Source organism: Carex rostrata, chromosome 29, assembly GCF_964058835.1.
Source record: "Carex rostrata chromosome 29, lpCarRost1.2, whole genome shotgun sequence".
In the NCBI taxonomy this organism is placed as follows: Eukaryota; Viridiplantae; Streptophyta; class Magnoliopsida; order Poales; family Cyperaceae; genus Carex; species Carex rostrata.
The window spans coordinates 2,473,215-2,761,572 of record NC_135946.1 but is presented as its reverse complement, the minus strand read 5'-3'; the positions used below and the strand labels follow the sequence as shown (position 1 = coordinate 2,761,572).

The 288,358-nt window shown below is 33.7% G+C and overlaps 19 protein-coding genes, 2 long non-coding RNA genes and 2 pseudogenes across 45 annotated transcripts in view; 20 read left to right on the top strand and 3 right to left on the bottom strand.

Annotated features, from left to right (window-relative positions):
• Positions 1 to 2,771, top strand: part of LOC144546495 (wall-associated receptor kinase 5-like) — a 4,158-nt gene extending 1,387 nt beyond the window's left edge. The window contains exon 3 of the mRNA XM_078295047.1: positions 1,410 to 2,771. Within this exon, the coding sequence (XP_078151173.1) occupies positions 1,410 to 2,611 (1,202 nt within the window). The 3' untranslated portion in view covers positions 2,612 to 2,771. The remainder of the gene's footprint in view (positions 1 to 1,409) is intronic.
• Positions 2,772 to 14,132: 11,361 nt separating this feature from the next.
• On the top strand, positions 14,133 to 39,841 carry LOC144546498 (wall-associated receptor kinase 5-like). Its single transcript, XM_078295049.1, has 3 exons — positions 14,133 to 15,111; positions 15,298 to 15,447; positions 38,463 to 39,841. The coding sequence occupies exons 1-3, from the start codon at positions 14,145 to 14,147 to the stop codon at positions 39,671 to 39,673; spliced, it is 2,328 nt and encodes a 775-aa protein (XP_078151175.1). The 5' UTR covers positions 14,133 to 14,144; the 3' UTR covers positions 39,674 to 39,841.
• On the top strand, positions 15,595 to 18,383 carry LOC144546082 (wall-associated receptor kinase 5 pseudogene; annotated as a pseudogene).
• Positions 36,364 to 83,209, top strand: LOC144546493 (wall-associated receptor kinase 2-like). 2 transcript variants are annotated; one of them, XM_078295044.1, is made up of 3 exons: positions 36,364 to 37,368; positions 80,769 to 80,918; positions 81,838 to 83,209. In XM_078295044.1, the coding sequence occupies exons 1-3, from the start codon at positions 36,372 to 36,374 to the stop codon at positions 83,061 to 83,063; spliced, it is 2,373 nt and encodes a 790-aa protein (XP_078151170.1). In that variant the 5' UTR covers positions 36,364 to 36,371; the 3' UTR covers positions 83,064 to 83,209. The 2 variants fall into 2 exon arrangements, with proteins under 2 accessions (XP_078151170.1, XP_078151171.1); XM_078295045.1 differs by lacking the exon at positions 36,364 to 37,368 and adding an exon at positions 79,746 to 80,683.
• Positions 48,986 to 52,610, bottom strand: LOC144546494 (wall-associated receptor kinase 5-like). The gene is made up of 3 exons (XM_078295046.1): positions 51,506 to 52,610; positions 51,173 to 51,322; positions 48,986 to 50,400 (listed from the first exon to the last, which is right to left on the bottom strand). Exons 1-3 carry the CDS (start codon positions 52,596 to 52,598, stop codon positions 49,289 to 49,291), a joined length of 2,355 nt encoding a protein of 784 aa, XP_078151172.1. The 5' UTR covers positions 52,599 to 52,610; the 3' UTR covers positions 48,986 to 49,288.
• Positions 65,239 to 70,369, top strand: LOC144546492 (putative disease resistance protein At1g50180). Its single transcript, XM_078295043.1, has 3 exons — positions 65,239 to 66,629; positions 67,043 to 67,186; positions 68,962 to 70,369. The coding sequence occupies exons 1-3, from the start codon at positions 65,371 to 65,373 to the stop codon at positions 70,211 to 70,213; spliced, it is 2,655 nt and encodes an 884-aa protein (XP_078151169.1). The 5' UTR covers positions 65,239 to 65,370; the 3' UTR covers positions 70,214 to 70,369.
• A 5,121-nt stretch (positions 83,210 to 88,330) lies between the features above and the next one.
• On the bottom strand, positions 88,331 to 90,834 carry LOC144546081 (wall-associated receptor kinase 5 pseudogene; annotated as a pseudogene).
• Positions 90,835 to 97,295: 6,461 nt separating this feature from the next.
• Positions 97,296 to 100,824, top strand: LOC144546497 (wall-associated receptor kinase 2-like). The gene is made up of 3 exons (XM_078295048.1): positions 97,296 to 98,328; positions 98,507 to 98,656; positions 99,407 to 100,824. Exons 1-3 carry the CDS (start codon positions 97,329 to 97,331, stop codon positions 100,600 to 100,602), a joined length of 2,346 nt encoding a protein of 781 aa, XP_078151174.1. The 5' UTR covers positions 97,296 to 97,328; the 3' UTR covers positions 100,603 to 100,824.
• Positions 100,825 to 123,588: 22,764 nt separating this feature from the next.
• Positions 123,589 to 128,872, top strand: LOC144546403 (putative inactive receptor kinase At5g67200). Its single transcript, XM_078294938.1, has 3 exons — positions 123,589 to 125,292; positions 127,639 to 127,915; positions 128,412 to 128,872. Exons 1-3 carry the CDS (start codon positions 123,891 to 123,893, stop codon positions 128,710 to 128,712), a joined length of 1,980 nt encoding a protein of 659 aa, XP_078151064.1. The 5' UTR covers positions 123,589 to 123,890; the 3' UTR covers positions 128,713 to 128,872.
• Positions 128,873 to 130,196: 1,324 nt separating this feature from the next.
• TBL13 (TRICHOME BIREFRINGENCE-LIKE 13) lies at positions 130,197 to 133,874 on the top strand. The gene is made up of 6 exons (XM_078295024.1): positions 130,197 to 130,666; positions 131,178 to 131,355; positions 131,873 to 132,013; positions 132,398 to 132,518; positions 132,798 to 132,932; positions 133,509 to 133,874. Exons 1-6 carry the CDS (start codon positions 130,309 to 130,311, stop codon positions 133,767 to 133,769), a joined length of 1,194 nt encoding a protein of 397 aa, XP_078151150.1. The 5' UTR covers positions 130,197 to 130,308; the 3' UTR covers positions 133,770 to 133,874.
• A 6,978-nt stretch (positions 133,875 to 140,852) lies between these two features.
• On the top strand, positions 140,853 to 142,613 carry LOC144546147 (uncharacterized). The gene has a single exon (XM_078294673.1). It carries the CDS (start codon positions 140,853 to 140,855, stop codon positions 142,392 to 142,394), a length of 1,542 nt encoding a protein of 513 aa, XP_078150799.1. The 3' UTR covers positions 142,395 to 142,613.
• A 1,567-nt stretch (positions 142,614 to 144,180) lies between these two features.
• On the top strand, positions 144,181 to 170,884 carry LOC144546207 (putative disease resistance protein RGA3). 6 transcript variants are annotated; one of them, XR_013508721.1, is made up of 4 exons: positions 152,632 to 152,662; positions 152,835 to 152,913; positions 153,062 to 153,285; positions 153,877 to 154,460. XR_013508721.1 is itself a non-coding variant. In XM_078294734.1 (2 exons), exon 1 carries the CDS (start codon positions 144,272 to 144,274, stop codon positions 148,088 to 148,090), a length of 3,819 nt encoding a protein of 1,272 aa, XP_078150860.1. In that variant the 5' UTR covers positions 144,181 to 144,271; the 3' UTR covers positions 148,091 to 148,130; positions 162,569 to 162,674. The 6 variants fall into 6 exon arrangements, 3 of the variants coding, with proteins under 3 accessions (XP_078150860.1, XP_078150862.1, XP_078150861.1); XR_013508719.1 differs by lacking the exons at positions 152,632 to 152,662; positions 152,835 to 152,913; positions 153,062 to 153,285; positions 153,877 to 154,460 and adding exons at positions 144,181 to 148,130; positions 151,547 to 151,621; positions 170,554 to 170,884; XR_013508720.1 differs by lacking the exons at positions 152,632 to 152,662; positions 152,835 to 152,913; positions 153,062 to 153,285; positions 153,877 to 154,460 and adding exons at positions 144,181 to 148,130; positions 162,569 to 162,647; positions 163,198 to 163,237.
• On the top strand, positions 158,553 to 162,083 carry LOC144546146 (disease resistance protein RGA2-like). The gene has a single exon (XM_078294672.1). The coding sequence runs from the start codon at positions 158,553 to 158,555 to the stop codon at positions 162,081 to 162,083; it is 3,531 nt and encodes a 1,176-aa protein (XP_078150798.1).
• Positions 170,885 to 179,808: 8,924 nt separating the features above from the next.
• Positions 179,809 to 203,956, top strand: LOC144546205 (disease resistance protein RGA2-like). 2 transcript variants are annotated; one of them, XM_078294731.1, is made up of 12 exons: positions 179,809 to 183,856; positions 184,812 to 184,890; positions 185,280 to 185,603; positions 185,744 to 185,809; positions 185,893 to 186,131; positions 186,318 to 186,399; positions 186,915 to 187,029; positions 187,148 to 187,223; positions 187,491 to 187,589; positions 203,228 to 203,410; positions 203,626 to 203,662; positions 203,767 to 203,956. In XM_078294731.1, exon 1 carries the CDS (start codon positions 179,986 to 179,988, stop codon positions 183,814 to 183,816), a length of 3,831 nt encoding a protein of 1,276 aa, XP_078150857.1. In that variant the 5' UTR covers positions 179,809 to 179,985; the 3' UTR covers positions 183,817 to 183,856; positions 184,812 to 184,890; positions 185,280 to 185,603; positions 185,744 to 185,809; positions 185,893 to 186,131; positions 186,318 to 186,399; positions 186,915 to 187,029; positions 187,148 to 187,223; positions 187,491 to 187,589; positions 203,228 to 203,410; positions 203,626 to 203,662; positions 203,767 to 203,956. The 2 variants fall into 2 exon arrangements, with proteins under 2 accessions (XP_078150857.1, XP_078150858.1); XM_078294732.1 differs by lacking the exons at positions 185,893 to 186,131; positions 186,318 to 186,399; positions 186,915 to 187,029; ... (3 more) ...; positions 203,626 to 203,662; positions 203,767 to 203,956 and adding an exon at positions 186,545 to 186,633.
• LOC144546206 (disease resistance protein RGA2-like) lies at positions 195,797 to 201,494 on the top strand. 3 transcript variants are annotated; one of them, XR_013508717.1, is made up of 4 exons: positions 195,797 to 199,807; positions 200,713 to 200,791; positions 200,942 to 201,064; positions 201,330 to 201,494. XR_013508717.1 is itself a non-coding variant. In XM_078294733.1 (2 exons), exon 1 carries the CDS (start codon positions 195,940 to 195,942, stop codon positions 199,765 to 199,767), a length of 3,828 nt encoding a protein of 1,275 aa, XP_078150859.1. In that variant the 5' UTR covers positions 195,797 to 195,939; the 3' UTR covers positions 199,768 to 199,807; positions 200,713 to 200,819. The 3 variants fall into 3 exon arrangements, 1 of the variants encoding a protein (XP_078150859.1); XR_013508718.1 differs by lacking the exon at positions 200,713 to 200,791; XM_078294733.1 differs by lacking the exons at positions 200,942 to 201,064; positions 201,330 to 201,494 and having other exon boundaries at positions 200,713 to 200,819.
• Positions 203,957 to 220,850: 16,894 nt separating the features above from the next.
• Positions 220,851 to 224,906, top strand: LOC144546037 (protein trichome birefringence-like 13). Of its 8 annotated transcripts, none has more exons than XR_013508675.1 (7): positions 220,853 to 221,440; positions 222,200 to 222,363; positions 222,705 to 222,828; positions 222,948 to 223,041; positions 223,386 to 223,506; positions 223,590 to 223,724; positions 224,528 to 224,906. XR_013508675.1 is itself a non-coding variant. In XM_078294582.1 (5 exons), exons 2-5 carry the CDS (start codon positions 222,229 to 222,231, stop codon positions 224,762 to 224,764), a joined length of 642 nt encoding a protein of 213 aa, XP_078150708.1. In that variant the 5' UTR covers positions 220,857 to 221,440; positions 222,200 to 222,228; the 3' UTR covers positions 224,765 to 224,906. The 8 variants fall into 8 exon arrangements, 1 of the variants encoding a protein (XP_078150708.1); XR_013508672.1 differs by having other exon boundaries at positions 222,200 to 222,377; positions 222,625 to 222,828; XR_013508674.1 differs by having other exon boundaries at positions 220,854 to 221,440; positions 222,200 to 222,373.
• An 880-nt stretch (positions 224,907 to 225,786) lies between these two features.
• LOC144546440 (putative disease resistance protein RGA4) lies at positions 225,787 to 230,699 on the bottom strand. The gene is made up of 2 exons (XM_078294982.1): positions 226,778 to 230,699; positions 225,787 to 226,059 (listed from the first exon to the last, which is right to left on the bottom strand). The coding sequence occupies exon 1, from the start codon at positions 230,639 to 230,641 to the stop codon at positions 226,823 to 226,825; it is 3,819 nt and encodes a 1,272-aa protein (XP_078151108.1). The 5' UTR covers positions 230,642 to 230,699; the 3' UTR covers positions 225,787 to 226,059; positions 226,778 to 226,822.
• A 12,624-nt stretch (positions 230,700 to 243,323) lies between these two features.
• LOC144546512 (anthranilate O-methyltransferase 3-like) lies at positions 243,324 to 246,117 on the top strand. Its single transcript, XM_078295060.1, has 4 exons — positions 243,324 to 243,475; positions 243,968 to 244,372; positions 244,840 to 245,115; positions 245,599 to 246,117. Exons 1-4 carry the CDS (start codon positions 243,401 to 243,403, stop codon positions 245,959 to 245,961), a joined length of 1,119 nt encoding a protein of 372 aa, XP_078151186.1. The 5' UTR covers positions 243,324 to 243,400; the 3' UTR covers positions 245,962 to 246,117.
• Positions 246,118 to 252,343: 6,226 nt separating this feature from the next.
• LOC144546541 (uncharacterized) lies at positions 252,344 to 253,308 on the top strand. The gene is made up of 2 exons (XR_013508825.1): positions 252,344 to 252,587; positions 253,080 to 253,308. It is a non-coding gene; the product is annotated as an uncharacterized LOC144546541 (long non-coding RNA).
• Positions 253,309 to 257,501: 4,193 nt separating this feature from the next.
• Positions 257,502 to 260,332, top strand: LOC144546543 (anthranilate O-methyltransferase 3-like). Its single transcript, XM_078295088.1, has 4 exons — positions 257,502 to 257,655; positions 258,145 to 258,549; positions 259,005 to 259,280; positions 259,763 to 260,332. Exons 1-4 carry the CDS (start codon positions 257,581 to 257,583, stop codon positions 260,123 to 260,125), a joined length of 1,119 nt encoding a protein of 372 aa, XP_078151214.1. The 5' UTR covers positions 257,502 to 257,580; the 3' UTR covers positions 260,126 to 260,332.
• A 6,175-nt stretch (positions 260,333 to 266,507) lies between these two features.
• On the top strand, positions 266,508 to 267,472 carry LOC144546540 (uncharacterized). Its single transcript, XR_013508824.1, has 2 exons — positions 266,508 to 266,751; positions 267,244 to 267,472. It is a non-coding gene; the product is annotated as an uncharacterized LOC144546540 (long non-coding RNA).
• A 4,193-nt stretch (positions 267,473 to 271,665) lies between these two features.
• On the top strand, positions 271,666 to 274,496 carry LOC144546542 (anthranilate O-methyltransferase 3-like). The gene is made up of 4 exons (XM_078295087.1): positions 271,666 to 271,819; positions 272,309 to 272,713; positions 273,169 to 273,444; positions 273,927 to 274,496. Exons 1-4 carry the CDS (start codon positions 271,745 to 271,747, stop codon positions 274,287 to 274,289), a joined length of 1,119 nt encoding a protein of 372 aa, XP_078151213.1. The 5' UTR covers positions 271,666 to 271,744; the 3' UTR covers positions 274,290 to 274,496.
• A 3,932-nt stretch (positions 274,497 to 278,428) lies between these two features.
• On the top strand, positions 278,429 to 283,823 carry LOC144546042 (uncharacterized). Of its 9 annotated transcripts, none has more exons than XR_013508681.1 (6): positions 278,429 to 279,082; positions 279,204 to 279,361; positions 279,880 to 280,258; positions 281,156 to 281,230; positions 281,417 to 281,528; positions 283,315 to 283,823. XR_013508681.1 is itself a non-coding variant. In XM_078294589.1 (5 exons), exons 3-5 carry the CDS (start codon positions 280,255 to 280,257, stop codon positions 283,490 to 283,492), a joined length of 294 nt encoding a protein of 97 aa, XP_078150715.1. In that variant the 5' UTR covers positions 278,429 to 279,082; positions 279,204 to 279,361; positions 279,880 to 280,254; the 3' UTR covers positions 283,493 to 283,823. The 9 variants fall into 9 exon arrangements, 4 of the variants coding, with proteins under 4 accessions (XP_078150715.1, XP_078150714.1, XP_078150713.1 ...); XR_013508678.1 differs by lacking the exon at positions 283,315 to 283,823 and adding an exon at positions 282,191 to 282,487 and having other exon boundaries at positions 281,417 to 281,541; XR_013508679.1 differs by lacking the exon at positions 283,315 to 283,823 and adding an exon at positions 282,191 to 282,487 and having other exon boundaries at positions 278,430 to 279,082.
• The last annotated feature ends 4,535 nt before the right edge of the window (positions 283,824 to 288,358 follow it).

Here is a 288,358-nt window from a genome sequence, read left to right as displayed (position 1 = left end):
AATAACTTTCATCAAGTTTTGAATAGTGTTGAAAGTATATATGGAAAGAGAGAGCACGAAATGCTGAAACTAAATATTGCCTAGTTACCAAGAGACTGATAGTCACTCACCGAAAGTCTTAATTACAAAATTAGCAGAAATGCGGTGAGAGAGAGAGAGAGAGAGAAAGGAGGGGAAATCGAGGGGTAGGGTGCGGACTCCAAACAAAATCCAATTTGCACGTCATAAGTTTAGTTTCACGTAAGTGTGTACTTACCATTTGAGTGGGTAGGGTGTGTACTTACGTCATAAAGTGTTTTAAGATTCGTGCTGATTGTATTTGAGTGGTTGAGATATTTCAAAAATTTGATATCTATTTTGATCATATCTAGAGGAATAAAAATGCATCAATCAAACAAACTCAACGAAAATTTACATTTACAATTTTAGTACGAGAATTCAAATGTTCGTGATTTTAAATTTGAAATTCTTATAACTTCATCGAACTTTTATAAATTTCTGATTAATATTCTTATTTTTATGAAATTACTTAATTCTAACATAATTCATATCTATTTTACGTTACATTCTGATTTGGTGCTATTTAATCGAACGGTCAGATTATTTCCAATTTTCTAACTTAAGTTAACAATTAAATGGAACTAGACGTTCCAATTATATAACAAAAATCAACGGGAATTTACGTTAAATATTTGTATGAACTTTTCGTTATTTTAAATTTATAATTGAATTATGAACTTAGTCTAATTTTGATTAATAGTTATTATTTTATAATTTTCTTTAAATTTAATTAATATATTATTTTCTGAAGTCTTTATTTCTAAATACGTCATAAGTTTTATAATTTAATTTCACGTAAGTGTGTACTTACCATTTCATCGTTGCGTTCATTTATTCTGTACGTTGGTTTAATAATTGTATCCCCAATTTTAATTCATTCTTTAACTAACGCAAAATTTTAATTAGCGTAATTTATAAATTGTTAGCTAATTAATAATTTAAAATTTTCGGACTATAACACAATGGACAGCTTGAGCCTATTATTTAGATATTAGAACACTGATTCTTACCATTTCATTCCAAAATCTAATGATTCAAAACGACATTATATCATTATCAATATCACTAAAAACAATATAATGATATCAACCGAAATTTTTTAAATTGACAACAGAGCATTAATATAATCAAACGATCGCATCGTTTACTCTTCTCGATGCAGTTTAACAGTTTAGTCGCCAACAAAGTAGTATACCTTGGATAAATTGTTGTCTTCCTATGTCATGTAAGGTTGAACTAAACATAAAACAATCCACAAATAGGAGGAATTTTGATTTGTTAATAAAAAATGATGGAAAATAACTTTCTTTCTTTCTTATTTCTAACTTGCTTTATTTATGTATATATAGGTATGACGATCTTGCTGGGATTTGTAACTGCCCTAAGCATTATTTTACTATATTTTGTTATTGCCAAGCGTATCAAACTGTTTGAAAAGAGAAAACAGGAACAGTTAAAACATAAGTTCTTCGTTAAAAATCGGGGGTTACTTCTAAAACAACTAATAGATTCCCATGAAGATACAACACAAAAAACGAGAGATTTTAGATTACATGAGCTGGAGAAAGCAACAAACAATTTCGATAATGCACTCATTATTGGTCGGGGAGGTCATGGAGAAGTTTATAAAGGTATTTTGTCGGATCAACATGTTGTGGCCATCAAAAGGTCCAAAATTATTGATCGGGCTGAAATCGATCAGTTCATAAATGAAGTGGTCATTCTCTCACAAGTCAACCATAGGAACGTTGTGAAACTCTATGGGTGTTGCCTAGAGGCCGAAGTCCCATTGCTCGTTTATGAGTTCATTTCGAACGGAACACTTTTTAATCATCTCCATATAGAGGAACATTGTTCCTTGACATGGAAGCATCGATTAAGAATTGCCGTTGAGGCTGCAGGAGCAATTTCCTATCTTCATTCATCCGCCTCTATATCGGTTTTTCACAGAGACATAAAATCATCAAATATTCTATTGGATGATTATTTCACAGCAAAAGTGTCAGATTTTGGGGCCTCAAGATCTGTACATATAGATCAAACGGGCGTGACTACAGCTATCCAAGGGACGCACGGGTATTTGGACCCTGAGTACTGGTACACTGGTCGGTTAACCCCGAAAAGTGATGTCTACAGCTTTGGTGTAATTCTAGCTGAATTGCTAACAAGACGAAAACCATTGATCTCCTCTAGAGTGTATGAAGGGGGTAGCCTCATTGCATATTTTAGTTCTGCTATGGAAGAGAACCGTCTATTTGAGATTTTGGATCCCCAAGTAGTGAATGAGGGGCACCGAACAGAACTCGAAGCCGTTGCCAAGCTTGCACAAATGTGCCTGAGAATGAAAGGAGAGGAAAGACCAACAATGAAGGAGGTGGAGGTACGGCTCGAGGTCTTGTGGCAGTCCAAACAACAGCCAAAACATCCTTGGAGGTCCCATAGTTTGGAGGAGACGCAGCTTATGCTACTTGACTACAACGCGGGAATTGATACCAACTTACAATGTAGTTTTGAAGAAGAACCACAATCATCATCTTATTTCCCTCGTTAAATGAACTCTTTTCGATATAATAATACGAGTAATTAATTATCAAATTTTAGGTGTAATGTGAGTTGCTAATTAGTTAGTTGATAATTGTATTTCTTTTTACCTTTTCTTATATTCCTGTACAAATTATGTATTATTCTTAATTTTTCTCTGTGTAATACTGTTGGTGTACTTTGAATTTTGACTTTGAGTAATTGTTAATTTTTATTTTCTGCAGTTATCCATTTCTAGTTATTCATCAATTATGAACTAAAAGCAAAGTTGCTTCAATCTACTGGTGGATCTGTAATAAATAAGGCTTCATCCAATTTTGTAACATCTCGGAAAAATAAAGTATTATTATTTATGCTTTTAAGACTTTTTCGTAATAAATAAAATTGTAGGTCTTTTGATAAAATATTTTATTTTTAAAGCTAAAAACTATAGTACCTCTTAAAAAATAATATAATATTATATGTATTTCATTTCACTTATCAATTATATCATGAAGATAATATATCTTCGTTACTTATCTTTTCAAGCTATTCATTTAATTAATTTGAACAATTTTTAATTACAAAAGTTACACTAATATATATCTTGGAAAATTGAAAATGTTCACAGAAGCTTATAAAATATCAACGCGCCTCCTTGATGATTATACAATTATATTGACTCATCCAATAATTTTGTTATTTATTATAAACTTTCTATTAAAGATTTCTTACAAAATATTCAACAGCTCAGTAATTGACCCCTTTTCAATTATGCACTATATGCAAGCTGTAATAAAGTTGGCATCTCTCCGATATTAATCTCTATCCATTAATAAACCGTTGTACATTTTACTATATATATTCCCTCCGTGTTGTTTTATTAATTAACTCACTCTTTCTCTCACTTGGCCGAATTCGCATATGTTCTGCACGAATCTGAAAGCACTCTTTCTCTCACTTGGCCAAATTCTCATATTTTGCATTTTTTTTTAATATCTCAACCGTTCAATGTGCTGCACGAATCTGAAAGCACAACTAATACTGTTCCTGCGCTATCACTGAATAGGCACAGAACAAGTCGGTCATGCAAAATATGAGATATCTTAGAGGATACGCACTTCACTTGGCCGCTGTATTCTCTCTCTCTCACATACACTCTTTGTCTATAACAATAAAATCATTCTATACCATGCACTTCTATCCTATCTATTCACGGACATAGAAATGCAAAGAAATATTAACTATGCTACTCATCTCCCTCGCTCAAAAATATCCCACTCATATTATTCCTAATATTATTACACTTAGTACTATTATTATTAGTCAATTTCTGCTATCTATTTATTATGATTTGGTTTGAATTCCGACTATGTCGCATGAGATGTTGAACTATCGATTGCAATTTGATTTGATACTCTAATTGTTTCGCTATCAGGTAACTAGAATTTCTATAATATGTGTTTTTCATTTGTATGGTTCATTAGAGTATTGGTCTTGCGTATTGGATTATGATGACATATTTATCGAAATAGTGTATCACAGCCCAACAACAGTACTGACTAATTATAGAAATATATAATTATCAAGGGGTCTGGGGCGAGGCAAGTGGGAATGTGGCGGAGCAGGGGAGGGAAGAAGGATGTGGACACGTGGAAGCATGGTTTGACACAGTGGTCTTAGCTGTCCTGTGATCTGTCACGGTGTTTTTATGTACGGTACGACTAAATGTCATGTCTAGTGAACACAACACGGCACGACACGGCACTCACTTTGGACACGGCAAAGCAAGGCAAGTCGGAGCTGTTAGAACTTAGAAATAATGTCTACGGGCCAAATAGGTGTGGGCTGAATTACACTACGCCAAAATAGCGTTTTTGCAACAACGAAATTTTCTTTTTTCATATAAGTTTGCTAATATTTATGTATAGAATAAAAAACATGCAATATTCAGACACATTTTTTAATAAACAAAACCATGTACAATATGGTCAAATTGTACACAGTTTTACTGTTTACATCCATTTATGAATGTTGGAGCACATTTATACACAGTTGTAAACAGTAAAACTGTATAGAATTTGACTATATTTTTGGAGCAAATTTTTGGAACAATATTTTATTTCTTTGGACAGGTATTTCGAGGGAATTTTGAGTAAACGTGCATAATATGCACTGTATGGTCACGTTTTATGTACTAGTGTTGGTCCACGCTATGGATATAAATTTTTGGTTTAAATGTTCTAACAATCGATCTGAACCATTCAATATGGTCTTCATGTGAATAGTAGTTGTAAACTAAATTTTTCATTTTACTATTTTTTTAGATGGGTATAAAATCACTTGATTTGAAAATTTTGGACCATCGAAAAACAGTGATTTTCTACTCATCTAAAGTAATTCTAAAAAATATAAATTTTTGTTTACTAGTACAATTTCATATGGAAGATCATGTGGAATAGTTAGGATCGACCGTTACGATTTTAAAAATAAAAATATTGATTCGTAGTACGGACCAATCCGCACTATACAGAGTACCATAGGCTCACTCATATATATTAAAGGATGACACCATCAATCAGTGAACTTCATGCATATTTCCGATTTAAGTACTAATAAAGAAGAATTTGACTACAAGTAAAACTAGCCAGTTCCAACAAGTATTAGTTTTCTTTACAGATTAGACCCAACAACAACTAATAATACGTGTCAAAGTTCTACTTTCTAAAACTTTAGCTCAAGATTCCCACTATCTACTGAAACTTCATCTTAATTTATTCGAGATGTAGTTTTGATTCCATTTAAAATTAAAGGCAGTACTTTGAATCACTTAGCCGTTAAGCCGTTCAATATTCTCAACTACTTTTTATGAGATGCCTACGAGTGGATATAAAGAGGTTTCTTTCCCTATCCAAAGGGATAGTGGCCAGCTGGATAGAGCAAGTAGGGGTGTCAACGATAGTCTTTTAACCGCTTACCCGATCCGTACCTTATTCGATAAGACAGATATGGTTAAGTTTTTTTTTCTTCATTAGCTTATTGGGAATGATTATGGGTAACGATTTTTTTCGTTTGCTAAACGGATAAGAGCACGAGTAAAGGCTATTTCATACCCGTTACCCTATAGGGTAATTTTATAAAATATAATAATATGATAATGTTTGAACAATAAATACTTTTGTTATTTAGTGAATTATTTTTGTTGTAAGAAAAATATTAAACGTCTTATTTACATTTCCATGTCTTGTTCTTTAATTAAATAATTAAATTTTTTGGAAGATATATTTTTGTTTTTTAATTCTCTTGTTTTATAAAAAATACAATTTAGTAGAAATTGATTAAACATATATTTTTATTTTTATTTTTTATTAGTAATGTCATTGCGTATGTGCGAAATAAATGAGTTTTGGAGTTCTATTTGTAAAATATAATCAAACTAATTATTATAGTAGTATTATCCATTATTCACCCGCTACAATTTCGTTACCCAATAATTTTAATGGGTAAGGATAGGGTAGCGTAAGGTCAGTTATTAATGGGTAAGAGTAGGGTATGAGTAAGGCCATTCTTTGTAGGTATGGGTATGAAATTGTTTTCACCAAATGTACAATTCATAATGAAATAGAATAAATCAAAATAAGGTGCAAAAAAGGAATTTTCTAGAGAGAAAGCTGTGCATTTCTCTCCATTTCTGACAAACTGGAGGCCTCCATTTCTGGCACCAGCGGGTGAAACGGGTCAGCTACCTTTGATCCAATGCAACATATGATCATTTAACGATATTTAGTTGCCTATGTTTTGTTCGTATTAAAAGAAAATAAAAACTTGATTATAATTCGATAAAAACAATATTTTTAGAATATTCATCCAAAAAGAAGGGTTATAAATGTTATGACTCAATTAAAAAAAATTATTTCAAGAGTGACATTTTTAATGAAAGAAAGAGAAACAACAACGAAGTCCCATACCAATTACCAAAACCCTATGATGCCACCCTCAATACCGCTAGAAAATGACATTAATTACGAAAACACTGGTTTTACGTCAAATACCTACTTTAGCAAAACCACAACCATGAAGCCGAACAACTCGAGATAAATGATCAAATATTAGAATTAGAGGGTACTAGCAATGATAATGAGAATGAGGAAGAACAAACCGTGAGGAGATCCTCCAGATCATGAGCACCATAACCCACTGTAAGATTCAGGGACTACACAACATATACGGTACAGTACCTAATACAAAATTATATTTCTTAATATTTCTTCTAATCATGGAATTTTTATTACATCTTTTCAAAAAAAAATAGAGCCACATAACTATGATGAAGCCATTGAAAATCCGATTTGGCATAAAGCCATGGAAGAATGAAAAAAAAAAAAACTTGGGTAATTGTTTCATTACCTAAAACTAAAAAACTCATTAGTTGTAAATGGATTTATAAAACCAAGTACAATAGTGATGGTACCGTAGAATGGTATAAAGTAAGATTCGTAACCAAAAGATACACCCAAACCTATTGTATTAATTACGATGGAACTTATGCACCAGTGGCCAAAATGAATACCATGAGAATTATATTCTTCATTGCATAAAGAATGATTGAGATTTTTATTAAATTGATATAAAAAATGCATTTCTTCAAAGAACACTTGAAGTGTGAAAGTACTTAGAGAATGCTCACGAATATTAGAGAATACAAGACGTGTATGTGTAGCAATAGCTGCTCTATCACACGGGCATGAACATGAAAAAAATACCAAATTTATCTTGTAGGTCAAAGATGAATTGCTTGATGTTCCTCTTAGTATCCCAACAATAATTTGTAGTTGGTCTTTGTTATGCTCTTTTTATTGTTGGAAAATTTGCTATACATACGCGCAGCAAAAACTTTACCAAAATATGTTTCTACTTTTTGCTCTGTCTTGTACAATTCTGTCTCATACAAAGAAAATATTGGATAATATTGGATTTTCTAAACTGCTCAAAAAACAGAAACTCTTTCATTCACTTTCTTTCGATACAATACATCTCCTGCTTACATAATTACTATACCTGCTTACATAATTACTATACCTAAAACAAATATTAATGGTAGACCTCCAATACCTCTACTATGTGCTAAAATTGATGCATACTGCCTAAATTAACTCTGCTAATTATAGAAATATGCTAACTATAGGAATTAAATGTCTTAAAAGTGATACACATTCAGAAGCTGCTAGTCATAGCAACTTTAACAAATTTTTATCACTCTTCCTTGATCCAAAGTTGCCAGTGCCAATTGCTGATCGGAATTGCTCGAATTTGCCTCATGTCAATGCCTTTGTAAGTATGCATGTGTTTTGGTCTTCACAGCTTTCGTGTTCATGTTGCGACCAAGTCTTCTAGCAGTGTTTGATACTTTGATGTCATTCTTCATTTTATGTTCCTTCTTCATAGGTTGTAGCGTCTACAACAAATCATATTTGTGTTGTTTCATACATTTCCAACACAGATTTTGTTTTTCTTACGGGTGTGTCAGGACCAATTTGACGCCTACTACAAACTATAATTGTTGATGTTTTTCTTACAGTCTCCTTGTTTCCCCTTCTGACTTTCAGTCCCGACAGAATTCCAGCAGGTACACCACAGATACCCTGATTTGGAGAGCAGTTTGAAGGCTATAAATTTTTACAAAATAATTTTCTAATTTGAGGATGTACAAAAGTTTCGACCTACTTTCTTCTAGACGGTTTTATGTTGCATGGTACATGGTAAAGGAAACTCTATAGCTAAATTAGACAATATTCAAATTAACTCTATAGTTAAATAGAAAAAGAAAACTAAAGTTGACACATATATTAGATTGTATTCATTTTAAGTATACATTTGAGTGCGAATCACAAGTATAAAAATAATTTATTTATCTTTATAAGCCTCACAATTAAAAGATGAACATTTATCTTATACATACTACATGTTTTATTTTATTTTAAAAATGTAAAATTAGAACTTTGCAAAATTGAAATTAATTATTATAACAAAAATTATAATAATTGAAAAAATTCATGAGTCTTCCAGAATTTAAAAGAATAAATATGTTATTATTTACTTTAGAAGACAATATACTTAAAATGAAAAAAAAAAACATAAGTGCTCCGCTCTGGAAGTGTACACAACCTTTTGTAAAACAACTGGGCTGGTCAATAAAAACATGGCCAATGATTGACACCAACAATCCATAATATATTATTAAAATCTAAAGAATGACACCATCAACCTATGAACTTCATGCATATTTCCGATTTAAGTACTAATAAAGAAGAATTTGACTGCAAGTAAAACTAGCAAGTTTCAACAAGTACTACTTTACTTTAATGATTAAACCCATCCACAACTAATTATAGGCATCAAAGTTCTACTTTCTAAAAAATTGGCTGAAGATTCTCACTAATAAATTGAAAAAAAGTGGTGTTCATCTTAATTTATTCCAGATGTAGTTTTGATTCCATTTAAATTGAATGCAAAACTTTGAATCACTTAATCATTAAGCCGTTCAATATTCTCATCTACTTTTTATAAGATGCCTAAGAGTGGATATAAAGAGGTTTCTTTCCCTATCCAAAGGGATAGTGGTCATCTGGATAGAACAACGACTATATATAAGGTACAATTTATAATTAAATAGAATAAATCAAAATAAGGTCCTTTTTTCACCAAATTACTATACACACTAAATGTTTTTTTGCTGAAACACAAAACACATTTCAAAACACCAGAATTCTAACCATATTTTTTCTCCTTGACACGTCTGTTTGACCATAACACCTTATGTTTCTGGGAAAACTCAAAATATGGAAGTTGTAGCACATTTTGTAAACATCGCACAGAACTTTGATTCACATTACTTCAAGTTCATATGAAGAAGTCTGGGACATTTGAGGTGTTACTGACAGTGTTATTCTGTTATGTTGAAGCGTCTCAGATGTTGTCATGGCATGTTGAAGTGTCCCGGATGGTATTATGGCCTGTCATTGGAACCACAAAACCTATCAGTTGAAGGAGCACCGGAAGAGTGAGATTGAAAGTTTGTCAAAGAGTATATATATGCTTTAATATATAAATATCATAATTTAGAAATGATAGAAGCCGGTAGTACTAGATTCAGTAAAAAATTAGTAATCAGTGTAATGAAAAACAGAAGACGAATAATAAAGAGATCAAGAAGAAGCACATGAATTTATCAGAAATTTGGAGGAGATTATATATATTCGGATATTTGTAATTTTGTGATTGAAAAAAAATATCTGAATGCTTGTAAGGCAATATTTCTCTCTGATCTGTTGAAAATGAGATGTGATCTAAGAACATAATATCATCATTGATCAACGGCTCAGATCAAATAACGCATACCCAAATATAGGGACAACAGTAACAAAACGGCTAGTAGATAACCCTGTAATATTAATATATAGAGCATAGGACTGTTGTAACAAGAAAATCAATACACAACATAATAATACAATTCATTCATATTTTTTCTCGCAATACAACTCTCTGATTCTTACAAATTCAACACAATCTATTAGTAGAAGTTCGAAGTACAGTTTAAATAATGGTTCTACTTTTTGTTAAACATGGGATCGATGCATGCATGTGCATGAACACGATCAACGAAATTAGTACGGCGTGAGGTTGACCCCCAAGTCTCCAAGTCAAGTCTTGGTCTTTTCTGGGAGAACATAGCCTTAACATTATCATAATAGGGAATTAAAGTTGTGGCGCACTAATAAAGTAATTTCTACTTTCTAAAAGCACAATAAAAGTCTGGCAGAAGATCCCCACTAATCAATTGAAACTAATGGAGTTCATCTTAATTTATTCGAGATGTAGTTTTGATTCCATTTATTTTGAATGCAATACTTGGAATCACTTAGCCATTAAGCCGTTTAATATTCTAAACAATTTTGTATAAGATGCCTACTAGTGGATAGAAAGAGGTTTCTTTCCCTATCCAAAGGGATAGTGGCCAGCTGGATAGAACAACGACTATATATAAGGTACAATTCATAACTAAATAGAATAAATCAAAATAAGATCCTTTTTTAACCAAATTCCTATACACACTAAGCCTATGGGCTTTTCCATCAAAAAATAAAGTAGCAATTTAAATGATGAATTTTGGCAATTCTAGTATTGTAGAGAAGTGTGATCTAAACAGAGGGATTAGGGTTGTCTAGCTGTCTTCATATTTAACTCTGGAATGCTTTAATTACCTCAGTTTTATATTATTTCCATACGAGTTAATGTGATATATTGAAGTTGTAGGCTACCTGCGCTGGCATGTATGATTAGTAATCACTAATTAGTGAAAGAAATAAAAACAACAAAGAGAAGTGGTCAACAACTAACAGTCAACCTTTCTCGAACTCAGCCGAGACAATTGTGCTTCTTAACCTTTGTCTCTCTGAATTTAGAAAATTGTGTGCCACCATACATAAAAAACACAAAAAAAAAAAAAAAAATGTCACCCATGTACACCAACATACATAAAAAAAGAACGGTTTTATTTTCTAAATTTAATTAATTTATCTACCATTTTTTTATTTGCTAATATTTTAACATTTGCATTTCTGACACCCATGTTTATTAATTCAAATTACCAAAAAAAAAAACACACGTCAGCAAAAATTTAGGAGAAATAATATTTTTGCCTCGAGTTGATTCAAACTATTTGCATTTAGTTGCGTGAAAATTTAAACTATATGGATATCTATTAAATGACATTTAGAAATGATATGCATGCAGGTGTATCAAAGAATGAAACCATTAATCCATGGTGTTTCATCTCTTCGATTAATTTAAGTACTAATAAAGGAGAATTCGACTGCAAGCATAGAACTATCAAGTTTCAACAAGTATTACTTTTCTTTAATAATTAGATCCCACAACAACAACTAGTACGCTTGAATTAGGTTGTAGCTACTTTTGAATAATTTGGTTATTATTCCCTCTAATAAAGTAAAATTAATGGAGTTCATCTTTATTCGAGATGTACTTTTGATTCCATTTTAATTGAATTCAATATATACTCTGAATCACTAATTAGCTGTTAAGCCGTTCAATATTAATCTCAACAACTTTTTTTTTTCTATTCTCAAAGCACAATAAAAGATGGCAGTACTAGATTCATTAAAAAATAAAATTAGTGAGTGTAATGAAAAACAGAAGGTGAATAATAAATTAAGAGATGAAGAAAGAAGATTTATTTAAAAAATTTGAGCAGAATATTCGGATCGCTATTTGTAATTTTTGTGATTGAAAAATAAAATATGAATGCATGATTAATAAATAAATTCTACATGTGTATATGTGTGTGTATATAGAGAGAGATGGGCTATTATGGTGCATTGCAAAGCATAGGCACCCTTGTGCATTGGATCATAAATAATCGATTCAAAGTTCAAATGACCGATCCAAACTGTTCATTTTGTTCTCCATATTAATATGTGCTTGGAGACCAAATTTTACATTTTTTAGAATTTTTTTACTGTTTTTTTAGATTTATTGAAAATCTGCAAATTCGGATAAACAGTAAAAAACAGTAAAAATTTCTGAATCACTGGATCAGCAATTTTCAAAATGACTTAATAAATAGTAAACAAATTCCAAAAAATATAAAATTTGGTCACCAAGTACATATTAATATGGAGAACAAGATAAATAATTTAGATCGGTCATTTGGATTTTAAATTGGTGATTTATGGTCCAATGCACAAGAGTGCCTATGCATTGCAATGCACCGTAGCCCATATCTCTCTCTCTCTCTCTCTCTCTCTCTCTCTCTATATATATATATATATATAAGGCTACCATACATTGCAATGCATAGACATCTTTGTGCATTGGACTATAAATCATCGGATTTAAAGTCCAGATGACTGATCCAAACTGTTCATCTTGTTCTCTATATTAATATGTGTTGGGATACCAAATTTTACATTTTTTGGAAATTGTTTACTATTTATTGAGCCACTTTGAAAATCGCTGATCCAACAGTGCCTTTTGATTTTACTGTAACTTTTGGATGAATGATTTTCGAAGTGGCTTAATAAATAGTAAACAAATTTCAAAAAATATAAAATTTGGTCTCCAACCACATATTAATATGGAGAACGAGATGAATAGTTTGGATCGATTATTTGGACTTCGAATCCGGTGATTTATAGTCCAATGTACAAAGATGACTATACATTGCAATGTATGGTATAACCTTACTCATATATATAGAGGTGGGCTACGGTGAGTTGCGAAGTAAAGTGACTATTTTACTTCACGCTCATATTTTGTGATTTTAAAGTTCAAAACATCAATCCGAACCGTTCATCTTGTTCTCCATATTGAAATGTGCTTGGAGACCAAATTTTACATTTTTCGGAATTTGTTTACTATTTATTAAGCAATTTTGAAAGTCACTGATCTGATGGTCCAGAAAATTTTACTGTTCACAGCAAAACAGAAATTTTAAAAAATGCTTAATAAATAGTAAAAATATTCCAAAAAATATAAACTTTGGTCTCCAAGCACATTTCAATATGGATTAAACATCTAATGGCTTGGATCGGTCGTTTGGACTTTCAAAATAAAAATACGACGTGAAGTAGAAACACGTTTTACTTCGCAACTCACCGTAGCCCATCTCTCTCTCTCTCTCTCTCTCTATATATATATAGGAGGGTTCAAGTGCCTCCATTTTTTGTGCCTCCATCATGCCTCCATTTTTAAAAACTTAAATAACTCAAAGTTTAAATCTTAAAATTAAAAAAAAAACCGTTGGATATGAACTATATCATTTTATCTATGCACATGTAAAAAATTATGGCATTTCAACTTTGTTTTGATTGTCATCTTGAGCTTGTAAAAATGTATACAAATCTAGACGTTGATTTTTCAACTTATTGATTCATAGAAAAGCAAAATCAAAATGTGATATTTTTTTATGGGCACATAGAAAATAACATAGATCACATCTAACGGTTTTATTTTGACGTTTAAGTTGTAAACTTTGAGTTATTTAAGTTTTTAAAAATGGAGGCATGATGGAGGCACAAAAAATGGAGGCATTTGAACCCTCCTCATATATATATATATTAGTTGAACTATATGTTATTAAAAAAAAACGCTTATTTAGCTTTTTATTAAACATGAGATCGATTCATGCATGTGTACATGAACACGGCCAACTTAATACGTGAGGACTTGAGTCCACACACGACAGGTGGACTCAACATATATTAGCCTATTAACTATATTATTATAATAAGTGTACATGAATTAGCCTATTAACTATATTATTATAATAAGATTATGAAGATTTCATTGGAAAAAGTTTCTCGCATTATCAGGTGGTGTATCCACACACGACATATATATTCCAACTGATAGCAACATATATATTCCAACTGATATTCTAAATAATTAACTCAATAATTTAATCAATTATCAACCTAAATATGTTTTATATATAAAGAGCGTCGAAGGGCAGGAACGGAACATCGATCCATTGATAGAAACTAGATATGAATATCATGAGCGAAACAAAAAGGGACTCGTTTCAACTAGTACATACTTTATACACTGTGTTGCCAATGATATTAATCCAACTTCTCCTCCAGTTCAAAACCACTGAGTCTGCAAACAACATCATCGCTCTGCCCGGATGCTCAGAGAGCTGTGGTGAAATTCCCATCCCTTACCCATTTGGCATTGGCACAAATTGCTCCTTGTCTAAAGAATTCAATGTCATTTGTGAGATATCTGATGATAAACAAAATCCTTTCCTTGGGACAAATTCTAAGGTTAAGATTCTGAATATATCCCTGTCATTGGGCCAGGCACGCACAAGCAACATTATATCTCCACAGTGCTACTACAAAGGGAGACCTTACACTAGTAGCAGGTGTGATGGACCTTTCTACAACAGTGGGTGTCATGATGGTACACTTGCCGATTATGGTGACACACCATTCCAGCTCAACACTGATAAGAACAAATTTACAGTTATTGGGTGTAATGCACTTGCCTATCTCCGCCTGGGTGCTACTACTAATTACTCAGTAGGGTGCCTTTCTATGTGTGATAGCCGAGAGGCCCTGATTAACTCTGAATCCTGCAGTGGAATTGGCTGTTGCCAGACAGCTATCCCCAAAGATGCACACCGGTTTTATGGTGACTTTGACCCATTGTACAACAACTCGGAGGTATATGAGTTTAGTCCTTGCAGCTATGTTATGGTGGTGGAGGAGGCTGAGTTCAAGTTTCGTACCTCTTACGTAACGACAAACGAGCTGGAAAATGCTACTCTGCCAATGGTGTTCGACTGGTCCATAGGAAACACGACATGCAACATCGCACAGGAAAACAAATCCTCCTATGCATGCATTAGCAGTAACAGTATGTGCTGGAACAGATCCGGTGGTCGTGGTTATCTCTGCAACTGCTCCCATGGTTATGAAGGCAATCCTTACCTTCATGGAGGCTGCCAAGGTCTTTCTTTCTCTGACTCTCTCCTTCTCGTCATCTTTTTTTTTTCATTTTGATTTTTTTCATTTTTTATAATCTTTCTGGTGGCAGCTACGTCGAATGTCCAGTATATACAAAAAAGATTAAAAATATAAAAAGAGAGAATTCATAAATATGTAGGCTTATAGATGTTGTGTCATATCCATGCAGACATCGATGAATGTGCCAATGAAAATACATGCGCCAAGCCAGGAAAGTGTCACAATTATCAAGGAGGATATCACTGCTCTTGTCCTTTCATTTGGCGTACAAATCGTAACAATCCCAGAGAATGCAATCTCAACATCGCACTAGTTATAGGTATGTTATTACTTTTTCAGGATAAATAACTTTTATCAAGTTTTGAATAGTGTTGCAAGTATATATGGAAAGAGAGAGCAAGAAATGCTTTTCAGGATAAATGAAAAATTAATACAGCTTGCTGAAACTAAATATTGCCTAGTTACCATGAGACGGTAAAATCTGAGCACAATAAACCGTCCGACAAAATTAGCAGAACAAAGCATTTTGAGACTGATAGTCAGTCACCGAAAATTTTAATTACAAAATTAGACGAAATTCTGTCAGAGAGGGAGAGGAGGGAGGGGAAATGGAGGGGTAGGGTGCGGACTCCAAACAAAATCCAATTTGGTTTATTCCCAATCCCTCTCAATTTTAAACTGTTTTAAGACTCATGCGGATCGTATTTGAGTGGTTGAGATATTTCAAAATTTTGATATCTATTTTGATCATATCTAAAGGAATAAAAATGCGTCAATCAAACAAACTCAACGAAAATTTACGTTTACAATTTTAGTACGAGGATTCGAATGTTCGTGATTTTAAATTTGAAATTCTTATAACTTCATCCAACTTTTATAAATTTCTGATTAATATTTTTATTTTTATGAAATTACTTAATTCTAACATAATTCATATCTATTTTACATTACATTATGATATGGAATTATTTAATCGAATGGTCAGATTATTTCCAATTTTCTAACTTCATTTAACAATTAAATGAAACTAGACATTCCAATTATATAACAAAAATCAACGGGAATTTACGTCCAACATTTGCACGAACTTTTCGTTATTTTAAATTTATAATTGAATTATGAGCTTAGTCTAATTTTGATTAATAGTTATTATTTTATAATTTTCTTTAAATTTAATTAATATATTATTTTCTGAAGTCTTTATCTCTAAATACGTCATAAATTTTATAATTTCATTTCACGTAAGTGTGTACTTACCATTTCATCATTGCGTTCATTTATTCGGAATCTAATGCTTCGAATAAATTTTTCATATATAATTTACAAATTTGAAATCTGTACGTTGGTTTAATAATTGTATCCCCAATTTTAATTCATTCTTTAACTAACTCAAAATTTTAATTAGCGTAATTTATAAATTGTTAGCTAATTAATAATTTAAAATTTTCGGACTATAACACAATGGACCGCTTGAGTCTATTATTTAGATATTAGAACACTGATTCTTACCATTTCATTCCAAAATCTAATGATTCAAAACGACATTATATCATTATCAATATCACTAAAAAAAATATAATGGTATCAACCAAAATTTTTTAAATTGACAACAGAGCATTAATATAATCAAACGATCGTGTCGTTTAACTCTTCTCGATGTAGTTTAATAGTTTACTCGCCAACAAAGTAGTATACCTTGGACAAATAGTTGTCTACCTATGTCATGCAAGGTTGAACTAAACATAAAACAATCCACAAATAGGAGGAATTTTGATTTGTTAATAAAAAATGACGAAAAATAACTTTCTTTCTTTCTTACTTCTAACTTGATTTATTTATGTTCGTAGGTATGACGATCTTGCTGGGATTTGTAACTGCACTAAGCATTATTTTACTATATTTTATTATTGCCAAGCGTATCAAACTGTTTGAAAAGAGAAAACAGGAAAAGTTAAAACATAAGTTCTTTGTTCAAAATCGGGGGTTCTAAAACAACTAATAGATTCCCATGAAGATACAACACAAAAAACGAGAGATTTTAGATTACATGAGCTGGAGAAAGCAACAAACAATTTCGATAGTGCACTCATTATTGGTCGGGGAGGTCATGGACAAGTTTATAAAGGTATTTTATCGGATCAACATGTTGTGGCCATCAAAAGGTCCAAAATTATTGATCGGGCTGAAATCGATCAGTTCATAAATGAAGTGGTCATTCTCTCACAAATCAACCATAGGAACGTTGTGAAACTCTATGGGTGTTGCTTAGAGACTGAAGTCCCATTACTCGTTCATGAGTTCATCTCGAACGGAACACTTTTTAATCATCTCCATGTAGAGGAACATTGTTCCTTGACATGGAAGCATCGGTTAAGAATTTCCGTTGAGGCTGCGGGAGCAATTTCCTATCTTCATTCATCCGCCTCTATATCGGTTTTTCATAGAGACATAAAATCATCAAATATTCTATTGGATGATTATTTCACAGCAAAAGTGTCAGATTTTGGGGCCTCAAGATCTGTACATATAGATCAAACGGGCGTGACTACAGCTATCCAAGGGACGCACGGGTATTTGGACCCTGAGTACTGGTACACTGGCCGGTTAACCCCAAAAAGTGATGTCTACAGCTTTGGTGTAATTCTAGCTGAATTGCTAACAAGACGAAAACCATTGATCTCCTCTAGGGTGTATGAAGGGGGTAGCCTCAGTGCATATTTTAGTTCTGCTATGGAAGATAACCGTCTATTTGAGGTTTTGGATCCCCAAGTTGTGAATGAGGGGCACCGAACTGAACTCGAAGCCGTTGCCAAGCTTGCACAAATGTGCCTGAGAATGAAAGGAGAGGAAAGACCAACAATGAAGGAGGTGGAGGTACGGCTCGAGGTCTTGTGGCAGTCCAAACAACAGCCAAAACATCCTTGGAGGTCCCATAGTTTGAAGGAGACGCAGCTTATGCTACTTGACTCCAACGCGGGAATTGATACCAACTTACAATGTAGTTTTGAAGAAGAACCACAATCATCATCTTATTTCCCTCGTTAAATGAACTCTTTTCGATAAAATAATACGAGTAATTATAAAATTTTAGGTGTAATGTGAGTTGCTAATTAGTTACTTGATAATTGTATTTCTTTTTACCTTTTCTTATATTCCTGTACAAATTATGTATTATTCTTAATATTTCTTTGTGTAATACTGTTGGTGTACTTTGAATACTGACTTTGAGTAATTGTCAATTTTTATTTTCTGCAATGTATCCATTTCTAGTTATTCATCAATTTTGAACTAAAAGCAAAGTTGCTTCAATCTACTGGTGGATCTGTAATAAATAAGGCTTGATCCAATTTTGTAACATCTCGGAAAAATAAAGTATTATTATTTATGCTTTTAAGAATTTTTCTTAATAAATAAAATTGTAGGTCTTTTGATAAAATATTTTATTTTTAAAGCTAAAAACTATAGCACCTCTTAAAAAAATAATATAATATTATATGTATATCATTTCACTTATCAATTATATCATGAAGATAATATATCTTCGTTACTTATCTTTTCAAGCTATTCATTTAATTACTTTGAACAATTTTTAATTACAAAAGTTACACTAATATATATCTTGGAAAATTGAAAATGTTCACAGAAGCTTATAAAATATCAACCCGCCTCCTTGATGATTATACAATTATATTGACTCATCCAATAATTTTGTTATTTATTATAAACTTTCTATTAAAGGTTTCTTACAAAATATTCAACAGCTTATCGACACTACACACGTTTATATTAACACAACAATTTTATAAAAAAATTAATGTATGGACAATTTTAACCCTAATTAAATGTTTCTCTAACTACCATTTTGTTCATAATGTAATTAATATAGTGATCATTAAATTATTTAGTTTCCATAATTACTAGATTCTTTTCCCCTTTTTTTATATTTTGCATTCATGTAAAATCATAAGCTACATAAATTTGATGATCTTTCCTTTTTCTCATGACTCCTCACTCATGGTACGTATTTAACTTTTTTTGTAAATTTTTTTTATTATATTAAGATACACTTGCTTTAATATATGATATATTCCAATTCAAATATTTTTTTTTAATTTTTAAAATGTTTTTTCTTTTTCTTTATTTTGATACTTATAATCTATTAGTCTATTTTAATTAAAATTGTTAGCAATTTTTTTTATTGATGTTTTGTAATTAATTTATATTTGTTAATTGAATAGATCTATCAATCCCCTAACTTATCAGAAGAAAACCTTGAAAATCAATTTTTGAATTATGCAAATGAAAGCAATCAACTTCTTAATTTGAAGTTTGAAAATCGTGATGATATACTTCTTGTTGTTCGTTATTTAATTATATGGTGCTAAAGGCTATGATGCTAACAATTTGCGGATTGCGACCAAATAAATTTGTTAGTTTGTAGTCTTTTGCTGTACTTTTAATTTATTATTTTAATTATAAGTTGAATGTCAAATTATTCATGATAATTTGCTTTCAATATATTTTTTTATATAAATAATAATGTTGTTTTCTTAGTGTTATTGCGTAAAAAAAAGAAGATAAAATGTTAATAGACAATTTTTTATAGTAGATTGTTAAATATTTTTTTGTGAAGTTGTATAAAATAAATCGATATATACAATGTTAATAAATTTTAATAATATAATAAAATCAATTAACTGTTGTAATTTTCTCAAAAAATCTTAAACATTTGATTAAAATAAATAATGAATACTTATTATACGATAACATAAAGTTTATAAACATATTTTATTGTAACTTTTAAGGAGCATATTTTAAAATAATATAAGATAAAAAAAAACATATTTTTTATGAAGTAACATACTTTATAAAACATAACTTTTAAGGAAAAACAATTTTGTGCTAACATATGAGAGAGAATTGGTTTTTAAAGGAAACACTTAATGAAGGGTAAAATTGTCTTATATAATACAATATTTTGATGATGTTGTGTCAATATAAAATTAAGTTATTTTAATTGTTAGAATATTCAGTTATTCTATTAAAGTTAGAATATTCAGTTATTCTATTTCTAGAATCTATTTATGGAATCCTATTTTGAGTAACCTATTTATTAAACATATCAATTTATATATGTATATATATTTTTGGAGAATGGTTACATGAATTATAATTGGATATCTATTTATGGATTAACCGCCCACTCATCCCCACTCATATCGTTGATGGATAGAATGAGTGTAGGGTATAAATTAGAGTCCTGGCTGATCCTCTCTCTACATATTCTCACATACAACCATTAAAAGGATTTTGCTCTCCATTAGCAAAAGTGAAACAAAGCGAGAGAGAGAAATCGACCCGGCGCAACCTCGAAGGATCTAGGGTTTGCGATCATCATTGAAGTACTTGCTTGTTGACCACCATGAATGCTAGAGGTACGCTTATGTATTATGTTTTAATTTAATTATAGTATTTAATGTAATATCATGTTGTTTCAAGTTCTTGGGATCTTTAATGGTCTTTTGCTCTTATGATGCATTTTCTAATGCATAATTAAAGATGATCAAAGTGTTTATGTTCATATAGTAATTCTACTTACATGTGGTATCAGAGCCTTGCTTGGAAACTTCATAATATTCATTAAATTTCTGTAATTAAACTATTATAGATTAATCTATAAAATTAGAACTTGTAAAATTGATAATCCCCAATTGAATTGCAAGTTTATGGGGAAGTTAGGGTTAGACTTGAAAGAATAATTTGAATGATTATTTTATGTGATATGATATTTAATCATCATATAGATATTGAATTGAATTGCGTGTTAATTCATAAGGCATTAAGGATACTCCCAAAGGTAGGTCTGCCGCCCTTATGATTAAACACATTAAAAGTGCAAGCAACTTCCGTTATTATGTAAAATTGTGTATGCCCAAAGGTAGCACAATAGAACACCAACGAAATTGCTAATTAAAGTGCTTCAATAATGTAGTTTTATTTATTTTTTCTTTTCTTTTATTGCTATCGTATTAAATCATGAGACATTAAGTATACTCCCAAAGGTAGATACGTCGTTCTTATGATTTATACATTAAAGTTGCAAGTAATTTACGTTATTGTCAATTGTGTATATCCAAAGGTGGCACGATGAGACACCAATAAAATTACTAATTAAAGTGTTATATAATATATATTAGATATATTATATTATTAGGTTGTAGATCTTAATTTGTTAGGATCTAGTGTTATATAATATATATTAGATATATTATATTATTAGGTTGTAGATCTTAATTTGTTAGCATCTAGTGTTATATAATATATATTAGATATATTATATTATTAGGTTGTAGATCTTAATTAGCCCCAAAGGGTGATTAGGGTTTATCTTACGTCACTGCTCCTAAATCTGAATTAAGGTTAAATTAGAAGATTCAAAGCATTAACGTACATCTTCTAATATCTCTTCCTAATTATACTTACATTAAAGCCTTCTTACCTCTTAAAGTGTTCTTTCTTTACTATCTCCCTAATAAAAGTTAAAATAAGTATAATTACTTAAAGTTTAACTAATAGTAAACAAGAGAATTTTCTTAACTCAAAAAAAAAAAAAAAAAAAAAAAAAAAAAAACCTTAGTAAGAGCTGTTGTACTAACTTAAGGATGAAGCAATGTCTAGGAAAGTCGGAACTCGTAGCAGAGCCAAGTGCTCCCTGACTTTCCTGGTTGTGATTTCAAGACTTAGACAACTGGCCGAACGGGTTATGAAGATAAATAAAAGGATATTAAAAGTTTCACGTAAGGATTTTCTTTAGTTTCTTGTCATATTATCGAGTTTGATCTTAAAGGTAGATGCAAAGAAGCTTGATCCTAAAGAATTAGAGTAATTATTTTATAAAATAAGATGAAAATATCTATTTTATAATTACCACTTGAAATCTAATTATTCTTCATAATTTTTCTAAATAAAGGTTTCACTCCTGCCGGTGCCGGATTCGCATCAATGGTTCAGTCAGTTGTGACCTTTAATGGACTCAACTTTACAGAATGGGATGAACAAGTGCAGTTTGCACTTGGCTCAATGGATCTTGAGGATGCCATCCTAACCAAAAAGCCCGCTGCTCTTACTAACTCTAGCAACGCTGAAGAAAAGGCTCTAATGGCTGGTTGGGAGAAACAAAACAGAATGGCATTGATGTTTCTTAAGATGACTGTGGCAACTAATGTCAAAATTTCGCTTCCGACTACTGAAAGTGCCAAGGACTTTTTAGAAAGTGTTAAAGCACAATCTCAAAGTGCTGATAAGAGTGTTGCAAGTACGCTAATGTCAAAACTGACCACCATGAAATATGATGGCAGTCTTACTATGCACCAGCACATACTTGAGATGACATCCTTAGCCTCAAAACTCAAGGGTGTCGGGATGACCGTGGAGGAACCATTTTTGGTTCAGTTTATAATCAATTCTTTGTCTTTTGATCAGTATGGACCATTCCAAATGAACTACAACACACTTAAAGATAAGTGGACAGTTCATGAATTGTCTGGAATGTTGATCCAAGAGGAGCAAAGAATCAAAGATAACAAGCCTCCCGCGGTCCACCTTGTGAACCATAATGGCACTAGCACAAGCAACGTCAAGAAATCAGGTGGTGGAAAAGGAAAGAAAAAGGGTTCTCCAACCCAGAAAGATTCTAAAGGAACATTCAAAAAGACAAGCAAGGAAAGGTGCAACTTTTGCAAGAAAGTTGGGCATTTCCAGAAAGATTGCATGAAGCGTCGCAAATGGTTCGAAAAGAAAGGTATGAATAGTGCCTTAGTATGTTTTGAATCTCATTTTATTGATGTTCCTAATAACACCTGGTGGTTTGATTCTGGTTCTAGCACTCACATTTCTAATAACATGCAGGGATTCCTTTCAATCCATACCACAAGTCTAAATGAGAGATCAGTGATGACGGGAAGTAAAGAAAGAGTACCAGTTGCGGGAGTTGGAACGTATCGACTCATTACTGACACCGGCTGTACTTTAGATTTACTTCATACACTTTATGTACCTACTTTTAGTAGGAATTTAATCTCTGTATCTAAACTTGATAATTTAGGTTATGAAGTTAACTTTGGTTCAAATTGTTGTTATGTATGTAAAAACAATTGTGTGATTGGTAATGGAATTTTAGTTGATGGATTTTACAAGCTTTGTCTTGATAATGTTTTTGTCCAATCTCTATGTACTGTGCATTTTAACGTAGGAATTAAACGAGCTAACATAAATGATAATTCGGCTTACTTGTGGCATAAAAGACTTGATCATATATCCAAAGACCGAATCCAACGTCTTGTAAAGAACGAGGTTCTTCCGAACTTAGACTTTACAAATTTTGGAACATTCATTGATTGTATTAAAGGGAAACAAATCAAACAATCAAAGAAAGGCGCCACAAGAAGTTCACAATTATTAGAAATTATCCATACTGATATATGTGGTCCGTTTGACGTCCCCTCCTTTAGTAAAGAAAAATACTTCATCACCTTTATCGATGATTACTCACGTTACGGATTCATTTACCTTTTGCATGAAAAATCTCAATCAGTTGACGCTCTCGAAATTTTCGTCACTGAGGTTGAAAGGCAACTGGAACGAAAAGTGAAGATTATTAGATCTGACCGGGGTGGTGAGTATTATGGAAAGTATGACGAATCGGGTCAAAATCCTGGTCCATTCGCTAAATTTTTAGAAAAGCGAGGCATTGTTGCGCAATACACAATGCCAGGCACACCACAACAAAATGGTGTCGCCGAACGTAGGAATCGTACTTTAATTGAAATGGTTAGAAGCATGTTAAGTCATGCTAATGTACCTAAGTATTTGTGGATGTACGCTTTAAAGACAGCCATGTATTTGTTGAATAGAGTTCCTAGTAAGTCCGTTGAAACTACTCCTTTTGAGTTATGGACGGGAAGGAAACCGAGTTTAAGGCATTTACATGTTTGGGGCTGTCCAGCGGAAGTAAGAATTTACAATCCACATGAAAAGAAATTGGATTTCCGAACCATCAGTGTTTATTTTATTGGTTATCCAGAAAAATCAAAAGGGTACTGTTTTTATTGTCCTAACCATAGTACGAGAATTGTAGAATCCGGAAATGCTAAATTCATCGAAAATGATGAAAACAGTGGGAGTTCAAGTCAACCAAGTGTTGACATTCAGGAAGTCACACGGCAAGACATTGTACCTATTATTGTACAAATGCCCATGATTTCGAAAATAGCTGTTTCAAATGTTGCTCCGCAACTTAATGTCAATTTGGAACAACAAACTGAGAATGAGGAAATTTCCATAAATGATGTCGTTAACGAAGAGATAGTACAACCCCAACCTATTGAATTGAGACGCTCCGCACGTGAGCGTAAACAAAATCAAATAGATGATTATGTGTACTTCAATGAATTAGAAATTGATTCAAGTATTGACGACCTTGTTTCCTACACTAAAGCCATACAAAGTGAAGACTCAGAACATTGGGTAAATGCTATGAACGAAGAGATAAAATCAATGGATAAAAATCAAGTTTGGGATCTCGTTGATTTGCCTCACGGTTCCAAGAAAGTTGGATGTAAATGGATCTTCAAGATCAAACGTGATTCTAAAGGCAAAATCGAATGATATAAAGCGAGACTTGTTGCTAAAGGTTTTACTCAGAAAGATGGCATTGACTACAATGAAACCTTTTCGCCCGTATCGAAAAAGGATTCTCTCAGAATAGTCTTAGCTTTGGTAGCTCATTATGACTTAGAGCTACATCAAATGGATGTCAAGACAGCTTTTCTAAATGGCGAGTTAGAGGAAGAAGTGTACATGGATCAGCCTGAGGGCTTTTCAATTGGGGCGAAGGAACACAAGGTTTGCAAATTGAAAAGGTCACTATATGGGCTAAAACAAGCCTCACGACAATGGTATCTTAAGTTCAACGATGTTATTACGTCTTTTGGTTTTAAAGAAAACATCGTTGACCGTTGTATATATACCAAAGTCAGTGGAAGTAAGATAATGTTTCTAGTCTTATATGTTGACGATATTTTGTTGGCCACTAATGATCTTGGTATGTTACATCAAACCAAGAAATTTCTCTCAAAGAATTTTGAAATGAAAGATATGGGCGAGGCAAACTATGTGATCGGAATTGAAATATTCCGCGATAGATCACAAGGATTGTTAGGTTTGTCTCAGAAAACATATATAAATGAAATTCTTGAGAGATACAATATGGATAAATGCTCAAGTGGGTCAGTGCCAATTCAGAAAGGGGACAAGTTTGGATTGTTTCAATGTCCTAAGAACGAATTGGAGAAATCAGAAATGAAAAACATCCCTTACGCGTCTGTGGTTGGTAGCCTAATGTATGCCCAGACATGTACAAGACCAGACATAAGCTTTGCCGTAGGCATACTTGGCAGATTTCAAAGCAACCCAGGGATGGAACATTGGAAAGCGGCGAAAAAGATACTCCGCTATTTTCAAGGAACGAAGAATCTTATGTTAACCTACAGGAAGACCGATTGCTTAGAAACAATCGGATACTCAGATTCAGATTATGCCGGATGCATTGACACACGCAAGTCCACAGGTGGCTTTGTGTATCTATTAGCAGGAGGAGCAGTCTCATGGAAAAGTGCGAAGCAGACTATTATCGCTGCATCCACTATGGAAGCCGAATTCGTGGCTTGCTTTGAGGCCACGATACAAGGATTATGGCTGCGGAATTTTATTTCAGGGCTTGGGTATGTTGACAGTATCGCCAAGCCGCTGAAAATTTATTGTGACAACGCCGCAGCAGTCTTCTTCAGTAAGAACGACCGGTACTCTAAAGGTGCAAAGCACATGGAAATAAAGTACCTGGCTGTGAAAGAAGAAGTGCAGAAGCGAACAATTACGATTCAACATATAAGCACCGACAAAATGATAGTTGATCCCTTAACCAAAGGATTAGCGCCCAAGACATTTATGGAGCATGTCGTAAATATGGGTTTAGTTGAGTGTGCATGATTTTGTTATTTGTAAAACTTTGAATTAATATTATTAAAGAGTTCATTGTTTGTTTGTTTCTATTTGATTGTTATTTACTTATGTTGGTATACCTTATTGTTATATTTAAATAATAATCAGTTCTTTGCAAGAACAATTAAAGGGATCATTATGTTAAAACCCTTATGGTTTATATTAATTTGGATTAATATTGTGGTACATGGAAGGGAATGAGTCGATATACTGACTCACAACCGCCATGACTCATTTTGATTTTGATTAAGGATAAACATTATGTCATACCAAAATTATGGAATATATTGCATATATATTATCACTAGTCTTAAAGTTAATATATGTTATTAAAGTTATATTCATTACGAATTACTGAATAAGTGGGAGAATGTTAGAATATTCAGTTATTCTATTAAAGTTAGAATATTCAGTTATTCTATTTCTAGAATCTATTTATGGAATCCTATTTTGAGTAACCTATTTATTAAACATATCAATTTATATATGTATATATATTTTTGGAGAATGGTTACATGAATTATAATTGGATATCTATTTATGGATTAACCGCCCACTCATCCCCACTCATATCGTTGATGGATAGAATGAGTGTAGGGTATAAATTAGAGTCCTGGCTGATCCTCTCTCTACATATTCTCACATACAACCATTAAAAGGATTTTGCTCTCCATTAGCAAAAGTGAAACAGAGCGAGAGAGAGAAATCGACCCGGCGCAACCTCGAAGGATCTAGGGTTTGCGATCATCATTGAAGTACTTGCTTGTTGACCACCATGAATGCTAGAGGTACGCTTATGTATTATGTTTTAATTTAATTATAGTATTTAATGTAATATCATGTTGTTTCAAGTTCTTGGGATCTTTAATGGTCTTTTGCTCTTATGATGCATTTTCTAATGCATAATTAAAGATGATCAAAGTGTTTATGTTCATGTAGTAATTCTACTTACATTAATATCATCACCCCAGTAATTGATACCTCTTCAATTATGCACTATATGTAAGCTGTAATAAAGTTGGCATCTCTCCGAAATTAATCTTTATCCATTAATAAGCCGTTGTACATTTTACTATATATATTCCCTCCGTGTTGTTTTATTAATTAACTCACTCTTTCTCTCAATTGGCCGAACTCGCATATGTTCTGCATGAATCTGAAAGCAATCTTTCTCTCACTTGGCCAAATTCTCATATTTGGCATGTTTTTTTTAATATCTCAACAGTTCAATGTGCTGCACGAATCTGAAAGCACAACTAATACTGTCCCTGCACTATCACTGAATAGGCACAGAACAAGTCGGTCATGCAAAATATGAGATATCTTAGAGGATACGCACTTCACTTGGCCACTGTATTCTCTCTCTCTCACATACACTCTTTGTCTATAACAATAAAATCATTCTAATATCATTCACTTCTATCCTATCTATTCACGGACATAGAAATGCAAAGAAAATATTAACTATGCTACTCATCTCCCTCGCTCAAAAATATCCCACTCATATTATTCCTAATATTATTACACTTAGTACTATTATTATTAGTCAATTTCTGCTATCTATTTATTATGATTTGGTTTGAATTCCGACTATGTCGCATGAGATGTTGAACTATCGATTGCAATTTGATTTGATATTCTAATTGTTTTGCTATCAGTTAACTAGAATTTCTATAATATGTGTTTTTCATTTGTATGGTTCATTAGAGTATTGGTCTTCGGTATTGGATTATGATGATATATTTATCGAAATAGTGTATCACAGCCCAACAATAGTACTGACTAATTATAGAAATATATAATTATCAAGGTTTGTAATATTTAATTATCAAGGGGTCTGGGGCGAGGCAAGTGGGAATGTGGCGGAGCAGGGGAGGGAAGAAGGATGTGGACACGTGGAAGCATGGTTTGACACAGCGGTCTTAGCTGTCCTGTGATCTGTCACGGTGTTTTTATGTACGGTACGACTAAATGTCATGTCTAGTGAACACAACACGGCATGACACGACACTCACTTTGGACACGGCAAAGCAAGGCAAGTCGGAGCTGTTAGCTAGAACTTAGAAATAATGTCTACGGGCCAAATAGGTGTGCGCTGAATTACACTACGCCAATATTTATGTATAGAATAAAAAACATGCAATATTCAGACACATTTTTTAATAAACAAAACCATGTACAATATGGTCAAATTGTACACAGTTTTACTATTTACAACCATGTATGAATGTTGGAGCACATTTATACACAGTTGTAAACAGTAAAACTGTATACAATTTGACTATATTTTTGGAGCAAATTTTTGGAACAATATTTTATTTCTTTGGACAGGTATTTCGAGGGAATTTTGAGTAAACGTGCATAATATGCACTGTATGGTCACGTTTTATGTACTAGTGTTGGTCCACGCTATGGATATAAATTTTTGGTTTAAATGTTCTAACAATCGATCTGAACCATTCAATATGGTCTTCATGTGAATAGTAGTTGTAAACTAAATTTTTCATTTGACTATTTTTTTAGATGGGTATAAAATCACTTGATTTGAAAATTTTGGACCATCGAAAAACAGTGATTTTCTACTCATCTAAAGTAATTCTAAAAAATATAAATTTTTGTTTACTAGTACAATTTCATATGGAAGATCATTTGGAATAGTTAGGATCGACCGTTACGTTTTTAAAAATAAAAATATTGATTCGTAGTACGGATCAATCCGCACTATACAGAGTACCATAGGCTCACTCATATATATATAAAGGATGACACCATCAATCAGTGAACTTCATGCATATTTCCGATTTAAGTACTAATAAAGAAGAATTTGACTACAAGTAAAACTAGCAAGTTCCAACAAGTATTAGTTTTCTTTACAGATTAGACCCAACAACAACTAATAATACGTGTCAAAGTTCTACTTTCTAAAACTTTAGCTCAAGATTCCCACTATCTACTGAAACTTCATCTTAATTTATTCGAGATGTAGTTTTGATTCCATTTAAAATTAAAGGCAGTACTTTGAATCACTTAGCCGTTAAGCCGTTCAATATTCTCAACTACTTTTTATGAGATGCCTACGAGTGGATATAAAGAGGTTTCTTTCGCTATCCAAAGGGATAGTGGCCAGCTGGATAGAGCAAGTAGGGGTGTCAATGATAGTCTTTTAACCGCTTACCCGATCCGTACCTTATTCGATAAGACAGGTATGGTTAAGTTTTTTTTTCTTCATTAGCTTATTGGAAATGCTTATGGGTAACGATTTTTTTCGTTTGCTAAACGGTAAGGGCACGAGTAAAGGCTATTTCATACCCGTTATCCTATAGGGTAATTTTATAAAATATAATAATATGATAATGTTTGAACAATAAATACTTTTGTTATTTAGTGAATTATTTTTGTTGTAAGAAAAATATTAAACGTCTTATTTACATTTCCATGTCTTGTTCTTTAATTAAATAATTGAATTTTTTGAAAGATATATTTTTGTTTTTTAATTCTCTTGTTTTATAAAAAATACAATTTAGTAGAAATTGATTACACATTTATTTTTATTTTTTATTAGTAATGTCATTGCGTATGTGCGAAATAAATGAGTTTTGGTATTCTATTTGTAAAATATAATCAAACTAATTATTATAGTAGTATTATCCGTTATTCACCTGCTACAATTTCGTTACCCAATAATTTTAACGGGTAAGGATAGTGTAGCGTAAGGTTAGTTATTAATGGGTAAAAGTAGGGTATGGGTAAGGCCATTCTTTGTAGGTATGGGTATGAAATTATTTCCACCAAATGTACAATTCATAATGAAATAGAATAAATCAAAATAAGGTGCAAAAAAGGAATTTTCTAGAGAGAAAGCTGTGCATTTCTCTCCATTCGGGCCAAACTGGAGGCCTCCCTTTCTGGCACTAGCAGGTCAAACGGGTCAGCTACCTTTGATCCAATGCAACACATGTTCAAGGTATTCCTTACCAACGAAAAATGGATTGTGATCATTTAAGGATATTTGGTTGCGTATGTTTTGTTCGTATTTAAAAGAAAATACAAACTTGATTATAAATCTTATGACTCAATTAAAAAAAAATCATTTCCAGAGATGAAATTTTAATGAAAGAACCATAATTTAAAGAAAGAGAAACAACAACAAACTCCCATACCAATTACCAAAACCCTATGATGCCACCCTCAATACCGCTAGAAAATGACAATTACCAAAACACTGGTTTTACGTCAAATACCTACTTCAGCAAAACCACAACCATGAAGCCGAACAACTCGAGATAAATGATCAAATAGTAGAATTAGAGGGTACTAGCAATGATAATGAGAATGAGGAAGAACAAACCGTGAGGAGATCCTCCAGATCATGAGCACCATAACCTACTGTAAGATTCAGGGACTACACAACATATACGGTACACTACCTAATACAAAATTATATTTCTTATGAAAATATTTCTTCTAATCAAGGAATTTTTATTACATCCTTTCAAAAAGAAATAGAGCCACATAACTATGATGAAGCCATTAACAATCCGATTTGGCATAAACCATAGAATAATGAAAAAAAATAAAACTTCGGTAATTGTTTCATTACCTAAAACTAAAAAACTCATTAGATGTAAATGGATTTATAAAACCAAGTACAATAGTGATGGTACTGTAGAATGGTATAAAGTAAGATTGGTAACCAAAAGATACACCCAAACCTATTGTATTAATTACGATGGAACCTATGCACCAGTGGCCAAAATGAATACCATGAGAATTATATTCTTCATTGCATAAAGAATGATTGAGATCTTTACTAAATTGATATAAAAAATGCATTTCTTCAAGGAACACTTGAAGTGTGAAAGTACTTAGATAATGCTCACGAATATTAGAGAATACAAGACGTGTATGTGTAGCAATGGCTGCTCTATCACACGGGCATGAACATGAAAAAAAATACCAAATTTAGCTTGTAGGTCAAAGATGAATTGCTTGATGTTCCTCTTAGTATCCCAACAATAATTTGTAGTTGGTCTTTGTTATGCTCTTTTTATTGTTGGAAAATTTGCTATACGTACGCGCAGCAAAAACTTTACCAAAATATGTTTCTACTTTTTGCTCTGTCTTGTACAATTCTGTCTCATACAAAGAAAATATTGGATAATATTGGATTTTCTAAACTGCTCAAAAAACAGAAACTCTTTCATTCACTTTCTTTCGATACAATACATCTCCTGCTTACATAATTACTATACCTAATACAAATATTAATGGTAGACCTCCAATACCTCTACTATGTTCTAAAATTGATGCATACTGCCTAAATTAACTCTGCTAATTATAGAAATATGCTAACTATAGGAAATGTCTTAAAAGTGATACACATTCAGAAGCTGCTAGTCATAGCAACTTTAACAAATTTTTATCACTCTTCCTTGATCCAAAGTTGCCAGTGCCAATTGCTGATCGGAATTGCTCGAATTTGCCTCATGTCAATGCCTTTGTAAGTATGCATGTGTTTTGGTCTTCACAGCTTTCGTGCTTGAGCTCCACTGTTCATGTTGCGAACAATTCTTCTAGCAGTGTTTGATACTTTGATGTCATTCTTCATTTTATGTTCCTTCTTCATAGGTTGTAGCGTCTACAACAAATCATATTTGTGTTGTTTCATACATTTCCAACACGAATTTTGTTTTTCTTACGGGTGTGTCAGGACCAATATGAAGCCTACAAACTATAATTGTTCCATTGGCAGACACTGCCAAGGCTTTCAAAAAAAAAAACTATAATTGTTGATGTTTTTCTTACGTATTTCATTTTTGTTACGGTCTCCTTTTTTCCCCTTCTGACATTCAGTCCCGACAGAATTCCAGCATGTACACCACAGATATCCTGATTTGGAGAGCAGTTTGAAGGGTATAAATTCTTACAAAATAATTTTCTAATTTGAGGATGTACAGATGTATCAACCTGCTTTCTTCTAGACGGTTTTATGTTGCATGGTACATGGTAAAGAACACTCTATAGCTAAATTGGACAATATTCAAATTAACTCTATAGTTAAATAGAAAAAGAAAACTAAAGTTGACACATATATTAGATTGTATTCATTTTAACTATACATTTGAGTGTGAATCACAAGTAGAAAAATAATTTATTTATCTTTATAAGCCTCACAATTAAAAGATGAACATTTATGTTATACATACTACATGTTTTATTTTATTTTAAAAATGTAAAATTAGAACTTTGCAAAATTGAAATTAATTATTATAAAAAAAAATATAATAATTGAAAAAATTCATGAGTCTTCCAGAATTTAAAAGAATAAATATGGTATTATTAACTTTAGAAGACAAAATACTTAAAAAAAAAAAAAAAAAAACACAAGTGCTCCGCGCTGGAAGTGTACACAACCTTTTGAAAAACAACTGGGCTGGTCAATAAAAACATGGCCAATGATTGACACCAACAATCCATAATATATTATTAAAATCTGAAGAATGACACCATCAACCTATGAACTTCATGCATATTTCCAATTTAAGTACTAATAAAGAAGAATTTGACTGCAAGTAAAACTAGCAAGTTTCAACAAGTACTACTTTACTTAAATGATTAAACCCATCAACAACTAATTATAGGCATCAAAGTTCTACTTTCTAAAATATTGGCTGAAGATTCTCACTAATAAATTGAAAAAAGTGGTGTTCATCTTAATTTATTCCAGATGTAGTTTTGATTCCATTTAAATTGAATGCAAAACTTTGAATCACTTAGTTGTTAAGCCGTTCAATATTCTCATCTACTTTTTATAAGATGCCTAAGAGTGGATATAAAGAGGCTTCTTTCCCTATCCAAAGGGAAAGTGGTCAGCTGGATAGAACAACGACTATATATAAGGTACAATTCATAATTAAATAGAATAAATCAAAATAAGGTCCTTTTTTAACCAAATTACTATACACACTAAATATTTTTTTTTCTGAAACACACAACACATTTCAAAACACCAGAATTCTAACCATATTTTTTCTCCTTGACACGTCTGTTTGACCATAACGCCTTATGTTTCTGGGAAAACTCAAAATATGGAAGTTGTAGCACATTTTGTAAACATCGCACAGAACTTTATTGATTCACATTACTTCAAGTTCATATGAAGAAGTCTGGGACATTTGAGGTGTTACTGACAGTGTTATTCTGTTATGTTGAAGCGTCTCAGACGTTGTCATGGCATGTTGAAGTGTCCCGGATGGTATTATGGCCTGTCATTGGAACCGCAAAACCTATCAGTTGAAGGAGCACCGGAAGAGTGAGATTGAAAGTTTGTCAAAGAGTATATATATGCTTTAATATATAAATATCATAATTTAGAAATGATAGAAGCCGGTAGTACTAGATTCAGTAAAAAATTAGTAATCAGTGTAATGAAAAACAGAAGACGAATAATAAAGAGATGAAGAAGAAGCACATGAATTTATCAGAAATTTGGAGGAGATTATATATATTCAGATATTTGTAATTTTGTGGTTGAAAAAAAATATCTGAATGCTTGTAAGGCAACATTTCTCTCTGATCTGTTGAAAATGAGATGTGATCCAAGAAATAATATCATCATTGATCAACGGCTCAGATCAAATAACGCATACCCAAATATAGGGACAACGGTAACAAAACGGCTAGTAGATAACCCTGTAATATTAATATATAGAGCATAGGACTGTTGTAACAAAAAAATCAATACACAACATAATAATACAATTCATTCATATTTTTTCTCGCAATACAACTCTCTGATTCTTGCAAATTCAACACAATCTATTAGTAGAAGTTCGAAGTACAGTTTAAATAATGGTTCTACTTTTTGTTAAACATGGGATCAATGCATCCATTGCATGAACACGATCGACAAAATTAGTACGGCGTGAGGTTGACCCCCAAGTCTCCAAGTCTCCAAGTCAAGTCTTGGTCTTTTCTGGGAGAACATAGCCTTAACATTATTATAATAGGGAATTAAAGTTGAGGCGCACTAATAAAGTAATTTCTACTTTCTAAAAGCACAATAAAAGTCTGGCAGAAGATCCCCACTAATCAATTGAAACTAATGGAGTTCATCTTAATTTATTCGAGATGTAGTTTTGATTCCATTTATTTTGAATGCAATACTTTGAATCACTTAGCCGTTAAGCCATTTAATATTCTAAACAATTTTGTATAAGATGCCTACTAGTGGATATAAAGAGGTTTATTTCCCTATCCAAAGGGTTAGTGGCCAGCTGGATAGAACAACGACTATATATATATATAAGGTACAATTCATAACTAAATAGAATAAATCAAAATAAGATCCTTTTTTTAACCAAATTCCTAAACACACTAAGCCTATGGGCTTTTCCATCAAAAAATAAAGTAGCAATTTAAATGATGAATTTTGGCAATTCTAGTATTGTAGAGAAGTGTGATCCAAACAGAGGAGGGATTAGGGTTGTCTGTCTTCATATTTAACTCTGGAATGCTTTAATTACCTCAGTTTTATATTATTTCCATACGAGTTAATGTGATATATTGAAGTGGTAGGCTACCAGCGCTGGCATGTATGATTAGTAATCACTAATTAGTGAAAGAAATAAAAACAACAAAGAGAAGTGGTCAACAACTAACAGTCAACCTTTCTCGAACTCAGCCGAGACAATTGTGCTTCTTAACCTTTGTCTCTCTGAATTTAGAAAATTATGTGCCACCATACATAAAAAGCACAAAAAAAAAAATTGTCACCCATCTACACCAACATACATAAAAAAAGAACGGTTTTATTTTCTAAATTTAATTAATTTATCTACCATTTTTTATTTGCTAATATTTTAACATTTGCATTTCTGACACCCATGTTTATTAATTCAAATTCCCAAAAAAAAAACACACGTCAGCAAAAATTTAGGAGAAATAATATTTTTGCCTCGAGTTGATTCAAACTATATTTGCATTTAGTTGCGTGAAAATTTAAACTATATGGATATCTATTAAATGACATTTAGAAATTATATGCAGGTGTATCAAAGAATGAAACCATTAATCCATGGTGTTTCATCTCTTCGATTAATTTAAGTACTAATAAAGGAGAATTCGACAGCAAGCATAGAACTATCAAGTTTCAACAAGTATTACTTTTCTTTAATAATTAGATCCCAGAGCCACAACAACAACTAATACGCTTGAATTAGGTTGTAGCTACTTTTGAATAATTTGGTGATCATTCCCTCTAATAAAGTAAAATTAATGGAGTTCATCTTTATTCGAGATGTAGTTTTGATTCCATTTTAATTGAATTCAATATATACTCTGAATCACTAATTATCTGTTAAGCTGTTCAATATTAATCTCAACTACTTTTTTGCTACTCTCAAAAGCACAATAAAAGATGGCAGTACTAGATTCATTAAAAAAAAAAAAAAGTGAGCGTAATGAAAAATAGAAGGTGAATAATAAATTAAGAGATGAACACGAAGATTTATTTAAAAATTTCGAGCAAAATATTCGGATCGGTATTTGTAACTTTTGTGATTGAAAAATAAAATCTGAATGCTTGTTTGTCAACATTTCTGAATGCTTGATTGAAAAATAAAATCTCTGTTGCTATGCCACAATAAAATCTGAATGCTTGATTAATAAATAAATTCTGCGTGTGTGTATTTATATATATTTCGAGTATACTAAATTAGTATAACTACCCTTGCTATGGCATAGCAATGCAGCTTCGATCGACAGCAGAATGCTACATAATCCCCACTTTCCTTATTTTATATATATATAAATTAGTTGAAATATATGTTATTAAAAAAAAAGCTTATTTAGCTTTTTATTAAACATGGGATCGATGCATGCATGTGTACATGAACAAGGCCAACTTAATACGTGAGGACTTAAGTCTATAATAAATTAATTAGCCTATTAACTATATTATTATAATAAGATTATGAAGATTTCATTGGAAAAAGTTTCGCGCATTATCAGGTGGTGTATCCACACACGACATATATATTCCAACTGATAGCAACATATATATTCCAACTGATATTCTAAATAATTAACTCATTAAATTAATCAATTATCAACTTGCATATGTTTTATATATAAAGGGCGTCGAAAGGCAGTAGTGGAGCATCAATCCATTGATAGAAACTAGATATGAATATCATGAGCGAAACAAAAAGGAACTCGTTTCAACTAGTACATACCTTATACACTCTATTGCCAATGATATTAATCCAACTTCTTCTCCTCCTCCTCCAGTTCAAAACCACTGAATCTGCAAACAACATCATCGCTCTGCCCAATTGCACAGAGAGCTGCGGTGGAATTCCCATCCCTTACCCATTTGGCATTGGCGCAAGTTGTTCCTTTTCTAAAGAATTCAATGTCATTTGTCAAACATCTGATGGTAACCCAAATCCTTTCCTTGGGACAAATTCTAAGGTTAAGATTCTGAATATAAGCCTGTCATTGGGCCAGGCACGTACAAGCAACATTATATCTCCACAGTGCTACAACAGCCTGACAATGGAAGGCAAATCTGAGATCAACAGTACTACAGCATTAAACCCCAACAAGGCGGTGTGTATAGGTAACTGTGCTGCTGCAGGTGGCAATTATGGTGACACACCATTCCAGCTCAACACTGAGAAGAACAAATTTACAGTTATTGGGTGTAATGCACTTGCCTATCTCAGCCTGGGCGCCACTACTAAGTACTCAGTAGGGTGCCTTTCTATGTGTGATAGCCTAGATACCCTGAATAACTCTGGATCCTGCAGTGGAATTGGCTGTTGCCAGACAGCTATCCCCAAAGGTGCACACCGGTTTTATGGTGACTTTGACCCATCGTACGACAACTCGGAGGTATATAAGTTTAGTCCTTGTAGCTATGTTATGGTGGTGGAGGAGGCTGAGTTCAAGTTTCGTACCTCTTACATCACCACAAACGAGCTGAAAAATACTACTCTGCCAATGGTGTTCGACTGGTCCATAGGAAACACAACATGCGACATCGCACAGAAAAACAAATCCTCCTATGCATGCATTAGCAGTAACAGTATGTGCTGGAACGGAGTCAGTGGTCGTGGTTATCTCTGCAACTGCTCTGATGGTTATGAAGGCAATCCTTACCTTCATGGAGGCTGCCAAGGTCTTTCTATCTCTAACTCTCTCCTGCTCATCATCTCCTTTTTTAATTTTTATTTTTTTCATTTCTTATAATATTTCTAGTGGCTGCCACATCAACTGTCCAGCATATACAAAAAAAATAAAAATATAAAAAGAGAGAATTCATAAATATGTAGAATTATAGATGTTATGTCATATCCATGCAGACATTGACGAATGTGCCCACGAAAATAAATGCTTCAAGCCAGGAAAGTGTCACAATTATCAAGGAGGATATCACTGCTCTTGTCCTTTCCTTTGGCGTACAAATCGTAACAATCTCAGGGAATGCAATCTCAACATCGCACTAGTTATAGGTATGTTATTACTTTTTAAGGATAAATAACTTTCATCAAGTTTTGAATAGTGTTGCAAGTATATAAGGAAAGAGAGAGCAAGAAATGCTTTTCAGGATAAATGAAAAATTTAATACAGCATGCTGAAACTAAATATTACCTAGTTACCATGAAATGGCAAAATTTGATCACAATAAACCATCCGACAAAATTATAGGTATGTTATTATATCAACTAAAACGGTAAAAGTCTTAATTACAAAATTTGGCATCAAATAAAGTTTCAAAGTATCAAATAGTAATGTCCTATACAAAATTAAGTTTCAAAGCATGATCTCTCCCGGTGCCTTTTTACAGTTATTTCTCATAGTGTAGCATTTGGAGACTGATAACTCAATGGGCCACTTGAGCCTATTATTTAGATATTAGAACACTGATTCTTATCATTTCATTTCAAAATCTAATGATTCAAAACGACATATATATCGTAATCAATATCACTATAAAAAATAAAATGATATCAACCGAAATTTTTTAAATTGACAACAGATCATTAATATAATCAAACGATCGTGCTTTTAACTCTTCTCCATGTAGTTTAATAGTTTAGTCGCCAACAAAGTTGTATGCCTTGGACAAATAGTTGTCTTCCTATGTCATGCAAGGTTGAACTAAACATAAAACAATCCACAAATAGGAGGAGTTTAGATTTGTTAATAAAAAATTATGGAAAATAACTTTCTTTCTTTCTTATTTCTAACTTGCTTTATTTATGGACGTAGGTATGACGATCTTGCTGGGATTTGTAACTGCCCTAAGCATTATTTTACTATATTTTGTTATTGCCAAGCGTATCAAACTGTTTGAAAAGAGAAAAAAGGAACAGTTAAAACAGAAGTTCTTCGTTCAAAATCGGGGGTTACTTCTACAACAACTAATTGCTTCCAATGAAGATTCAACACAAAAAATGAGAGATTTTAGATTACATGAGCTGGAGAAAGCAACAAACAATTTCGATAATGCACTCATTATTGGTCGGGGAGGTCATGGAGAAGTTTATAAAGGTATTTTGTCGGATCAACGTGTTGTGGCCATAAAACGGTCCAAAATTGTTGATCAGGCCGAAATCGATCAGTTCATAAATGAAATGGTCATTCTCTCACAAATCAACCATAGGAACATTGTGAAACTTTATGGGTGTTGCCTAGAGACCGAAGTCCCGTTGCTCGTTTATGAGTTCATCTCAAACGGCACACTTTTTAATCATCTCCATGTAGAGGAACATTGTTCCTTGACATGGAAGCATCGGTTAAGAATTGCCATTGAGGCTGCAGGAGCAATTTCCTATCTTCATTCATCCGCCTCTATATCGGTTTTTCACAGAGACATAAAATCATCTAACATTCTATTGGATGATTATTTCACAGCAAAAGTGTCAGATTTTGGGGCCTCAAGATCTGTGCAAATAGATCAAACAGGCGTGACCACAGCTATCCAAGGTACATACGGGTATTTAGACCCCGAGTACTATAGCACTGGCCGGTTAACCCAGAAAAGTGATGTCTACAGCTTTGGTGTCATTCTAGCTGAATTGCTAACAAGACAAAAACCACTAATCTCCTCTAGGGTGTTTGAAGGGGGTAGTTTGATTGCATATTTTAATTCTTCTATGAAAGAGAACCGTCTCTTTGAGATTTTAGATCCCCAAGTTGTGAATGAGGGGCACCAAACAGAACTCAAAGCCGTTGCCAACCTTACAGAATTGTGCCTGAGATTGAAAGGAGAAGAACGGCCGACAATGAAGGAAGTGGTGATACAGCTCGAGGTACTGTGGCAACCCAACCAACATCCAAAACATCCATCAAGGTCTCAAATTTTGGAGGACAAGCAGCTTATGGTACTTGACGACAACACAGGGATTGATGCAATGTCCATCCAATGTAGTTTCGAACAAGAGCTACGGTCATCATCAGATTTTTCTCTCAGTAAATGAACTCTTTTCATTATAAATAATGTGAGTATTTCTCAAATTTTAGTTATAATGTAAGTTGCTTATTACTTCATAATTGTAGTTCTATATCTTTTATTATATTCCTCAATAAATTGTGTATTATTCTAATAATTTTCTTTCTATGATATTATTGATGTACTTATTTAGCTGATGTAATTTGAATATTTTGTTTGAGTTATTTTCAAATTTCTTTATTCTGAAGGGTATTTATTCCTAGTTATCCATCAATTATAAATTTTAAGCAATATTAATGCTACAATTAATCTAGTGGAGCTTAACCCCACTAACTCCAATTTAGAGTACTAAAGCTTGCTTAACTGTTCAATCACAATAATATGGGTGCTGAGACTAACTACTATTGGCAGGTCAAATGTAAAATTTGGTAATACCATCATTTTTGTAATAAAAGTGGGAAAAACCCACCAATTTCATTTAACAAACGAAACCTACAGAGTTATATAGGTACCGGTACAAACCACTGGTACTGAACCTGACAGAACATACCCAAAAACATCAAAAGTACATCACATCACCATTGTTACATAGTACAGCATCTACTTAGTTAATTAGAGTTTACAAACTAAAAACACTACACAAAAACTGCAATGCCTGCAGAATCAGCTACAAACAAACCATCACCAAACACTTATGAAAACCTGGTACTGCCTTTTCTTAAACCAGTACCCCCTGTACATACTTTTCTTAAACCTGGTACTGCCTTTTCTTAAACCTTTACATACTTTTAAGGCCCCAGCAAATTAAGACCAAGACTTGACGACTTGGGATCAACAGGTCAAGGTCATCTTCCAGGTTTAACTTAGCATCTTAAATGTAAATAAAAAGTATGTAATGACATCAACAGAAAGCAGAATCATAAGTTTAATTTCAGAAAAGAAAATCAGCAAAATAGTTAGTGTAGTTTTATGGTATCTTTTCTATTTAAATTTTTAGTTCTGAATTTAGTCTTTGGACACATCTCCCTACTGTCTAATTTCTTCTTTAGTAATTTTAAATTATTTGTGTATTATGTTACCAAATATAAGTAATTAACTTTCCTAATTATTTTCTGCATTGAGTAATATAGCTATATAGCCCAGCTTGGGGATATTATTTCTTCTATAAAACCAAGGAGAGGAGAACTCTCTATTTTTTCGATATTGTCTCAGTTGTTTTCATGTGAAGGACCAATGCAAATGTATTGTGATAATCCGGCTACACGACACATTGTTTCAAATCTGTTGTTCCATGTCCTGAACTAAACACATTAAAGTGGATTGTCGTTTCATACCACAAATCTGGTCTTCCATGACCGATGCAAATGTATTGTGAGGTTTCCGACTACGGCCACTATGTTGCCAGACACCTCAGATGTCACCTCGCCATCAATGGTGGATCTAGTATTGTTATATATAGTTGTTACCGCTCTGATATCATGTTTCACATAACATATAATAAACAAAAGTTTTGTATAGATCGAATATATAATTTACAATGATTACATAGAGGTTTATATAGGCTAAAAAGCCGTTGCTATTTCCTAATCTACAATTAGTCGTTGTTACTATTTCCTAATATAAATATAGTTACATTACATACAAATTTATACCAGCTCCTATTCTCTAATTTACATGGTTATATTTGTAAGCATGGTTCTGAAAATTGAAATCAGAATCGGTTATTTGATCATGAAATCGGAATTGGATAAATCGGTCGGAATCAGCTGAATCGGATCGGCAACTCAGAATATTTTTTTGGCAGAAACTTGTTTTGTACTAAATAAATAGAAAAAAATGGTATTTTGATAGTAAACCACTTAAATATTAATAACACTCATAATAATTAAATTCAGATGGATAACAATTAATTTAATTTGTTGTCTAATACTTAAAAAATTAAAATTATCTAATTTTAATATACAATAGACTATTTCATAAAATAATAAAAAAAAGTGAATGATATTCACAAAAGAGAAAGAAAATGTTTAATTTCTACATTTTATATTTTTTTAACAATCAAATTTGTAATTTAGTACAATCTCATTCTTTACTTAGTCAAAAAATAAATAAACAAACCACGGTGTATGCATCTCCACTTTTTAATTAAATATAAAAATTATAAATAAAATAAAACAGTAATGGCTTCGCAGGCTACAGTAAGTCACTCAAGCAAACAAGCACACTTTTGAGTCTTTGATCAAGTATTTTGTTCAACAGATAAAACAAAACAAAAAAAAATGTTTCTTGGATCATGATATAAAATGGAAAGGTTTATCATGAACCACTAGAAATTCAAATTTTTTATAGTACAAAACTATACACCAAGTCTAGGCACAGAAAAAAACTGAAGATTCTTCTTCTTAACTCAGCCAGGGACTTAGCCTTTTCAAAAAAAATTCGAGCACCATTTCCTTCTTCAAAAGATGCAAAATTGAACTTAAATCTCCAATCAATAACAATGATTTTCTTGCTCTCAACTTCAAGATACAATAGAAAGCTAAGGTGGGAAACCAAATCAGTCAAGGACAATGATTTTCACTGCCCATGTACTGACTCGGGTGAAACTCGGTTTGACTCGACCTGACTCAGTGAAACTCAGTCTGACTCGGCCTGAAAATTGGATAACTAGGCCGAGTTTCCAAACCATGTTTGTAAGTTAAGGATTGCCAGATATCCTAATAGGATTGGGTTTGTATTCAATATCTTCAACATCTTTTAATGGATATATCAAAAATTAGTTCTCAACCATAAAATACATGCTACAATTTGGTTTGAGTGAGTTACTGGTACTATTGGAATTTCAGTTGTCTTTGATCAACATATTACATCGTCAATAAAAAAACACAATTTAAGTAAATGGAATACATTTCTTGTGAAGGAAATAAAAATAAATAAACTTCATCATAAAAGAAGTAAAACTACAAGAAGTAAAATAATTGCCAAAAGATATGTGCGTTGCATAGGTTGTGCCATCTCATTATCTTCTATTTTTGTATGATCATATGGAATATATAATGTCTACAACAAGATAATTTTATGAATGTATCTTAAATAAAGCTTGAAGAAGAACCATAAATTAAGCAACACATAGACTGAATTAATGTCTACAACCGGTAAATTTTTTGTTTCATATCGGAACCATACAACAACACTGTATACACTAGGTAATTCAAATTATAAACTGAATTACTTTGTTTGAATTAATGATTGGTGCCTAATTCAATTAGCCTAAATTATGATGTGGGTTCTGTGATTTAATTTTAAGTTATTTGAATTTTCTAATTCCTGTATTGTGCCTTTTTCTTTTGATTTGTTGCAGTGCTTTAATTGAATCCTACTCAAGCATGCTGCCTTTTTACTTTCTTATCGGATTTAAAACCCAACCGCCATGGGCTACTGTCAATTAAAATGGGCTCAAACAGATGTATATATAAATGGGCTTTATTAGTATTTAAATGGAAGTAATATTTTATTGGATCAATTTGGGCTGTGTCAAAAGAATGCCAGCTTGAATGATATTTCAACAAAAATTAGGCCGAATGAAACAAAAATCAAAATTTAAGATGTCCATGTTTCTGCTATTTTGACCAATAATATATTGCAACAAGAGAAAGGGGAGGTAGCACAATTGGCTAGAAAAATGTCATAGAGTTGTTATACTCAAAGGTTGAGAGTTTGATTTTTCCTCACGAACCTTGGTAGTTACTACCAAGTTTTCAAAAACAAAATATATATATTGCAACAAAAATTGATTGCAATAATATGCTTAATTTGTTTGCTGCAACTATAAGCATAATTGGAAAGCTTTTTATTAGTTCTTCTACTTCAAATTATTTATTTTTAAACAAGTTAGAATAGACTAGAAATGAAATCTAACCAGAATCAGTAACACATGGACTTCTCAAGAGATCACCTAGTATTACTTCTGCTCAATTCATAAGGATTTTATTTTCATAAAAAAAAATTTTTTTTTTAATCTCTGACTCATTAAGCCTAACACGAATTCTCCTACCTTCTACATATCATGTCCCAATCTAGAAAGTTTTTATTACTATTTCTTAAATTATTTTAACTTTATTCTTATATGCATCATCATTTTTTCTTACTAGATTATATTATATCTGTTGATAGATAATCGTCCATTAATTTTAGAAGATATCATTTTTTGCCTCATGTTGATAAACTATTTACATCTTGTATGAAAATTAAAACTATACGGATATCTATCAGATGACAATTTGAAAATTTAGTATGCTCGATTTATCTTTCCTCACCACGTGACTATGGCGGTGTACACAATAACGTTTAGAAAAACAAATATGCTATATCAAAAAATTATTGAATTGACAGTTTGTGCAAAGATATTAACAATGCTATTTTGACTTTCCGCAACAGATGAACAATAGAATCAGAATATAAAAACATATGACTTGTGTATTGCACAAAATGAAAACAGCGTTGTTAATATCATTACCTGAAATAATTTGTAGTTCAACTCACCTCCAATACAATCAATATGGTGGTTGTAGGTTTTCTCAGATACATGATTTTACAGATCTTGTGCGGCTGATTTTACAGATCTTTTATATATTGTTGACTTTGAATATATTATTTGTATTTAGGATTTGGCTAATATGCTATGGGTTGCATAGAGGCCTCCCGTGCTACGGCTTAATATTCGAGTTTTCGGAACTCTAACGGTTGATCCGAACTGTTCATCTTGTTCTCCATATTAATATGCGTTTGGAGACCAAATTTTACATTTTTTTGAAAAAAAATTTACTATTTTTTTGGATTTATTGAATATCGCTGTTTTTTATGGTCCAGATTTGTCTAAAAAACAACGATTTTCAATAAATCTAAAAAAAAGTAAACAATTTTAAAAAAAATGTAAAATTTAGTCTCCAAACACATTAATATTGAGAACAAGATGAACAGTTCGGATCGACCGTTAGGATTTTAAAATCTCGAATATTGAGTCGTAGCATGGGAGATCTCTATGCAACCCATAGCACCATAGCCAAGTCCTTGTATTTATTTAGCCTTCTGTATGTATGAGAAATCACATATGCTTGACAGAAAACGCCATGTTACAACAGTGAAAGTTTGAGATGTGACAATTGGACTCATTGTGATCATAAAAATGTAACAAGTATTTTGTAAACAAAAAATAACCTAAATCTGAAATTTGCAATAATAAATATATAGTTGAAAAATATCAATCGGTCTCCAACATAAACTTGATATTGCAAGGACTAACATGCAAAAAACTAGGATAACAATTTAACCATTCAATCATAATCCAATTTTCCTGAATTATAAAATAAGAATGTTAGACCGGACAATTTTGATCATATCAATATGATATGATGAGTTGGGCTACGGTACTTCGTGAAGTAAAATGAGTATTTTACTTCACACTCATATTTTGTAATTTTAAAGTTTAAAATGTTAATCTCCATATTAAATTGTGCTTGGAGTTCAAATTTTATAGTTTTTGGAAATTTTTTACTATTTTTTTATAATTTTGTAAAATCGTTGTTTTTGATGGTCTATAATTTTTTGAAAAACAATAATTTTCAAAAATTCTAAACAAATAGTAAAAAATTTCCAAAAAAAAGTAAAATTTAGTCTCTAAGCACAATTTAATATGAAGATCAACTTGAACGGTTCGGATCAACGTTTGAACTTTAAAATTGAAGATATAGACGTGAAGAAACACTCGCTTTGCTTCGCGAAGTACCGTAGCCCAACTCATATGATATTCATGTAGAAATCAATATAGTAACTTTGCCCGGAAATTTTAATTTGACATTAAAAAGAATAAATAAATCAAATAACTACAAATTTATGAGATTTATATATTTAATGCAACAACAATCATAAATAGCGAACCAATTTGGTATCTACCATCTTAAATAACGGACATATATTTCATGTTTTTTACACCATATTTTGACTTTCAAGTCCATATATTTGAGCTATACCTGATTGGCTAGTTTCAAATGGGGATCCAAAATAAAACAAGAATTACAAATGTCTATAGGAAAAACAATTTTGTCTGCAACTTGACGTTGCGGGCACTCTATTTCTGTCTGCGATGTAAAATTGTGATCATATCAAATATTGAATTTTCAAGAATTCGTAGTTATTTGATTTATCTAATTTTTTAATGTCAAATTTAAAAATTTCGAAATTTGTGCAGTGGCTAGCTGAACATGATCAAATTAACTCTAAATTTGTTTGGTTTGTTTGAGAGGCGAAAATCATTTGTTGTCATGACTTGTTAATTTTCCAGAAGAGCGCTTTATAATTGAATTTGAATGGCATATATATATATGGATATTTTGTCCAAGATGGTGACACGTGCATGTTCATATTGGATCTAAAATGTCACTGTTAAAGGATCCGTCACACCACCTCTAATAATATCGTTACCCAAACACTTGAATTATGTTGCATTCAAATGAAAAAGCTGCAAGTCAATTAATGGACGGGCTTCAAAATAGGATCCGACCCGACCCAATAATTCACCGCATCCGCAGTAAATCATTGCCCTCCGTTCTGTTTCTCTCCAATTGGTCTTTATTCGATTTAACTATCTGACAAACAAATGGTAATACAGATCATGAAATTTGGCAATTGCAGAGGAAACATTGTAGAGAAGTGTGATCCGAACAGAGATACCTCGCTTTTCTCGATAAACAACAGCTTTCACGTAACGCTAAGCTGCCCTCTTGGCTCTTGTTTTATGATCCTCTGTGGCACATATGACTGTAAAATATTATACAACTAGAAAATATAACTATTAACTTTGATCTCATGGGATGGTTGGTTGATATTAGACACAGAAGATCAGGAATATTGAAAGAGAGGTCCACCCACAGTTTAACCTGCTTCCTCCTTAATTTGTTTGTCCTCTTGCACCTCCTTTTTTACTTTGCTTCCTCTCCATTACAAACTTTGCCAACAGTATCCAGTCTTAATTTCAAAATAAAAACGATATTTTTAAAGTCCCGTATTATTAATTTTACAATTTTCATACAAGAAAAATTTCCAAATTCACTTATGTTATGTAGCTTTTTGTTTTCTATTGTCTATGAGTTAACAACATGCAGGACCTTTTTGAGAAATCATAGTTTTATTGTGTCATGATATTTGTTTCAAAAATAGTTTTAGAAATTAAATTATAAGAATTACGATAAGTTATCTATGAAATAAAACAAAATCTTTAATTCATTAAGTAGTTTTGGAAGAAAATAAATCTTACTTGAATTGTTGGCTTTATGCATTTAAATTAAAACTGATTTGATTTATTTTTTTAAACTGAATGTAATCAAGTTACTTGTTACATCACTAAATTAAATTTAGTAGATTAAATCTAAAGAAATAGTAATACATTCTTATATTAATCTGCGCATCAAAAGTGTTACTTTTGACAGAAATTTAAATATCTTTTAACAATATAATATATATTACATAAATATTGATACATATCATGGAGTTGGCTACGGTGCTATTGTCACACCCCGCAGCCATAGGTAGTGGCAGATCCCTGCCGTAAACATATAACTTCATGTATGCTTACAAGGCAATTAAAATATTTTCATCACATCACAATAAAAGACATAAAACAAGTTTATATTTAATAGTCCAAGTACAAAATATCTGATACAAGTAGATCATACAAAAGGTATCTCGTACGGATACCAACCATAAGGCATGGCATAGAGAGCACTATACAACAAAACAAGATATGTCTCTCTAGTCGAACAACAAAATAATCGCTAAGGTAATATGGTGTCATATATCAAAGGCCTACTACTCGGGTGCCTCTCCAGGATCAGCCGCATCAAAACTTGAAAAACAACCCAAAAGGTTGGAGTGAGAATTTTATTCATAGTGCAAATTTGCCACAAACGAGTTATTGGACTTGCAATCAGACTCCATGTTCAAAAATAAAATTCATACAACATTACAGTAACAGTTCTATCACAATATATAAATGAATGCACATGCTTGACAACAAATAATCAAATAAAATACAACTTATGGAGTTTCCAAGATGAAGTTCAAACAAGCACATATTTGGCTTAACTCATCTTATCATGACTGGTAGCACCTACAGATGTTCAACCGAGCTGAATCCTTTATCAGACCCTCATTTATAGGGTTACTGACACCTACAGATGTTCTACCTAGCTCGACCCTTTATTTGATACTTATCTGTAGTGCATTGGCTTTACCATTTACGAAAGTCTGGTTCCAAGTGAGCTATACAGCTCAACTTTACAAAGGCATTCACATAGAATCAAAGTCAGCTATACAGCTCAACTTTGCAAATTCATTCACATATTAAAGTAGTCATGGTTAATTTGTAGCTTTGAAAAGCTGTTAGAGATCTTCTAGATGTGGTCCTGGTCAAAGGTCTAAAAGTGATATCAGTCAAAGCAGTTAAAGTAGTTAAAGTGGTGGTTAAAATGATGGTTAAAGTGAAAATTAAAGTGAAAGCTAAAGTGGAAGTTATTGGGGACCACACAGAAATGAAAGTTTTATGTTGACAGGACTCGTTGAATTAGTTTACAGGATTTAGTATTGAAGTTTACATAATTTAGTATTGGAGTTTGCAGAATTAGTTGAAAATATCCGAAATTTTTTGGGGAATTGGAGTTGGGGGACAGTTAGCTACTTCCTACTACGTATGTTATGATTATTTGATATTATATTCGGATCGAGCTATTATTTGATATTATTATTTGATCGATGTAAATGTTTGGTACGTGTGGTACCAATTAAATGGGGAAAAAGTAAATAACCAAAAAAATCCAAAAAATCAACATAAGGGTATTAGCGACAGGTTTCAAGGTCGCTGATGCCTTTACATGACGTCACCAAAAACCAACAACGACCAAAAAAAAATTGGTCGCTAATAAGTTATCAGTGATCGGGATGACGTTATTCAGTGACCGGTGACGTCATCGGATGAGCATCAGCGACCGGGGTATCAGCGATCGGTTTGACCGGTCGCTAATAGTTAGTTATGTTGTAGTGTACATATAATATTATATTATTTTTTTAAGAGGAATTATATATAGTTTTTAGCTTTAAAAAAAATGCTTATCAAAAGACCTACAATTTTATTTATTACGAAAAAGTCTTAAAAGCATAAATAATAATACTTCTATTTTTCCGAGATGTTACAAAATTGGATCAAGCCTTATTTATTACAGATCCACCACTAGATTGAAGCAACTTTGCTTTTAGTTCATAATTGATGAATAAGTAGAAATGGATACACTGCAGAAAATAAAAATTGACAATTACTCAAAGTCAGGATTCAAAGTACACCAACAGTATTACACAGAGAAAAATTAAGAATAATACATAATTGATAAATAACTAGAAATGGATACACTGCAGAAAATAAAATGAGCAACTTACATTATAACTAAAATTGAGTAAATACTCACATTATTTATAATGAAAAGAGTTCATTTAATTTACTGAGAGAAAAATCTGATGATGACCGTAGCTCTCGATCAAAACTACATTGGATGGACGTTGCATCAATCCCTGCAGTGTTGTCGTCAGGTAGCATAAGCTACCTATCCTCCAAACTTTGAGACCTTGATGGATGTTGGTTGCGTTGCCACAATACCTCGAGCTGTACCTCCACTTCCTTCATAGTCGGTCTTTCTTCTCCTTTCAATCTCAGGCACAATTCTGTAAGGTTGGCAACGGCTTCGAGTTCTGTTCGGTGCTCCTCGTTCACAACTTGGGGATCTAAAATCTCAAAGAGACGGTTCTCTTTCATAGCATCATTAAAATATGCCATCAAACTAACCCCTTCATACAACCCAGAGGAGATTATTGGTTCTTGTTTTGTTAGCAATTCAGCTAGAATGACACCAAAGCTATAGACATCGGTTTTGTGGGTTAACCGGAGAGTGCTTTGGTACTCGGGGTCTACATACCCGGATGTACCTTGGAGATCTGTGGTCACGCTCGTTTGATCTATTTGTACAGATCTTGAGGCCCCAAAATCTGACACTTTTGCTGTGAACTTATCATCCAATAGAATGTTTGATGATTTTATGTCTCTGTGAAAAACCGATATAGAGGCGGATGAATGAAGATAGGAAATTGCTCCTGCAGCCTCAACGGCAATTCTTAACCGATTCTCCCATGTCAAGGAACAGTGTTCCTCTTGATGGAGATGTTTAAAAAGTGTTTTGTTCGAGATGAACTCAAAAACGAGCAACGGGACTTCGGTCTCAAGGCAATACCCATAAAGTTTTACAATATTGTCATGGTTGATTTGTGAGAGAATGAGCAATTCATTTATGACGACTTTGGCCTGATTGATTTTGGCCTGACCAACAATTTTGGACCGTTTTATGGCCATAACACTTTGATCCGGATCCGACAAATTACCTCTATACACTTCCCCATGACCTCCCTGACCAATAAAGTGTGCATTATCAAAATTGTTTGTTGCTTTCTCCAGCTCATGTAATCTAAAATCTCTCATTTTTTGTGTTGTATCTTCACTGGAACCAATTAGTTGTTGTTGTCGTAGAAGTAACCCCCGATTTTGAACAGAGAACTTCTTTTCCTGTTCTCTCTTTTCGAACAGTTTGATATGCTTGGCAATAACAAAATATAGTAAAATAATGCTTAGGGCTGTTACAAATCCCAGCAAGATCGTCATACCTACGTACAAAAATAAAGCAAGTTAGAAATAAGAAACAAAGAAAGTTATTTTCCATCATTTTTTTATTATCAAATCAAAATTCCTCCTATTTGTTGATTGTTTTATGTTTAGTTCAACCTTGCATGGCATAGGAAGACAACTATTTGTCCATGGTATACTACTTTGTTGGTGAGTAAACTATTAAACTACATTGAGAAGAGTTAAACAACACGATCGTTTGATTATATTATTGATTTGTTGTCGATTTAAAAATTTTCGGTTGATATCATTTTATTTTTTATAGTGATATTGATAACAATATATATGTCGTTTTGAATCATTAGATTTTGGAATGAAATAGTAAGAATCAGTGTTCTAATATCTAAATAATAGGCTCAAGCACCCCATTGAGTTGTCAGTCTCCAAATGCTACACTATGACATGCTTTGTTGCTAATTTTGTAAACAGGCACCGGGAGAGATCATGCTTTCTTGCTAATTTTGTCTAGGACATTACTATTTGATACTTTGAAACTTAATTTGATGCCAAATTTTGTAATTAAGACTTTAATTCAGTGAGTGACTATCAGTCTCCAAATGCTAATTTTGTCGGATGGTTTATTGTGATCAGATTTTGCCGTCTCATGGTAACTAGGCAATATTTAATTTCAGCGAGCTGTATTAAGTTTTCATTTATCCTGAGAAGCATTTCGTGCTCTCTCTTTCCATATATACTTGCAACACTATTCAAAACTTGATGAATGTTATTTATCCTGAAAAAGTAATAACATACCTATAACTAGTGCGATGTTGAGATTGCATTCTCTGGGATTGTTACGATTTGTACGCCAACCGGAAGGACAAGAGCAGTGATATCCTCCTTGATAATTGTGACACTTTCCTGGCTGGGTGCATGTATTTTCGTCGGCACATTCATTGATATCTGCATGGATATGACACAACATCTATAAGACTACAATTTATGAATTCTCTCTTTTATATTTTTAATATTTTTTGTATATGCTGGACAGTCGATGTGGCAGCCACCAGAAAGATTATAAAAAATAAAAAAAATAAAAATGAAAAAAAGAGATGACGAGCAGGAGAGAGTCAGAGATAGAAAAACCTTGGCAGCCTCCATCAAGGTAAGGATTGCCTTCATAACCAAGTGAGCAGTTGCAGAGATAACCACAACCACCGGTTCTGTCCCAGCAAATACTGTTACTGCTAATGCATGCATAGGAGGATCTGTTTTTCTGTGCGATGTCGCATGTCGTGTTTCCTATGGCCCAATCTAACACCATTGGCAGAGTAGCAGTTTGCAGCTCGTTTGTGGTGACGTAAGAGGTACTAAAATTGAACTCAGCCTCCTCCACCACCATAACATAGCTGCAAGGACTAAAGTTATATACCTTCGAGTTGTTGACCAATTGGTCAAAGTCACCAGAAAACCGGTGTGCATCTTTGGGGATAGCTGTCTGGCAACAGCCAATTCCACTGCAGGATCCAGAGTCAATCAGGGTATCTCGGCTATCACACATAGAAAGGCACCCTACTGAGTAATTAGTATGGGCAGACTGCAGACTGAGATAGGCAAGTGCATTACACCCAATAACTGTAAATTTGTTCTTATGAGTGTTGAGCTGGAATGGTGAGTCCTCACCATAATTGGCAAGTGAATGACTATAGTTAGCATAGTGACCACCATAGTCATCACACCTCCCATAGATAAGACTACATCCATGCCCAGTGTAAGGTTGACCAGGCTCAGACTTGCCTATCTCAGACTTGTAAGGTTGACCAGGGCCACGATTGAAAGGCTTATCATCTACCTGTTGGACTTCCTCTGTCGAGCTGTTGTAGCACCGTGAAGATATATTGTTGCTTGTGCGTGCCTGGCCCAATGACAGGTTTATATTCAGAATCTTAACCTTAGGATTTGTCCCAAGGAAAGGATTTGGGTTATCATCAGATTTATTACAAATGACAATGAATTCTTTAGAAAAGGAGCAATTTGCGCCAATGCCAAATGGGTAAGGGATGGGAATTTCACCACAGATATCTGTGCATCCGGGCAGAGCGATGATGTTGTTTGCAGATTCAGTGGTTTTGAACTGGAGGAGGAGGAGAAGAAGTTGGATTAATATCATTGGCAACACAGTGTATAAGGTATGTACTAGTTGAAATGAGTTCCTTTTTGTTTCGCTCATGATATTCATATCTAGTTTCTATGAATGGATCGATGCTCCACTACTGCCCTTCGACGCTCTTTATATATAAAACATATGCAAGTTGATAATTGATTAATTTAATGAGTCAATTATGTAGCGCACCATAACTGTTTGGCAAATAGTGGAGTAATAGGGGTTTGTGATTAAAATATATTCCAAAGTTGAGTAGGATGAAAATTTAAAAATATATATGTTGCTATCAGCTGGGAGAATATATATGTCGTGTGTGTATATATACAACACCTGATAATGGAAGAAACTTTTTCCAATGGATTCTGACTAGGAAAATCTTCATAATTTTATTATAATAATATTCATAACAGGCTAATTAACTAAATTATTATAGGCTAAGTCCTCGCAGCAAAGACCAGGACTTGGGGACTTGGCCGCGGGTCAATCCCACGCCGTATTAACTATTAAGTTCGCTGTGTTCATACACATGCATGCGTCGATCCCATGTTTAATAAAAACCTAAATAAGCTTGTTTTCTTAATAATATATAGTTCAATTATACATTCGTAGAACAACTGCTAATAGATTGAGAAATGATGGCAAACAAGCATTCAGATTTTATTTTTCAATCACAAAAATTACATATCTTGATCTGAATATTCTCCTCGATATTTTTAGATAGATCTTCTTCTTCATCTCTTAATTTATTATTCACCTTCTGTTTTTCAGTACACTCACTAACTTTTTTTTTTTAATTAATCTAGTACTACCATCTTTTTATGAGAAAAGGTTTCTGTCCACTAGGTTTTGTCCACCATTTGTCCACAATCTTATCCACTCCTATCTAACTGTCTTTTTATAGTATACAAGATTCAATTGAAAATTTACAGTATTATTTGAAAATTTTACAGTATACGAGATTCAATTTTACAGTATGCAAGATTCAATTGTAAATTTTACTGTGTAGAAGATTCAATTTTACAGTATACAAGATTCAATTGAAAATTTTACTGTATACAATATTCAATTTTACAGTATACAAGATTCAATTTTACAGTATACAAGATTCAATTTTATAGTATACAAGATTCAACCCAGTGCGGAAACTAATAATTAACTCTAACTGCCAATAACCGCTAATAACTAACTCTAACTGCCAATAACTTCCTATAACTGTAATTTCCAAAACTACAATTTGAAAGTATATTTATTTTGTCCTGTTGTGCAAGTTGCAATCTTTTTCTAACTATCATGGGACAACTTCAAATAGTTGCTGGATGTTTTGTGATTAACTGATATATTTTATGTGATATATTGTATAATTATACAGCATGCAGAAGTAATTTTACAGTATTTGCGCAAGTCAAAGCTGTGGACAAATGGTGGACAAAAAGCTGTGGACAATTAGACGCTTCCTCTTTTTATTGTGTTGTGAGAAGGTGAGATGTGGAAGCAGTACTATGGTTCACATCTCCTTTTCCAATTTTTTTTTTTTTTTTTTAAATTTGGCTCCTGTAACTTGATAGCTACACACTATCAAGCTTTAAAAAAAGAAAAACGAAAAAAAAAAGAATATTAGAGGGAATCTTCACCAAATTATTCAAAAGTAGCTAGAACCTAATTCACACTTATTAGTTGTTGTTGTGGGATACAATTATTAAAGAAAAGTAATACTTGTTGAAATTAAACTTGATAGTTCTACATTTGCAGTCAAATTCTTCTTTATTAGTACTTATTTTAATCAGAATGATGAAACTCCATCGATAAATTATTACATTATTTAGATATAGCTGCATATAATCACGTAGCGAGCAACGAGATGAATCGCGGGCATATATACTAAAATTTTAAAATGTCATTTGATATATATCCATATGTAAAAAACGGTCTTAATGCCTGATTAAGGGCCGTTAAATCGTTAACGGCGACCAAACCGTTACGAATACACTTAACAAATGTCTATTTGCAGATGAAAATGATTAATCGACCGTTTTTCTGATTAATACGTCATTTTACCATTTAATCGTCTGTTTATTTCCGTTTATTCATGTTTCTTTCCATTTATTTCAATTTATTCTAGTGAATATTTACTTTCACATTGTTTTTTTTCCTATATAGTGTGTGATAATAAGTTCTAAAAATCATGTATTGTAGTTTTATTTATGCTTGGACATACATCAAATATTTTTTATATATGTTTTTTCTTCTTACTTACTTTGAAATTGATTAAATTCTTCTATTATTTTTATACCATATATTTTTCATACTTACTAATGTAATTTTATACCATAATATTCTTTTATTATTATCATAAACTAAATTTTGCGATTTTATATTGGAATGTTTCATTTCTTTCAAATAATATGTTATTAGTATTTGTAAAACTTAATTCTTGAACTTATTTTTTTCTAAAATAAATGTGTTACTTAAACATCTAAAGTGCTTATGCGTTAATAAAAAATAAGCACCGGGTCATGTTATAATAATAAAACTAAGTTAAATTAAGTTTATTTGATAAGTTTAATGAGTTAATAAATTATTTTTAACAGATTCTGATATATGTACATAAATTTAATAAAAACGTTAAATTGTTCACATAATTCCCATTAATCGGCCACATACCGATTAATCGCTTGGCGGTATCCCTTCGGTCTGAAGACCGTATATTGTTATTTACAACACTGATTCATATAGTTTAAATTTTGCATTCAAATAGTTTATCAACTCAAGATAAAAATAAGAACTTGTCTTTGATCTCGTGGCTAATGTATATGACTTTCAGGTGTAAGATCATGATTTCAAAACCCACACAATAGAAAAGTTCTCAGTAATATACACAGGAGTTTAAAACTATGTTAGGTGGCTTTACTTCCAATGCATGATTTAGAAAAAAAAATTCGAGTCAAAAATATTATTTCTCCTAAATTGTTTTGGGGAATTTGAATTAATAAAATGGGTGTCACAAATAATGCATGTGTTAAAATAACAAAGATAAATCCTAATCTTTTCCGACACTCTGACTTTATTTCATCCATATTGGCTAAATTAAATCATGAACTTTAGTAGATATATTCCAATTATTATTTTAAAAATATAGTACAATTGTGACATCAGGATCGGAAGACGAATGTTGTCATACATTAAATCAACGATTAAAACAAACAAAATTATAAAATATCAGGATTGAAAGACGAATGCTTTTGTAAATAATCAGGATTTATTGAAGAAGAATAATGCTTTTGTAATGACGTAACAAGTTTCTCATGACAATTTTTTTTTAACTATAATGATAGAATATTCGAATCATATTATTTTTTAATATTATTTTTATTTTCTAATAAAAAATAATTTCTTAAATAATAAACTAATTTTATTACAATATTAGAATTATGTATCCAAATTATATCCGTGCCCGTTTATAAAAAATAAGTGCGGATACGGATATGATTTTACCACTATCAAATCCGTATCCGTTCGGTTTGCACCTCTAGTGATTGAGCGAGCCTCTGGGAGGTGGTTCTTGTTAAACTAGCTAGTCATAGTAACTTCAATCAATTTTTATCACTCTTCCTTGATCCAAAGTTGCCAACGCCAAGTGCTAATCGGAATTGCTCGAATTTTCCTTGTTGCGACCAATTCTTCTAGCATTGTTTGATGTCATTCTTCATTTTATGTTTCTTCTTCATAGGTTGTATCGTCTACAACAAATAATATTTGTGTTGTTTCATACATTTTCAACACGGATTTTGTTTTTCAAATGGCGTCAGGGCCAATATGACGCCTACTATAAACTACAATTGTTGGTGTTTTTCTTACGGATTTTGTTTTTCTAGTGCTCTCCTTTTTTCCCCTTCTGACTTTCATTCCTGACAGAATTCCTGCAGGTACACCACAGATACCCTGATTTGGAGAGAAGTTTTGAAGGGTATAAATTATTACAAAATAATTTTCTAATTTGAGGATGTACAGAAGATTCGACCTGCTTTCTTCTAGACGGTTTTATGTTGCATGGTACATGGTAAAGAAAACTCTATAGAAAAATTAGACAATATTTAATTGTGAATAATTAACTCTATAGTTAAATAGAAAAGAAAACTAAATTTGACAGATATATTTGATTCTATGTATTTTAAGTATACATTTGAGTGCGAACCACAACCTTTTGAAAAACAACCTCTTTATAACAGATAATTTATTTATCTTTATGTATTTTAAGTACACAACCTTTTGAAAAACAACTGGGATGGTGAATCAAAACATGGCCAATGATTGACACCAACAATCCATAATATATTATTAAAATCTAAAGAATGACACCATTAACCTATGAACTTCATGCATATTTTCGATTTAAGTACTAATAAAGAAGAATTTGACTGCAAGTAAAACTAGCAAGTTTTGACAAGTACTACTTTACTTTAATGATTAGACCCAAGAACAACTAATTATACGCATCAAAGTTGTACTTTCTAAGAGATTCCCACTAATCAATTGAAACTAATGGAGTTCATCTTAATTTATTCGAGATGTAGTTTTGATTCCATTTATTTTGAATGCAATACTTAGAATCACTTAGCCGTTAAGCCGTTTAGCATTTTAAACAACTTTTTACAAGATGCCTACTAGTGGATATAAAGAGGTTTCTTTCCCGATCCAAAGGGATAGTGGCCAGCTGGATAGAACAACGACTATATATAAGGTACAATTCATAATTAAATAGGCTAAATCAAAATAAGTTGCTTTTTGGCCAAATTCCTATACACACTAAATAATTTTTTTCAGAACCACAAAACAATTTTTTTTTTTTGAATAAAGGTTGAAGGTCAAGCAACCCAACTATTTAATATTTTTCTAATACCACAAAGGATTTTTCTCATCTAAGTTTCGAACCCATGACCACTCATATAGAAATCATGTGTCTTTACCACTAGACCAAAGTCTAGTTCTTCGAAACACATTTCAAAACACCAAAATACTAACCATATTTTTTTTATCCTTGACATGTCTGTTTGACCAGAACGCCTCATGTTTCTCGGAAAACTCAAAATATGAAAGTTGTAGCACATTGTGCAAACTTCGGACAGAACTTTGAATCACATTACTTCAAGTTCATATGAAGAAGTCTGGGACATTTGAGGTGTTGCTGACAGTGTCATTCCGTTACATTGAAGCGTCTCAGACGTTGTCGTGGCATGTTGAAGCATCCCGGATGGTATTATGGCCTGTCATTGGAACTGCAAAACCTATCAGTTGAAGGAGCGTCAGAAGAGTGAGATTGAAATGTTGTCAAAGAGTATATATATGCTTTAATATCTAAATATCATAATTTAGAAATGATAGAAGCCGGTAGTACTAGATTGATTAAAAAATTAGTGATCAGTGTAATGAAAAACAGAAGACGAATAATAAAGAGATGAAGAAGAAGCACATTAATTTATTCAGAAATTTTGAGGAGAATATATATATTCGGTTATTTGTAATTTTGTAATTGAAAAAAAAAAATTTGAATGCTCTCTCTGTTGAAAATAAGATGTGATCTAAGAATATAATATCATCATTGATCAACGGCTCCGATCGAATAAAGCATACCCAAATATAGGGACAACGGTAACAAACGGTAACAAAAGGGCTAGTAGATAACCCTGTAATATTAATATATAGAGCATAGGACTGTTGTAACAAAAAAATCAATACACAACATAATAATACAATTCATTCATATTTTTTCTCGCAATACAACTCTCTGATTCTTACAAATTCAACACAATCTATTAGTAGAAGTTCGAAGTACAGTTTAAATAATGGTTCTACTTTTTGTTAAACATGGGATCGATGCATGCATGTGCATGAACACAATCGACGAAATTACTACGGCGTGAGGTTGACGCCCAAGCCTCCAAGTCAAGTCTTGGTCTTTTCTGGGAGAACATATATAGCCTTAACATTATTACAATAGGGAATTAAAGTTGTGGCTTACTAATAAAGTAATTTAGTGAAGATTCCCTCTAATAATGCAGAATTAATGGAGTTTATCTTTATTCGACATGTAGTTTTGATTCCATTTAAATTGAATACAATACTCTGTATCACTTGGCCGTTGGACAGTTCAATATTCTCAACTACTTTTTTTTATTCTCAGAACACACTTATTTATGTACTTTCTATGAAACATGCAAGTGTTGTATACACACAGGACATATATATATATTCCAACAGATAGCTACATATTTCATAAAGTTGTGCTGCACTAAGTAATATGTTTTATAAAGAGCGTCTAAGGGCAGTAACGGGGCATTAATCCACTAAAAGATAGTAGATAAAGAGAGTCTAACGGCACTGCATATGGCACGACAGTCGCTCCGGACACAGCGAAGCAAGGCATGTCGGAGCTGTTAGAAATAATGTATACCGGCCAAATAGGTCTGGGCTGAATTACTCCAAAATTAAATAGGATTTTTGCAACAACGAAATTTTATTTTTTTCATATAAGTTTCCTTCTATTTATGTATAGAATAAAAAACATAGGTGCTCCGCGCAGAAAAAGTACACAAACTTGTGCAAAACAACTGGCTGGTGAATGAAAACATGGCCAATGAATGACACCACCAATCCATAATATATTATGAGTAAGGCTATGGTACTATGCATAGTGCATATATTGGCAACTACTAACCACGGTCAAAAAATAGACTTATACAGGATTTTCCAACTATGTCTACAAGAGTCGTGTACAATAGATTGCTAAATTTTACACGTTTTTTTAACCGTGTGCAAAAATACTAATCCTACATAGTTTTTTATTAAAAAAAACCTACAATTCATATTTTTTTCGTCAATTTTTTCGCCAAAACACATTCATACACTGTTTTCAAAGTAAAACCATGTATTAAAAAAAAAAGTAATTCTACAAGGTTTTTGAAGCGTGTATAGTTAAAAAAAAAATCTAATGAAACCCTAGATCTGAATTCAAATCAAGTCATAGATCTAAATTCAAATTAAGCCCTAGATCTAAATACCAAAATACTAAACTATATTTTAAAAATATACAAAGCTTAGATAAATACAACATATTACAATTACATCACATATATCATGAACAAAAACATGAAAATATAACAAAAGAACCCTTGATATGAGACTCCATACTTTTACACGAACAATGTCTAAGAACAAGTATGGTAAAGGAAAAAAATTAAAAATTAGAAAAAAAAAATAATCTAAAACTTCATCGTCGGAAATCGTCTTTTCGATGAAGATATCATCTCTCTTGCTTTGTGCCTCACCCTAGGCTTGCCGGTTTAGATTTATTTGATATAGAACAGCCATGTACAACCTACAGGATGGAGATGCTTCAGAAATGACTTAGAAAAAAAAGTGAGGGAGATAGATGCATTATAATAGGAATGCACGGTTCGATAACGTGGAATAATTTGTATTTATTCCATCACACACGAATTATACAAGTAAAATTGTGTAGAATTGAAGGAAGCGCTCATCCAAAAATGCGCTCTAGAGCTTCCGAAAATGCCCTCCAATATTCATACACAGTTTTTAATAAAAAAAACCGTGTATAATATGGTCAAATTGTACACTATTTGACTGTTGACAACCATGTATGAATGTTGGAGCACATTTATACACAGCTGTAAACAGTAAAACTGTGTAGAATTTGATCATATTTTTGGAGCAAATTTTTGGAACAGTATTTTCTTTCTTTGGACAGATATTTAGAGACAATTTTGAGTAAACATGTATAATATGCAGTGTGGTCACGTTTTATGTACTAGTGTTGGTCCACGGTATCGATACAAATTTTCGGTTTAAAAGTTCTAACAATTGATCCGAACCATTCAATATGGTCTCCATATGAATATGTAGTTGTAAACTAAATTTTACATTTTTTAGATTTATTTTTACTATTTTTTAGATGGGTATAAAATCACTTGATTTGAAAATTTTGGACCATCCAAAAACAGTGATTTTCTACCCATCTAAAATAATTCTAAATAATATAAAATTTAGTTTACAAGTACATCTTCATATGAAAGATCATGTTTAACAGTTAGGATCGACCATTGCGATTTTGAAAATAAAAATATTGATCCATAGTACAGATCAATCCGCACTATGTATAGTACCATAGCCTCACTCTTATATATATTAGTAACATTTAAAGGATGACACCATGAATCTATGAACTTCATGCATATTTCCGATTCAAGTACTAATAAAGAAGAATTTGACTACAAATAAAACTAGCAAGTTTCAACAAGATTTGGCTCAAGATTCCACTAATCTAGTGAAACTTCCTCTTAATTTATTCGAGATGTAGTTTTGGTTTCATTTAAAATTAAAGGCAGTACTTTGAATCACTTAGCCGTTCAATATTCTCAACTAGTTTTTATGAGATGCCTAAGAGTGGATATAAAGAGGTTTCTTTCCCTATCCAAAGGGATAGTGGCCAGATGGATAGAACAACGACTGTATATAAGTAGGGGTGTCAATGATAGCCTTTTAACTGCTTACCCGACCCGTACCTTATTCGATAAGGCGGGTATGGTTAAGTTTTTTTTCATTAGCTTATTGTGAATGATTATGGGTAATGATTTTTTTTCATTAGCTAAACGGGTAAGGGTATGAGTAAAGGCTATTTCATACCCGTTACCCTATAGGGTAATTATATAAAATATAATAATATGATAATGTTTGAGCAATAATTAGTGAGTACTTTTGTTATTTAGTGTATTGTTTTTGTTGTAAGAAAAATATTAAACATATTATTTATATTTCCATGTCTTGTTCTTTAATTAAATAATTGAATTTTTTGGAATATATATTTTTGTGTTTGAATTCCCTTGTTTTATAAAAAAATACAATTTAGTAGAAATTGATTACACATTTATTTTTATTTTTTATTAGTAATGAGAATGAGGAAGAACAAACCGTGAGGAGATCCTCCAGATCATGAGCACCATAACCTACTATAAGATTCAGGGACTACACAACATATACGGTACACTACCTAATACAAAATTATATTTCTTATTTAGATGGTCAGCTAATTTTATCTTGTTCTTCTTCTATTACATTAATTACCTAAACATTTTACCAAGGTTTTGAATCCCATATATAGTTCCTCTTTTGTTAATCAAAACCAAGATAGTAGATACGACCAAATGTTTATCTGCATGGAAAAATAACACCTTGATTGTTTTCTTTCTATTTGCATCAAACACAAAAAATATTAAACCAAGTTTCAGTTATGCAAAATAAAATATAAATAAACACCACAATTTTTTTAGACTCAGTCAAATCTCCTAATGGCTAGTTCACATAAACAAGGATTCATCCCCATAAAACTTCTGGTTGTCAGAAAAAATCAAGAGAGGTACGAGATGAATAAATTACTTGGCAGGTAGAGAGAGAGCGAGAGAGAGCATACGACATACCCTTGATTTCATCAATGTAATTGCACGCACCCACACACACATGTAGAGAGAAAGATAGAGAGAGCTCTTTTGGCTAGACTTTAGAATCTCTGAGAGTGCCAGTATCTCGGCAGCAGACTGCTCCACCGCTTTGCGAGTGCTGAAGCCGGGTATAGAATCGTATTTGACATTGTTGACCACCACAGTTGACTGAAATATGGGGTCATGACTCATGAGACAGCCCCACTTTCACTGTGTGGTACTCTGGCGTGTTGAAACCAACCCTCCATGCATACTCTTGCCACCGACTTTAGAGTACATAGAAATTCCCCATACCTGAATGATTACCAAACACAATCAAGAGAAAATAATGAATATTGCTCCTTTTCTGCACATCGGCAAACATGCAAAAGTGTCCTTATACTGTCAGTAAATTCCAGTAAATGTAATTTAATTGAGTCTGCCCCTTAACTTCATCAAACTGATAGCTGTTGAGGCATGATCAGGTGATGCTCCGACAAGTTGAGTTTCATCTCCTCCTTTGCCTTCTTGTGCTACTTTTTTTCTCTATGTAGTATCTGAATTCTACTTGTTCTAATTTCAAACTCTAATTTTATAGTTTTATTAACAATAATATCTGTAGATTGAATGAAAATCAAGATTTGTTGAAATTTTTCATACAATTAATTCATCTCCTATTTTTTTTTCAGTTCGAATAACAAAAAAATTCAGCTCCAAATTATTTATATTGGAATTGTTTCTACTAAAATGAATTAAAATATTAAAATTCTGATATGGATACAAAATTTTATGGAGATGTGTTATAATTTTATTTTCAGAATAAACAACGACTGTAGTTGATTCTTACAAAATTTTAACTGAAAATTGGAATCCATAGAAAAATGACTTAAATTTAAGATCAGAGAAATAAGAATTCACAACCGAATCATGAACTACATAGAGCTAATTGCACTCTAGTGAATCATAAACAGTTCATGACTAAAAGCCCATAACAAATGGGATCCCAAATGCGTTTTAATAAATTTTTCAAACGAGCCCAAAGGGCTAATCATTCTCTTATTAAACCCTCCGAAAAGTTTAATTTATTAATTCTAGTAATATTGCAAATTAGACCTTCTATTCTTTAATTCTTTCACACTCAAGTCCCCAACAGTTTAAATCAGCATAACAGTTGATCCACTTGAAGAAAAAGAGGAAATAAAGAAGGCAAAGAAAGAGAGATTCCCCAACATAAAACATAAGGAAAAAAATTAGCTTCACGAACAAGAGATTGATTGGCTTTACCAATATGAAGAGGATGCTTAAGTCTATCCATAATTTATTCCTTATCTCTAAAATTTGATTCCCAGACATAATATAAAAAAAGATTCCAGAGGGGACCAAAATGGAAGCTAAGTGGTGTATGTTTGGGACCCTTCTCGCACATAAAAAGAAAGGCAAAGGCAGGCCATGCCTTTCACATAAAGAAAAAGAAAGGATAAGATTAACATGTCATGTGGCTCCCTTGTCTATTTTTCAAAATAAATCCTTGGTTAATTTAATTTATATACATAGTCTAAATTCTTATATATTAGTAGTGTGTGTATTGGATTCATAATTTTAAAATTTGCATCTGTATTTTGAAGATCTTGTATCCCATGGTTGGGTACCAGAGAATTGTGCTGACATTTTCCTATGTCATCGATTTGAGGAAATATGGATCGAGCCAGCTCCTCATCCAAGTCTGAGCAAATCATCTCATCTGGGGTATACTTCCACTGGATGATGTCACACTAAAAAATTTACAAGCATTGTTTTTAGTACAAATTTGGTACAAATCTGTTCCAATTTCATCTACGATTGGTCAAATATGGTAAATTATTAAGTTGGTAAATTTTGTTATTTTTAAGAACCATTAGTACAAATTTGGTCCACTTAGGTGCAATTTTCAGACAGTTCAGGTCTAATTTGGCAAACGGTTGGTCCAATTTAGTCTATGGTTGGGCAAATATGATAAATTACTAAGGTTGTAATTTTGTTATTTTTTAGGGATTATTGGTACAAATTTGGTCTAATTTAGTACAAGTTTCAGACAGTTCAGATCCAATTTTGCATACTCTAACCAATAAACCTAAAGCTAATTCTAATTTATGCTAAAATAAATTAAAATATAAATAAATAAAAAGTACCTTTCACTGAAAATAAACACTGCTTCCACCTATTTCTACTTTTTTTACCGTCTAGACATGACTGGGTTTATATAGAAGATAATCATGGTTGGAGTCCTGCACACCTCAGAGTTGCACTGTCGGCTTCTTAATTCTGTGTGAGTGGTATGTTCTGAATTTTTCAAAATGCGATGAGAAAATTAGAATTCTGAAATATTAAGATGATAACTAAAAAATCTTGACTTAATTCTTTCACACTCAAGTCCCTGGGCAGTGTATAATATAAGCGTAACATTGGATCCAATTAAAGAAAAGAGAACATAAAGAAGGATTCACTTAAAGAAAAAGCGGAAATAAAGAAGGGAAAGAAAGAGACATTTCCCAACATCAAAATAAATTTTGTATTTTTGAAATAAAAATTAGCTTTACGAACAAGGGATTGTTTGGCTTGATGAATACGAAGAGGTTTTCTAAGTGCATCCCTGGTTATATTCGATTCCCCAACATAAAAGTGGAAACAATGGAAAAAAGCTTTCAGAGTGAGCCCAAATGGAAGCTTAGCGGTGTATGTTGAAGGTGGGACCCTTCTCACATCTGTAGGTTCGAATTAAATACCTGCAAATGCAATACGCCTAGCATCTTAGTATCTTACCAGAGAAAATAAAGAGCGAGAGAGCTAGAAAGGGCGATTAAAAATTACGATCGAATTCATTAATGAACAACAATTAAAATTATATTACAAATTTTGGTTTCACTTTTGGACGTGTTAATTTGATAATTTTATCTGAAATTGTAAGAATGGATTCAATTTTAATCTGATGTACATACGGATCAATCTTAACCATTTCCATGGGCAGTGTTCACTAAATTTTTGAATGTTTTCTCTAACAAATTATATTTGAATGTTAAGGCTTAATTTGGTATATATGGATTACATGGAATGAAGGATCCCATGTTTTATCCCCATTTATTAGTTTTTAGTTCCTTAAAATAATTTTATTCTTTTCTTTGAACTGTATTTCGATTGTGGACCCGATATAGACAGATTGCTACTGTTGATCATCTCCCAAGATAAATATTCTCTTACTTTAAATACCTGCAAATGCAATACACTTTCCATCTTACCAAATCAGCAAATTAAGAGCGAGAGAGCTAGAAAGAGATATTACAATAGAGCAAAAAAATTTTTTGATAAAAGTGCAATAGAGCAAGATGGCTGAGGGGGTCATCTCCACTGTGGTAACTAAGCTAGCAGTCCTAGTTGTAGACGAAGTCCGCTCCCTGCGCAAAGTCAACAGCCAAGTGGAGGAGTTGAAGGTTCAACTGGGTCAGATGCAGTGCTTTCTAAAGGATGCAGAATCCAAGAAGAAGAGAGGTGATGAAGGTGATGAGAGGATCAAGGGATGGGTGCGTGATGTGAGGAATGTCGCATATGAGACCGAGGATGCGATCGACACATTCCTTGTTGACATCAACAGTTATAGGCTTGGTTTCATCCCAAACAGGATGTTTTCTCCTTACGCTCTTCGTCAGAAGATTTCTAAGATCCAATCCAAACTCCGCATAATCTCTGAAAGTAGAACTACTTTCGGGATACAAGATCTTAGTCGCGACGGAGATCACTCTCAAAGCATTCTCCAAACACAACCTAATCATTTTAAACGCCGTGTGGTCCCTGACATCGATAACGGTGAAGTTGTCGGTTTTGAGGCTGAAAAGAGAGAGATAATCAATTTGTTGTTGCACGGCCCGAGCCGGCGTGTGGTTTCAATTGTCGGTCCTGGTGGGGCTGGCAAGACAACTCTTGCTCATAAGCTGTACAATTATTCAACTGTAAGGAGTCATTTTGATTCTTTCTTATGGATAACTGTTTCCCAAGATTTTAATCTCCTTGATGTATTAAATAATATACACAAGGAACTTGGATATAAGACAGAGTTGAAAGGGGAAAGCAAAGAAGATCATATTGCATTTCTATCCGGAGAAGTCATCACATTCTTGAAGAAGAAGAAATACCTAATTGTGTTAGATGATGTGTGGACCGAACATGTCTTTAACCAGCTTGAGACCGGCCTCGTGGACGTCAGAAATGGGAGCCGGGTGCTAATGACAACCCGTAACCTTAATGTAGCGAATGATGCAGATCCTACTGGTGTATATGAACTTCGGTTTCTCAATGAAGAAGAAAGCTTCGTGCTTTTACTAAAGAAGGCACTTCGAAGTATCAATCCCTCGCCGGAGTGTCCGGAAGAACTGAAGGATGTTGGTAGAAAGCTAGTTCAGAGATGCCAGGGCTTGCCTCTTGCACTCATTGTGTTGGGAGGCCTCTTGTCAAGGAAACATCGTACGCACGGAGAATGGTCTAGAGTGCTCGAGAGGTTGGATTGGCAAGTCGTTGGAGAAGGAGAATGCATCAAAATTCTAGCCACCAGCTATGATGACTTGCCGTATCTTTACAAGTCATGCTTTCGGTAAAAAATTTATTTTTTTACATAAAAATACTCGCATTTTTAGTTGAGGAAACTTTTTTCGTAAAGAAGTTGAAATAATGATATCTACGTCAAAACTTATCCAAGTACCTTGGCCATTTCTCAGAAGCCAGTTATATCCGACACTTGACTGGCACTATTTTCTAAAATGTTTCAGGAAGTAATATCATGGTTTCTTACTAATCAGTCCTTGTTCTGTTACTTACTTTTGGCATTTTTTTATCTAGAAAAAATATGTTTGATCTTTTCTTTTCGGTTCTTGGATCACTGTTTGCAAATTCCTTGATCTTGGCTCAAATGAAATTTAAAAATTTTACCTCCATCTTTTATTTGTGACAAAGCATATACATCTGCCATCCAAACTATATATGAATCAAGCTGGTTCCATGTTTCAGGTACTTGGCTTGCTTCCCGGAGGACTACAAAATTGAGGCGAAAGACCTTAAGAAGATGTGGATAGCTGAAGGCTTAGTAGAGGCCAAAAATAAAGGGGAATTAGAGGATTATGCTGAAGATTATTTGGAGGAGCTTGCGCAAAGGTATTGTTGTCATAAATATACGAATATTATAATTGAATACCTCTCTAAATAAATATACCATGCATCTTGTCGGCCTGTCAGAATTGTCCTCTGCTACTTGCAAGATATACCATTTCTAAACTTTCATTTTCTGATCTTCAAATGTCTATAAAACTCCTGGTACTTCTATTTTTGTATTGGAACTTGAAACCGTGTTATGAAATATATGCACCATCTTTGTTTTTTTATTTTGGTCTTTTCTTTAACCAATATTATTTGTAAAATTAAATTTGCATCCGACGCCCATCGGACTAAAATTACAAAAATTTGAGTTTGATGGGTTCCTCTACTGTCCGATCCTCTTTAAGGTCCGTGCACGCTATATCGGCACGAATCATGAAGCGAACACCCACTGATATTGAAGTGACATGCACGGATCTTAAAGCGAATCGGTCAGTGGAGGGATCCATTGGATGCAACCCGTTCCCATAGCCGAATACCGCTCTAAACTCCTGTACTTTGAAAGTGTGTTATGAGGTTTCATAACTTATTTTTCCTATGTTAATTAACAATTAAGTTATACCATATTTTATTAATTTCTAAAAGACTGAAACGGTTTGTTATAGAAAAAAATTATATCATATAACTGAGAGTATAATAAGTAAATGATTTTATACAGTCAAATCTCTTAGTAACAAAAATATATCATTCAAATTAACACATTAGAAATTATTTTGCCTCCAAATTAATAAAAACAAAAAACATAAATTTTAACACCCAAGGCTACTATATAATTATTTTATCAACTGTTGGAAAGAGATAAATTAAATGTATTATTTGAAATCAATAGTTCGAAAGGTAAATTAAATTAGTATTAATGAAATGTCATTTTTTAGGTAAACATTTTGTTTACTCGTTTCACTACAGTATTTGAATATCTTTGTTTTAGTTTGTTGTTTTATATATACTTAATAGGGTAAGTAATCAGCGAGCTTTTGAATTTGGTTTATAATAAATAAATCCCCGGCTTTTTATGGTAACCATAGATAGATAGATACATAGATATATTAGTAAATGTTGGAGGTCAAACTATTCAGTTATTTAATATTCACAAAAAATTGTCCTTTCCATATTTCAAACCTGCGATCTCTCACACAGAGAGCATTGCTTTGTCATCAAAAGCTGATTTTTAAATAACAATAGATATTTGACCACGTTTAATTTAAATTGGTCTATAATTTTTGGTTTAAGATTTGCGTTGGTCTATAACTTATGTAACATAATTATAATGAATACTTCTAGATATCAGATAGTAGTCTTTTACTATATTTTAATTTACCTTTAGACTTTTCTTTTTAAGTTTCTTAAATTTATCTTTAGACTTTTATTTTAAGTTTCTTTAATTTACACTTTTTTTTTTAAGTTTCTTACCTTTAGACTTTTTAATTTGAATTGGTCTTTTATCGTAGATGCTACCCCATACTTTTTGTATTAATTAAATTAATGTGTAGATGGCAGTCCTTTACTTCATCTTGTATTCATAACAACTTATAACCAAAACAGAGCATTTGTTATACAATGTTCTATTAAACATAATAAATAGAATTCTTACAAAAAATAAAATACTGTTTCCATTATTAGCATATTTTACCTGACTCTGTTATCAAAGTATTGATAGTTGCAACGTACCTTACTTGATTGACAATTTAGAGTGGTTACAGAATACTAACTAATACAGAACATCATTTTTTTTTCTTCTGTTTTTTAACCTTTTTTGTGTACTATTAAATATACAGATGTTTGGTTCAAGTTGTTGAGAGGTCTCCTAATGGTGCCATCGAGTCTATCCGGCTTCACGATCTTTTGCGTGAAGCTGCATTGCGTGAAGCTACAGAAAATGATTTCCTTCTCATCTGGAAGAAAGAAAATGCAGAGGGGGATGTAAGCATGACACGACGAGTGGCATTTCACGAAAATGTCAATGAGAGTAGCAGCACAAACCAATCAAAGGATCTCATAAAGATCAATATGCCCAGACTTCGAACATTCATAAATTTCAAAGGTGGCAATGTCATTGGTACAAGATTTCTGCTACTCAGAGTCTTGGAACTAAATAACTCACGAATAAGTGACCTACCGACTGATTTGAAGAACATGATCCACTTGAGATACTTGAGTTTGAGAGGGTCTGGGGTAACTGTAATTCCATCATGGATTGGTCATTTGCGAAATCTGCAAACCTTTGATATTAGATATACATCTATCGGAGAGTTACCAGAAAGTTTTTGGAAAATCCCTAGTTTGAGGCATGTTCATTCCTTTGCTTTCCCGAGAACAGTGGGACCTCCATCAACAGCAAACCTAGTTAACCTAAGAAGCCTCACCTACTTTAGTGTTCCAGAATCATGGAAGAAAAATGTCCCCCACCTTCCTGGTGTTCGTGAGTTGACGCTAAACTGTAATGATGAGAATGATGGCATGGGGATACATAACCTCATGTCCAAGTTCGAAGACCTCCTCTCAGTGAGATTTGATAAGTTTTATCCTCCGAAAGGGATGATTGATTTGAGCACCTCCCCAAGTTATCCAAAAATACACACCATGTATCTCTCTGGGAGCCATACTGTTCACATTGCAGAAATGCCTCCAAAGTTAGTCAGCCTAACACTAGAGGGCTTTAATTTGAAGGATGAACCAATACCGAAACTTGGGGAATTACGTCTTTTGGAGTTTCTGAAGCTGGGCAACATTAGAATGGAGGCGAGTACCATAGTTTGCAAGAATGAAGATTTCCCTAGACTGCATACTCTGCAACTCTATCATGTCGAGAAAATGAAGGAATGGAAGGTGGAGGATGGAGCATTGTCCATGCTCAAGTACCTTCTTATTAAAGACTGCAGTGATTTACTTGCTCTTCCCGACCTACAGTTTGTGCTCACCCTAGAGGAGCTGAAGATAGATTATGCACTCCACTCAAAAATTAAGAACAAGTCGGGGGAGGAATGGGACAAAGTGAAACATATACGAACCGTTATTCAAACCCAATGATTAATTAATTGGGAGGATTTTCTTATGTTATGGAGGTATAATTAATTATTGTACTTTGTGTTTGTTGGTGTGATGTGATGTGATTGTGTTTGTTTGGTATCCATTAATTATTGTTGGGAATCTTATTTATTGTTTTAAATATGATCAATTTTAGCAGATGTATCCATTAATATTTGTAATAAAATCGTCATGTCTATCAATTTTTTAACAAGTTATATACTATTGTTATATATTGTCTATTGGGAACTGCTGTCCGACATAATTAATAATTAACACATTATGGTAGACTCATAGAAATTCTTTTTGACATTTATCCTTAATTGATGACGCTTTTAGATTTAATTTAATTTCAACAAATTAGAATTCAAAACAATTCTCAAAATTTCTGTTAGGTTTAGACATTTGAACGATTGTGTTTTTCAGAAACAGACAGAAAAGCTAAAAGCAAACCGCTTCCCCATCCAGCGAATACATTTTCTTTGCACGGATCTCAAAGCCTACCGATATATGCTTAGTTGTATTGTGGTACTTGTCGTGGAAAAATCTAATTTGAGAAAGTATTCTTTCAAAATTATATTTTTTTCCTTTTTATAATACTTATTATCAATACTATTTTTTATTAATAGTATTTATAAATTCCAATAATTTGAAGTCTAATAATTAACATATAATAAAATTTTATAAGTATAATAAATTAAAATCGTCTCCTTTATTAGCAATGTAAATAATTTTATTGATATTAAATTAATGGCAAATATCATTACGATTTTCGACAACTAAAAGCATTTTATTATAAATATAAAATTAAATTAAGTAATTTCATATCATGGTACACCAGTGGAAAATATGGAATCAGGATCGGTTATATACGCATATTAGTATCGGAATACAACCGATCCTGATGAAGGCGATACTGATAATACAATAATCTGCATCGGTTGTTTAAACAACCGATCCTGATACTATATTTTTTCAAAGATGGTTCTGCAAAAAAAAAAAAAAAAAAAATAGTATCAGCATCGGTTGTTTATAAACAACCGATGCTGATACTTTTTTTTTTTTTTTTTTTTTTGCACAACCAATTTTGAAAAAAAAAAAGTATCAGCATCGGTTGTTTATAAACAACCGATGCTGATACTATTTTTTTTTTTTTTTTTTTTGCAGAACCTCCAATTTTCTTTATAAATGGAGAGTAAAGCTGAAACCAATTTGTACCAGTACATCTAAACTGATAAGTTACCAAATGTAAGTGGTATGGTATATCACCTTGAAATATCTGAAAAATGGAGATTTAACAAGTTCTTGAAGAACTCCATCCAAGACTTCCTTATTTATATGATTGACGGTCTCATAATCGCAACAGCAATCCTCCACCATACCAGAATAATTCCTTGCATCCTATTTCAGAAAATAAGCATGAAAAATTTAGATGAATTGTTGTTAATTCGTGCATTACTTCACAAAATTCGTACTTAATCTGGAAAAGAAGGTTTCACACTTTCACCCACGGGGCATTTACAGCTGTTGCTCGATATCCAAAGCATCGGGAAGCTTCTAGAACTGATAGTTGTCGCCAAGAGAATCGCTGACACTGCACCGACCACCGCCGTCAGGCGCCAGAAACGGCGACTCTGCGGCGTCTTCTCCCTGCCTTCTCGCTGACAAAGAGTACTGAGGATTTTGAGAGGCAGATACGGAGACAGAGAGAGACGCTAAGTTGAAAATGAGAGGCGCGAAATGAAAATAAGAAGAACCCTAAGCAGGTTTTATAGGGAGTTATCATTAGGATCGGTTGTTTATAAACAACCGATCCTGATACTATTTTTTTTTTCAAAGTTAGTTCTGCAAAAAAAAAAAAAAAGTATCAGCATCGGTTGTTTATAAACAACTGATGCTGATACTTTTTTTTTTTCAAATTTGGTTTTGCAAAAAAAAAAAAAAAAAGTATCAGCATCGGTTGTTTATAAACAACTATAAACAACCGATGCTGATACTTTTTTTTTTCAAAGTTAGTTCTGCATAAAAATAAAAAATAAAAAAAATAAAATAAATAAAAAGTATCAGCATCGGTTGTTTATAGTTGTTTATAAACAACCGATGCTGATACTTTTTTTTTTTTTTTTTTTGCAGAACTAACTTTGAAAAAAAAAACAAAGTATCAGCATCGGTTGTTTATAGTTGTTTATAAACAACCGATGCTGATACTTTTTTTTTTTTTTTTTTTTTGCAGAACTAACTTTGAAAAAAAAAAACAAAGTATCAGCATCGGTTGTTTATAAACAACCGATGCTGATATTTTTTTTTTTTTTTGCAAAACCAATTTTGAAAAAAAAAAAAAGTATCAGCATCAGTTGTTTATAAACAACCGATCCTGATACTTTGTTTTTTTTTTTTGCAAGTATTAGGATCGGTTCTTAGCTAGGAACCGATCCAATTAGTTCATGTGCTGTGCTTTCATTAGCTTTTAGTATCGGTTTTATTGATAAAACCGATCCAAATAGGTATTAGTATCGGTTGGTTCATACAGCCGATCCAAATATGTCGATTCTGATTTCAGTTTTTCCACTAGTGGTAATTCCTATGATATTTAGATGCAAGCTATGTTGCATAGATACGAGTACGGGTATTGTGTCGGATACGACACAGATACGGCGATACGACAATTCTCAAAAATAGAGGATACGATACGTCTATTATATATTTATTATTTTTAATTATTTTATATATTGTATTTAAGAGAATCATAATCAAGCTTCTAAATAGCTATATAGCGGTTTTGGGCCTAGAAAGCTAAGCTACGGGGTAAAACTGCGCTAATCGAGCTACGGCCGCTATAGCGTGTAGCGCGTAGCGGCAATAGCGGTCCGCTATGCTGCATGGGCTTATGATCTTGCAATTTTAATAGGCGTTAATGTCCAGATGGGTTTTTTTTTTTACTTTATCAAACTATATCAATATAATGGAACATGTGTGGGCTATATCAATTAAATTTTGTATTATGCATTATTGTTGGGTTTTCCAAAAATGAAAAATTAAAACAATGCCTAGGGACCTTGTCTGTGAGAAATTGAACTTCAATATGAATATTATAACTTCTTAATCAATTTGGTATTTTTTTTTCTTGATGAGACATGTTTACTATTAATAGAAATATAAAATATAATTTTTGAAATAAGAGAACGCTATTTATAATAGCTTTCGCTATTCGCTAAAGCTTTTGTTTTTGGTCTCCCCGCTATAAACGCTATTTAGAACCTTGATCATAATAGAAAATAAATTTGTATAAATAATTAAAGACTTAACCAAAGAATATATTAAATACTATAACTACTAGGAGATAACACAAGAGAAGCTCTAGTAGAGTTGTAAAACATCCCAGTTCGATTCACGCAAGGCAAGAAAAAAAATTCAATTTCATGGGTGTATGCACGGTGCACAGGTCCAGGAGCAGTTCACGGTCGCGGTCCACATGCGCGTATCCAGCCGTGTCCCATTTGTATCGGACGTTTCGGGCCGTATCAGCACTTTTTCAACGCGGTATCGGAGACCGTATCAACATGGTTGGGACACGCCAACTAACCTGATACGCCAGCTGGCATGTCTGATATGTATGCCTAAATACTCTGATTTTATGGACCACCTCTTGTACTCTTGAAAGGAAAATTTGCACAGATTCTTCCTTATTCATCTGCAATGTTTCAAAGTCCTTGTGTAGACCTTGAAGTTTGATTGCCGGCCATAACTCGAGTACTCGCTTGAAATGCTGCAATCTTCAGGATTGTCCATGCCTCCTTTGCGTTGGTGGCTGCTGCAATTTTTGAGAAGATGGTATCAATTAAAATGGGCAAGCATGCTGCCTTGATTAATTGCAGTGCTTTAATTGCATCCTACCCAAGCATGCTGCCTTTTTCTTTCTTATCGGGTTTAAAACCCAACTGCCATGGGCGACTGTCAATTAAAATGGGCTCAAACATATGTATATATAAATGGGCTTTATTAGTATTTAAATGGAAGTAATATTTTATTGGATCAATTTGGGCTGTGTCAAAAGAATGCCAGCTGGACTGATATTTCAACATAATTAGGACGAAGGAAACAAAAATCAAAATTTAAGATGTCTATGTTTCTGCTATTTTGACCAATAATATATTGCAACAAAAATTCATTGCAATAATATGCTTTGTTTGCTGCAACTATAAGCATAATTAGAATGTTTTTTATTACTTCTTCTACTTCAAAGTCTTTATTCCCAAACAAGTTAGAATAGGCTAGAAATGAAACCTAACCAGAATAAAAAACACAGGGACTTCTCAAGAGACCACCCAGTATTACTTCTGCTCAATTCGTAAGGGTTTTATTTTCATAAAAAGATTTTTTTTTTAACTGCTGACTCGTTAAGCCTATCACGAACCTTTCTACCTTCTACATAGCTTGTCCCAAGCCAAAAAGATTTTATTACTATTTCTTAAATTATTTTAACTTTATTCTTATATGTATCATCAGTTTTTCTTACTACTTTATATTATGTATGTTGATAGATAATCGTCCATCAATTTTAGTAGATATCATTTTTTTGCCTCAAGTTGATAAACTATTTACATCTTGTATGAAAATTAAAACTACATCAATATCTATTAGATGACAATTTAAAAATTTAGTATGCTTGATTTATCTTTCTTCACCATCTGACTATGTCGGTGTACAATAACGTTTAGAAAAACAAATATGCCATATCAAAAAATTATTGAATTGATAGTTTGTATAAAGATATTAACAATGCTACTTTGACTATAATAATTGATGTAACGAAACAGTAGCGGGTGAATAACGAATAATACTACTATAATAATTAGTTTTATTATATTTTACAAATAGAACATCAAAAGTTATTTATTTTTCACATATGCAATAATATTACTGATAAAAAATAAAAATAAATATAAATATGCAATCAATTTCAACTAAATTGTATTTTTTATAAAACAAGAGAATTGAAAAACAAAAATATATCTTCCGACAAATTTAATTATTTAATTAACGAACAAGACATACAAATAAAAATAATATGTTTAATATTTTTCTTACAACAAAAACAATACACTAAATAACAAAAGTACTCAATAAATATTGCTCAAAGATTATCATATTATTATATTTTATATAATTACCCAATTGGTACGAAATAGCTTTTTCCCGTACCCTTATCCGTTTAGCTAACGAAAAAAAATCCTTACATATACCCATACCCAATAAGCTAACGAAAATAAATCTTACCCATACCCGCCTTATCGAATACGGTACGGGTCGGGTAAACGACTAAAAGGGTATCGTTGACACCCCTACTAATATTTTACATAGTATCAATTGCTTTCATTGATTAATATTATTTGACATAGTGTCAATATTTTGCTGTTTTTCACAAAATTTACCTGGACATCATTTCTCTCCTTTAAATCTTTTTATTGACCAGTTATGGCTACGATGATTTCATTCGAGAAATAAGTTAATAAATATGAGCTAGCTATTGAAGAGCTTTTTGTGATAAGAAAATATACATTTGGGTATACAGTTTTCTCCACCAAAGAGATAACAGGAGCTGGGAGAAAACTGGAGACGAGTCCCTTTTGGGAAAAGAAAATTTATTTGCTACTTGACTCTGAGAGGAGGGGGCTGGAGATGGTCTCAGCTATTAAAGGCTCAGTGAGAGGAGAGGTCGGAAAGAGGGGGCGAGCATGAAAACAAATTAGCTATGGGAGAAGGTATTGAATGTTTGAAGAAAGAAAAGTTAAATTTGTCAATTTAAAATTAAAATAATGAGAAAAATTGGTTATTTGTCACTCCAAAATCTTAAAATTTTAAAAATATCACTCTGAAATTAGAAATCATCTTAATACCACTCTAAACTTAGTTAATTAATGAAAGAGTTATATAGGTAAAATGGCGATAGAACAAATATTGTAAAGTTTTGATGGAATTATTGCCTATGCTATTTTGATGGAAATATTAGCACACTAGAAAATTTTTCTTATAAACATATGTATTTAAAAAGACCTGGAGCACTCATCAACTCTTCATTATTTACAATTGAGAAGTAATAAAATTATACACTAAAGAATATTTTGACTGCAACTAAAACTATCAAGTTTCAAGTATTACCAAGGGTTTTAATGGAGACCATACAGGTATAGGGTGGAAATATTCTCACATTCATACCCATTAAGAATTTACCGTATTCATATCCGATCTTTCTCCATTAAGAATTGATCTTACTTTACCCTATATTTATCTGTTAAAATTATCGGTTAACGAAACGATAGCGGGTGGATAACAAATAATAAAAGAATGTCACCATATTGAAACTATATGTGTTTTATACCTGCGCTTAATTTAGAAATTAATTGAAGTAAAATTAAACTAATTGGCATAATAGAAGGAAACTGGATAAGGAGCGACAAAAAAAAATAAGGTACTATATTTTATTGAATCATTCTCTTATGGTTCACGTACAAGAAGGTTCAAGATGAATATATTAATCGTCAGTTAGGCAAAAAAATCAGAATTTCCACAGTTTGTGAACCTGACCTTCCTTCAAAGATTTTAATGTGAAGAGGGAAAAGTCATAATTTGGCAAGTCCCACCTAAACTTGTTCACATGAATTAGGCAAGTCCCACCTATACATGTTTACACCAACAAAAGAGTAATTATAAGAAAATAGAAATATATATTAAATATATTAATAAGAATTAAAAATAGTATTTTAATTGGTCTACATATGCTTGGCATGATGAGTTTTTTTTCAATGAAATATTATACAAGTGTGAAATGAATGTATATGTTTTAATATTTTATTTAATAAATAATAAAATAAATATTATATTAGTATTACCCGTTATTTTTCCTCTACCTTTTCGTTATCCGACAATCATAACGAATCAGGGTAGGATACATGTGTAAAATACTTTTTAGCGGATAAGTGCAAGATATAAATAAAGACAATTTGTAATAAATACGGATATGAAAATGCTTCCATCCGACCCTTATCGTATCTGACACCACCTAGTTTGGGCTGCACTTAAAAGCATTTACTTATTTTTTTTTAATATGTGATCGATGCATGCATGTGTAAGAACACGACAAAAATATTAATACCGCGTGGGGTGATCTCAAAGTCAACAAGTCTTGGTCTTATTTGGAAGAAATTATGAAGATTATGAAGATTTGCTTGCCTATACAGAATCCATTGCATAAAGTTCTTCGCATTATGGCGTGTTGTGTACACACAAAGACGTCATATATGGCCCACTGATAGCTGCTAATTGTTGGGCTATTTTCTAAATTACAATGCCTCGAATATTTACCTTAATTGTGTATTAATTACAATTGTTTACAAGGATCCAGGTAGGAACCAAAAGAGGTCGTACCAAAATAGCTTGACAGCTATACAATCGGTTACTAGCTTATATATTTGTTATCTAAACTATATCAATCATAAATATTTTCTGAGGTTATGATTTTATTCCTCAACAACTATTATATAGAAAACAAGCTTATTTTAATTTTGAATATGGGATGGATGGATGGATGCATGCATAAGAACACGACGAAATTAATACCGCGTGAGCTTGACCCCCCAAGTCTCCAAGTCTTGGTCTTCGCTGGGAGGACTTGGCATATTAATTAGCCTATTATCAATATTCACGAAAGCACCAAACTCATTGAAGTCGATTGTCACTTTAAAAGAGAAAAAGTGCAATAAAAAGAGATTTCAACACTATACATGAATAGCAAGGATCAATTAGCGAATATCTTCACAAAGGTTTTGGACTCATCCAGTTTTCAATCTATGAGGCACAAGTTGGGTTCGATGGATCTATACAATTCGAATTTGAGGGGAGTGTTGAAAATATGTAATAGAACGCTTAGCATAGCATGTGGGAATTTACCCCAATTCTTTTTCCTTCCGACAATTACCAATTATAGAAGATTACATAATGGCTCTTTTTATTTTCGGTATTAATTCTAACGGCTCTAAAGCTATGTTTTCAATGTTATCAGAACCGGACCGGACATCAAACTGCTAAAGCTTCGGTTTAACGGTTCAATGGTCGGACCGGTGGTTCAACTGGTTCAATTACTGATTTTTAAATATATATATATAACTTATTATCAAAAATTAAAATTTTCATCCTATCCAAAACATCAAACTTATACAATATGTTTTTCTGTCATCACAATACATTGATGAAATTGAATCCGAAGTATATGGTCACATTATATCAATGTTATCAGAACAGGACCAGACGTTGACCCGAAAAAGTTTCAGGTTAACAGTTCATTGGTCTGACCAATGGGTCAAGGTTGGATCGTTGATTTTTTTAAAATTTATATATTTATGAGATATATTATCAAAATAAATATGTTTTTATCTAGTAAAAATCACAGATACATATGAAATAATAACTATAAATTTATAGATTAGTTAAAATTTTATCACCCAAAAATATATTGAAAGTACTTATTTGATCAAGAAATGACAAAATATTTTTTTTGGAGAGAAAATATAGCATCCCATTATTATAAATTTTGTATGATGAATTTAGGATTTTACAGTACCAAATTTCATAATATGTAAATAATAAAATAATAACAATTATTGTTTCAAGATGTCTATATCAATAGTTGTGATGTATTATGTATATTATACTTGATTCACTCTTTTATAATATCTAAAAACAAGGGTTCTTTACAAAAAATGTATGAAATAAAAAGAGTATAATTTATGTTGATGTGACTGGAATTTACTCATTTACACCCATATTCATATAGTACAACATGACCCTTTTTTTTTGAGAGAAAAAATCTTAGGCGTACAACAGGACCTGTTACTCTCTTTCTTTTTCTCGTTATGCGTGAAAAGTATACTAGGTTTAAAACCGGTTTTTTTTTATAACTGGTACGCGGTTTCCGAACAAAAACCGGTTAATTAAGTCTGTTTTTCCAGTTCAACTGCAGAGGTAATATTTTATACGAACCGAACCGGTCAGTTGACCGGTTCCGGTTTTTTCCGGTCCAACCGACCGGTCCGGTCCGGTTCTGATAACACTGTATGTTTTATAAATAGAGTATAGATTTTGTTGATTGCAAAATTATGAATATACAATCAATAAATAAATAATATATATTTTCTCTGTTTTGAAGATATATTTTTTATATTTTCATCTTGCTCAGCTGACTATATTTCCGTAGAGAAGTGTCTCACAGACTAGCTTTTGGAATATAAAGTTGTGGTCCAATAATTAAATAAATTGACTCGTTATTTTTTTCAATTTTCAACGTGCATGTTTTATAAAGAGCGTAGAAGTGCAGTAATGGGGCATCCATCTATTGAGAGAAACTAGATAAAAATATAGTGGATTAGTCATTTATTATGGCTATGAATTTGATGAAGGAAACAAAAAGAAACCTGTTGCAAGTAGTACATACCTCAAACAGTACTCCGGTAGCAATGATAGTAACCCAGCTCCTCCTCCTCCTCCTCCTCCTCCTCCTCCAGTTCAAAACCACTGAATCTGCAAAGAACACCATCGCTCTGCCTGGGTGTCAGGAGAGCTGCGGTGAAATTCCCATCCCTTACCCTTTTGGCATTAGTCAAAATTGCTACGTGTCAAAAAATTCTAATAATACTTGCAAAAACCTTGATGGCCAAAATTGCTTCATGGAAGGCTTCGAGCTCACTTGCATCACATACGAGGATGACGGTAAATCCGTTCCTTACTTTAATCCGTTCCGGAGATCCAAAGACGTTTGGGATATTCTGAATATAAGCTTGTCATTGGGCCAGGCACGTATAACCAGCCCTCGATATGAGAAGTGCTACAACAGAACCACAAAGAAAGAGGATCAGTACTGGAATACTGATGCATGGGAGTTCATAGATATCGTACCATTCCGTCTCAACACCGAGAAGAATAAATTTACAGTGATTGGTTGCAATACACATGCCTATCTTATCCCTGACAATAATCCTTTTAATAACTCACTTGGGTGCCTTTCTTCATGTAATAGCCTAGATACCGTCATTCAGCATGGATCCTTCTCTGGAATTGGTTGTTGCCAAATAGATATCCCCAAAGGAACGTCTACCTTTACGTTCTCGTTTGATGAGAGGGCCAACATCTCAGAGGTGTATAACTTTAGTCGTTGCAGCTATGCAATGATAGTGGAGGAGGCTGAGTTCAAGTTCAACACAACTTACATCACCAACGAAGATTGGTTTATTGAGACTGAACTGGCTATGGTGCTCGACTGGGCCATAGGAAACACGACATGCAAAGAAGCACAGACTAACAAGTCCTCTTATGCATGCATTAGCAGTAACAGTATTTGCTCGACAGTCAATGGTGGTGGTTATCTCTGCAGCTGCTCCAATGGTTTTGAAGGCAATCCTTACCTTCATGGAGGCTGCCAAGGTCTTTCTCTCTCCCTTGTAATCTTGCTCTCCTGTCTTTTTAATTTTTATGTAGAAATATTTGATATTGTGGCATATTCATGCAGACATCGATGAATGTGCCATACAAAATCTATGTTCCAAGCCAGGAAAGTGCCACAACTTAGAAGGATCATATCGCTGCTCTTGTCCTTTGGGCTGGCGTAGTAATCATAAAAATCCAAGAGAATGCGATCTCAATGTCCCACTAGTTATAGGTATATTATTACTTTTTCAGGATGAATAACTTTCATCATGTTTTGAATGTTGTTAAAACTTACAAGCATATATAACAACAGAGAGAAAGGATTATTTTTCAGGATAAATGAAAAACTAATACAGCTGGATGCTGAAACTAAATATTGCCTACTTAGCTTGAGGTGGAAAAATCTGATCACAATAAACTGTCCGACTCATTCGAACTTAATCATATCTATCCAATTTTCTTGAAAAGTCACTCACCCAAAGTCTGAATTACAAAATTCAGGGTCAAATTAACTTTCCATGCATTAAACAGCAATATCCTGAAAAAAATTATAGCAACACCAAGCACCATTCGCCTTAAAAACTTAGCATGATCACTCTCCAGGGACTTTTTATATAGAGTCATAACTTTTACAGTTAATGGGCAGTGTAGTATTTGAAGACTTGTAACTCTATGGGCCACATGAACCTGCTATTTAGAATACTGATTCTGCCATTTCACTCCAAAAACTAATGATCTAAATGACGTATTGTTGTCAATATCACCAAAAAAAATGTAATAACGTCAACAAAAAAAGTTTATGTTGTCAACAGATCATTAACAATTTAATATGATCTATCAGATTGTCATTTATTTTTATTTTTTTTTGCATTGACTGAGCTAATTAGTATAAAGTAAATGTTCTGTTACTGATAGAATCGTGTTATATAACTCTTTTTGATGTAGCAAAGTAGTATACCTTGTAAAATAAAAGTTCTGTTCCTGATTCTTGTCAATAGTTTAGTCACCTACGAAGTAGTATACCTTGGCCAATAGTTGTCTTCGTAGATCATGCAAGGTTGAACTAAACATGAAACAATAGACGATCAGGCTAGGATGGAAAGCAATTTTCTTCCTTCCTTTTTCCTAACTTGCTCTATTTATGTATGCAGGTACGACAATCATGCTGGGATTTGTAACTGCCATTAGCATAATTTTAGTATATTTTGTTATAGCCAAGCGTATCAAACTATTTGAAAAGAGAAAACAGGAAAAGCTAAAACAGAAGTTCTTCGTGCAAAATCGCGGGTTACTTCTACAACAACTAATTGCTTCCAATGAAGAAACAACACAAACAATGAGAAATTTTAGATTAGATGAGCTGGAAAAAGCAACAAATAGATTCGATAATGGACTAATTATTGGTCGGGGAGGTCATGGAGAAGTTTATAAAGGTATTTTGTCAGATCAACGTGTTGTGGCCATAAAACAGTCCAAAATTGTTGATCAGACCGAAATCGATCAGTTCATAAATGAAGTTGTCATTCTTTCACAAGTCAACCATAGGAACGTTGTGAAACTCTATGGGTGTTGCCTAGAAACTGAAGTCCCATTGCTTGTTTATGAGTTCATTTCGAGAGGAACACTTTTTGATCATCTCCATGTAGAGGAACACTGCTCCTTGACATGGAAGCATCGGTTAAGAATTGCTGTTGAAGCTGCAGGAGCAATCTCCTATCTTCACTCATCTGCCTCTATATCTGTTTTTCACAGAGACATAAAATCATCAAACATTCTATTGGATGATTATTTCACAGCAAAAGTGTCAGATTTTGGGGCCTCAAGATCTGTACGAATAGATCAAACGGGCGTGACTACAGTTATCCAAGGTACATATGGGTATTTAGACCCTGAGTACTATAGGTCTGGTCGGTTAACCCAGAAAAGTGATGTCTACAGCTTTGGGGTCATTCTAGCTGAATTGCTAACAAGACAAAAACCATTAATCTCCTCTGGGTTGTTTGATGGGGGTAGTCTCGTTGCATATTTTAGTTCTGCTATGAAAGAGAACCGTCTCTTTGAGATTCTGGATCCACAAGTTGTGAACATGGTGCACCGAATAGAACTCGAAGCCGTTGCGAAACTTGCAGAAATGTGCCTGAGAATGAAAGGAGAACAAAGGCCAACAATGAAGGAAGTTGAGATACAGCTCGAGGTCTTGTGGAGGTCCCAAAGTTTGGTCGAGCGGCAACTGATTCTTCTTGACTACAATGCACAAATTGATACAACCTTGCAATTTAGTTTTGAACAAGAGCTACAGTCATCATCTGTATTTCTCTCAACAGATGATTTCAATAGAGATGAGGAAGCTGAGGAGAGTATTGCAGTTGGTCGTTAATAAGGATTCATTTCTTCATGTCTTGTCCCCGCAATGAGAAATACATTTCTTATCATATTAGGTCGGTTGTATATTTTACTTTCTCTAAAATTTCTCAGTATTTTTACCTTTCACTTTATGTTATCATGTTGATTTCCTATATAGTTTGATGTCCTTTCAGAAAACTTTATCTTGGTATTCTTCTTAGTAGTGATAATGTATCATTTTATTCCAGCTTCAGTTTGTATAATTAAGTTAACTTCCTTCTACATGTATAGTTTTTTTTTTTTAATAGTAGTTAATTCAAAAATATGGCATTAAGAAATAAAATACACTTTCCAAAATGTGTATTAAGGTTAAACCGTTTGTTAATTCTAGGTGTGTTTTTGTTTTATATGAGTTTTTAGTCGAATTTTTGGGAGATAGATGGATATCAACGGTTTGGACTCAATGTTTCAAGTCAATCCGATAGATTTTAGACTTGAGTTCACAAAAAAACTTGGTGAACTTAAAGAACACCCTAGTTCTACTATAATATATTTTGTTCACAACTGGTAGCTTCTATCAGTATTTAAAAAAAAAAATGTTTTGTTCACGATGATAAAAAATGTATAGTGCTGACAAAAATTACTATTACTGGAGATATCGCTATTATCCATGGGAGTATTCACGAGATATCTATATTGTTAAACACTTTTTCCCTAAGACATAAGAATGTTGATACGGCCCGGCCAATGAGATTCACAAGAACACTAGCAAGTTCAACTAAAATATCTCAAAGAGGAGTAAGCTCAACTCAAAGAGGCAACAGACGAGATAAACTCAACTGAGAATAGAAAATTCATATTAACTTAGAAGTTTTCTTACTAACTGAAATGGACTTCTCTTATAGCCTTGCTTAAGGTTCAAAAAGTCTCCTAAAAGTTAACCCCAGTATAAATTTGCTTTTTCTACTTTCAGAGACACTAGTTACCCTCCTAGGAACCACAAAAACTTGCTTAAAAATACATACCAACAGAAACCTTTTGACCCAATTTAAAAACTTATCAAAAGTAGCACTAACTTGAGTAATGATAAAATCTTCAAAAATCTGCCTCCTATTCATCTTGGCAAAAATAACCAAGATCATAACTATTTAGTCAAATGACATTGAAAATTGACAAAAATATTAGAGTTATATTAGATAGAACACAAACACAAGCACTCCCATGAGGCTCACTTACCTCCCTTTGTTTTATTAATTTCAGAAAATATTACATAGTATTTTACATGCTTTTTATTCATGAGCAGCACACCTTCATATATCCTCCTTTTCTTATCAAACATAGAAAGTAATAGAAGATATATAAAGTAATATTCACCCTATCACATCTAACATTTTTATTTTGACTTTTAAGTTTTAAATTTTGAATTATTAAAGTTAAAAAAAGAAGGCATGATGGAGGCACAAAAAATAGAGGCATTTGAACCCTCCTCCTTATTTTAATATTTTAATTTTTTATTCATAGAAAAATTAAAAAATAGAAAATATTGTACGGTAATTTAAAAAATGAGAAGGCAGCAGGAAGAAGTCATGGCGTTCCTGTGGGACGCCATAGCACATCTCAAACTAGAAAAATATGAAAAAAAAAAAACAAAGTGGGACGTCATGGCCCATCCAAATCGAAAATAAACAACAACAACAAAAAAATTGGCCGCCATTGAAAATTTTATCTGGTTATGCACCTGGGATGGGCCATGGCAACTCATTTTTTTTTTTGGTTTGGATGGGTAATGGCGTCCCATAAATAATTGTTTTTTATTTATTTTTTCTGGTTTGAGATGTCTTGCCTGACGCCATGAGTAGCTGCCTTCTTATTTTTGAATTTTCCATACAACATTTCCTATTTTTAATTTTATTTTTCGTTTTCCTATGAATAAAAATTTCGGCACTTACGAGTAACATAATCAGCAGGAAACACATATAAATAGACGTACACCAGCAAAACAGCAAGCATTATACCCCAAATCAGAATCGGAGGCAGTACACTAGCTCTATGTAACGGCATATATACCGTGATTTTAACTTGTTACTGTTCAGCGAGTTCATATTTACTGGTCTTGTGTTCTGTATGTATACAAGATCCAAGGAGCAGGAAATATTCATGCATATCTGAGCAGGAAATATTAATTTTTTTAATGTCAAATTTTAAAATTTCGGAATTTGTGCAGTGACTGAACATGATCAAATGAAGTCTAAATTTGTTTGATTTGTTTGAGAGGCGAAAATCATTTGTTGTTAATTTTCGAGAAGAACGCTTTATAATTGAATTTGAATGGCATATATATTTATGGATATTTTGTCCAAGATGGTGACACGTGCATGTTCATATTGGATCTAAATTGTCACTGTTAAAGGATCCGTAACACCACCTCTAATGATATGGTTACACTTACAAAAACACATGAATTATGTTGCATGGCGCATGCAAATGAAAAGGCTGCAATTCTAATGAACGGGCTTTAAAATAGAATCCGACCCGACCCGGTAATTCACCGCATCCGCAGTAATTCATCGCTACCTCCCAAAAGCCTCCGTTCTGTTTCTCTCCAATTGGTCTTTATTCGATTTAAATATCTGAGAAGCGAATGGGGAAAAGATTTTAACAGAGTTGGTTTTTCTTCAGGCAGCGCACTTACCATATACAATGTTGTTTTTATTCTATAGTTTATTTGCTGCGTTAAGCCAAAATTTCTTTGTTAAAATCATTACCCAGCGAATGGTAATACAGATCATGAATTTTTGTAATTGTAGAGGAAACATTGTAGAGAAGTGTGATCCGAACAGAGATACCTCGCTTTTCACGTGACGCTAAGTGAGTGCGTATCCTCTGATGTAGGGGGTCCGTGTTATCTATGCTTTGAGATTCGTGCAGAACGTATTTAAACGGTTAGGATTTTCCATAAAGTCACGCAAAGTTTGAGATATCTCAGAGATACGAATTCACGCTAAGCTGCCCTCTTGGCTCTTTTCTGATCCTCTGTGGCACAGAGGACTATGAAATATTATAGAACTAGACAAACATAATAAATAACTTTGACCTCATGGGATAGTTGGTTGGTATTAGTCACAGACAATCAGTAACTTTCAAGGAGAGGTCCACCAACAGTTTAACGAATTCGTATCCTCTGAGATATCTTAAGCTTTGCGTGACTTTATGGAAAATCCCAACTGTTTAAATACGTTCTACACGAATCTCAAAGCACACATAATACTGACCCCCTACATCACTCCCGAATAGGCACCGAACACGTCGGTCACGCAAAAGTTGAGATATCTCAGAGGATACGCACTCCAGTTTAACCTGCTTCCTCCTTTGTTTGTCGTCTTGCACCTCCCATTTTACTTTGCTTCCTCTCCATTACAAATCTTCCCAACACTATCCAGTCTAAATTTCAAAATAACAACAATATATTTTTTTTAAATTCCCGTCCTATTAATTTTACAAACCAAATACTATATATAATGACTAAACAAACATGATTGTCTCATTACCTTCTTCTTCTTCTTTTTTATTTGCCAAATTTATGCACGCAATTTGACGTGGGTTACTAAATAGAGTCGATATTAATATGGACTTATTTCATGTTTTTCAACCTCAAATCTATAATATTCCTTTAAATTATTCTTCAAGTTTTAAATTTTAATACAAGAATTTTTTCCAAATTCACATATTACTTTATGTAGCTTTTTTTTGGGTGATGATATTTTTTTCAGAAATAGTTTTACAAATGAAATTATAAGAATTACTATAAGTTATCTATGAAATAAAACGAAATTTTAATTCAGTAAGTAGTTTGGGAAGAAAAAAAATCTTACTTTAAATTATAAAAAATTTTCTCTGGGTTGCTACGTACAAATAATTATTATCATGCTATCACTTTTGGAATAATCTATATGGCATAATCAGAATTTGAGTCATAGTGGACAAAATTATTAACAATTCAACTTTCATCAAAATATTAAAGTACAAATTATAATATATAATGCTTGTATTATATTGTATTAGTGGATTAATTATTTGATTGTAATTATTTGGCTAAACATAAATTATTGACAAATTATTTTTTATCAATTTTTTTTTCTAATTTTTTTACTGTAAAATAAGTTTTTGACAAAAAGACCTGATTCCGATGCCAAGCGATTCACCCAATTCTGATTTTCTCTTCTATGGTTTTACAAGGGACATTAAATTCTTTAGACATGGAGCAATTAGTGTAACTTTTGTAATTGAAAATTGTTCAAAGTAATTAAATGAATAGCTTGAAAAGATAACTAACGAAGATATATTATCTTCGTGATATAATTGATAAGTGAAATGATATACATATAATATTATGAGGAGGGATCCAATTACACCCTTTTTTGATAACACCGAATTATACTCTCCATTTTTAAACTTTTCAAATTTCAAACAGTTGATCTAAACTGTTCAACATAATGGATATGTTAAAATGTGCTTGCAAATCAAATTTTAAATTTTTTGGAATTTTTTTACTATTTATTGAGTATTTAACAAAATCGCTATATTCAGACCGTTGAATATTTGTACCCATCTTAATAAATAGTAAAAAATTCAGAAAAATATAAAATTTGATCTACAAGCACATTTTAACATATCCATCAAGTTAAACGGTTTGGATCAACTGTTTGGACTTTGTAAACATAAGATATAATCCGGTGTCACAAAAAAAGGGTGTAATCGGATCCCTCCTCTAATATTATATTATTTTTTTAAGAGGTACGTACTATAGTTTTTAGCTTTAAAAATAAAATATTTTATCAAAAGAATTTCAATTTTATTTATTACGAAAAAGTCTTAAAAGCATAAATAATAATACTTCTATTTTTCCGAGATGTTACAAAATTGGATCAAGCCTTATTTATTACAGATCCACCACTAGATTGAAGCAACTTTGCTTTTAGTTCATAATTGATGAATAACTAGAAATGGATACACTGCAGAAAATAAAAATTGACAATTACTCAAAGTCAGTATTCAAAGTACACCAACAGTATGACACAAAGAAAAATTAAGAATAATACAAAATTTGTACAGGAATATAAGAAAAGGTAAAAAGAACTACTATTATCAAGTAACTAATTAGCAACTCACATTACACCTAAAATTTGATAATTACTCGTATTATTATATCGAAAAGAGTTCATTTAACGAGGGAAATAAGACGATGATTGTGGTTCTTCTTCAAAACTACATTGCAAGTTGGTATGAATTCTCGCGTTGTAGTCAAGTAGCATAAGCTGCATCTCCTCCAAGGATGTTTTGGCTGTTGTTTGGACTGCCACAAGACCTCGAGCCGTACCTCCACCGTACCTCCACCTCCTTCATTGTTGGTCTTTCCCCTCCTTTCATTCTCAGACACATTTGTGCAAGCTTAGCAACGGCTTCGAGTTCTGTTCGGTGCCCCTCATTCACAACTTGGGGATCCAAAATCTCAAAGAGATGGTTCTCTTTCATAGCAGAACTAAAATATGCAATGAGGCTAGCTACCCCCTTCATACACCCTAGAGGAGATCAATGGTTTTTGTCTTGTTAGCAATTCAGCTAGAATGACACCAAAGCTGTAGACATCACTTTTCGGGGTTAACCGGCCAGTGTACCAGTACTCAGGGTCCAAATACCCGTGCGTCCCTTGGATAGCTGTGGTCACGCCCGTTTGATCTATATGTACAGATCTTGAGGCCCCAAAATCTGACACTTTTGCTGTGAAATAATCATCTAATATAATATTTTATGATTTTATGTCTCTGTGAAAAACTGATATAAATAGAGGCAGATGAGTGAAGATAGGAAATTGCTCCTGCAGCGTCAAGAGCAATTCTTAACCGATGCTTTCATGTCAAGGAACAATCTTCCTTTACATGGAGATGATTAAAAAGTGTTCCGTTCGAAATGAACTCATAAACGAGCAATGGGACTTCGGTCTCTAGGCAACACCCATAGAGTTTCACAACGTTCCTATGGTTGACTTGTGAGAGAATGACCACTTCATTTATGAACTGATCGATTTCAGCCCGATCAATAATTTTGGACCTTTTGATGGCCACAACATGTTGATCCGAAAAAATACCTTTATAAACTTCTCCATGACCTCCACGACTAAGAATGAGTGCATTATCAAATCCGTTTGTTGCTTTTTCCAGCTCATGTAATCTAAAATTTCTCTTTTTTTGTGTTGTATCTTCATGGGAATCTATTAGTTGTTGTAGAAGTAACCCCGGATTTTTTGTGTTGTATCCTCATATAACTTTATTTAATTTTTAGTGCAATATATACATGTAGACCATTCGTTTTAACACTTTAAAAAAATGACCACATGAAAAATAGGCATTTGAATGTAAGAAAAATTCACTTTCTTTTCTTTTGATTTTAATATATTTGAACTGGATCTCGTTGGTTGTCCGAGCCCAATCATTTAATATTTTTTTAAAAAGAAATATTTATTTAACACTGATAAAATATATGTTTAAAATAAAATAAAAATATAAATTGTGGACATGTTTTTACAATTTAAATAGATCTCATATCAAATTTGATAATGAAAAAAAATGTTTAAATTATCGCTTAAGTGGGCAGATGGCTCGGCCCAACGGGCCTTCATTAGGTCACCAGATTTTGTTGAACATGATCCATATAAAGTTTTATTGTAACCTGCTTGTTTTCTTAGGAAATCTATTTTGTAAAATATAAGGCATTGTTATAGGCCTTATATTCAGTGAAGATCAGCCACCTTAAAATCTCTAAATTTGTAACCATATTAAAATTTATTTATGACCTAATTATTCTTGACTATTCGATCAATTAATTATATCAAATGACCAATAATATTTTAATAATATTTGAACCCAACAAAATTGCCAAATTAACCAACAAAATTAACGAAAGAAAGAATGCCACACCAAATACCACACTACAATAGACTAATCTGACCAAAAAAACAAAAACAAATGCATCTCTATCAGTTGCATAAGAATTCAAGCGTCATTTCGGACCGTATGAACATTTTGGATTCAAAAATAGAAATAGAGAACAAAATGGCTTTAATTGACCAAAGACTTCAAGTAGTCAATTAAGGGGTACAAATTATTGGAGATCAGGAGACAGGGACAGGGGGCTTGCTCTTGGTCATCAATTACTTATCCTGACAATTAGTTGGATTAATTGTACTACTGTTACAGGGGCAGATCATGGTGGAAGTTGGGGGTGCTAAGTCACTCCAAGATTTTCAAAATTTATTACCAAGTATATATTAACTACATAATAATTTAACAAATGTAAAGAGACTTGAATGTAAACTTTAAAACTCAAAATCACGGAAGCAAAGTTAGGGTGTGATGTGCTCACCAAGAGAGTTCGGTGAGAACAACTCCAAAAGTATATCAGATCGATTTCAAAAACCGAATTCAAACCATTGAAATCTATGTACGTACTTCATGAGTGATGCATGTATATGCAAAAAATTTAAAGTTTTGAGTTTATTTACTACAAGGTCAAGCGGTTAAAGAAATGAATATTTTATAAGTTAATTTGTAAGTTGTTTTATATATATTTAATTTTTATCATTTCTTAACTGCTTGACCTTGTAGCAAATGAATCCAAAACTTTAAAATTTTTGTATTTACATGCATCACTCATGAAGTACATGGATTTCAACGGTTTAGAATCGGCGTTTGAAGTCGATCTGATATACTTTTGGAGTTGTGCTCACCATACTCGCTTGATGAACACATCACCTATTTTGATCTATCATGCATCTTATAATCTGTAATTGTTAGATATATTTAAAGTTTTCTTTTAACCTGAATCATTTTTCCCTATTTAGGCTTCTCATTTTTACAGGATCTCTATTTTCTTAAGTATAGGGCATTGTTAATTAATTATAATTAAAATTGTTATTAGCCATTCCCGAATTTGTTTAATAATCCATTAAAAATAAAAAAAAGTTAAACCATGTTTGTTGGGTATTTTAAAACAACCCAAAAGCTCCCTAGACTATGGGCGGTCAGAAAGGGAATTGAACCCGCTCAAAGTCTGGACAGTTCAGATTTTATTTTTTTGGAAAATTCTCAAAAAGAAAACACTAAACAAAATACTTAAAATAATCTACTTTTTTATATTATAAGCTGGATCTGAATATCAGACATGCTAAACCAAATTTCAAAATGAAAACACTAAACCAAATTTTAAAATAAAAAAATTAAACTAATTAAATTTTTCATAAAAAAAAAACTAAATTAAATTATCAAAAATGATATTTTTTTTATTATAGCATACCCTAGATTTGAATATCAAAAATTCTAAACTAAATTTCAAAATGAAAATATTTGAACTAAAAAAATAAAAATATAACAAAAAAAAAAACTCTAGATCTAAGTCTTTATACATTTACATGAAAAATGCCCAAGAAAAAAATATGATAAAGAACAAGAAAATGAAAAATTAGGCCAAACAAACTTCATCGGAAACTTTAACTCATTTTTATTTTTTGGCAAGTTTTGAGGCTCTTCTTCTCGTTGCCCTTCTGAAAAGTGGTCTTGTGCCGAAATTGGACACTCAAGCTCCGACGATATGCTTGTTTGATGTTTCTTCGTCGGAAATTGGATTTTCGGTGAATATGTCACCTCTTTTACTTTATCCCTTGCCCTAGCCTCACTAGTTTATGAGAGATATCTTAGATAAATATATATACAACCTACATGTGTCTTAGAAATGAGCAAAATGACTTGGATGGCACGGATCGATGACATAAAAAAGTTTATATTCTTTTATCACACACGTATCATATAGTAAACCCGTGTATAATGGTTGGAGCATTTATATACACCCGTCCGAATCAAGGATGCTCCTTATTTTTTTAATTGAACCAATACCATGTCAAGGTTTTATATTATCCAGTTTTCCGATTAAGTTTTTTTCGGTGTAATTTTCAATTTTTCATCATTTACCATACTATTTTTGCATAAAACATCCTGATAACTTTTTAATCACGAAATATTATCTTTAAAATATGATTTTACTCACGCGCGAAGAAGGCCTGGGCTATCGAATTTGATTTGTGAAATTATATGATTGTATTCTGAGATTTTGAAATGATATAATTGTATGAAATGAAATAATATGGATATTATGTGACTTGTATTATTGATAACTTAGATTCAGGTGCTATTGTTAGTTAAATATGCAAACATAATTTGATGTGAAATTGTGTGGACTAATCCATTTTGTTTAAATAGTTATTTAATTAAATCAATTACAGAGAAGTATGTCATTAAATAACCGGTTTACTAAGCTTTGTAGCTCAACCCATATTGTTTTTGTTTATAATGAATTTTCATAAAAGAAACTTGAACTATAAATATTAAGAGGAGGGTTCAAATGCCTCCATTTTTTGTGCCTCCATCATACCTCCATTTTTAAAAACTTAAATAACTCCAAATTTAAAACTTAAACCTCAAAATAAAACCGTTAGATGTGATCTATATTATTTTCTCCATGCGCCCATAAAAAGTTATGACATTTTGATTTTGCTTTTATGTGAATCAATAAGTTAAAAAATCAACGTCTAGAAATTATCCACGTTAGTATACATTTTTACAAGCTCAAGATGACAACCAAAACAAAGTTGACATGCCATAATTTTTTACATGTGCATAGATAAAATTATGTAGTTCATATCCAACGGTTTTATTTTGAATTTTAAGAATTAAATTTTGAGTTATTAAAGTTTTTAAGAATGGAGGCATGATGGAGGCACAAAAAATGGAGGCATTTGAACCCTCCTCAAATATTAATTAGAATTATAAGTTTCCGGTTGCAAATATAAACGTTACATAGAATCCCCACTGGTCCCCTCAAACATAAATTATTATTATATTATATGATTTCGGTCCATTCAAATATTACTAGTTTCTTTGAAATGTTGTTGGTGAATACTTTTAAAAAATGGTTGATCAATTTACATCCTTTAAATCTATACAGATGTCGCCTGGATCTTCTGTTGTACATTCATGTTTAACAGTACATAATATATTGGTGTGTACTATTATCTCGGAAAAGTTTATAAACTATTCTATTTTTGAAAACCAACAAACAAAATACTCTTCTTTTAAATTTATTACAAAAATATCTTTGATGGTTTTCAAAAGGAGGGTATTCGGCAATGGTGTATCATTTATACAAGCACATAAACTACTTTAGAAGGTCTAAAATTACAAAGAAAAAAAAGAAGATAAGAAGTCTTTCTCACAAAGCCTCTTACTTTTTTATTTTAATATTTGGGTAAGGCTAGAAAACTACCGATAGTTAATTAAAGTAATTATTTGCTACCTTATTAAAATATGTTTATCACCTAATTATTCTTGACTATTCGATCAAAATCAAAAGATCAATAATATTTTAAAATATTTGGACCCAACAAAATTGCCAAATTAACCAATAAAGTTGACGAACAAAAGAATGTCACATCAAATACCACACTACAACAAAAGAATGTCACATCAAATACCACACTACAATAGACTAATGTGACCAAAAAAACAAGAACAAATGCATCTCTATCAGTTGGCGGCTAAGAATATTCAAGCATCATTTCGGACAGTATATACAGTATCATTTTGGCTTCAGAAATAGAAATAGAGAACAAAATGGCTTTAATTGATCAAAGACTTGAAGTAGTCAATTAAGGGGTACAAATTATTGCAGAGGAGACAGGGACAGGGGGCTTGCTCTTGGTCACCAATTACTTATATATCCTGACAATTAGTTGAATTGTACTACTATATATTACAGTGGCGGATCATGGTGGAAGTTGGGGGTGCTAATCCACTCCAAGATTTTCAAAATTTATTACCAAGTATTTATTAACTCCATAATAATTTAAAAAATGTAAAGAGACTTGAATGTAAACTTTAAAACTCAAAATCATAATTTAGAAATGATAGAAGCCGGTAGTACGTACTAGATTCATTAAAAAATTAGTGATCAGTGTAATGAAAAACAGAAGACGAATAATAAAGAGATGAAGAAGAAGAACATTAATTTATTCAGAAATTTGGAGGAGACTATATATATTCGGATATTTGTAATTTTTTGATTAAAAAAAAAAATCTGAATGCTTGTAAGACAACATTTCTCTATCTGTTGAAAATAAGATGTGATCTAAGAATATAATATCATCATTGATCAACGGCTCAGATCGAATAAAGCATACCCAAACATAGGGACAACGGTAACAAACGGTAACAAAACGGCTAGTAGATAACCCTAAAATGGTTGGAGCATAGGACTGATGTAACAAAAAAATCAATACACAACATAATACAATTAATTCATATTTTTTTTCGCAATACATCTCTCTGATTCTTACAAATTCAACACAATCTTTTAGTAGAAGTTCGAAGTACAGTTTAAATAATGGTTCTACTTTTTGTTAAACATGGGATCGATGCATGCATGTCCATGAACACGATCGACGAAATTACTACGGTGTGAGGTTGACCCCCAAGTCTCCAAGTCAAGTATTGATCTTTTATGGGATAACATAACCTTAACATTATTATAATAGGGAATGAAAGTTGTGGCGCACTAATAAGTAATTTCGTGAAAATTCCCTCTAATAAAGTAAAAGTAATGGAGTTCATCTTTATTCGAGATGTACTTTTGATTCGTCTTCTGATCCTGATGTCACAACCTTCTTTACAGAAATATGAAGTACCACAACATTCTACTGTATTATTAAAATAATAATTGGAGTAATATCTACTACAGCTTTTGATATTTTCGGCAAGGAATTGTTAGTTTAGTGAATATGCATGAAATGAAGTCAGAGTGTCGGAAAAGAATAGGATTTATCTTTGTTATTTTAACATATGAATTTCTGACACCAATTTTATTATTTCAAATAATTCCCCAAAACAATTTAGGAGAAATAATATTTTTGCCTCGATTTTTTTTTCTTAATTATGGATTGAAAGTAAAGTCATCTAACATACTTTTAAGCTCATGTGTATATTGCTGAGAATTTTTTCATTTTGTCAGTTTCGTACTCATTACCTTACATCTAAAAGTCATGTACATTTGCCACTAGATTAAAGACAAGTTCTTATTTTTATCTCGAGTTGATAAACTATTTGAACGAAAAATTTAAACGATATGAATCAGTGTTGTAAATAACGGTATACAGTTGTCGGACCGAAGGGGTACCCCCAAGCGGTTAATCGGTATGTGGCAGATTAATGAGAATTATGCGAACAATTTAACATTTTTATTAAATTATGTATATATATCATAATTTGTTAAAAATAAGTTATTAACTCACATGAACTTATCAAATAAACTTTATTTAACTTAGTTCTATTATTTGAACATGACACGACGCTTATTTTTTCTTAACGCATAAGCACTTTACATATATAAGTAACACATTTATTTAATGAAAAAATAAATTTAAGAATTAAGTTTTTCCAAATACTAATAACATATTATTTGAAAGAAATGAAACATTCCAATATAAAATCACAAAATTTGGTTTATGATAATAACTTAGTTTCATAAATGAAAATGTCGTACTAACTGAAAAAATTACATTAGTAAGTCTGAAAAATATATGGTATAAAAATAATAGAAGAATTCAATTAATTTCAAAGTAAGTAAGAAGATAAACATATATAAAAAAAATATTTGATGTATGACCAAGCACAAATAAAATTACAATACATGATTTATAAAACTTATTATCACACATTATCACAGAAAAAAAAATAATGTCAAATAAATATTCACTGGAATAAATTGGAATAAGCGGAAATAAACAGGAATAAATGGAAATAAACGGAAATAAACGGACGAGTAAATGGTGAAACGGCCTATTAATCGGAAAAAATGGCCGATTAATCATTTTCATCTACAAATAGGAATTCATTAAGTGTATTCGTAACGGTTTGGCTGCCGTTAACGATTAAACGACCCTTTAATCGGCTGTTAAGACCGTTTTTTACATATGGATATCTATCAAATGACATTTTAAAATTTTAGTATGCTCGCGATTTATCTCGTTGCTCACTACGTGATTATATGCAGCTGTATCTAAAGAATGAAACAATTTATCGATGGAGTTTCATCATTCTAATTAAAATAAATACTAATAAAGAAGAATTTGACTGCAAATGTAGAACTATCAAGTTTAATTTCAACATGTATTACTTTTCTTTAATAATTATATCCCACAACAACAACTAATAAGTGTGAATTAGGTTCTAGCTACTTTGAATACTTTTGATTGCATTTGTATTTTAATCAATACTCGAACCACTAATTAGCTGTTTGAGCCTTTCAAGATTCTATTTTTTTTTTTTTGGAAAGGCTTGATAGTACGGAGCTATCAAGTTATAGGAGCCAAATTAAAAAAATATATATTTGGAAAAGGAGATGTGAACCATAGTACTGCTTCCACATCTCACCTTCTCAAAACACAATAAAAATATGGTAGTACTAGATTAATTAAAAAAAAAAAAGTTAGTGAGTGTACTGAAAAACAGAAGGTGAACAATAAATTAAGAGATGAAGAAGAAGATCTATCTAAAAATATCGAGGAGAATATTCGGATCAATATATATGTACTTTTTGTGATTGAAAAATAAAATCTGAATGCTTGTTTGCCATCATTTCTCAATCTATTAGCAGTTGTTCTACGAATGTATAGTTGAACTATATATTATTAAGAAAACAAGCTTATTTAGGTTTTTATTAAACATGGGATCGACGCATGCATGTGTATGAACACGGCGAACTTAATAGTTAATACGGCGTGGGATTGACCCGCGGGCCGCGGCCAAGTCCCCAAGTCCTTGTCTTTGCTGCGAGGACTTAGCCTATAATAATTTAATTAATTAGCCTGTTATGAATATTATTATAATAAAATTATGAAGATTTGCCTAGTCAGAATCCATTGGAAAAAGTTTCTTCCATTATCAGGTGTTGTATATATACACACGACATATATATTCTCCCAGCTGATAGCAACATATATATTTTTAAATTTTCATCCTACTCAACTTTGGAATATATTTTAATCACAAGCCCCTATTACTCCACTATTTGCCAAACAGTTATGGTGCGCTACATAATTGACTCATTAAATTAATCAATTATCAACTTGCATATGTTTTATATATAAAGAGCATCGAAGGGCAGGAATGGAACATCGATCCATTGATAGAAACTAGATATGAATATCATGAGCGAAACAAAAAGGAACTCGTTTCAACTAGTACATACCTTATACACTGTGTTGCCAATGATATTAATCCAACTTCTTCTCCTCCTCCTCCAGTTCAAAACCACTGAATCTGCAAACAACATCATCGCTCTGCCCGGATGCACAGATATCTGTGGTGAAATTCCCATCCCTTACCCATTTGGCATTGGCGCAAATTGCTCCTTTTCTAAAGAATTCAATGTCATTTGTAATATATCTGATGGTAACCGAAATCCTTTCCTTGGGACAAATTCTAAGGTTAGGATTCTGAATATAAGCCTGTCATTGGGCCAGGCACGTACAAGCAACATTATATCTTCAGATTGCTACGACAGCCCGAGTTATACAGCATTACAACCCAACAGGCCGGTGTGTATAGGTAGCTGTCCTGCGCCAGGGGAATCTTACACTCACAGTCACAGACTTGCCGATTATGATGAGGACTCACCATTCCAGCTCAACACTGATAAGAACAAATTTACAGTTATTGGGTGTAATGCACTTGCCTATCTCAGCCTAAGCAACAATACTAAGTACTCAGTAGGGTGCCTTTCTATGTGTGATAGCCCAGATACCCTGAATAACTCTGGATCCTGCAGTGGAATTGGCTGTTGCCAGACAGCTATCCCCAAAGATGCACACCGGTTTTATGGTGACTTTGACCCATTGTACAACAACTCAGAGGTATATAAGTTTAGTCGTTGCAGCTATGTTATGGTTGTGGAGGAGGCTGAGTTCAAGTTTCGTACCAATTACATCACCACTGACGAGCTGCAAAATGCTACTCTGCCAATGGTGTTCGACTGGTCCATAGGAAACAGAACATGCGACATCGCACAGAAAAACAAATCCTCTTATGCATGCATTAGCAGTAACAGTATGTGCTGGAACAGAACCGGTGGTCGTGGCTATCTCTGCAACTGCTCCGATGGTTATGAAGGCAATCCTTACCTTCAAGGAGGCTGCCAAGGTCTTTCTATCTCTGACTCTCTCCTGCTCGTCATCTCTTTTTTTCATTTTTTTTTTCATTTTTTATAATCTTTCTGGTGGCTGCCACGTCGACTGTCCAGCATATACGTACAAAAAAGATTAAAAAGAGAGAATTCATAAATATGTAGGCTTATATATGTTGTGTCATATCCATGCAGACATCGATGAATGTGCCAATGAAAATACATGCGCCAAGCCAGGAAAGTGCCACAATTATCAAGGAGGATATCACTGCTCTTGTCCTTTCCTTTGGCGTACAAATCGTAACAATCTCAGAGAATGCAATCTCAACATCGCACTAGTTATAGGTATGTTATTACTTTTTCAGGATAAATAACTTTCATCAAGTTTTGAATAGTGTTGCAAGTATATATGGAAAGAGAGAGCAAGAAATGCTTTTCAGGATAAATGAAAAATTAATACAGCTTGCTGAAACTAAATATTGCCTAGTTACCATGAGACGACAAAATTAGCAGAACCAACCATTTTGAGACTGATAGTCACTCACCGAAAGTCTTAATTACAAAATTTGGCATCAAATTAAGTTTCAAAGTATCAAATAGTAATGTCCTAGACAAAATTAAGTTTCAAAGCATGATCTCTCCCGGTGCCTTTTCACAGTTATTTCTCATAGTGTAGCATTTGGAGACTGATAACTCAATCGGCCGCTTGAGCCTAATATTTAGATATTAGAACACTGATTCTTACCATTTCATTCCAAAATCTAATGATTCAAAACGACATATATATCGTTATCAATATCACTAAAAAAAATATAATGATATGAACCGAATTTTTTTTAAATTGACAACAGATCATTAATATAATCAAACGATCGTGTTCTTTAACTCCTCTCGATGTAGTTTAATAGTTTAGTCGCCTACAAAGTAGCATACCTTGGACAAATATTTGTCTTCCTAGGTCATGCAAGGTTGAACTAAACATGAAACAATCGACACATAGGCAATAATTTTTATTAGTTAATTAATATTAAAAAATGATGAAAAGTAATCTCTTCCTCTTTTTTTCTAACTTGCTTTATTAATTTATGTACGCAGGTATGACGATCATTCTGGGATTTGTAACTGCCTTTAGCATAATTTTAATATATTTTGTTATAGCCAAGCGTATCAAACTGTTTGAAAAGAGAAAACAGGAAAAGTTAAAACACAAGTTCTTTGTTCAAAATCGGGGGTTACTTCTGCAACAACTAATATCTTCCCATGAAGATACAACACAAAAAACGAGAGATTTTAGATTACATGAGCTGGAGAAAGCAACAAACAATTTTGATAATGCACTCATTATTGGTCGGGGAGGTCATGGACAAGTTTATAAAGGTATTTTGTCGGATCAACATGTTGTGGCCATCAAAAGGTCCAAAATTATTGATCGGACTGAAATCGATCAGTTCATAAATGAAGTGGTCATTCTCTCACAAATCAACCATAGGAACGTTGTGAAACTTTATGGGTGTTGCCTAGAGACCGAAGTCCCGTTGCTCGTTTATGAATTCATCTCAAATGGAACACTTTTTAATCATCTCCATGTAGAGGAACATTGTTCCTTGACATGGAAGCATCGGTTAAGAATTGCCATTGAGGCTGCAGGAGCAATTTCCTATCTTCATTCATCCGCCTCTATATCGGTTTTTCATAGAGACATAAAATCATCAAACATTCTACTGGATGATTATTTCACATCAAAAGTGTCAGATTTTGGGGCCTCAAGATCTGTACAAAAAGATCAAACGGGCGTGACCACAGTTATCCAAGGTACATACGGGTATTTAGACCCCGAGTACTATAGCACTGGCCGGTTAACCCAGAAAAGTGATGTCTATAGCTTTGGTGTCATTCTAGCTGAATTGCTAACAAGACAAAAACCACTAATCTCCTCTAGGGTGTTTGAAGGGGGTAGTTTGATTGCATATTTTAATGCTGCTATGAAAGAGAACCGTCTCTTTGAAATTTTAGATCCCCAAGTTGTGAACGAGGGGCACCGAACAGAACTCGAAGCTGTTGCCAACCTTACAGAATTGTGCCTGAGATTGAAAGGAGAAGAAAGGCCGACTATGAAGGAAGTGGAGGTACAGCTCGAGGTATTGTGGCAACACAACCAACATCCAAAACATCCATCAAGGTCTCAAAGTTTGGAGGATAGGCAGCTTATGCTACTTGACGACAACACAGGGATTGATGCAATGTCCATCCAATGTAGTTTTGATCAAGAGCTACCATCATCATCAGATTAATTTTTCCCTCAGTAAATCATGAACTCTTTTCATTATAAATAATGTGAGTATTTATCCAATTTTAGTTATAATGTAAGTTGCTCATTGCTTCATAATTGTAGTTCTGTATCTTTTCTTATATTCCTCAATAAATTGCGTATTATTGTAAAAAAATTTCTTTCTATGATACTATTGATGTACTTGTATATATAGCTAATGTAATTTGAATATTTTGTTTGAGTATTTTGAAACTTCTTTATTCTGGAGTGTATCTATTCCTAGTTATTCATCAATAATGAATTTTAAGCAATATTAATGCTACAATCTAGTGGTGGATCTGTAATAATTTAGGCTTGGAGCTTAACCCCACAAACTCCAATTTAGAGTACTAAGGCTTGCTTTTACAGTTCAATCAAAATTTGGTAATACCATCTTCTTTTTTCATAGAAGTGGGGAAAACCCACCGATTTCATTTAACAAACGAAACCTACAGAGTTATGTAGGGACCGGTACAAACCACTGGTACCGAACCTGACAGAACACATCCAGAAACATCAATAGTACATAACATCACCATCGTTACCTAGTACAGCATCTACTAATTAGCTAATCAGAGTTTACAAACTAAAAACACTACACATAAACTGCAATACCAGAATTAGTTACAAACAGAACCATCAACAAACACTTACAAAAACCTGGTACTGCCCAACCCTAAACCAGTACCCCCTGTACCAGTCCAACCACTGTCCCCTGCAAAGGTAATATAAGAGAAAATTTCAATATAGATCCATCACCTTTAGCCTCAACCAAAAAATTTGCAAAAGATATAATATGAGCACCTACAGATCTAGGAATAGATTGTATCTCTTGAAAATAAAGTTTATTTCGAGCTAACCAAACTCTATAAGACAGCTCCCCTAATTAATTCAACTCGCAAGTAGCAACCTATTCTTAAGAGGAATTAAAGCATCAATAACCCAAAGTTCATCAATAGTATTATACTGAAAATTAAATTGATTAGACATTGGTAATACAATGTGATTTTAAACCTGAAAACCTGGAAGGGAAAACCATAATCAGGTGCCGCAATTGTCTTCCAGATGCATTTATAAGGTAAATTCTTAGATCTTAAAACCTCGCATCTCCTATTACTGTCAATTTAAAAAATTACATAAATTATTCAAATTTCTTATATTTAAGCGTCCCCGGAGTATGTACGAATTGATGATTGGTGCCTAATTCAATTAGCCTAAATTATGATGTGGGTATTGTGATTTAATTTTAGGTTATTTGAATTTTCTTATTCATGTATTGTGCCCTTTCTTTTGATTTTTGCAGTGCTTTAATTGAATCACAATTTTAGGTTATTGGAATTTCAGTTGGCTTCATCAACATATTACATCGTCAATAAAAAAAATAATAGAAAAAACACAATTTAAGTAAATGGAATACATTTCTTGTAAAAGAAAAAAAAAACAATAAACTTGATCATAAAAGAAGTAAAACTACAAGACTTCTTATAATTGCCAGAAGATATGTACGTCGCATAGGTAGGGTCATCTCATTATCTTCTATTTTGTATGATCATATATACTACAGAAATTATTTTTATATACGGAATATATAATGTCGACAACAAGATAATTTTATGAATGTATCTTAAATAAAGCTTGGAGAAGAACCATAAAGCTACACAGAGACCGAATTAATGTCTACAACAGGCAAATTTTTTTGTTTCATATCGGAACCATACAACAACAACAACAGGTATTTCAAATTCTAAACTGAATTACTATGTGTGAATTGATGATTGGTGCCTAATTCGATTAGCCTAAATTATGATGTGGGTGCTGTGATTTAATTTTAGGTTATTTGATTTATTGCAGTGCATGCTTTAATTGAATCCTACCCAACTACCTTTTTACTTTCTTATCGGGTTTAAAACCCAACTGCCATGGGCTACTGTCAATTAAAATGGGCTCAAACAGGTGTATATATAAATGGGCTGGGCTTGAGTGGGCTTTATTAGTATTAAAATGAAAGTAATATTTTATTGGATCAATTTGGGCTGTGTCAAAAGGAGGTCAGCTGTAATGATATTTCAACAAAATTAGGCTGAATGAAACAAAAATCAAAATTTATCTATGTTTCTGCTACTATGACCAATAATATATTGTAACAAAAATTGATTGCAATAATTGCTTTGTTTGCTGCAACTATAAACATAATTGGGAAGTTTTTATTACTTCTTCTACTTCAAAGTCTTTATTTACAAACAAGTTGAAATAGACTAGAAATGAAATTCAATTGGAATTAGCAACACACAAACTTTTGAGGAGTCACCCATTCTAGTATTACTCCTGTTCAATTCGTAAGGGTTTCCTTTCCATGAAGAGACTGTATTTTTTTACCATTGACTTGTCAAATCTATCACGAACCCTCCTACCTTCTGCACAGTTCGTTCCAAGCCATAAAGTTTTTATTACTATTTCTTAAATTATTTTTAACTTGACTCTTATATGTATCATCAGTTTTTCTTATTATTTTATATAATATCTGTTGTTAGATAATCATCCATCAATTTTAGAAGATGTCATTTTTTGCGGCTATTTTTATTAATATCCCTAAACCAAATCAAAATTTTAAAAATGCCCCTGCTCCCAATTTTTTTTTAAAAATACCCTGACCGCCTGGGCTTCGGGCGGCCCAAAAAAGCCCATGGAGCGCCGGCCCAAATGGCGGCCCACAACACCAGTAAGGCGCCCCCCCATCTGGCGCCCCATAAGCCAAGTGAGGCGCCCTCCCATCTGGCGCCCCACTGCCCAGCTAATAACCCTACCCGTGAGCTGCCCCTCCTCTCTCTCCCCCATTGCTTCTGCCGAAAAAAAGAGGGAAAAAAGAGAAAAAAAGAGAAGAAAGAAGGAGAAAGAAGCCGTTCCGAGCCGACCCCTCTCTGCCTCGCACCTCGATTCACTTCTCTCTCGATCGAACAAGTGAGTTTTATTTTTTTCGATTCGATTAGGGTTTAGGGTTTCGGTTAAATGTGATTAAATGATGTAATGTGATTCGGTTTTGTTTGATTCGATGTTTAGGGTGAAATGTTAGTAATTATTTGAATTGATTGAATTGGTCGAATTGGTTCGATTGGATGCTTGAATTAGATGATTGAATTGCTTGATTGCTTGAATTAGATGGTTGAATTGCTTGATTGCTTGAATTAGATGGTTGAATTGCTTGATTGCTTGAATTGGATGCTTGAATTGCTTGAATTGGTGCAATTGCTCGAATTTAGGATTATGATTTATGGTAAAATTGCTTGAATGACATATGGTTGAATTTAGGGTTTGTAGTTGTGAATTGTGATTTTTTTTTTAAATTTAGGGTTTATAGTTAAATTTAGGGTTTATGTTTGTCAATTGTGAATTACTTACAAATTTAGGGTTTACACTTCAATTTAGGGTTGGAATTTATGGTTCAAATGGTTGAACGGCTTAAGAACTTATTTTTTGGGTTTATGATTTAAAAATATGCATATTTATTTTTTGAAAATTATTTTTGTGATAGTTTATAAAAAACATGTATATATGAATATAAAAGATTTGAAGTAAAACTAATTATTTTGAAGTATATCAATATTTGTTTAAAAATGATATATATATTTTTTTATTGTAAGTAAATTGCATCTATATCTCATTTTTTTTATTGGAAGTAAATTGCATGCATTTGTTTACAAAAAAAAAATGCATGTACATGCAAAATTAATTTTGTAAACAAATTGCATATACACCCAAAAAATAAACCCAGAATTGTATATGCATTTTTTTTTGTAAAGTTTATTTATTTTCAACAAAATTAATTTTTGTAAAAAAAAATGCGTATGCATGCAATTTACTTACATGCAAAGTGTAAATTAATTGTATATACATGCAAATGCATATGCATGCAACAAAATTAATTGTATATGCATGAACATCATATAAATGCAATTTATTTACATACAATTATTTTTGGATTATATACATGCAATTCTTATTAAAAAAATATTATATAAATTGTATGTTTGCATGTATATGATTTTCAATAAATCTAAAAAAAGTAAACCCAGAATTGTATGTAAATTGCATGTATATGCATTTTTTTTGTTTAAAAATTAATTTTGTTTTTTTTGTAAAGTTTATTTGTTTACAAAAAAAATGCATGTACATGCAAAATTAATTATGTAAACAAATTGCATATACACCCAAAAAGTAAACCCAGAATTGTATATGCTTCTTATTAAAAAAATTTTATATAAATTGTATGTTTTGATTAATATTTTTTGGCAAATGTAGTATGCCTAGAGTTAGACGGTGGGGAGTACGAGCTGAGCCTGCAGAGGGTGCAAATCCTGTGGATCCGAGTGGAGCTGGCACGTCCTCGGTGGATCCGACTGGAGAGGGCCCGTCGTCGTATGATGATACGACTGGCAGGGGTTTTGAGGATCCGACTGGAGCGGATCCGTCGTCTCAGGCCGATTTTCCAGATGGTGTGCATGATCCTGACACATTTAGTCCTCTTCTATGGACCCATCATGTTAAGAACCGCGTCTCATTGGCATCTCTTGAGGTACGTGAATTTTATACTTTAAAAAATGACATTCTGTTGAGTTATTAAAAAAAATGCACGATTTGAGTCTGACAAATTGATAATAAATACAGGACGATGTCATGCTTACGGTGAGGCACCGCAGGTCTGAGATTCTGTACGTCCCCCATAAAGAAATGCAGCGATACATCTTGAACCTCGGCTTGTATCAGCTTGCCACCATGCCGCAGAGTAGGATCGATGTGTCTCTGATGCAGGGTCTAGCGGAGAGATGGCGACCTGAGACTCATACATTTCATCTCCCGGTCGGGGAGATGACAGTCACCCTTGGTGTTGTGAGCGCCTTATGGGGTTTACGTATCAATGGCGACCCCATAGGTGGCATCTCAGACCATCCAGAGCTACAGAGGATGATACCGGAGTTGTTAGGGTGTGATCCGAAGACTCTGCAGAAGAAATATAAGAAGAAGAAGGGGGAGGAGGAGGAGTTTCGTTATTCCGGGTACTGCATTTCTCTAAAGGCACTCCGGTCTCACTTCTTCCAGAATCAGATAGATGTTGATACTGATGACATTGAGGCGGTCAGGAGGTACTATTACACTCTTTAAATTAACTTAGTAGTTGCTCAACCGTCTCAATTATTTACATTGATTATTTTATATTGCAGGTATACTAGAGCATATGTGCTGGATTTGTGCGGTGCTGTCATGTTCGAGGATTCCAGCGGTGACGCGGTTCCGATGATGTACCTCTCCCTGCTGAGGGACCTGGAGAAAGAATCGAGATGGAACGACGCACACTAAGGCTAAAGTCGACTGGAGCCAGCATTTCGTCATGCAGTACAACTGGGCTCGACATCCGGAGCAGCACTTATGGAGCCCGCCAGATACTACATCGTTGGGTGCTGATCCCGGGGATCTGAGATATGCCGTATGGTACCAGAGATGGGGCATGCCGTCAGTCTACCTGACAGGCCATTATGGCGAGACCCTACGACGTAGGCTGATTATCAACGAGTCCCAGTCTACGGCGATGAGATGCCGCAAGCTCCTGCAGGTAATTACAAGTTAATATTAAAAGTACGACACACACAATATTCTTATTTTCGTTGAATTGTTCGTTCTAACTCAGTTAACTTCCAATTATGCAGCTGATGACTCAGGTTGGGCGTTCCACGACTGGGTGTTGAATACCCAAGGATGGGATGCTTATAAAAATAAATACGGAGTTGCAGTAGAGCTTGGCACGGTCAGTCGCCAATTATACCATTATTTGTTGCAGAGTTCTTTGTATGTAGCAAAACTAACATTATTTTAATCTAGGATGGAGCACCTCGTTGGAATGCCGATCCCATATTTAGCATAAATGAGCTGGACCCGGTAGATACAGATGCAGAGGCGTATGGCTCCCACAGACCACGATATGGAGTGGAGATGGAGCATGACTTTGAGGCTGGTGGGAGTTCATCTCAGACTGCAGATGGCTTTGTCTTTGCATTATTTGGCGCACCGCCTCCTTCCACGTATTCTGCAAGCTGGGAGCAAGATCCATGGGAGCTGCGTACACAGCCCGCCAATGCAGAGTCAGCTGCTGGATTTGATCCATGGGCAGCCAGGACAGGTACGCAGCACATGTATACGGGGGACGAGGATGAGGATATGGGGGACGATGAGGAGGATTTGGGAGAGGATGCATTACGAGATGTGAGTCCGCAGAGGCGCGTGCAGCCGCACAGGCATGGCAAAGGCGTAGCGGCTCCTAGGTTGTCTCTATCCGAAAGGAGACGAAGATGATGATTGTAGAGTTTTTGTTTATTGTGATATATTTCTGACTGTAGTATTTTGACTATGGGACTGCTGTATTATGTTGACATTACGTTTTTTTATTTTATGTTCATGTTGGTATTATGTTGTTTGCACTTTACATTTCATTATTATAACACAGTTCAACAATACAATTAAAGTTCAACAATACAATTAAAGTTCAACAATACAATTAAAGTTCAACAATATAATTAAAAGCTTAACAGTATACTTCAAGTAATTACATTCAAACTAAGAAATTATATTCAAGTAATTACAATTTCTTCACTATTTGCTAGGGTCCTGACCGCCTGGGCCACGGGCGGTCCACTAGGGATGCCTATTTATTCGTTTTTTCTCTCTCTCTTCTCACTCCAACATCAGTCTACCTTCCACCTCAAAGGCAGAAAGAAGGGAGAAAGCGCTCAAGGCGATTTCGGGCGATTTCGGGCGATTTTCTGGGCGACTACAGCTACAGGTAATTTAAATATTTTTTAAATTATTTTTTAAATATTTTTGGTAATTATTTTTTAAATATTTCTTTTAATTATTTTTAAAATATTTATTTCAATTATTTTTTATATATTTTCTAATTATTTTCTAATTAGCCGTTGATTACTGTACAGTTAGTATTTAATTACGCACATAATTAGCCTTCCTAATCAATTGATGTCACTTGAAACCCTAGTTATAATGGCACCCAAAGTTGGAAAAAATAGAGGAAGAACTGAAACCGAACGCGAAGCAAAAAGAGCACTCATTAATAATTTTTGGACGGCTGAAGCCTACGCGATGAGGAATTTGGAAAGATTGTTTTCACCCAAAAATAAAGAAGCATTTCTGAGCACTCTTGATCCATCAATTAGAAAAATGCTGATGGAAGGCTGGGTGGACAGGGTCCCTCCACCTTGATGGGGACAGTGCTGCTTATGTGAGCTGAACGGAGATATGGTGGATATGTTCTTCTGTTATAAATGTGGCAAAGCTGTTCATCCCAATTGCATGGACCCGCATGCAGATCTGCTGAAGGACGCTCGTCTCACTACGTGGGAGTGTCCTGCGTGCGTCCGTCGGGCTGAGGAAAAAAAGGGAGGAAGCTCCTCGTCTCGTAAGGCTTAGACCCCAATTGTATGTTGTTGTAGTATTTTATGTTTTAACTGTAACGGTTTGTATAATTGATATTTGAACTGGTTGTTGCTGTATGAATTTTATGTTACATTTTTCTATGGACTCGACGGTACTGTATTATTTAGTAATGTATTTGAATTTTAAATTCCTGGATTTATTATGAATTTTAATCATTTTTTCTTCACAAAATTCTTCAAATCAAAATTATAAGATCTATATAAAAAAAAAAACAAAACAAAAAAACCATGGGGCGCCCTTAGGGATGGCGCCTCACTTGCCTTATGGGGCGCCCCAGGGGGTGGCGCCTCACAGGCTTTTTTGGGCCGCCGGAAGCCCAGGCGGTCAGGGCATTTTTAAAAAAAAATTGGGAGCAGGGGCATTTTTAAAATTTTGATTTGTTTTAGGGATATTAATAAAAATCGCCGCATTTTTTGCCTCAAGTTGATAAACTATTTACATCTTGTATGAAAATTAAAATTATATGGATATCTATTAGATGACATTTTGCAATTTTAGTATGCTCGATTTATCTTTCCTCACCACGTGACTATGTCGGTGCGTACAATAACGTTTAGAAAAACAAATATGCTATATCAAAAGATTATTGAATTGATAGTTTGTATAAAGATATTAACCAGTGTTGTAAAATAAGGTTATATGCGGCCACATATAAGTATAAGGTCTCGAATCGCATAGAAAATCAATATGCGGTTCAATATACGGTTCCGCATATTAGGCCGCATAATAAGCCGCATATTTTTTAGAAGGCCGCATAAAATCCATATAACGCATATAACCCACATATTACCCGCATAGGAACTGCAATCCGCAAAAACCTAACCCGATAGATCTGTAGTCCCTAATTATTGTATTATGTTGTTTGTATTCCTCATAAATTCTTAACCCGATAGTCCCTAATTATTGTATAATTGTGAGTTGTGACATTTATGGTTATATTATGCTTTGCAATTTGTGTTTGAATTATGTTGTTTGTATTCCTCATAAATTCTTATTCCTATTTGTATTACTATGTATTCCAAATATATATGAATTCTTATTTTAAAATCCGCATATATAAATATGCATACACTAGTGGAAAAACGGGAATCAGGATCGGCCTATCTGGATCGGTTATATGAGACACCCGATCCTAATAAGTATCTGGATCGGTTTTTTTTAAAAAACCGATCCTAAAAACTATTCAGATCAGTTTTTACTAACAACCGATCCTAATTTATTACTATTAGGATCGGTTTTTCCTGGGAACTGATCCTGATACTATCAGGATCGGTTTTTAAAGAAAACCGATCCTAAAAGTTCAATCATTTGGATCGGTTGTTACTAAAAACTGATCCTGATAGTATCAGGATCGGTTTTAACCAAAAACCGATCCTAATAGTTTGAACTATTAGGATCCGTTTTTGGTTAGAACCGATCCAGATAGTATCAGGATCTGTTGTTTATTAAAACCGATCCTGATAATATCAAGATCAGTTTTTATAAACAACTGATCCTAATACATAATTTACTTTTTAAGAAGGTTTTAGTATACACATATATATACACATACACATTTTTTTTTTACATACACATACTCATACACATACATAAAGAAGGTTTTAACTCATTAGGTCACTGTTTTTTTTTTTTACACATATATATACACATACACATACACATTGTTATACAATTCTTTTTGTACAGTTACTTATTAAGATACAAAAATTATTTTTGTACAGTTATTTATTTAATTTTTTTTTGTATCTTTCATATATCTCAAATATATCTAATAATTTAAAAATAAATCATAAAAAAGAATCTGGATCGGTTCTATAAATAAAAACCGATCCAGATAACTATTTGGATCGGTTCTGTGTGAAAAACCGATCCAGATTCCATTTTCCTTTCAATTCTGTGTGAAAAAAATTTAAAAGCAAATAACATATAAAAATTTATTATGTAAAGTTGTTTTAATATGTTTTTTTTTATACATAAAGAATAGTATACACATATATATACACATACACATACACATTTTTTTTTTTTACATACACATACTCATACACATACATAAAGAAGATTTTAGCTCATTAGGTCACTGTTTTTTTTTACACATATATATACACATACACATACACATTGTTATACAATTCTTTTTGTACAGTTACTTATTAAGATACAAAAATTATTTTTGTACAGTTATTTATTTAATTTTTTTTGTATCTTTCATATATCTCAAATATATCTAATAATTTAAAAATAAATCATAAAAAAGGAATCTGGATCGGTTCTATAAATAAAAACCGATCCAGATAACTATTTGGATCGGTTCTGTGTGAAAAACCGATCCAGATTCCATTTTCCTTTCAATTCCTTTCATTTGTCCTATCTATGGTTCATGTATGTGAGGTGCTCGTCTCAACTATCTGGATCGGTTATTACAGAAAAACCGATCCAGATTCCATTTTCCTTTCAATTCCTTTCATTTGTCCTATCTATGGTTCATGTATGTGAGGTGCTCGTCTGTTTGTGAGTTTTACTGCTTTAGACTTTTAGTTGAACCAGGTGCTTGACTAAGTGATGAAGCCTGTGCCTGATCTTTGCAGTTGAACAGTGTGCATTAGACTGCTTTTGATAACCTTATCTATTGCCCAATCATGGTATCACTGAAAGATGCCAAATTGAAATTGGAGGACCGAATAATTAGTATGAGTATGATAATTTTTTTTTTTCAATTTTCATGAGTGGGCCAAACCAGAGAGTATTTATATTAAAAAAAAGTAAATTTCTATTTTCCTTTCAATTCTGTGTGAAAAAATTTAAAAGCAAATAACATATAAAAATTTATTATGTAAAGTTGTTTTAATATGTTTTTTTTATACATAAATAAGGTTTTAGTATACACATATATATACACATACACATTTTTTTTTTTACATATACATACTCATACACATACATAAAGAAGGTTTTAACTCATTAGGTCACTGTTTTTTTTTTTACACACATATATACACATACACATACACATTGTTATACAATTCTTTTTGTACATTTATTTATTAAGATACAAAAATTATTTTTGTACAGTTATTTATTTAATTATTTTTGTATCTTTGATAAGCCACAATGATATATGTTGAAACATAGGGTTTGTTGTGTAAATTAAACCGAGTTTTGTTGAAATTAGAATTTAATTAGGTTATAAATGTTTAAAAGTTCAAGTTACTGCCCTAGTTGTGTTTATTTTGTAGGCAATCAAGTGCTTGGAGCTTAACGAAGGAAGACGAGCTATCTGGAGCAAGAAAGCACAAATCTGGCGAGTTTAGCATGGTGCAGCGAAATCTTTTCCATGGTCTGCCTCATGAAGATGCCACGCAACACTTAGCCAACTTTGAAGAAATCTGCAGTACAATCAAGGTACAAACTGTTTCTCCTGATGACCTTAAAGTGATGGCTTTCACTTTTTCTCTTGCAGATAAGGCTAAGGGGTGGATAGAGCAGCAGCCAGCAAAACGCCGTTTCACGCAGACCCATTGCGGCCCGCAATTCCGTTTATTGCGGCCCGCAACGAAGAAGACAGAGGCCTCCAGCATTCAACATACCTTATTGCGGCCCGCAAAGAGACTTATTGCGGCCCGCAATAAAGCTCACAGAAGGCATTACAAGGCTGATTTTTCCGGAATTTGGCGGGTCGACTCGGCGTTTGGATTTCTCGGTTGCATCTACACTTCACATTGGTTTGATTGCACACATTTGGTTGTATCTCTAACTCTATTTAATTTCAATTGCTTGAATTGAACCAAATTGGTAATTGAATTGATTGTGAATTGTAATTGAATTGAACCAATTGAACACCAATCATGCCACCAAAACCAAGGGGCAAGGGTAAGGCAATAGCAGAGGATGAGTTCATCCCCTCGAAACGGTCCAAACAATATCGAAGAGGGGACGGTACCAATAGTGGGTCTAATGATATTGAAATGTCTGACCAACCTGACTGGACCACTCTACCCCAAGATCAGAGGCCTGAAAACAAAGACACTGATTATGGTCTTAGATTTGTGCATCCAAAAGCACGAGAAAACTTTCAAATTCTTAAGACCAAAAAAGTTGTCCAGCCCAAGTATGTTCACATACCTACCCTTCAGCAGTTGGGCATTCTAGATGAGGTTCATCTCCTCATGTCTTCCCTTGGTATCTGGGACTACTGTACCAAACCATTTCCTGCGTACCGCACCCTGACCTATGAATTCCTGTCTACTCTGCACATGGAAGATGACACTCTATTGCAGTATTATTTGGATGGTGCAGAGTACCAGATTACGATTGAGGAACTCAGCAACCTCCTGGGGTTTCCTCTCCGGGCTGATGCCGTGACGGTGCCAGATTGGGAGCCGGACTCCAGCTTCTACGAATTCTCCTGCCAGCTGATTGGTGGTCCGAGGCGGACATACAAGGCGAGTCAGATCAGCCACCCGGTGTTTCGCTACATCCAGCGTGCTCTCTCCTTCACCATCTTTGCACGCGGAGAGACAGTGGGCACCTTGGGCGAGTGCGAGTCGTATTTCATCTATGCCATGATCCATGCCCTAACCAATCCCGAGAAATTACCCCACGTTGGCAGCTTCTTCATCGACAATCTCCTGAACGTGAGGACAAATGCCACTCCGGGCGGTATGATCTCCTGCGGGGGCTTTGTGACCCGTCTTGCCATCTACCATGGGGTCATTCCTGCAGAAGGGCCAGTTTTCAAAGTCCTTGCCCATCAACTCCAAAAGCAGACCGAGTTCATAGATATGGCATATCTTCAGACGGCTGGCATCTTCACTCGCGTCGGCAACTCTTTCTTCTTCCTCTCTAGCGGTCGGCAGATTCCCATGCCTCTCCGGATACCGGTTGATAGGACAGATCCCTCCACTTGGATTCTGCCCCTCGATATGGCTCAACCACCTGCCGCACAAGCCGCTGTTGATCCATTTGGGATCCCTGGACCTGAGCAGCCTCAGCCTCCTCCATTTTGGGCTTCCGGTGCTGACCAAGTGACCACGCAGCAAATGTACGAGTTGATGCAGACCATGAACACCAACATCAATAAGCTGCGTGACTATGTGGATGAGCGGTTCAACTCTGTTGATCGCCAGATTGCCGATCTCCGTACTCACATAGGAGGGCAGTTCACTCAGCATCAGACCTACATGACGGGTCAGTTCAGCACTTCTCACTCTGACATGACTCGGCTCACCGATCAGATGGGGCGCATGCATGTCCAGTACACGGACCTTGCAGGTACGGTGGATGAGATAGCTGAGCAGCAGCATGCCACTTACTATAGGACAGACCGCATCTACGGGCATATGTCTGACTCTGGCTTTGTTTCCGCTGACCCGATACCGCGGCGCCGCAGACCTACACGTCCAGCACCATCAGCGACTGGTACATCTTCTTCTCAGGGGACTGCGCAGCCACCTCCACCACCTCCACCAGCCTGATTTCATTGTGAGTTTCTTTATCTCCTCTTTTTACCTTTCATTAGCTTGTTTATTGCACCGGGTCGGTGCCAATGTTTAGGCTTGGGGGGGTAAAATTGTAGGAATTGTATCTTAGGTTTACCTTAGGTTTAAGTTAATGGTAGGTTCTGTGCTATTTAGGGGTTAAAATAATTAAATTTGAATGTTTTGAGAAAATGTCACAATCTAAGTGGGGATTTCAATGGTATAACCACATGGCGCAAGTTGACATAATAATTAGTGAATTTATGTTTTATGACACTTTAGTACCTGTGATCTTAAATTAGAACCTCTCTACATGTTGAAAATCAAGTCTCAGACGCGCAATGCCAAGAGTTACCGAAAGGCTTGGTGCCCGTAGGAAACTTTGCGCGAGATTCAGAAATTATTTTCTAATTGGACTTAATTGAACAAAGGTGTAGGCTGAAAAAAAGTGAGCTATGTTGGATTGAAGTCCTTAGGACAGATACATCCGCATATTAAAAATAAAAAAATATATAAAAATAAAAAATAAAAATAAAACAAAAAATATGAAAAAATATATATATAATAATAAAATAAAAATGAGTGGAAAAATGAGTGAGCCAAAAACAGACGGATGCACAAGTAAAAAAAAGTCAAAGCATCAGGCACAGTCTACACCCCTAACAAAAATTAAATTTTTAAAAGGATTTTCTGGAATTGGTTGTCACATGTACAATGGGGGAGAAAAATTTAGGATTAACTAATTCTGAAGTGTCATATAGATATAAACTTGCTTAATTAAAATCGAAACGTGTGTTTGTGAGGTGAAGAAGATCATTGAAAGAAACCCGCATAATTGTTTGACATACTCATGCTTTGAATTGAATTGTTTGAACCCTAAATTGCTTTGACTGACCAATTTTATTTTTAAGTCTTTAGGATAGTTTAGATAACTTGGTTTGAAATACATAAACAAAACCCGGGAATCCCTGTGAGGGTTTAGACTTGCTTGGGACAAGCAAAGACTAGGCTTGGGGGAATTTGATAAGCCACAATGATATATGTTGAAACATAGGGTTTGTTGTGTAAATTAAACCGAGTTTTGTTGAAATTAGAATTTAATTAGGTTATAAATGTTTAAAAGTTCAAGTTACTGCCCTAGTTGTGTTTATTTTGTAGGCAATCAAGTGCTTGGAGCTTAACGAAGGAAGACGAGCTATCTGGAGCAAGAAAGCACAAATCTGGCGAATTTTCACTTTTATTGCGGGCCGCAATTATTTTATTGCGGGCCGCAACCAACTAGTCAGAGCTGATTTGAAGAACAGAAAAATTTGTATTATTATTGCGGCCCGCAATAAACAGTTCCAGAAGCGATTTTTGCTATAATTAGTTGTTTTTAATTCTGGATGGGATATAACTGTTTTAGGGACGAATTTTAGACATTAGAAAGAGAGAAAAGCACAGGAGAATAAGGAGAATAAGGAGAAAAAGGAGAGACAAAAGAAAGGAGAAGAAGATAGCGAATTCTTCGAGCGGTTACATTGATTTCTTTCTCTTAGAACTCTTTTACTTGTTATTTCTCTTGTGTGCTGCAGCCATGATTGGCTAAGGCTATTTCTAGGGTTGATTAGGGTTAGAACTTGAAACTTATGTCATGGATTAGTTGATTTTATATTATATTTACTTGTTCCTTGGTATGATCTTTTCTTTATATTACTTGTTTGTGATGACTTAAGCGAAATTGCATGAAACCCTAGGATTCGGTATTTACAATTGAGAAATTGAATATTTAGTCCTGACCATAAAGAAAAGAGTATTTGATAGGCTAAGTACCGAGAGGAGACGCTCATCTTATACGGGCTTAACCCGATAGGTTAGAAAATTGTACCAAGTACCGAGAGGTGACGAATAACTTTCTATACCAATTGGGACAGTTAAAGACTTAATAACTTTGGGTTAGTGTAACCAAGTACCGAGAGGTGACATTTATACTAATTTAAAGACGGTATTAACATAGAAATATCACTTTATACCGATAACATTAGACTGTGCCTTCATATTTATAAGAACAACCTTAATAAATCAATTAATCGTGACATTAGTGGATAGGAACCCTAAGAGACCCTAATTTCTCATTCTTGTTTAAAACCACATTTAGACCTAGAATTTAGTTAATTCAATTTGATCAGCAACAAACCAAACCATCATAGAAAACAAACAAATTCCTTTATTTCCTTTTACTAAATTAAATTAGTTAGGTTAGGTTTAATATTCCGAATTGTCCCTGTGGAGACGATCCCTAAATACTACTTGACAAGGTTGTACACTTGCAACCGAATTGAGGGTAAATTAGGATTTATTACTTGTGTAGTAAAAACCACATCAATCTTTCATATATCTCAAATATATCTAATAATTTAAAAATAAATCATAAAAAGGAATCTGGATCGGTTCTATAAATAAAAACCAATCCAGATAACTATCTGGATCGGTTCTGTGTGAAAAACCGATCCAGATTCCATTTTCCTTTCAATTCTGTGTGAAAAAAATTTAAAAGCAAATAACATATAAAAATTTATTATGTAAAGTTGTTTTAATATGTTTTTTTTATAAATAAAGAATAGTATACACATATATATACACATACACATACACATTTTTTTTTTTACATACACATACTCATACACATACATAAAGAAGATTTTAGCTCATTAGGTCACTGTTTTTTTTTTACACATATATATACACATACACATACACATTGTTATACAATTCTTTTTGTACAGTTACTTATTAAGATACACAAATTATTTTTGTACAGTTATTTATTTAATTTTTTTTTATCTTTCATATATCTCAAATATATCTAATAATTTAAAAATAAATCATAAAAAAGAATCTGGATCGGTTCTATAAATAAAAACCGATCCAGATAACTATCTGGATCGGTTCTGTGTGAAAAACCGATCCAGATTCCATTTTCCTTTCAATTCCTTTCATTTGTCCTATCTATGGTTCATGTATGTGAGGTGCTCGTCTGTTTGTGAGTTTTACTGTTTTAGACTTTTAGTTGAACCAGGTGCTTGACTAAGTGATGAAGCATGTGCCTAATGTTTGCAGTTGAACAGAGTGCATTAGACTGCTTTTGATAACCTTATCTATATATTGCCCAATCATGGTATCTGATACCTCGCATATTTAGCCTATATTTGACTTGATTTCGTACCAAATTCACGTTCTAAATTGTCAAAATCATGTGCATTTCATTGATATATCCTTAGAATTTGGTACTGCTGAGAGTTTGTTTGTTTTCTGCAGGATTGGAGCAAAATAAACGAAGAAACGGTGTTTTTGGACTCTCTGGTATGGCCCTTACCAGGCTTGGTACGGCCCTTACCAGGTTTGGTACGACCCTTACCAGACTTAGCCGATCCAGCCTCCCTCCCATCTTGTACGGCCTAGCCGTACCACTTTGGTACGGGCCGTACATAGATGCCGCCTGGCAGAATTCAAATCTTGGCAGAGGCTATTTAAAGTGAGAGATCTCTCCATTTTCGGGATACACATTTCATTCCAGATTGAGAGCTCAGAGAAAGAGAGAAAGAGAGCAAAGGAGCAAGGAGAGAAGAAGAAGGAAGAGGAAGAGGCGAAAATCGACGGATCAACCCCTTCTCCACTCCCGATCTTCGATCTAGTTCTATCATGCCTATCTTTATCTCTTTACTTGTATTTCTGGACAGATCTATGACTTGTGAGTAGTTGATCATTGTTTCTAGGGTTTGTAGATGGATTTTCTTGATTTGTGTTGCTTTTCTTGATTTGGATCTTGTATGAACTCTTTTGATTGTATTGATTGTGTATTTACTTGTCTTGATTGCTTTGTCTTGCTGTGATTGCATGTGGTGTGCCTATAGTGGTAGATCAACCCTAACAAGGTCATGTGACCATTGCCTTCTCTCAACCAAACCAATCCATTTAGGTAGACTTGTTCGAATTGAAGCCGAAAGGTTGAATTCTCTCCTAATTGACAGATTAGAGGATACCTTAGATCTCCAATCAATCAACTAGAGGATCTGGACCAAAACACGAGAGTTGAGGTTTAGAAACCCTAGAAGGTGAAGAATTGACTCTAAAACCTAGATCTTGAACCAACAAACGAGAGTTGAGGTTTAGGAACCTTAGGTATGGTCAATTGAACCTTTCTCAAGAGTTTAATACAAGGTACCAGCAAGAAATGCATCAACTCGAACTTGTAAGCTCTGTTCTGGTAAATCAGTACGGGTCTTACAAGAGTGGTGCGGCCTACCCGTACCAAGCCCCACTCGGCTTGGTCGGACCAGGTTGGTGCGGCCTAGCCGTACCAACTTGGTAAGACCCGTACCACTAGAGGAAAATCAGAGATGAAGTCTGAAACCCTTGAAACATCTTTTATCCTAAATCAAAACACAGTTTATACCTTTCCTTGCACAGTTACTATTCTATTGCATTGTTTGATTGCTTGAGTTGATTCTTTAGGAAGATTAAGTACCAAAACTCCCTCTTTCTCACTTCTAGTTTTTAGTCGAGATAAGTAGATTCTAGATAAAGAAACCGTCTCTGTGGATCGATACCCGATTATACTCCTCGATAGGGTTGTGCACTTGCAACCCTAATTGGAAAGTGTAACCGCGGTTTTAAAAGGTACGCTCCCAAGCGTACCGAAACTTGCGTTGCGCTTTCACGCGAACAGTATCACTGAAAGATGCCAAATTGAAATTGGAGGACCGAATAATTAGTATGAGTATGATAATTTTTTTTTTCAATTTTCATGAGTGGGCCAAACCAGAGAGTATTCATATTAAAAAAAGTAAATTTCCATTTTCCTTTCAATTTGAAAAAATTTAAAAGCAAATAACATATAAAAATTTATTATGTAAAATTGTTTTAATATGTTTTTTTTATACATAAAGAAGGTTTTAGTATACACATATATATACACATACACATACACATTTTTTTTTTACATACACATACACATACATAAAGAAGGTTTTAGTTCATTAGGTCACTGTTTTTTTTTTTACACATATATATACACATACACATTTTTATACAGTTATTTATTAAGATACAAAAATTATTTTAGAAATTGTTATATAAATTCTTTTATAAATTGTTTTATAAATTTTCTTATTTAATTTTTATATTTTCATTCCAATAAAATTAAAATTAAGTATCTGGATCGGTTAAATACTAAAGAACCAATCCATATTGTTTTTCATTATAAAACAGTGGCCTAATGAACTATCTGGATCGGTTTTAGTATAATAACCGATCCAGATACTATCTGAATCGGTTATTATACTAAAACCGATCCAGATAGTGTCGTTGGGCGCCATCTTATACTTAGCAAAAATTGAAAAAACCTCACTCAAACTCACTCAAACTCAAACCGTGACCTAGCCTCTTCCTCTCCTCCTCAAACCCCTAGTCCGTCGGCTCCTCCCTCTCCTCCTCCGTGGCCTCTCTCGTTGCTCCTCCCTCTCCTCCTCTGTGAAAGCCTTCCATTCCACTCCTCCCTCTCCGTCGGCTCGGTGGCCCCACCTCCCTAGATCTCCCTCTCAAACCCGGCCCTCTCTCTCAAACTCGGGTAAGTCCCCTCTCCCTCTCCCTCTCTAAAATCGGTTTATTAGGAATTTTTTAGAAATTGTTAGCAATTTGGATTAGAAATTTTTGCTAATTAATTCGGTTTATTACAAATTGTTGCTAATTCGGTTTATTACAAATTGTTAAGACTTGTTGCTAATTAGAAATTGTTGCTTATTAGAAATTGTTAAACCTTGTTTGTTAACCCTAGTTACTCAAGTGTACTTGGTACCAAGGCATTGTGTTCATATTTCAACAGTGTCTTCATCAGGGTAATGGGTACTTCTTTGACGATTCATAACGATTGCAAGGTAATAGTTTCTATTGAGATATATGATTATAAGGACCTAGTTGGAAAAAATTGTGAATATTTAGACATATAAGCCATTTGTATGCTCATTAACATACATTTCAATTTTTTCAAACTTGTTATGTAGTGCCCACAACAACCGGCCGGCTGGGAATGTGCATATTATGTTATGTTGCTCGTGCAAGACATAATAAACGAACACATTGATATTTTTCCGAACTTAAAGGTATGCATTTATATATTTTTCAAAAAGTAATTAACCATTTTTGCTTCAAATATAATAAAATACACAATTAATTGTGCATGCTCTTCTATCTTTTAAAAAATGCAGGACATTCCCGCTAAACATACTGTACAACGCTTGAGCGACTTATGAAAAATGTGGGTTCAATATTTCCTAAATGAGATAAAGTCGACAAGAAGAAGTACAACAATTTAGGATGTGTAAACTTAATCTGTAGGATGTGTATGTCTATGATATTTAATTTAGGATTCGTATGTGATTTGTATATGTAAACTTAATTTAGGATGTGTAAACTTAATTTGTATGATGTGTTTGATATCTATTTGTGACTTGCATGCATATATATTTATCAATCTGTGATTTGTATCGGTAGCATATTAATTGGGCCAGCATATATATATATATATATATATAAATGGAAGCTGGCCAAATAATTAAAATTCATTTTTTACATTCAACCAAACATCTGGATCGGTTCTTATTCAAAAACCGATCTAGATATGTAATTTTAAAAAAAAAATATCCGAAAATACTATCAGGATCGGTTTTATATAAAAACCGATCTTGATAGTACGTATCTGGATCGGTTTTTATTCAAAAACCGATCTTGATATGTAATTTTTAATAAAAAAAAAAATTCGAAAATATTATCAAGATCGGTTTTTATATAAAAACCGATCTTGATATGTAATTTTTAATTAAAAAAAATTCAAAAAAACTATCAAGATTGGTTTTTATATAAAAACCGATCTTGATAGTACGTATCTGGATCGGTTTTTATATAAAAACCGATCTTGATATGTAATTTTTAATAAAAAAAAATTCGAAAAAACTATCAAGATCAGTTTTTATATAAAAACCGATCTTGATAGTACGTATCTGGATCGGTTGTTATGTAATTTTTTAAAAAAAATTCGAAAATACTATCAAGATCGGTTTTTAGATAAAAACCGATCTTGATAGTACGTATCGGGATCGGTTCTTAGTCAAAAACCGATCTAGATAACAACTATTAAGATCGGTTTTGGTAAAAAACCGATCCTAATAGTTTCTATTTGGATCGGTTCTTTAAAAAATATAAAACCGATCCTGATAGTATCAGTATCGCCTTCAACAGGATCGGTTGGATTCCGATACTGATATGTGTATATAACCGATTCTGATTCCATATTTTCCACTAGTGATAGAAATCCGCATATGCGGTGGCCTTCCGCATACCGCATAGAAACCGCATTTTACAACACTGATATTAACAATGCTACTTTGAATTCCCACAACTTATGAACAATAGAATCAGCATATAAAAACTTATGATTTATGTGTTGTACAAAATCAAAACAGCGCTATTAATATCTTTACCTGATATAATTTGGAGTTCAACTCACCTCCCATTTGATAAAAGTCAGTCAACAATCAATATTAATTAATATGGTGGTTGTAGGTTTTTTCAGATACATGATTTTACAGATCTTATGTGGCATGATTTTACATATTTTTTATATTGTTCATTTTGGATATATTATTTCTATTTATTTAGCCTTCCGTATGTATGAGAAATCACATATGATTGACAGTGAAAGTTTGAGATGTGACAATTTTCCTGAATATATCAATAAGAATGGACATGTACATTGCAAAAATGTTAGACCGGATAATTTCGATCATATGATGTAGAAATAAATATAGTAATTTGTGTCTGAAAATTTTAAATTTGATATTAAAATAAATAAATAAATAAATCAATCAAATAACCATAATTTTTTTGAGAATTCCATATTGAATGCGACCACAACCATAAATAGCGAACCAATTTGATATCCGCCATCTTAAATGACGGACATATATTTCCTGATTTTTGCACCATATTTTGACTTTCCATTCCATATATATATTTGAGTTATCTGATTGTCTAGTTTCAATGGAGATCCAAAATAAAAAAATAAAAATAAAAAAAAGTTGCAACAATGTCAGTAGGAAAAAAAAAGTTTTGTTTGCAACTTGACATTGCAGACACTTTATTTCTGTTTGCGACGTAAAGCTGCAGTCATATTAAATATCGAATTTTCAGAAAATCGTAGTTATTTGATTTATCTATTTTCTTTTAATGTCAAATTTAAAAATTTCGGAATTTGTGCAGTGGCTGAACATGATAAAATGAACTCTAAATTTGTTTGATTTGTTTGGGAGGCACATTTGTTGTCATGACTTGTTAATTTTTCAGAAGAGGGCTTTATAATTGAATTTAAATGACATATGGATATTTTGTCCAAGATGGTGACAACTGACAAGCCTTTGGTCCACGTGCATGTTCATATTGGATCTAAAATGTCACTGTTAAAGGATCCGTCACACCACCTCTAATAATATGGTTACCCAAACACTTGAATTCTGTTGCATTCAAATGAAAAAGCTGCAAGTCAATTAATGGACGGGCTTCAAAATAGGTTCGGATCCGACCCGGTAATGTAGGGGCCTCTGAGATATCTCAACTTTTGCGTGACCGACGTGTCCGGTGCCTATTCGGAGGTGATGTAGGGGTCAGTATTATGTGTGCTTTGAGATTCGTGTCGAACACATTTAAACGGTTGGGATTTTCCATAAAGTCACGCAAAGTTGATATATCTCAGAGGATACGAATTCATCCGTAGTAATTCATTGCCACCTCCCAAAAGCCTCGGTTCTGTTTCTCTCCAATTATTCTTTATTCAATTTAACTATCTGACAAGCCAATGGTAATACAGATCATGAATTTTAGCAATTGTAGAGGAAACATTGTAGAGAAGTGTGATCCGAACAGAGATACCTCGCTTTTCTCGATAAACAACAGCTTTCACGTGACGCTAAGCTGCCCTCTTGGCTCTTTTTCTGATCTTCTGTGGCGCAGAGGACTATGAAAAATTATAGAACTAGACGAACATAATAAGTAGCTTTGACCTAATGGGATGGTTGCTTGGTATTAGTCACAGACGATCAGAAACTTTAAAAGAGAGGTCCACCCACAGTTTAATCTGCTTCCTCCTTTGTTTGTCCTCTTGCGCATCTTTTTTACCTTGCTTCCTCTCCATTACAAACTATACAGACAGTATCCAGGCTTAATACTACAAGTTAGCTATGAAATAAAACGAAATCTTAATTCAGCAAGTACTTTTGGAAGAAAATAAATCTTACTTGAATTGTTGGCTTTATGCATTTAAATTAAAACTAATTTGATTTATTCCTATAAACTGAATGTAATTAAATTAGAGTGAGTCTATGGTACTATGCATATCACAGGTTGTTACTGTGCTATGACTCTATATTTGAGTTTTCATATCCTAACGGTCGATCCGAACCGTTCATCTTGTTCTTCATATTAATATGTGTTTGGAGACCAAATTTTACATTTTTTGAAATTTTTTTACTATTTTTTTAGATATTTAGAAAATCACTTGATCTGAAAATTCTGGACCATCCAAAAACAGTGATTTTTAATAAATCTAAAAAAATAGTAAAAAAATTTCAAAAAATGTAAAATTTGATCTCCAAACACATATTAATATGGAGAACAAGATGAACGGTTCGGATTGACCGTTAAGATTTGAAAACTCGAATATAGAGCCGTAACACAGTAACAAATCGTAATATGCATAGTACCATAGACTCACTCATTAAATTACTTCATATATCACTAAAGTGTTAATTTTGTTAGGAATTTCAATATCTTTTAACAATATAATATAATAATATATTAAAAAAATATTTATGCATATCATACAATTGATACAAATATTTTATTCATGAGATATATATAATTTTAAATAAAAAATAAATATCTTATTGTACTGATAAAGAGATGACAAAATAATTTCACTATACAAGCATCCATCCTGTGCATTTGAACTGGAGAGAATAAGAAATGTTTTAATTGCTCCTGTGCTCCCACTCAGGCTAAATATTTTAACACAGGATTTTTGTCTTCATGCAGCGCACAGACTATAGAACCAAAACAGCGCTGTACATGCTTCGTGCGCTGCATAAAATTAAAAGTACTCTGTTAATATCCTTAGCCCCACTCACTCTTCTTCTCTAGCTGCATCTCTCTCTCTCTCAGAGGCTCAAATTTGAAACCTTAAACCCAATCTCTCCTTCTAGATGCCACAATGCACAACCCATTACTACTACTTCTTCTCCTCTCCATTACCACCCCTATCCATTCCCTCTCCAGTTCCTCCGATGCTTCTGCTCTACTCTCCTTCAAATCCTCAGCCGACCCATCAAACCACCTTCTCTTCTCTCCAGTCACTTCCACCACCCCTTGCAAATGGATTGGAGTCTCCTGTTCTCCTTCCAACAGGGTAACCCGGTTAGTTCTAGAATCCCTCAGCATAAATGGCACATTTGCCGATTCTACCCTCGGCCGACTCGACCAGTTAAGGATTCTCAGTCTAAAGTTCAATTCTTTTACTGGTACTTTACCTGATTTATCAAACCTCACCAATCTTAAAGCACTGTATCTTGATCATAACCAGTTCTCGGGTCGGTTTCCTGCTTCTCTCCTCTCCCTTCACCGGTTGAGAACTCTTGATCTGTCAAACAATTTGTTTACTGGGTCGGTACCGGTTGGCCTTACCCAGCTTGAACGGTTGGTTGTGTTACAGCTTGAGTCGAACCAGTTTACTGGTACTGTGCCGGCATTCAACCAATCCTCTTTGAAATCGCTCAACATGTCGAGTAATAATCTTACTGGCCCGGTACCAGCAACTGTTGTGTTATCTACCTTTGGTTCACCGGCTTTTGTAGGTAATCCTGGTTTGTGTGGAGAGGTTGTTAGGAGGGAATGTAGATCCCACATTGCTTTCTTTCCTCATGCTGGTACCAAGGCACCTTCTCCGGCTGTACCACCTTCTGTTAATGACTCGAGACAAGGGTTTCTTCTCTCTGAATCCTCGGCCCCACCTTCTAGAACCCCACACAAGCATGCAATTCTAGCAATCGGTTTCATGTCTGGTGCAATATTTTTCATTGCATTTTTAACTATTATCTTAGCATTACGAAAGATAAAGAGAGCGAAAATAATGGCTCACGGGAAAATCCACACACCCGAAAAAAGCGCTGACACCAGCGAACAAACCGCCACAGAAGATCCTGAGGAACCAACAGCAGCAATGATAATGGAAATTCCAGAAGAAAAGGAGAAAGAGAAGGAAAAGGAAAGGGCGAAAAATTTAGGGAAAAGTGGGTGCTTGACTTTTTGTGCAGGGGAGGCACCTGGGTACAACTTGGAGCAGCTAATGAAAGCCTCGGCAGAGATGTTGGGAAGAGGCAGTGTAGGTGCAACATACAAGGCGGTATTGGATAACAGGTTGATTGTGTGTGTGAAGAGGCTTGATGCAGGTCGGATTGGGTTAGCGGGTAAGGAGGATTTTGAAAGGCATATGGAGGCGGTTGGGAGGCTTCGGCACCCGAATTTGGTACCGCTCCGCGCATATTTTCATGCTAAGGAGGAGAGGTTGCTCGTTTATGATTATCAACCCAACGGGAGTTTGTTTTCACTTATACATGGTACGTTGTTATATCAATTTTATATTCAGTAACTAATTAAGTAGTGTCATAGTCATGAACCTAAACAATGGTAAGTTATTTCCGACTAAATTTTACATTTTTTAGATTTTTTTTACTATTGTTTTAGATAGGTAGAAAATCACTACTTTTGAATGGTCTAGAATCTCTAGATCAACTGATTTTCTACCAATGTAAAAAATTAGTAAAAAATTGTAAAAAATATAAAATTTGATCTACACATACATTTTCACATGAAGATCATGTTGGTCTTTGAAAACAAAGACATTGATCCATAGTATGGACCAATATGCGCTATGCATAGTGTCGTAGCCTCATCATATAGAGGTGCATTTATTTGGGGTCAATTATATTTCCATTTAGTGGATAAAACATGTTGCAGTTTTGGAAAATATAGAATTTATCATATGAGTGTGCATTAAATGATCTTGATTGCATTAATATAGTACCAGACATGCTATGATTTTGTCTCAACCACCAAAATTATTGCTTAAATAGTAAGTGCAATAGTTGACAATTTGGAACAAATGTTGAAGATAATGACACCTCAACATATTCTTCTACCTTATGAGAACACTACTTTGTAATACTTTTTTTAAATGCTAAAAGTGCAAAAAAAAAAAAAAAAAAAAAAAATCTAATTGACAATTGCAGGCCTTGAAATCTGCAGTAACATTCTATTGGTATGGTATTACTTTTCTGGTACACACTGTTTAATACCAGTAACTTATTTGGTAAAATCTGTAGCACTAGTACATGCACTTGCTAGTAACACCTGTTACCATCCATGATCTCTAATGTATCAATATCTGATATTTTACTTCACTGGTTATTTTTTAAGTATATGAATTGAGCTCAAGCATGCCAAATAAACAGTAGGGTGTTCATTGGGTCTGGTTTATTTGGTTTTCAACCGAACCAAAAAAGTTTGGAATAAATGGTTTGGTTTTTTGGTTTAAATGGATCAGTTCGGTTGAATTTTTGAATTACTTTGGTTTTTTATAAAAGGAATCGTTTTATTTTACTCTCCTGTGCACCCAAATCTGGTACCGCTCCGTGCATATTTTCATGCTTAGGAAGAGAGGTTGCTTATTTATGATTATCAACCGAATTGGAGTTTGTTTTCTCTTATACATAGTATGTTATTATATCAAATTTTTATTCGGATTCTAATCAAGTAGTGTCATAGTCATGCACCTAAACAATGGTAATTTTATTTCAGACCATTCAAGTTTAGTATCGGTATGGTACTAGAGTGAGGCTATGGTATTATGCATACATTCAACATGATTTTCCTATGAAAATGTATTTGTTCATTAAATTTTACATTTTCTAGAATTTTTTTACTATTTTTTTAGATAGGTAGAAAATCACTACTTTTGAATGGTCTAGAATCTCTTGATCAACTGATTTTCTGCCTATGTAAAAAACTAGTAAAATAATTCTAAAAAATGGGAAATTTGATCTACAAGTAGATTTTCACATGGAGATCATGTTGAACAGTTTAGATCGATTGTTTGGTCTTTGAAAATAAAGATATTGATCCATAGTATGGGCCAATATGTGGTGTATATTTGGGGTCAATTATATTTCCATTTAGTGGATAAAACATATTGCAATTTTGGAAAATATAGATTTTATCTTATTATTGTGGCCTAAATTATCTGATCAAAGATACATGGGGAGTCTGCATTAAATGAACTTAATTGCATTAATATAGTACCAGACATGCTATGATTTTGTCTCAACCACCAAAATTATTGCTAATTTGGAACAAATGTGGAAGATAACGACACCTCAACATATTCTTGTACCTTATGAGAACACTACTCTGTAGTACTATTTTTAAATGCTAAAAGTGCAAAAAAAAAAAAAAAAAAAAAAAAATTCTATTGGTATGCTATTACTTTCCTGATACACACTGTTTAATACCAGTAACTTTTTTTGGTAAAATCAGTAACTGATATTCTACTTTATTTGTTATTTTTGAAGTAAATGCATTGAGAGCATGCCAAATAAACAGTAGGTAACCCTAAATATAAGAAAAGTTACTAAACATACTGTGACTAAAATTTCAAATTACAGCTGTTTAGTTTAGTACAGGCTAAATTTGAGCATAGCGGCTAATTTTGAATTCTTTTAAAATATTAAACGAATCTTATACATATCAAAATAGGATTTCCTTAACAGTATTTATTTTACTCTCTGAATTGATATCATTGTACATATCAATTGCTTTTCTTGCCATTCTCAAAAGCTAAAATTATTGTTAACCTACTTATACTGATGCCAAAAAGGTTTTAATATTATAGCATTTTGATTTGCTAGGTTCGAAATCGACACGTGCAAAGCCTCTGCATTGGACCTCATGCCTAAAAATAGCAGAAGACATAGCTCAAGGTCTGTCATACATCCACCAGGCATCACGTCTGGTGCACGGAAACATCAAGTCATCTAATGTAATTCTCGGCCCCGATTTTGAGGCCTGCCTTGCTGATTGCTGCCTTGCTTTTCTCCTCGATGAACAGTTTTTTGAAACAGATGATGAGTCAAGGTACTATCGGGCACCGGAAGCCACTGACTCGAACAGGTCGCTCACACCCAGGTTGCGATAATTTTTTTTCTTTTGTTTAATATTTGCTATGGCTTTGGATAATTTTCAAAGTCAAAACAGTCAATCGGAATTGTCTAACATGATCTCCATAATAAAATGTGTTTGGAGGCTAAATTTTATATCTTTCTAAATTTTTTTACTTTTTTTCTAGATAGGTACAAAATCACTGTTTTTCAGAAGATTGTGGACCATCCAAAAACAGTGATTTCATATCTATCTGAAAAAATAGTAAATGGTTCTCAAAAAATAGAAAATTTGGTCTTCATACACATTATAGCAGATCATGTGAAGTGGTTTAGATTGACTATTTAAACTTTGAAAAGGGTGGCATTTGAACCCTACTGAGGTTTCATTGAGTTAATTTGTACACAAGATAAGTATAGATTTGATGTTGTCTTGTAGGGTTCGAAATTTTTGAAAAATTAACATGGAAAATCATACTACTAATTTGTATAAAGCAAAAATAATAACTATTTATCTTTTACAGATCGGATATATACGCCTATGGTGTTCTCCTTCTCGAACTACTAACCGGGAAATCGCCACTAGACCACCAACACTTAATCTCAAAAGACCTGCCGACGTGGGTCCGGTCCGTGAGAGAGGAAGGAGAGAGTGTAGACGACGAAAGACTAACAATGATTGTTGACATTGCTGCAACATGCATTCGATCATCTCCTGAAAGTCGACCGACGGCATGGCAAGTGCTAAAGATGATCCAAGAAGTCAAAGAAGCCGAGACCGGAGATGCCGATGAAGACAGCAATTTGAGTGCTAGTAGTTCTTAGTTTCTCTTTTTGTGCTTTGTTCTTGTTTTTCCTTTTCCTTTGTTTATGGTATTTATTTATTTTGTTTTGGTTGGGTCTATATCTAATGGGCTGTTAGTTATTATCACTATTAACTTGCAATGAGCATATTGAAATTAATTTTGTCTAATTTCTTGACAAATAATGATATTCAAATAATGCATTAGGCATTCAAATGCTTTCTTTCCATGAATTGTGAAGAGGGAAACAGTTAATTGGGATTTTTGAGATCTGGTAGGTAAAAACTGAACTGCTTGTAGATATTCTTTCAAAGAGTGAGGCTATGGTACTATCCATAGCACAAATTAGTCTGTACTATGAATAAATATATATCTTTCAAAGTGTAAATAGACAATTTAAGTTGTTCAACATGATCTTCATATGAAAATGTACTTGCATACTAAATTTTACATTTTTGCAATTTTTTTTTTACTGTTTTTTGGGATAAGTAAAAAAATCACTTGATCTAAAGAATTTAGACCATTCTAAAGTGCTCATTTTCAACCAACATAAAAAATAGTAAAATTTTTTTTAGAAAAATGTAAAATTGAACCTCTAAATTCATATTCATATGGATATCATATTCAAAGGCTTCAAATTTACTGTTTGAACTTTAAAAACTAAGATATTGATCGTTAGCACGAACCAATCTGCGTTATGCAAATTACCATAGCCTCATTCATAAAATAATATTTACTGTTCCAAATTTCAAACTCAATTTAAATTTATATTGTACCTATTTTATCTGTTGTTCCGACCAGTTTAGGTATACATATTTTTTTATCTTTTTAATAAAGAGTAAAATGGGCACTTCATAAATTTTAAATAAGTTTTAATAAACAAAAGGCAACCAAATGAGTAAATTTGTGAGTTTTTGAAATTTAAAAAGATAAATATGATGTTATGAATTTTAGAGGAAGAAATACGTAATTTCAAAGTTTTTGAGGGAGGTATAAATAAAATCCCACTCCCCCCCCCCCCCCCCGAAAAAAAAAGACATCCTACACAGCTACACTAAAAAGGGTATACTAAATCCCAAACAGTACCGAAGAGGGATGAAAGGAATTCAATCCAGTACAATACCTTACCGTGTCGAATGAGATCAGACTCGTCCGTTTCAATCTGACACGAATCTCAAAACATTTCCCATACTCTAAATAGGATCAATTTTCGCTCGGTCGAGAGTATTACATCTTCTCAGGTGAAAATTGTTAACAGATCAGTTTTGTCTTCATGCAGCGTACGAACTATAGAATCGAAACAGCATTGCATATGGTTTATGCTCTGCACGAAGCCAAAAATCACTCTGTTAAAATATTATCCATCATCTCCTCAGCGGAACCGGGGTGGCGTCCAATGGAACTTGGACCAAATTCGATCCGGTGTCATGTAAGAGTCGTTCGATCCTCCTCAAAATTCGTGAAATAATCTTTATCAGTCGTGCTATCTACAGTACGCGAATCTTAACTACAGTCAAACGGCTTCGATGAAGCGTCGGATCGAATTTTGTCCAAATTCCCAATCAGACCGTCCCTTCCTTGCTTCTCAGGTACGAACCCAGTCAGTGCTAGATCTCTCATGGCGCTTAAGCTTACCACAAGGCGCCGCAATCTCAGCCTCCTCTCTCTTTTCCTCTTATTCCTCCTATATTCCCTCTCCTTTAACTTCACCTCCCGTTCACCGGATCCATCACCACCAGTTCTCCCTCGCAGCGCTCCGTGCAACTATTCCGAGGGCAAATGGATTCGCAACCCGGATCCGATTAAACCGAGGTATGACCAGAGCTGTAAGGAGATATACAAAGGGTGGAATTGCATTGCCAATGCGAAATCCAACGGCCAGGATCTGCTCCGTTGGCGGTGGCAACCGTCTGGATGTGAACTCCCTCTTGCTGACCCGGTTTCTTTCCTGGAGCGCTATCGAAATACAAATATTGGTAAAGTTTTGTTTGTAAAAAAATGTATTTAGAAGCATTTGTGTTAAAATTTAAAACCCATCAAATCTTTTATTTCAGGAATTCGGCTTGTTTAGTTTACGATATAATTGGGAAATGTGAGTGCTGTGGATTGTTTATTATAAATGTGAAATGATGTGATTGGTGTTATACAAGCATCGGTGTGAAAATTTGATGTTATTAGGTTTCATCAACTTAATTGCTTAAAAATCTGGATAGCCAGTAAACTCAGATCGAGATTTCAAAAAGAATTAAACTTGATCATGATATTTTAATTTTGTAATATCACTAGAGGTACCTATTACTTTGATGTTTGATGTGTATTATGTTGAAGAACTTGAGGAAATTCTTCAATTTTGTACTAAATTTATTACTTTATTTGTAACAATAAACAATTTGGAAAGAGGGGGAACAGAAACTTAAAATTAAAAAACCCATCAAATCTTTTAGTTCCGGGATTGCATTTAAACCTTTTTCTTGCAATTTGTTGTAGGTTTTGTGGGTGATTCATTGAATAGAAACATGTATATCTCTTTGGTTTGCATGCTTAGAAGCGCAAGTAGTGAGGTGAGAAAATGGCGACCGGCAGGTGCTGACAAGGGCCTCACTTTTGTGCGATACAATCTCACTCTGGCGTACCACCGCACCTATCTGTTGGCACGTTATGGTAGGTAAGTTGACCCATATTATAAATTGAAAAATATTTGAAGGATTTGGATATAGGAGAGGTAATATATATGGAATTTTAAATTGCTACTGTGTATATTTTCTCCAAAAGGGCTAAATATTTCAGAGTGATGATATTTAAAGCAAATACACTTAAGCATTTGATGTAATTGCAAAGGCCACCCCAGATTTGTCATAATAGCCCAATATTTTTGTAGGTATTTGCAAATTACACCCAACCGTTACGTAACAAACTAAAAACAAAGTAAATTAGATTGACTAAATTGAACCTGACTTCAATTATTTTTCCTTTATAATTATTTCTAATTTCATCTGACTATCCTCCCTCCCAAATTCAAAATTGCTTTGTAATAATTAGGTCATACAATATAATAATGCCTGGTTGATTTTACTTTCACCTGAAAAGAAGGCTTGTTATAAGTAGAGTTTATTATAGTTAATGGAAGCATGATTTCTTCCATAATATCAATATAATTATTTGCATGCATTTTGATATTACAGCTGGTCGGCTACTTCAGATAGCGGTGCATTAGAATCTCTAGGATATAAACAAGGCTACAGAATAGATGTTGACGTACCAGATCAGAAATGGGTTGAGGCACCGAAATTTCATCATATTCTCGTATTCAATACCGGACACTGGTAAGAGACTCATCTCTTAGAAATGACTGTTTTGCCCTTCTCTTTAGGGTTATGCGTTTTGTAGGTGTTTGGCATAGTGAAATAGGCCCAATTCCAAAGGCAGTGGAATATCTCTAATTCTAGCCAATTATTTTTTGGTAGAATAAGACATTCCAACCCTGTCATGGAAAAAAAAAATTATATTAGTGGAATTGAGAGGGGTTTTTAAATTAAAGGGTCTAATTGCAAACTTTTAACTCTATTCCACCCCTTTTTATTCCGTCCTCTTTACACTATTCCATCGGATTCCAATTATGTTCGACAATTATTTCATCATGTATTGAGTACGGTCAGTGGATTTTTAAGTCCCCTCTATTCACTTTTTTATTTTGATAAAAAAAACAGGTGGTGGGCTCCATCAAAATTTGACCCAGTACAATCTCCAATGCTCTTCTTTCAAAATGGCATTCCTGTGATCCCTCCTTTGACTCCACCTCTTGGAATGGAACTTGCTCTCAAACACATGGTAGGTACCGTTTTCTGAATTAAACTAACGTACATTTCTTAAATTATGAAATTTATGTTTGCTAATATAGAAGGAATATAATGGATTTTTTTATTTTAAAAAGTAAAAAATTCAAATCTTTGAGAAAGGGATTGATAAATCAATCTCTTTCCCGAAGATTTCAATTTTGAATTTCTAAAAAACATGCTAAATCTGGTGATTTCATCTAGTTTTGTTTTGGCTTTTTTTTTTTTTTTACATCTTAAGGATGTGTTTTCATCAAATTTTGTTTTGGTACAGTTGAGGTACATAGAGAATTTGGTGGGCCCTGAGAAATTCTTGTTTTTTCGTACTCAATCACCAAGGCATTTTGAAGGCGGAGATTGGAATGCTGGTGGTTCATGCCGGCGTGATCAACCTCTCTCAATTGATGAGGTTTATTTTTTTTTCTGTTAAATTTTCTATTAATATAATGACAAGTAACTGGGTTTTTAGACGCCATGTACCAGCAGCACCAAATTGAATTGGTACAGTAAAGTTGGTATATGATATAAATCACAACACCCTACTGGCACAACATCACCACCACCACTTCCATTTGTTATTATTTCAAGGCAGAATTTCATGTATACTCCTTAAAAACCTCAAAATTACGTATTTCCCCTTCTAAAATTCATAATATAATTTTTACCCTTTTAATTTTCAAAAACTTCACAATTTGTTGTCTTTTCTATTAAAACTCATTTAAATTTATAAAATACCCATTTTATCCTTTATTAAAAATATGTAGTATGTCTGTATGTGTAACAAAAATATATACCCATTTTACTCTTTATTAAAGGACTCATTTAGAATGTAGTTTGTGTAAAAAAGATGTGTAAGAAAAAAATATCATTTTATGAATTTTAAAAGGGGGGAAACATTTTTTTGAGGGGTTTTTAGGGGTACACATGAAATTCCCCATTATTTACCTTTTAAAAACTTGCTAAATCTGAGTTGTGTTATATTTAGGTGGGAGAACTTTTCTCGTTGGAGAGAAACGGTACGAATGTTGAGTCTCTCTTAGTAAACCAGCATTTGTTCAAGGCACTCAAGGGATCGAGATTTCATACACTAGATATAACAAGCATGAGCGTGTTCAGAGCCGATGCACATCCTTCGACTACTGGTGGTAAGAAGCATGAGGATTGCATGCATTGGTGCCTCCCGGGTTTACCCGACATATGGAATGATCTCTTTGTAGCAACACTTGAAACATTACAAATAAAATGATTGATTGTTAGCATTTTAAAGTTTAAGTTAAAGTTAATTACTAGGTGATTTTCGGGTGATGAAGATGATCTCGAAGACGTATTGAGAAATGAAATTCATCAATCTGATTGCCTTGAACATAATGCAAGTATGATCATATGGCTCAACTTCTCTCTCAATATATATAAAGTATATAGATATACTTCAGAATATTAGAATCAGATGATAAGATTAAAAAAATAGAACTTTAATCATTAGTAACACATGTCTATGCAAGGGGACAATATTAAAATTAAACTACTTATCTTTTTCTTAACAAAGCATTATCTAAATATTTTAAGATATAAACCTTACATTAATTATTTTCTTTATAAATTACTCTCACATATATTATTATATAATTTTCTTTGCTTAAATGTTTTATTTATAGAATATGTTACTTTGTTTAAAATATATATTTTTTTTTCATTTGTGTCTTCCTGGTTGACCTGACACAAGATATTGTTTCTCTTTGTTTCGAGTTAAACAAACAAAGAACCTTTGATCTGCTTCAAGGTCACTTCGAACTCCAAGATAATAATCTTATCAGCATCTCTAGGTGTCATAAGTTGACCCAAAGTTGGAATGTAAACGCCGGCGAAATAGTTGGCTGACACGTGCGTGTTTGGTACCCCCTCAGCTTCTATGGAGTGTTGCATCGATGTCTTCACCGCAAATATCAACTTGGCCAGCTCCACATTGCGTGGTATGGTACAGGAGCTTATATTAGACTGATCCATCTCAACCCACAGTTTTAATCAGAGTTCTATTAGATACCGGCAGTTTTCAATCTCTGCAACTCGGAGCCTCTGTAGAGACTAATACTTCTGCTGGAGAAAGTGTGATTATTGTCATGATGCACTCTAGGTATAGTTCTTCAAGAGTGGTCATTCCTCTCAGGCAATCCGACAATGCTCCATCAGAAACACAACAATAGCCAAGAGAAAAGTTGCGAAGCATGAGTGCTACAATTGAAAATAAAGTTCATCCTTTGTTGATGACAATACCACCAAGCTATATTTACATTTTGATTTACCGAGAGTTGAGCTGCATTATCCCTTGCAGCGCTTTCCATAATTTGAAGCTGCTCAGCACAGTTTTCTACCGAGCATGTTTTCTGAAAGCTTTTGAGTTCATGATCAAGTGTATCTGTGCAAGGTCCAACATCAAATTTGAAAAATTGACTTTCCAATATATACTCTGGTTTTCGTTCACTTACAAGTCATTGTCACATACAACAATCAAACATGGACATTTAACGATTGATAACATAGCAAGGGTTTCTGTAAAAGTAGTCAATTCTCTCAAAGCCCCTAAATTTTCAATAATGAGAGCAGAGCAATGATGGAATTGATGAAGATTTGAGGGAAGAATTGTCAGAGCATTACAATTGTAAAAGTTAACATATTTTATATTATTTATAAAAGAATCTTCCTGCAACCAGGTTGGATATGTCAAGCCCATATACCCATCAATTGTCGCAGGGCCTCAATAACCTCTATTTCTGAGCTATTAATTTCAGTTGATTCAGCCCATATCAAATCTAGCCTTTTAAGTTTAGGTTTATCAATTAGCCTCGCCTCAACGGCTTCATCCTTATCTCTGACATTCTCTAGATTTAAAATTGTTACATGCAAGAACCAATGCTAGCTATTTAGACGGTATGATGTGCTGTTTTGTAGTAGTGATCGGTACACTTTCCATTTGTTTGCTTAAAGACTACATTTCTACACAATCAAGTGCAATTTTGGACCAAAACACTAGTTCGTACGTACTGCTACAACAGTTTACACATTCCAAATTTTGAAGATCAGAGAAGAGTCACTGTTACATAGTGCTACCTTTCCTCTTTTTCTTTTCTTTTCTTTTCTTCTTTTCTTAGAAAGCGTTCCTTTTCCTTTTCTTCTTTTCTTCTTTTCTTCTTTTCTTAGAAAGCGTTCCTTTTCCTTTTTCTTCTTTTCTTAGAAAGCGTTCCTTTTCCTTTTCTTCTTTTCTTAGTAACGCTTTCACTTTAGTAATTTTTCCTTTTCTTGTAATATGAAGCATACATTTAAATAAGGATATTACCATTCTAGTTATATCCAAATTCAAATAGACAGATCCGGATATTTGTCAAATATAAAGAACAGATCCGAATTCAGGAAATTTTTTTTTTTAATGATTTTTTATAAAGAATGGATATCCGTAAACCATTTCCCAAATTCATCTATCTTTATGCTTCACTCTCTAAAGAGTTGTATAGTATCTCTTCTTATTTTGTCAATCCATTGTGGGACTAAAGTCCAAAACATATCATCCGGCGGACTTATATATATCTCTTCTTATAACTTTCCATTTCTTTGGGCATAGGCTCCCAACTTAGCCTACATAATTATTCCTTTTTCGAATATTTGAAATGACATTTGGGCCAAGTTCAGTTCATATTAATTTCTTGTATCTTGGTCTTGCTACTGCAAACGTCTTCGTTGATATTTTTAATTAAATTTAATATTGATATTGGACCTAGCCTACATAATTTCAATATATTTTTTATTGATAATTTATCATTAATTATTTTTTTTACTGAACTACAAAAATTAAATTTCGTATCACTTATTTATTTTACAAATTACATCCAGATTCCATATTCAATCATTTATTTATTTTCATATTTGAATTTATTAATTAGTATTGGTGTTTTAAAGTTTATAAAACTCAATTATTCGACAATTATTCATTTCGTATCTTTATTTGAATCCGTCTTCGTAGATTATCCGCTCCGTATCCTTATTTGATTAAAGTGGATTTGGTTTTAAATTTTGACATTAATTTACTATCTGTATTTATATTCATAGCCGCTCATTGAAAGACAGATACAAATTTGGTATTAGAATTATCTGCTCCGAATTTGCTGTGTTTACACCCTGGTGGTGCATTAAATTAAAATAAAGAGAAATTATCTAGTCCATTTGTCTTAATTTGGTCCCAGAAATACCCCAACTTTCCTTTGAACTTCCATAACTTTTCTTTTTTACCAAATTCAATTTTCCTTTTTTGTTTTTTCCGTGCACTTGGTATGTTAGATATAAGGGTAATTATAATATCCCCCGTCCTCCCATCCCCCGTTTATCCCCCGTCTTATCCAGTTTTCATTTATCTAACTAACTAAGGTGGTCCCTACTAACTCCCAAATCCCTCTTTTGATTTATTTCTCCTATTGACCTAAAACGAGAGAGAAAAGAGAAAGTCAGTCTCTCAATTTTAACTCCGATGAGAACCCTAGAGTGGCGATCTCAGACATGGCGTCTTGCTTCTCCTTTGTTAGATCTCAGGCATGACCTCGCGACATGGATCTCCGGCAACTCGCTCTTTCTTTCGCTGGATCTCAGGCATGGTGTTGTGACATGGATCTCCGGCGACTCGCTCCTCCTTTCACATCATCACCTCCGATCTGATAAACTCATTCTTCATCACCTTCTTTTTCGAGGCGGCGTCTGACCTCTGTCAAATCGCCGTGTCAGAACTCAGAAGACCTAACTGCGACGCTGACAATTACATTCAACTTCACGAGAAGCACTATGGAAAGCGCCTCGACCATGAGGAGCACCAATGCAAGAAGAAGTCTCGTGAGGTCAAAAGGCAAAGCCGCACTGCACAGTAGGTTACCATTTTTTTGTGTTTTACAAGTTAAATTTCACTTACTATTTTGTTCTGGTAAAATGTGAGACAGGAGTTCCAATACAGTTATCTAGAACAATTAGTTCACTTTTTGAGAAAAAGAGTAGGCTTATATTGAATTGCTAATATATGTTTGAGCTTGTTGGAGGCTTGAAGCAATATTTATGTAAGTTTTTAATTTACGAGAAATATTGTTGCTGATCAAATAAATCGAACTAGAAAATAATAAAATAGAATAATTTTAGCTTTTAAGATGTAATTTTTTCTCAAGGCACTTAATAAACCAGTCTAATTGTAGCATTTTTTTTCATGCCAATTATGAAATTGGTAGGAATCAGGAAGGAGTAGGTCTAATTCCTACATCAATGTTGCTTACAAAATAGTTGTAAAGTGTTAATCCAATTTTGACTTATTGTTTGGTAAAAAAAAATGTTCTTTTTTTTAATTATTTGGAATGATTCTAATTCTCGACTTAGATCTTTTTTTTTTCTTGACAGATTCGCGTTGGGGTCAAGTGGGAAGTGAGGGTGGAGCAAGCAGAGGTAATACGACGGTTCTCTCATTGTCAATGTCATCGAAGGAATCGTCGAGGCGACAGACGGTGTTGGCGATCTGGCCGAGCCTGGATGCTGTCGAGATGCGCCTTCGGCAAGAAGTTGCCACCTTGAAAAAGGTCAGCGTGGTCGATTCGATCGGCATGGACCTCGTCCCTGGAAGGAGCGCATGACAGAGGCGCTGGAATTGTGGCAGAGTTCAAGGTGAGTGCGGAGCATGGACTGGTGGTATTGGACGGACCCACCTGGTTAATAAATTAGGGTTTAGGCTTGTTTTTTTTTTCTCCAAGCATGCATTTAATCGAAGGTTGTACTACTCGTCTAGTAAAGACTAAAGCTTCAAGTAGCGAGTTATTTGAGAAGAACAAAGTTTTATTATTGATGAATTAGGGCAGTACATACTAAGTATTAAAAAAATGACAGAAAAATAAAATTTGAAAAAAATAGAGGTGTATGAATGAATACTTGATGTCTTAGATATGAATATTTCAACGTGTATGAATGAATACTTAATATCTTAAGTATGAATATTTTAATGTATATGTATGAATACTTGATATCTTATGTACTAATACTTCAACGTATATGTATGAATACTTCAATGAAGCATGTTTTGTTTCTTTTAAATATTATTTTTTATTTTTTTTGTTTATAATATTTCATTTACATGATCTATAAAATTTGATATATTATTTTTGTTTTGACAGCGAAACATGTGACAACTATTTTTTATTTTCAAAAAATAAAATTGAACTAGAAAACAATAAAGCAATGTGCAATACTATTCGGTTGCTCTTGTAAAATTAATCGAGGTATGCACATATGCATGTAATACTTCTGATACATAAACTATTTACACGTGCATGGCGATAATGAATACTTTCTCGATGAGTTATGAATACTTGCGTGACGAGAGATGAATACTTGTGCAACGGACAACTCGAAAGTATGTCATCATGGAATGACATAAAAACAAATTTTGAAAAAAAATAGAAGTATACGAATGAATACTTGATGTCTTAAATATGAATACTTCAACGTGTATGAATTAATACTTGATATCTTAGGTATGAATATTTGTGCAACAGACAACTCAAAAGTATGTCATCATGGATCTCATTTGAAAGATAAAATTGTGTAGAAAATTTATGATTCTAGATTTGTAAAATTCCTCACAGATCATTAGAAATATTGGTTAGATTGAACAGAGAAAAAAAAACCACCTCTAAAAACGTGTAAAAGATGGATACGTGATGTGTCCAGCTTTTTTATTTACACTTGGATGACGATGATGAATAATTTCTCGCTGAGGAATGAATACTTGTGTTACGAGAAATGAATACTTGTGCAACAGATAACTCGAAAGTATGTCATCATGGATCTCATTTGAAATACAAAATTGTGTAGAAGACGTTCGTGGTTTTAGATTTGCAAAATTCCTTACAGATTATCAGAAATATAGGTTAGATTGAACGGAGAAAAAAAAATTCATCTCTAAAAATGTGTAAAACATGGATGAGTGATATGTCCAGCTTTTTTATTTACACTTACACGACGATGATGAATACTTTCTCGATGAGTTATGAATACTTGCGTGACAAGAGATGAATACTTGTGTAACGGACAACTCGAAAGTATGTCATCATGGATCTCATTTGAAAGATAAAATTGGGTAGAAAACATTTGTGGTTTTAGATTTACAAAATTTCTCACAGATCGTCAGAAATATTGGTTAGATTGAACGGAGAAAAAAAAATTCACCTCTAAAAACGTGTAAAAAATGGATGAGTGATGTGTCCAGTTTTTATATTTACACTTACACGACGAGAATTAATACTTTCTCGATAAGAGATGAATACTTGTGCAACGAACAACTCGAAAGTATGTCATCATGGATCTCATTTGAAAGATAAAATTGTGTAAAAAACGTTCGTGGATTTAAATTTGCAAAATTCCTCATAGATCGTCAGAAATATTGGTTAGATTGAACGGAGAAAAAAAACCACCTCTAAAAATATGTAAAAGATGGATGAGTGATGTGTCCAGTTTTTATATTTGCACTTGCACGATGAGGATGAATACTTTCTCAATAAGGATGAATACTTGTACAACGGAAACTCGAAAGTATATCATCATGGATCTCATTTTAAAGATAAAATTATGTCAAAAACATTCGTGGTTTTAGATTTGCAAAATTCCTCACCGATCGTCAGAAATATTGATTAGATTGAACGAAGAAAAAAAATCTCACCTCTAAAAACGTGTCCAGTTTTTTTTTTAAAAATACTTGATATATTAGATATGAATACTTGATGTGTTATAGATGAATACTTGATACATTATACATGAATACTTGCTCGCGCCAGTTTTAAAATCTTTCAAATACTAGATGGTCCCCAAATAGTAAGTGGTCCTCCTAGGTAGTTAGTAGTTATCCAGGTAGTTAATGACTGGGGGATAAATGGGGGATTGTTACGGGGGGATAGATAGGTTCTCCCTAGATATAAATACTTCATATGTTATATATCAACACTTGTACACATAGGTATCAAAGTTAAATCACAAAGAGAAAAATATCAGCCCTCTCAATGATATTATTGGATTCCCCTAGTAAAAATTATCCTAAACGGCTAAACCTATACTAAATCAGTAAAGACTAAAGAAGTAAAGGATGAAAAAGCGCTTTTACAACAAAGTGCTTTTTTTTATCTTTACCAGAAAAGCTCCCATCTTTAATAAAATTAAAAGCTGGTAAGGTGCTTGAATATATTCCCAAGCTTTTAGACATAATGTAAAGGTAGAAAATGTTGGGCTTCAGAATTTGAATTTTAAAATCAGTTTTGTAGGATTAGACATGGCGAAGGGAGGGCGAGTGCAACTTTGCAGCAACTGCAAAAAAAAGAAGGGAGAGCGAGTGATCGTGGAGAAATCAAGAAGGGGAATTTCGAGGTGGAAAGGAGATGAAGAAGATGAGGAGGATGAAGAATATATAACCGAAGAAGAAGAGGAGCTTGAATCTGAAAGCTACTATGAATTCATTGCCTCGTCATCAGATTCAGAGGATGATGGTTGTGGCGAATTTGGAGGGAATTTGGAGGAATTTAGTGGAACTGACAGATTCTTTGAGGATGAGTCAGATTTTGAATTTGATTATTCAGAATTTGGAGAAGAGGAGGAGATCCGGGCGAAGAGTTCAAAGAAAGGCAGAAAAAAATCGGGGAAAAAACAGACGAAAGCTAGAAGGAAGGTATCAGATTCAGACAAAAAGAAGGCCTCACCTGTTAAAAGAACAAGAAAGAATACAAAATCAAAAGTATCAAGGCCAAAGAAACCTACTGTCCCCAAAAATAAGAAAGAAAAGAAATCTGGCGAGAAAAGAGGAAGAGGGAGAAAGACGAATTCCCCAAAAGAGCCTGCGACTAAACGAAGGCGACGATCGGGTCAGATCAAACTTCACATCAACCAGACCGAAATATTAAAGCCCGATATTGAGCCTATTAAGTGCTATCAAGCCCCGTCCAAAGGGAGAAACTTGAAGGCCAAGATTGACCAGCCGGTAACAATTCTGGCATTCGACATAGAGACAACTGGATTTAATACACCAGCAGAGAGGATTGTTGAAATTGCCGCGAGGAATTTAATTGGAGGGAGATATAGTACATTTCAGACCCTGATTGATCCCCAAAAAAGAATCAGGAATTCAGATATTCATGGTATAACAAACTCAATGATTAAGAAGGATGGAGCCCCAAGGATAGAGGATGTGATACCGAGACTGTTCGAATGGGTGGAACAGCAAGAACCGGACAAGCCGGTGATATGGTTGGCCCACAATGGCAAGGCTTTTGACTTCCCGTTCTTGATAAGAGAAATGAACCGCTGTGGATTTGATGTCCCTGACCGTTGGCGCTTCTTTGACACCCTTACCCTTGCACGTAGATTAGTTGATTCTAACGGATTGGTACTGAAAAAGCACAAGGTAACAGATTTGTGTGAATTCTTCGGCATTGTTGTAGAGGAAGCTGCACACAGAGCAATGGGAGATGTCAATAGGCTAAGTTATATTTTTCAACATACAACAATTAGACTTGAGTTCACTGTCTCAGATTTGATTAAGGAATCATTGATGGCCTCAGATATTAAGTGGAAGCCGATGGTGCCTACAGTGGAGGTGCCAGAGGCCACCAAACACAGTACTCGATTGAGGGGTGGACAGGTGCCACAGGTTGTTAACCGCCGTGGGTGTGGTGGCAGAGGTGGTCGCAGAGGTCGCGGGGCACGTCAGCCTCCTCCTAGTACAGAACCTGATAGGGTCTACACTGGTAGTTTCTATGGTGGATACACAGGCTTCGATCCCTATGCTTGGAGCATGGATCAGTTCCAGTGGTGGAGATGATAGCTCTTCTGAAGATTCTGATAATAGTGGCAGCATACAGAGTTATGGAATTTCTTAGTTTGCAGGGGCTTTTTTGCATGTGTGGGTTATATTGGTGATATGATTGCTTTTTAGGGGTTGTTTTGCTTATTTCTTTAGTTAGCTGTGTGATATGCAGGTTGTCATAGGTTTCTATATGTTCTGTTTTTTTTTGGTATACTTTGTTTTGTTACTGTTGCTTCTCAGTGTGTTTGTATGATGCTTGGTACCAGTAAACTTTGTAATGGTTTCTTGCAATGAAAATCGGTGGCATGGTCCACTTCTTTCAAAAAAAAAAAATCACAAAGAGAAAATTTATTCCTTTCTATCTCTCATCACTCACTCATCTATTACACGTTTTCATATGAGAGTATGTTTTCCTCATTTCAATCTCGCCTATATTTCTGATGATTTGCGAGAAATTTTGTCAATCTGAAACTTCGAATGTTTTGTACTAAATTTTCTCTTTCAAATTAAGTTCATATTGAAGTACTTTTGGGTTCTCTTCGCTCCGTTGTTTTTCTTCTTCTTGATATGCAATGTATATACACACACTTAATATGTTAGGTATAAATACTGTGAAAGTTTTAAGTATTTAGACTTAAAATCTCAAGTATAAAGACTTAAAAGTATACATGTATAAATACTTAATATGTTAGATATAAATCCTTGTTTTGTTATGTTAAATGTTTTATATCTTATGTATAAATATTTGATATGCTATGTATAAATACTAGATATTTTGGTGAAAAATTTAAAATCAATGAATTTGGTAATATTTTAAAATAGCTAGTTCTACTTTTGATACATAGCATTTGTTGAAGATTCTAATTCAAATTAAAGTCCAACTAGCACCAGCTGTATACAATATTCATAAAGAGTTGATATGTTCAGTCTTTAGAAAGACTTGGTATGTAATTATGTATATATACTTAATATGTTATATATCAACACTTGCACATGCCAGTTGTAAATTTGCTTGTGACTATCTTAAAGGTTGTCCGATCAAAGATAATTAAAGTTAGGAGATTTCTGATAATTTTTTCTTAGAAACTATTATTAGATTCCTGTAATAAATTATCATTTGAAAAAATCACAACATAAAGCCAGCAGACAGCGCACTTCTAAGGAAGAGGGGAATAAATTCTTTTGATAGTTTGCACCCATTTGTCTTTGAGTCCGTATACCTAAAGTAACCCAAAAATTGAGTTTTGATCTGGACCGTTCAATCAGAAATTCGAACTAATCCGGCCCATGGTGAAATGCACAGGGCCTTTAATATTCGTATTAGAGCAGATCGGACTGTCTGGATCAAAAGTAAAAATTGGGTTACTTTAGGGGATCCGAATTCTTTGTCTAAACCGGCAGCTAAGATACTTTTAAAGCGTGTTCTAGGTCCCACCTATCAATTTTTGTTTTAGTAATTTCACATTGCTCTGTACCTGTGGCTAGATCTCCTGCAGCAGATTTTCACCCGAGATTATGTGTGAATCCTCTGGTTTAAGCCCGTTAATCAACTTTATGGGCTCCTGAGATAGGAACATAGAATGCAAAAAGAAAATATTACAAAAAAAAACAGAAATACAGCAGATTGAGTGCTTTAATATGAATGTCATACAGAGATTAACAGAGATCATCTTTACCACCACAAATTATCTCTCTGATGATGCGTTAAAAATAGGCAGCATCTGGGACGTCAACTTTGCAACAGTCACAGAAAATCTACAGACCCACAAACTCAAAGTGTTCCGATATTGAATCCACTCACCCTCTCTCGCTCCCAAGTTCCAACTCTCCGCTCTCCAGACTCCAATTTCTGAAACAAAAAAAAAAAGAATCAGTTGCATAATTAAGTAACCATGCCGATAGGTGAAGCAGCAGCACTGGCCGGGCTTGGGTGGGTGGCGTCTCCTGTCATTAAAGAACTCATCAACAAGAGCATCTCCTACCTGGGGAACGACATCACCGAAGGCCTTGAAGACTTGGAGATGACTGTCTTGCCGCAGATCCAGCTCACCATAGAAGCAGCACAGCAAAACACTCCCAACAAGAAGGCACGGCTCGCCAAGTGGCTGGCCCATCTGAAGAATGCTTACTTTGACACCGAGGCTATCCTCCATGATCTCGAGTACGAGCGCCTCAAACGCAAGGCCAATGGAGAGGGTAATAAGCTCTTGGTGCATTTATCCTCTAAACCGATTATCAAACCTCTTGCAAAGTTCACTGATGGGGTGGCCAAAAAGGCTTCTCTGTTGTCTCCTCAAAAGAGAAAGTTGTTGCAACAGATGAACAAGCTCAAAGAAATTGCAGCAGAAGCCGAAACTTTCCGTGATTTACTGAGCATGCAGGAGACTGGAAGCAAAGATGGTGTAATAGACGGTAGCAGCCGTTTTGCTGCCACCTCGCTTCTTATCGACAAAGTTTATGGCCGTGATGGAGATCGCAATGAGATAATTAACTTTCTATTGGATGATGGAGATCATGATGGAGATCGTTACTCGGTTGTTGCAATAACCGGCATGGGAGGTGCTGGCAAGACTACGCTTGCACAGTATGTTCATAATGATGAAAGGGTAACGAAACACTTTGGTCTCAGAATGTGGCTTTCCTTATCCCAAAACTTGGATATAATGGAGCGCACAAAGGAGATGATTGATTGTGCCTCGGGAAAGGAATGCCCAAATATACGCAATTTAAGTGTTCTACAAGAAAAACTTGTAGAAACATTACGTGAGTTCGACAACATCATGGTTGTACTAGATGATATGTGGTATAATAGAGAAGCGGGAGAGAATCAATGGGACGACCTCTTAAAACCATTTGCTTATCGAGGAGGAAGATGTAAAATTGTGGTAACTAGTCGCTCATGGTCGTTTCCTAATGCATTACAACCAGGGAAGTATATTAAATTGAGTGATCTGGCACATGATGACTTTATATCACTTTTAAGATACCATGCAATTGATGGTTTGCAATTTGACAATCCACAATTGAAGAATGATTTGAGTGATATTGTGGACCAAATTGCCAAAAAAATAAGTAAATTGCCTTTGGCAGCTAAGGTTGTTGGAAACCAGCTGCGTCAACAGCCAAATATTAGTTTTTGGCAAGCTACTTTAGAAAATGTCAACTCGAGCGACATTATGGAGATTTTGCTGTGGAGCTTTCACCGCTTTGATGTGCAATTACAGCGGTGCTTTTTATTTTGTGGCGTTTACCCAAAAGGTACAAGATTTCGCGATGCAATGGTGTCTTTTTGGGTGGCACTTGATTTTATCCAACCCTCATATGATAATCGAAGTGTTGAAGATGTAGGTTTGGAATACTTCCACATAATGGTTGCGAGCTCGATTTTTCACCCGACTGATAAAACTCGCAAAGGGTATGTCATGCACGATCTCTTTCACGATCTTGCAGACAAGCTCTCTGCTGAAGATTGTTTTAGGGTGACAAACACTAAGAGAGAAATCCCTTCAACTGTTCAGCATATATTTCTCGATGTTAACAATGAGCATCTGAAAGGAAATCTATCTGATATATGTAATTCAAGTAACTTGCGTACCATCATCTTAGGGAACCCATTTATTGATGATATTAGTGAAGTCATTTCCCAGATATCTACAAATTGTAGGAACTTGAGGGTATTAGATGTATGGTCCAGGGGCTATAAAATACTGCCAAGAGTTGTAAAAGATTTGAGGAACCTCCGAATGCTGAATCTTTGTTGGAGTTCAATTAAGGAGTTGCCAGATTCAATAGTGCAGCTCTACCATCTTCAATTTCTATGGTTACCGTCATCTGTAAAGACTCTTCCAAAAAAGTTGAGTAACCTTATCAAACTGAAATATATTAAGATAGTTAACAGTGATGGTTATGTTGTCAACACCTTACCTCCAGTACCTTACCTAGGAAAATTAAGTTCACTCCAATGTTTAAATAAATTCCATGTGAGAAAAAAGGAAGGATACGAGCTGCAACAACTGGGACGTTTGAAGGAGATTGGTGGCTCTCTAAAAATTGTAAATCTACAGAATGTCAGACATAAGGATGAAGCCGTTGGGGCGAGGCTAATTGATAAACCCAAACTTAAAAGGCTGGATTTGATGTGGGCTAAATCAGCTGAAATTAATGGCTTAGAAATAGAGGTTATTGAGGCCCTGCGACCCCCAGCAAACTTGGAGGTGCTTAAAATTCATGGGTATAGGGGCTCGGCATATCCAACGTGGTTGAAGGAAGATTATTTTATTAAGAATATAAAAGATGTTAACTTTTACAATTGTAATGCTCTGACAATTCTTCCCTCAAATCTTCATCAATTCCGTCATTGCTCCGTTCTCGTTATTGAAAATTTAGGGGCATTGAGAGAATTGACCACTTTTCCAGAAAACCTTGCTAGGTTATCAATCGTTAAATGTCCAAGTTTGATTGTTGTATGTGAGAATGAATTGCAAGTGAATGAAAACCAGAGCATATTGGAAAGTAAATTTGTGAAATTTTATGTTGGATATTACACAAATGTACTTGATCTTGAACTCAAAAGCTTTGAGCAAACATGCTCGGTAAAAAACTGTGCTGAGCAATTTCAAATTATGGAAATCGCTGCAAGGGATAATGCATTGCAACTCTCAGAAAATCAAGATGTAAATAGAGCTTGGTGTTATTGTCATCAACACCGGATGAACTTTATTTTGAAATGCAGCTCTCGAGCAAATAAATTGAAATTACCATTCATGCTTCGCAACTTTTTTCTTGGCTATTGTTGTGTATCTGATGGAGCATTGTCGGATTGCCTGAGAGGAATGACCACTCTTGAAGAACTATACCTAGAGGGAATCATGACAATAACCACACTTCCTCCAGCAGAAGTATTAGGGTCTCTACAGAGGCTCCGAGTTGTAGAGATTAAACACTGCTGGTATCTAAGATCACTCGGTGGTATGCATGCACTCCATCGTCTTGAGAGATTTTTGGTAAATGCTTGTTTGTGTTTAGAGATGGAAAGTGGCTATACACTTCTGCCCTCCACTCTGCAGTCCTTTACCATTATCAATTGCACAGTTCCTCAATCTATTTTCAACAACGATCTTCCATGCCTCTTGAATGTGGCAATCAATTCTTGCATTGTCCCAAGGTCCCTATCATTTCGTCGGCTAACTTTACTTAAATCATTGGTGCTTTTAGACTGTCCTGGTCTTGTCTCCATTGAGGGCTTAGAAGCACGTCCTTTCATCAATACCCTTCAGCTACTTCAACTTCCAAATGTTGCTGTAGAATCTGTTTTGGAGTCTTGGCAAGGTTGCCAGATATTGTATATCAGCAGCTTGGTGATGCTGAACAAGCTTTTATCATCCCAGGATTTTCTTCCTCCGTTAACATTGGGTATAACATATTGCCAAGAAGAAACAATATCATTTGAGAAATCTGATGGCCTTCAATCTATCAAGGTACTCTTATTTTCAGAATCCACAACAAAGTCACTTCCAAAAACTTTGAGTGACTTCTCTACCCTCAAGGAAATATGGTTTAGAGGCTGCCCAGAAATATCGAAATTGCCAGAACTGCCAGGTTCAGTCGAATACATTCATATAAGTGGTTGCCCATTGTTAAGGGAAAGATGTCAACCAAACGGTCCAGACTGGCACAAGATTCGATGCATACAGGATGTGGATATTGAATGATACTATACGGACTCATATTTTTGTTCCCATCTTGAAATAGGTAATTCCTTTCTCTTCTCTCTGTTTTATTTTTATTTTCTTTCTTTTTGCTCCCTTTTTTTTTTCTTTTTTCTTTTATCTGTTTCTAATTTGCCCTTTTTGTTCCATTCATAGAATTTCTTGAGCAATAATGTTAAACATTTTGAAAAGTTTCCGAGGACAAACAACTCTGCAATAAAATTACAATTAGGTTGGTATACTTGTATTTTTGAGAATTACAATTTGAGGATTTCAGGCATAATGTACAGGATTCCATCAAAGTTTCAAAACAGCAAAATATTACGGCAAATGACCGTTTTCTGTTTTTCTGAACGGCCGAACAGATCAATTCCCGCAGCTACACAAAATTTCTTGTTCTTTATATGTCAATGTTCATTAAGTCATGGTCTATATGCATGTGCAACAGTTTTGCTAGGTATATATACTTGTATTATTTAATTTACTGCTAATTTATGGTGCTCGTTGAATAAACTCTTCCTACCACCTACACTTTAATTATTAGATGTTTAGAACTATTTGTTGCCGAATTTCTTGATTTCACCAAGGTTCTTTGTGAAATCAACTCTAAAACTTATCAAATTTACTTCAAACGACAAATCTAAACCGTTGAAACTCATCCATCCTATGAGTGATGTGTCTACATGCAAAAATTTCAAACTTTCAAATTAATTTAATATAAAGTCAAGTAGTCAAAATTAGAAGACCTATAAATTAATTTAAATGAATTCATTTTTTAAATATTTTTTGACCAATTAACTCTATACAAAATTAGTTCAAAATTTTAAAATTTTCACATGTAGATGCATCACTTATAAGGTCAATGGGTTTTAACGGTTCAGATTTGTCGTTTGAAGTCAATTCGATAAGTTTTAGAGTTGAGTTTACAATAAGGCTTGGTGAACTTAAGAACACCCTAGTTCTACTCTATAAATGTTTCTTCTAATGAACGGACTGTTTTGCTGCCTTTAATTTTGTGAAAAACAAGCAGCTTCATATAATTAAATTAATTTTTTCTGGATAATAACATTGCATTTCTACTAGTTAATTCCTATAAATAAGTATTTTCATGATATGTTACACGTAGGTATGAAGATGAGGCACAAAGGTTTAACAAATGTGGAGGAGATGCATTTAATACCAGTGAGTTTTTTTTTGTTTATTTTATAAAATTCGGGATAGAGATGAATTTAATACCATTCTAATTATTAGTATCGTGCAAAATGATTTGTTTGCCTAATGTACTTTATTTAAAAGAAGCTCATGTCAGTTAATTTTTTTCTTCTTAATTTCAGATGAAATCGATTTTGAAAGACAAGCTGGACAGTTTAAGGGATTGATGAAATAGTCTCCTCAGCGAAGCCGCAGTTTCCATCAGCCACAAACGACTTGGTGCATCCCTACATGGCCAGATTTGATACTTAACAATTCAGGCAAGGATCTGCACCGTCCATTTCCCTCAATATTAATTATATACATTATTTTTTTGTTGTTGCAATTGAAATGTAATTAATTTAAAAAAAATCAGTGCAAAACAAAAGTAAACTAAAAATACTTGCTATGACAATACTCTTCTTTGAAGTTCACAAACTTGCTTTGTGAAAATTTAGATTAAAATCCTTGTAATTTAACAAAACCGTTTTCCTTAGTAGCTCAGACATTCTTTGATGCTTTTAATTTTCTTGATTTTTTTGTTAGATTGAAGTGATTACTGGGTCCAGCTGCTCAAAATCGAACGACCCGGATCTGAACTGAAAAGAAACGGGTAACTGGTTTCAGAACCATGGTGCCACGTCAAAAACCCGATTTCAATTCAGGCCGATTCATCCGATTCCATGGTCAAAAACCTAATTCCGATTCAGATTCCGATTCCGATTCTGATTCCGAGTTTCAGAACCATGGTGCCGCGTGCGTTGAACTCTGGCAATCGACAGCATGGAACGAAAGCATGGGAGGCCGTTCCATCTGCACCATTGTAAGGAGGTGACAGCATTGGGTTTGTGAATTCATTGGAAGACTTCCTGATCTTGGGATTATCTACTTAAACCTGAAGCAGTATCAGCCCGTACCAGTTAGCCTTCGTAATTTTTTTGTACCAGTCATATTTCTGTTTCAAATTAAATCTGAACCATAGTAGGAAATATCGGCCGATACCGATCCGTATCGGCCGATACGTATCGGTATCGGCCGTGACCGATCCGATACTGGTCCGATACTCGCGATAGTGTGTTAAAGAGCCTGAGCCGTATTGGCCGATACTGGTCCGATACTGGTCCGATACTAGTCCGATACGTATCGGTATCGGCCGTGACCGATCCCGATACCGATACCGATATTTCCTACTATGATCTGAACCTCAGCTTTAAATAAAAAGAGGATGAATTTAGTTACATAATTTGAATAATACGTTTTGCTTTCTTTGTTCAGATTTTCTCAAGAGCAGGGCAGCGATAGTCAACAAGGGGAGGTTATATTGAGCATAAACACCGACAGTTAATTACTATCGGGTAATATAACCGGAGCAAACTCTGCTCAGGCCATTTCATTTTATTTGTATATTGTGGATACATGGGAAATTACATTAAATTTATAATTATAACTGCATGAAATAAAACATTATGTTATTCTCCCCTGCTCCTCATCACTTGTCATCTTTATTATCACAGAAATTCATGGATAGAGATCAATAACAGAGTCAACCCGCAACCAAGCAGGACATATTTTTGTAACTAGAATAGACTGCTCACAGTATGATATCATGCCATTCCTGCTTCTTACGTTCATTCAACCCATGGCAACACATCATACTAATGTCAAAAAGAAGACCCGTTTCGACTGCTTCTGGGTCATCACTCTCTAAATCTATGATGATGGCCTTGCCAACATTATTTTTGCTGGATTCAATTGCTTCCTTGCATCTCTTGAGTATCCAAACACAATCCTCGTCACTCCAGTCATGTACAGCGAGGTTCAACCACTCTTCCCCTCCCTTCCGTCCTGAAAGCTCCTTTTGCCATTGAAACACATAACAAAGCCTCTCCATTTAAGGTTATTCCTCTCTTTATGCCAAGCTGACCTTAAAAAATAAACTATTGATTTGCCTTAATTGTCTCATTTTGTCAGATTTCATGTTCTCAATTTGAATTTAGTTTCTCATTTTATTCAAAGCTGATTTACGTGAGTAAGCAATGAGAATATTGGAGCAAGGTGTTTCTCATTTATGTCGAAGCTGTTGGGATGCTTAATCTGGTTCTTTTCTCTCTTTTTTTGTTGGCCAAATTAATCTAGTTATTTCAACTTTACTGTATGAGATATTTGGTTTTATTTTTGTTCTGTTCAAATAAATTTCGTTTAAGTTTCTAGAGAAAATTGTTTGATTTGCAAAATTGATGAGAAGAGGGAAACTGTGGCATTGTGCAGGATCAATTTTCAAGATTCAATGGAGAAGCTTGAGGCAGTTCACCATCATGCATGCTCCTTCTCTAGCCTTAAGAGGTATTTTTCTTGTATGTGCACTCTGTATCCCTAGAGGAGCAATTATCACAACTTCTGGGTACATAAATACATGGGAATTTTATTTCAGCAAAAGACCTATGAATTGGGTGCAAAATCATGATCTAGTGCAAATGACAATTTTACACTTATTTAATTAGATGGAAGTGATTACTGGGTCCAGCTGCTCAAAATTGGCAGACGACTAGGATCCGAACTGACGAATTTCCAATTTTCTGGGATGGTCGCATAAACCGATTTATAAATAAATATTTGCTTCCTATCTAATCAAATCCTGGGAAAATCGAGAGAAAACATGAAAAGAAACAGGCAACTGGTTTGTGCTGTGTGCGTTGAATTCTGGCAATGGACATCATAACAAATGTGGGAGGCCGTGCCATCTGAAGCATTGCAATTTGTAAGGAGACAACATCGTTGGGTTTGTGAATTCACGGAGAAAATGTTGAAGACTTCCGATCTAGAGTTTATCTACTTAAAGCTGAAGTGGTACAGGTCCGTATCCACCCATACTAGTGGGCTGTTGTAATTCTTTTGTAACAGTCATATTTCTGTTTCAGATTAAATCTGAACCCAGCTTTAAATGTGAAGAGTCTTTACATAAAAAAAATGTGTACTGTACCATACTTGGAGGATGCATTGAGTTACTTGTTATCAATAATTTTGGTTACTTGTTAATTTGAATAATGCATGCTGATTTCTTTGTACAGATATTCTCAAGAGCAGAGAGGTGATAGTTACTATCAGGTAAGTCTATAACCGGAGCAAACTCTACTGATTGTCTGTAGTGTCTCATTTTGTCAGATTTCATGGTTCTCAATTTGAATTTAATTTCTTATTTTTGTTCAAAGCTGATTCGCGCAAGCAATGAGGATATTGGAGCAAGGTGTTTCCAATGTCGAACCTGTTGGGATGCTTAATCTGGTTCGTTTTTTTTTTTATTTTGGCTAAAGAAATCTAATTATTTCTACTTTACTGTATGAGAGGTTGGTTTCCAATGTCGAAGCTGTTGGGATGCTTAATCTGGTTCGTTTTTTTTTTTTTATTTTGGCTAAATAAATCTAATTATTTCTACTTCACTGTATGAGATGTTGGTTATATTTTCGTTCTGTTTTAATTTAATTTCGTTTTAAGTTCCCGCAGAAATTTGTTTCAGTTTCAACATTGATGAGAAGAATGAAACTGTGGCATTGTGAAGGGTAAATTTTCAAGATTCAATGGAGAAGCTTCAGGCATGCAATTCACCATCATGCATGCTCCTACTCTAGCTTTTAGAGGTATTTTTCTTTTATCCAAAAACATGATACCTGAAGGGGTGATGATATTAACACTACTCATTTTTTTACTAACAAATATAATCTAAATACTTTAATATATAGATAATTTTACCCTTCTTTCATTATTTTTTTTAAAACTGCTTTTCAGCAAACCGTTATGGTCGTTAGGCATTTCTTCAGCTGGAACCGTTATGTGTTGACTGATTCAAACTTCTCCTCAATGGTCTTCCCCAAATTGCTTTGCGGGCGCCATTTCTGACATGCGATCAGCACCGTTGTAGGTCTTCAAGTGTTATTGCCATGAAGAAATGCCGGGATGGTGGCTGCGGCAGTTGCCGAGAGAGGGACCAATGAAGGAGGCGACAATTCTGGGTTTGTGAATTCATGGAAAAATTTATTAACACTAATTAATAAAATATTTGTTTAAAAAAATTGTAGACATGCTTTTACAATTTAGATAAAAAATTTATCAAATTTGATACAACGTAGAAATTATTTCATTACTCATTCAAGTGACAGAGGAATGAAGCTATATTGTTATTTTATATTGAAAGGCATATGGTCGGCCCAACAGGCCTTTCTTTATGTAAGCTTTATTAGGCTGTACATTATGTTTTGACATTATTAAATATCCAAGTTTATCTTCATTATCATCACAATTTCTAATCTTAAACTGTTGTGCATGCTGTGCTAGTCAAATAATTCTTAAAATAGGCCTCCTAATTATTCTTGTCTTAGTAACTTTAAGTGAGCTTGTTAATCAGTCATTTAGTTCACTGATCCCACATATTAAATTTAGGGGGAATTTCATGTATACCCCTCAAAAACTTGGAAATTACGTATTTTCCCTTCTCTCTCCAATATCTGAATCCACAGACAGACCCACATTATTTTTCTCTCTCAAATACCTGAAATTTAATTTAAAAAAATGAGTTGCTCAATTAAGTTACATGCCGATTGCAGAAACAGCAGCACTCACCGGCAGGAGAAGATCTGGGAGAAGACGACAAGCTTGCAATCCCGGTCATGGCAGAGCCCAAGTTGGTGAGGAGGCAGATTGGATTGAATTCGTATCCTCTGAGATATCTCAAACTTTGTGTGACTTTATGCAAAATCCCAACTGTTTAAATACGCTCTGCACGAATCTCAAAGCACACATAATACTGACCCCTACATCACCCCCGAATAGGCACCGGACACGTCGGGCTTGGGTGGGTGACATCATAAGCAAGCGATTTTGAACCGAGTCAACCGAGTTTAGCAAACGTCTTCATCCAAGCGGGCCGAATCTTTACTCTCCCAAATATATTTATTTTTATGTTGTGGGACTAACTACACATCTTAGCTCTAGAGTCCGGAGTAGTTTCAATTGTAGACCGTATAGGCCTGAAGGGTGCATAACTGCATCATATAGCTGTTGACAACAGTGGTTTTATTTATTAATTTTTTATTTTGATAAAATATGAATTGTTGTGAAATAAAATATTTTGTAGGATCATAAATTAACGCATACAAAATATATAAAATATGAATGTGTAAAAGTTTATATTAAACATTTTATTTGTCTTTTGCGAATTTATTTAGCTTTTTTTATTATTGTGTGGGATAGTCTATTTAATTTTTAAATTAGATAAATATTATTTTTTATAAAATAAAATATTTTACATCAAGATAAATTAACGCATACAAAATAAAATATGAATGTGTAAAAGTTTACGGTAAACATTTTATTTGTCCTTTGCGAATTTATTCAGCTTTTGTATTATATTTATGGAATAGTCTATTTAATTTTTAAATTAGATAAATATTATTTTTTATGAAATACAATATTTTCTATTAAGATAAACTAATGCATACAAAATAAAATACGAAAATGTAAAAGTTAAAATTAAACATTTAATTTGTCTTTTGTAAATTTATTCAGCCTTTTATTATATTTATGAATGGTCTATTTAATTTGAAATCAGATAAATTTTAATCTTTAAGTAATACACTACAAATTTGATTGTTATTTGTCTAAATTTAATTATTATGAGTGTAGGAGTAAGTTATATATATGGCAAATTTAGTACAAAACAAGTTTTTGTCAAAAATTTTTTTGAGTTTTCGATTTGATTCGGTCTATTCTGACCGATTCTTAGTGGGTTAATTAGGTAGAAATGATAGCCTAGTACTATCACGAAAAATGTATCTGGTGGTGGTCTTTAACATCAGATTAGCATTAAATGTAATTATCGGCTGTCAAATCTGATTATTAGTAGCTGGTTAAGACCGACTAGTAAGATGCATATGTTTGATGTTTGATGTTTAAAATAAAACTTTATATGTATCTAAGAATTAATATAGATTATAAGATGCATGTTTGATGTTGATCAAACAATTACTTAGCTCTGAAATGGCTAGTTAAACGGTTTGAAATATTTCTAAATCAGTATACTAGCTGTGGTGCTTAATAAAAGGATTTTTATTTTTTTTATATATTTCTAAAACAGTGCGCTAACTTTAAATATTTATAATCTGACAACTCTGATTAGATTTGTCCAGCAAGAGCCACCTAACAGCTCTAAAATTATTGAAATTGTAAAATGAAGAGAAATTAAGACAAACAACCATGTAAAATGAAGAGAAATTGTGATGATAATGAAGAGAAACATGGATATTTAAGTTTGCGAAAGGATCATGTACAGTCTAATTAAGCTTTACATTATAGGCCTGTTCAACAAAATATGTTGACCTAATGAAGGCCCACTTAAACGGTAATCAAACATTTTTATTTTCATTATCAATTTTGATACAAAATCTATTTAAATTGTAAAACCATGTCTACAATTTTTATTTCTTTTTTATTTTAAATAAATATTTATGTTTCAAAAAATATTAAATGACTGGACTCAGACAACGAACTAGATCCAGTTAAAATATATCAAACTCAAAAGAAAAGAGAGTGAAATATTTTAACATTCAAATGCACCTCAAATCTATTTTTCTTAGGAACATTTTTCAAGTTTTTAGTCAAATGAGGACAGACTTGGAAGTTTTCTTTTGTGAGAATAAAAATTTCGGCACTTTGTGTATCACGATTAATTTCGATACAGTACAATTAAATTATTGATGAGGAGAAGTAATCGATGAACAAGGTCACATGTCCTTGTCTCCTATCTAATAATTTGACTCGTTACAGTCTCCAATGATCTTCTATCAAAATGGCATTCCTGTGATCCCTCCTTTCTTTGACTCTGTCTCTTGGAATGGAACTTGCTCTCAAACATACGGTGTGTACCGCTTTCTCTTATATATTAAACTGATCTAAATATGTTAAACTAGTGTATTGAAAATGGTCTGGTCCAACTCCTTTCTGGTCCGGTTCTAGATGGTCCGACTCACTCGGTTCGGTTTAGAAGAGGATGGCTAGATTCTTGGTTGGACCCATGGTCCCGACCCACAAGGATCTACTAAGTCCAGTCCAAGAAGTGGTCTGGTCCGACCCCCACGGATCAATATGGTCCGGTTTGATATTTTTTGTTGTATTGATAGATATTTATAGATATTATCAATATGGTCCGGTCCAAGAAGCGGTCTGGTCTGACCCCTAAGGAATTGAATTTTTTTTTTCTTTGAAAGATAGAATGGTGCGTTCGTTCCAGCTATTTTTGAAGAAAAGAAATAGAATCAATCTCTTTCCTGAAGATTTGAAGTTTAGTTTCTAAAAATTATTGCTAATCTGGTGGTTTCATCAAGTTTTGTTTTGTTTGGCTTTTTTCTTGACTTGTTAAGGATGTTTTTTTAAACTTTTAATCAAGTTTTGTTTGGTATAGTTGATTTATATAAGAGAATTTGATGGGTCCCGTGAAATTCTTGTTCTCGATCTTTCGTACTCAATCACCATTAACCAAGGCATTTTGAAGTTGTAGAGTGGAATGCTAGTGGTTCAACCTCCCTTAATTGAACAGGTTTATTTTATTTTATTTTTATGTTAAATTTTTATTAAAATATATACTGGGTTTCCATGTATCAGTAGCACCAAATTGAAATGGTACAGTAAAGTTGTAATACCCCTCAAAAACCACAAAATTATGTATTCCCCTCCTCTAAAATTCATAATATCATTTTTACTTTGTATATGTATTACGAGAACTCATAATTTATTGTCTTATTCTATTAAAACTCATTTTAAATTTATAAAGTGTCCATTTTACTTTTTATTAAAAAAAAATATCTAGTATGCATGTGTAAGAAAAAAAAATATACCCCATTTTATCCTATATTGAAGTACTCATTTAAAATGTAGCATGTATAACAAAAACAAAAACAAAAAAACAATGATAATATACATTTCATTTAATAACGAAGTCATTGTCTTAAGGTTGTTGTATTAAGAAATGAAATACATATATAAAGTATATATATACTTTAGAAAAATTCAATTGGAAGACAAGAAAAAAAATGAAAAGTTTCATCTTTAGTAACACATAACTAGGCAACATTTTTAGGGTAAAAGTAAAACACATAATTAATTCTGTTAGAAATTTTCATAAATTTATATCATTATATTAAATTTTATTTGTTCTATTTTAGTAATAATTAATATTGATTTCGTAGTAAAATTGCATTATATAAATGTTAACAGGCTGGTTAGCGGTTACCTTATAATTATTATTAAAATGCTATTAAGTTTAATAATATAGACCAGCTGCATTGTATACAAATTGAAGAGCTTTAGCGGTTATTAGCTTTGGTTGGGTCAAAATTTGACTATATATTTTTAATAGAAATTAATCTGATTCTTTTACTAATGCAAATCTGATTAAAACAGTATGAACTTATTTTGTTATAAGAGAAGATACAGACATTTAAAGATTACAATTATATTTTAAAGATAATAATTGGTGATTAAAAAGTTATGGGGATGTTTTATGCAAAAGTACGCGGTATCAGGACAGTTGTGTAGCGGATTAAAAAATAATTAATTGTTAGCTTCAACGAATCAGTCATGGTCGAACTGGAAAATCAACCAATCCACTAACTAAAATATGTCAACTTGATTACATAAAAGATGCTTAGCATTAGAAAAATATATCCTATCCATTTGAATCAGTCATGGTCTGTTGGTGCCATTGTACATTCTACATTAAAAAATATATTATATTCATTTGACTACATAATAATGATAGCTTTAATCGAATAATTCATTGTATTTTGTTGTACAGCTAACTAATCTTGAAAATTCTAAAAGTTTAAAACTCTTCTCTTTTTGAAAATAGTTGGTAGTCGTTACCAAGTCAATCTCTCTCTCTCTCTCTCTCTCTCTCTCCAGACTTCAATTTCTGAAATCAGAACAATTAGTTGCTTAATCAACCATGGCTGAAGCAGCAGCACTGGCCGGGCTTGGGTGGGTGGCATCTCCTATCGTGAAGGATCTTGTCAAAAAGAGCATCTCCTACCTGGGGAATGACATTGCCGAAGGCCTTGAAGATTTGGAGACAACTGTCTTGCCGCAGATCCAGCTCACCATCGAAGCAGCCCAACACAGCGACCCCAATAAGAAGGCACGGCTCGCCATGTGGCTGGCCCGTTTGAAGAATGCTTACTTTGACGCCGAGGCCATCCTCCATGAGCTCTAGTACGAGCGCCTCAAACGCATGGCCAATGGAGAGGGCAATAAGCTCTTGGTGCATTTATCCTCTAAACCGATTATCAAACCTCTTGCAAAGTTCACAGATCGGGTGGCCAAAAAGGTTTCTCTGTTGTCTCCTCAAAAGAGAAAGTTGTTGCAACGGATGAACAAGCTAAAAAAAATTGCAGCAGAAGCCAAAACTTTCCGTGATTTACTGGGCATACAGGAGACCGGAAGCAAAGATGGTGTAATAGACGGTAACAGCCATTTTGCTGCCACCTCGCTTCTTATCGACAAAGTTTTTGGTCGTGATGCACATCGCAACGAGATAATTAATTTTCTATTGGATGATGGAGATCATGATGGAGATCGTTACTCGGTTGTTGTGGTAACTGGCATGGGAGGTGTTGGCAAGACTACGCTTGCACAATACGTTTATAACGACGAAAGGGTAAAGAAATACTTTGGTCTGAGAATGTGGCTTTCCTTATCGCAAAACTTGGATATAATTGAACGCACAAAGGAGATGATTGATTGTGCATCGGGAAAGGAATGCCCAAATCTACGCAATTTAAGTGTTCTACAAGAAAAACTTGTAGAAACATTACGTGAGTCCGACAACATTATAGTCGTACTAGATGATATGTGGTATACTAGAGAAGTGGGAGAGAATCAATGGGACGACCTCTTAAAACCATTTGCTTCTCTAGGAGGAAGATGCAAAATTGTGGTAACCAGTCGCTCATCATGGCCGTTTCCTAATGCATTACAACCTGGGAAGCATATTAAATTGAGTGATTTGGAACAGGATGACTTTATATCACTTTTAAGATACCGTGCAATTGATGGTTTGCAATTCAACAATCCACAATTGAAGAATGATTTGAGTGATATATTGGACCAGATTGCCAAAAAAATAAGTAAATTGCCTTTGGCGGCTAAGGTTGTTGGCAACCAGCTGTGTCAACAGCCAAATATTAGTTTTTGGCAAGCTACTTTAGAAAATGTCAACTTGAGCGACATTATGGAGATTTTGCTGTGGAGCTTTCACCAATTCGATGTGCAATTACAGCGGTGCTTTTTATTTTGTGGTGTTTACCCCAAAGGTACAATATTTGACCATATGGAGGTGCATTATTGGGTGGCACTTGATTTTATCCAGCCCTCAGATGATAATCGAAGTGTTGAAGATATAGGTTTGGAATACTTTCATATAATGGTTGCAAGCTCTATTTTACAGCCCTTAGATGAAAATCACAAAAGGTATGTCATGCACGATCTCTTTCACGATCTTGCAGAAAAGCTCTCTGCTGAAGATTGTTTTAGGGTAACAAACATTGAGAGAGAAATCCCTTCAATTGTGCAGCATATATTTCTCGAAGTTAACAAGGAACATCTGAAAGGAATTCTATCTAGTATATGTAATTTAAGTAACTGGCGTACCATCATCTTAGGGAACCGATTTATTGATGATATAAGTGAAGTCATTTCCCACATATCTACAAATTGTAGGAACTTGAGGGTATTACAGATATCGTTCATGGGCAATAAAATGCTGCCAAGAGTTGTAGGAGATTTGAGGAACCTCCGAATGCTAAAGATTGATAGGAGTTCATTTGAGGATTTGCCAGATTCAATAGTGCAGCTCTACCATCTTCAATTTCTGCAGTTACCGTCATCTTTAAAGACTCTTCCAAAAAAGTTGAGTAACCTTATCAAACTGAAATGTATTCAAATGACTAACAGTGATGGTCATCTGGTCAATACCTTACCTCCAGTACCTTACCTAGACAAATTAACTGCACTCCAATGTTTAAATGAATTCCATGTGAGAAAAGAGGAAGGATACCAGCTGCAACAACTGGGACATTTGAAGGAGATTGGTGGCTCTCTAAGAATTGTAAACCTAGAGAATGTCAGAGATAAGGATGAAGCAGTTGAGGCGAGGCTAATTGATAAACCCAAACTTAAAAGGCTAGATTTGGTATGGGCTGAATCAACTGAAATCAATGGCTCAGAAAAAGAGGTTATTGAGGCCCTGCAACCCCCAACAAACCTGGAGTTGCTTACAATTGATGGGTATAGGGGCTCGACATATCCAACCTGGTTGCAGGAAGATTCTTTTATAAAGAATATAAAAGATGTTAATTTTTACAATTGTAATGCTCTGACAATTCTTCCCTCAAATCTTCATCAATTCCAGCATTGCTCTGTTCTTGTTATTGAAAATTTAGGGGCTTTGAGAGAATTGACCACATTTCCCAAAAACCTTGCTAGGTTATCAATCGTTAAATGTCCATGTTTGATTGTTGTATGTGAGAATGAATTGCAAGTGAACGAAAACCAGAGCATATTGGAAAGTCAGTTTTTGAAATTTTATTGCGGAAAGATAATTGATCATGAACTCAAAAGCTTTGAGCAAACATGCTTGGTAGAAAACTGTGCTGAGCAGCTTCAAATAATGGAAATTGCTGCAAGGGATTATTCATCACAACTCTCGGTAAATGAAATGGAAAATGTAAATAGAGCTTGGTGGTATTGTCATCAACAGAGGATAAACTTTATTTTCAAATGCAGCACTCGAGTAAATAAATTGAAATTACCATTCATGCTTCGCAACTTTTCTATTGGCTATTGCTGTGTATCTGATGGAGCATTGTCAGATTGCCTGAGAGGAATGACAACTCTTGAAGAACTATACCTAGAGGGCATCATGACAATAACCACACTTCCGTCTGCAAAAGTGTTAGAATCTCTGCAGAGCCTTCGAATTTTAGAAATTAAACAATGCTGGTATCTAAGATCACTTGGTGGTATGCATGCACTCCCTTGTTTGGAGCGCTTTCTGGTACATGGTTGTTGGTGTTTGGAGATGAAAAGTGGTTATACACCGCTGCCCTCTACTCTGCAGTCCTTTATCATGAGAACTTGCATAGTTCCTCAATCTATTTTAGACAGTGATCTTCCATGCCTCCAGACTGTTGAAATTAACAATTGCATTGTCCCAAGGTCTCTATCATTTCGTCAGCTAACTTCACTTAAATCATTGGTGCTTTTTGACTGTATTAATGATTTCTCCATTGGGGGCTTGAAATCACGTCCTTTCATCGACTCCCTTAAGCTACTTCGACTTCCAAATGTGGCTGTAGAATCTATTTTGAAGTCTTGGCAAGGTTGCCGGAGACTGTTTATCAGCAGCTCGGTGATGCTGAACAAGCTTTTATCATCCCAGGATTTTGTTCCTCCACAAACATTGGTTATAGCATGTTGCCAAGAAGAAACAATATCATTTGAGAAATCTGATGGCCTTCAATCTATCAAGTTCCTCGAATTTTTAAAATCCAAAACAAAGTCACTTCCAAAAACTTTGAGCGACTTCTCTACCCTCAAGGATATAGTTTTCACAAAATGCCCAGAAATATCGGAATTGCCAGAACTACCAGGTTCAGTCGAATACATTGGAATAAGAGGTTGCCCAATGTTAAGGGAAAGATGCCAACCAAACGGTCCAGACTGGCACAAGATTCAATGGATACAGGAAATTAAGGTATATTGAATGATACTATACGGACTCATATTTTTGTCCCCTTCTTGAAATAGGTAATTCCTTTATCTTTTCTCTCTGTTTTATTTTATTTTTCTTTCTTTTTGCTACCTTTTTGTTCTTTCTTTCTTTTATCTGTTTCAATTTTTCCCTTTCTGTTCCATTTATTGAACTTTCTGAGCAATAACGTTAAACCTTTTGAACAGTTTCCAAGGACAAACAGCTGTGCAATAGAATTACAATTAGGTAGGTATACTCGTAGTCTTTAATTTACCTCTAATTTATGGTGCTCCCTGAATAAACTCTTTCTACCTCCTAAAGCTTTAATTATTAGATGTTTAGAACTATTTGTCGCCGAATTTTCTTGAACGGACTGTTTTACTGCTTCATATAATTCAATTAAATTTTTCAGGATAATAACATTGCATTTTCATTAATTAATTTCTCTAAAAGCATCTGGAGCATAATTAAATATTTTCATGATATGTTACATGTAGGTACGAAGATGAGGCACAAAGGTTTAACAAATGTGTAGGGGATGGAGAAAAGATGAACTTGGACTAAAAGATCATACTAGTGAGTTTTTTTTTTTTTTATATAAAATTTGGGATAGAGAAGAACTTAATACCATTCTAATTAATTATTAATATTGTGCGATTTGTTTGCCTAAGTGTACTTTATATTATGTTTTACATGTCACCACATAATACAAATCCGCTTGACCATATATATATATATATTAAAAAAATATGAAAATTTTAGTTAGAAGAGAAAAACAATTAAAAGGGTGTAATTTCGTAAGTGCAATTTGTGTAAATTGTTATATAAATTTATCTAATTATTATAATAAAAATTATATAGTTAATTGTACGAATAAATATGCAAACTAAATTTATCTAATCATTATATCAATTACTCTTTAATTATCTGTAACCTAACAAAAAGTTTTATCTGATAAGGTGTTATCTCTATAGCACTTCAATGCTATATATCCATATGTCTTTCCATCAAAAAAAGCAAATCAACAACACTAAGTGCTACAATACTTATACTTAAATATTTCTCTGATATAAAATGTGGGATATTAAAAGAAACTAATGTCAGTTAATTTTTTTTTTAATTTCAGATGAAATCCATTTTAAAAGACAAGATGGACAGTTTTAAGGGATTAAATAAACTCCCCAGCTTAGTTGTTGTTGTTACAATTGAAAGGTAATTAATTTAAAAATATCCAGTTTAAAACAAAAATAAACTAAAAAGACTTTCTATGACAATATTCTTTTCTTGGAAGTTCACGAAATTGCTTCGTGAAAATTTAGGATAAAATCCTTGTAATATTTAACAAAACCGTTTTCGCTAGTAGGTCAGACATTCTTTGATGCTTTCACTTTTCTTGATTTTTTTGTTAGATGGAAGTGATTACTGGGTCCAGCTGCTCAAAACTGACAGTCGACCCGGATCCAAACTGATGAATTTCCAATTTTCGGGGATGATCGCATAAACCGATTTAAGAAATAAAGATTTGCTTCCTCTCTAATCAAACCCTGGTTTGGTGCCGCCGTGCGTTGAACTCTGGCAATCGACATCGTAACCAATGTGGAAGGCCGTGCCATCTGCAGCATTGTAAGGAGGCAACAGCATTGGGTTTGTGAATTAATTCATGGGAAGACTTCCTGATCTTGAGATTATCTACTTAAACCTGAAGCGGTACAGGTCTGTATCAGCCAGTAGTCCCGTACCAGTGAGCTTTTGTAATTCTTTTGTACAGTCATATTTCTGTTTCAAACTAATCTGAACCTCAGCTTTATATGTGAAGAGTCTTTATAGAAAACAATGTTTATTCTACCATACTTTGAGGATGCATCTATTTGCTTGTTATGAATAATTTTGGTTAATTGTTCATTTGAATAATGCAGGGAGGTAATAGTCGACAAGGGGATGTTGTCTTGAGCAAGTAAACACTGACAGTTAATTACTATTGGGTAAGTGTATAACTGGAGCAAACTCTGCTCAGCCCATTTCATTTTATTTGCCTATTGTAGATACATCGGAAATTACATAAAATTATGTTATTCGCCCCTGCTCCTCATCACCTGTCATTTTTATTATCACAGAAATTCATGGATACAGCTCAATAACAGAGTCAACACCCAACCAAGCGGGATATATTGTGTAACCAGAATGGCCTGCTCCCAGTAAGATATCATACTAATGTCAGAAAGAAGACCTATTTCGACTGCTTCTGGGTCATCACACTCTAAATCTATGATGATGGCCTTGCCATTATTTTTGATGGATTCAATTGCTTCTTTGCATCTCTTGAGTATCCAAACACAATTCTCGTCACTCCAGTCCTGCAAAATATACTAAGAAACATGTACAGCGAGGTTCAACAACACTCTTCCCTTCCCTTCCGACCTCAAAGCCCCTTTTGCCATTGAAACACATAACAAAAGCTCTCCTTTAAAAGTTATTCCTATCTCTTTATGCCAAGCTGGCGTTAGGAAAACAGATTTTTGTATGAGAGGTTGGTTTTATTTTCATTATGTTTTAAATAAATTTCGTTTCAAGTTTCCACAGAATTTTGTTTCAATTGCAAAATTGATGAGACGAATGAACTGTAGCATTGTGCAGGGTCAATTTTCCAGATTCAATAGAGAAGCTTTTAGAGGTATTTTTCTTGTATAAATGTGCATTCTGTTGAAGAAGGGCGACTACACCAGATCCAATCAGAATAGCCGGCTACAACGGGCAAGAAGATTATTAGGCAAATAATCTGATATGGTGTGCAACAAGCCAGACCATTTGCTAAATATAACCAAGGGACAGCTGCCTCATTCTATTTGATATTATTCCATGTAATAGATAGATATATTTGGAAAGAAAAGAGCTGTAAATCTTCTCCTAGAAACTCTATATATGTACTAGCTTCTCCTCTGTTTTTGAGTATCCAGAAATTGTGTAAGAACAATAGAATTAAGAGAGAAAATAATAGAATGAGATGAGAGGAAGTAGGCCGATTGATTTGCCGAACCTCTATAAATTTGTGTGTTTGTGTTATTTCTCATTACTTTAAATTCATAAGATGGTATCAGAGCTCTTGTAGTTGATCCTGGAGACATAGCTCTACACCGGAAAGAATACCAGAACAGAGTATTGGAGTTACTCAGTTCTCCCATTCCTACAGCTCTACACCGACCTTCACCATGGTAGAACCACCAGAAAAACCCAAAACCGAAGTACCATTAACCTCAGATTTCATCACAGAACTTACCACAAAAATTGCCCAAGCACTCATCCAGAACCAAAATCAACAGATAATCCCAACCCCTCATATTGATCAGACCATTCAACCTGTCGCAGTCAAGTTTGACGGAAAAAATTATGGCATCTGGTCCAACCTGGCTGAAGGGTGCCTCTCTATGAAGGAGAAGTTCGGGTATGTAAATGGAGACCGAGATGAACCAGCATCTTCAGATGCCGGGTATCCAAGGTGGAAGGCTGAAAACGCCCAGGTAAAGAACTGGCTTCTCAATTCCATGGAACCTAGTCTTATAGGTAACTATGTCCATCATACATCAGCCAAAGATATTTGGAATGCCCTAAGGGTTACCTATTTCGATGGGGGTGATTTGTCTCATTTCTATTCCCTAAAGAAAAGGGAATACCAAATCAAACAGGGAGGGGGGTCGGTAGAACATTTCTATAGTTTGTTGCAAGGCTTATGGAGAGAAATTGATTCAAGGAGACCAAATTCCATGGTGTGTTTAGTAGATATTGAAAAACGTAACAAAGAATTGCAGGAAGATAGGTTGGTCATATTCTTAGGTGGCCTTGATGAAAGGTTAGATGATGTACGGGCAGAAATTATTCGCACAAATCCTCCACTAACAGTTGATGAAGCATATGGAAGAGTGCGTAGAGAAGAAGAAAGGCAAGGTGTGATGCTAGGGGACCGAAATGGGCCTTCATATAATCCTATGGCGATGGTAGTTCAAGATGGCAAATTCTCCTTTAATCAGGTATCTCAGAACCGGCCTTCATACTTTTATACGGGTCAACCAGGTGTGTTAAATTCCGTCCAGCATGGTGAGTCTAACCCCGGAGTAAGCATGGGTCACCAGATCTTCACAAACAGGGGAAGTACGGAGGAGACTCAAAACGGTAAACCAACTGACTATCCTCCAGGTACGGGTTTGTTTACATGGAAGAACAAAGCAGGTCCAAATAAGAAAAACATGTACTGCACGAACTGTGGAAAAAAAGAATCACACTAAAGAAGGATGTTATAAGTTAATTGGGTTCCCTGACTGGTATCCCGAGTTCAAGAAGAAAAAAGCGGCAGAAGCTGCTGCAGCAACTGAGAAAGGAAAGGCAACTTTGGTGGTTACTGGTAAGACAGAAAAAACAACCGAAGGCGAAGGTAATGTTTATTTATCTCAAGGTAACTATCATACAAGGAAAAATGAGTCATGGATAATTGATTCTGGAGCCACCGACCACATGACCTTTTGTAAGAACGATATTTTCAAGTGCTCTAAATCCAAAACAATAGAAATCTTAAATGCCAATGGTGTGTCATCTCCGGTAACAGGAACTGGAGATGTACATATAACCCTTACCTTAACATTACAAAATACCTTACTAGTGCCATCATTATCTACTAAACTCATTTCAGTAGGGCAACTTGCAGAAGATTTAAATTGCGTAGTAATGATGTATCCAAACTGTTGTATTTTCCAGGATATCCTCACGAAGGAAGTCATTGGGCGTGGTATTAAGCAAGGTCGTCTGTATCACCTTGAAGACTTGAGAATTGGAGAAACAAACCTAGCAAAGGAAAGTTCTAAAGCAGAAACCAAAATTTGGACCTGGCATCGGCGGTTAGGGCATCCCTCCTTTAGTTATCTGAATAAACTTTTACCCTCTTTATTTGATGATTTAAAGACTTCAGATTTTCAATGTGAAACATGTGTCAAGGCTAAGAGCCATCGTGTGTCTTATAAACCGAGCTTGAATAAATGTAGTAAACCATGTGATTTAATTCATTCTGATGTGTGCGGTCCGGCCCCGATTACTTCAATTGCTGGGTTTAGATGGTTTGTTTTGTTTATTGATGATTGCACCAAAATGACTTGGATTTATCTTTTGAAAGGAAAAAAATGAAGTAACAGAGGTTTTTCAATCTTTTTTTACTATGATTCAAACTCAGTTTGGTGAAAATATTAAATATTTCCGTAGTGACAATGGGGGAGAGTTTATCAATAGAGCCTTGAGGGATTTTTTCAATACAAAAGGAATTATTCATGAAACTTCTTGTGTGGGTACTCCTCAACAAAATGGGGTAGCTGAACGAAAAAATAGGCACATCCTAGAAACTGCACGGTCCTTTCTATTTGAAAATCACGTACCTAAAATTTTTTGGGACACAGCAGTAGTGGCTGCCGTGTATGTTATTAATAGATTACCCACAAAAGTGAACGATTATCAAACTCCTCTCAGAACCCTTGCAATCCATTGCCCAATTCCCTCAGTTTTGAGTTTACCCCCAAAGATATTTGGTTGCGTTGCATATGTCCATGTTCCGAAAACACAACGTTCCAAAATTGATCCTTGTGCAGTTAAGTGTGTCTATTTGGGCGTAGGGTTCCATCAGAAAGGATATAAATGCTATGATCCCAGTACAAGGAAATGGTTTGTCACCATGGATGTAACATTTGTTGAAAATGAGTCATTTTTAAAAAATACCAATTATTCATCTCAGGGGGAGAATTTAAATGAGGCTGAAAATTGGTATGAAAATATTTTTCCAGATTTTCTGAATATTAATCCAAGCCCGAATCAAAACCTTCCTTCTTCTGAAACCGTGCTGAATCAAAACCTTCCTTCTTCTGAAACCGTGTCACAGCCGAACCTTGACCCTGGTGAAAACCTTCTTGAGCCGAACCTTGAGATAACAGACTCAGCTCGGGTTGAGACTCATAGCCCAACTCGGGTAACCGAGCCCACTACCCCTGGCCCATTTCGGGTCTATTCCAAAAGAAACAAATCAGCCCAAGAAGAAATGAGGTCCGAGCAAGCCCTTATTTTTGGAGATGATCAAGTTGAAGAGATCTGGGTTGAACCAGAGAGTGGAGCAGTGATACAGACACCTCAAGTACCACCAGTGACTTCTGAGGATGATCCTACGGTAAGTATTCCTAATTCAAATTACATCTTACCGCCCAGAAAAAATAGGGGAATGCCACCAAAAAGGTATGTTCCGGAAAATGGAACCAGTAAAGAAATCAGATATCCCATAGCCAACTATACAACCACGAATGACTTACCAAAACAACTCAAGGAATTTAATGACAAAATGTTGTCCATAGCTGTACCAGAGAGTGTAGAAGAAGCAATGAAAGATCCGAAATGGGTACAGGCAATGGAAGAAGAGCTGAGTGCATTGTATAAAAATGAAACCTGGACATTGGTAAAATTACCAGAGGGAAAAAGACCTGTGGGATGCAAGTGGGTGTTTACAATCAAATTCAATGCTCAGGGCAATGTTGAACGGTACAAGGCGAGACTAGTGGCTAAAGGATTTACTCAGACATATGGCATTGATTTTCAAGAAACATTTTCTCCTGTTGCTAAACTAACTACCATTCGAGTTTTGTTATCTCTTGCAGCAAATTTGGACTGGCCACTACATCAGTTTGATGTAAAGAATGCGTTTCTACACGGAGATTTAGAAGAAGAGATTTACATGGAACTTCCTCCCGGGTGTAATAACTCGGGTTCAGATGATGTAGTGTGTAAATTGAAGAAAGCATTATATGGGCTCAAACAGTCTCCGCGTGCGTGGTTTGGTCATTTCTGTCTAGCCATGAAGAGTTATGGGTTTAATCAAAGCGATTCGGATCATACTTTATTCTTTAAAAAGAAACAAGGAAAACTAACCCTTTTGATTATATACGTTGATGATATGATTATCACAGGAGATGATCTAGATGAGATCAGGAGGTTAGAAGAAAGGCTGGCTGGAGAATTTGAGATGAAAAATTTGGGGGGCCTGAAATTTTTCCTCGGCATAGAGGTAGCTAGATCAAAACAGGGTATTATTTTATCTCAAAGGAAATACATTTTAGACTTACTAGCAGAAGTTGGAATGCTAGAATGCAAACCGGTAGAAACTCCGGTAGCTGTAAATGAAAAGCTGGGAGAATTTGAAGGCCAGGTACCTACAAACAAAGAGAGGTACCAGAGATTGGTAGGTAAATTAATTTATCTATCGCATACCAGACCAGACATTGCCTATGCAGTAAGCTTGGTGAGCCAATTCATGCATAATCCCAGTGAAGATCACATGGATGCTGTGATGAGGATAATTAAATATTTGAAAGGTTCTCCAGGGAGAGGGATTCAATTCAGGAAAAATGGAAGGTCTGATATAATGGGATACACCGATGCAGACTGGGCCGGGAGCATTGTAGACCGCAAGTCAACCTCCGGGTATTTCACCTTTGTAGGGGGGAACTTGGTTACATGGAGAAGCAAGAAGCAAGGAAGTGTTGCACTATCTAGCGCAGAGGCTGAGTTAGTAGCCATGGTAAAGGGAATAAGTGAACTACTGTGGCTTAAGAAACTCATGGAAGAAATCGGTTTTGGACTAGATGAAGAAATGGTCCTATTATGCGACAACAAATCAGCGATGGACATGTGTCATAATCCGATACAACATGACAGAACGAAGCACATCGCAATTAATAGACACTACATAAAGGATCACATTGAAAAGGGGAACATTCGGCTTCTTCACGTGGGCACAAAAGATCAGCTCGCCGATATCCTGACTAAAGCTGTCCCTGGACCTGCACTCAATTGCGCACTAGACAAGTTAGGCATGACTGACATATACATGCCTCACTTGAGGGGGGGTGTTGAAGAAGGGCGACTACACCAGATCCAATCAGAATAGCCGGCTACAACGGGCAAGAAGATTATTAGGCAAATAATCTGATATGGTGTGCAACAAGCCAGACCATTTGCTAAATATAACCAAGGGACAGCTGCCTCATTCTATTTGATATTATTCCATGTAATAGATAGATATATTTGGAAAGAAAAGAGCTGTAAATCTTCTCCTAGAAACTCTATATATGTACTAGCTTCTCCTCTGTTTTTGAGTATCCAGAAATTGTGTAAGAACAATAGAATTAAGAGAGAAAATAATAGAATGAGATGAGAGGAAGTAGGCCGATTGATTTGCCGAACCTCTATAAATTTGTGTGTTTGTGTTATTTCTCATTACTTTAAATTCATAAGACATTCTGTGTCCCTAGAGGATCAATTATCACAACTTTTGGGGTACATATATACACAAGTTATATTTAATTGGCGTTTTACATTGAAATGGGAATTTTATTTCAGAAAAAGACCTATCAATTGGCTGCTAAAGCATGATCTAGTGAAAATGACAATTTTACCTTTCTTTAATTAGATGGAAGTGATTACTGGGTCCAGCTGCTCAAAATCTACACATGACCAGGATCTGAACTGACGAATTTCCAATTTTCAAGGATGGTCGCATAAACCGATTTACGAAATAACTATTTGCTTCCTCTCTAATCAAACCCTGGAAAAATCGAGAGAAAACATGTAAAGAAACGGGCAACTGGTTTGTGCAGCGTGCATTGAACTCTGGCGATCGACATTGTAACCAATGTCAGAGGCCGTGCCATCTGAAGCATTGTAAGGAGGCGACAGCATTGGGTTTGTGAATTCATGGAGAAAATGTTGAAGACTTCCCACTCTAGGGTTTATCTACTTAATACCGAAGTGGTAAAGGTTCATATCTGCCTATACCAGTGAGCTTTTCTAATTCTTTTGTACCAGTCATATTTCTGTTTCTAATTAAATCTGAACCTCAGGTTTAAATGTGAAGAGTCTTTATAGGGAATAAATGTGTATTCTACCATACTTGGATAATGTATTTTGTTACTTGTTATGTATAATTTTGGTTACTTGTTAATTTAAATAATGCATGCTGCTTTCTTTGAACAGATATTCTCAAGAGCAGAGAGGTGATAGTCGACAAAGGGATATTATATTGAGCATGTAAACCCCGACAGTTAATTACTATCAGGTAAGTCTATAACCAGAGCAAACTCTGCTGATTGTCTGATTTGTCTCATTTTGTCAGATTTCATGTTCTCAATTTGAATTTAATTTCTCATTTTTTTCAAAGCTGATAGGCGCGAGTAAGCAATGAGGATATTGGAGCAAGGTGTTTCCAATGTTGAAGCTGTTCGGATGCTTAATTTGGTTCCTTTTTTTTTTTTGGGCTAAATTAATCTAATTATTTCTACTTTACTGTATGAGAGGTTGGTTTTATTTTTGTTCTGTTTAAATAAAGTTTGTTTTAAGTTTCCACAGAAATTTTTTTGAGTTGCAAAATTGATGAGAAGAATGAAACTGTGGCATTGTGCAGGGCAAATTTAAAAGATTCAATGGAGAAGCTTGAGGCATGCAATTCACCATCATGCTCTTACTGTCGCTTTTAGAGGTATTTTTCTTTCATCCAAAAACATGATACCTGAAGGGATGGTGATATTAACACTGCTCATGTTTTTATTTACAAATATAATCTCAATACTTCAATATATAGACAATTTTACCCCTCTTTAATTATTTTCTTTATAAAATGCTTTTCAGCTGACCGTTATGGCCATTAGGCCTTTCTTCAACTGGAGCCTGTGTGTCGGCGGCAACCCTGTTCTTTCTCTTTCCCTTAGCCCCGGCTCGTCATACCAACTTTCGCTCTTCTTTGCTTGCCTGTTGGCCCAACAACGGCCCATTTTCACCATTTTATCTTCCTAACCTCTGTGTTGACTGATCTAAACTTCTCCTCAATGGTCTTCCCCCAAATTGCTTTGCACACACCATTGCTGACATGCAATCAGCAGTGTTGTAGGTCTCGAAGTGCTATGGCCATGAAAAAGTGTGGGGGTGCTGGTGGCACGACCAGCCGAGAGAGGGACCAATGAATGAGGCGACAAGCTTTATGTGCATCATATGGCACGTATGGAAGCAACGAAATCGGGTGGTTTTTTGAGACACGGTGTTGAGACTGGAAGTACTGGCGCAAAGATGTATGCAAGAGATAGAGCTCTCGATTAAACACTGCTAGCAAAGAACATGCATGCCACTATTCATGTTCGATCATGCATGGAAATTTTTTTTTTTCTTGTTTGTTGCAAAAATCTCTTTTATCAATTGCTGCTGAATATCCATATTTCTCTTCATTATTATCACAATTTATTTTCTTACACGGTTGTGCTGTGTAATCTGTGTTGGTCAAATAATTCTCTGCGTCTGTATAAAACTTGAAAAAAATTGGACCAAATTGGGCCTGTAACTTAACAAAATGGTTACTTTTTGTTCCCCTCATTTATTTATCCTCGATCCCACATATTGTCTTAGTAACTTTAAGTGAATTTCTTAATTAGTCATTTAGTGCACTGATCCCACATATTAAATTTTGGGGGAATTTCAATTATACCCCTCAAGGGTAGACTGTAGACAGTGATTTCCTTATTTTTATTTTATTTGACTAAAATAAAGGCCTCAAGGGTGCATATATAACTACATCATATAGCTGTGTGGTTTTATTTTGATAAATATGAATTGTTGTGAAACAAAAAATTTTCTAGGAAGATAAATTAACGCATACAAAATAAAATATGAAAGTGTAAAAGTTTACATTAAACATCTTATTTGTATTTTGCGAATTTATTCAGCTTTTTTTATTATTGTATGGAATAGTCTATTTAATTTTTAAATTACATAAATATTAATTTTTATGAAATAAAATGTTTTCTATGAATATAAATTAACGCATACAAAATAAAATACGAAAATGTAAAAGCTAAAATTAAACATTTTATTTGCCTTTTGTTAATTTATTCAACTTTTTATTATATTTATGGAATCGTCTATTTATTTTTAAATTAGATAAATTTTAATTTTTAAGTAATACACTACAAATTTGATTGTTATTCGTCTAAATTTAATTATTATGAGTGTTGGAGTGGGTTATTTGACAAATTTAGTACAAAACAAGTTGTTGTCAAAAAAAAAATTCGAGTTTCCTAGCCCTTGAGAAAAAACTGCATCCGCTGGAGATATCTTTTCGAACACATCTCCCCGAACCACATCAAAGGATTCTTATTTTGAAACCTCTGCAACGACATGTGGAAGGTGAAACACTATTGAATCTGAAACATCCGCTGGAGATATCTTTTGTTTTTGGCATCTCAAACAGTTTATGTAGCCATTTCTGTATTTAATTAGTAATGAAAGTATTGTTTGGTGGTGGCAATGGCGAGGCAATATATATGCTGGACCACTTTTCTGTAGTACACACTTCTTTTTTGTTCTTTCTTATTTGATGTTCGTTAATTTGGAAAATTGTGGCATAATCAGGGCCAATTTGGCACACAAGACATGCACTCTTGATACAAAATTAGAATACCAGCTTATAAAACTCATGCATTGAATTGGAAGTTCTGGAATTGCATTAGGAGGAGTTGATATTTGTCAGGTATGAAAAATTAATAACCAAATTGAGGTAGAAAATTAAGTCGACCCTATTAGGCTATAATTAATGATTTAATATTAAACTTTGTATTTTTGTATGGAAGTTGTTCAACTTTAATACGATTTTGTTATTTGATTTGATACGATTTTGTTATATGCTATATATTCTTCAGATGCTAGTGTAGTATTGCTACCTGATTTTGCTTTATTGTGTTATAAAGCAATATGATTATACCTTAACATGCAATCAGTATCAATAAAAATATTTAATTAAACCTAATGGTTGCAAGTGATGGCAGCAGCATGCCATTGCCATAACGGTATTGTTGCTTTGACCTTGAAATAGAAGGCGTGCATGACCTCTTGAATCAGCTTGCTTTGACCTTGAAATAACATGCACAATCTTCATCAGGACCATGTGTGAGTTCTACAATGTGAAGAGAGAGTCTCTCTGTCTCCTCGGTGTTCATAAACCCACCGATCCTTGTGTGTTTAATTAACTTAAGAACCTATCTGATTGATTTTAAATGACGAATCTGAACCGTTCAAACTGATCTAATTCACGAGTGATGCATATACATATCAAATTTATAAATTTTCAAATTAGTTTAGTATAAAGTCAAACAGTAAAAAAAATAATGGAAAATAGACATAAAGGACCTACAACTGTTAAAGACTACATTTCTACACAATTAAGTGTACATTTTAATTTTGGACCCAATCGCTAGTTCCTACTGCTACACAACAGTTTGCTGATTTAGACCGGTATATATAGTTTATCTTCTCCAAATTTTGAAGAAGATCAGAGAAGAGTCACTGTTCAAAAGTGCTAACTTTTTTTTTTTTTTTTCCCTTCTTATGTAACGTTTTCATTTTAGTAATTCTTCCTTTTCTTGTAATATGAGACATAAATTTGAATAAAGGTATTATCCATTCTAGCTAGATCCAAATTTTAATAAAAGGATCCGGATATTTCAATACAGAAACAGATAAATATTCTAATGACCCATAAACAGAGTTGATATCCGGAACCCATTTTCAAAAAATTGACTCGATCGTTCCACTCTCTAAAGACTTGTATAGTATCTCTTCTTATTTTGTCAATCCCTTGTGGGACTAAATGTAAAACACATTACAATATCGCTTCTTATAACTTTCCATGTCTTTGGGCATAGGCGTACAGCTTGGCCCAATAATTGAAATAAAATTGGGCCAAGTTCAGTTCATTTTTGTTGTATCTCACTACTGCAAACGACTTCGTTGATCATTTTTATTAAATTTACTATTGGACATAGCCTATATAATTTCAATATATTTTGTATTGATAGATTATCATTAATTATTTTTTTACTGAACTACAAAGATTAAATTTATTTTTACAAATTATATCAAAATTCCATATTCAATCATTTTTTTTTTGAGTAAGCATATTCAATCATTATTTATTTTCATATTCAAAATTTTGTTAATTAGTATTTGTATCTTAAAGTTCATATAACTCAATTATTCAGCAATTATTCATTTCGTATCCGTATTTGAATCCGTATTTGTGGATTATCCGCTCTGTATACATATATGATTAAAGTTGATTTCGTTTTAAATTTTAAAATCCGTTTACTATCTATATTTATATTCGTATCCTCCCATTGAAAGGCGGAAGCATTATCTGCTTCGAATTTGCACTGTTTACACCCTAGTTGTGCATTAGATTAAAATAAAGAGCAATTGTCTCGTCTCTCCGCCTCCAGTCCCTAGAGGATTAAATCACAAAGAGAAAATTTATTATTTCTATCTCTCATCACCCAATCATCTTTTACACGTTTTCACATGAGAGTTTTTTTTCCTCCTTTCAATATCACCTATATTTTAGATGATTTGTGAGGAATTTTGTTAATCTGAAACTTCGAACGTTTTGTACTCAATTTTCTCTTTTAAATTAGATTCATATTGAAGTACTTTCAAGTTCTCTTCTCTCCGTTGTTTTTCTTCTTCTTGATATGCAATATATATACTCTTAATATGCTAGGTATAAATATTTGAAAGTTTTAAAAAATTTAGACTTCTAATCTTTAGTACAAGACTTAAAAGTACATATGAATAAGAGGAGGGATCCAATTACACTATTTTATGGTGACACATCTTGACACCATATTTTTATAAGTCACTTTTGCGATTTCAAAATTCAAATAGTCGATCTGAACCGTTCAATTTGATGTCCATATTAAAATGTACTTGGAGATCAAATTTTACATTTTTTGGAAATTTATTACTATTTATTTAGAATTTTTCAAAATTACTATTTTTCAATGGTCCAAAATTGTCTGAAAACAACAATTTTGTACACATCTTAATAAATACTAAAAAAATTCCAAAAAATGTAAATTTGGTCTCCAAACATATTTTAATATGGAGATAATGTTGAATAGATATAAATGCTTGATTTGTTATGTTAAATATTTGATATCTTATGTATAAATATTTGAGATGATATGTATAAATACTTGATATTTTGGTGAAAATTTTGAAATCAATAAATTTGGTAATATTTTAAAATAGCTAGTTTTACTTTTGATACATAGCATTTATAAAAGATTCTAATTCAAATTAATGTCCAACTAGCACCAGCTGTACAATATTCATAAAGAATTGATATGTTCAGTCTTTAGAAAGACTTAGCATATAATTACGTATATATACTTAAGATGTTATATATCAACACTTGCACACATAGGTATCAACACTTGTACATGCTAGTTGTAAATTCGCTTGTGACCATCTTAAAAGTTGTCTGATCAAAGATAATTAAAGTTAGGAGATTTCTGATATATTTTTCTTGGGGACTATAAATTTTTAGATTCTACCCACTTCTGTGCAAGATTTTGGAAATTGCCCAAACCGGTCAAAATCTCCCAGGTTTTCCAACTTCTTTTTGGTTATTTTCTCACCGGTTCAAGAATTGAGACCAGTGAGATTTTGACCGATTTGGATAAAAGAAACCGGTGGGTTTTGTGTGTTATTTTTTTTTACAAACCATAATTTTTTTAATTAATTAATTTTTTATTTTGAAATATTAGCAATGTTTAATATATTTCTTTGAAAATAGATGAATATATTTCTTTTGATTTATTAGAAAGACTGTGACAAAAAATCCAGATTAATATTTTTCAAGCCAGATTTTTCGTGATTGTAAGAAAATTTAATATATTTCTTTATATGTTATTGGAAAAAAAATACTTTAATTCTGAGTTATTGATCTCGGTTCAAAAGTGACTTCTAAGTAAATACATAAAATATTGTCATCCTTCGAACTAGTACATTTAATTTCTAAAAAATTATATCTATTTTTGAAAAAAAAACAAAAGCTTTAAATTATTTAATGATTGTTATTCGAAAAGAATTCTTTAGATACAACTTTTTAGAAATTAAATGTACTAGAAGAATCACAATGTTTTATATATTATCTAGAAGTGGTTTTTAAACCGCGATCAATAACTCAAATTCAAAGCATATTTATTTTTTTCCAATAACACATAAAGAAATATATTAATTTTTCTTATAGCTGCAAAAATACAGCCTGAAAATGTTGATTCGGGTTATTTGTTACAATCTTTCTAATAAATAAAATTGTATTATATTTCATCTACTTTTAAAGAAATATATTAAATATTTCTAATATTTCAATACAAAAAAAAATCGGTGAAAATCTCACCGGTTTCTTTTCTTGAAACCAGTCAAAATCTCACTGGTCCCAATTTCGAAAACCGGTGAAATTTTGACCGGTTCGAGCAATTTTCCAAATCCTACACAAAAGTGAGTAGAATTTGAAAGTTATTAACTTTTTTTGAAAATTAATAAAAATTTTGGCTATTTAAATTCCTGTAACAAATTATCAATTTGAAAAATTCACAACATAAAACCAGAACACAGCGCACTGCGCACTTCTAAAGAAGAGGGGAATAAATTCTTTTGACACCCATTTGTCTTTGAGTCCGTATACCTGAAGTACCCCAAAAATTGAGTTTTGATCTGGATCGTTTGATCAAAAATTCGAAAGTACAAATGTATAAATAATATAAATGCTTGATTTGTTATGTTAAATATTTGATATCTTATGTATAAATATATGGTATGCTATGTAGAAATACTTGATATTTTGGTGAAAATTTTAAAATCAATGAATTTGGTAATATTTTAAAATAGCTAGTTTTATTTTTGATACATAGCATTTATGGAAAATTCTAATTCAAATTAAAGTCCAATTAGCGCCAGTTGTACAATATTCATAATGAATTGATATGTTCAGTCTTTAGAAAGACTTAGTATATAATTACGTATATATACTTGGGATGTTATATATCAACACTTGCACACATAAATATCAACACTAGTATGTGCCATTTGTAAATTCGCTTGTGACCATCTTAGAAGTTGTCTGATCAAAGAGAATTAAAGTTAGGAGATTTCTGATATTTTTTTCTTGGAGACTATGAATTTCAGATTATACAAACTTTTGCACAGGATTTCAAAAATTGCCCAAATCGGTCAAAATTTCTCTGGTTTTCCAACTTCTTTTTAGTTATTTTCTCACCAGTTCAAGAATTGAGACCAGTGAGATTTTCACCGATTTTGTGTTTTTTTTACAAAAAAAATATTTTTTAATTTATTTATTTTTTATATTGAAATATTGAAATATTTAATATATTTCTTTGAAAATAGATGAAATACAATATAATTTGATTTATTAGAAAGACTGTGACAAATAACATTGATCAATATTTTTCAGGTCAGATTTTTGATGGCTATAAGAAAAATTAATATATTTCTTTATATGTTATTGGAAAAAAAAATAAAAATGCTTGAATTTTGAGTTATTGATTCTGGTTCAAAAGTCATTTCTAAGTAAATACATAAAATCTTGTCATCCTTCTAGTACATTAATTTTTAAAATGTTATATCTATTTAAATTTTTTTTTTTTCAAAATAAATACAACTTTTTAGAAATTAAATGTACTAGAAGGATCACAATATTTTCTATATTACCTATAAGTGATTTTTAAACTGCGATCAGTAACTCAAATTTAAAGCATATTTTTTTTCCAATAGCACATAAAGAAATATATTAATTTTTCTTACAACCACGAAAAATCTAGCATGAAAAATGTTGATCCAAATTATTTGTCGCAGTCTTTCTAATAAATCAAATTTTATTATATTTCATCTATTTTCAAAGAAATGTATTAAGCATTTCTAATATTTCAATACAAAAAAATACAGTGAGAATCTCACCGGTTTCGTTTCTTGAAACCGGTCAAAATCTCTCCGGTCCCAATTTCAAAAACTGGTGATATTTTAATCGATTTGGACAATTTTATAAATCTTACGCAAAAGTGAGTATAATTTGAAATTTATTAACTCTTTTGGATATTAATAAAATTTCGGCTATTTAAATTCGTGTGACAAATTATCATTTTGAAAAAATTACAACATAAAACCAGCACAAATCGCACTGCGCACTTCTTTTCTCATAAAAGCACTGCGCACTTCTTTTTTATAAAAGCACTGCGCACTTCCTAAGGAAGAGGGAATCAAATTCTTGTGATAGTTATGCACCCATTTGTCTTGGAGTATACCTAAAGTACCCCAAAAATTGAGTTTCGATCCGGACCGTGGTGAAATGCACGGGGCCTTTACTATTCGTATTAGAGCAGATCGGACGGTCTGGATCAAAAATAAAAATTGGGATACTTTAGGTATTTCGAACTCTGTGTAGACTGGTTGCTATGATACTTTTAAAGCGTGTTCTAGGTCCCACCTATCAATTTTTGTTTTAGTTTATTCACTAGTGGAGGAGTGGTGCATATATGCGATGTACCTGGCTTGATCTCCTGCAGCAGATTTACATGCGAGATTATGTGTAAATCCACTGGTTTAAGCACTTTAATCAGCGCTTTCTTTATGGGCTCCCGAGATTGGAACATAGAATGAAAAATAAAATATTTCAAAAAACATGCAGAAATACAGCAGATCGAGTGCTTTAATATGAAAGTCATACAGAGATTAACACAGATAATCTTTACCACCGCAAATTAACTCTCTGATGATCCGTCAAAAGAAAGCTGGATATGGGTCGTCAACTTTGCAACAGTCACAGAAAATCCACAAACCCACAAACTCAAAGTACTACGAATTATTAGACAAAGACAGGTACCACTAATTCTAGTGTTACGAATTATTGAATTCACAGACCCTCTCTCTCCCAAGTTCCAACTCTCCGCGCTCTCCAGACTCCAATTTCTGAAACCAAACAAAGAATCAGTTGCATAATTAAGTAACCATGCCGATAGGTGAAGCAGCAGCACTGGCCGGGCTTGGGTGGGTGGCGTCTCCTGTCGTGAAAGATCTCGTCACCAAGAGCATCTCTTACCTGGGGAACGACATCACCAAAGGCCTCGAAGACTTGGAGACAACTGTCTTGCCGCAGATCCAGCTCACCATCGAAGCAGCCCAACACAGCACTCCCAACAAGAAGGCACAGCTTGCCAAGTGGCTGGCCCGTCTGAAGAAAGCTTACTTTGACGCTGAGGCTATCCTCCACGAGCTCGAGTACAAGCGACTCAAACGTAAGGCCAAAGGAGAGGACAAGAAGCTGTTGGTGCGTTTATCTTCTAAACCGATTATCAAACCTCTTGCAAAGTTCACTGATCGGGTGGTCAAAAAGGCTTCTCTATTGTCTCCTCAAAAGAGAAAGTTGTTGCAACAGATGAACAAGCTCAAAGAAATTGCAGCAGAAGCCAAAACTTTCCGTGATTTACTGGGCACACAGGAGACCGGAAGTAAAGATGTTGTAATAGCAGGTAACAGTTGTTCTATCACCTCCTCACTCCTTGCTCACAAAGTTTTTGGTCGTGATAAAGAACGTGATAAAATAATTAACTTTTTGTTGGATGATGGAGATCATGATGGAAATTGTTACTCGGTTGTTATGATAACCGGCATGGGAGGTGCTGGCAAGACAACGCTTGCACAGTACGTTTATAACAATGAAAGGGTAAAGGAACACTTTGGTATGAGAATATGGCTTTCCTTATCCCAAAACTTGGATATAATCGAGCGCACAAAGGAGATGATTGAGTGTGCCTCGGGAAAGGAATGCCCAAATCTACGCAATTTAAGTGTTCTACAAGAAAAACTTGTACAAACATTACGTGAGTTCGACAACATCATGGTCGTACTAGATGATATGTGGTATAATAGAGAAGTGGGAGAGAATGAATGGGACGACCTCTTAAAACCATTTGCTTCTCGAGGAGGAAAATGTAAAATTCTGGTAACCAGTCGCTCATCATGGCCGTTTCCTAGTGTATTACGACCTGGGATGCATATTAAATTGAGTGATCTGGCACATGATGACTTTATATCACTTTTAAGATACCGTGCAATTGATGGTTTGCAATTCGACAATCCACATTTGAAGAATGATTTGAGTGATATATTGAACCAGATTGCCAAAAAAATAAGTAAATCACCTTTGGCAGCTAAGGTCGTTGGAAACCAGCTGCGTCAAAAGCCAAATATTAGTTTTTGGCAAGCTACTTTAGATAATGTCAACTTGAGCGACATTATGGAGATTTTGTTGTGGAGCTTTCACCGCTTGGATGTGCAATTACAACAGTGCTTTTTATTTTGTGGCCTTTTCCCCAAAGGTACAGAATTTGACGATACCGGTGTGCCTTTTGGTGTGGCACTTGATTTTATCCAGCCATCAGATGATAATCGAAGTGTTGAAGATATAGGTTTCGAATACTACCAAATAATGGTTGCAAGCTCTATTTTTCATCACCCGATTGATGAAACTCGGAAACGGTATGTAATGCACGATCTCTTTTACTATCTTGCAGAAAAGCTCTCTGCTGCAGATTGTTTTAGGCTAACAAATGCTGAGAGAGAAATACCTTCAACCGTGCAGCATGTGTTTCTCAATGTTAACAATGAACATCTGAAACGAAATCTATCTAGTATATGTAATTTAACTAACTTGCGTACCCTCATCTTAGGAAAGCCATTTATTGATGATATTAGTGAAATCTTTTCCCATATATCTACAAATTGTAGGAACTTGAGGGTATTAGATATATGGTTCATGGGCAATAATATGCTGCCAAGAGTTGTCGGAGATTTAAGGAACCTCCGAATGCTAAAGCTTCATAGGGGTTCTTTTCAGGAGTTGCCAGATTCAATATTGCAGCTCTACCATCTTCAATTTCTAGCGTTACCGTCATCTTTAAAGACTCTTCCGAAAAAGTTGAGTAACCTTATCAAACTGCAACGTATTCAAATGATTAACGATGATGATTATCTAGTCAATACCTTACCTCCAGTACCTTACCTAGGCAAATTAACTTCACTCCAATGTTTAAATGAATTCCATGTGAGAAAAGAGGAAGGATACGAGCTGTATCAACTAGGACCTTTGAAGGAGATTGGTGGCTCTTTAAGAATTCTAAATCTAGAGAATGTCAGAGATAAGGATGAAGCCGTTGAGGCGAGGCTAACTGATAAACCCAAACTTAAAAGGCTAGATTTGGTATGGGCTGAATCAACTAAAATTAATGGCTCAGAAAAAGAGGTTATTGAGGCCTTGCGACCCCCAGCAAACCTGGAGGTGCTTAAAATTGATGGGTATAGGGGCTCGACATATCCAACCTGGTTGCTGGAAGATTCTTTTATAAAGAATATAAAAGATGTTAACTTCTACAATTGTAATGCTCTGACAATTCTTCCCTCAAATCTTCATCAATTCCGTCATTGCTCCATTCTCGTTATTAAAAATTTAGGGGCTTTGAGAGAATTGACCACTTTTCCAGAAAACCTTGCTAGGTTATCAATCGTTAAATGTCCATGTTTGATTGTTGTATGTGAGAATGAATTGCAAGTGAACGAAAACCAAAGCATATTGGAAAGTCAATATTTGAAATGGGATTGGAATGTTAGAAAATGCACACATATACTTGATCATGAACTCAAAAGCTTTGAGCAAACATGCTCGATAGAAAACTGTGCTGAGCAGCTTCAAATTATGGAAAGCGCTGCAAGCGATAATGCATCGCAGCTCTCGGTAAATCAAAATTTAGAAAGAGCTTGGTGGTATTGTCATCAACAGCGGATGAACTTTATTTTCAAATGCAGCACTCGAGCAAATAAATTGAAATTACCATGCATGCTTCGCAACTTTTCTCTTGGCTATTGCTGTGTATCTGATGGAGCATTGTCAGATTGCCTGAGAGGAATGACAACTCTTGAAGAACTATACCTAGAGGGCATCATGACAATAACCACACTTCCTCCAGCAGAAGTGTTAGAGTCTCTACAGAGCCTCCGAGTTGTTGATGTTAAAGACTGCTGGTATCTAAGATCACTTGGTGGTATGCATGCACTCCCTCATCTGGAGAGCTTTCTGGTACAAGGTTGCTTGTGTTTAGAGATGGAAAGTGGTTATACACTGCTGCCCTCCACTCTGCAGTCCTTTATCATTGAAAATTGCACAGTTCCCCAGTCTATCTTAGACAACGATCTTCCTTGCCTCCAAACTGTGGGAATCGATTCTTGCATTGTCCCAAGGTCCTTATCATTTCGTCGGCTAACTTTACTTAAATCATTGGCGCTTGTCAACTGTTCTGATCTTTTCTCCATTGGGGGCTTAGAAGCACGTCCTTTCATCGATTCCCTTCAGCTACTAGAACTTCCAAATGGTGCTGTAGAATCTGTTTGGGAGTCTTGGCAAGGTTGCCGAAAACTACATATTAGCAGCTCGGTGATGATGAACAAGCTTTTATCATCCCAAGATTTTGTTCCTCCCTCAATATTGGTTATAAAATATTGCCAAGAAGAAACAATATCATTTGAGAAATCTGATGGCCTTCAATCTATCAAGGCACTCGAATTTAGAGAATCCAAAACAAAGTCACTTCCAAAAACTTTGAGTGACTTCTCTACCCTCGAGGATATAAGGTTCATTGACTGCCCAGAAATATCGGAATTGCCAGAACTGCCTGGTTCAGTCCAACTCATTTATATAAGTGGTTGCCCAACTTTAAGCGAAAGATGCCAACCAAACGGTCCAGACTGGCACAAGATTCGATGCATAGAGGCAAAGCATATTGAATGATACTATACGGACTCATATTTTTGTTCCCTTCTTGAAATAGGTAATTCCTTTCTATTTTCTCTCTGTTTTATTTTTATTTTCTTTCTTTTTGCTCCCTTTTTGTTTTTGTTTTTGTTTTTTTTTCTTTTATCTGTTTCTATTTTTCCCTTTTTGTTCCATTTATAGAATTTCTTGAGCAATAGAATTTATGGTGCTCCCTGATCCCTGAATGAACTATTTCTACCACCTAAGCTTTATTTATTAGATGTTGAATATTAACTTTATTTGTAACTTTATGAGAGAAGTACTACAATATATATATCTTACCCAACTTTCACTAGTCACTGATGCTTCTCACCTATACACAAACTCTCCGAAATTTTTATTCATAGAAAAATGACAAAAAAAAATTAAAAATAGGAAATGTTGTATCGGAAATTCAAAAATGGAAAGGCAAAAAGAAGTCATGGTGTTTCTGCCGGACTCCATAACACATCTCAAACCATAAAAAAAGTGCAATGGCAGCCCAGCTTTTTTTTTTGTTTGGATGGGACATAGCGTCCCAAGAATAATTCTTTTTTTTCCTTGTTTGAGATGTCTTATGGCATCCCGCAAGAATGCTATAAGTCGTAGCTGCCTTTTATTTTTGAATTTTTCATACAACATTTCATATTTTTAATTTTTTTTCGTTTTCCTATGAATAAAAATTTCGGCACAAACCTATCTATTTATACAACTTAAAGTCGGATAGTATATTATAGATGATAAATGCCTAGAACCTATAAAATATAACAAAACACATTTTTAGTGTTTTCCATTCTCACCCACTATATATGTCGATTACATTGACTAGAATATTCCAGAAAATTAAGCAATGGGCTTGAACGGACTGTTTTCCTGCTTCATATAATTCAATTAAATTTTTCAGGATATAATTAACATTGCATTTTCACTAATTAATTTCTTTAAAAGCATCTGGTGTATAATTAAATATTTTCGTTATATGTTACATGTAGGTACGAAGATGAGGCACAAAGGTTTAACAAATGTGTAGGAGATGAAGAAAAGATGAACTTGGAGGAAAATATCATACCAGTGAGTTTTTATTTTATTTTATAAAATTCGGGATAGAGATGAATTTAATACCATTCTAATTATTAATATTGTGCAAAACGATTTGTTTGCCTAAGTGTACTTTATATTATGTTTTACATGTATCACCACATAATACCAATCCGCTTGACCCTATATATATATATACAATATTTTTGTTGTTGTTGCAATTGAAGGTAATTAATTTTAAAAAATTCAGTGCAAAACAAAAGTAAACTAAAAATACTTGCTATGACAATATTCTCTTCTTTGAAGTTCGCAAACTTGCTTCGTGAAAATTTAGATTAAAATCCTTGTAATTTAACAAAACCATTTTCCTTAGTAGCGCAGACATTCTTTAATGCTTTTAATTTTCTTGATTTTTTTGTCAGATAGAAGTAATTACTGGGTCCAGCTGCTTAAAATCAACAGACGACCTGGATCTGAACTGACCAATTGCCAATAACCCGATTTAAGAAATAAAGATTTGCTTCCTCTCTAATCAAACCCTGGAAAAATCGAGAGAGTATGAAAAGAAATGTGCAACTGGTTTGTTGCTGCTGTGCGTTTAAACTCTGGCAATCGACATCGTAACCAATGTGGGAGGCAATGACAATCTGGGGCTGTGAATTGACGGAGAAAATATTGAAGACTTCCCTATCCAGGGTTTAGCTACTTAAAACCGAAGTGGTACAGATCCTTATCCACCCATACCAGTAAGTTTTTGTAATGCTTTTGTACCAGTCATATTTCTGTTTCAAATTAAACCTGAACCTCAGCATTAAATGTGAAGAGTCTTTATAGAAAAAAAAAATGCATTTAGTTACTTAATTTGAATAATTCTGTTATTGAGCAGGGCAATGATAGTCGACAAGGGGATGTTATATTGAGCAAGTAAACCCCGACAGTTAATTACTATCAGGTAAGTCTATTACCAGAGCAAAACCGTTTTCCTTAGTAGCTCAGACATTCTTTGATGCTTTAGTTTTCTTGATTTTTTGTTAGATTGAAGTGATTACTGGGTCCAGCTACTAAAAACTGAACGACCCAGATCTGAACTGAAAAGAAATGGGCAACTGGTTTGGTGCCACATGCGTTGAACTCTGGCAGTCAACAGCATGAAATGAAAGCATGGGAGGCCGTGCCATCTGCAGCATTGTAAGGAGGTGATAGAATTGGGTTTGTGAATTCATTGGAAGACTTCCTGATCATGGGATTATCTACTTAAACCTGAAGCGGTACAGGTCTGTATCAGCCTGTACCAGTGATCCTTCGTAATTTTTTTGTACCAGTCATATTTCTGTTTCAAATTAAATCTGAACCTCAGCTTTAAATGTAAAGTCTTTATAGAAAAAAATGTGTATTCTACCATACTTGAGGATGAATTTAATTACATAATTTGAATAATGCTTGTTGCTTTCTTTGTTCAGATTTTCTCAAGAGCAGGGCAGTAATAGTCGACAAGGGGATGTAATATTGAGAAAATAAAACCCAACAGTTAATTACTATCGGGTAAGTCTATAGCCGGAGCAAACTCTGCTCAGGCCATTTCATTTTGTTTGTATATTGTGGATACATGGGAATAAAACATTATGTTATTCTCCCCTGCTCCTCATCACCTGTCATCCCCTGCTACTCGTCCCCTGCTCAATAACAGAGTCAACACCCAACCGAGCAGGACATATTTGGCAACCAGAATAGCCTGCTCGCAGTATTATATCATGTCAGAAAGAAGACCCGTTTCAACTGCATCTGGGTCATCACTCTCTAAACCTATGATGATGGCCTTGCCACCATTGTTTTTGTTGGATTCATCCCTTGAGTATCCGAACACAATCCACGTCATTTACAGCGAGATTCAACCACACTCTTCCCCTCCCTTCCATCCTCACAGCTCCTTTTTCCATTGAAACACATAACAAAAACCCCAATCTGGCCTTAAAAAAACTATTGATTTGTCTGAATTGTCTCATTTTGTCAGATTTCATGTTCTCAATTTGAATTTAATTTCTCATTTTTGTTCAAAGCTGATTGGCATGAGTAAGCAATGAGGATATTGGAGCAAGGTGTTTCCAATTTGGATGGAGGAGAGGGCAATGTCGAAGCTGTTGGGATGCTTAATCTGTCTATTTCTACTTTACTGTATGAGAAGTTTGGTTTTATTTTCGTTCTGTTTCAAATAAATTTCGTTCTAAGTTTCCAGAGAAATTTGTTTGAGTTGCAAAATTGATGAGAAGAATGAAACTGTGGCATTGTGCAGGGTTCAATTTTCAAGATTCAATGGAGATGCTTGAGGCAGTTCACCATCATGCTCCTTAATTCTCTAGTTTTTAGAGGTATTTTTTTGTTGTATGTGCATTCTGTATCCCTATAGGAGCAATTATCACAACTTTTGGGTACATATATACACAAGTTATAATTGGTGTTTTACACTGCAATGGGAACTTTATTTCAGCAAAAAAACTATCAATTGGCTGCTAAATCATGATCAAGTGAAAATGACAATTTTTCCCTTCTTTAATTAGATGGAAATGATTACTGGGTCCAGCTGCTCAAAATCAACACACGACCAGGATCTGAACTGACAAATTTCCAATTTTCAGGGATGATCGCATAAACCGATTTACGAAATAAATATTTTCTTCCTCTCTAATCAAACCCTGGGAAAATTGAGAGAAAACATGAAAAGAAACGGGCAACTGGTTTGTGCCGCGTGGGTTGAACTCTAGCAATCGACATCGTAACCAATGTGGGAAGCCATGTCATCTGCAGCATTGGGTTTGTGAATTCACGGAGAAAATGTTGAAGACTTCCTCATCTAGGGTTTATCAACTTAAAACCAAAGTGGTACAGGTCCATATCCGCCCATACCAGTGAGCTTTTGTAATTCTTTCGTACCAGTCATATTGTTTCAGATTAAATCTGAACCTCAGATTTAAATGTAAAGAGTCTTCATAGAAAAAAATGTGTATTCTACAATACTTGGAGGATGCATTTAGTTACTTGTATTCAGCAATTTTGGTTACTTGTTAATTTGAATAATGCATGCTGCTTTCTTTGTACAGATATTCTCAAGAGCAGAGAGGTGATAATCGACAGGGGGGTGGATGTTATATTGAGAAAGTAAACCCCGACGGTTAATTACTATCAGGTAAGTCTATAAGTGGAGCAAACTCTGCTGATTGTCTAAATTGTATCATTTTGTCAGATTTCATGTTCTCAATTTGAATTTAATTTCTCATTTTTGTTCAAAGCTGATTGGCACGAGTAATCAATGAGAATATTGGAGCAAGGTGTTTCCAATTTGGAGGAGCGAGAAGAGGGCAATGTCAAAGCTGTTGGGATGCTTAATCTGGTTCTTTCCTTTTTGCTTATTTAGCCAAATTAATATATTATTTCTACTTCACTGTATGAGATGTTGGTTATATTTTCGTTCTGTTTTAATTTAATTTCGTTTTAAGTTCCCACAGAAATTTGCTTCAGTTGCAACATTGATGAGAAGAATGAAACTGTGGCATTGTGCAGGGTAAATTTTCAAGATTCAATGGAGAAGCTTCAGGCATGCAATTCACCATCATGCATGCTCCTACTCTAGCTTTTAGAGGTATTTTTCTTTTATCCAAAAACATGATACCTGAAGGGGTGATGATATTAACACTACTCATTTTTTTACTAACAAATATAATCTAAATACTTTAATATATAGATAATTTTACCCTTCTTTCATTATTTTTTTTAAAACTGCTTTTCAGCAAACCGTTATGGTCGTTAGGCATTTCTTCAGCTGGAACCGTTATGTGTTGACTGATTCAAACTTCTCCTCAATGGTCTTCCCCAAATTGCTTTGCGGGCGCCATTTCTGACATGCGATCAGCAGCGTTGTAGGTCTTCAAGTGTTATTGCCATGAAGAAATGCCGGGATGGTGGCTGCGGCAGTTGCCGAGAGAGGGACCAATGAAGGAGGCGACAATTCTGGGTTTGTGAATTCATGGAAAAATTTATTAACACTAATTAATAAAATATTTGTTTAAAAAAATTGTAGACATGCTTTTACAATTTAGATAAAAAATTTATCAAATTTGATACAACGTAGAAATTATTTCATTACTCATTCAAGTGACAGAGGAATGAAGCTATATTGTTATTTTATATTGAAAGGCATATGGTCGGCCCAACAGGCCTTTCTTTATGTAAGCTTTATTAGGCTGTACATTATGTTTTGACATTATTAAATATCCAAGTTTATCTTCATTATCATCACAATTTCTAATCTTAAACTGTTGTGCATGCTGTGCTAGTCAAATAATTCTTAAAATAGGCCTCCTAATTATTCTTGTCTTAGTAACTTTAAGTGAGCTTGTTAATCAGTCATTTAGTTCACTGATCCCACATATTAAATTTAGGGGGAATTTCATGTATACCCCTCAAAAACTTGGAAATTACGTATTTTCCCTTCTCTCTCCAATATCTGAATCCACAGACAGACCCACATTATTTTTCTCTCTCAAATACCTGAAATTTAATTTAAAAAAATGAGTTGCTCAATTAAGTTACATGCCGATTGCAGAAACAGCAGCACTCACCGGCAGGAGAAGATCTGGGAGAAGACGACAAGCTTGCAATCCCGGTCATGGCAGAGCCCAAGTTGGTGAGGAGGCAGATTGGATTGAATTCGTATCCTCTGAGATATCTCAAACTTTGTGTGACTTTATGCAAAATCCCAACTGTTTAAATACGCTCTGCACGAATCTCAAAGCACACATAATACTGACCCCTACATCACCCCCGAATAGGCACCGGACACGTCGGGCTTGGGTGGGTGACATCATAAGCAAGCGATTTTGAACCGAGTCAACCGAGTTTAGCAAACGTCTTCATCCAAGCGGGCCGAATCTTTACTCTCCCAAATATATTTATTTTTATGTTGTGGGACTAACTACACATCTTAGCTCTAGAGTCCGGAGTAGTTTCAATTGTAGACCGTATAGGCCTGAAGGGTGCATAACTGCATCATATAGCTGTTGACAACAGTGGTTTTATTTATTAATTTTTTATTTTGATAAAATATGAATTGTTGTGAAATAAAATATTTTGTAGGATCATAAATTAACGCATACAAAATATATAAAATATGAATGTGTAAAAGTTTATATTAAACATTTTATTTGTCTTTTGCGAATTTATTTAGCTTTTTTTATTATTGTGTGGGATAGTCTATTTAATTTTTAAATTAGATAAATATTATTTTTTATAAAATAAAATATTTTACATCAAGATAAATTAACGCATACAAAATAAAATATGAATGTGTAAAAGTTTACGGTAAACATTTTATTTGTCCTTTGCGAATTTATTCAGCTTTTGTATTATATTTATGGAATAGTCTATTTAATTTTTAAATTAGATAAATATTATTTTTTATGAAATACAATATTTTCTATTAAGATAAACTAATGCATACAAAATAAAATACGAAAATGTAAAAGTTAAAATTAAACATTTAATTTGTCTTTTGTAAATTTATTCAGCCTTTTATTATATTTATGAATGGTCTATTTAATTTGAAATCAGATAAATTTTAATCTTTAAGTAATACACTACAAATTTGATTGTTATTTGTCTAAATTTAATTATTATGAGTGTAGGAGTAAGTTATATATATGGCAAATTTAGTACAAAACAAGTTTTTGTCAAAAATTTTTTTGAGTTTTCGATTTGATTCGGTCTATTCTGACCGATTCTTAGTGGGTTAATTAGGTAGAAATGATAGCCTAGTACTATCACGAAAAATGTATCTGGTGGTGGTCTTTAACATCAGATTAGCATTAAATGTAATTATCGGCTGTCAAATCTGATTATTAGTAGCTGGTTAAGACCGACTAGTAAGATGCATATGTTTGATGTTTGATGTTTAAAATAAAACTTTATATGTATCTAAGAATTAATATAGATTATAAGATGCATGTTTGATGTTGATCAAACAATTACTTAGCTCTGAAATGGCTAGTTAAACGGTTTGAAATATTTCTAAATCAGTATACTAGCTGTGGTGCTTAATAAAAGGATTTTTATTTTTTTTATATATTTCTAAAACAGTGCGCTAACTTTAAATATTTATAATCTGACAACTCTGATTAGATTTGTCCAGCAAGAGCCACCTAACAGCTCTAAAATTTTTTTTAATGATTTATAAAGAATGGATATCCGTAACCCATTTCCCAAATTCATCTATCTTTATGCTTCACTCTCTAAAGAGTTATATAGTATCTCTTCTTATTTTGTCAATCCATTGTGGGACTAAAGTCCAAAACATATCATCCGGCGGACTTATATATATATCTCTTCTTATAACTTTCCATTTCTTTGGGCATAGGCTCCCAACTTAGCCTACATAATTATTCCTTTTTCGAATAATTGAAATGACATTTGGGACAAGTTCAGTTCATATTAATTTCTTGTATCTTGGTCTTGCTACTGCAAACGTCTTCGTTGATATTTTTAATTAAATTTAATATTGATATTGGACCTAGCCTACAAAATTTCAATATATTTTTTTATTGATAATCTATCATTAATTATTTTTTTACTGAACTACAAAAATTAAATTTCGTATCACTTATTTATTTTACAAATTACATCCAGATTCCATATTCAAATATTTATTTATTTTCATATTTGAATGTTATTAATTAGTATTGGTATTTTAAAGTTTATAAAACTCAATTATTCGACAATTATGCATTTCGTATCTTTATTTGAATCCGTATTCGTAGATTATCCGCTCCATATCCTTATTTGATTAAAGTGGATTTGGTTTTAAATTTTGACATTAATTTACTATCTGTATTTATATTAATAGCTGCTCATTGAAAGGCAGATACAAATTTGGTATTAGAATTATCTGCTCCGAATTTGCTCTGTTTACACCTGGTTGTGCATTAAATTAAAATAAAGAGAAATTATCTAGTCCATTTGTCTTTGGTCCCAGAAATACCCCAACTTTCCTTTGAACTTCCATAACTTTTCTTTTTTACCAAATTCAATTTTCCTTTTTTGTTTTTTCCGTGCACTTGGTATGTTAAATATAAATACTTCATATGTTATATATCAACACTTGTACACATAGGTATCAAAGTTAAATCAGAAGGAGAAAAATATCAGCCCCCTCAATGATATTATTGGATTCCCCTAGTAAAAATTATCCTAAACTGCTAAACCTATACTAAATCAATAAAGACTAAAAGTAAAGGATGAAAAAGCGCTTTTACAACAAAGTGCTTTTTTTTAACTTTACCAGAAAAGCTCCCATCTTTAATAAAATTAAAAGCTGGTAAGGTGCTTGAATATATTCCCAAGCTTTTAGACATAATGTAAAGGTAGAAAATGTTGGGCTTCAGAATTTGAATTTTGAAATCAGTTTTGTAGGATTAGACATGGCGAAGGGAGGGCGAGTGCAACTTTGCAGCAACTGCAAAAAAAAGAAGGGAGAGCGAGTGATCGTGGAGAAATCAAGAAGGGGAATTTCGAGGTGGAAAGGAGATGAAGAAGATGAGGAGGATGAAGAATATATAACCGAAGAAGAAGATGAAGAAGATGAGGTGGAAAGGAGATGAAGCTTGAATCTGAAAGCTACTATGAATTCATTGCCTCGTCGTCAGATTCAGAGGATGATGGTTGTGGCGAATTTGGGTGGAATTTGGAGGAATTTAGTGGATATGGCAGATCCTTTGAGGATGAGTCATATTTTGAATTTGATGATTCAGAATTTGAAGAAGAGGAGATCCAGGCGAAGAGTTCAAAGAAAGGGAGAAAAAAATCCGAAAAAAAACAGACGAAAGCTAGAACGAAGGTATCAGATTCAAGGCGAAAGAAACCTACTGTCCCCAAAAATAAGAAAGAAAAGAAATCTGGAGAGAAAAGAGGAAGAGGGAGAAAGACGAATTCCCCAAAAGAGCCTGCGACTAAACGAAGGCGACGATCAGGTGAGATCAAACTTCACATCAACCAGACCGAAATATTAAAGCCCGATATTGAGCCTATTAAGTGCTATCAAGCCCCGTCCAAAGGGAGAAACTTGAAGGCCAAGATTGACCAGCCGGTAACAATTCTGGCATTCGACATAGAGACAACTGGATTTAATACACCAGCAGAGAGGATTGTTGAAATTGCCGCGAGGAATTTAATTGGAGGGAGATATAGTACATTTCAGACCCTGATTGATCCCCAAAAAAGAATCAGGAATTCAGATATTCATGGTATAACAAACTCAATGATTAAGAAGGATGGAGCCCCAAGGATAGAGGATGTGATACCGAGACTGTTCGAATGGCTGGAACAGCAAGAACCGGACAAGCCGGTGATATGGTTGGCCCACAATGGCAAGGCTTTTGACTTCCCGTTCTTGATAAGAGAAATGAACCGCTGTGGATTTGATGTCCCTGACCGTTGGCGCTTCTTTGACACCCTTACCCTTGCACGTAGATTAGTTGATTCTAACGGATTGGTACTGAAAAAGCACAAGGTAACAGATTTGTGTGAATTCTTCGGCATTGTTGTAGAGGAAGCTGCGCACAGAGCAATGGGAGATGTCAATAGGCTAAGTTATATTTTTCAACATACAACATTTAGACTTGAGTACACTGTCTCAGATTTGATTAAGGAATCATTGATGGCCTCAGATATTAAGTGGAAGCCGATGGTGCCTACAGTGGAGGTGCCAGAGGCCACCAAACACAGTACTCGATTGAGGGGTGGACAGGTGCCACAGGTTGTTAACCGCCGTGGGCGTGGTGGCAGAGGTGGTCGCAGAGGTCGCGGGGCACGTCAGCCTCCTCCTAGTACAGAACCTGATAGGGTCTACACTGGTAGTTTCTATGGTGGATACACAGGCTTCGATCCCTATGCTTGGAGCATGGATCAGTTCCAGTGGTGGAGATGATAGCTCTTCTGAAGATTCAGATAGTAGTGGCAGCATACAGAGTTATGGAATTTCTTAGTTTGCAGGGGCTTTTTTGCATGTGTGGGTTATATTGGTGATATGATTGCTTTTTAGGGGTTGTTTTGCTTATTTCTTTAGTTAGCTGTGTGATATGCAGGTTGTCATAGGTTTCTATATGTTCTGTTTTTTTTGTTTTGTTACTGTTGCTTCTCAGTGTGTTTGTATGATGCTTGGTACCACTGGTACCAGTAAACTTTGTAATGGTTTCTTGCAATGAAAATCGGTGGCATGATCCACTTCTTTCAAAAAAAAAATCACAAAGAGAAAATTTATTCCTTTCTATCTCTCATCACTCACTCATCTATTACACGTTTTCATATGAGAGTATGTTTTCCTCATTTCAATCTCGCCTATATTTCTGATAATTTGCGAGAAATTTTGTCAATCTGAAACTTCGAATGTTTTGTACTAAATTTTCTCTTTCAAATTAAGTTCATATTGAAGTACTTTTGGGTTCTCTTCGCTCCGTTGTTTTTCTTCTTCTTGATATGCAATGTATATATATACACTTAATATGTTAGATATAAATACTGTGAAAGTTTTAAGTATTTAGACTTAAAATCTTAAGTATAAAGACTTAAAAGTATACATGTATAAATACTTAATATGTTAGATATAAATCCTTGTTTTGTTATGTTAAATATTTTATATCTTATGTATAAATTTTTGATATGCTATGTATAAATACTTGATATTTTGGTGAAAAATTTAAAATCAATGAATTTGGTAATATTTTAAAATAGCTAGTTCTACTTTTGATACATAGCATTTGTTGAAGATTCTAATTCAAATTAAAGTCCAACTAGCACCAGCTGTATACAATATTTATAAAGAGTTGATATGTTTAGTCTTTAGAAAGACTTAGTATGTAATGATATGTATATATACTTAATATGTTATATATCAACACTTGCACATGCCAGTTGTAAATTTGCTTGTGACTCTATCTTAAAAGTTGTCCGATCAAAGATAATTAAAGTTAGGAGATTTCTGATAATTTTTTCCTGGGAACTATTATTAGATTCCTGTAATAAATTATCATTTGAAAAAATCACAACATAAAGCCAGCACACAGCGCACTGTGCACTTCTAAGGAAGAGGGGAATAAATTCTTTTGATAGTTTGCACCCATTTGTCTTTGAGTCCGTATACCTAAAGTAACCCAAAAATTGAGTTTTGATCTGGACCGTTCGATCAGAAATTCGAACTAATCCGGCCCATGGTGAAATGAACAGGGCCTTTAATATTCGTATTAGAGCAGATCGGACGGTCTGGATCAAAAGTAAAAATTGGGTTACTTTAGGGGATTCGAATTCTCTGTCTAAACCGGCAGGTAAGATACTTTTAAGGAACCGAATCGTCTGCCCCCCTGGAAGCAGGAAATTCCTGCCCCCAGAGTTACTGCAGAGTGGGCCCCCATTTAACTCTAAACCCAAAACTATTTTAACCTTAAACCCTTTAACAGTAACCGGACCCACCCCGCAGTGACTCTGGAGGCAGGAATTTCCTGCACCCTAGGGGGACAAGAAATCTGATTCCTACTTTTAAAGCGTGTTCTAGGTCCCACCTATCAATTTTTGTTTTAGTAATTTCACTAGTGGTGCATATATGCTCTGTACCTGTGGCTAGATTTCCTGCAGCAGATTTTCATGCGAGATTATGTGTAAATCCTCTGGTTTAAGCACGTTAATCAACGCTTTCTTTATGGGCTCCTGAGATAGGAACATAGAATGAAAAATGTATTTCACAAAACATGCATAAATACAGCAGATTGAGTGCTTTAATATGAACGTCATACAGAGATTAACACAGATAATCTTTACCACCATAAATTATCTTTCTGATGAGGTGATGATCCGTTAAGAAAATGCAGGATATGGGTCGTCAACTTTGCAACAGTCACAGAAAATCCACAGACCCACAAACTCAAAGTGTTAAGAATTATTGAATCCACTGACCCTCTCTCGCTCCCAAGTTCCAAGTTTCCAACTCTCCGCTCTCCAGACTCCAATTTCTGAAACCAAACAAAGAATCAGTTGCTTAATTAAGTAACCATGCCGATAGGTGAAGCAGCAGCACTGGCCGGGCTTGGGTGGGTGGCGTCTCCTGTCGTGAAAGATCTCGTCACCAAGAGCATCTCCTACCTGGGGAACGACATCACCAAGGGCCTTGATGATTTGGAGACGACTGTCCTGCCGCAGATCCAGCTCACCATAGAAGCAGCCCAACACCGCACCCCCAACACGAAGAGACTGCTCGCCAAGTGGCTGGCCCGTTTGAAGAATGCTTACTTTGACGCCGAGGCTATCCTCCACGAGCTCGAGTACAAGCGACTCAAACGTAAGGCAAAAGGAGAGGACAAGAAGCTGTTGGTGCGTTTATCTTCTAAACCTATTATCAAACCACTTGCAAAGTTCATCCGCCAGGTGGTCAGAAAGGCTTCTCTGTTGTCTCCTCAAAAGAGAAAGTTGTTGCAACGGATGAACAAGCTCAAAGAAATTGCAGCAGAAGCCAAAACTTTCCGTGATTTACTGGGCATACAGGAGACCGGAAGCAAAGACGGTGTAATAGACAGTAGCAACCGTTCTGTCACTTCCTCACTCCTTGCTCACAAAGTTTTTGGTCGTGATGGAGAACGTGACCATATAATTAACTTTTTGTTGGATGACGGAGATCATGAAGGAGATCGTTACTCGGTTGTTGCGATAACCGGCATGGGAGGTGCTGGCAAGACTACGCTTGCACAGTATGTTTATAACGATGAAAGGGTAAAGAAACACTTTGGTCTGAATGGGAGAATGTGGCTTTCCTTATCCCAAAACTTGGATATAATCGAGCGCACAAAGGAGATGATTGATTGTGCCTCGGGAAAGGAAAGTCCAAATCTACGCAATTTAAGTGTTCTACAAGAAAAACTTGTAGAAGCATTACGCGAGGCCGACAACATCATGGTCGTACTAGATGATATGTGGTATAATAGAGAAGCGGGAGAGAATCAATGGGATGACCTATTAAAACCATTTGCTTCTCGAGGACGAAAATGTAAAATTGTGGTAACCAGTCGCTCATCATGGTCGTTTCCTAATGCACTACAACCTGGGAAGCATATTAAATTGGGTGATCTGGCACATGACGACTTTATATCACTTTTCAGATACCATGCAATTGGTGGTTTGCAATTCAACAATCCACAATTAAAGAATGATTTGAGTGATATATTGGACCAGATTGCCAAAAAAATATGTAAATTGCCTTTGGCAGCTAAGGTTGTTGGAAACCAACTGCGTCAACAGCCAAATATTCGTTTTTGGCAAGCTACTTCAGAAAATGTCAACTTGAGCGACATTATGGAGATTTTGTTGTGGAGCTTTCACCGCTTCGATGTACAAATACAGCGGTGCTTTTTATTTTGTGGAGTTGCCCCCAAAGGTGCAACATTTGACAATTCTGACGTGTATTATTGGGTGGCACTTGATTTTATCCAGTCCTCAGATGATAATCGAAGTGTTGAAGATATAGGTTTGGAATACTTTCATATAATGGTTGAGAGCTCTATTTTTCAACCGATGGATGAAACTCGCAAAAGGTATGTCATGCACGATCTCTTTCACGATCTTGCCGAAAAGCTCTCTGCTGAAGATTGTTTTAGGGTAACAAACACTGAGAGAGAAATCCCTTCAACTGTGCAGCATATATTTCTCAATGTTAACAATGAACATCTGAAAGGAATTCTATCTAGTATATGTAATTTAAGTAACTTGCGTACCATCATCTTAGGGAACCGATTTATTGATGATATTAGTGAAATCATTTCCCAGATATCTACAAACTGTAGGAACTTGAGGGTATTAGAAATATGGTTCATGGGCAATAAAATGCTGCCAAGAGTTGTAGGAGATTTAAGGAACCTCCGAATGCTACAGTTTTTTAGGAGTTCATTTGAGGAGTTGCCAAATTCAATATTGCAGCTCTACCATCTTCAATTTCTAGGGTTACCGTCATCTGTAAAGACTCTTCCAAAAAAGTTGAGTAACCTTATCAAACTGCAATGTATTCAAATGATTAACAATGATGATCATCTGGTCAATACCTTACCTCCAGTACCTTTCGTAGGCAAATTAACTTCACTCCAATGTTTAAATGAATTCCATGTGAGAAAAGAGGAAGGATATGAGCTGCATCAACTAGGACCTTTGAAGGAGATTGGTGGCTCTCTAAGAATTGTAAATCTAGAGAATGTCAGAGATAAGAATGAAGCCGTTGAGGCAAGGCTAATTGATAAACCCAAACTTAAAAGGCTAGATTTGATATGGGCTGAATCAACTGAAATTAATGGTTCAGAAATAGAGGTTATTGAGGCTTTACAACCCCCAGCACACCTGGAGTTTCTTACAATTGATGGGTATAGGGGCTCCACATATCCAACCTGGTTGCAGGAAGATTCTTTTATAAAGAATATAAAAGATGTTAACTTCTACAATTGTAATGCTCTGACAATTCTTCCCTCAAATCTTCATCAATTCCGTCATTGCTCCGTTCTCGTTATTGAAAATTTAGGGGCATTGAGAGAATTGACCACTTTTCCAGAAAACCTTGCTAGGTTATCAATCGTTAAATGTCCATGTTTGATTGTTGTATGTGAGAATGAATTGCAAGTGAACGAAAACCAGAGCACATTGGAAAGTCAATTTTTGAAATTTGATGTTGGACCTTGCACAGATACACATGATCATGAACTCAAAAGCTTTCAGAAAACATGCTCGGTAGAAAACTGTGCTGAGCAGCTTCAAATTATGGAAATTGCTGCAAGAGATAATGCATCACAACTCACGGTAAATCAAAATGTAAATATAGCTTGGTGGTATTGTCATCAACAGAGGATGAACTTTATCTTCAAATGCAGCACTCGAGCAAATAAATTGAAATTACCATTCATGCTTCGCAACTTTTCTCTTGGCTATTGCTGTGTATCTGATGGAGCATTGTTGGATTGCCTGAGAGGAATGACCACTCTTGAAGATCTATACCTAGATGGCATCATGACAATAACCACACTTCCTCCAGCAGAAGTATTAGAATCTATGCAGAGCCTCCGAGTTGTGGAGATCAAAAATTGCTGGTATCTGAGATCACTCGGTGGTATTCATGCTCTCCCTCATCTCGAGAGCTTTCTGGTACATGGTTGTTGGTGTTTGGAGATGGAAAGTGGTTATACAACACTGCCCTCCACTCTGCAGACCTTTAAAATTGAAGCTTGTGTAATTCCTCAGTCTATTTTAGACAGTGATCTTCCATGCCTCCAGAATGTTGAAATTAGCAATTGCATTGTCCCAAGGTCCCTATCATTTTGTCGGCTAACTTTACTTAAATCATTGGCGCTTTTCAACTGTTCTGATCTTTTCTCCATTAGGGGCTTAAAATCACGTCCTTTCATCGATTCCCTTCAGCTACTAGAACTTCCAAATGTTGCTGTAGAATCTGTTTTGGCATCTTGGCAAGGTTGCCGAAGACTGTTTATCAGCAGCTCGGTTATGCTGAACAAGCTTTTATCATCCCAAGATTATGTTCCTCTGCAACGATTGATTATAGCATATTGCCAGGAAGAAACAATATCATTTGAGAAATCTGATGGCCTTCAATTTATCAAGGCACTCACATTTGAAAAATCCAAAACAAAGTCACTTCCAAAAACTTTAAGTGACTTCTCTTCCCTCGAGAAAATATGGTTTAGAGACTGGCCAGAAATATCGGAATTGCCAGAACTGCCAGGTTCAGTCAAATACATTCATATAAGTGGTTGCCCAATGTTAAGGGAAAGATGTAAACCAAACGGTCCAGACTGGCACAAGATTCGATGCATACAGGAAAAGAATATTGAATGATACTATACGGACTCATATTTTTGTTCCCGTCTTGAAATAGGTAACTAATTCCTGTTTTTCTCTCTGTTTTATTTTTCTTTTTCTTTCCTTTTGCTCCCTTTTCGTTCATTTTTTATTTTATCTGTTTCTATTTTTCCGTTTTTGTTCCATTTATAGAACTTTTTGAGCAATAACATTAAACCTTTTGAAAAGTTTCCAAGGACAAACAGCTGTACAATAGAATTACAATTAGGTAGGTATACCTGTATATTTGAGAAAAAAGTAGGTATACTTGTATTTTTTAATTTACTGCTAATTTATGGTGCTCGTTGAATAAACTCTTTCTACGAACTATGCTTTAATTATTAGATGTTTAGAACTATTTGTCGCCGAATTTCTTGATTTCACCAAGGTTTTTTGTGGAATCAACTCTGAAACTTATCGAATTTACTTCAAACGACGAATATGAACCATTGAAACTCATTCATCCTACGAGTGATGTGTCTACATGCAAAAATTTATAACTTTTGAATTAATTTAATACAATGTCAAGCGGTCAAAATTAGAAGGTTTATAAATTAATTTAATGCATTTATTTTTAAAATATTTTTTATCAATCGATTCTATACAAAATTAATTCCAAATTTTAAAATTTTCACATGTAGATGCATCACTTGTAAGGTAGATGAGTTTTAACGGTTCAGATTTGTTGTTTGAAACCAATTCGATAAGTTTTAGAGTTGAGTTCAAAAGAAGGTTGATGAACTTAAAAACACTCTATTCTGCTCTATTAAAGGTTTCCTATAATGAAACGGACTATTTTGCTGCCTTTAAGTTTGGTGAAAAACAGGCAGCTTCATATAATTCAATTAAATTTTTCAGGATATAACATTGCATTTTCACTAATTAATTTCTTTAAAAGCATCTGGTTTATAATTAAATATTTTCATGATATGTTACATGTAGGTATGAAGATGGGGCACAAAGGTTTAACAAATATGTTGGGGATGGAGAAAAGATGAAATTGGAGGAAAAGATCATACCAGTGAGTTTTTTGTTTATTTTATAAAATTCGGAATAGAGAAGAATTTAATACCATTCTAATTATTTGTATTGTGCAAAACGATTTGTTTGCCTAGGTGTACTTTTTAAAAAGAAGCTCATGTCAGTTAATTTTGTTTCTTCTTAATTTCAGATGAAATCCATTTTAAAAGACAAGCTGGACAGTTTAAGGGTTCGATGAAATAGTCTCCTCAGTGAAGCCGCAGGTTCTGTCCGCCACAAAAGACATGGCCAGATTTGATACTTAACAATTCAGGCAAGGATCTGCACCGTCCATTTCCCTCAATATTAATTATATACATTATTTTTTTGTTGTTGCAATTGAAATGTAATTAATTTAAAAAAATTCAGTGCAAAACAAAAGTAAACTAAAAATACTTGCTATGACAATACTCTTCTTTGAAGTTCACAAACTTGCTTTGTGAAAATTTAGATTAAAATCCTTGTAATTTAACAAAACCGTTTTCCTTAGTAGCTCAGACATTCTTTGATGCTTTTAATTTTCTTGATTTTTTTGTTAGATTGAAGTGATTACTGGGTCCAGCTGCTCAAAATCGAACGACCCGGATCTGAACTGAAAAGAAACGGGTAACTGGTTTCAGAACCATGGTGCCACGTCAAAAACCCGATTTCAATTCAGGCCGATTCATCCGATTCCATGGTCAAAAACCTAATTCCGATTCAGATTCCGATTCCGATTCTGATTCCGAGTTTCAGAACCATGGTGCCGCGTGCGTTGAACTCTGGCAATCGACAGCATGAAACGAAAGCATGGGAGGCCGTTCCATCTGCACCATTGTAAGGAGGTGACAGCATTGGGTTTGTGAATTCATTGGAAGACTTCCTGATCTTGGGATTATCTACTTAAACCTGAAGCAGTATCAGCCCGTACCAGTTAGCCTTCGTAATTTTTTTGTACCAGTCATATTTCTGTTTCAAATTAAATCTGAACCTCAGCTTTAAATAAAAAGAGGATGAATTTAGTTACATAATTTGAATAATACGTTTTGCTTTCTTTCTTCAGATTTTCTCAAGAGCAGGGCAGCGATAGTCAACAAGGGGAGGTTATATTTAGCATAAACACCGACAGTTAATTACTATCGGGTAATATAACCGGAGCAAACTCTGCTCAGGCCATTTCATTTTATTTGTATATTGTGGATACATGGGAAATTACATTAAATTTATAATTATAACTGCATGAAATAAAACATTATGTTATTCTCCCCTGCTCGTCATCACTTGTCATCTTTATTATCACAGAAATTCATGGATAGAGATCAATAACAGAGTCAACCCGCAACCAAGCAGGACATATTTTTGTAACTAGAATAGACTGCTCACAGTATGATATCATGCCATTCCTGCTTCTTACGTTCATTCAACCCATGGCAACACATCATACTAATGTCAAAAAGAAGACCCGTTTCGACTGCTTCTGGGTCATCACTCTCTAAATCTATGATGATGGCCTTGCCAACATTATTTTTGCTGGATTCAATTGCTTCTTTGCATCTCTTGAGTATCCAAACACAATCCTCGTCACTCCAGTCATGTACAGCGAGGTTCAACCACTCTTCCCCTCCCTTCCGTCCTGAAAGCTCCTTTTGCCATTGAAACACATAACAAAGCCTCTCCATTTAAGGTTATTCCTCTCTTTATGCCAAGCTGACCTTAAAAAATAAACTATTGATTTGCCTTAATTGTCTCATTTTGTCAGATTTCATGTTCTCAATTTGAATTTAGTTTCTCATTTTATTCAAAGCTGATTTACGTGAGTAAGCAATGAGAATATTGGAGCAAGGTGTTTCTCATTTATGTCGAAGCTGTTGGGATGCTTAATCTGGTTCTTTTCTCTCTTTTTTTGTTGGCCAAATTAATCTAGTTATTTCAACTTTACTGTATGAGATATTTGGTTTTATTTTTGTTCTGTTCAAATAAATTTCGTTTAAGTTTCTAGAGAAAATTGTTTGATTTGCAAAATTGATGAGAAGAGGGAAACTGTGGCATTGTGCAGGATCAATTTTCAAGATTCAATGGAGAAGCTTGAGGCAGTTCACCATCATGCATGCTCCTTCTCTAGCCTTAAGAGGTATTTTTCTTGTATGTGCACTCTGTATCCCTAGAGGAGCAATTATCACAACTTCTGGGTACATAAATACATGGGAATTTTATTTCAGCAAAAGACCTATGAATTGGGTGCAAAATCATGATCTAGTGCAAATGACAATTTTACACTTATTTAATTAGATGGAAGTGATTACTGGGTCCAGCTGCTCAAAATTGGCAGACGACTAGGATCCGAACTGACGAATTTCCAATTTTCTGGGATGGTCGCATAAACCGATTTATAAATAAATATTTGCTTCCTATCTAATCAAATCCTGGGAAAATCGAGAGAAAACATGAAAAGAAACAGGCAACTGGTTTGTGCTGTGTGCGTTGAATTCTGGCAATGGACATCATAACAAATGTGGGAGGCCGTGCCATCTGAAGCATTGCAATTTGTAAGGAGACAACATCGTTGGGTTTGTGAATTCACGGAGAAAATGTTGAAGACTTCCGATCTAGAGTTTATCTACTTAAAGCTGAAGTGGTACAGGTCCGTATCCACCCATACTAGTGGGCTGTTGTAATTCTTTTGTAACAGTCATATTTCTGTTTCAGATTAAATCTGAACCCAGCTTTAAATGTGAAGAGTCTTTACATAAAAAAAATGTGTACTGTACCATACTTGGAGGATGCATTGAGTTACTTGTTATCAATAATTTTGGTTACTTGTTCATTTGAATAATGCATGCTGATTTCTTTGTACAGATATTCTCAAGAGCAGAGAGGTGATAGTTACTATCGGGTAAGTCTATAACCGGAGCAAACTCTACTGATTGTCTGAACTGTCTCATTTTGTCAGATTTCATGGTTCTCAATTTGAATTTAATTTCTTATTTTTGTTCAAAGCTGATTCGCGCGAGCAATGAGGATATTGGAGCAAGGTGTTTCCAATGTCGAAGATGTTGGGATGCTTAAACTGGTTCGTTTTTTTTTTATTTTGGCTAAATAAATCTAATTATTTCTACTTTACTGTATGAGAGGTTGGTTTTATTTTCGTTCAGTTTTAAATATATTTCGTTTTAAGTTTCCACAGAAATTTATTTCGTTTTAAATCTGAATTTTCCATACAACATTTCATATTTTTAATTTTTTTTTTCGTTTTCCTATGAATAAAAATTTCAGCACAAACCTATCTATTTATACAACTTAAAGTCGGATAGTATATTATAGATGATAAATGCCTAGAACATATAAAATACAACAAAACACATTTCTAGTGTTTTCCATTCTCACCGACTATATATGTCGGTTACATTGACTAGAATATTCCAGAAATTGCAATGGGCTTGGGCCTCGGTGTTGATATTTCAACTTAGATGTTTAGAACTATTTGTCATCGAATTTCTTGATATCACTACCATAAACAGCTTTTATTGAACGGACTGTTTTACTGCTTCATATAATTCAATTAAATTTTTCAGGATATAACATTGCAGTTTCACTAATTAATTTCTTTAAAAGCATCTGGTGTATAATTAAATATTTTCGTTATATGTTACATGTAGGTACGAAGATGAGGCACAAAGGTTTAACAAATGTGTAGGAGATGAAGAAAAGATGAACTTGGAGGAAAATATCATACCAGTGAGTTTTTATTTTATTTTATAAAATTCGGGATAGAGATGAATTTAATACCATTCTAATTATTAATATTGTGCAAAACGATTTGTTTGCCTAAGTGTACTTTATATTATGTTTTACATGTATCACCACATAATACCAATCCGCTTGACCCTATATATATATATACAATATTTTTGTTGTTGTTGCAATTGAAGGTAATTAATTTTAAAAAATTCAGTGCAAAACAAAAGTAAACTAAAAATACTTTCTATGACAATATTCTCTTCTTTGAAGTTCGCAAACTTGCTTCGTGAAAATTTAGATTAAAATCCTTGTAATTTAACAAAACCATTTTCCTTAGTAGCGCAGACATTCTTTAATGCTTTTAATTTTCTTGATTTTTTTGTCAGATAGAAGTAATTACTGGGTCCAGCTGCTTAAAATCAACAGACGACCTGGATCTGAACTGACCAATTGCCAATAACCCGATTTAAGAAATAAAGATTTGCTTCCTCTCTAATCAAACCCTGGAAAAATCGAGAGAGTATGAAAAGAAATGTGCAACTGGTTTGTTGCTGCTGTGCGTTTAAACTCTGGCAATCGACATCGTAACCAATGTGGGAGGCAATGACAATCTGGGGCTGTGAATTGACGGAGAAAATATTGAAGACTTCCCTATCCAGGGTTTAGCTACTTAAAACCGAAGTGGTACAGATCCTTATCCACCCATACCAGTAAGTTTTTGTAATGCTTTTGTACCAGTCATATTTCTGTTTCAAATTAAACCTGAACCTCAGCATTAAATGTGAAGAGTCTTTATAGAAAAAAAAATGCATTTAGTTACTTAATTTGAATAATTCTGTTATTGAGCAGGGCAATGATAGTCGACAAGGGGATGTTATATTGAGCAAGTAAACCCCGACAGTTAATTACTATCAGGTAAGTCTATTACCAGAGCAAAACCGTTTTCCTTAGTAGCTCAGACATTCTTTGATGCTTTAGTTTTCTTGATTTTTTGTTAGATTGAAGTGATTACTGGGTCCAGCTACTAAAAACTGAACGACCCAGATCTGAACTGAAAAGAAATGGGCAACTGGTTTGGTGCCACATGCGTTGAACTCTGGCAGTCAACAGCATGAAATGAAAGCATGGGAGGCCGTGCCATCTGCAGCATTGTAAGGAGGTGATAGAATTGGGTTTGTGAATTCATTGGAAGACTTCCTGATCATGGGATTATCTACTTAAACCTGAAGCGGTACAGGTCTGTATCAGCCTGTACCAGTGATCCTTCGTAATTTTTTTGTACCAGTCATATTTCTGTTTCAAATTAAATCTGAACCTCAGCTTTAAATGTAAAGTCTTTATAGAAAAAAATGTGTATTCTACCATACTTGAGGATGAATTTAATTACATAATTTGAATAATGCTTGTTGCTTTCTTTGTTCAGATTTTCTCAAGAGCAGGGCAGTAATAGTCGACAAGGGGATGTAATATTGAGAAAATAAAACCCAACAGTTAATTACTATCGGGTAAGTCTATAGCCGGAGCAAACTCTGCTCAGGCCATTTCATTTTGTTTGTATATTGTGGATACATGGGAATAAAACATTATGTTATTCTCCCCTGCTCCTCATCACCTGTCATCCCCTGCTACTCGTCCCCTGCTCAATAACAGAGTCAACACCCAACCGAGCAGGACATATTTGGCAACCAGAATAGCCTGCTCGCAGTATTATATCATGTCAGAAAGAAGACCCGTTTCAACTGCATCTGGGTCATCACTCTCTAAACCTATGATGATGGCCTTGCCACCATTGTTTTTGTTGGATTCATCCCTTGAGTATCCGAACACAATCCACGTCATTTACAGCGAGATTCAACCACACTCTTCCCCTCCCTTCCATCCTCACAGCTCCTTTTTCCATTGAAACACATAACAAAAACCCCAATCTGGCCTTAAAAAAACTATTGATTTGTCTGAATTGTCTCATTTTGTCAGATTTCATGTTCTCAATTTGAATTTAATTTCTCATTTTTGTTCAAAGCTGATTGGCATGAGTAAGCAATGAGGATATTGGAGCAAGGTGTTTCCAATTTGGATGGAGGAGAGGGCAATGTCGAAGCTGTTGGGATGCTTAATCTGTCTATTTCTACTTTACTGTATGAGAAGTTTGGTTTTATTTTCGTTCTGTTTCAAATAAATTTCGTTCTAAGTTTCCAGAGAAATTTGTTTGAGTTGCAAAATTGATGAGAAGAATGAAACTGTGGCATTGTGCAGGGTTCAATTTTCAAGATTCAATGGAGATGCTTGAGGCAGTTCACCATCATGCTCCTTAATTCTCTAGTTTTTAGAGGTATTTTTTTGTTGTATGTGCATTCTGTATCCCTATAGGAGCAATTATCACAACTTTTGGGTACATATATACACAAGTTATAATTGGTGTTTTACACTGCAATGAGAACTTTATTTCAGCAAAAAAAACTATCAATTGGCTGCTAAATCATGATCAAGTGCAAATGACAATTTTGCCCTTCTTTAATTAGATGGAAGTGATTACTGGGTCCAGCTGCTCAAAATCAACACACGACCAGGATCTGAACTGATGAATTTCCAATTTTCAGGGATGATCGCATAAACCAATTTACGAAATAAATATTTGCTTCCTATCTAATCAAACCCTGGGAAAATCGAGAGAAAACATGAAAAGAAACGGGCAACTGGTTTGTGTCGCGTGGGTTGAACCATAGTAGGAAATATCGGCCGATACCGATCCGTATCGGCCGATACGTATCGGTATCGGCCGTGACCGATCCGATATTCGTCCGATACTCGCGATAGTGTGTTAAAGAGCCTGAGCCGTATTGGCCGATTCTAGTCCGATACTGGTCCGATACGTATCGGTATCGGCCGTGACCGATCCCGATACCGATACCGATATTTCCTACTATGGGTTGAACTCTAGCAATCGACATCGTAACCAATGTGGGAAGCCATGTCATCTGCAGCATTGGGTTTGTGAATTCACGGAGAAAATGTTGAAGACTTCCTGATCTACGGTTTATACACTTAAAACCGAAGTGGTACAGGTCCATATCCGCCCATACCAGTGAGCTTTTGTAATTCTTTTGTACCAGTCATATTGTTTCAGATTAAATCTGAACCTCAGATTTAAATGTAAAGAGTCTTCATAGAAAAAAATGTGTATTCTATTCTACGATACTTGGAGGATGCATTTAGTTACTTGTATTCAGCAATTTTGGTTACTTGTTAATTTGAATAATGCATGCTGCTTTCTTTGTACAGATATTCTCAAGAGCAGAGAAGTGATAATCGACAGGGGGGTGGATGTTATATTGAGAAAGTAAACCCCGACGGTTAATTACTATCAGGTAAGTCTATAAGTGGAGCAAACTCTGCTGATTTGTCTGAATTGTATCATTTTGTCAGATTTCATGTTCTCAATTTGTTCTCATTTTTGTTCAAAGCTGATTGGCACGAGTAATCAATGAGAATATTGGAGCAAGGTGTTTCCAATTTGGAGGAGGGAGAAGAGGGCAATGTCAAAGCTGTTGGGATGCTTAATCTGGTTCTTTTCTTTTTGATTATTTAGCCAAATTAATATATTATTTCTACTTCACTGTATGAGATGTTGGTTATATTTTCGTTCTGTTTTAATTTAATTTCGTTTTAAGTTCCCGTAGAAATTTGTTGCAGTTGCAACATTGATGAGAAGAATGAAACTGTGGCATTGTGCAGGGTAAATTTTCAAGATTCAATGGAGAAGCTTCAGGCATGCAATTCACCATCATGCATGCTCCTACTCTAGCTTTTAGAGGTATTTTTCTTTTATCCAAAAACGTGATACCTGAAGGGGTGATGATATTAACACTACTCATTTTTTTACTAACAAATATAATCTAAATACTTTAATATATAGATAATTTTACCCTTCTTTCATTATTTTCTTTAAAAACTGCTTTTCAGCGAACCGTTATGGTCGTTAGGCATTTCTTCAGCTGGAACCGTTATGTGTTGATTGATTCAAACTTCTCCTCAATGGTCTTCCCCAAATTGCTTTGCGGGCGCCATTTCTGACATGTAATCAGCAGCGTTGTAGGTCTTCAACTGTTATTGCCATGAAGAAATGCCGGGATGGTGGCTGCGGCAGTTGCCGAGAGAGGGACCAATGAAGGAGGCGACAATTGTGGGTTTGTGAATTCATGGAGAAATTTATTAACACTAATTAATAAAATATTTGTTTAAAAAAATTGTAGGCATGCTTTTACAATTTAGATAAAAAATTTATCAAATTTGATACAACGTATAATAAATTATTTCATTAATTACTCGTTAAGTGGTGGAGGAATGAAGCTATATCATTATTTTATATTCAAAGGCATATGGTCGGCCCAACAGGCCTTTCTTTATGTAAGCTTTATTATGCTGTACATTATGTTTTGACATTATTAAATATCCATGTTTATCTTCATTATCATCACAATTTCTATTCTTAAACTGTTGTGCATGCTGTGCTAGTCAAATAATTCTTAAAATTGGCCTCCTAATTAATCTTGTCTTAGTAACTTTAAGTAAGTTTGTTAATCAGTCATTTAGTGCACTGATCCCACATATTAAATTTAGGGGGAATTTCATGTATACCCCTCAAAAACTTGAAAATTACGTATTTTCACTTCTCTCTCCAATTTCTGAATCCACAGACAGACCCACTTAATTTATTTTTGTCTCTCAAAAACCTGAAATTTACTAAAAAAAAAAATCAGTTGCTCAATTAAGTTACATGCATAGAAGGAAAAATCAGCTATTCCGGCGCAAAATCGAACTGTACCGATCTGATTTCAAGTTGAGTTACACAATTAGTGTTTTTTTCATCCAATCGGTCCGATCTGATTTGACTGAGTATAATTGAATCTGACAGCTCAAATTATTTTTTTTTTTAAACTTGGCACGAATCTTAAAGCACAAATAATGCTGCCCCTGTGCCATCTCAAGCAAGTACCAGCTGAAAGTAAATCTGGAACGTCCGTTCAATTGTGTTGGGTCAGGTACCTGGAAGGATACGTGTAACGACTTAATTGTTTTATAAACAAATATAGAATATAGAATAGTAATTATCAACATATAAAATATATTATAAGAATATTTCTCTAAGCTAATATTATTTTAGTTTCTAACAACCCACCAATATTTATTTAGTTTCCAAAAGCACAAATAATTTTTTTCTCTCCATAGCCCACTCTCTCTATGCTTCTCTCTCTTTTAATTTTTTTTTTCTTTAGCAAGTAAACACCGACATGCAGTTAATTACTATCGGGTAAGTCTATAACTGGAGCAAACTCTGCTCAAGCCATTTCATTTTATTTGTATATTGTGGATACATGGAAAATTACATAAATTTTATTATGACAACTGCATGAAATAAAACATGAGGAGGGTTAAAAATGCACTCTCTTTTTGTGCTCCTAACGTACACTCTTCTCTCATATTTTCATTTTTAAAGTTCAAATAGTTGATTTGAACCTTCCAACGTGTTCTTCATATTATAATGTGCTTGGAGACCAAATTTTACATTTTTTGAAATTTTTTTACTATTTTTTCAGAATTTTTGATTAAACTAAACAATAATAAAAAATTCAGCAAAGTGATGATTTTCAAAAATTCTTAAAAAATAGTAAAATATTTCCAAAAAATGTAAAATTTTGTCTCTAAGCACATTTTAATATGAATAACACGTTGAAAGGTTCGAATCGACTATTTGAACTTTGAAAATAAAAATATGAGTGGAGGGTGCACGTTAAGAGCACAAAAGGGAGGGTGCATTTTAACCCTTCTCATAAAACATTATGGATTAGCTAATAAGTAGATACAACTATATAAAAAAGGAAGGATTATGTGACTAGCTAAAAAAAATTTGGTAATTATGACAATTTAACTCTGATAGTCAAGAATTTTTTTTGTCTATTCTGATTTTTTAGAAATGAAACTTTTATTTTTGAGAGATGAGAAGACAATGTGCTTGAGATAATGTTTGTCAGTCAAGCCTGAACTCAGTATATGAATGTTTTGTATATAATATTTTGCATATTATTATAGAATTTGTATTTTTCAAGGTTCTAAATAGCGATTATAGCGGCATAGCGGGGAGACAAAAAAAAAAGCTATTGCGAATAGCGTAGCTATAGCGGAAGCTATTACACATAGTGATTTTCCCTTTTCAAACTTTATATTCTATATTTCTACTAATTATCAACATAATCAATATTAGAGAATTTATGTAATAACTAAATGACAACTAATCTAAGTCTATACTTTTTATCAATTACGCAAATAAGAATGAAAAAAATCTAAAAAGTAACATTATTTAATAGTTTATACTTCATGGTATTACATATTATAATAGACAAAGAGCAATTAATTTTATAAGGTAAATGAAGTCAATATACATATTTAAACATTTTATAATTATAATAATAATCAAAATCAGCTTTCAATTGAAACGAACGATAATAATTTTACAAACGAATACTATAAAAAGAGTAATCAAAATGAATAATTAGTATTTGAATATTTCTCGATATAGAATGATAGAATAAATCACAAATAAAAATAGAAGCATATAGTTTGGTTTAGTATACTTATCGTAGAAGACCATGTAGCATTAGAAATAAGAATAGAAGTACAGAAGTCCATATAAATTGCAAAAAAAAAAACCATGTAGCATAGCGGTAGCTATAGCGGGTCTTATATAGCGGTAATAGCGGTCAGCTATTATAGCTATAGCGGTCGTAGCTGAGTTAGCGCAATTTTATCTCATAGCTTAGCGTTTATGGTCCGGAAAAGCTATAGCGTAGCTATAGCGCCGCTATAGCTAGCTATTTAGAAGCCTGCTCCTAACTCTCCCATTGGTACTCATTTCTCTTCTCTCCCCCTCTCAAAACCCAAATTTTCGCCATTGTTACGATTCTTGCTTAAACCCGAAATTGGTGCATCATTTGTGAGTAATCCCTCTCCTTTGAGCTTCTTCGTTGTTTATTTGTCGATTATTCTCTCGATTTCATCTCAATTTCATATTTCCATTTTAGGGTTTTGAACCACATCCGAATTTTGGGAAAAATTTGTGAATTGTTTAGTCCAATCCAACCCAATTAGAGGTGTTAATTGGTAAGATTTCTTTCTCTCTTGCCAAATCCGAAATTATTTTGGTTTCAAATTGATTTAAGGATAGTATCTTGGATAAATCGTTGGGTTACCTCTCAAACCCTATATATGTACAACCAACCAAATCGTTATGAAAACTTAATTAGTAAGATGAGAAATGATTAAACGGGTATTCTTGCAAAAGGTTGCATAATTAGAATTGTATATGGTTTAGAGGACCCAAACGTAAACGGGATGAATTTTATAGGTGTGAGTAATAAAGACGAATGACAAGGGTATATGGATTTCGTTCAGAAAAGTATAAAGCAACTCATATAACTCAAGTAAGGTTATCAATTGCCGAACAATGATTAAAAGCAAGTATATATGTAATATAGGTGTAGGCTCGGTTGAGAAAGACGTTGCGGGACCATTCGAGACGTCCGAACCGTAAGCGCGATATACGCTCGTCGTAAACAGGTGCGGGATTCTTGGACTTGTTTGATACTTTATTTTCAGGAATTAAACTGTTTATTCGTTTGTCATGTTGAATGCTTAATTGTTGCATACTTTGAAATTCATGCTGCATATTGATTGTCGCATAAATGAGAATGATTGAATTGTTAGGTTAAGGTAAATTGGCATGTTGGTATGGTTATTATTTGATTAGTTCTATTAATTATTCTATACGTGAATGGATCTGCCAGGCCGACCTGTTTAGGTGGCTGGATTCAGGTGACGCTGCTGACTTATGCGTTGATCTGTTCGAATTTGCCAGACCGACCTGTTTAGGTGGCTGGATTCAGGTGACGCTGCTGACTTATGCGTCGATCTGTTTCTGAATTTGCCAGGCCGACCTGTTTAGGTGGCTGGATCAGGTGACGGTGACCTATCCGTTGATCTGTTTCTGAATTTGCCAGGCCGACCTGTTTAGGTGGCTGGATTCAGGTGACGGTGACCTATCCGTTGATCTGTTTAATGAATTTTGCAAGGCTGGTAGCCGACTTTGGTTCTCTTTGAATGAAATTGCAAGGTCGAGCAGTATGGCTGACTTTGATTCCGTGTGATTGCATTTGTGTCAAGTTGACCTGTATAGGTGACTTGTAACCAGACCTTAGGATATGGTTAAGCCAAACAGCTACAGATGGGTGTCAGATAAAGGGTCCAGCTTGGTTGGCCATCTGTAGGCGTCTGTAACCCTACAGATGTGGGTTTGATAAAGGTCCAGCTCGAAAGAACATCTGTAGTTGTTACAAGCCCTAATGTGTCGAGTTAAGCCAAATATATATATTGTGTTTGAAATTCACCTTGGAAATTCCGTGAACCGTGATCCGGTTTTATTATTTGTTGTCGAGCATGCGCATTCCTTTTTATAATTATGAATATGAATTGATTTGAATTGCTATGGTTTGGGTTTCATTTTTGAATATGGAGTTTGATTGCAAGTCCAATAATCTAAACTGTGGCAAATTTCGCACTGAGAATTTATTCTCACCCCCTCTTCCCGATTATTTTCAGGTTCATTACACGGACGCAGCAAATGAGGATATTGGTAATGCATATAAAAGATCCACTGCCTTGCGTGTATATGTGACACTAGATAAATACACGCGGCAGGCTGTCAGACCCGGTGGATTTGGGGTGTGACAGTTAGAATATGGAGAGCACAACATGGTTGGTTCAGACTTGTAATAGCTACATCCCATAGATTTTTTATCTTAAAATGTTACCTGTAAAGAACCCATATTCCCTGCTGTACCGTCTTGTGGTAGTTCAGCACTGCTAGCTAGTTCCTAAGAAAAAAATGTATATGTGAGAATCCATGAACACAAGAACCCTATTATTTTAAAAGCCTAAAATAACCCAGATTTTGCTCAATCTAAGAGATGTTGTCAGATGCATATTTGTCAAAAAGAAATTGAGATATAATAAGGATTAACTTAAAGGAAATAAGGAGATATGCCTAACTTTGGTTCTTTTATTATAAGAACACAACATCTAAGAGAAAATTTCAGATAACAATTTTTTAAAACTGTAAGTGTTGAAAATGAGACAGTGTTCTCTCTTTTCTTTCTGTTGTTTTACTGGAAGCAATTTTTCCTGAGTCTCATCTATGCAAACCCAATCATTTTTTAGTTTTTATAAATGCAATCCAATCAATAATTAGACATTGGATAAATTGGAGTAGGAGAATAAAATTGGCTAACTTGGACCTGGCAATTATTTGTGTGAAGAGTCAGCACAATACTAGCAGCAACTATTTTTTGTTTCAACTTAAACTTCGACACCGCTGCACATTAAAAATTTCAAAAAGGTATAACCAAAAATTAAAACAAAGGAGAATCAGAATTAGCAGGAACATTAAACAGAATTTTTTACATCTTTGTATTTAATGACATAAAAACCTAAATAAATTCTAATTGTGCAAAGTACACCTCAGTTGCATCTCAATGTAACATCAACTACATAATGGTGTCTTTAGTCTTTACCAAGACTGAATTACTCCTAGTTTGATCAATATTTTTTTGAATAGTTCAAATTGAACCTCAAGCAATATATCTTTTATGCACTTGTGATTAATTAACCCAATAAGCCCCAATTGATTGAATAAGCCCCAAGTGTCTTTAGTCTTTACCAAGATTCCTCTATTTTCAGTGCCACTTGCAAAGTCCAAGTTTGCAAAACAAATATTATTAACTCTGAACCCTAGCACGGCGGCCGCTTGGCTCGGCGGACGGCTTCCAATCAACGGAGCTATGCCTAGGCGTTGCGCTGTGCGACGAAGGTAACGGCGGAAGGCGAGAGGGGCTAAAGTTGCTGAGCGGTGGACAAAGGGGAGAGCCGGATTTGAGGTGAGCGGCAGAGAGATCAATTTTGAAAATCTTAGAGAGAGAGAGAGAGAGAGAAATGAAAATATCTTAGGGTGAAATGAGTACAAGAGAGATGTCGGCTCCTAAATCCTCTGGATGCGATGGGAACAAAAATTTCTTCAAGTACAGATATTAACAGAGCACATTTAGCTTCAATCAGTGTGTTAAATATATTGTATACTTTAAAATATATAGGTTGTGCGTTACATAAAATTAAAACTGCTCTGCTAATAAAATCATCTCAAATTTCAAAATCCCGTGAGGAAAAATTTAGAGGAAAGTGAAAATGAAACAAAATAAAATTAAGTAATGTATTCATAACAATTAACATGAAAATAATTCTAAAAAATATATTTTTTTACGGTTATTATGGCCAAATTAGTAGAATAATTGATGGTACATATATGTTTAAATGTTTACAAGTAATAATTGATATTGGTTTTATTTATTATAAATTTAACTAGTTCAATTTTTTATTATCGGATTAATAAAATGGTAATTATTAAAATGACAATAATTTAAAATGATATTGATAGAATTTATACCAAAATATAATGTTAGAACATTTTTATCGCATTATTAAATAATTTTGACAAATTAAATTGTATAGTTGTAATGCATGTTGCATCAAGGACTTATGTCAAACATGCATGACCATAGAACATCAACTCTTGTTGGGTGAGTTAATGAAGGAACAAAGCCAAACGTCGTCTGTTGGTCGATCGGAACCGTTCAAATCAAAGAGTGTTCCATTAATTTCATTGTTGATTCGTTTGATTTAATTTGATGGTCATTTACACATCCATCCAAGCGACACAATATAGCAACATCTTACGGCTATAAATAGTTTACTTTATATCGAAGCTTATAATTGTTGGAACTCTAAATTTTTTTGGTCATTAAGGTTCCTGGTACTAACTTGATCATTTTAAAATAAATTAGGCGTCATTTTATTGTAGATCGACTGTTGAATGCTCATGCGGAAATCAACGGTCCATGTTCGCTTACAAAGGTAGGCTACAAAGTCTCAGGTATAGCAAGCTATACCAGTTTAAACCTTGAATCTACTCTCGTCTAGGGTTGCAAGTGCACAACCCTATCCGTATAGTATATTAAGGTATCGATCCTCAGGGACGGTTTAATTCGATTCTAAATCACCACTTATCCAAGCTAGGTACTAGAAGTGTGAAAAGTTGGGTTTGGTTTGTTTATGTTTCCTAATTTCGGGTGTCAATTCAATTAACAGTAAATGAAAGCAATTAAAGGTTTTGGTTTTGAACAATGATAAAAGGCGCTCCCAGGGTTTCAGGTTTCATCCCAAACTTTGCCTTCTCTGGACCTATCATGCGACTCGCATCATCTCTGATGCGACCCGTATGATTCGACTCGCATCATCTCTGATGCGGGTCGCATGGCCCTCGAGCAGAGCTGACATGTGTTTGCATCTAAGTTGATTTCTTGTGCGAGGCTTCGACCTGTGGCTCTCACCTACTGGTATCTAACCTAAATTGATTGTCTGGTTTGCTAGAAGTATCCACAACCTTTCAATTATGGAAAATTCACCTCTCGGCTACTATTGATCATAAATCTACTTCAAATACTAAATCTCAATTGCAAGAAACATCAAGGTCAAATTACTAGAAGAGATGCTATAGACATCTAACAGTAGACAATCAAGAATCAATCAAGCAATCAAAATCAAGCAATCAATGAATACTCAAACAAAGAATCACACAAGTTCAAACTTAGATCAAATCAACATGCAACTCAAAGACAAAGTTATGAGACTACATCCTAACCCTAGGAACTAAAGATCTACTCAGTCATGATGAAACAAAGCATAAAAGAGAGATAGAATAGGCAGATCATGATGAAGCTCGAAGATCCAAGGTGAATTGGAGAGGATCTTGCAATCTTCTCTTCTCCTCTTCTTCAAGTAAGCTCCAATCTCCTTCTTCTCTCTTGATCTCTGCTCTCTAAGTGTTCTGGAATGTAAAGGGGAAAAAGCTCTCGAAATTCTGGCATAGGACGATATAGGCAACAGAGCTGACTTTGGGCTTGTCAGGTTTAATTTGAACTGGGCGGCAACAGTTGATGCGACTCGCATCAGGTGGATGCGACTCGCATCAGGTGGGTCGCAAAGGCTGGGATGAGGGTCGCATCACAGGTTCCTGAAGTCTGCCAATTGCCTGATTTTGCCCAATTTCGCCTGATTCCTGCAAAGTAAGAACCAAAACTTAGCAGTACCACATTCTATGGATATTCAATGTAAAAGGCACTATTTGTTGGTTCAAAACATAGATTTTTGTATGGAAACAAGTCGAAATGATAGGTCTAATAATGTGATAACAGTCCACAATCTTTGGCTCAGTTTGAAGAGGCTAAAAATAATGAAATTCTATAAAATTGTCAATATTTGTTATGATTTGTAAATATAAGATGTTAAAAACTTTTTTTTTTTTTAAGATTTTTTTCATATTTAATTCTGTACATGTGTTTAGAGTCAGATTAGGGCTGTAAATACGAGCCGTCTGATCTGTGATGAAGTGTGTATATTATCAATGGATTCTCCGTTTCATGTGCTATTTTCACTGTAATCTTTTGTGTCCATTCACTGTAACCGTTTCATATGCTATTTTACGAAAGAGAGTGCGTTCCCTCTAAGATATCTCATAATTTGAGTGACCACGTTTTAGGTTCCCATTTAAGATGGCACAGGGGCTAGTAATATTTAAGCTCTTAGATTCGTGCAGAATGTATTTGAACAGTTGAGATTTTGCAAAAAGTCACGCAACATATGAGATATCTTAGAGGATACGAATTCACTAGTTGACTCCCTTCTCAGACTTTCTCCTAATTTTGATCTCCCTTCCTTTTTTTTTTTTGGGCAATTTCCCTCCACATATTTTGATTGCCGCCAAACCAATTTTCTACCTTGAATTCAGCGACTAGTGTTGGGTTGAATTATACACATTTCCCTCCACATTTTGGCAAACTAATTTTTGACTCTCACCTATTTTTTTAGAACTTCCCTCCACATTTCCTTCATCTCTTTCGTAAAAGCACCAGCGTTCATGCTCACCGGCCTCCTTCTTCGCCTCCTAAACAAAAATGCCCTACGCTCACGAGGTGTTTGCTGAAATGCCCGGCTGAATCACTATTGGCTTCTACATGCATCTTGCCCGATGGACCCGGCAAGCTTAAGCTAGTATTTGTAAAATCCATTTTACTGTTCTCTCTTTTTCTCCCTTCTGTACTTCGCCTCTCGCAAATTCCAACAGAGATGCACAAAGAGAGAAGGGAGAGAGGTGCATATGTATATATCCTTGATGCTTACAAGGTGTTTGACAAATTGCCACAATGAAATTATTTATTTTTTAACCTTTTGTGCCAGTGCCTACAAATCCAAAAAAAAGTAGGATTTATTTTTTTATCTTCTCTAACTTAACTATTTTCAATTCGCAGCTCACCAATTGGCACCATGATTGATCGCTGATGGGTTAGTTTACTGCTTATGCAACAAGGCCGGTAATCGATTTAGAGATGGGACTCGGGAGGGAAGTTCACAAAACTCTGAATTCTTTGACAGATAGATTTAGACACAAATATTATTTCCATATCATGAGTTGGATTTGGTTCTGCCTATGTTTTACAAAATAAATCATGAGTATTCCTTCATCCACTGTCCATCTTTAGATATGTTTTAGAAAAAAACAAAAAATTTCTCTGTTAGTTGTAGGGCATTTTAAGAAAATAGGCAATAAGATATAGTTGATTATTTATATCTTTTAAAAAAAAAATTCAAGAATAAATAACTAATACATTTGCATCTATGCTACTGGATTGAGTGTGAGACTCATATTAAGTTCATATCAATGCATAGCGCAAAAGCAACATGTACTATAAGTTAGTTTGTAGTCTCCTTAATTCTCAATTTGATGATTTTATCACAAAAATGTATGCACAACTTACCCAAAGACCTTCATACAACCTTTGTGGATGTTTCCTTATTTTTGCAATATTTTTAACAATTTATTTCATCACTTTTCAGTCTGTGAGGTGCAGTTTGGATCATTCTGACATGTTGTTTTATTATTTTTGTATAGAACAAACCATAGATCCAAATTGGATGTTTTTTGTGTCTAAAATTTCAGGAAGTCATGATCTACACCCACAATTAATTTCAACTTATTGTATTACCAAGAGCTAGGCCAAACTTAAGTTTTTCTCAAGATCAGTTCTGTACCAGTTTTGGTTCTGTACCAGATTTTATTTTCTGACAAACAGTATTGTATAATTTGTACAAGACAAATTACAGCTCCAAATTGAGTGTTCTTGGTACCAAAATTCTTAGGATATTAAGATCTTTCACCATGATTTATTTAACATTTTTATGGATTTTGTAACTGAGTCGAATTTGGGGTTTCTGTATAAGGAAGTTCTGCAACAGCAGCACTATTGTACCTGTATTTGCATTTCCAGAAGCTAAACTTTGAGAATTCATTATAAATCGTAGAAAATTCCAAAAATAGAAAAGTTTGTTTATGTTATAAGACAATAACCATCTTGTATTGTTTTTTGAAAATGTTGTACCAGTAATTACAAATTTTCGTTTAACTCTTGTAAGAATTGTCTACTTTCAAGTTGAAGATATCAATATAATTAATTGTTTAATTTATTAATTTATTTTACATGGATAGGTGAATGTTACAATCTCGTCAGAAGATAGTTCTTGTATTGAAGTGATATTGAACAAATTATTATGAATATATATCTGTTATTTTGTGCTCTTGAATATTTCTGTTGCCCATGTATGGGTATATATTTAGAATAATATTCCATGGTGATGAGAAAAAAGAAAAATTTAATGAGTGTTTGTTCTAACTTCCAAAATTTAAGTTATCAAAGTATTGAATTCTTATAAACTAATATTATTCATGTTGTTGTGATTTATAATAAAAAAATTCATTGAAAAGGAGATGCAGAATAAACAGAAACATATCTGTCTCCAGAAACAAAATAGTTGCAAGGGTAGTCTCATGCAATTGCGTGAGAAAATAATATAAACAGGAGCTTCATTAAAATATAATATAAACAAGGGGGTAAAGTAAAGTAGTTGCAAGGCCGGTTAATAAAATATAATATCCACCATGTATTTGAGTAGTTGCATGGGCAAGGGTTCAGTTGTTGCAAGGACCTCCAATTAATTACAATATCTGACCTTCAAAATGTAATTGCAAGGGTATATAGACAACAGTTGCATGGTTGCACATCACACATTTGCATGCGAGAGGTGTTGCAAGGGATTACCCTTGCAACAAGTTTGAAGAATTCAGAAACGTCATTTCTGTTGCAAGGGCCATCCTTGCCTTGCAACAAACCGGTGTTACCCATGCAATAAACTCAGATTCTAGTAGTGCTTAATGCATGTACAATGCCAATCTATGGTGTTTGTCGATTGAAATTTTGTAATTTTGTTCAATGTTTAGTTGTTTATACGCTAATCCATGTTCACAGTTTAATTATTATTATCTTATTTCGAATTGTAGAAAATCAGAGATGATATTGCAATCAAGGGTCCAGAACCAGTTTCCTCAGCAAATGATGGAGACTCGCTTTTTTTTCTTCTTTTTTTAATGTGGCGTATATGCTCATGGTGTATTAAGAAACGAGTCAGTGAGAATGGATGTAATTAATATACTATTATGTGCCTAATCCAACTTCCAATGACATAATTTGACAATTTGAGCCACAAGACTACAAGAGGGCCCACTAATTGGTCCATTTCTTTTCTATTCTTTTTATTCACATAATTTGACAAAGCATAGTAATTGTTTGTAAAAAGATATTCTTCTTTTTTAATTATCTTAGAGGGGCATGGCTGTCATAATGTAGTTGAAAATAATGCTACATATTTATTGTGTGTCTTTTTCCATTGTTTTAATTAATGAAGGTTTTATTTGAAGTCCTTTATTCACTAATAAACTAATTGATATACTCAAAATACTATTTTGTACTTGCTTTTGAATTTCTTCTGTTAAGTGAAATAAATATTTGTTACTTTATAATATGAAAAATATTTTGAATTCTTATGATTACTTTTTTAATTTTTAATTCGTGGTTTAGCCACCCTAATTAACCTCAAGATCCGCCTCTTACTGTCCAGACAAAAATAATATTAATAAAAAAAAGTTAAAAGGTATACTAAATCCCAAACAGTACCGGAGAAGAATGAATGGAATTCAATCCAGTACAATACCTTACCGTGTAGAATGAGATCTGACTCCTCCGTTTCAATCTGACACGAATCTCAAAACATCTCTCCTCTTCTAAACAGGCACGAAATTCTACCATCTCCTCAGTGGAACCACAATGGAGTCCAATGGCAGTCGGACCAAATTGGGTCCGGTGTCGTGTCAAAGCCGTTCAATCTTCATTAAATTTTGTGAACAAAGATTTAACAGTCGTGCTGATCTTATCTCTAATCGAACGGCTCCTATGGAGCATCGGACCGTATTTTGTCCAAATTCCCAATCAGACCACCCCTTTTTTCCTTCTCAGGTACGAACCTAGTGACTCAGTGCTAGGTCTCTCCGATTGCGTTTAAGCTTACCACAAGACGCCGCAACCTCACCCTCCTCTCTCTTCGTCCTCTTATTCGGTTCCTCCTATACTCACTCTCCTTTAACTTCACCTCGCGGTCACCGGATCCATCACCACCACCCGTTCGTCACACTGCTCCGTGCAACTATTCTGAAGGAAAATGGATTCGCAACCCGGATCCGATAAAGCCGAGGTATCACCAGAGTTGTAAGGAGATATACAAAGGGTGGAATTGCATTGCCAATGCGAAATCCAACGGCCAGGATCTGCTCCGTTGGCGCTGGCAACCGTCCCGATGCTGACCCGGTTTCGTTCCTGGAGCGCTATTGGTATGGTTTTGTTTGTAAAAAGATGTATTTAGAAGCAATTGTATTAAAATTTGATGTTTTGTTAGGTTTCATCAACTTATTTAGTTGCTTCAAAATCTGGATATCTGATAAGCTCGATTGAGATTTCAAAAAGAATTGAACTCGATTGAGGTTTCAACAACCTATTTCTTTGATGTTTGATGTGTATTATGTTCAAAATCTTGAGGAAGTTCCTCAATTCTGCATTAAATTTATTACTTTTTTTGCAACAATAAACAATTTGGAAGAGCGGGTCGTTTTATATATATTCGCGGGAACGAACTTACTTAAAATTTGAAAACCCATCAAATCTCTTAGTCCAGGGATTAGGATTATTTAGTGTAAGGTATAATTGGGAAATGTGACTGCTGTGGATTGTTGATTATAAAGGTGAAGTTATGTGATTAGGTTTCATCAACTTATTTAATTGCTTCAAAATCTGGATAGCCAGTAAACTCAATCAAAATTTCAAAAATAATTAAACTTGATCATGATACTTTAATTTTGTAATGACACTAGAGGTACCTATTTCTTTGATGTTTGATGTGTATTATGTGGAAAAACTTGAGGAAATTCTTTAATTCTGCATTAGATACATTACTTTTTTTGCAACAATAAACAATTTAGAAAGAGCGGATCTTTTTAAATATATTTGCGGGAATGAACTTAAAATTTGAAAACCCATCAAATCTTTTAGTGTAGGGATTGGATTTTAATTGATTTTATTATATTTTGTTGTAGGTTTTGTGGGTGATTCGTTGAATTGAAACATGCATCTTTCTATGGTTTGCATGCTTAAGAGAGCAAGTAGTGAGGTGAGAAAGTGCTGGCCAGCAGGTGCTGACAAGGGCCTCACTTTTGTGGGATACAATCTCACTCTGGCGTACCATCGCACCTATCTGTTGGTACGTTATGGTAGGTAAGTAGAACCATATTAGAAACTGACAAATGTTTGAAGGATTACAGTACCTTAGCTGGTAATATTTGGAACAAATAATTACTTTAGTTGATGTTCTATTTTGCTTCTTCAAATAATTATCTTATTTATTCATATATGTAATACATATTGCTAAATTGAACCTGACTTCCGTCTTTTATTTTTGAATTATTTCTAATTTCATCTGACCATCCTCTCTTCCAAATTCAAATTGCTTTGTAATAATTAGGCCATTCAATATTCTGCCTGGTATATCTATTTGATGAGATTTCAATGCATTTTGATATTACAATTGGTCGGCTTCTTCAGATGGCGGTGCATTAGAATCTCTAGGTTATAAACAAGGCTACAGAATAGATGTTGATGTAGCAGATTAGAAATGGGCTGAGGCACCAAAATTCCATCATATTCTTGTCTTCAATACTGGACACTGGTGAGAGACTTATCTCTTAGAAAATACTGTTTTGCCCTTCTCTTTAGGCTTATAAGTCTTGTAAGATTGATTCCAAAGGCTGTGGAATATCTCTAATTCTACCCAATTATTTTTTGTAGAATAAGATATTCCACCCCCCATCATGGAAAAAATGTACCATCCTAGTGGAATAGAGAGGGGTTTGCAAGATTGAAAGGGTCTAATTGTAAACTGGTGAGAAACTCATCTCTTAGAATTTACTGTTTTGCCCTTCTCTTTGGTGTTTTCTCTTGTTCCAACATTGTTTGGCATGGTGAAATAGGCCCAATTCCAAAGGCGGTAGAATATCTCTAATTCTACCCAATTATTTCTATAAAATAAGATATTCCACCCCCATAATGGAAAAAAATGTTCCATCTTAGTGGAATAGAGAGGGGTTTGCAAGATTAAAGGGTCTAATTGCAAACTTTCAATAATTTCTTTTGGCATGCATAACTTGCATGCAATGATTTAGTATGGTCATATTGGATTTTTTTAAAGTGCCCTGTATTCACTTTTCTCTTTTGATAAAAAAACAGGTGGTGGGCTCCGTCAAAATTTGACCCGGTACAGTCTCCAATGCTCTTATTTCAAAATGGCATTCCTGTGATCCCTCCTTTGACTCCACCTCTCGGAATGGAACTTGCTCTCAAACACATGGTGTGTACCACTTCTATAATCAATCCAATGTACATTTGTTGAAACAGAATTTTATGATTTATGAAAGTTTTGTTGTGGTGCAGTTGATGTATATAGAGAATTTGGTGGGCCCGGAGAGATTATTGTTCTTTTGCATGGAATCACCGAGGCATTTTGAAGGTGGAGATTGGGATGCCGGTGGTTTATATCGGCGTGAACAACCTCTCTTAATTGAAGAGGTTTATTTTATTTCTTATATTTTTCTGTTAAATTTCTTATTAATATGCAGATAGGTATACTGGGTTTTTTAGACGCCATGTACCAGCAGCACCAAATTGAAATGGTACAGTAAAGTTGGTATATCATATAGATCACAAAACCCAGCTGGCACAGTACGCCTATTTTCACAATCATGATCACCATCATCCTTGACAACATCACCACCACCACTTCATTTGTTATTATTTTAAGGGGGAATTTCATGTACACTAGTCAAAACCTCAAATTTACGTATTTGCCGCTCTAAATCCATAATACAATTTGTACCCTTCTAAATTTCAAAAACTCACAATATATTGACTTTTTTGTAAAAACTCATTTTAATTTTATAAAGTACCCATTTTACCTTTCATTAAAAAATATGTAGTGGGTAAGAAAAATATATACCCCATTTTACCCTTCATTAAAGTACTCATTTAACCTCAAATTTACGTGTTTGCCGCTCTAAATCCATAATACAATTTTTACCCTTCTAAATTTCAAAAACTCACAATATATTGACTTTTCTGTAAAAACTCATTTTAAATTTATAAAGTACCCAGTTTACCTTTCATTAAAAAATATGTAGTGGGTAAGAAAAATATATACCCCATTTTACCCTTTATTAAAGTACTAATTTTAAATGTAGTGTGTGTAAAAAAATGTGCAAGAAAAAAATACGATATTATGAATTTTAGAGGGAATACGTAATTTTGAGGTTTTTGAGGGGTAAAAATGAAATTCCGCATTATTTGACCAAACACTGATTGATTGCTATATTTAGGTGGGAGAACTTTTCTTGGTGGAGAGAAACGGTACGAATGTAGAGTCTCGCTTAGTCCAGCATTTGTTCGAGGCTCTCAAGGGATCGAGATTTCACATACTAAATATAACAAGCATGAGCGTGTTCAGAGCCGATGCACATCCTTCGATTACAGGTGGTAAGAAGCATGAGGATTGTTTGCATTGGTGCCATCCGGGTTTACTTGACATATGGAATGATCTAATGATCTCTTTGTAGCAACACTTGAAACATTGCAAATAAAATGATTGATTGTTAGCATTTTAATGATAAGTTAAAGTTAGTTACTCAGTGATTTTCAGGTGATGAATATGATCTCGAAATTGTATTGAGAAATGAAATTCATCAATCTGATTGCCTTGAACATAATGCAAGTATGATCATATGGCTCAATTTCTCTCTCTCTCTCTCTATATAAAGTATATAGATATACTTTAGAATATTAGAATCAGATGATAAGATATACAAAATAGAACTTTCATCTTTAGTAACATATATTATTATTAACACAACATTATCTAAATATTTTAATATATTGACCTTTCATTAATTATTTTCTTTATAAAATGTCTCTCACATATATTATTATAAAATCTTCTTTCCTTAAAAGTTCTATTTATGGAATATGTTACCTTGTTTAAAATATATTTCTTTCATACATTTGTGTCTTCCTGGTTTACCTGACACGAGATAATGTTTCTCTTTGTTTTAAGTTACACAAACAAAGAACCTCGTGGTCTCTTATCAGCATCTCTAGGGGTCATAAGTTGACCCAAAGTCGGAATGTAAACGCCGGCGAAATAGTTGGCTGACACGTGCGTGTTTGGTATCCCCTCAGCTTCTATGGAGCGTCGGATCGATGTCTTCACCGCAAATATCAACTTGGCCGGCTCCACTGCGTGATATGGTACAGGAGCTTTTATTAGACCGTTCCATTTCAACCCACAGTTTTAATCAGTTCTATCCATATAAACTCAGTTTGCCAACATCTATTTATCAACATCTACATTAGAGCAAACAACCAGCCAACATCTCAAAAGTTTTTGTTACCCAGAACACAGCAAAAACTTGCAAACGTTTTACAAACATAAATGCATTTAAAGAGTAATTTTGTCAAACACCTTACGGCTATACATCAATACCCAACAAAATGAATAAATATGGAGGGCACATCCATAAGAAGTCAACACAACAAGCAATCAAGCACAAAAAAATAAAAGAGAGACACAAGATTTTACGTGGAAACCCTTACGGGAAAAAACCACGGAAGCACTGTGCAAAAATCACTATATCAATGTGTCTTTACAATACAAGAAAATTAACGAGCCATTAACACTTCTCTCTCACGCTCTTTTACAATTTCATGTACTAATTAATCAAGCCAATATATTAAGTCTTCTCTCACACTCTCTGACAACTTGCCTTCTATTCAACTGTTTCTTCATAGGTGATTGCATTACTCTGTGTCAGACCCCACTTTGCCATGTCAACCTTGATTGTTTCTTTGGCATTTCCTAACCAGTAATTCGACAAAGACAATATTAGTAAAATGAAATTCCTATTAGATTTTACTGGTACATGCTGAAAAAAAATTAATTTCTATGTTTCCAAACATACTGCTAGACATCACCAAGAAAACATCTCTTTGTGCATTTAGCAGGTCATCAACATATTGGAATATATCATTAACTGAGGACCAATTTGAAAATAAGTTTTGATTTTTGCCATTGAATACTATAATAAAATTCAATTTGTCGTATTAATCAAACATTCTACCGAAAGCATCATAAAAAAAAAGGAGAGCCGAATAGATTATGTTAAGTAGTTTTGAGTTAAATTAGTGTTTTTGCATTGAGGACCCAAACAAAAACTTCAGGCATGTGCTTTGATTTATTCTTTACATTTTACTTCAATTATGTAATTATAGTTATTCTAATATGACATGCATATATAGGAATGCCTCGGAAAGGTTACATGCTAATTTGGTCATAACAAGTAAACAAAAGCATGCTCAAATTATGGGTAGAATACGAAATTTAGCAGTAAAAGACTCTTGAGTACCTACCTAATTTTAATGCTATTGTTCGAGAAGTTCTGTAACTGCAACGATGCTTAGTAAAATATCATGCAAAGAATAGAGAAAAATAATTACAAATAAAAGAGAACGAAAAAGGAAAAATCCAGATAGAAACAAACAAAACATAGAGAAAAGAGAGAGAAATTATCTATTACCTGTTGCAAGAAGGGCCAGGGACAAAGGTTGGAGTCAGTCTGGGATCATTCAATCCACCTATTTTTTATGTATTGAATCTTGTGCCAGTCTCGACCTTTTGGTTGACATCTTTTGCTTAACACTGGACAACCACTTATTTCAAAGAATTGCACTGAACTTGGCAGTTCTGGCAAACCTGATATGTTTTGGCAATCTTTAAAACCTATAGACTCGAGGGTAGAGAAGTCACTCAAAGTTTCTGGCAACCTCAATGTTTTGCATTTTGAAAATGCAAGTCTCTTGATAGATTGAAGGCATACAGATTTTTTAAATGATATCACTTCTTCTTGGCAAAATTCTATAACCAAAGTGTTTGGAGGAACAAAATCTTGGGTTAATAAAAACTTGTTCAACATCACCGAGCTACTCATAGTCATCAGCTCTCGGCAACCTTGCCAAGACTCCAATACGGATTGTATTGAAAGATTTGGAAGTTCAATTAGTCGAAGACAATTAATGAATGGACGCGATTCTAAGCCCCTAATGGAGACAAGACCAGGGCACGTGTCAAGCTTCAATGATGTAAGTAAGGTTAGCTGACAAAATGATAGGCACTGTGGGGTATGGCAATTTTTTATTACAACATTCTGAAGGCATGGAAGATCACTGTTAAAAATAGCCTGAGAAACTACGCAAGCTATAATGGACAAGGACTGCAGAGTGGAGGGCAGCTTTCTGGAGGTATAACCACTTTCCATCTCTAAACACAAACAGCCATGTAGCAGAAAGCTCTTGAGATGAGGGAGTGCATGCACACCACCGAGTGATCTTATATACCAGCAATCTTTAATCTCTACAACTCGGAGTCTCTTGAGATGCTTAAGGACTTGTGTTGGTGGAAGTGTGGTTATCGTCATGATGCCCTCTAGGTATAGTTTCTTAAGAGCGATCATTCCACTTAGGCAATCCGACAACGCTCCATCAGATACACAACAATAGCCAAGAGAAAGAATGCAAAGTCTGGAGGGTAATTTCAATTTATTTGCTCGAGTGTTGCATCTGAAAATAAAGTTCATCCGTTGTTGATGACAACACCACCAAGCTCTATTTACATTGAAATTTACCGGGAAAGTTGGTGCATCATCTCGTGCAGCGTTTTCCATAATTTGAAGCTGCTCTGCAAAGTTTTCCTTTGAGCCTGTTTGCTCAAAGCTTTTGAGTTCATGATGAAGTATATCTTTTTTACTTTCAATACGATATCTCAAAAATTCTCTTTTCATCATGCTCTGGTTTACATCCGCTGGCAGCTCATTCTCACATACAAAAATCAAACAGGGGCATTTAATGATTGATAAGCTAGTTAGGCTTTCTGGTAAACTAGACCATTCTCTCAAAGCATCTAAATGTTTAAGAATAAGTTCTGAGAAATGACAGAATTTTTGAAAATTTGAGGGAATAATTGTCAGAGCATTACAACTGTAAAGCTCGACAGTTTTTATATTTTCTGCAAACCAATCTTCGTGCATCCAAGTTGGATATGTCGAGCCCCTATACTGAACAATTGAAAGCCCTTTCAGATTTAATGGGGGTCGAAGGGCCTCAATAACCTCTAATTCTGAGCCATTTTCAGCTGACTCATCCCACACCAACTCAATTCTTTGAAGTTTAGGTTTATCAATGAGCATTGCCTTAACAGCTTCATCTTTATTTCTGACATTGTGTAGATTTACAATTCTTAGAGAGCCACCAATCTCCTTCAATGGTCCCAGTTGATGCAACTCATACCCTTCATCTTTTCTCACATGGAATTCATCCAAATATTGGAGTGAAGCTAATTTGCCTAGGTAAGGTACTGGAGGTAATTTGTAAACGGGGTAACCATCACTGTTAAACATATGAATGCATCGCAGCTTGATCAAGTTACTCAACTTTGTTGGAAGAGTCTTTACAGATGATGGTAAAAATAAAAATTGAAGATGGTAGAGCTGCAATACCGATTCTGGTAACTCCTCAATTGAACTCCTCCGAAGTTCCAGCAAATGGAGGTTCCTTAAATCTCCTACAACGTTTGGCAGTGTTTTATAGCCCTTAGATTCCAAATCTAATATCCTCAAGTTTCTAAAATTTGTAGATATCTTGGAAATAATTTCACTAATATCATCAATAAATAGGTTTCCCAAGATGATGGTACGCAAGTTACTTAAATGAGACATACTAGATAGAATCTTTTTTAGATTTTCATTGTTAACTTTAAGATATATATGCTGCACAGTTGAAGGGATTTCTCTCTCAGCATTTGTAACCCTAAAACAATCTCCGGCAGAGATATTTTCTGCAAGATCGTGAAAGAGATCATGCATGATATAACTTTTATCCACCAACTGAAAAATAGAGTTCGCTATCATTATTTGAAAATATTCGAAACCTGTATCTTCAACATTTCTATTCTCATCTAAGGACTGAATAAAATCAAGTGCCACCCAATAAGGCACCATTGTCCCTGGATAAAATTGTCTCCCTTTGGGAAAAACACTACAAAATATGAAACAACGTTGTACTTGCACATTAAAGCGGTGAAAGCTCCATAACAAAATCTCTGTAGTGTCGCTCAAGTTGACATTTTCTAGTGTATCTTGCCAGAATCTGATATTTGGCTGTTCACGTAGCTGGTTACCAACAACCTTAGCAGCCAAAGGTGATTTACTAATTTTTTCAGCAATCTGGTCCACAATTTTACTCAAATCTTTCTTCAATTGTTCATCGGTAATTTTCAAACCAACGATTGCACGATAATTTAGAAGTGATTTGAATTCATCAAGTGTGAGATCGTGCAACTCAATAACCTTTTCTGGTTTTAATGCATTAGGAAAACTTGATGAGCGACTGGTTACAATAATTTTACATGTTCCTCCTTGAGAAGCAAATTTAATTAATGGTTTTAAGAGGTTCTCCCAATAATTGTCTTCAGCTACTCTACCATTTTTATCATACCAAACATCATCAAGTACGACTATGATGCTCTTAGATTTAGATAATGTTTCTGTGAGCTTGTTTTGTAGAGCATCTAAATTGTGTAGATTAGGGCATTCCGTTCCCGAGGCACACTCAATCATCTCTTTTGTGCGCTCGTTGATATCCAAGTTTCGGGATAAGCAAAGCCACATTTTGACACCAAATTTATTTATCTTTTCATTGTTATAAACATACTGTGCAAGCGTAGTCTTACCAGCACCTCCCATGCCAGTTACCGCAACAACCGAGTAATTATCTCCATCATCCAACAAAAAGTTAATTATTTCGTCACGATATCCATCGCGACCAAAAACTTTGTCAGTAAGGAGCGAGGTGGTGTCAGGATGACTGTTACCGGCTTTGTCAACTTTGCTTTCAGTCTTGGCTTCTTCTGCAACTTGCTTGAGGTCCTTCAGTAAATCACGGAAATTCTTAGCTTCGGCTGCGACTTCCTTGAGCTTGTTCAACCGTTGCAACAACTCTCTCTTTCGAGGACACAAGAGAGATGCCTTTTTTACCACTGGACTGATAAACTTTGCAAGAGGTTTAACAATAAGTTTAGAGGATAAACACACCTCTCCTTTGGCCTTACGTTTGAGGCGCTTGTACTCGAGCTCGTGGAGGATACCCTCGGCATCATAGTAAGCATTCTTCAGACGGGCCAACCACTTCGCGAGCTCAGCCTTTTGCTCAGGGGGACTGTGTTGCGCTGCTTTGATGGTGAGCCGGATCTGCGGCAGGACAGTCGTCTCCAAATCTTCAAGGTCTTTGGCTATGTCGTTACCCAGGTAGGAGATGCTCTTGGTGACGAGATCTTTCATGACAGGAGATGCCAGCCACCCAAGCCCGGCCAGTGCTGCTGCTTCTACCATGGTTAACTAAGCAACTGATTGTTTTGATTTTAGAAATTGGAGTCTGGAGAGAGTGAGAGAGAAAAGAGAGAAGTGAGAGAGAGAGAGAGAGTTTAACTTTTAGAATTATCAAAGATTAGTTAGCTGTCATAGTGGAGATCAAAATACAATTTATTATTCGTATCAAATTAAAGCCATCTTTTATGTAGTCAAACTCAAATTAATGGATATATATTTTAATGTAGAAAGTACATTGATCGGCACCAACGGCTCTTCAAATAGTGTGAAGCATCTTTTATGTAATCGAGTCGCTATATTTTAGTTAGTGGATTTTCTTGTGACTGATTGAAAAGAGCATCTTTTGCATTAACTCAACATAACATTTTTTGAGTTCAATGCATCTCGGTCGTCTGATCAAGATCAGAGCTAATTCGGTTCATGCCTATGATGCATGGAGCCCTTTTAATATTAGTGCGGATCTCAATCAGACGGTCCAGATCTATTAACACACGTTCCTTTGATGCAGAGGATATGAATTCCCTGATACCGCCTACTTTTGCATAAAACATCCTGATAACTTTTTAATCACGAATTATTAGAATAACATAAGTTCATAGTGTTTACATTATGATAATTTTTTGCTCATAATGTCCGTATCATCGTGAAGAACGTACAAAATAAGTTTAATATTTCGGATATATATATTTTATGATGGCTCCTTGTTTAATGTTAATATGTCTTGCAAATTTTGTACATTTTGGGAAAGCAAGTGTTGTGCATTTTCGATGTGAACATGATTAAATTTTACAAAAGAAAACTCTATATAAATATTATTTTTCCTCTTGTACTGCGATGTATATTATTGTTATTTTAATCAATATAATTCTGTGCTGTTACAAAATATATATAAAAAGTTTTTGCAATATTTGGATTACAACATAAAAAATTATATGTATTTTCTATTTCCAAAATAATATTATATGTATATTTTTTATATTGTTTCATTTCATTTTATTATTTTTTCTTTAAACTTTTTTTCAAAAGGTTGCTTATGTGGGCAAAAAAACAATGTTCTATATATAGGAGATCGTAGGTTCAAAATCCGGATGGGAGATTCTTTAGATATTAAGCCAGTTACGTGACTTGACTTCTAACTTTACTAAAAAAAGTTGCTTATTCGAAAGTTGGAACTCGAAAGGGAAATTTGGTGATACTAAAATGGAATAAATTTAGTTTTTCATTTTATTTCTAAATTATAAAATAAAATTAAGGTATACAGTATCTTCCTTTTTTGGTATCGAAATAGGTATGCATTACAAATATGTATCAAAACTAAGTTCAAACATCAACAAATGTATCAGGATATTATCAAAACAACACACGGAGATTATTCAAGAGGAGAACAAGTTTCAACCATAGAAGGAAAAATCGACCGTTTCGGATCAGAATCGGCCGAATGAGAACGAAATTGGATAATACCGATTCGATTTCTGATCGAGTTACCGGCTAGACTCGAATTTCGGTCGAAACAATCCAATTGCTGTCAAATTTCGGCCGAAATAGGTGTTTTCCAAAAAAAAAAAAAAAAATGTCCCCAGCGAGGCCTGAACCATAGAGCATTGGACTTTACCACTACATCACTTCATCTTTGTTACTATTAAATGAAACTACAATATTTAAACTATATATTTGAGACTAACCTGGATCATCGGAACACATTTTTTTTTAATTACAATTTTCTCATTCATAGTACTTATAACACTAAATTGTACTAGTTATTTTTTAGAGTTTGTTTTAATTGTAATAATTCTATTATATTATATAAATAAATTATTTGTGTGTAATATTTTATTTTAATATTTTTTTACAAACTTCTGTAATATTTTTTAGTACAAAACAAGTTTCTGCCAAAAAAAATCCGAGTTTCTGATCCGATTCCGATTTTACGATCAAATGACTGATCCCGATTCCGATTCCGATGTTTCCTTACGTGGTGGCAACATCAACAAATTTTCATAAAACCTTTATCTTTCCTTTAAATTTGTACGGAAAATTACATTTAGACTCTCGTCAAATATCAAATAAAAAAAATAAAAAAATCACACTATTTCATATGCCAAAACAATAAATTAAGCATGCCAAACACAACAAATCATTAATTAGTACCAGCTGGTACTAGTGAGGGATTGTACCAGAGGCAGATCTAAGGAGGAGGAATTTTTTTTGTATTTATGTATGATCTTTTATATAATTAAGAGTAATATGTGACTTTCATTTTTCACGGAAAATTTTATACGATTGACTCTCCTATTTCGAAAGTCTGACTCCACTCCTGAATTGCACAATATTGTCTCTTCCACATTCATGCCGGTACTCCAAGATCATCCCCACCAGCTTCTGCTTCTCTAGTACGTCCATCGGAACACTATTGTATAGGGGTAAAATTGTCATTTTCACATTCTGTATAAACATCATGCTACGAAGCATGAAATAAAAATGTCAATGTATAAATATAAAATATAGTTATGTATAATATTGCACAATTGAAAAGGAGATTCTTGACTGCTAACTTGTTCGTTTCAAGGGAATGAAGTTCAAACAGTGAAAATATTAATTTGCTATATTGATGTTGCAAGAAAAGATTCTAAGGCACGATGTTCTGATTAGGAGACTCATCAATTGCCAGTCGGATTGTGTCATGTGCAGAAATTGCTCACTAGAAACTTCTTTACACCTCTTATTTCTTTGTCCATATGCAAGACAGGTATGGTACCTCTTATCCCTTAAACTTGGTATCAGAATCATGGTACCGAGCACTGAGATACAGGAGTTATGGGAGGGATCCAAAAAGGAATCACAATGGGGCAACATAATGAAAGGAGAGACATGGACATGCTGATTTGTATGTACAGTTTGGGCAATCTGGAAACAGAGAAATGTAATGATTTTCAGAGATGGCAAGTTAATTACCACCTAACCTGCTGGCTAGCAAGATTGCGCTTGAAGTTGATCTATGGTTGAAGTTCTGTTAGGAAACTGTGATAGGGTGCTTTTCAATTATATTTTCATTTAGCTAGGATCAGTACCAGTGTGATACTGGTTAATTCTAATTTGTATGATGCAGATAGATGTATTTGTATTAACACTTTATATTCAATACAAATCCTTGCTAGCATCTACTAAGTTTTTTCAAAAAAGAAAAGAACAGGAGATTCTGTCAATCAAACATCAATGGCTGTTGTTTACTAGTAATTCTTAATTGACCATTTTGAATAGTAAGATCAAAGCTACTATAACAGATAATTGCAAAATAAATTTATTAGCATTTACAAAAGTATTTGATAGTTGTAAGTTAATCATTTGGTTTGTAAATTAATAGACGTTCATTGCTTGCATTTGCATATTTTGATTATTTGTTTTTATTTTTTGTCAAAACTAAAAACGTTTTTTTCTTTTTTTGAACTGCGAAGTCAATTTTAACATAGAAAATTTACCATGGAGCAATTACGTAAGCATCTAATTGTCCTGCTCAAATTGAAGTACCACTTCAAGTATATTCAAGTATAGTGTGATGTACCTGTTCGGCACATCTCCTTAAGCCTCCTTTACCTCTTAATCTTGATTAATCCAGCCGAACACATTCTCCTTAGACCGGATTTAGATTCCACCTTAGTTCCCAATTCTTAATCCACTCTCCTCCCTTCCTTAAGAAAAGAGGCTCCTTAGAGCTTCCTTTAGAGGATTTTTAAGCCTTTTCTGGACGATTTTACCCTTAATTCGTAGCACTCCTTAAGGAGCTGTCCTTTTCTTTAATTTTTCTGTTTTCTCTTTCTGAGAAAGCAGCTCAGAGCCCGAGGCAACGAAATGAAAACGTCCTTCTATGTCCAACCAACATCGCTGGTTCTACAATGAAAAAATCATGAATCATGCCATGTAGATAGCTTCGTTTCGAGATGCTTTTTCTATTGACATCCATCTTGATGGGTATTTTTCTTTGGTAAGAAACGAGTTAAGCTGCCGAAGGTACCGGTAAAATGACTGAGATGGTTGATAAGAATGGTTTCTATTTCTCTGATGAGTTTTTATTCACCTTCCACATGAATTATTGCAACCTGCTCAGGTGGTTTGTTCTCTTGCCGTTGCATGCCATGTTTGGCATGCTTGCTATTCTGAGACCGCATGAAGGTGAGCCTCTGCTTTCATTTTTAGAAGTGCCAACTAATTTTTTTAAGTGTAATATAGGATTCTCTGATTCGGTGGAGGTTTAGAAGAATGTTCTAATTTTTATATAGAAGGATGTTTATGATAAATTGATTTTTTCTGTCGAATATAAGGCTTTTCTGTTCTAATTTCTGAATTTTTCCTAATTCAGTGAGCTTTTCTGAGTTGTACATTTTGTTTATGAATATAATAGAAATTGATGCTTAATTTCTCAATCTGTCCAATTATTTGATGCCTTTACCGATGAGGTAGAGAGGAAGCGATTGATATCTTCTGTTATTGGAGAAGACCGGTACATGGTACCAGGTGATCAGAGTCCCCTTTTTCCTTTCCTTTTTTTCCTTTTATTTCTCTACCGCTTAGTAGCTGCCAGTAAGAATCTCAAAAAAGATATTTCATTATAACAGACTTAACAGTGTCACATTTTTTTTCTTTCATGATACGGCACAGATTCCACTTTTTTTTTTTCCTTTTTCCTAAGAAATTTGCCTAATTTTGTTTTTGACATCTATTGTACCCGTTTTTTATTCATAAAGTTAGATGCATTGGCTAAAAATATCAAGCATGTATCACACCGAATTTTTTTTAAATACCATAATAAAAAATAAATAAATCAAAACACCTCCGTTTGAGGTAATTCCACTACGCCCCCATTTGGGGGAGGCCGCAGAGCCAATCTGCGGCCCCACTGTGCATGTTACAACAACCAAAACACCCCCTACGGCCCGCTAAGTGGAGCCACAGATTGACTCTGCGGCCTGGGTAAATGTGGAGTTCCCCAAAACGGGAGTGTTTTGGTTTATTTATTTTTTAATTATGGTATATAAAAAAATTTGGGTGTATCACAGATATGTATCAGTTCATGACTTCACCGTACTAGCAATAATGGTTATGGTTTTTGTTGAGACCTACTAATACAATTTTTGATAGCAACAATTCAAATAAAAAAATAGAAAATGAACGATAAATTAAAGAGGAATTTGCCTTCCACAACAATTTGTTTTCGCTTATCGCAATCAAGTATGGCAAGTTACTGATGAATTATGGATTTCTCGAGTATTTGTATTAGTCATTAACTTTAATTATTTATACTAAATTATTTTTAACTTTTTAAGCTGTTATAGAGGACAAAAATATGTGAAAGGGTATTTAGGTCTTTACATAGTACAACATATATTTTACTCTTTACTCTTGTTAAGTCTCCGGAGCGTCTAATCTGCTCTGGCACGAATATTAAAGAGACCATGTGGTCGTGCATTCCATTTCGGACTGAATTGGCTCATACATATTCTGATTGATCGGAGATCTGAATCTGAGCCGATGCACATATTAAGTTGCTCAGTGATTTTTGGGTGATGAAGATGGTCTCGAAGTCGTTTTGGGAGCGTTCGCTAGTCCTCTTCTAAGGGACAAAGGATTAAGAATTTAAGCTCTATTATATTAGGAGCTCATGTTCGTTAAGTTCGTTAAGTGCAAAGAATTAAAAAATATAGGATAATTGTGAATAAAAAAAAAACTCTTGTAGTATTAGAAAAGAAGAAAAAGACCATATTGTCCCTCATATGACACTAGTGGAGAACATACAATTAGTGTCGCCTTAAAAAACCGACACTAATACTTTAGTATCGGTCGTTTACAAAAAACCGATACTAATAATATTAGTGTCGGCTAATTAGATCAGAAAACACTAATTGTTAAGTATTAGTGTCGGTTGTTTATAAATAGCCGACACTAATGTATTAGTGTCGGCTATTTATAAACAACCGACACTAATACTTAACAATTAGTGTCGGCTTTTTATAAACAGCCGACACTAATGTATTAGTGTCGCCTTTTTATAAACAGCCGACACTAATTCTCAGTTATTAGTGTCGCCTATTTATAAACAGCCGACACTAAAGCTAAAAAAATTTCATTTTAAGTCCCGCGCACCTCTTTCAAACGCACACCTAGGGTTTAAACATTCACTTCGCTTCACGCTTCTCTCCGATCTGATCTTCTCAGTCGCTTGTTTATTTCAATTAAGACATAACTGTTGACAGATATTGTTAAGTGATTTTGAACAAATTAAAACGTATTTTAGTCAAGCATCTCATCTCTCAGGATAAATTTTGCTTATTTAAACCGGTAATTTAATAGAAGGTACGAATTACCTTGATTATTTCCGTTTCTTATTATTATGATTTTTCGTGCCGCATCATGTTGTTTCTCTCTGATATTCATGGTTTTAGAAGCCCTAAAACTTTTTATTGTCAATTAATGGGTCAAAGAACAGAAGATTTAAGGTATGTAATCCTCCCTATCAATTATTGTGTCTTCATCATGTCTCTGTTGTCAAGGGCGGATGTACAGTACGACTAAAGTTATTTATATAATTTTAAAATTTAATTAGGTATATTTAAATTGAGTTAAATTTTATTTATTTAATTTTTTATATAATTTTTTTTTTCATAAAATATTAAATGTGTATTTATAATTTAAATGATTAGAATTTCACTTTATAGTTGTTAAAATTTGAATTCAAATTTCATCTATCACCTATTATGTATTTTACATTTTAAATTTTAAATTTTCTTTCTCATTCTCTCTTCTCTCTTCTCTCTTCTCTCTATCTCTATGTATCTATCTTTTAATTGGGACCGTACATACTATGCCTGTAAAACAATTCACGCGTGTGTGGCCGTGGCAGTGCATATGCCATCTTTTATTTTGATTTGATGGTTCATATAGTGCCATCTTGCTACATAGCATAGCATAGCATAGATGAATAAGCCTGTGCTCTATCTCTTTGTCCCCTTGTGTTGTGTAGATAAATAAACCTGTCCTCTATCTTTTATTTTCCAGCCCGATCCGACCGTCGGATATAGATTTTTCGCCATTTGCGGGCTCAGATTCGCAATCCGAGTCTTCTTTCATGGACTTTTGGACCTTTCTTTATAATTTGTGAGTTTTTAGGGTCTTTTATGTATCTTTTATGTTTGTATTTTCTGTTTTAGGGTTTGTATGATAACAATAAATGAGTAATTTGGATGATATTTTATTTAGTGAGTGTTATTTGTAAATTATGATGAATTATTTGATATCTTTGTTTTATATATAGTTCAGCAAAAATATATGAGCATTCCAGAATAAAAATTTTCATTTTTAGAATTTTCTATGATTTATAGTGAATTTTTGAAAATTTTTTTTTTTTAAAAAAAAAACATTAGTGTCGGCTATTTATTAAAAAGCCGACACTAATAAGTATTAGTGTCGGCTATTTATTAAAAAGCCGACACTAATAAGTATTAGTGTCGGCTTTTTAATAAATAGCCGACACTAAAAGTTAGTATTAGTGTCGGCCATTTAATAAATAGCCGACACTAATGCCTTACTTTTAGTGTCGGCTATTTACAAAGTATTAGTATCAGCTCGATTAGTGTCGCCTAATGTCCGACACTAATACCCATAAACAGCCGACACTAATTCCAAGTTCTCCACTAGTGTGATTGTGTACATAATATGAATGTCGAAGATAATTATTTTTTCAATATATTCTTAATCCACAAATATAAAAGCACTAGTTAATTAGTTAAACAAAAGAGATAAATGAGCTAAATTTGTAATATATTAAGGAAATAGATAATGGGCAATTTAGAAAAATAGCATGTAATTAAAGAACAAATCTAGTAAACTTCAAACTTCAAGTAATTAAGCTCCGAATCAACGTGCCAGTATGTAATAACAAAGTGAACTCCAAGTAAGCTCCAATTTTTTTTTTTTTTTTTTTGCCAAATTGTCCTTAGACTATCATGCATAACAAATATAGAGACTAGGATATACTAGTATATAAACCTCATACAAAAAAAATGAAAATTAATCAACTATCATTAAGAAAAGATAAAACCAGTAAACAAAATTATTAGAAAGAAGATACTAATATATTGAGAAATTTGGGCTAAAACAAATACTAGATTTATTGTGAAATACCTAAATTTTGGTTTTCGATTAGTAAAACAATGAAAGTCAAAATTCCAATTTCCAATCAAAACATATACTGTTTATTTATTTCATTGAATAATCTTGTACAAAGCTGTGTATATATAAAAATAATACAATGTTCTAGAATATCCATAATTAACTTATAATTAATTATTTTACAAAGAGAAATCCTAATTGTAATTGTATTGTTGTTTGACTCCAGTCAACAGAGCAAAGTTCCTCGAACGCGTGAAAATTTGGAAACCTCCACCTTTTATCATTGTAAATTGCTTCTGGAAACTTTTTTCATTCACGTGCCATACCTGGTTTTATGTGTGGACTGAATTTGTAACCATTTCAATTTGTGGAAAGCATCTCTTCCCACCTAAGAAGTTTGCTGTGGCAGCCGAAGATGGTTGCATCTATGTTGCAGGTGGATCTTCATGGATGTCGGTCGTGGAGCATGGTTACAAGATTCGCGAATAATTTATTTTTCTGGTGATGATGAACCGAACGTCAAATTATTCGGTTGAACAAACTTTTACCGAATTATTCCCGAATAATTCGCGAATTTTATGAACTTTTTCAAATTTTACGGACTTTTATTTTCTTTTTCTTTTATTTTCTTTCTTATAGGATTGAGATCTTTAATCCGGATATTTCAAATCATTTTCAAATTAATTTCGAATTACAAATTTTTAATCTCGACGAACGGAATCCGAATAATTCATTTGTTGACAGTTGGCGTGTTAATTATTGCCGAGGCAACATGCCAAAGGTATGGCTGCGTAACCTGTGTTGGAGCAACTGCGAGTGGCATTTTCTATATAGCTGGGGGTTGAGGCTCGATATTATCCAAAATACCTTTGATGCGCGCACATGCGCCTGGTTGATTGATGCCTACCACATTTCCTCAGGCACATGGCTCCGTACCCACTCTGGTCCCATCGCCACGGTACCAGCTGCTGGTTGCATACTGGGTGCATGTACTATAGGTGACATCATGGGCGGATTCAAATGGGATAAAGTCTATTCGAATTTTTTTTGAAATTTGATATTTGTGTCTATCTATGAATAAATATAATACTTACTCCTGAATTTAATTTACGGTACAGTAGAAAAAAATTGTGTAGAAAAGAAAATCAGTTCAGACTGATTCAAATTAAAGAAAAAAAGAAAAAAAAGATCTGATTCACTACTCCACTTAGAAAAATCGTACGTTGGTTCGTTAGGAAAAAAAAAATGTCAAGTACTAAGGATATATATAAATATGTACTGTGAGTTGGATCATGTGTCGTGCCATACTGTGATCAAATTTGGAATGATGTTCATGGCACGTGAATGGTTAGAATACGTTAATCATGCTGTGACCACACATTACATGTCCAAAAGTGACTGGTCATATGTGGTCACATTTAACTATTTTTTTTTTCATAATTTATGTTAGTTTATTCAGGATTCACCATTCGATCAAGATTTAATAGTCATAATTACACGTGACCGCATGTGTCGTGCTGTGACCAAATATTTTGCATGATGTGCCTTGTAGTACCAAATTTTTGAAAGATGGTTATGACACAGGACACATAAGTCACATCACGTAACCGTCAGATGTGCTGTGACAGAATCGTGCCATGCTGTGACGTATCTGGTCATGCTGCGATTTTTTTAGATCCCTATCCACTACTCTGCTCTTATTCATTAGAAAAAAAAATTGTACTCTTGTCTATATTATGTGCCTACCCCTGATCAAAATCCTGCATCCGCCCTGGAATGACATGTTATATATTGCCTACAAACACATAAAACATGTCTCCGTACAAACACGTAAAACCTGGATCTATAGAAGTTTTTTTTTTCACAATTTTCACTCAGCCATAATTAGTATGGTTCAAAAAACTGCTTTCTGCCTCAGTTTCCGTCTTTGTTTAGGTTCAGAACAGGTTGTTTCGGCTCTGGCCGAGCTACCCAATTTTCTGCACAGCTGTTTTGGATCCTGTTTCGGCCAGAAACATACTGTTTCGAGACAAAACCTGTAAAAATTTTACAGGTTTCTCAAACCGTAATTTTTTTTTGCAGGTTTCAAATTAATAGCATTGGACCGGTATTATTTTTGGCAGAATGCAGGCCTCTAACTGTTAAAAGTTTTATAGGTTTGGGTAGTTTAATTTCAAAATGTCCCCAAAAAAATGGGTAGGTTTTGAATTTTTTATTTTTTTATATTAATATAATTTCGGCATAAACCCTGTCCTCGTATAACTTTATTTAATTTTTAGTGCAATACATGTAGACCATTCGTTTTAACACTTTAAAAAATGACCACATGAAAAATAGGCATTTGAATGTCAAAAAATTTCACTTTCTTTTCTTTTTATTTTAATATATTTGAATTGGATCTAGCTCGTTGTCCGAGCCCAATCATTTAATAATTTTTGGAAACAGAAATATTTATTTAACACTTATAAAATATTTGTTTAAAATAAAAAAAGTAAAACTTATAGACATATTTTTACAATTTAAATAGATTTCATATCAAATTTGATAATGAAAAAAGTGGGAAGATGGCTCGGCCCAACGGGCCTTTATTATGCCACCATATTTTGTTGAACATGATTCATATGAAGTTTTATTGTAACCTGATTGTTCTCTATTTAGGCTGCTTGTTTTCTTAGGAAATCTATTTTGTAAAATACAAGGCATTGTTACAGACCTTATATTTCAGTGAAGATCAGACACCTTAAAATCTCTAAATTTTGTAACCATATTTATTAAAAGAGGAGGGTTCAAATGCCTCAATTTTTTGTGCCTCCATTATGCCTTCATATTTAAAACCTTTAATAATTCAAAATTTAAAACTTAAAAGTTAAAATAAAACCGTTGGATATGATCTACATCATTTTATTTATACACCTGCAAAAAATTATGGCATTTCAATTTTATTTTGATTGTCACAAAGAGCTTGTAAAAAACACACTAATGTGGATGATTTCTAGATGTTGATTTTTGAACTTATTGATTCACATAAAAACAAAATTGAAATGTGATAATTTTTTATGAGGACATAGAGAATGGAGGCATGGTGGAGGAACAAAAAATGGAGGCATTGGAATCCTCCTCTTATTAAAATTTGTTTATGACATAATTATTCTTGACTATTCGATCAATTAATTATATTAAATGACCAATATATTTTTTAAATATTTGGACCCAACAAAATTACCAAATTAACTAACAAAATTAACGACCAAAAGAATGCCACACCAAATACCACACTAAAATATAATAGACTAATCCCACCAAAAAAAACAAGAACAAATACACCTCTGTTGGTCGGCAAAGAATATTCAAGCGTCATTTAATTCGGACCGTATACGTCATCATTTTGCATTGGCTTCGGAAATAGAAGTAAAGAACAAAATAGCTTTAATTTATCAAAAGACTTGAAGTACTGTAGTAGTCAAGGGGTACAAATTATTGGAGCGGAGACAGGGACAAGGGGCATGCTCTTGGTGACCAATTACTTATCCTTAACAATTAGTTGAATTGCACTCTGTATGATGTATGACAACTAGCTAACACGTGGAAACTGTTTCAAATTTTGAAATATCTTAAAGATTACTTCGAAGAGGTATGTATATATATATATATATAGAGTAAGGCTACGCTACTTCGCGAATTAAACGTACTGTTTTAATTCGCGCTCATATCTCTAGTTTCGAAGTTTAAATAGCCGATCCAAACCGTTAGATGTTTAATATATATTAAAATGTGTTTGGAGACCAAATTTTACATTTTTTGAAATTCTTTTACTATTTATTAAGATGGTTTGAAAATCATTGTTTTTATTAAAATTCTGCGCCATTAAAAAACAGCGATTTTCAAATCATCTTCATAAATAGTGAAAAAATTCCAAAAAATGTAAAATTTGGTCTCCAAGCACATTTTAATATAGATTAAACATTAACGGTTTGGATCGACTATTTGGACTTCAAAACTAGAGATATGAGCGCGAATTAAAACAACATGTTTAATTCGCGAAGTAGCGTAGCCTTACTCTATATATATATATATATATATCTAGAGTAAGGCTACCATATTTTGCAAATTAAAGTTGGTGTTTTAGTTTGTGTTCATATCTCTAGTTTTAAAGTTCAAAACGTCGATTCGAATCGTTCAAGTTGATATCCATATTAAATTGTGCTTGGAGATCAAATTTTATATTTTTTGGCAATTGTTTACTATTTTTTTAGAATTTTTCAAAATCACTGTTTTTGTTTTTCTATTATCTTGCGTGTATTTTTGAATAAATATGCGCAGTTTTGTCCGGATACAACGGCGCATGTTAAATGTGAGAGCATTTGTGTATGTCATTGCATCCATTAATTTAATCTAATGTCACCTTCAACTAGTGATTTGGCGGTAACCTCACCATATTCGTTTTCTAGAATCTTCGCACACCGAGACCATCTTACATATATACGTATTATTTTATGACTACATATGTTGAAATATGCATATAAATACTACCTTTGCACAGATGTACATGCATTGCAACTAAAGAAGCAGAACAACAAGAAAAACAAGAGGAGTCTCGGAGCAATGGATGTTCAAAAAGTTCTTTACATGGTTGGCGGCAGCGGTGAAACAAGTTATGCTGCCAATAGCAAGATACAGGTAGAAGTTACATTTGTTAGTATTTAATAAAAACTTAATATATTTTATTAGTGCAAGACAGAACAGTTTATGCTAGAAATTTAACTTCTATAATCGATATTTTCTAACGCACTTACTTTTTTACTATTATACAAATTGCAAATGACAACATTTCAACTTAGAGGTTACATGGAATCCTTTAGGTACCCTAGAACATAAATGCCAATAAACATGACATAAATATTAAGTTCATAAATTGCACAATCCAGCATAACTCTAGAAAAACTAAAAATTTAATTTATCTAGAAAACCCTAATACATTCACCCTAACCATTTAACTAATTGACCAATTAATACATTCACCCTAACCATATACTATGTGAAGATAAAAAAGAAGAAACATTTTTGTGGCCTTAAATGTGCCCATTTTCTAATTAACAGCATTAACATTCTTTCATTTTGTTATTGTTTATGGATATATCATGTAACATGTGCATGTTATTAAATTATCAGGAGAAGGCTATACTAACCATCACGCCTATGCTCGAGGAAGCCATTGGAGAAATATACAGAAATCTTCTTCCTGAGAAGATGGTGGTGGCTGATCTAGGCAGCTCTTCTGGCCCGAACACACTTGTTGTTTTGTCCAAAGTGATAAAAATCATCGGCAATCAATGTCTGAGGTCGGGACAGCAGCCGCCAGAGATGCTATTCTTCTTAAATGACCTTCCCAATAATGATTTCAACAACATCTTTCAGTCGCTCGACCATGGTGAGGAGAGTGTAAGGGCAGAGAAAGGTTCCATTAGTGTTCCCCATTTTGTTGCGGGCTTGCCCGGATCTTTCTACGGGCGGCTTTTTCCTCGCCAGAGTGTTCAGTTCTTCCATTCCTCATATTCACTCATGTGGATTTCTCAGGTAAGTGGATATACTTTTTCGAACAGAACTTTTAGTTAACAGTTTAAAAGCTCAATACTAGGAAAAAGATAATTAGATGTGTACAATATTTTAGATAATTTTTGTGCAGTACATCTAATTTATGGTGCATCTAAATCTTATGGTACATAACTGAATGAATATTGACAATTAAATTTGAATATTTACATTGAAACTTATAGAATATTAACCTTGAAAATCTAAATCTTATAGATTATTTACATTGAAACTGTACTAAATTTCAATATTGACAATTAAATTATTATATGATTGAGTGATATATTTGACTCAAGTCTTATTATAATATCACTGAATGATTTCTGAAGGTCATATTATTTGACTCAAGTCTTTTCACCATCATGAATACTACGTACTAAGCTCTATGGTATTCAAACGATTTACTTTATCTTGTCTAGTTTAACAACTTTTTATGTATATAAAATATATAGGTGCCTAAAGAAATAGGGGACAAAAGAAATGGAATGCCTCTAAACAAAGGAAACATATACATTGGAAAAACAAGCCCACCTCTTGTGGTGAAACTATACCAGGAACAGTTCCATAGGGACTTCTCGCATTTTCTCAAGCTCCGCTTTGACGAGCTAGTACCTTGTGGTCAGATGGTGTTATCATTTCTGGGAAGGAATAAAGAGAACATATTAGATGGAGAGCTGAGCACAATCTGGGGATCAGTTGCTGAGTCACTGGATTCAATGGTCCGAGAGGTATTAGCAGAAATCCTATGGTGTGCAATAAATTTTCTTAAGAAGTCATGAATGACAATAAGTTGCACATCTCGAATTCTCAATTAATTTTCAATATTAACCACTCAAACAAATCTTTCAACAATTAATTGTTCTAGCTTGTTATAGATGAATTAGATTTGTTTCACAACTGAACTTGTTCTAGAATCTTGAAATTGAAATATTAATGAGAATAAAATTATAGAATCTTATGGAACCCAAACTTATTATATAGTGGAACACAATGTAAGAGTTATACCTATATATGGTTGCATCAAAAAATAATTGTTTCAATCTCAAGGAGCCTTACATTATTTACTTCCTATACCTCTTATGGCCAGAGCAAAGATCAAGGGGCTATATAGCGAGAGATACATACAACTCACTTATTATTTCTGTCATATATATATAAAATTAAAGATGTCTCACTTTTGTATTTCATTGTGCATTTCTTTACATTTGAAGGGACTCGTGGAAGAAGAAAAGTTGGACACTTTCAATCTACCTTTTTATGCGCCTTCTGCCGCAGAAGTGGAGGCAATCGTAAATTTACAAGGACTCTTTGATATCATCCACTTTCATACATTTGAATCAAACCTTGATCCATTTCACGATTTGGACGACAATGTGGTGTTCGACAATGTCCAAAGCGGTGCAAATTGCGCCAAGGTCATACGGTCTGTTTTAGAGCCGATGATTGCAAGCCATTTCGGTAGCGCTATAGTCGATGACTTGTTCTCAAGATTTGCCACTCATGTTGCAAATCACCTCCTCAAGGAGAAGCTAAAACTTCCTGTTTTAGCTCTCTTATTGAAGAAAAAAGAATAGACATAAATCTCATATATATAATTTCTTTCTGAAAAGAAATTATATAGTATAAAATAATTATAGTCATTTGTGTTATGCATAATTTAAATTTAGTCCGAAATATGCTATAATAATGGATATGAATCTGTATTTCAATCATAAAATTTGTATTGAATATGTGCTTTCTCATGTAAGTTATGTCAAATTTTAATGAATTTACATTTTGAATTCTACTAGAATCCGATTCGAATTAGATCATTAACATTTCTTTAAAGAAAAAATATTGGAGACTTTTTCCACTTAAAAAATTATGTGTACTCTACCAACAGCAAATTCTGAATGATGTAAGAGAATCATTAGTGCTTTTGTGTGGAGGTCGTCTCATTATAATTTAATAGTGCAAACAAGACTTGCTAGTAGGGGTGTCAATGGGTATGATACGGGTCGAATTAGAGACGGATCGAATAAGATCCAATGAGAATCAATTAGTCCTCATTTAATTTTAAATTTTTTATGTTAATTTTTTTATATAATTAAGCATAAAATGTCATGGTATGGTAAAATTGACTCTCATCCTCCGCATAAGTTTTTTATATAATTTATACTCATAGTTCGAAAATTTGTATATGATTGACTCCATATGTGTTTGACCCTCATCATTCGAAAGTACACTGCTCCTGGGTCAGATGGAAGTATTTTCATACTCATACTCGTTATGATATGAAAAATATTTATCCTTATCTATATATGATAAGTTGACGAGAAAAAAAATCTTACACCTATCCGTCTTTTCGAATACAGTACAGTCTGGTTAAACGGATAAAAAGATGTCATTAATATCTAATTTGTATAGATAAGGATAAATATTTTTAAGAGGTTCCTTTTCGTGTGGAGAAGGTGCTTGACTAGATTTGTTTGTAGTCATTTTTGAGCCGTTGATTTCTATCTGATAACTTGAGAGTATAAAACATGTGCTACTTGATTATATTACCAGTTCATATATAGTAAACAGTACACAGTGTGGAATATTTTTATTTACCACCTCAATATTTCAAAATTCTATTTTTACTATTGATTTATTGATTTCTGTAAATTAATATGTTACTACTTACAAACTGTAATTCTGCGCATGATCTAGAAAATCACAAGTAATGCGCAGAACCACAGTACTCATGTGGTAACTTCTCAATTTTGTAGAAATCAATAGTAACATTAGAATTTTGAAATATTGAGTTGGTAATGATTTTTTTTGGGTTTTAGCTAATCAATTAAAACCAATAATTGGAAATTTTGAATAAATAGTTATGAATAAAAGATTGATTAAAAGCAATGTTATCAGAAGTTTAAAACTAAGAAACGACCACAAAATCAGGGTGGGGATCTAAGGCAGAGATTCCTTGCCACTTGTCGTATGGGCCCATAATTAGGTAGAACAAAGAGACGAAGATCCTCCTGTCACACAGATCCTGAGTTGCTAGTTTTTGTCTGAATTCCATACCAGTGTTGGAGGGAGGTGGGCCCCACTTGTCATGGGGTGACAATTATTATATCAATATATTTGTTTTGCTTTAATGAAAGTTAATTTATTTTGAAGTATATTTTGAAAAGATGATTTTTTAAGTTACTAAGTCATATATTCTAAAAGTATCAAAGCATTTACTTATGTTACTTACTTAATATAAATTATATTAAAGAAAAGCCCATGCTTGTGCTACTTTAAGTTGCCATGTTTAGAAGGGCCCCACAATCTGTACAAATTTTTGTATGTTTTGATGATTGGTTCATAATTATTTTTATACAAGTGATCCTAGGAAGACTTGGTACTACTTCGTTAGCTACCAATTGTCTTCTACTTCTCTCAGTGATTATTCTTATTCACTCTGATTTTCTGTGGCATATTAAATCTTAAATTGTGTTTTCATTTTCTAATTTAAATCATGTAAAAAGGTATAGCACTTTTTTATATTAAGAATTTGGAGGGTAAATATTTTAACAAAGCAGATTTTGATTTCATATAACACAGACTATAAAATTAAAACAACACTACATATGATTCGTTAAAATTAAAACAACAGTACTAAATTAAGTCAAAATTGCTTTGTTAAAATCTTAACTCAATTTGGTTGTTCAAATTAGTATATTCACTCTTTATTTTCTCATTTACTAAATTAAGCCTCTTGGTGAACTCAAGTCTAAAACCCATCGAATCGGTCTCAGACAATGATTTTGCATGTAAATTTTTTTAATTTTTTTAATTAATTTTGAATAGAGTCAAGTGGTCAAAAAAGTTCAAAAAATGAATGCATTAAAATTAATTTATTAACCTTCTAATTTTAACCGCTTGACTTTATACTAAATTAATTTGAATGTTTAAAATTTTCACATGTAGACGTATCACTCGTAAGGTAGGCGGATTTCAACCATTCGAATTTGTTATTTGAAACCGATTTGATTGATTCTAGACTTGAGTTCACCAAGTTTTTAGAACACCCTAGTTCTACTCTTATAAAATCTAAGCTTAGATTCCGTGACCAAGTTTCTTTTGGTTGTCTAAATTGCATCTTTTGTCAATTTCATTCACATAAAATAAAAGACATAAAATAGACTAGTGATTTTTTTTTTTTTTTTATTTTGAGGTGACTAATGTTGGCCTCTGTTTTTGTTTGTATATTTCATTAGTGGGTCCATGCTTAGTCATGGCTTTTCCTTATTTTAATGGAGACTATCTGTGGTTGTCCAACAAAAATTTGTCTAAATGTCATTTTCTAATTTCTTTTCCTCATTTTTTTGGGGGAATTTCATGTATCCCCCTCAAAAGTTTGAATATTATGTATTTTCCCCTCCAAAATCAGTAATTACATATTTCCCCTTAAAATTCTAAAAACTCACATATTTATCCAATTCATCATTTTTAACATAACTTTTATATTATTTCCCATTTTACCTTTCTTCTTGGTCTCTATTGGTCTCTTAGACGTTACTTATTGACAACAATTAAAGGGAAAATTTGTTATTTGCCACTCCAAAACCTTCAAATTGTAAAAATGACATTTCGAAATTTGAAATTGTAAAAATGTCACTCCAAACTTCATTAATTTGTAATTTTGCCACTCCAAATAATTAATCACTAAAATACCCTCCTTCTCCTCTTCTTCTTCTCCAGCCTCCTCTTCTTTTCCTACCATGGCGAAAGGAACAGCTGTCATGCGTTCAATTTGTTTAATGATAGAAAAGATACGATACACAAAGGAACAGCTAATAACACTGCATTAATACCCAAAGATATAAACTGGCCTTTCAACCTTTGTATATGAAGCATCAGGGCTTTGGTCTTTGTTTACGTTTTCGATTAAAATGAATATGGGTCCGATAAAATTGATCCATTTTCATTTTAATGAATATGCGACCGATAAAGTATCAGGGCTTTTCCTCATTTTAATGAATATGGGTCCGATAATATTTACGTTTTCAATTCCAACAAAAGAATTAAAAGTAGTGTTTTACTTGATATATTAGTTCTATTAGTTGTTTCTCTAACGCATGACAGTGCCTTTCGCCATGGCAGGAGAAGAAGAGGAGACAGGAGAAGAAGAGAAGAAGAAGAAGGGAAGGTATTTTAGTCATTAATTATTTAGAGTGGCAAAATTACAAATTAATGAAGTTTAGAGTGGCATTTTTACAATTTCAAATTTTGGAATGACATTTTTACAATTTGAAGATTTTATAGTGGCAAATAACCAATTTTCCCACAATTAAAAGTCAAAACAATATACCCCGCTGTGAACTGGTGTCTACATCTCCAGGAGAACCGAATTGAGGATTCACCCGAAGATAGAGATTCATAATCGTGACCTTTTGTTATCCTGAAGTGAACTAGAAAAAAAATGAATGATGACTAGGAATATTGCACAGAATTGATCGTAATCTTTGGATGTTTTATTATTATAATTTTTTTGCAACAACCAAGCCGGTAAGCAACATTCATTGGTCAAACTCAGATTTCCTATTACAGCATATATTATCAGAATTGATCCTACTCATATTTTCCTATTACACAGCACCAATTTATCAGTATTTGACCAAACTCAGTTTTCCTATTACAACATCTAGTACCAGTATATGTTCTGAAAGTAGGAAAAGTGAAACCGGTATAATCAATCCCTTCTCCTCTACCTATGTTAGCAAGATGATCAACCAACTTAAATCAGAGGATGATAACAAACGATATCAGAGAGATAGTTCTGCAGTGGGTGAATTTAAGTATCCTCTCCAATTAAATCAGACGGGGAAATTAATATGTACATCAGAAGCAAGCTAAAATCACTCTCGCTACTAAGAAAGACTAAAAACAGTAAATGATATTATACCTAGTTGTTTGATAAGATCTATAAAGAGATCTAGTGTGGTTATATTTTTTAGAAATAACTCGTACGATCTAGAATCATTATCACAACAAGAAATCCAGAAAAAGCATTAAGTCAGAGTGATTTTTGGTTTGTATATCAGGTTCCTAATTGGTAGAGCCAAAGGTCTCAGCTCCCTTAGCATCTTAAAGAGCGAAGGGTTCGTGATTCATTTTTGGGAGAAAAGAAATAGAGAAAGCATCTCAGACGGAGCAAGCACTCAAAGCATACTAAGCATCTCAGCTCCCTTACCTACTGGAGCAAGCACTCAGATGAAATGAAAGAGAGAAAGAAAAGAAAGAAAGGAAGAGAAGAGGGTATTATGGTACATAAGTGAATTTTAGAATTTTAAATATCATTATTTTAATGTTATTGGGTATATTTGTTTGGGTATATTTGTTATAGTATAGTAATATTTTGGATAAATATGTGAGTTTTAACAATTATAAAGGGGAAATATGTAATTACTGATTTTGGAAGGGGAAATACGTAATATTCAAACTTTTGAGGGGATACATAAAATTCTCCCTTTTTTTTGTTCTTTTTTAGTATTTTGTGGTCCCATTTCCATGTTCCATGTATTACACACAATCATTGTAAATTAATTCTTATCGATGTTGAACCGGAATGGAACGATATTTTTGAAGTCCCATGCATCAGTTTTCCAGTACGGAACCTCTTTCAAAAAAATTGTCTATTGGAAATAATGAAATGTCATTTTCTAATTTGTATAGTCATATTGGTTTTTCCTTATTCTATTTTTTTTTATTATGTTTGTGGTCCTCTCTCCTTGTTCATTTATTTTATGTTTGACGGGACCAAACTGTAAGGTGCCTATTCGGAATGGCGTAGAGGCAGTATTATTTGTGCTTTGATATTTGTGCATAACATATTTGAGATATCTCATAGGATGCGAATTCTCGTGTGAGTTCGTCACTAAATATATGTTGTGTTCAGAGGCGGAGGGACTAAGAGGAAATAGGGATCAATTGACCTTCATGTTTTTAAAAAAAAATTGTATTTAGATATGATTTTCTATATAATTTAGACTAAAATAGCTTGATATTATAGAATTGATCTCCATTCTTCATAGAAAAATTATATATGATTGACTCCCATATATTTTTGATCCTCATAATTCGAAAGTCTGGCTCCGCACCTGGTTGTGTCTGTGAGAAGTATTGATTTTAATTGATTATCACACTTTTAGTTTGTGTATATTCATATTGTTGGTATTTAATAAATTAAATTTGTCATAATAAACTACAATATATGCAAGAAACACAAATTTTGAGAAATTAAAGGATGCTATATAATTCTGTACTAGATTTTCTTTTTGGGTGTAAATTAAAAATGTATAAAAAATAAAACTTGCGACTGGAAAGGTCCAGTCGGTTTTCACCTGTTTTGTTTGTATCTGTCTGGAAAACAGTCACGTGATAATTTTTGTTTGTATGTATAATTGAAGCAGTACATTTGTCTGTGAGGTGTTATAATTAGACGTTTCAATGGAGCGAAAAAATAATTGAAGCAGAGAGATATTGATTTTATAAATTTGGTACAAAATCACTGTACATTTGTCTGTGAGGCGGTTATTTAAGATATTGATTGTACAAAATCACTGTACATTTGTCTAATTATCACAGACAAATGTACAGCTCAGATCTCAATATCTTAAATAACAGCCTCACCAACATGGACAGCATGTATAATTGTCTCAAAATAATTTATATTGTTTTTTTTTTTTTTGGTTAATTTTCAGTAGTAAGTACGTTGCCGATTAATTGTCCAATTCATCTGGTAAAAAACTAAAGAGTGCTGGTACAACTGAGTTTGATCTCAAACCAACTAACTTCTTCAGCAAAAAGCTAACATATACAGATTAGTTATTATAAAAGAATATTCCGCTGTACAAAGTAGTTACTACTGTAGTGTTATAATATAGTGTTATTAATAGTGGCTTTGCAGGATTGTCTTATCACAAATCCTAAGTGTATTCTTTTCTCAGGCTTCTCTTGCTTTCTCCCCTTCTCTCTTTGCTTTCTTCACCTCTTCTCTGTTTTGAGCATGTCGCGAGAAGAGAGAGAGAGAGAACAAGAAATAAAAAAAAAATGAAAAAATAAGGAAGCCGCGAGGAAAATATGATTTTAATTATCTCAAGTCAACACTCAACCGGAGATAAATATGTGAGTTTGACGTGTTTGGAGCCGGAGATGGGGAACTCAGAGAGAGAGGAAGTCAAGGGTATAATATATTGGAATCTAAATATTACTATTTAATATTTTTGTAGATATTTGATATATTATAGTGTTATACCGGATATATTACTATATGAGTTTTTATAATTTTGATAGTTAAATGAAGAAGTATCCTCATCTCATGGTTGTTGGAACTGGTTTTATTATCTATTCCATTTTTTGTAAGATTGACTTTAGTAATTTCCAGTGGGGTTTTCCTAACAATTAAAGCTGTATTTAGAATACCTAGTTTCTAGCTGACATCTTAGTGACCCTTAGAATCAATGAGTTGATTTGTAAATGCATAATATATATATATTAGTCAGTCTAACATTTTTTTTGTTTATAATTCGTAAAATTCAAAATTTGTATCAAGTGTTTATATACTTGTACTTTTTGGTATAGGATTGAAACAACAATGCTTGAAAAATCCAAATATCCAACAATCAACAATACTATGTTCTCCAAAACAAACTAACTCACTTTTTCATTTTTGCAGTGAGAACAGCATGGCAAGATAAAAGGAAGAATGACTGCATTGTTCTCGTAAAAACATTTTTGCAATTTAGTCAATTGTAAATATTATTTTGCTAGTTGTCTTTAATTAGGGCATATCTTGAGTATATATAGAAGTTTTATTTAGCACTTTTATGTTTTGGTATTTTGGAACAATGTATTTTTATGATACTATGTCAATATATTAATGTTAATTAAATGTTTATTCTCTATATTTCAATGTGTTTGTTGATTTGGCTAAATAAGAATTAGGGAATGTAAATGGGTCAGTATTGAGTTGCTATAGAAAGGATTGTAGAATAAGGGCATGCTTATATGATGTCATTTAGGCTTGTCATTACCATGGTTAATCAATAGAATAATAAAAATTATCTTCCCATGCAAATATTAGCCCTTGGAAATACTCAAGTGGGTCCCATGTACATTGCTCTTGGAAATAAACAGGTGGGACCCACATTCACTTTTCTTGGAAATAATCTGGTAGGTCCCTCGTTTGATCCCCTTGGAAAAAACTAAGGTGGGCCCCACTAATGCTCCCGTTGGAAATAATCCAGACAGAGGTCAAGTTTGAAAGTATTTCCAACGGCACTTTTTTCAAGAGCAGTCCCTTGGAAAAAGTCAGAAAAGAGTATTTCCAACGGTCCCCTTGGAAATACTGACTATTTCTAGGGAGGGTATTATCAACGGTAATTTTTTCAAGGGTAGCACTTGGAAATGGCGATTTTTGGACTTTTTTCAAGAGTAAGTCCTTAGAAATAGCCATTTTTGGAAGTAGTTATTTTTGGAAGCATGGAAAAAGCAAAAATTCTAATAGTGTGGTATAGGTGACATGTTATATATTATATACGAAAACATATAAAACCCTGTCCACGTATACTTTTTTTTTAATTTTTAGTGCAATACATGTCAACCATTCGTTTTAACACTTTCAAAAAATTACCATAAGAAAAATAGATTTGAGTTGCATTTGAATGTCGAAAAATTTCACTTTCTTTTATTTTGATTTTAATATATATGAACTGGATTAAGTTCGTTGTCTGAGCCCAATCATTTAATATTTTTTTAAACATAATATTTGTTTAAAATAAAAAAATAAAAATTGTAGACATGTTTTTACAATTTATAGATAGATTTCATATCAAATTTGATAATGAAAAAAATATGTTTGATTATCGCTTTAGTGGGCAGATGACCCAGCCCAACAGGCCTTTATTAGGTCACCAGATTTTGTGGAACATGATCCATATGAAGTTTTATTGTAACCTGATTGTTCCCTATTTGTTTTCTTAGGAAATCTATTTTGTAAAATACAAGGCATTGTTATAGGCCTTATATTCATTGAAGATCAGACACCTTAAAATCTCTAAATTTTTAAACATATTTATTAAAATTTGTTTATGACATAATTATTCTTGACTATTCGATCAATTAATTATATTAAATGACCAATACATTTTTAAAATATTTGGACCCAACAAAATTGAGAAATTACCCAACAAAATTAACGAACAAAAGAATGCCACACCAAATACCACACTAAAATAGACTAATCCAACCAAAAAAACAAGAACAAATGCAGCTCTCTCAGTTGGCAAAGAATATCAAGCGTCATTTCGGACCGTATATACATTATCATTTTGATTTCGGAAATAGAAGTAAAGAACAAAATAGCTTTAATTTATCAAAGACTTGTAGTAGTACTGTAGTAGTCAAGGGTACAAATTATTGGAGAGGAGACAGGGACAAGGGGCATGCTATTGGTCACCAATTACTTAGCATGAGCCAAAGAAGATCACAAAAGATCAGAAGAGGATCAGCGAAAAAAACATCGGAATATTTAAGTTTCCAATAAATGTAATATCTTGACAATTAATGTATTATTTAGACAATTCTAGATTAAGGAATGAAATAACTAGAAAGGCTATATGAGAGGCTACTGCCCATCTCTATGGAGTATCCTAAAATAAAATTTTTGTAATCTTTCTCTTGAATGAAATAAAACATAAGAGAGAAGGGAGTTTCTTGGGAGTGTTGTGTTTATATTTTTCTAATAATTTGACAGTTCGTAGATTCTTATATAAATTTTGTAACATTTTTAATGAATTACATTTTGAATTATATTAGAATTCGATTTGATTTAAAGACCATTAACAAAAAATTGATGCTTTTATTGGATCTGTGAGAAGGACAACATCTGTGAAATTATCGAAGGTACAATTTCATGAATATCACTAATCCAAGAATTTATCAAATCAGTTTCAAATAATGAATTTAAACCATTCACGGTGATTCTAATTTTTGGATAGTTGTTATTTTGTTTTACCAAATTCACCACAATTATTTTTTTCACTTAAAAGAATCCTGTGTACTCTACTGAAAGCAAATTCTAGATTATGTAAGAGAATCATTAATGCTTTTGTTTATATCTGGCAATAGTAACTATGTATAATAATTAAGGTTATTATATACACAGTTTATACAAGAAATTTTGTACACAATTTGTTTTTAAGATTCGTGTATGATTTTTATTTTTTATTATATCTATAATTAGCTAGCATTCAAAATTGTTAGCCATTTAACATACAATTTCGGATTAAATATAACAGCCCTCCAATCAAATATTCTGATTATATGCATATTTTTTAGGTTATTTTATGTGTAGAAGTCTAAATTTATTTAGACACGTACTCTACGCATGCAAATTATATCATCCTTGTGAAATGTCCTAATTTCTTTAATGTTATTTAAGGAATTTTTGAATTCATTGATTTGTCATGTCTACATTTATTTCTATTTATTGAAATCATTTAAGGAATGCTATTTGTCATTTAATATGTCATTTTTTTTAGATTTATTTATGAAAAAATGTCAAAAAGATTACAAAAATATATATATTATGATAAGGTTTTTATTGAGGCAATACATGATCATGAAGTATCATGTTAATATCGATTTTGAAGTATCATATTAACAGCGTATAATGAAAGATGAACATTCAAGGAAAATTGTTATAAAATAGGATTTATGTGGATGTTCATTTTGTAACTCCTAATATTAATCCTCAATTCATTGCTCACTACCCCACTACTATGAGTATTCATTTTCTCATTTATTATTGTAACGTATCTTCCTAGTTTATAAATAAATACTTTGTAAATAAAGAAGATATACATATAGAATACACAAAAGAAGATAATAAAATTTTGTTATTGCTATCTCTATCTCTCTCTTATTATTTACTTATTTCTGTTGTAACTTTATTTTAATTTTACAACATTGGTCGTTTAAATTTTTTATTGGTGATAGGTAGACATTTTTTTTTTAGGAGGCTGATAATTAACCCCGCACCTCCCACCCCGCAATTAACCCCGCACAAAACGTCAAAAAACTCCAGCTGTCATTTTTTTTTCATAAGGTATTAATACTTACGTACAGAAGTATTTATCTCTAAGAACGAAAGTATTTAGGGGACCATGCAAGTTTTTTTCATGGAGAGTGGGGGGAATCTCAAATCACATGGGGGGACCATGCACGTTTTTAGAGGTGGGTTTTTTTTTATCTCATTTCAATCTCGTCCACATTTCTCACAATCTATGAGAAATTTTGCGAATCTAAAACCATGAATGTTTTCTACGTAATTTTCTCTTTCAAATGAGATCCATGATGACATACTTTCGAGCAAGTCGTGACAGAAGTATTTATCTCTCATAGTGCAAGTATTTATATCTATACTTGAAAGTATTTTTTTGCATATAATACTTATAATACTTGATATTAATACTTTCATATGTCAGTATAAATACTTAAAATACATGATATTAATACTTTCATATGTCAGTATAAATACTTATAATACTTGATATTAATACTTTCATATATCAGTATAAATGCTTATAATAATTGATAGTAATACTTTCATATGTCTATATAGGTATAAATACTTGCACGATGAGGGATAAATACTTCTGTAACGACTTGTCCGAAAGTATGTCATCATGGATCTTATTTAAAAGAGAAAATTACGTAGAAAACGTTCGTGATTTTAGATTTGCAAAATTTCTCATATATTGTGAGAAATGTGAACGGGATTGAAATGAGATAAAACTAATTTGGAGAGAGATAGAGTGGGGGGATGGTGGGAGAATGGAATGGGGGGAATAATATAATTGTTCTTTTTTTTATTATCTTGCGTGTATTTTTTAATAAATAAACGCAGTTTTGTCCGGATACAATGCGCGGCGAATGTTAAAGGTGAGAGCATTTGTGTATGTCATTGCATCCATTTAATATCTTATGTCACTTTCAATTAGTGATTTGGCGGTAATTCGTTTTCTAGAATCTTCTCACACCGACCATCTTACATACGTATTATTGTATGACCTCATATGTTGAAATATGCATATAAATACTACCTTTGCACAGATGTACATGCATTGCAACTAAAGAAGCAGAACAACAAGAAAAACAAGACGAGTCTCGGACCAATGGATGTTCAAAAAGTTCTTTACATGGTTGGCGGCAGCGGTGAAACAAGTTATGCTGCCAATAGCAAGATACAGGTAGAAGTTACATTTGTTAGTATTTAATAAAAACTTAATATATTTTATTAGTGCAAGGCAGAACAGTTTATGCTAGAAATTTAACTTCTATAATCGATATTTTTCTTACACACTTACTTTTTTACTATTATACAAATTGCAAATGACAACATCTCAACTTAGAGGTTACATGGAACCCTTTAGGTACCCTAGAACATAAATGCCAATAAACATGACATAAGTATTAAGTTCATAAATTGCACAATCCAACATAACTCTAGAAAAACAAATAATTTAATTTATCAAGAAAACCCTAATACATTCACCCTAACCATTTAACTAATTGACCAATTAATACATTCACCCTAGCCATATACTATGTGAAGATAAAAAAGAAGAAACATTTTTGTGGCCTTAAATGTGCCCATTTTCTAATTAACAGCATTAACATTCTTTCATTTTGTTATTGTTTATGGATATATCATGTAACATGTGTTATTAAATTATCAGGAGAAGGCTATACTAACCATCACGCCTATGCTCGAGGAAGCCATTGGAGAAATATACAGAAATCTTCTTCCTGAGAAGATGGTGGTGGCTGATCTAGGCAGCTCTTCTGGGCCGAACACACTTGTTGTTTTGTCCAAAGTGATAAAAATCATCAGCAATCAATGTCTGAGGTCGGGACAGCAGCCGCCAGAGATGCTATTCTTCTTAAATGACCTTCCCAATAATGATTTCAACAACATCTTTCAGTCGCTCAACAATGGTGAGGAGAGTGTAAGGGCAGAGAAAGGTTCCATTAGTGTTCCCCATTTTGTTGCAGGCTTGCCCGGATCTTTCTACGGACGGCTTTTTCCTCGCCAGAGTGTTCAGTTCTTCCATTCCTCATATTCGCTCATGTGGATTTCTCAGGTATATATGTACATGTACTTTTCTGGACAGAACTTTTAGTTAAAAGTTTAAAAGCTCAATACTAGGAACAAGATAATGAGATGTGTATAATATTTTAGATAATTTTTGTGCAGTGCATCTAAATCTTATGGTACATAACTGAATGAATATTGACAATTAAATTTGAATATTTACATTGAAACTTATAGAATATTAACCTTGAAAATCTAAATCTTATAGATTATTTACATTGAAACTGTACTAAATTTCAATATTGACAATTAAATTATTATATGATTGAGTGATATATTTGACTCAAGTCTTATTATAATATCACTGAATGATTTCTGAAGGTCATATTATTTGACTCAAGTCTTTTCACCATCATGCATACTACGTACTAAGCTCTATGGTATTCAAACGATTTACTTTATCTTGTCTAGTTTAACAACTTTTTATGTATATAAAATATATAGGTGCCTAAAGAAATAGGGGACAAAAGAAATGGAATGCCTCTAAACAAAGGAAACATATACATTGGAAAAACAAGCCCACCTCTTGTGGTGAAACTATACCAGGAACAGTTCCATAGGGACTTCTCGCATTTTCTCAAGCTCCGCTTTGACGAGCTAGTACCTTGTGGTCAGATGGTGTTATCATTTCTGGGAAGGAATAAAGAGAACATATTAGATGGAGAGCTGAGCACAATCTGGGGATCAGTTGCTGAGTCACTGGATTCAATGGTCCGAGAGGTATTAGCAGAAATCCTATAGTGTGCAATAAATTTTCTTAAGTTATGAATGACAATTAAGTTGCACATCTCGAATTCTCAATTAATTTTCAATATTAACCACTCAAAGAAATCCTTCAACAATTAATTGTTCTAGCTTGTTATAGATGGATTAGATTTGTTTCACAACTGAACTTGTTCTAGAATCTTGAAATTTCAAATATTAATGAGAATAAAATTATAGAATCTTATGGCACCCAAAGTTATTATAGTGGAACACAATGTCAGAGTTCTACCTATGGTTGCATCAAAAAATAATTGTTTCAATCTCAAGGAGCCCTACATTAATTACTTCCTATATATATACCTCTTATGGCCAGCGCAAAGATCAAGGGGCTATATAGCGAGAGATACATACAACTCACTAATTATTTCTGTCATATATATGTAAAATTAAAGATGTCTCACTTTTGTATTTCATTGTGCATTTTTTTACATTTGAAGGGACTCGTGGAAGAAGAAAAGTTGGACACTTTCAATCTACCTTTTTATGCGCCTTCTGCCGCAGAAGTGGAGACAATCGTAAATTTACAAGGGCTCTTTGATATTATCCACTTCCATACATTTGAATCAAACCTTGATCCATTTCACGATTTGGACGACAATGTGGTGTTCGACAATGTCCAAAGCGGTGCAAATTGCGCGAAGGTCATACGGTCTGTTTTAGAGCCGATGATTGCAAGCCATTTCAGTAGCGCTATAGTTGATGACTTGTTCTCAAGATTTGCCACTCATGTTGCAAATCACCTCCTCAAGGAGAAGCTAAAACTTCCTGTTTTAGCTCTCTTACTGAAGAAAAAGGAATAGACATGAATCCCATATATATAATTTCTTTCTGAAAAGAAATTATATAGTATAAAATAATTATACTCACTTGTTTTATGCATAATTTAAATTTAGTCCGAAATATGCTATAATAATGGATATGAATATGTATTTCAATCATAAAATTTGTATTGAATAAGTGGTTTCTCATGTAAGTTATGTCAAATTTTAATGAATTTACATTTTGAATTCTACTAGAATCCGATTCGAATTAGATCATTAACATTTCTTTAAAGAAAAAATATTGGAGACTTTTTCCACTTAAAAAATTATGTGTACTCTACCAACAGCAAATTCTGAATGATGTAAGAGAATCATTAGTGCTTTTGTGTGGAGGTCGTCTCATTATAATTTAATAGTGCAAACAAGACTTGCTAGTAGGGGTGTCAATGGGTATGATACGGGTCGAATTAGAGACGGATCGAATAAGATCCAATGAGAATCAATTAGTCCTCATTTAATTTTAAATTTTTTATGTTAATTTTTTTATATAATTAAGCATAAAATGTCATGGTATGGTAAAATTGACTCTCATCCTCCGCATAAGTTTTTTATATAATTTATACTCATAGTTCGAAAATTTGTATATGATTGACTCCATATGTGTTTGACCCTCATCATTCGAAAGTACACTGCTCCTGGGTCAGATGGAAGTATTTTCATACTCATACTCGTTATGATATGAAAAATATTTATCCTTATCTATATATGATAAGTTGACGAGAAAAAAAATCTTACACCTATCCGTCTTTTCGAATACAGTACAGTCTGGTTAAACGGATAAAAAGATGTCATTAATATCTAATTTGTATAGATAAGGATAAATATTTTTAAGAGGTTCCTTTTCGTGTGGAGAAGGTGCTTGACTAGATTTGTTTGTAGTCATTTTTGAGCCGTTGATTTCTATCTGATAACTTGAGAGTATAAAACATGTGCTACTTGATTATATTACCAGTTCATATATAGTAAACAGTACACAGTGTGGAATATTTTTATTTACCACCTCAATATTTCAAAATTCTATTTTTACTATTGATTTATTGATTTCTGTAAATTAATATGTTACTACTTACAAACTGTAATTCTGCGCATGATCTAGAAAATCACAAGTAATGCGCAGAACCACAGTACTCATGTGGTAACTTCTCAATTTTGTAGAAATCAATAGTAACATTAGAATTTTGAAATATTGAGTTGGTAATGATTTTTTTTGGGTTTTAGCTAATCAATTAAAACCAATAATTGGAAATTTTGAATAAATAGTTATGAATAAAAGATTGATTAAAAGCAATGTTATCAGAAGTTTAAAACTAAGAAACGACCACAAAATCAGGGTGGGGATCTAAGGCAGAGATTCCTTGCCACTTGTCGTATGGGCCCATAATTAGGTAGAACAAAGAGACGAAGATCCTCCTGTCACACAGATCCTGAGTTGCTAGTTTTTGTCTGAATTCCATACCAGTGTTGGAGGGAGGTGGGCCCCACTTGTCATGGGGTGACAATTATTATATCAATATATTTGTTTTGCTTTAATGAAAGTTAATTTATTTTGAAGTATATTTTGAAAAGATGATTTTTTAAGTTACTAAGTCATATATTCTAAAAGTATCAAAGCATTTACTTATGTTACTTACTTAATATAAATTATATTAAAGAAAAGCCCATGCTTGTGCTACTTTAAGTTGCCATGTTTAGAAGGGCCCCACAATCTGTACAAATTTTTGTATGTTTTGATGATTGGTTCATAATTATTTTTATACAAGTGATCCTAGGAAGACTTGGTACTACTTCGTTAGCTACCAATTGTCTTCTACTTCTCTCAGTGATTATTCTTATTCACTCTGATTTTCTGTGGCATATTAAATCTTAAATTGTGTTTTCATTTTCTAATTTAAATCATGTAAAAAGGTATAGCACTTTTTTATATTAAGAATTTGGAGGGTAAATATTTTAACAAAGCAGATTTTGATTTCATATAACACAGACTATAAAATTAAAACAACACTACATATGATTCGTTAAAATTAAAACAACAGTACTAAATTAAGTCAAAATTGCTTTGTTAAAATCTTAACTCAATTTGGTTGTTCAAATTAGTATATTCACTCTTTATTTTCTCATTTACTAAATTAAGCCTCTTGGTGAACTCAAGTCTAAAACCCATCGAATCGGTCTCAGACAATGATTTTGCATGTAAATTTTTTTAATTTTTTTAATTAATTTTGAATAGAGTCAAGTGGTCAAAAAAGTTCAAAAAATGAATGCATTAAAATTAATTTATTAACCTTCTAATTTTAACCGCTTGACTTTATACTAAATTAATTTGAATGTTTAAAATTTTCACATGTAGACGTATCACTCGTAAGGTAGGCGGATTTCAACCATTCGAATTTGTTATTTGAAACCGATTTGATTGATTCTAGACTTGAGTTCACCAAGTTTTTAGAACACCCTAGTTCTACTCTTATAAAATCTAAGCTTAGATTCCGTGACCAAGTTTCTTTTGGTTGTCTAAATTGCATCTTTTGTCAATTTCATTCACATAAAATAAAAGACATAAAATAGACTAGTGATTTTTTTTTATTTTTTATTTTGAGGTGACTAATGTTGGCCTCTGTTTTTGTTTGTATATTTCATTAGTGGGTCCATGCTTAGTCATGGCTTTTCCTTATTTTAATGGAGACTATCTGTGGTTGTCCAACAAAAATTTGTCTAAATGTCATTTTCTAATTTCTTTTCCTCATTTTTTTGGGGGAATTTCATGTATCCCCCTCAAAAGTTTGAATATTATGTATTTTCCCCTCCAAAATCAGTAATTACATATTTCCCCTTAAAATTCTAAAAACTCACATATTTATCCAATTCATCATTTTTAACATAACTTTTATATTATTTCCCATTTTACCTTTCTTCTTGGTCTCTATTGGTCTCTTAGACGTTACTTATTGACAACAATTAAAGGGAAAATTTGTTATTTGCCACTCCAAAACCTTCAAATTGTAAAAATGACATTTCGAAATTTGAAATTGTAAAAATGTCACTCCAAACTTCATTAATTTGTAATTTTGCCACTCCAAATAATTAATCACTAAAATACCCTCCTTCTCCTCTTCTTCTTCTCCAGCCTCCTCTTCTTTTCCTACCATGGCGAAAGGAACAGCTGTCATGCGTTCAATTTGTTTAATGATAGAAAAGATACGATACACAAAGGAACAGCTAATAACACTGCATTAATACCCAAAGATATAAACTGGCCTTTCAACCTTTGTATATGAAGCATCAGGGCTTTGGTCTTTGTTTACGTTTTCGATTAAAATGAATATGGGTCCGATAAAATTGATCCATTTTCATTTTAATGAATATGCGACCGATAAAGTATCAGGGCTTTTCCTCATTTTAATGAATATGGGTCCGATAATATTTACGTTTTCAATTCCAACAAAAGAATTAAAAGTAGTGTTTTACTTGATATATTAGTTCTATTAGTTGTTTCTCTAACGCATGACAGTGCCTTTCGCCATGGCAGGAGAAGAAGAGGAGACAGGAGAAGAAGAGAAGAAGAAGAAGGGAAGGTATTTTAGTCATTAATTATTTAGAGTGGCAAAATTACAAATTAATGAAGTTTAGAGTGGCATTTTTACAATTTCAAATTTTGGAATGACATTTTTACAATTTGAAGATTTTATAGTGGCAAATAACCAATTTTCCCACAATTAAAAGTCAAAACAATATACCCCGCTGTGAACTGGTGTCTACATCTCCAGGAGAACCGAATTGAGGATTCACCCGAAGATAGAGATTCATAATCGTGACCTTTTGTTATCCTGAAGTGAACTAGAAAAAAAATGAATGATGACTAGGAATATTGCACAGAATTGATCGTAATCTTTGGATGTTTTATTATTATAATTTTTTTGCAACAACCAAGCCGGTAAGCAACATTCATTGGTCAAACTCAGATTTCCTATTACAGCATATATTATCAGAATTGATCCTACTCATATTTTCCTATTACACAGCACCAATTTATCAGTATTTGACCAAACTCAGTTTTCCTATTACAACATCTAGTACCAGTATATGTTCTGAAAGTAGGAAAAGTGAAACCGGTATAATCAATCCCTTCTCCTCTACCTATGTTAGCAAGATGATCAACCAACTTAAATCAGAGGATGATAACAAACGATATCAGAGAGATAGTTCTGCAGTGGGTGAATTTAAGTATCCTCTCCAATTAAATCAGACGGGGAAATTAATATGTACATCAGAAGCAAGCTAAAATCACTCTCGCTACTAAGAAAGACTAAAAACAGTAAATGATATTATACCTAGTTGTTTGATAAGATCTATAAAGAGATCTAGTGTGGTTATATTTTTTAGAAATAACTCGTACGATCTAGAATCATTATCACAACAAGAAATCCAGAAAAAGCATTAAGTCAGAGTGATTTTTGGTTTGTATATCAGGTTCCTAATTGGTAGAGCCAAAGGTCTCAGCTCCCTTAGCATCTTAAAGAGCGAAGGGTTCGTGATTCATTTTTGGGAGAAAAGAAATAGAGAAAGCATCTCAGACGGAGCAAGCACTCAAAGCATACTAAGCATCTCAGCTCCCTTACCTACTGGAGCAAGCACTCAGATGAAATGAAAGAGAGAAAGAAAAGAAAGAAAGGAAGAGAAGAGGGTATTATGGTACATAAGTGAATTTTAGAATTTTAAATATCATTATTTTAATGTTATTGGGTATATTTGTTTGGGTATATTTGTTATAGTATAGTAATATTTTGGATAAATATGTGAGTTTTAACAATTATAAAGGGGAAATATGTAATTACTGATTTTGGAAGGGGAAATACGTAATATTCAAACTTTTGAGGGGATACATAAAATTCTCCCTTTTTTTTGTTCTTTTTTAGTATTTTGTGGTCCCATTTCCATGTTCCATGTATTACACACAATCATTGTAAATTAATTCTTATCGATGTTGAACCGGAATGGAACGATATTTTTGAAGTCCCATGCATCAGTTTTCCAGTACGGAACCTCTTTCAAAAAAATTGTCTATTGGAAATAATGAAATGTCATTTTCTAATTTGTATAGTCATATTGGTTTTTCCTTATTCTATTTTTTTTTATTATGTTTGTGGTCCTCTCTCCTTGTTCATTTATTTTATGTTTGACGGGACCAAACTGTAAGGTGCCTATTCGGAATGGCGTAGAGGCAGTATTATTTGTGCTTTGATATTTGTGCATAACATATTTGAGATATCTCATAGGATGCGAATTCTCGTGTGAGTTCGTCACTAAATATATGTTGTGTTCAGAGGCGGAGGGACTAAGAGGAAATAGGGATCAATTGACCTTCATGTTTTTAAAAAAAAATTGTATTTAGATATGATTTTCTATATAATTTAGACTAAAATAGCTTGATATTATAGAATTGATCTCCATTCTTCATAGAAAAATTATATATGATTGACTCCCATATATTTTTGATCCTCATAATTCGAAAGTCTGGCTCCGCACCTGGTTGTGTCTGTGAGAAGTATTGATTTTAATTGATTATCACACTTTTAGTTTGTGTATATTCATATTGTTGGTATTTAATAAATTAAATTTGTCATAATAAACTACAATATATGCAAGAAACACAAATTTTGAGAAATTAAAGGATGCTATATAATTCTGTACTAGATTTTCTTTTTGGGTGTAAATTAAAAATGTATAAAAAATAAAACTTGCGACTGGAAAGGTCCAGTCGGTTTTCACCTGTTTTGTTTGTATCTGTCTGGAAAACAGTCACGTGATAATTTTTGTTTGTATGTATAATTGAAGCAGTACATTTGTCTGTGAGGTGTTATAATTAGACGTTTCAATGGAGCGAAAAAATAATTGAAGCAGAGAGATATTGATTTTATAAATTTGGTACAAAATCACTGTACATTTGTCTGTGAGGCGGTTATTTAAGATATTGATTGTACAAAATCACTGTACATTTGTCTAATTATCACAGACAAATGTACAGCTCAGATCTCAATATCTTAAATAACAGCCTCACCAACATGGACAGCATGTATAATTGTCTCAAAATAATTTATATTGTTTTTTTTTTTTTTGGTTAATTTTCAGTAGTAAGTACGTTGCCGATTAATTGTCCAATTCATCTGGTAAAAAACTAAAGAGTGCTGGTACAACTGAGTTTGATCTCAAACCAACTAACTTCTTCAGCAAAAAGCTAACATATACAGATTAGTTATTATAAAAGAATATTCCGCTGTACAAAGTAGTTACTACTGTAGTGTTATAATATAGTGTTATTAATAGTGGCTTTGCAGGATTGTCTTATCACAAATCCTAAGTGTATTCTTTTCTCAGGCTTCTCTTGCTTTCTCCCCTTCTCTCTTTGCTTTCTTCACCTCTTCTCTGTTTTGAGCATGTCGCGAGAAGAGAGAGAGAGAGAACAAGAAATAAAAAAAAAATGAAAAAATAAGGAAGCCGCGAGGAAAATATGATTTTAATTATCTCAAGTCAACACTCAACCGGAGATAAATATGTGAGTTTGACGTGTTTGGAGCCGGAGATGGGGAACTCAGAGAGAGAGGAAGTCAAGGGTATAATATATTGGAATCTAAATATTACTATTTAATATTTTTGTAGATATTTGATATATTATAGTGTTATACCGGATATATTACTATATGAGTTTTTATAATTTTGATAGTTAAATGAAGAAGTATCCTCATCTCATGGTTGTTGGAACTGGTTTTATTATCTATTCCATTTTTTGTAAGATTGACTTTAGTAATTTCCAGTGGGGTTTTCCTAACAATTAAAGCTGTATTTAGAATACCTAGTTTCTAGCTGACATCTTAGTGACCCTTAGAATCAATGAGTTGATTTGTAAATGCATAATATATATATATTAGTCAGTCTAACATTTTTTTTGTTTATAATTCGTAAAATTCAAAATTTGTATCAAGTGTTTATATACTTGTACTTTTTGGTATAGGATTGAAACAACAATGCTTGAAAAATCCAAATATCCAACAATCAACAATACTATGTTCTCCAAAACAAACTAACTCACTTTTTCATTTTTGCAGTGAGAACAGCATGGCAAGATAAAAGGAAGAATGACTGCATTGTTCTCGTAAAAACATTTTTGCAATTTAGTCAATTGTAAATATTATTTTGCTAGTTGTCTTTAATTAGGGCATATCTTGAGTATATATAGAAGTTTTATTTAGCACTTTTATGTTTTGGTATTTTGGAACAATGTATTTTTATGATACTATGTCAATATATTAATGTTAATTAAATGTTTATTCTCTATATTTCAATGTGTTTGTTGATTTGGCTAAATAAGAATTAGGGAATGTAAATGGGTCAGTATTGAGTTGCTATAGAAAGGATTGTAGAATAAGGGCATGCTTATATGATGTCATTTAGGCTTGTCATTACCATGGTTAATCAATAGAATAATAAAAATTATCTTCCCATGCAAATATTAGCCCTTGGAAATACTCAAGTGGGTCCCATGTACATTGCTCTTGGAAATAAACAGGTGGGACCCACATTCACTTTTCTTGGAAATAATCTGGTAGGTCCCTCGTTTGATCCCCTTGGAAAAAACTAAGGTGGGCCCCACTAATGCTCCCGTTGGAAATAATCCAGACAGAGGTCAAGTTTGAAAGTATTTCCAACGGCACTTTTTTCAAGAGCAGTCCCTTGGAAAAAGTCAGAAAAGAGTATTTCCAACGGTCCCCTTGGAAATACTGACTATTTCTAGGGAGGGTATTATCAACGGTAATTTTTTCAAGGGTAGCACTTGGAAATGGCGATTTTTGGACTTTTTTCAAGAGTAAGTCCTTAGAAATAGCCATTTTTGGAAGTAGTTATTTTTGGAAGCATGGAAAAAGCAAAAATTCTAATAGTGTGGTATAGGTGACATGTTATATATTATATACGAAAACATATAAAACCCTGTCCACGTATACTTTTTTTTTAATTTTTAGTGCAATACATGTCAACCATTCGTTTTAACACTTTCAAAAAATTACCATAAGAAAAATAGATTTGAGTTGCATTTGAATGTCGAAAAATTTCACTTTCTTTTATTTTGATTTTAATATATATGAACTGGATTAAGTTCGTTGTCTGAGCCCAATCATTTAATATTTTTTTAAACATAATATTTGTTTAAAATAAAAAAATAAAAATTGTAGACATGTTTTTACAATTTATAGATAGATTTCATATCAAATTTGATAATGAAAAAAATATGTTTGATTATCGCTTTAGTGGGCAGATGACCCAGCCCAACAGGCCTTTATTAGGTCACCAGATTTTGTGGAACATGATCCATATGAAGTTTTATTGTAACCTGATTGTTCCCTATTTGTTTTCTTAGGAAATCTATTTTGTAAAATACAAGGCATTGTTATAGGCCTTATATTCATTGAAGATCAGACACCTTAAAATCTCTAAATTTTTAAACATATTTATTAAAATTTGTTTATGACATAATTATTCTTGACTATTCGATCAATTAATTATATTAAATGACCAATACATTTTTAAAATATTTGGACCCAACAAAATTGAGAAATTACCCAACAAAATTAACGAACAAAAGAATGCCACACCAAATACCACACTAAAATAGACTAATCCAACCAAAAAAACAAGAACAAATGCAGCTCTCTCAGTTGGCAAAGAATATCAAGCGTCATTTCGGACCGTATATACATTATCATTTTGATTTCGGAAATAGAAGTAAAGAACAAAATAGCTTTAATTTATCAAAGACTTGTAGTAGTACTGTAGTAGTCAAGGGTACAAATTATTGGAGAGGAGACAGGGACAAGGGGCATGCTATTGGTCACCAATTACTTAGCATGAGCCAAAGAAGATCACAAAAGATCAGAAGAGGATCAGCGAAAAAAACATCGGAATATTTAAGTTTCCAATAAATGTAATATCTTGACAATTAATGTATTATTTAGACAATTCTAGATTAAGGAATGAAATAACTAGAAAGGCTATATGAGAGGCTACTGCCCATCTCTATGGAGTATCCTAAAATAAAATTTTTGTAATCTTTCTCTTGAATGAAATAAAACATAAGAGAGAAGGGAGTTTCTTGGGAGTGTTGTGTTTATATTTTTCTAATAATTTGACAGTTCGTAGATTCTTATATAAATTTTGTAACATTTTTAATGAATTACATTTTGAATTATATTAGAATTCGATTTGATTTAAAGACCATTAACAAAAAATTGATGCTTTTATTGGATCTGTGAGAAGGACAACATCTGTGAAATTATCGAAGGTACAATTTCATGAATATCACTAATCCAAGAATTTATCAAATCAGTTTCAAATAATGAATTTAAACCATTCACGGTGATTCTAATTTTTGGATAGTTGTTATTTTGTTTTACCAAATTCACCACAATTATTTTTTTCACTTAAAAGAATCCTGTGTACTCTACTGAAAGCAAATTCTAGATTATGTAAGAGAATCATTAATGCTTTTGTTTATATCTGGCAATAGTAACTATGTATAATAATTAAGGTTATTATATACACAGTTTATACAAGAAATTTTGTACACAATTTGTTTTTAAGATTCGTGTATGATTTTTATTTTTTATTATATCTATAATTAGCTAGCATTCAAAATTGTTAGCCATTTAACATACAATTTCGGATTAAATATAACAGCCCTCCAATCAAATATTCTGATTATATGCATATTTTTTAGGTTATTTTATGTGTAGAAGTCTAAATTTATTTAGACACGTACTCTACGCATGCAAATTATATCATCCTTGTGAAATGTCCTAATTTCTTTAATGTTATTTAAGGAATTTTTGAATTCATTGATTTGTCATGTCTACATTTATTTCTATTTATTGAAATCATTTAAGGAATGCTATTTGTCATTTAATATGTCATTTTTTTTAGATTTATTTATGAAAAAATGTCAAAAAGATTACAAAAATATATATATTATGATAAGGTTTTTATTGAGGCAATACATGATCATGAAGTATCATGTTAATATCGATTTTGAAGTATCATATTAACAGCGTATAATGAAAGATGAACATTCAAGGAAAATTGTTATAAAATAGGATTTATGTGGATGTTCATTTTGTAACTCCTAATATTAATCCTCAATTCATTGCTCACTACCCCACTACTATGAGTATTCATTTTCTCATTTATTATTGTAACGTATCTTCCTAGTTTATAAATAAATACTTTGTAAATAAAGAAGATATACATATAGAATACACAAAAGAAGATAATAAAATTTTGTTATTGCTATCTCTATCTCTCTCTTATTATTTACTTATTTCTGTTGTAACTTTATTTTAATTTTACAACATTGGTCGTTTAAATTTTTTATTGGTGATAGGTAGACATTTTTTTTTAGGAGGCTGATAATTAACCCCGCACCTCCCACCCCGCAATTAACCCCGCACAAAACGTCAAAAAACTCCAGCTGTCATTTTTTTTTCATAAGGTATTAATACTTACGTACAGAAGTATTTATCTCTAAGAACGAAAGTATTTAGGGGACCATGCAAGTTTTTTTCATGGAGAGTGGGGGGAATCTCAAATCACATGGGGGGACCATGCACGTTTTTAGAGGTGGGTTTTTTTTTATCTCATTTCAATCTCGTCCACATTTCTCACAATCTATGAGAAATTTTGCGAATCTAAAACCATGAATGTTTTCTACGTAATTTTCTCTTTCAAATGAGATCCATGATGACATACTTTCGAGCAAGTCGTGACAGAAGTATTTATCTCTCATAGTGCAAGTATTTATATCTATACTTGAAAGTATTTTTTTGCATATAATACTTATAATACTTGATATTAATACTTTCATATGTCAGTATAAATACTTAAAATACATGATATTAATACTTTCATATGTCAGTATAAATACTTATAATACTTGATATTAATACTTTCATATATCAGTATAAATGCTTATAATAATTGATAGTAATACTTTCATATGTCTATATAGGTATAAATACTTGCACGATGAGGGATAAATACTTCTGTAACGACTTGTCCGAAAGTATGTCATCATGGATCTTATTTAAAAGAGAAAATTACGTAGAAAACGTTCGTGATTTTAGATTTGCAAAATTTCTCATATATTGTGAGAAATGTGAACGGGATTGAAATGAGATAAAACTAATTTGGAGAGAGATAGAGTGGGGGGATGGTGGGAGAATGGAATGGGGGGGAATAATATAATTGTTCTTTTTTTTATTATCTTGCGTGTATTTTTTAATAAATAAACGCAGTTTTGTCCGGATACAATGCGCGGCGAATGTTAAAGGTGAGAGCATTTGTGTATGTCATTGCATCCATTTAATATCTTATGTCACTTTCAATTAGTGATTTGGCGGTAATTCGTTTTCTAGAATCTTCTCACACCGACCATCTTACATACGTATTATTGTATGACCTCATATGTTGAAATATGCATATAAATACTACCTTTGCACAGATGTACATGCATTGCAACTAAAGAAGCAGAACAACAAGAAAAACAAGACGAGTCTCGGACCAATGGATGTTCAAAAAGTTCTTTACATGGTTGGCGGCAGCGGTGAAACAAGTTATGCTGCCAATAGCAAGATACAGGTAGAAGTTACATTTGTTAGTATTTAATAAAAACTTAATATATTTTATTAGTGCAAGGCAGAACAGTTTATGCTAGAAATTTAACTTCTATAATCGATATTTTTCTTACACACTTACTTTTTTACTATTATACAAATTGCAAATGACAACATCTCAACTTAGAGGTTACATGGAACCCTTTAGGTACCCTAGAACATAAATGCCAATAAACATGACATAAGTATTAAGTTCATAAATTGCACAATCCAACATAACTCTAGAAAAACAAATAATTTAATTTATCAAGAAAACCCTAATACATTCACCCTAACCATTTAACTAATTGACCAATTAATACATTCACCCTAGCCATATACTATGTGAAGATAAAAAAGAAGAAACATTTTTGTGGCCTTAAATGTGCCCATTTTCTAATTAACAGCATTAACATTCTTTCATTTTGTTATTGTTTATGGATATATCATGTAACATGTGTTATTAAATTATCAGGAGAAGGCTATACTAACCATCACGCCTATGCTCGAGGAAGCCATTGGAGAAATATACAGAAATCTTCTTCCTGAGAAGATGGTGGTGGCTGATCTAGGCAGCTCTTCTGGGCCGAACACACTTGTTGTTTTGTCCAAAGTGATAAAAATCATCAGCAATCAATGTCTGAGGTCGGGACAGCAGCCGCCAGAGATGCTATTCTTCTTAAATGACCTTCCCAATAATGATTTCAACAACATCTTTCAGTCGCTCAACAATGGTGAGGAGAGTGTAAGGGCAGAGAAAGGTTCCATTAGTGTTCCCCATTTTGTTGCAGGCTTGCCCGGATCTTTCTACGGACGGCTTTTTCCTCGCCAGAGTGTTCAGTTCTTCCATTCCTCATATTCGCTCATGTGGATTTCTCAGGTATATATGTACATGTACTTTTCTGGACAGAACTTTTAGTTAAAAGTTTAAAAGCTCAATACTAGGAACAAGATAATGAGATGTGTATAATATTTTAGATAATTTTTGTGCAGTGCATCTAAATCTTATGGTACATAACTGAATGAATATTGACAATTAAATTTGAATATTTACATTGAAACTTATAGAATATTAACCTTGAAAATCTAAATCTTATAGATTATTTACATTGAAACTGTACTAAATTTCAATATTGACAATTAAATTATTATATGATTGAGTGATATATTTGACTCAAGTCTTATTATAATATCACTGAATGATTTCTGAAGGTCATATTATTTGACTCAAGTCTTTTCACCATCATGCATACTACGTACTAAGCTCTATGGTATTCAAACGATTTACTTTATCTTGTCTAGTTTAACAACTTTTTATGTATATAAAATATATAGGTGCCTAAAGAAATAGGGGACAAAAGAAATGGAATGCCTCTAAACAAAGGAAACATATACATTGGAAAAACAAGCCCACCTCTTGTGGTGAAACTATACCAGGAACAGTTCCATAGGGACTTCTCGCATTTTCTCAAGCTCCGCTTTGACGAGCTAGTACCTTGTGGTCAGATGGTGTTATCATTTCTGGGAAGGAATAAAGAGAACATATTAGATGGAGAGCTGAGCACAATCTGGGGATCAGTTGCTGAGTCACTGGATTCAATGGTCCGAGAGGTATTAGCAGAAATCCTATAGTGTGCAATAAATTTTCTTAAGTTATGAATGACAATTAAGTTGCACATCTCGAATTCTCAATTAATTTTCAATATTAACCACTCAAAGAAATCCTTCAACAATTAATTGTTCTAGCTTGTTATAGATGGATTAGATTTGTTTCACAACTGAACTTGTTCTAGAATCTTGAAATTTCAAATATTAATGAGAATAAAATTATAGAATCTTATGGCACCCAAAGTTATTATAGTGGAACACAATGTCAGAGTTCTACCTATGGTTGCATCAAAAAATAATTGTTTCAATCTCAAGGAGCCCTACATTAATTACTTCCTATATATATACCTCTTATGGCCAGCGCAAAGATCAAGGGGCTATATAGCGAGAGATACATACAACTCACTAATTATTTCTGTCATATATATGTAAAATTAAAGATGTCTCACTTTTGTATTTCATTGTGCATTTTTTTACATTTGAAGGGACTCGTGGAAGAAGAAAAGTTGGACACTTTCAATCTACCTTTTTATGCGCCTTCTGCCGCAGAAGTGGAGACAATCGTAAATTTACAAGGGCTCTTTGATATTATCCACTTCCATACATTTGAATCAAACCTTGATCCATTTCACGATTTGGACGACAATGTGGTGTTCGACAATGTCCAAAGCGGTGCAAATTGCGCGAAGGTCATACGGTCTGTTTTAGAGCCGATGATTGCAAGCCATTTCAGTAGCGCTATAGTTGATGACTTGTTCTCAAGATTTGCCACTCATGTTGCAAATCACCTCCTCAAGGAGAAGCTAAAACTTCCTGTTTTAGCTCTCTTACTGAAGAAAAAGGAATAGACATGAATCCCATATATATAATTTCTTTCTGAAAAGAAATTATATAGTATAAAATAATTATACTCACTTGTTTTATGCATAATTTAAATTTAGTCCGAAATATGCTATAATAATGGATATGAATATGTATTTCAATCATAAAATTTGTATTGAATAAGTGGTTTCTCATGTAAGTTATGTCAAATTTTAATGAATTTACATTTTGAATTCAATTAGAATCCGATTCGAATTAGATCATTAACATTTCTTTAAAGAAAAAATATTGGAGACTTTTTCCACTTAAAAAATTATGTGTACTCTACCAACAGCAAATTCTGAATGATGTAAGAGAATCATTAGTGCTTTGTCCTTTAGGTCAAAACCTCGATTTATTCTATACACTTTTGTGGAGGTCGTCTCATTATAATTTAATAGTGCAAACAAGACTTGCTAGTAGGGGTGTCAATGGGTATGATACGGGTCGAATTAGAGACGGATTGAACAAGATCCAATGAGAATCAATTAATTCTCATTTAATTTTAAATTTTTTTATGTTAAATTTTTTATATAATTAAGCATAAAATGTCATGGCATGGTAAAATTGACTCTCATTCTCCGCATAGATTTTTTAATAATTTATACTCATAGTTTGAAAATTTGTACATGATTGACTCCATATTTGTTTGACCCTCATTATTCGAAAGTACTCTACTCCTAGGTCAGATGGAAGTATTTTTATACTCATACTTGTTATGATATGAAAAATATTTATCCTTATCTATATAGTACAGTCTGGTTAAACGAATAAAAAAGTGTTTGCACCTATCCGTCTTTCGAATACAGTACAGTCTGGTTAAACGAATAAAAAAGTGTCATTAATATCTAATTTGTATAGATAAGGATAAATATTTTTAAGAGCTAATTATGGCATGCATGCCATGCAACCATGTTTTGATTAGATGATAAGTTATATTTTTAAGAGGTTCCTTTTCGTGTGGAGAAGGTGCTTGACTAGATTTGTTTGTAGTCATTTTTGAGCCGTTGATTTCTATCTGACAGCATGAGAGTATGAAACATGTGCTACTTGATTATATTACCAGTTCATATTTAGTAAACAGTACACAGCGTGGAATATTTTTATTTACCACCTCAATATTTCAAAATTCTATTTTTACTATTGATTTATTGATTTCTGTAAATTAATATGTTACTACTTACAAACTGTGATTCTGCGCATGATCTAGAAAATCATAAGTAGTGCGCAGAACCACGGTACTCATGTGGTAACTTCTCAATTTTGTAGAAATCAATAGTAACATTAGAATTTTGAAATATTGAGTTGGTAATGATTTTTTTTGGGTTTTTAGCTAATCAATTAAAACCAATAATTGGAAATTTTGAATAAGTAGTTATGAATAAAAGATTGATTAAAAGCAATGTTATCAGAAGTTTAAAACTAAGAAACGACCACAAAATTATCTAAGGCAGAGATTCCTTGCCACTTGTCGTATGGGCCCCATAATTAGGTAGAACAAAGAGACGAAGATCCTCCTGTCACACAGATCCTGAGTTGCTAGTTTTTGTCTGAATTCCATACCAGTGTTGGAGGGAGGTGGGCCCCACTTGTCATGGGGTGACAATTATTATATCAATATATTTGTTTTGCTTTAAAGAAAGTTAATTTATTTTGAAGTATATTTTGAAAAGATGATTTTTTAAGTTACTAAGTCATATATTCTAGAAGTATCAAAGCATTTACTTATGTTACTTAATATAAATTATATTAAACAAAAGCCCAGGCTTGTGCTACTTTAAGTTGCCATGTTTAGAAGGGCCCCACAATCTGTACAATTTTTTCTATGTTTTGATGAGTGTTTCATAATTATTTTTATACAAGTGATCCTAGGAAGACTTGGTCCTACTTAGTTAGCTAGCAATTGTCTTCTACTTCTCTCAGTGATTATTCTTATTCACTCTGATTTTCTGTGGCATATTAAATCTTAAATTGTGTTTTCATTTTCTAATTTAAATCATGTAAAAAGGTATAGCACTTTTTTATATTAAGAAAAATTGTTTGAGTCATTTTAATGTAGAAGAATTTGGAGGGTAAATATTTTAACAAAGCAGATTTTGATTTCGTATAACACAGACTATAAAATTAAAACAACACTACATATGATTCGTTAAAATTAAAACAACACTGAATTAAGTCAAAATTGCTTTGTTAAAATCTTTACTCAATTTGGTTGTTCAAATTAGTATATTCACTCTTTATTTTCTCCTTTGCTAATTTTAATATTTAATATGCATAGAATTTAAAGTAAAGATTCAATATATGTAATCACTATTTAGAAAGAATTATAAAATGAGTAGAACTAGGGTGTTCTTAAGTTCACCAAGCCTCTTGGTGAACTCAAATCTAAAACCCATCGAATCGGTCTCAGGCAATGATTATGCATGTAAATTTTTTTAATTAATTTTGCATAGAGTCAAGTTGTAAAAAATTCAAAAAATGAATGCATTAAAATTAATTTATTAACCTTCTAATTTTAACCGCTTGACTTTATACTAAATTAATTTGAATGTTTAAAATTTTCACATGTAGACGTATCACTTATAAGGTATGCGGATTTTAACAGTTTGAATTCGTCATTTAAAATTGATTTGATTGGTTTTAGACTTGAGTTCACCAAGTTTTAAGAACACCCTAGTTCTACTCTTATAAAATCTAAGCTTAGATTCCGTGACCAAGTTTCTTTTGCTTGTCTAAATTGCATCTTTTGTCAATTTCATTCACATAAAATAAAACACATAAAACAAACTAGTGATTTTTTTTATTATTTTGAGGTGACTAATGTTGACCACTGTTTTTGTTTGTATACTTCATTAGTGGGTCCATGCTTAGTCATGGCTTTTTCTTATTTTAATGGTGGCTATCTGTGGTCATGTCTTTTCCTTATTTTTTTGGGGGGAATTTCATGTATTCCCTCAAAAATTTGAATATTAAGTATTTCCCCCTCTAAAATCAGTAATTACATATTTTCCACTTAAAATTCTAAAAACTCACATATTTATCCAATTCATAATTTTTAACATAACTTTTATATTATTTCCCATTTTACCCTTCTTGTTGGTCTCTATTGGTCTCTATTGGTCTCCAAAACCTTCAAATTGTAAAAATGTCATCCTAAAATTTGAAATTGTAAAAATGCCACTCCAAACTTCATTAATTTATAATTTTGTCACTCCAAATAATTAATGACTAAAATACTCTCCTTCTCTTCTTCTTCTCCGGCCTCCTCTTCTTCTCCTACCATGGCAAAAGGCACGGCTGTCATGCATTCAATTTGTTTAACGATAGAAAAGATACAATACACAAAGGAACAGCTGATAAGACTGCATTAATACCCAAAGATATAAACTGGCTTTTCAACCTTTGTACATGAAGCATCAGGACTTTGGTCTTTGTTTACGTTTTCGATTAAAATGAATATGGGTCTCATAAAATTGATCCATTTTCATTTTAATGAATATGGGACCGATAAAGCATCAGGGCTTTGCCTCATTTTAATGAATATGGATCCGATAATATTTACGTTTTCAATTCCAACAAAAGAATTAAAAGTAGGATTTTACTTGATATATTAGTTATATTAGTTGTTTTCCTAACGCATGACAGTTGTGCCTTTCGCCATGACAGGAGAAGAAGAGAAGGAGAAGAAGGGAAGGTATTTTAGTCATTAATTATTTGGAGTGGCAAAATTACAAATTAATGAAGTTTAGAGTGACATTTTTACAATTTCAAACTTTGGAATGACATTTTTACAATTTTAAGATTTTATAGTGGCAAATAACTAATTTTCCCACAATTAAAAGTCAAAACAATATACCCCGCTGTGAACTGGTGTCTACATCTCCAGGAGAACCGAATTGAGGATTCACCCGAAGATAGAGATTCATAATCGTGACCTTTTGTTATCCTGAAGTGAACTAGAAAAAAAATGAATGATGACTAGGATGTTTTATTATTATAATTTTTGGATGATGACTAGGATGATGACTAGAAAAAAAATGAATGATGACTAGGATGTTTTATTGCACAGAATTGATCGTAATCTTTGGATGTTTTATTATTATAATTTTTTTGCAACAACCAAGCCGGTAAGCAACTTTCATTAGTCAAACTCAGATTTCCTATTACAACATATATTATCAGAATTGATCCTACTCATATTTTCCTATTACAGCACCCATTATCAGTATTTGACCAAACTCAGTTTTCCTATTACAACATCTAGTACCAGTAGACCCATATTATAAATATACTAATTTTGGATGGGGTGTTACTGTTCATTCTACAGTAACACCCCTACTCTGTTCCGTCGCATGTAAAATGGAGAGATCAGATTATTTTGAGCTGATGTCAGCTGACGTCATTTACAAAATTCATCTTACTCTCCCTCAGGAATTCGCCCGTGTCGCCAGGCGTCATCTTCTCCTCTTCTGCGCTGGCCACGTACTAATTCTCCCGCTACGTGTTTCTTCTCCGTGAGTCCGTGAGTCCGTGAGTCCGTGACCTCTCCCCCTCCTCTTTGTTGCGCATCTACTCCGTTGGAGATATCAGTTTCACCTTTCCCAGTTGTTCATCTCTTCCCCCATTAAGTTTTCCCTTTCCCTTTTTTCTCCGTCGCTAATCTGCTCCCAACCTCAAGCCATCGACGCTCCTCGCTTCTGCTGGCCTCAGCTTTCCCCCGTTGGACATGGAAAATTAATCCGAGCGAGCAACAATGCCTTCAGAACGCATGATTCCCAAGGTGAAATTTGTTCTCATTTTTTTCCTCCTGTTTCTGTCCATTATTCATCTCTTGCTTAGCTTTATTGGGAAAAAATAAGGTGGAAATTTGACCTCAATTTCCTCCTGTCACCGGCAAACAGTCGACGCATCCGACTCCACCCATCCGGCGGAATTCGGCTCTGGCGGCAGCGGAGGGGTAAGTACCGGAGGATCTCTACACCAGGCCAGGCATAGGTACAAGACAGCTGTTACCTCTCTTCGTGCCTCAATTAACTCTCTATGCGCCATCTCCTCTCAGGTATCGATCATTATTTTACGAACTATGTCTATGAGATCAATCTAGTAACAAGGTTTGGATGAAGATCCAACATTCATTTTCTTCATACGTAGTCCTTTGGGAGGCAACTCTTGCTTTATTCCTCACTTTGGTAGTTATTCTAGCATAATCCTCATAATTTTTACTAGAAAATACCCAAATCGACAGACTGAGTTAATATGTGATCTGTATGCTAAAAAACATTCCCTCAAACGCGCAGAAAAGCCTATTATGCTCAATTTGACCTCAATTTGTGTTAATATAACCATGGTTCCGAAAATCGGCCGATTCCGAGTTGACTCGGCCGAGTCGACTCGGAATCGGCAGTGTCCGGGCCGAGTTTTACCCGATTCTCGCGCCCGTGCGAGTTTTTTGGCAAAACTCGGATGAACAGTGCCGAGTCAGCCAAGTTTTCTGATTTTTTCGGCCGAGTCAGCCGAGTTTTACCCGATTTTGCCCGATTCTCACTAACCTGTGCGAGTTTTGTCCGATTATCGTAGGCGTTGTGCTGAGGAGAAGAGAAGAATCGGGTTTTGGAGGAAAAAACGGGTTGAACAGTGTAGAATCGGCAGATTCTACCAACAGCCGACGAGACGGGCTCGTACGGCATAGAGGCGAGAGCGGGGAAATCAAATCCCGTCGTTTCTTTCTCCTGGCAGGAAGGAAAAGAGAGAGAGGGAAGGCGGAGTGGGCCCCGTGCTCAGTGGCAGAGAAGGAGAGAGAGAGAGAGAGATCACTCTTGCGGGAAAGGGAGAAGGAGAAGGGAAAAGGAAGAAAGGGGGTCTGTGGGGCCCGTCGGCAGAGAAAGGGGTCATGGACCCGAAATTTTAACTCAATGGAGCTTATTCCCCATTTTCAATTCCACTCAAAGATCAATGGGTGAGATTTCTTTAGGATTTGTGCTTGATTTAATCCAAAGGTTCAAAAAAAATCAGAATTTCAATATGAACTCATCTAATTCAAAATCAAGCATATAAATATCCAAGGGTTAAGACAAATCTAGAATTAAAATGGGGTTTTCAACTAAATTGGTTGGAAAAGAAAATTTTCGTTATAATATTCATATATGCATATAAATATCTAATTTGGCTATATAATTCATTATGAACGAGATTTGTAACTTTTATAATTTTTATTAGTACGAGAGATTCGTATTTTTATTCTCCTAATTAGAACTCAATATATTTATTTATTTTCACAAATTGAATTAATTTGGTTCATTTTATTTCTTAAGTTTCACAATGATAACGAATTTTCTTTCTTAAGTGTGTTCTATTTGTAATGTTTGTAATACATTATATAATTAGTAAATTATGTGAGTGTAATATTGTCTTAATTAACATAGTTTTTTTACAAATTATTTTTATCAATTTTTCACTATTTTTTGGCTACAAAACAAGGGTTCTGCCAAAAAAACTCGAGTTACCGATCCGATTCTTCCGATTCCGGCCGATTCATCCGATTCTAACTCGGCGGTCAAAAATCCGATTCCGATTCCGATTCCGAGTTTCAGAACCCTGAATATAACCTATGTTCACAGCTGTTCTACACTCCACCTGTTTAATTAATCACAAAACAGGCTAATAATAACAATTAAAAACAATAGGAAGGTGTAGTGACTACGGTCTACGGAGGTGCATATTCCTGCACCTTGCTTTATTCATGAACTATTTGATTGAACTATTATTTGCATTTTTATAATAATTTGTGTTTGTGTGCATTACATTTCAAAAATGACAAGATTTGAAATTTTATTCAATTTGTTCGACGTTATAGTAAAACATACCAGTACCGAAGTCAGATCTGAGTGACATAGATAGGTTGGAAGCACATGCAGCTTCTCTGAGAAAGGTATTTCTTCGAAGATTCTCAAGAGTTGCCTTAAATTTCTACTGAATAAGCAACTTTATTTGATTTGTATATTTCTGGGTATCAATTTTTGGCATTTGAATGGAGACAACATTTTTTATCGTCTTACTGACACTATTGCCTAATTGTATTTGAGACTTTCATCTCAGTTGTCTTGCTAACTTGCAGGAACTTGTCACTTAATGCCCGGAGATAGGAACTTCCAGGAAAAGTACTACAAAATCACCTGTACCTTAATGCCCGGAGATAGAGAAAGAGAGGCACATGATCCATCAGAGATGTAAGCCCTTATGGTAATATACCAATTACTTTATTAGTTGATTTGGGCGAATATGTGAAAATTTCGATAGATTTATCAGGTCTTTATATAGGTGGAATAAAGGGTATATTTGGTATTTTGTTATTACCCATGGTGTACTCCATATAAGGTATGTGTTGTACGTACTAAAGATCAGAACACTGGTACTATATGAATCTGGATTTCTGAAGGTAACTCAAATCTGACTTTCAATCTGCACGAATATTAGTTTACTAAATTGCCCCTGATAAAACTTCTTCCTATGAAGTAAAATAATTAGTTTACTAAAACATCTGATTAATTTTTACAATTTTGAAACATCTGGTTGATTAATAATGAGGTATATATGTGTATGATTCATTTTTAACACCATGCACAAGGCATCTTTGTAAAAGTTAAATTTCCTATATTATGAGGTGCATTTTCTAATTTCGCAGTTGAACTTGAATGTAAATTTTGATTTGCTCAAGGGAACAAATTCACCTATGCCATGTAAAAAAAAAAAAGTTAGGGCTATTGACAAATTCTCCTATAAGTAACAAAATATTTTACTTTTACTTTTTTTCCTCTTTTGCTGTAGTTCTTTCTTAAGAGCCTCCAAATATTAATTATCTTATTTTATTTTACTTTCATTTTTATTTCAGATTATAAAAAATTTTGGTCATCCACCTCCAAAGGACTTCAAAGCAAAGCAATTCACAACCTAGGTCCACAGTAACACACACACTGTTTAGTTTTTGGTACCCAAGTGATGAACTCCACTTGCGATACCACTCATACCAGTCATTTATCTTTTCTCTATTTTTTGCATTTGTAAGCCTTACTAGTAGTACCAGTGAGTCTTGTACATACATTTGTGCTTTCATTAATCTCACATTAGTTTGTTGAATCATTATTCCGTTGAAACTTCAAAAGATAATTACCTTCTCCAACTTCATTCCTGTGATAACTTCATTTCTGTGATAATGCAATTATAATATATTGCCTTTCCAAAACCAGCTGCATTGTTTCTTCAACAAATTCCCTCTTCTATTTTCATCCAAAACTTTCATTTCAATTTCTATATATACGTTACAAATTCGGAGGAAAAAATGTGCCTCCCCAATTCATCAAGATGCAGCAAAAGACAGTTGCGGCGTTGCTCAAAAACAGTTGCGGCAACGCCGCAACCAAGCATCTAGTGATTGTCTGAAAGTAGGAAAAGTGAAACCGGTATAATCAATCCCTTCTCTTCTACCTATGTTAGCAAGATGATCAACCAACTTAAATCAGAGGATGATAACAAACGATATCGGATAGATAGTTCTGCAGTGGGTGAATTTAAGTATCCTCCAATTAAATCAGATGGGGAAATTAATATGTACATCAGAAGCAAGCTAAAAATCACTCTCGCTACTAAGAAAGATTGAAAACAGTAAATGATATTATACCTAGTTGTTTGATAAGATCCAATGATTTAAATAGCGTTTATCGCATCATAGCGGCCGGGTTAAAAAAATTGCGCTATACCCAAATAGCGGCGCTATAGCGCGAAATAGCGCGCTATAGCGGCGCTATTTGGACATAGCGCCATAGCTTTTATGGGAGAAAAACGCTATAGTTGCGCCGCTATAGCGCGCTATTTAGAACATTGATAAGATCTATAAAGAGATCTAGTGTGGAGCCTGATTATATTTTTTAGAAATAACTCGTACGATCTAGAATTATTACCACAACAAGAAATACAGAAAAAGCATTAAGTCAGAGTGATTTTTGGTTTGTATATCAGGTTCCTAATTGGTACAGCCAAAGGTCTCAGCTCCCTTAGCATCTTAAAGAGCGAAGGGTTCGTGATTCATTTTTGGGAGAAAAGAAATAGAGAAAGCATCTCAGACGGAGCAAGCACTCAAAGCATACTAAGCATCTCAGCTCCCTTACCTACTGGAGCAAGCACTCAAATGAAATGAAAGAGAGAAAGGAAGAGAAGAGGGTATTATGGTACATAAGTGAATTTTAGACTTTTAAATATCATTATTTTAATGTTATTGGGTATATTTGTTATAGTATAGAATCATACTGGACAAATGTGTAATTACTGATTTTGGTGGGGGGAATACGTAATATTCAAACCTTTGAGAGGATACATGAAATTCCCCCTTTTTTGTTTTTTTAGTATGTTCGTGGTCCCCTTTCCATGTTCATTTTTAACACGAAGGATTTTTGTCAGAGATAAGATAAGCAAGTGCATGTATTACACACAATCATTGTAAATTAATTCTTATCGATGTTGAACCGGAATGGAACGATATTTTTGAAGTCCCATGCATCAGTTTTCCAGTACGGAACCTCTTTCAAACAAATTGTCTATTGGAAATAATGAAATGTCATTTTCTAATTTGTATAGTCATATTGGTTTTTCCTTATTCTATTTTTTTTTTTATTATGTTTGTGGTCCTCTCTCCTTGTTCATTTATTTTATGTTTGACGGGACCAAACTGTAAGGTGCCTATTCGGAATGGCGTAGAGGCAGTATTATTTGTGCTTTGATATTTGTGCAGAACATATTTGAGATATCTCATAGGATGCGAATTCTCGTGTGAGTTCGTCACTAAATATATGTTGTGTTCAGAGGCGGAGGGACTAAGAGGAAATAGGGGTTAATTGATCTCCATTTTTAAAAAAAATAATTGTATTTAAATATGATTTTCTATATAATTTAGACTAAAATTGTTTGATATTATAGAATTGATCTCCATTCTTCATAGAAAAATTGTATATGATTGACTCCCATATATTTTTGATCCTCATAATTCGAAAGTCTGGCTCCGTACCTGGTTGTGTCTGTGTGAAGTATTGATTTTAATTTATTATCACACTTTTAGTTTGTGTATATTCATATTGATGGTATTTAATAAATTAAATTTGTCATAATAAACTACAATATATGCAAGAAACACAAATTTTGAGAAATTAAAGGATGCTATATAATTCTGTACGTGATTTTCTTTTTGGGTGTAAATTAAAAATATATAAAAAATAAAACTTGCGGTTGGAAGGTCCAGTCGGTTTTCACCTGTTTTGTTTGTATCTGTCTGGAAAATAGTCACGTGATAATTTTTGTTTGGACAGCATGTGGATGGACAAATCAATGATAAATGTTGCTAACCTAACTCTATAATTTTAAATTTTAATTATTTATATTGAAATTTAATTAAATTATTGTTTGTTTAAAGTTTTAATATTGTTCAGTTCTTTTCTAAAATGATAAATATTTGTATGTAGCTTAGTCGGTAATTGTTAAATTTTCAGTGATCACATTCTTTGTCGGGTAAGGCTAAGGTGCTATGGGTTGCATAGAGGGCTACGGTGCTACTGCTCAATATTCGAGTTTTTAAAATTTAAACAGTCGATCCGAACAGTTCATCTTGTTCTCCATATTAATATATGTTTGGAGACCAAATTTTACATTTTTTGAAAAAATTTTACTATTTTTTTATATTGGTAGAAAATCAGTTGATCTAAAAAATTTTGCACCATTCAGATATTTGATTTTCTACCTATCTAAAAAAATAGTAAAAAATTTCCAAAATATGTAAAATTTGGTCTCCAAACACATATTAATATGGAGAACAAGATGAACGGTTCGGATCGACCGTTTGAATTTTGAAAACTCGAATATTGAGCCGTAGCACCGTAGCTCTCTATGCAACCCATAGCACCTTAGCCTTACTCTTCTTTGTCTTTTCATATATTATATATTTTATAATTTAATTCTTTTATTCAATTTTTCTAGTTCTGTCTCTATAGAGATTCAAAGAGTAAAGTTGCCGCTTTGATAAATGCTCCTTAAATCATGACTCACAAGCGAGAGAGTGGCAGTATGATATTATTTCATTTTCTAATTTCTATTGATTTTTTTTTTTTAGTTTTTGGTTAATTTTCAGTAGTAAGTTGCCGATTAATTGTTCAATTCATCTGGTAAAAAACTAAAGAGCGCTGGAACAACTGAGTTTGATCTCAAACCAACTAACTTCTTCAGCAAAAAGCTAACATATACAGATTAGTTATTATAAAAGAATATTCCGCTCTAGAAAGTACTTACTACTGTAGTGATATAATATAGTGTTATTAATAGTGGCTTTGCAGGATTGTCTTATCACAAATCCTAAGTGGATTCTTTTCTCAGGTTTCTCTTGCTTTCTCCCCTTCTCTTTGCTTCCTTCACCTCTTCTCTGTTTTGAGCATGTCGCGAGAAAAGAGAGAGAGAAAGAGAGAGAGAGAACAAGAAATAAAAAAAAATGAAAAAATAAGGAAGCCGCGAGGATAATATGATTTTAATTATCTCAAGTCAACACTCGACCGGAGATAAATATGTGAGTTTGGCGTGTTTGTAGCCAGAGATGGGGAACTCAGAGAGAAAGAGAGGAAGTCAAGGGTATAATATGTTGGAATCTAAATATTATTATTTAATATTTTTGGAGATATTTGATATATTAGTGTTATACCGGATATATTACTATATGAGCTTTTACAATTTTGATAGATAATTATGTAAATATTTATTTTGAAGGAGGGAATACATAATATTGAAACTTAGAGGGACATGCAATCTCCCTAAATATTGGTGGTTTAATATAGTCGTTAATTTTTGGTATAGGTATGTGGACATATTTGTTATGTAAGTATATATACAGGGAATACATTTATTGGGTTTTATGAAATTGTACAACAAATTTAGATTACTATAACATGATAAATTCTTACAAGGAGAAATAAATTGGCGCAGCAATTGTTGGGCTTCATCAATTGCAAATTTGGGTTACAAAATTGGACCATATATGGACTTCGCTGATACTGTATTAAGGCCTATCGTAAACATGAAATTGTACTTTTCATTTAGAACAAAATGCAAAGAAAGTGAAAACAATGGATTCTGTTATGATAGTTTCGTTTCTATAAAGCTTTATTTGAAAAAAGGAGCACGGTTCAAATGCCTAATGTTTTTCATGTCATAATTGTGACTCACATTTTTATCTTTGTTGTTGAAGTCTGAAGAGTTGATCTGAACTGTAATTTATCTGTGTCGTAATTTCTTGAGATCTGAGCTGTACATTTGTCGATCTGAAGGCGGTTATTTAAGATATTGATTGTACAAATTTGGTAGAAAATCAATATAAATAACGGAAGATACATCTAAAATCTGAAACGTTCATTGATTCTTTACGATAAGCATTGACTCGGCTATCACAGTTGTGAAATTGGTTCAGCAATATAGAGCAACATAATTTGTTTAGGGAATTTGGGTTTCTGTTTACTAAATAATGATAGTTTAACACATCAATCAAATTACTTGTCTGTAGCAGAAAATTTTGAACTTTAGATAATTAATTACTATAATTTTAATTTCATTCGGATCATTAGGACCATCCTTTTTCAATTGGTCAAAGATTATGTTCTACAAGATTTTAAATAGATATTTATGATTTTAATAATATAAAAATATAATTATTCTTTTGAACATAATTATTTTGCACAAAATTAATGATTATATTCATTGTTGGTGGTAGGTTTTATTCGTCCAATCTCAGGTTTGGGCTGAGGCTTTATTTATATAGATTATCGTGCTTATTTGAAATCTATTATATATAATTTCAGTTGGGAGATGAGGTATAATTTTCATTTATTGCTAAACTTCTTAGCTAGTTATGACCCTCATGTGTACAATGATTTATGTATTGTAACCTTTAAGTTTTATTTGACTGTAAATGACATAGATTAGCTTATAGATCTATGCAAAATCAAAAGATAACAGGTTTGATTTTCATCTAAAACCATAGCACTTAATGGAATTTGGTTTATTGTTGAGCACAAAGCATATGGCGGTAATTACCATCTGATAAAGGTTGCTACTTGTGAGATGGTATAGTTCAATTATGGTGTTCCCATTTCTTCTACTAAGAAGCCAATTCCCTTCCTACTCCTTCCAGTACTCCTTCCCTGTCAATAATTCACGAATATTTAAATAAAATAAGAACACTATAGTCCACACCAAAACTTGAAATCTGATATTCTCTTGTTCAAGGATAAATTAGTCCCAGGTTCACAAGCAAGCATATTACACAATAATAAAATATTAGCATTGAATTAGTCTATATTAGGATGAATTTTATTTCTATTACATATCTTGGAATTATACGATTTCTGAGAAAACTATACACAAATGTAGAAGGAAGTTAACATATATACCAATGCAAAATGAACTAAGAAGAAAATGATACATTACCACTAAGAAGAATATCAAGAGAGAGCATTCTGAATAACATGATGCTACATAAAGAAAAAGGTAGAATTGAGAAGTTATAGAGATATTAAAATATACAACATACATAAATAGGACAATAAATGCATGTGTCATTATGAGGACACTACTTGAAGAAAATGAATGTTAATTAACGACCGAAGGCAATGCTCTACATGATATTTACAATTATTTTGTAAGTTTTATTAGGATGTACATGATCTTTTCAAAAACTTAAATATCTATGTTTCTCTTCGTTATTATCACAATTTCTTTTCTTAAACGGTTGTGCTGTGTTAGTCAAATAACTCACTTCGTTTGTATAAAACTTGGAAAAAATTGGACCAAATGGGCGTGTAACTTAACAAAAAGGTTACTCATTTATTTATCCTCGATCCCACATATTGTCTTAGTAACTTTAAGTGAGTTTGTTAATTAATTAGTCGTTTAATTAGTGCACTGATCCCACATATTAAATTTTGGGGGAATTTCATGTATACCCCACAATATCATTTGAAAAATCTGATGGCCTTCA

Excerpts from the sequence above, each read along its gene's own strand:
- LOC144546498 (XM_078295049.1), top strand. The coding sequence starts at position 14,145 with ATGAATATCATGAGCGAAACAAAAAGGGACTCGTTTCAACTAGTACAT. Across the intron at positions 15,112-15,297 it reads CCTTCATGGAGGCTGCCAAG|ACATCGATGAATGTGCCAAT; the intron begins GTCTTTCTTTCT and ends ATATCCATGCAG. Across the intron at positions 15,448-38,462 it reads CAACATCGCACTAGTTATAG|GTATGACGATCTTGCTGGGA; the intron begins GTATGTTATTAC and ends TTATGGACGTAG.
- LOC144546493 (XM_078295044.1), top strand. The coding sequence starts at position 36,372 with ATGAATATCATGAGCGAAACAAAAAGGAACTCGTTTCAACTAGTACAT. Across the intron at positions 37,369-80,768 it reads CCTTCATGGAGGCTGCCAAG|ACATCGATGAATGTGCCATA; the intron begins GTCTTTCTATCT and ends ATATTCATGCAG. Across the intron at positions 80,919-81,837 it reads CAATGTCCCACTAGTTATAG|GTACGACAATCATGCTGGGA; the intron begins GTATATTATTAC and ends TTATGTATGCAG.
- LOC144546494 (XM_078295046.1), bottom strand. The coding sequence starts at position 52,598 with ATGAATATCATGAGCGAAACAAAAAGGAACTCATTTCAACTAGTACAT. Across the intron at positions 51,323-51,505 it reads CCTTGATGGAGGCTGCCAAG|ATATCAATGAATGTGCCGAC; the intron begins GTTTTTCTATCT and ends ATATCCATGCAG. Across the intron at positions 50,401-51,172 it reads CAACATCGCACTAGTTATAG|GTATGACGATCTTGCTGGGA; the intron begins GTATGTTATTAC and ends TTTTGTACGTAG.
- LOC144546492 (XM_078295043.1), top strand. The coding sequence starts at position 65,371 with ATGGCTGAGGGGGTCATCTCCACTGTGGTAACTAAGCTAGCAGTCCTA. Across the intron at positions 66,630-67,042 it reads CTTTACAAGTCATGCTTTCG|GTACTTGGCTTGCTTCCCGG; the intron begins GTAAAAAATTTA and ends TCCATGTTTCAG. Across the intron at positions 67,187-68,961 it reads TTGGAGGAGCTTGCGCAAAG|ATGTTTGGTTCAAGTTGTTG; the intron begins GTATTGTTGTCA and ends TTAAATATACAG.
- LOC144546497 (XM_078295048.1), top strand. The coding sequence starts at position 97,329 with ATGAATATCATGAGCGAAACAAAAAGGAACTCGTTTCAACTAGTACAT. Across the intron at positions 98,329-98,506 it reads CCTTCAAGGAGGCTGCCAAG|ACATCGATGAATGTGCCAAT; the intron begins GTCTTTCTATCT and ends ATATCCATGCAG. Across the intron at positions 98,657-99,406 it reads CAACATCGCACTAGTTATAG|GTATGACGATCATTCTGGGA; the intron begins GTATGTTATTAC and ends TTATGTACGCAG.
- LOC144546403 (XM_078294938.1), top strand. The coding sequence starts at position 123,891 with ATGCACAACCCATTACTACTACTTCTTCTCCTCTCCATTACCACCCCT. Across the intron at positions 125,293-127,638 it reads TTTGTTTTCACTTATACATG|GTTCGAAATCGACACGTGCA; the intron begins GTACGTTGTTAT and ends TTGATTTGCTAG. Across the intron at positions 127,916-128,411 it reads AACAGGTCGCTCACACCCAG|ATCGGATATATACGCCTATG; the intron begins GTTGCGATAATT and ends TATCTTTTACAG.
- TBL13 (XM_078295024.1), top strand. The coding sequence starts at position 130,309 with ATGGCGCTTAAGCTTACCACAAGGCGCCGCAATCTCAGCCTCCTCTCT. Across the intron at positions 132,519-132,797 it reads AACTTGCTCTCAAACACATG|TTGAGGTACATAGAGAATTT; the intron begins GTAGGTACCGTT and ends GTTTTGGTACAG. Across the intron at positions 132,933-133,508 it reads AACCTCTCTCAATTGATGAG|GTGGGAGAACTTTTCTCGTT; the intron begins GTTTATTTTTTT and ends TGTTATATTTAG.
- LOC144546147 (XM_078294673.1), top strand. The coding sequence starts at position 140,853 with ATGGCGAAGGGAGGGCGAGTGCAACTTTGCAGCAACTGCAAAAAAAAG.
- LOC144546207 (XM_078294734.1), top strand. The coding sequence starts at position 144,272 with ATGCCGATAGGTGAAGCAGCAGCACTGGCCGGGCTTGGGTGGGTGGCG.
- LOC144546146 (XM_078294672.1), top strand. The coding sequence starts at position 158,553 with ATGGCCAATGGAGAGGGCAATAAGCTCTTGGTGCATTTATCCTCTAAA.
- LOC144546205 (XM_078294731.1), top strand. The coding sequence starts at position 179,986 with ATGCCGATAGGTGAAGCAGCAGCACTGGCCGGGCTTGGGTGGGTGGCG.
- LOC144546206 (XM_078294733.1), top strand. The coding sequence starts at position 195,940 with ATGCCGATAGGTGAAGCAGCAGCACTGGCCGGGCTTGGGTGGGTGGCG.
- LOC144546037 (XM_078294582.1), top strand. The coding sequence starts at position 222,229 with ATGCATCTTTCTATGGTTTGCATGCTTAAGAGAGCAAGTAGTGAGGTG. Across the intron at positions 222,378-223,385 it reads CTGTTGGTACGTTATGGTAG|GTGGTGGGCTCCGTCAAAAT; the intron begins GTAAGTAGAACC and ends ATAAAAAAACAG. Across the intron at positions 223,725-224,527 it reads AACCTCTCTTAATTGAAGAG|GTGGGAGAACTTTTCTTGGT; the intron begins GTTTATTTTATT and ends TGCTATATTTAG.
- LOC144546440 (XM_078294982.1), bottom strand. The coding sequence starts at position 230,641 with ATGGTAGAAGCAGCAGCACTGGCCGGGCTTGGGTGGCTGGCATCTCCT.
- LOC144546512 (XM_078295060.1), top strand. The coding sequence starts at position 243,401 with ATGGATGTTCAAAAAGTTCTTTACATGGTTGGCGGCAGCGGTGAAACA. Across the intron at positions 243,476-243,967 it reads CTGCCAATAGCAAGATACAG|GAGAAGGCTATACTAACCAT; the intron begins GTAGAAGTTACA and ends TTAAATTATCAG. Across the intron at positions 244,373-244,839 it reads CACTCATGTGGATTTCTCAG|GTGCCTAAAGAAATAGGGGA; the intron begins GTAAGTGGATAT and ends TAAAATATATAG.
- LOC144546543 (XM_078295088.1), top strand. The coding sequence starts at position 257,581 with ATGGATGTTCAAAAAGTTCTTTACATGGTTGGCGGCAGCGGTGAAACA. Across the intron at positions 258,550-259,004 it reads CGCTCATGTGGATTTCTCAG|GTGCCTAAAGAAATAGGGGA; the intron begins GTATATATGTAC and ends TAAAATATATAG. Across the intron at positions 259,281-259,762 it reads TGGATTCAATGGTCCGAGAG|GGACTCGTGGAAGAAGAAAA; the intron begins GTATTAGCAGAA and ends TTACATTTGAAG.
- LOC144546542 (XM_078295087.1), top strand. The coding sequence starts at position 271,745 with ATGGATGTTCAAAAAGTTCTTTACATGGTTGGCGGCAGCGGTGAAACA. Across the intron at positions 272,714-273,168 it reads CGCTCATGTGGATTTCTCAG|GTGCCTAAAGAAATAGGGGA; the intron begins GTATATATGTAC and ends TAAAATATATAG. Across the intron at positions 273,445-273,926 it reads TGGATTCAATGGTCCGAGAG|GGACTCGTGGAAGAAGAAAA; the intron begins GTATTAGCAGAA and ends TTACATTTGAAG.
- LOC144546042 (XM_078294587.1), top strand. Across the intron at positions 280,259-281,416 it reads TTCCACTCAAAGATCAATGG|GAACTTGTCACTTAATGCCC; the intron begins GTGAGATTTCTT and ends GCTAACTTGCAG.